Source organism: Natator depressus, chromosome 8 (assembly GCF_965152275.1).
Source record: "Natator depressus isolate rNatDep1 chromosome 8, rNatDep2.hap1, whole genome shotgun sequence".
NCBI classification, from domain to species: Eukaryota; Metazoa; Chordata; order Testudines; family Cheloniidae; genus Natator; species Natator depressus.
In genome coordinates, this window is record NC_134241.1 from 74,114,083 (window position 1) to 74,402,440 (window position 288,358).

The following is a 288,358-nucleotide window of genomic DNA, read 5'->3' on the forward strand; positions in this document are numbered from 1 at the left end:
GAAATGACATTTTATAACATTACTGTCCAAGATAGAAAACCATTAGAAACCACTGATGTTTTACTTAGTTTAGGAGTGCTGTTATACCTGAAGAGTGTTTACAAAGCCATCTGAAACCCAGGAATAGATAGGATACTGGAAAAACCTGGAATTACGGGTCTGGATAACTCAAACATCTAGTTAATTTTCTGCTTATACTCATTCATTGGCCCAACTTCTGTCAGTGAGGGAAACCAGCTTTTGAGCTTACACAGAGCTCTTCTTCAGGTCTGTGTAAGCTCAAAAGCTTGTCTCTCTTACCAACGGGCCAATAAAAGATAGTACCTTACCCACCTTGTTTCTAATATCCTGGGACCAACATGGCAACAACACTACACACACTCATTCAAAAAGAGTTGCAGAGAAGTTTTCCTAGATTTGAAGTTCAGGTTAGAAATCTCAGCTGTTGTATAACACAGATTTTTGCTGTAGACATGTCAAGATTTTCATGAAATTGGTTTATTTTTCATATTACACTTACAGGACAGTAATGTGCAGCTTTACAGATGTGTTGGTCTGACCTAGAATATAAGAATAGGTCTAATATTAACTGTCTCACACATCTCTGCCAAACTGCTTCAGTTATGACATGCAACCACCATATAAAATTGCATAGTCAAAGAAAACTTGACTTTGATTACCTGTTTTTCAAGTTTGGCCATATGCACAAGAATATAATTTGTATCTTTATACCATCCTTGTTATGTACAAACAAGGCTGCGACAGCTTTATGGAATGCTACCCTGATACCGTCTTAGTGCATTTGAAATCCGTTAAGGGGACTTTACTAAACATTGCTTGCAATCATTTGACTTTTGCCAGTAGATAGTGCTGTTGTGGTAAACTTAATCAGTCTTTAGCATGTTAGAAGGCAAATATGTATTCACTTAAGAGTAGGAATAAAAGGTTCTTTTAAAATAGTGTTTTGTAGTATAAGTTACTATAAGACTAATCATATTGTCATCCAGTTTAGAGCTGAGAGAATACCTGAAACAAGAATTTTAACCCTTTTCTACTGAAGGTGTTTATTTCTGAATTTTACCAGATAATTGTTAGAAAATGAAACCAGACCATAAATTTTATTACTGATTTTACCCAAGAGGAAGCTAGATTTTAAGTTACAATGCAAGTAAATTCAAGAACTATAGGTTGCCATTTTCTGCTGACCTTACTAAAGCAAATATTATTCAGTTAAAAATAATCCTGTCCAATTTCTGTTTGCAAACCAAAAGACAAATAAAACCCCTACACACCTTTGATCAAGATATACAGTGAGACATAACATTTTCAAGCAGAAACAATTGTTAGCTTTGAGTTGATTAAAATAAGTCTCTAACACCTTAAACTCATTCTTACTGTAAGGACAGCATCTTGTCAGACATGAACTATTGCATCTGGCATTTTGATCCGTTTTCTCTTTTATTTTTGCAATTAAAAAGAAGCCTCATTTCTAGTTGTGCTTGTAGATACAGAACTGTTCTGATTTCTCCCCCATCTCTGTTCACTTACAGAGAATAGAATTTTCCAATGGATAGTATTGTCATTAACGTAAAACAGTTTCTTACAGCTAATTTAATTTCTTACAACCAATAAGTTAACCTACCAGTGTTCACGTCAGCCGATTGTACCCAGTCAGAGATTGTATCAATAGACATAGCTTGATATTAACTTTCAAGTTTGTTCATTTAAGAGCTGGAATGTAAAATTATACTGTATCTCAAGGTACTTTTTGGTCAAGCATTTTAATAAATAAGCGGATAAAATCTTTAATATTGGTCATTAAGCAAAAATAGGCTAAGCTGTAGACTTTATAAAAACAGATCCAATAATGATAATTGAAAGATACATGTACAAATATTTGTTGTATTTATTTTTCCGAGCAATGCTTTGACTTTAGGACAAACCTACCCTACTGTACAATTTTAAAAAGGAAAATTTATATTTTATGCCTAGTGTAAGACAAACCCTGTTGATGGGATTATGCAGATATTTTAATAGTTGCATAATTCCCTTTAAATTGTAGAATAATTATATTCCATAGTCAAAGTCTTCTAGAGAAACTAAAGCCTGGCTCTTCTTTTTGTAAAACAAATCCTGAAAACTAGTGGGAAGTTGGGCAACTAATTTCCTTACGTGTTTTTGAATATCCTATCTTAAAAATGAACTGATTCAGGCTGTCTGCAGACATTGGGATAGTTCCATTAATACCTAGCTGTTACATGGCATTTCATCAGATCTTTAAAGAGCTCAAAAGGAAGGAAGTATCCTAACCCCCATTTGACAGATGGGTAAACAGACAGAGATAAAGTGAGTTAGCCAAGGTCAACCAGCAGGCCCGTCATAGAGCTGGGAATACAACACAGGGTTTTGAATCCCAGTCCAGTGTTCTGTCCACTAAGCTTCAGCCAAGTACCTTTTGCTGGGAGGCAATTTTAAGCTGTGTATTGTTTTTCAGCCACAGGTATAGAAGCCATCTTTAAAAAATGATATTGTAAATTCCTTTCCCTTTAATTTTTAAAATAAATTAAAGTATCAAAGATTTAAAATTAGTTACTAGGTTTAAGATTGGACATTGAAACCAGATAAAGGTAAAAGACAAAAGCTTGTAATTGAGCAATAATTAAAAGATTGCATAGGAAATTTAATAGAATTTAATTTGGAGCACTTTTAATAGTTAGGGTTATAAAATGCTGAAAAAATTAAGTAGCAGTGTCAGCGTAACCAAGTGATCAGGCAGAGCAGCTTTTAGGCACACAATAGTTTATATGGCACCTGGGACCTAGAATGTTTTAAATTAAGGGAATGGCAGCTATCGCCCATCGTTTTGGAGAGTGCTGGGGAATCCTTAACTGCCATATCTGCACAGCCAGTCAAAATAGTCAGAAGAGACAACTTTAACCTTGCACCTGAAGGACAAAGTTGTTTTTATTTTTTTAAACCAGCACTTTCCCTACTTTAAAATAAGATCCTTTGTAACTTTAGAGTCACACTATTGCCAGCCCCCAAGCAGTCAAAAGATCAGAAGGCTAACGCTCAGAAGTCATGAGATTTTAGGAAATATTAAGGTTTGTTTGTTTTAAAGAATGACTGAGCTGCTCACAATCACATCACTCCAAGAGTTAGTGCTCTAAGAAAGATACTATCAAGAGTCAGAATCAAGTCATAAGATTTGGAACAGTCTCATGAGATTTTAGTTCACATGTTATATCACAGGTAATATTAGTTATTATCTACTAGAAAGTGTATGGGAAAGCTGAAAGGTTTCCTTTGTAAAGTGAATAGGATTTTTAGGACATACTTAACTTCTGTACCCCCTTCCTGGGGATGTATGCTGCTACCCAAGAACAGCCACTCAGACATTCACACGCCATGTTTGAACACAGAGAGATATGCTATCTGCCAAGGTTTCTGCATACACTAGAAGCATTAGTCCCTCCAACTAACAAAAAGCTGTTATATACCTGATCATTGTTGTTTTTAATAAAATGTTTACCCAAGTACTCGTGGGGGGGTGCAGGAGAAGAGAACCAAACACATCTAGTCTAGGCCATACAGGACTCAAAGCCTCCCCCTCATCCCAATCTCCATCAGCAGTTCAGATTCCTTTTTCAAAAGGGCTATTATCTCCAAAGCCATGAGTTTATTGAACACCAGCCAGCAAGGCTACCCATATAAATATTAGCTCCAAAATGGCACCAATATACAGCTGCTGTCAGAGACAAGCCAGACCAAATAGCATCAGAACTCACCAGCTAAAAGCCTGAGTGCAACTCTTACTTAAACCAGACATCCATTTACCTTAACCCCAGGGAAGTAGCCTCAACTCAGCATCTCCCTGCCTACAGAGGAGGAACAGAACCTCAGAGCAGGGAGGGGGAAGGCTTATTTAATTCTTCCCACAGCTGCTTTATCTCTGTGATACAATCACACATACAAAGTATAGGGATAGGTCCCCAGCCTAAGCTCGAGTAAGTAGAGCCTTCAGCTCTGTTCTAACAGTGTTCTTGATCAGGGGATTTATCATTATAAAATGGAAACAGCTGGCAGGAGTCAATAGTGACCACCTGGTTATTTATACTCAGGCCCACCCATTCATTGGCTGGTCAGCAAACCAGCTGGAAAAAGTAAAATCTGGAGTCAGACAATTTTTGTTCCCCACTACTTCAAACTCTGCAGTCTAAGTAGAGAGCAAATGTAGATGCTCCTTTTCCATCAATTAAACTTGAATCATGATGCATCCTGGTACAACAGAGCAGCAAAAACCTGGATCCTGCTGTATCCAGTCCGTTTTTGGCCCCAATCCTTCAAAATCTACTGCCTGAATAAAAGACAAGTTTAACTGCCCCTGCTGTACCTTAAAAATCTGGATGTTAATGCACTCCAGGACAACAGTACTACAAAAACTCAGATCTAGTAGCTGGATCCTACCAAAATTTGGCCACAGATCCAGAAATTGTAACATCAAACTAAAGAACAACTGTTGCTTCTAATGCTGCACTTAAAAAAAATCTGGCCCCAACATACTGTGGTACAAGAAAGCTGCAAAAACTCATATGTCTCTTCTGTATCCATCTGCATTTAGCTGAGGTTTGGGGTTAAAAAGTGCCTAGATCCAGCAGAACGAAGTATGAGATCTGTGTTCTTGCAGTACTGCTGCACTGGGCTGTGTCAGTGTCTGGTGTTATTTAGGCTGTAGGGGCAGCTGGATTTTTTCTCCGTTTTGATGGTACAACTACGGGGCTTGAATTTAAAAAGCTATAGGATCCAGCAATATCCAGGTGGTTCCAGCTTTTACTCTGATCCTAACCACCTCACTCTTTTCAAAGCAGGTGGGTGGACAGGCAAGGAGAAAGGGCTAAGAGCTGCCACCCCTGCAATGATCTTACTGGAATGGGGCTGAAGGAAGAGGGGAGAATCTTTTAGAGGCAGCAGGAGGGGATGGTACAAGGAGACTCCTTCATTGGAGTGTCAGAGATTCCCACTTTTGAAGAAGAGGGGGAGGTAGAAGACTGTCTCAATGAGAAGGGTGGCAATCCTCCCAGTAGCTAGGGCACCAGACTAGGACTTGGGAGACCCAGATTCAATCTCCTGCTCCACCACAGACTTCCTGTGTGACCTTGGGCAAGCCCTTTAGCCTCCGTGCCTCAGCTCCCCATCTATAAAAATGGGGATAATTACACTTCCCTACCTCACAGAAGTGTTGTGAGGATAAATCCATCACAGATTTTGAAGTTCTTCGAAATCTACTGATGAAAAGTTCCATATAAGGGATAGGTATTATTATAAACCCTTGTAAGTGGCAAGGTGTAGTGGAACTGTGGGTCTGAGAGATTTTTGTCCTTGAAATAAGAGAGAAACACTTCCTGACAGTGGAGAGGAAGGTTCCCTCATTGACAGGGACATGGATGGGAATCTCTTGTCATTGGAGTAGGAAGGAGAAACTTTCTCAATGGTTACACCAGAGACAAGTGGCCCTCAATGGAGGGGATCCTTTCTTACTTTCTCAGTAAGCTTTCTCCCTCAAGTTTTCCATTTTGCAATTGCTTGTTTGTCTTTGTCTTTAGTCAGCTAAGTTTGCCAGGCCCCACTGTGACTATGGAAACACTGTGATTGAAAATCATATTGTTTTATTTACAATCACTTGGAAAACTGTACTTTGAAATTATAATTCCGTTGATGTACTGTTGATATTAAAAAAGATTAAATAGGATGATATTACAATAATATTTGGTTTCAGTTAAACATGTTGAGAACAGTGCTTAAAATGCTTCTTGCACGTCTCACATGCTGTGCGACAGAATGCTGCTGCTTGTTTTATAGCAATATAACATATCTTGGTTATACCTTTTGTTCATTGTGCTGGATTTGTATTTTATTATTAATATTCATCCCCTCCCCCTCACGCTTGTCTGCCATTTTGACTGTGGCTGTGTGATATGCCTCCAGCCAGCCACTGATAATTGTGGATTGGAAACTTCTGGGTGACAATGGCATCCCATGCAATCACTTGGTGAAGAGCAGGAGAGGGAAAAGAAGGAGCACTTCCATTCTCATACAAAGAAGAATACTTCTGCTATTTCAAAAACAGTGATAGCACCCTACACTAAAGCCTGTGTGATGTGGCATCTGTCCCGCACTGACTCTGATAGGGTTAAAACCCAGCCTGGAGGGCTGCAAGGAAAAAAAAGCCAATCAAGGCCCAGCCGCCCCATATAAAAGGAAGCTGCAGGAAGCTTAAGGGAAGGGATTGGCTTCCTAGAGGGTTGTAGAGACTAGCACTGTGAACAGGGCTTGCAGGCCCAAGGCCCTGGGAAGAGAGTGAAGGAGCCAGAGGTAGCCCAGGGAATTGAGACAGATTGGTAGAGAAAGAAAGGAGGGAAGTAGGAAGCTGTTGTTTACAGGATCCCATCCTTTCTTCCCCCCCACCCCCTTACTGCTGAAGAAGTTGCCAGGCTATGGACTGCTGAGCTGCTGTGAGGAGCAGCTAGAATGTTGCAGAAGGAGTCCCCTGGAAGGGGAGAAACTGGATTGTGACATGGCTGGAGGACTGTGCCATGAAGCAGAGGCAGTGAGACCAGAATTGCAGTGGGTCTGTCAGCAGAGATGAGGATGGGAGAGCTACTGCCACTGGAGGGCACACCTGCTGACCAGAGCTAATGCCTGAAATGGCCAGCAGGAGGCGCCAGTGTAGTGGGAGATCCCATGACACCTGAAACAATGTTCCCTCCAGACCCCAAGCAATGAATTTTTACAAGTAAAAGGGTCTGACCATCTCACCTGTAGATTTCTTGTCCACATTCTTCTCTTCATGGAGTGGGTTGGATTGCATCTCCTTGAAGATATTCTGTACCTCAAAGTTCTTTGGCCCTGTATGCTGCAACCTAGGACCTCTCATTATCTGAGGGAGTGGCCTGGGACTTCATAATGATACCAGGTGCCAAGGAGGGAGTCCATGGGGGATTTAGTATTGGACATTATTCCTAAGGTGCCCAATTTATTTAGTTTATTGAAGAGATTGCTAAGAGGTAACTTGACTATGATCTGTAAGTACCTACACAGGGAGAAGATATCTGATAAGAAGGTTCTTTCTGCTAACAGACAAAAGCATTTCAAGATCCCATGGCTGGAAAGCTCCAACAAGAATTAAGATGCAGATTTCTAATAGAAGGTAATTAACCATTAGAACTGATTATAAAGGATATGATAAACTCTCCATCTCTTGCAGTCCTTAAAACCAGAATAGGTATCTATCTTGCATAGTGTGACTGAACTACAACGTATCTTTTAGAATCACCCAGCATGGTAAATGTTTACATTCCAGAAGCCTCTTTACTTGATGATCAGTGGGAACGCTTTCTGCTCATGAAAACCCACCTAATCTACAAAATTAATTAGCAAGGGAATTGTTATGTAATGAGTATTTTAGAATTAATAGGGCTGGATGTGGTCCTCCTTGCTAGTAAACTTTGCAGAACACATGGGTTTTCATAGGGGAACTGATGGGTGAGCAGCATCTGGTGACTTGGAGGAAATTATAGTAAGAATACTAGTAAATGTAATGTAGTAGGTGTGTATATATATCACACCCAGAAAGTGCTCCCGTTGGTCCTAGAGCTAATGACTTTCTTTAATGTAAATGTTCACCATGTTTGGGATCAGTGTGCCATAAGGATATGCAGACAAGCCCCCTTTCCCTGGATATGTCCCCTGTTCTGGAGATCAGGAGCGGGTGGAGTAGCAGCTGTGCTGATTGTCTCACACGCTAAGGATTCCCCAATGCAGAAGGAATCATTAAAGGGCCAATTAGGGCTGTTTTGCACTGCTAGAGCATAGCTGTGGATCTGTCCTACAATATGGAATATTTTAGGGAACCCATTTAGAGCATACTCAATCAATATGGAGGGATGGTTCATGAGCAGTCCATTCACATATAGGAGCTGTGAGGGAATGGAGCATGCTCAGTTACTGTGTGGGGATAGCACATGAGCAGTCTAGTGACAGGTGGGAGCATGCTCAGTGGAGATGGAATCTTTGGAGACTTTAGCTAGTAAACTAAGGGCTTGTCTACACTTACCAGGGGTTTGATGTGTGGTGATGGATGCAGCGGCGGTTGATTGAGGAGGTCTAGTGAAGACCTGCTAAATTGACTGCCAGTCACTCTCCAGTTGACTCCTCTACTCTACCTGAATGAGAAGCACAAGAGGAGTTGATGGGAGAGCGTCTCCAGTCAACATTGTGTAGCGTGGACCCCATGGTAAGTAGATCTAAGTATGTGGACTTGTAGCTGAAGTTGCGTAAGTTAAATTGATCTCCTCCCATAGTGTAGACAAGGCCTAAGAAGCCTCTACTGTGCATGTGTGAACTAAGATTTTAGAGGCCAAATTTGGGCATTTTTTCATGGGGATTGGAAATTATACATATCTGACCCCAAAAGTATAAGTCTAGAGTAACTCCTTTCAGTTCCATGGAGACATGCTATGGTAACACAGTGGCGTAACTGAGGGCAGAATGAGCCCTCTAAAATTTATGCCATCTTAAAATTCGTCCTGTCCTTTCCAAAAGCATCAAACTAAGATAAACACTTGATGAAAATGGAGTTACATCAGGGCTGAAATGTGCTGTGTCTCTCACAGACTTTGTCCTGAAATTTTTCAAAAAATTTCTCTCTGCTGTATTATCACTATTGTAGCATTGATGGTTAAAATATCAGCAATCAATTGCAGAACCATCTAGATCTGTTCTGAACATGGATATATTAGACAGATGTAAGCGTTGGTTGCCAGTCTACACTAGCACTCCCACCATGTCTAGTCTAGACACAGCTGTACTATTCCTACATCTTGCCTCAAGTGAATTTCAGTAATGTCACCACCTTTGCTGTTCTGGAAATTTGCATTAAATAAAGGCAAACACTTTAGAGAATAATACATGCTGTGTTTTACAAACAAGACTTTAGAGTGAGATGGTGGAAAAAATAGCATTTATAAATCAGAACCATAATTATGAGTTTTATTTCTAACTCTTATTTTCAAATCTTAGCCATTTTTGGTATCCAGTAATTTACGGTGAGCAATGGAATTTATTCTTGTTAGTTGATATACACAAACACTCAATTTTTATTTGTCTGCTGACTTTGTGGTTTTTGACTATTTCTCTCTACCTGTGCTGAGTCAGCCACACAACTCATGAAGTGCAAACAAAATTGAAATCTTCATGTGACTGTGGATTTTTATTTGTTTTAACTTATTACCATTGAAGGATACTTCCTGAAAGCATTCACTTATAACTCATTTCAGTATCCCCATGAATATTTAAAGAACTGCTTTTACACTGTAAAAGCAATGTGGTAGAATGACTTTTAGGGATATGGAACAATGAAGTTAATAGGGATTGCAACTTCCCCAATAAGACACAGCTTTATTATACAATTCAAACCTCTCTGCTGGATATAGAAATTGGATCTGGCAATAGGTGGTGTAAATTATAGGCCAAATTTGACTCTCAGGTACACCAATGTAAATAACTCCAATGATTTCAGTATTTGTTGCTCTGGATTTACATGAGCATGCATGATAGAAAAACGTATTAAATCATTGTTCCAGTTATTTGTAAGAAAGTATTTATGTATGTTTGATTTTAGTCTAACCTGAGACTCCACACCAGAGTGCACATAAGAGCTCTGAGTGATTTAAAAACACAGCCAAGTGGGTGTGAAAAAATATAAAACCATAGAAAGCAGCAGCATATCTTACCACATATCATTTAATTACCAGTCTTGTGACCCACACAGGTTAAGCCCCTCCCACATATATTAGCTCACCCTCAGTTTCCTCAGCCCTCCATCAATGCCTGCTCAAACAACTCTTTCAAAATTGTCTGTTAGTTTGGAGTGTGCCAAGTTTTGAGTGCCTAGTGGCAGCTGAGGCCCATAATAAGTGGTGGGGCTAGGACTGGCAATTAGCTACCTCCCTGAAAATGCCTCATGTGCAATCACTGCTGACAACCAACTAAACAAGTTGTCCCTTTCCCAATAGCTCTGAGTCCTCTGCTGTAACCCACACACCAGTCTGTTATTATCTGGAAAATTATCAGATACCCTCCCTCCCTATGCTCTGCTTTCTGCCTCGCACCTGAATTAAAACCTGTGGCTCCAGTATATCTGCTTCAAAAAACTCTCCCCACTGCCAGACTACAGGTTCCCTCTTTAGCCCTACCAAGCTCCTTCCTTTGCCCTCTGCACCAGATCAGACCTTTTGCCTCCCCAAAATCTGTCCAGCCTCTCTCTCTCTCCGCCTGTGCTATTTGAGCACCTCATGGTACTCCTGAGGTAGTGCTAGATCTTTACCCTGACATTGAACCTGTGCTCAGATTTTGGGGGAACTCTGATTGTGCCCTAAAGAGGACTGAAAAGACAGTCCATGAGAATGCGCTGAAGGCCAAACATTCTAAAAAGGACAAGGGGTCACAATTAAAACATAGGGGCTGATTCCCTGACCTGTACCACTCCCTTTATGCTGGATAGGCAATGCAAAGTGAATAGAAACCAGCTACAAGTGTCCTGGTAGGGAGCCCCCTGGCATGGGAGAGTCTCCAGCAGGCACAGAGCCGACACAGTTGGCTTCTTGGCTTTCCTCCCTGGAGCCTCTAGAGCAGAGTGAGTGCCAAGGGTGGAGAGGGGAGTGGCTGATGTGCACTGTACTCTTGCATTCCCTAGCTAGTGTGTATTCAGTTCGGGATTGTCACCAGCTTGTGCAAATTGCAGCAGACCTAAGGCTGTGTTAACTTGTAACAGGGCGGGGCAGAGAATTGAAGAGCCCTAAGTGGCTGTTGGTTCTCAGCATCTCTTCTTTATCCCCCCTCCTAGGCTGCCCTGGCTGGCTCTATGGGAGATCCTTTGCTACGTGCTCCCCTAGGGTCTGCCTTGAGCTGCCAACACACGTTAAAATCCAACTTGCCCTGTCTACATAGGTTCTAACTAGTGTTAATTCAAATGTGTTAGCTAACATTTTAAAAATACAACTTTTATCCTACTGGGAAAAGGAGCTATGGTAATCTATAAAAGGCACTAGATGCTGCCAGACCCCAACTCCAGCCACTGCTCTCTGTTATGCTGCTGGAGAAAAGGGTATCTGCCACAAAGTTTCTGTCTGCACATTAACTTGACAGGCTTGATTAAAAGGGTGCACTTTGTCCACAGAGAAGTTTGCAGTGGTCTATCTTCTTTTGATCTAAGAATGATTTATTGTGGTTTAGCTTAAACTTTCTAAAAAAAGAATTAGGTAAGTTCATGGTGGATAGGTCTATCAATAAGAAAAGGAGTACTTGTGGCACCTTAGAGACTAACCAATTTATTTGAGCATAAGCTTTTGTGAGCTACAGCTCACTTCATCGGATGCATACTGTGGAAACTGCAGAAGACATTAAGACATTAAGTCCATCAATGGCTATTAGCCAAAATGGTCAGGGACAAAACCCTATGCTCTGGGTGTCCCTAAACCTCTTATTACTAGAAGCTGGCACTGGATGACCGATGGATGGATCAGTTGATAATTGCCCCATTCTGTTCATTTTCTCTGAAGTATCTGGCACTGGCCCCTGTTGGAAGACAGGATCCTGGGCTAGAGGGACCATTGATCTAACCCAATATGATCATTATTATATTCTTATTCCTAAATTATTTAAACTAAACCAAAATAAACCTGGCATATGTGCAAATAAGAGCATCCACACATAGCCTTTTGCACCAGTTTAACTACATCAGTTTAAAATAACACCTTTAGTTAAACCAGCGCAACTGTGTGTGTGGACGAGGCCAAAGCTTTTTGTTCACTTAAATGAATAAAGGACTGAAGATTTAATAGTTGAGGCTTAGCCCTGTTTGTTCCTCAGTATCAGATGCCACTGTGCTTATCTAATGATAGAACCTGATTTTCATGTGTGTTCAGCATCTCTGTAAATCATGTTTTAGGTGTCTCAAGTTGGATTTGAGGCATCAAATCCAACGACTTTTTTGAAAATGTAGGTCTTACTTTCTTTGACATTTTGGTTGCTTTAGACATCAGTCCATGAAATATACATTGTTCCATGCCCATCTAATTCAATTGGCCAAATTTCCACTCAGAGCCTCAGTAAAATAGAAAAGGAGTACTTGTGGCACCTTGGAGACTAACAGAATTATTTGAGCATAAGCTTTTGTGAGCTACAGCTCACTTCATCAGATGTATTCAGTGGAAAATACAGTGGGGAGATTTATATACACAGAGAACATGAAACAATGGGTGTTACCATATACACTGTAATGAGAGTGATCAGGTAAGGTGAGCTATTACCAGCAGGAGAGTGGGGGCCGGGGGACACCTTTTGTAGTGATAATCAAGGTGAGTCATTTCCAGCAGTTGACAAGAACGTCTGAGGAACAGTCAGAGAACACTTGAATCTCTTTGGTCCCTCAATTACAGACCTAAAAGTGGCAATTCTTCAACAAAAAAAACTTCAAAAACAGATTCCAACGAGAGACTGCTGAATTGGAATTAATTTGCAAACTGGATACAATTAATTTAGGCTTGAATAAAGACTGGGAGTGGATGGGTCATTACACAAAGTAAAACTATTTCCCCATGTTTATTCCCCCCTCCCCCCCCCATTGTTCCTCAGACGTTCTTGTCAACTGCTGGAAATGGCCCACCTTGATTATCACTACAAAATGTCTTCCCCCCCCCCCCACCCCGCTCTCCTGCTGGTAATAGCTCACCTTACCTGATCAGTCTCGTTACAGTGTGTATGGTAACACCCATTGTTTCATGTTCTCTGTGTACATAAATCTCCCCACTGTATTTTCTACTGAATACATCCGATGAAGTGAGCTGTAGCTCACAAAAGCTATGCTCAAATTTGTTAGTCTATAAGGTGCCACAAGTACTAATTTTCTTTTTGAGAATACAGACTAACATGGCTGCTACTCTGAAACCTGTCAGTAAAATAGGTTGACAAAAGTTCCTAATTATGTCCATAAACTTACAATGTTCTACCAGTAGATGTCAGCTCATAACTGTTTTAACTCCATTTCACTCATTTGGAAAGTAATTAAAATAAATGAATCAGGATTCACATTGTATCTTTTTGATCAGAGCATCAGTGAACATGGTGTTGGTATAAACATAACATAATTACTTTAGCAATTTCTTCCAAAAAGAGGGATACTTCAAATTGAAGTGAGGTTTGATTGAAAAATAACTAATTTCTTCTGTTTTATTTTTAATTATATAAGTGTAACTTTAAGGGCAATTTTTGAAAAATTGGTATCACCCAATCCTGCATACTCAGACTGTAGGGCTTGGGTGCTTAGATTAGTGTTTCAAGGCAATGGAACTATTCATGACAGTAAGCACTGTGCCCAGCGTGAGGTGCTAATTTAGGAGAGCCTCTCTAGAGCCACACGTATGTTGCTCTGCATCCCAGAATGGCTGTAGCACTGAGTACTACAGCTTCTCTTCCCACCCACAATACTCCCTGCCATCTACATCAAAGACTGTGATGGGGCAATGTAGGGCTGCATATGTTGGCTGTATGCCACTCGTGCACTGGAGGAATTCTCCCTATGGGGTTTCTATCCCCTTTACAGACTCTATTTACTGCCAGAGCACCATATAGGTATCTTTAGGGGATAGTCCTCTACTGGGAATGATGTGTAGCTGCTTTCAATATTACAAACCTTTGTGCGAAGCAGCATATTTCCATGTGCACCAGTTTTTTTTTTTCTGTTGGTCACTGTGGGTAAAAGGAATGGGGCCATGGTTCTTTGTCCTCTCTACCTGCCTTGTCTCTTCTTCTTGTCTCCAAAGCATAAACATTTTGCAATTTTAAATATTTCTGGATATGCAAAAGTGACCTTTTAAAATAAAGGTATGAATTTGAATGGACACTGTGTGGATGAGCTAAAAAAAAAGTAAATTACACAAATAAGAATTATAATGGTTACTAGTTTGACAAACGGAAGAAGCAGATTGGTTGATAGGCTTCTATCGCCATAGAGGGGCTTATTCTGTAGCAGCTCTGTATGCGGGACTCCTGTTGTCATAGAATCATAGAATATCAGGGTTGGAAGGGACCCCAGAAGGTCATCTAGTCCAACCCCCTGCTCGAAGCAGGACCAATTCCCAGTTAAATCATCCCAGCCAGGGCTTTGTCAAGCCTGACCTTAAAAACCTCTAAGGAAGGAGATTCTACCACCTCCCTAGGTAACGCATTCCAGTGTTTCACCACCCTCTTAGTGAAAAAGTTTTTCCTAATATCCAATCTAAACCTCCCCCATTGCAACTTGAGACCATTACTCCTCGTTCTGTCATCTGCTACCATTGAGAACAGTCTAGAGCCATCCTCTTTGGAACCCCCTTTCAGGTAGTTGAAAGCAGCTATCAAATCCCCTTGACACATGGACACATGTTGTTGTCCTTGACACATGGAACAGTTTCAGAATAAAGCCTAAAGCTGGGTTGTTTTTACAGAAATATTCCAGTGAGTGTTAACAGAAGAATGGTGAGCAGATGGCTGAGCATGCATACAACTTTCCCCCCTCAAGATCCACCACCTTATGATATACAAAGAAACATGAACACTACACTCCATCATCAGACAACTCCACTGACTCTCGTAGACTTGCCATGTCTACTTGTAGACCATGAGGCCGATTCTCTGCTGTGTCTGGGCACAGCTGAGTAGTTGGGGTGAGGCTGTCAGGGAGCCGGTTTACAGCTCCCGGAGTCTTCTCCAGCCCTCGCCCAAGTTAGAACAGCTAGAAGTAGCTTTGGTCCCATAGGGACTATATGCCAAGTGGAAATAGGTAGAACACACTGCATTGCGGTTACTCCTCTTTCTTGTTCCCTCCTTTATGCTGGAGGTTGAAGGAAGAGGGAGGTGTAGGAGCCAGCTTTGCTGGGTCCTACGCTTTCTGGGGACTCCCATGGGTATCCTGAACAGGGGACTCAAGAGGTATCAGCTTCCTTTGCATCACCTGAACAGCACAAAAGAGGTGGATCAGAAGAGAGAGAGAGAGAGAATCTTTCTCCCTTGCTTTACCCACCCCAACCAGCCAATGGGAGCTGGAGGGGGCTGTGGCTGCGGGCGAGAGTCCTGTGAAGCCATTTGCGCACCTTTGCCTAGGAGCCGGACCTGCTGTTGGCCGCTTCTGAGGCTCAGTGCGGTCCACGGTGCCAGGACAGGCGGGGAGCCTGCCTCTGCACCCTGGGTCCCCAGAAAAAATGTTTGAAAACCATTGATCTAGAATATTCTTCATGCATCTTTCCAATTCATCACCTCACCATGTTTTCAAATTGCAGATGGATATTTATTTTCTCCTTTGCCTGTACCTCTGAATTTCTCTGCTCCTTTTCAAATATTATTTTACCTTTGCATTGCTGAGGGTATTTGTTTAAACTGTAAATACAATAAAAGAATAATAATATTTAATAGTAATGGACTTTCAAATACAAACAGGAGCAGGTCTAAAGGGAGTTGAGGATTATCAGCACCTCATTGCATCAGACCTCTTTGCAATAGCTCTCGGTCTCCTACAATGACTTTGATGCCATCCAGGAGTCTCTCTCACTTGCTGCAGCTCAGTGGATTCAAAGATCAAGCTGTACAGCTGGTGCTTTCATTTGGATTTTGGACCTACAACAGAAGAGGACAGCACAGCCTCTTGTGCATTAAATTATGTTTAAAAGCAGCAGAAAGAGCAGCAAGGCATTGCAACGGCTTTTCTTTTATCTGATGCTGAATTGAATGTTTACTGTGAAACCTGTGCTAAAATAAGGTCTAATTAAATATTAAAGGATACACTCATGCTTGAAGTCTGTGCACAAATATAACAGAGGCAACATATGCATGTTCTCTGAATCTTTAAGCTGGCTTTCCAAAGCATTTGATATGCACCGAGGAACAGTTTATTTGTGGAAAAGATCCAAACATGCAAATAGTCCTGATTTAAAACAAAAATAAAATATTGGAGGGGAAAAAACCTTAATTTAATTAATGGCTATTTTTTGTGAGCTGGGGTACTAGTTAACTTGGAGTCTTTGCAGAAGCCAAACTTTCATTAGCACAAATAAGAGGTACACTATTTGTGAAAGGTTGAGCCAGTGGAGAATATTCATCTATTTGCTGTTTATTATTCTATATTTATCAGATTTTATAAACTTCCATTTCAATACATTGAGAACTCATCTTTCATGTTTACAGTTTCTTCTTTTAAGCATGAGGATATAAATGTATGTGCAGTGGTTACACGAAAGGCACTATGTGTGCACTACTGCTGTACGTTTTCATTTATCTACATGCCAGGATTAATCCAAGATCTGGTAATGTTTTGCCTCAAAGCTGTTGTACCAATGAACCTTAACCCTGATCTTAAGAGACTTTCTCTCCATTCCTGTGACAGTTTGTTCTTCACTTCAGGGCTTTTTTTGAGCTAAAACAGCCATTAAGAGCAAATTGCTGTTGACAACTTTTCTCCCTCTATGAGTAACAAAAACTGCAACTCATTTTCATTTTCTTCTTATACCTGTTGCAGGTGATTCATCCAAACATAAATCCATAGTGATATCCATCCAACATTAGAGTTATCTAAACGTGGATGGGAATAGGGAGAAATGATGTGACTTACTAGCATTCTGTGACCTTTAGCACAATGAATAAGTAAAGAATCACTGGATGTAAGAGGACAAATTTGGCTCCATTACATTAGTGCAGTCCCACTGGCCTCTGGTACCCGTGTAGCAGAGAAAAAACAGAATTTGGCCCAGTATTTCATACATTTTCAATTATTTTGGTAGCTATTGCTACTTAATTTCTCATCAAATGCCAGTGACAGAGACAAAATAATAGATATATTATAAATGAATGTTACGTGGATTAGGGTTTGATCCTAAGAAGTATTGAATATCTGCAACTTCTTGAACACAATGACAATGGTAGCAGTTCAGTGTTTCTCAGGATCAGTCTCTTATTTAAAAAAAACCCACAGGCACTAAACTTACAATACATTTGCTTCACAATTCATTCCAATATTAGGCACAGATAGGTTCTTTTTTGCTTTACTTAATTTAAAATTAATGTAGTGTTTGTGAAAGGTGCTAAAATAAAATAGAACTTGAAAAAGGTTCTTTGTCTCTAGAACAGAGAACCTTTGATTTATGAGGAGAGGCTGAGGGAACTGGGATTATTTAGTCTGCAGAAGAGAAGAATAAGGGGGATTTGATAGCTGCTTTCAACTACCTGAAAGGGGGTTCCAAAGAGAATGGCTCTAGACTGTTCTCAGTGGTATCAGATGACAGAACAAGGAGTAATGGTCTCAAGTTGCAGTGGGGGAGGTTTAGGTAGGATATTAGGAAAAACCTTTTCACTAGGAGGGTGGTGAAGCACTGGAATGGGTTACCTAGGGAGGTGGTGAAATCTTCTTCCTCAGAGGTTTTTAAGGTCAGGCTTGACAAAGCCCTGGCTGGGATGATTTAGTTGGGGATCGGTCCTGCTTTGAGCAGGGGGTTGGACTCGATGCCCTCCTGAGGCCCCTTCCAGCCCTGATGTTCTGTGATTCTAACAGCACAGACAGTGTCTGGGAGAAAGGAAGAAATGCATCTCTCGCTAAAGTTATTAGATGTAGGATCAGACCTATGATTTTTTTATCGTCCTTACTCAGGCAAAAGTACTATTGAGTGAGAAGTAAAATGGACAAATGTAGACTATAAAATTCTGCTTATTATTAGGAGAGAAAATAACTTCTGGGTAGATGCAACATGATAAAACTTGTTTTAGTAATCCCTTTTTAATTAGCCAAATACCAAACATTATTTGTAGATCTTGCTTTGCTGTTTCTCTCAGTAAGAAAACTGCTGAAACAGAAAATTAGAGGTCACTTCATTAACATTTCTTATTCTAAAATTTCAGCTAAAATGAAAACCAAATAATTGAAATATAAGGTATCAAATTAATTGATTATTATCCAGCTGAGATCTCAGGTTAGCAATATAAACAGACATGATTTAGTATACCACTGCCTATCTTTCTATTTTCTAACTATAACTGAACGTTCCAGTTGTAGCAGACTTTTAGGTGTTTATTGGGGAGGAGCTAGAATTAATGTGTGTATTTCCAGAAAAAAAAAACATTTTTGCACTCTTTTTGCTGCAATTCTTCTTTCAGAACAGGAAGTGTAGTTCTGTCTGTGGGCATGTCTACACTGCTCTGCAGTTCTGACTAAAGGGGCATGAACAGCAGTGTGCATCAAAGTGCTGTGCTGTAACTCCCCTGCATGGACACTGCAGGTGCAAACTTCAACGATCCTGAGTTCTCACTAATATAGTCCTCTCTGAATGCTGTCTCTTTGAAGAGTAATACACTCGTGCGAACTTGATACCTTTAAGTTCACACCCATAGTGTTCACACGGGGGAGTTACAGCTCAGCACTTTGATGCGCACTGCTATTCATGCCCGCTTAGTCTGAACTGCAGGGCAAGGCAGAGGTGCCCTAAAATACTGACAGCAAATATTCATCCTTGCTGTTTTGCACATCCCTGACATAATCAAGGTTGCATTGTTTAGAATGAGGAAATATATTGTAAATGTATAAATCCATAGATATAGCAATTATGTAATATTTATTTGTTTATATTCTCAGACAGAAAACTTTGTAAATTTTAATTCAAGGTTGCTAAATTATTCCCCATTTTGAAAATATTCTATAGAAGAATGTAAATGTTTTAAAAGTCTGGAAATGCTCCGTTAAGGATTTTGGATTTTAACTTACGTTTACTTTTCACGCTGAATAACATAAAACTTTCTCTTGAGATGTAACCTTAATTCTACCCTTCTGAGTCATAGTATTATAGCATATTGTTAACCTGAATATTAGTGTTCTTGGATTTGTTAACGTTTGAGGCAAATTTCCTTGTGACCATTTGACTAGGCAGTGGGTTGGTGGATTGAATGGGGGTTTTATAGGGATGCCTAACTAATATGTTTGGCCAGCACTTTGTATCTGATATTTTTATATTACATTTTGAGACACTCAAAGTGTTTAAACTGGATATGGTGAACTGAATTGGGCTGCGCTGTTGAGAACGCATACATGGGTCTCTCTCTTTGAGCCACAGAGCTGTACTCCATGGCACTCAGCTTCATGAGACTGGAGACGGGGGTTATGGTTCACCAAGGAGAGCAGCACAGCTGTAATGAGTGGATCGTCATACAGCAAGAACCTACTGGTCCAGAGTCCTGCGTGGAGACTGAAACAGCAGTAATAAAGTGGCAAGTGTCACATGCATTATTTTATGGTTGGAGAGAAAATCCTTTCTCTCTAAACCCTAGTTTGTTTCCTATGCAAAATTTGTTTGTGATTGTTACACAAGGAATGTAAATTTCATCTTTAGTGCTTAATTAACCACTGTTTGCCAGCAAGTTAATTTAGGAAATGGTTTATTTTCTGTAGGTAATTCCAAAACTGCATGAAACATAGATATAGAAAAAGTTCCACTCTGTATTTTCTGTACCTATGCTCTTGTGAAGCCTAAATTGAAAGTTGTGGTTTAGGCTCTTAAAGTTCAATGTACCCATTCCTGGGAGTGGCCCTCAGTACCTCTCAGAACTAGGTGCACTGAACTCAGTTGGAATGGAGAATACATAGTACCTAGCAGGACCTGGCATGTAGTTAGATGTTCCTTCTATCAAAATATTTACTTCACCTTGAATTAAAGAAGATTATAATAGAATTAGATGGACCACAAGAATGATAAGGAGTATGGAAAAACTCTCCTATGAAGAGAGATTGAAAATTCAGATTAAAATTAAAAGGGAGATTGGGACTGTTTACCTTGGAGATGACACAAATAAGGCATGACATGATACATTTGTTCGTTTGTTGTATTTATTACCTCTATTTTATATGAAAAAATAGGCCAGGAACTTCTGTTCACCTTGTCTCATAAAAAAATAACACGATGAAACGGAAAGGTGTCAGACTCAAAACTGATAAAAAGAAATACTGTTTCCCAACAATGCACAATTTGCTTGTAAAACTCATTGCCACAGGTGTCATTGAGGCCAATAGCTTAGCAAGATTCAAAAAGAGAGTAGATCTTAATATGTATAACAAGAATATCCAGAGTTGTAATAGTAAATATTAAGAAAATAAACAAGAGTTTTAGAAGAGAGATAAACCCTAATACTTGTGGGCATAAACTGACCTCTAACTAAGAAGACATTTTCCCTGGGACAGGTTACCCCATAACTGCTTATTGCAGAGTTTCTTGCCCCTTCCTATGAAAAATCTAGTATTGGCCACTCTGACAGAATTCTGCACCAGATGGATGACTGATCTTGTGTAGTATGGCAATCCTATGTACTCACTCCCAGTCCTATCACTGCCATAAGATCTCATCAAATGTCTTTGGAGCATGATCAAACAATGCACTGATTCTTTTCATTGGAGTTAGTTTCACTTGCTGCCCTCATTCACTGCATTTTAGAAAGGAGCAAATGTTGCATGAGTAGTGTTGTGAATATCATGAGCTTCAAAGATTTTGGGAGCCTCTAGTGTTTCTCAGGGATAAACCGAATATATTGTAACCCTTCCGGCAGGGAGAGCCAGTAGCAACTAAGGCTGGGTTTAATATCTAGGGGTTCCTTTCCATCGATACAACACAAAACCAGCTTGAGCCCCACCCAGTAACCTGGGAAAATTACACACCACCCTGGGCGCCTCTGAGAGGCAATACTTCCCCACTCGTAAGCACAGAGTCTGAGTGTAGAAAAGAAGCTTTTAGTGAAAGGAGAGGTCACGCAACATTAATTAGGGAAAATGCCACAAGCAAGATTCATAAACATAAACCTGTGAACAGGACACCTACCTCAGAGTGCATGGGGCAGTGCCTTCTGCCTCACGTTCTTGAGTTCTAAAACCAAAAGTTCCTTTACTGTGCTCCCCTCTGCTCCCTCACCACAACCCCCTCACAGTGGTTGTCCTTGGTCAGTGAGGACTGAGGGTTCAGAGGTGCATCTGTGTGAGTTCACCTCCCACCCAGGGAAGAAGGCACCTTGCTTGCTCTGCCCTCTGAGCACTTGCTCTGGCTGGCCATCCTGCCACCCACCTGCTCGCTGCGCACTCCTGCTGGCCACCCATCAGTCACCTTCTGCTGCTACCTGCCTCTCTGTTAGTCAGTCTGTTAGTGATTTTTAGCTCTTAGCAGACACACAATCCCACCACAACTGATTTCAACTCTGACTGAGCATTTAAAATAATAAAGAGGTTCCTAATGAAGCCTATTTAGCTCTTTCTTTGAACAGTGGGGGACCCCCTAGGAAGAGTCCACATCTCCTGGTGTCCTCCCCATATTTTCACAGGGCTCTGGTATTCAAGCCCCTGGATTAAGTGTGACCCCCTCATTTGGCACAGGTCAAGCACTGTTCTGCTCCCCTTCATTCATACAATAATGATGACACATTGCTACAGCATTTCACTACCGCTGCATTCAGTACTAAAGTGATTTGTAACCCAACACCAACCAGAATTGATTAGTTTAAACAACACCACTCTATCTGCTGGATATCTAAGGAGCGTAGGTGTGTTCATGTAAATAAAGTTTGCTCCTGAAGTCTCTCCCCCTCACAGCTAGCTGTCAGCAGAAAATTCATTCAGTTCATTCAGACCCTGTTTACATCTTTTTTATAACAATGAAACTTTTTTATTTGGGCAACATAGTGAAAACCCTCTAGAAACTCATAGGTGTAGTTCTCAGGCATTTGGTCAGGACAGGGCTGGCCCTAAAACCAAATGGCACCCCAGGCGAGGAGTGTCTTTGGCGCCCCCTCCATTTGTTAAATTTTTGAATACCTTATTTTTTATTGCATTTGTCGCCCATTTCACAATTTTGATGCATGATTTGCATGCATGATTTATCCCTGTCATATAAGACAATAAATGTGCACGTTAGGATCTGTAAATCTGTATTTATTCATGCAATATATAAGCAAATAAAAAATTGTTTCCTCTAAACTTATAGAAACTTTTAAATTTTAATTTGTTTATAACAAAAACAGCACCTCGAGCCCGGCACCCCCCAAGCTCGGCACCCCAGGTGGTTGCCTTGGTAGTCTGCCCCTAAAACCAGCCCTGGGTCAGGAACTCTCATGTCTGATACTCTGTTAGAAGCCTGTTCTTCCTGGGTTGTTGAATATCATGGATATATTTTCCCCTGCATGGATGGATGGATGGGGGAAGAGAGAGAGAGAGAGAGAGAGAGTGTGTGTGTATGTAAAAAATTCCACCTTTACTGAACAAAAAGGAGGAAGAGGGGGGAAGGGTAGCTCAGTGGTTTGAGCATTGGCCTACTAAACCCAGGGTTGTGAGCTCAATCCTTGAGGGGGCCATTTAGGAATCTGGGGCAAAAATTGGGGATTGGTCCTGCTTTGAGCAGGGGGTTGGACTAGCTGAGGTCCCTTCCAACCCTGATATTCTATGATAAGATAAGACTTTTAAAGACTGACTCAGCTGCCAGACCTGAAATAAGGAGCTAGCGGCAGTGCCTTGTTAGAATGTTGGGTGGTGGAACTGACAACACTGGGTGAAGGAGGTAAAAATTGGAGGTTTCTGATGGGGAAGAGCTGAGAGGAGTTCCTTAGGAAGAGAGTAGAGTAGATCTACAAGTCTGCTTTTGATTCTGTCCTGTTTAGGACAGAGGAGGGAATGGGGAAATTAATTGGTTACCTTGACTGAGAAGGACTGTTCTACTGCCAGAAGCTGTAACTACTGTCAGAACTACTTCTATTTTTTTTTGTTTTCCAAGTGGACCCTTGGATGAAGGAAGCAGCCCTGTGACTGTGAGCAACTGTTCCAGGTGAAAGGAAACTTCCATGTGTTTGTTCTGTTTTGTTTGGACTGTGACCACAGGAGCTATCCTGTGACGGCTTTATTTCTTTTTGGCTGAGAGTAGAGTTCTTTGTCCCCTTTTTTGCAGGGCCTGACTTTTGGGGCTGTGATCATAACTTCCACTCAGCTGTCACTAGTGGTCTTGTTACAGAGTGAAAAATTAAATCAAGGTGAGAATATCAGGAACAGACTGGTAAACAATTGCTGAAGGTCAAAACAATAGTTGAATTATTGCTGTCATAACTGAACTTCTTTTATAAACCCTTGTTTTAGAAGAATACTTTCTGAAACTCACCAAAATGCATCATGTGGTATGTGTGGGCCCCAGTGTTGAAATTTGGTTCCCTAAGGACACACATATCCACATTTAGACCCTAAAATCAGAAATTAGGTAGCCATATACCTATTCTAACTAGCTACATACTAACTTGAGTATCAAAATGTAGAATTGGGCATCTTAACTTAGATATTCAAGTTTGATAATTGGGCTTCTGTCATGAGGTAATGGGGTAATATAATTATATCCATTAATCTTAACTACAGAAAATGGGGGTACTGTGGCTTAATGTCAACAAAAAGGAAAAACTTTAAATTTTACTTGTAATCAGCTGGCCATAATTTTTCAAAGTGGTGAGTGAGACTTTACTGAGGTATCTCCCATTAAGGTAGTTGACTATGTAACTCCCATGCAATGCTTTAGCAATGCACCTCTTATGTGCTTAAAAACTTTGAGAAGATGCAGTGTTTATTCCTCCTTGCCAGAAGGTCCCCCATCTCTGCTGACCATGCCCTTTTTGAGGTGAGGTGCACAGGTTCACTGATTGGTCAAACAGCCTAGTACTCAAGGGTTTGCGGGGTCTATATTCTGGTTGCCTCCGATATGAGTGTGCTTGTGTGGGGAAGAGATTCCCTTGCTCAGCTATTCCCCACTCAGCAAACCTTCCCAGGGACAGGCAGTTTATTCCTCCAGGCCCATTCCTGATGTTCTCCAACAGGCAAAATGCCTAGTAATCAGATAGGGTTGCCAGGTGTCCGGTTTTCAACCAGAAAGTCCAGTCAAAAAGGGGACCTGGCAGTGTCCAGTCAGCACAACTGACAGAGAGAACAGGCTGGCTCCCAAACTGGCGGGGAGGTAGGTACCAGCACCCCCACCCCCACCCAGGGGGGGAATACCGTTGCCCCTGCCCCCCACTTGCCCCAATTTTCCCCCTCCCCCCCAGCCCCTTGCTCCAGGGACTGACCACTCTGCTGTGCCCCAATTGCCCCTGCCCCATCCCCTTGTTCCAGGGACCAACCCCCTCTCCACCCTGCTGTGCCCTGATTTCCCTGCTCTGGCCCTTTGCTCCACTTGCCATTGTATAGTACATAATAATGTCCTTGCTGTTCATGTTGCCATGAAGAATATGCTCCAGGTGTGAATTAGTGTGCCCCCTGCTGAATGAACCATGCATTTTGGTGCTCCTGTTGTGCCAGATGAATGCAGAGCAGGAGGCAGGTGTGTCCAGTTTTCAGCAATTAGAAAGTTGGCAACCCTAGGTCCATTGTGAATGTTCAACAAAAACATATTTCTTGTAGTTCCCAGAACAAACGTGGTAGTAAATCTCTTCTGATTTCATTTGTAAAAGGGAATCTTTCACCTCCATACAGTGTGACCAGGTTTTACACAACAGTTAAATCTTTAACAATTTTAATAGACATTTAGGTGCTGGGATGAAGATCTAACGCTAATATAGTTATATAAGTACACAAATAATTTCTATTAAACAACTTCTCTCAAATGAGGTCATCTGAAATATAAGCCTTGACTCTGTTTCACAGTAAATGAGTCACTCAACATCTTAATATTCATTATTGAAATTTAATTAACTGTATATTACATTGTTTAGAGTTTAAGTTAGATCTGGGCAATGTAAGCTCTTCTAGAAATATATCAGCTGTGTAACATAGGGTGTTTTTTCATTCCCTTTCATATGGATAGTCCAGTACAGCTTAAAGGAAAAGTACCCCTTTTGATCAGCCTCAACAGTACAAAGTTCACAAGCATTTCTCACTATGTCAAATATGGTGGTTGTGGGTTTTGGTTATTTTTAAATAAGTGGCATCTCTAACTCTTGTGATAGAGGCAACCATCTTGCTGGCAGTGTGGCAGCCTAGTGGAAGTTACTGTCAACTAACTTCCAAACTGCTTTAACAGTAGTAAAATCACAAGAAAACACTTTAATGTGCAATATTAAATAAAAAAAATTCCCCAATAGTAAAGATTGGTTTAACATTGTTAAACCAAATGATTAGGGAAGGCTAGAAGCTTGTTTACAATCTTGTGCATAGAGCTTCCAGGCTGCTAGTGTGGCAAATGATAATTTTGGGGTTAGAATGATAGAAAGGTCCAAGAATATTGCTCTGACATCTGTAAGTCATTATTGTATGTTACATTCTTAGTATATTCATCTCTCCAGCCCAATCTGTCTGACAGGACTGTAGGAAAAAATTCTAACCCCTATGTATTTACAGAAATTGATTCTGATCAGTGTTCCCTCTAATTTTTGACAGGCCGCGTGAGCAAAAAAATTTATTCTGTGCAAATTTTTGAAGCAGAGTTCAAATTTGTGTGCCATGAGGCAAATGCGCCCAAGCGAGTAAAATACTTATACATTTAAAAAGTTTTAATTTGCAATTTGTGATAGTTTTACACCATATTATTTTATAAATGTCATTTTTAAATACTTAGAAAAAAGGAAATTTAACCCTTCTTCATGAAGCAGAAGTTAGTTTTAAGCATTACGCTTTATGATCTTTTTTATAGAGAATCACGAGCATATATCAAGCACATATTCATCATGATCATTATCATTCCATACGCTTCTGCCCGTTGGTGTCTGCTTTCACCTTTCATTCTATACACATGTCTGAAAAGATTTTGATAAACATATAATAAAGACAATTTAATAAGTATGCCATTATGTCAATTTATATGGGTTTTCAGATAGAGACATCATAAGTAAAAAAAGAAAAACAAGAGTTTGTGTTTTAAATTTAAAATTTTCCTAAAAAAAATCAATAAATGATTATCAGCCAAGAATAAGATATGTAATTACAAATGCATTTTAATTTCCTTATTGGTCGAAATATCAGACTGCTAAACTAATCTTACTGTTTTTCCCTGCGATCTTTTTCATTTGCCCATTCAATATAAACTCTGTCCAGATCTATCAGTCCTCCATCCAGCTGGTAACTCTTAATACACATCAGCATGTCCAAATGATCTACTTGTAAACGATTCCGTAGTTTGTTTTTTAGGGTGTTCATTAAGCTAAAGCCATGCTCACAGTCTGCACTTGATGCTAGGAATGTTCCTTCAATATCCATCAACTCTGCAAGATCCTGAAACTGTTCGTTCTGGTGAGCAAATGTCACCATATCTGGGAAACTTAAAACCAATTGGCTTTTGATTCTTTCGGCTACTGCAAACTTGAAGTCATTGTACTGACTGATTATAACAATCTCTTCAGCAAGAATGCATCCGATGAAGTGAGCTGTAGCTCACGAAAGCTTATGCTCAGATAAATTGGTTAGTCTCTAAGGTGCCACAAGTACTCCTTTTCTTTTTGCGAATACAGACTAACACGGCTGCTACTCTGAAACCTGTCATTCAGCAAGAAAGTCTTTGTATTTTGAACATAGGGATTTGACAGATGACGCTTTAAGAAATCCAGTTTCCATACATTGTTCCACATTCTTCCTGTTGAAAATTCTCCCAAAGCTCTGGCATCTTGACAATATTCACAAACCACTCTGTTGTCCTCATCATATGTGAATATTTCACAAAGTTTAACAAGCATTACACTATATGATTTCGGTGTAACCGTATCTATAGTCTCATCCAGCCATCCAGATTTAAATGAAGTCGCTGTTCTTTTACGCTTTAGACCTCTAGACAGTGACATTTTGGGATTGATTTTTTATCAGATTGGTTTATTTAAAATTAATACTTTTATTATATGGCTACTATTTCAATGCGCTTAACAGTGTGACTTGACAAAAGGGCAAACGGGAGATCATTCAGATCAGGATACTGTAAGTTTGTGCATAGTTCCGATCACATTCATGCATCTGCGGCAAAAAAACGAGGAAAATGGAGATGTGTGGGTCCTGACCGTCCCGACACGATCAGCGTTCCACATTCAAAATGCTGGAGGGGAGGGGTACGATTCATTGCCCTCCTTTCCCTTTCCTCCCCCCTTGCTATCTGGTAGAATCTAGCTGTGTTGATAGATGGCGGGCGAGCAATGTCAAAAGTCACCTGTAAATGATATTTCGGCCTGGCCCCGACGTAGTATTTCATTTTTTGTGTGCGCGGTGTTTCGCCGTGTGCGCGGGATTTAGGATCTGTGTGCCTGCGCACATGCGCATAGCTTAGAGGGAACAGTGATTCTGATATCTCTTGATAGCTAAGAGGATAATTTTCAGACTGTGGAAAAAAGAGGTCTCTCCAATCAATCACCAATAGTTAAATAAATGACAACTAATTCATTAATAAAAATAAATAAACTGGTGAACACATGTATAAATTTTAAAATGTGGATTCTTTGCTCTCAAAAAGATGATCATGCCACTCTTACTCATCTTGAATAATATTTGAGTGGTTCCAGTGAACCACTGGCTGGCAGAACTGGGGCCCATGCTACCCTGGAAATTAATTATGTTAGCCTGATTCACATCTGTCTGATTTTAAGATTAATTTATTAGTACCATCTATGGGATTAAATCTTTTGGTCTTTTGTGGTGGGAATGAGTTTGGGAATATCCACCAAGGGAAGTCTTTTTTTTAAAAAAAGAACCTATATTGTGCAGTGTGGGCCATTCCAAATGCCAACAAGTTACTCTTCAGATATGTTTCATGAGACTTGGATATAAGATATTTTTGGCAGGAATGACATAGCAGTATCTAGAGAAGGAGTAAACTCCCATCGGAGATGGGAAAATCATCCCCACCTTCCTTTCAGTTTGGTGGTAGAATTATTATTATTATTTATTTTATTTGTATTATCAAAGCTAGGACTCCTCCAAGCCCCAAGTATTCCCTTCCAACACAGCAGATTCCTACGATCATAGACACATAGACTTTAAGGCCAGTAGGGACCATCATGATCATCTAGTCTGACCTCCTGCATATTGCAGGCCACAACCTATCCACCCACTCCTATGATACCCACAACCTCTGGTTGAGTTACTGAAGTCCTCACATCATGATTTAAAGACAGAAAGTACTTATATTTCACTTGAATGATGACCCGGTTTCAACTGGTATTAATTTTTATTTATTTTTAGAACACAAAGATTGGAGAAAATGTATTTCCAAGTCTACTTTTCCATTTCTGTGTTTTACTATGGTGGAGTTGGTCATGACACCATAGTTAAAGTTCCATTAGAGATTTTCTTTTGATAGAGGATGATTCTGAAGTTTGATAAAGGCTAGTTAAGTTGCTTGCTCATATTGTGATCTGATAAACCTGTAATTCTGAATAATTGGCTTATTTATAAACAAAATATTAGGTTTTATGGGGAAGTATCTAGTTTTATTTACCAAAAACCTGATATGTACCTGTATATTTTTTAAAATAAATGCTTCAGATCTTGTTTCACACACATTTGTGTGCATATTATACTCTACATTATGTGCAATATATAAAGATAATCTTACAATTTACACAGATGTTCACCATATGTGTAGCTGCATATGGAAAACAAATATGAGCTAAGCATGCTCCCCAGCTTATGCCCCCATGAGAAATGTATATGGTTACAGTAAAAATGTATACATAAGAATAGTTAATAAAATACTAATAGATACCATGGGCTTAGTTTTGGGCAGTACAACGCCCACATTTTAAAAAGTGGAAGTGGAACACAGAAATTCTATTAAAAGTGCAGAATATGTGTTTTTTAAACCACAGAAGTAAAATACACAAAGCCTATTTGGGCTTAAGTTTTTACTTGTAGTACAAAATCTACTCTTAAATGTTAAACGCATTTGTTGTAGTCACAAAAAAGAACAGCTCAATCACTAACATCTTAGTTGCCCTTTATACCCATGACCCTACCCTAACCTTTCTTCACCGCCTATATCTTTCATCCCTCTTATTACTTTCACAATTTTTTTTATAAAAGATGAAAGAAAAATGTATATGAGAAATAGCCACCTCTAGCCTGAGAAACATCTCCATATTAGTACAAAAAAGAATCTGATTTTCTTCTATCAATATGTGTGGGATTTATATACATTTATATACACCAATTAAAATTACATACAAATTCTCTCTGATGCACAGGGGATTATGTAACATTTTATGTGCATTACAGTGAACCTTTAAATCCAAAGAAAAAGTCAGCTGCTTTTTCTTAATCAATCTAAAGAGCACTGTATGACTATTCCATCACATACAGTTAAATGTGCCTTTTTAAGAAAGTGTATTTTTCCAAACTTTTTGAGGGGTTAAATCGTGGTGTCCCCTATGTAACTACAAGGCCCCAAATCCAGTGGAAGTACCATGTTTGCAGTGTGAGATGTTCAGAGACTGGAGATGCCTAACAAGGGGGTTCCCCAATCTCTTTGTGCACTACTGGTGAAAGGCCTATGCACCCTTTAAATCCTCGAATAGGGCAAAAATGAGACATAGCAGTGTATACGCCCTGTGCTGCCTCTCTGTACAGAGGTGAATTTTACCCCATAGAAGCAGAGCTTCATGGAAGTTCTCTGTACTTGAATTCAGAGCAGGATGTGGACCTGTTGGAACAGTATTCAATGTCTCCATGCACAACATGCATTCATTGAGCTACTCAGAGGAATAGGGGACCGCAGTGGGTTGCATCTGCTAGTCCTCCCACATATTCAGCTATAGCTCCTCTGCAGAGCTTCTCTGATCCCTACTTATCTCTTCAAATCCCACTTACTGTTTTCAGGCAAAGCTCTTTTACTTAGGTTTTACTTGTGGGATCAGGTTTTGGTCCTTACTGAATAATAGATTTTTAAAAATCACTGTAAATGTGGGGGGTGGCACAAATAATATCTAGCCTGAGAAGGGATAACCTTGATTTACATCAATAAGCAGAGTGAGTATCTTGTGCTTCATATATATTAAGGATTATTTTCTTCTATTTCCCCGTTCCTTCTAGAACTTTTATTTCTCTTTAACAAAATTAGGTTTGGTTTCCTATTGCATGTGATAAACAGGATGAGGTAGATTGAGGCCAGACAATATTCTCCAGTATGGGGCCTTTCTCACCCTCACACCAATGGTTTAATGACTCACTCATTATGAACTGCTTTCTGTCTAGTTAACTGTTCTATTTCTAAGACACCTAAACCCTTGGGTATCGAAATGTCATACAAAATTGTTCTCCATTACCCCAAAGGCAACACCAAATTTTATGTTTAAAGAGAGGTTTCCTGCCAATCACAATAATGTTCTGTTCTGCTTGGATCATTAGCATACCACTAGTTAAGAAAAATCACAAGTATAGATCTCCTATGATGTGTGTTAAATATTAGCGTCTGCTGTTTAAGAATGGCCCCTTGCATATCAACTACTATTGTATTTTGTTCCACTTACTTGGGTGATTATAAATCCTTGTTCTTTGCCTTTATTTTCAAACATTGCTCTCTTGTGTATTTTAGTCCATTATTATAATCACACCCAGGAACTGTACATCATGTTCATTTCCACTATCACAAAGCTAAACAAACTTTGAATAAGAAGTTTGAAACCCATTGCAGAGCTCCATGGCACACTCTCCCCATGCCAATATAAAGCTAATCTCTCTCTAATCTATAAAAATAACTAGAATACTTCTGTGCAGAGGGACCTTCCCAAAATCAGGATTGCAAGAAATTTCTATAAACTTAATCCCTAAGGCAACGAGGTCAAACGTAGGAACTGTACTGATACTGTTAGTTGATGGTCTCCTCCTAGAAATGGACAAAGATAAAATACCCAACCATGATGATTCTTTTAGATCTGTAAGCAGCTCTTAGTAATGTTGACCATGAGGTTTTGTTGACTTTCTTGTGAAACATAGGATGGGTGAACGAAGTTGCTTTTGAGTGGCTCTATTTTTAACTCTGAGAACCCAGTGGGTAAATAAGCAACAGTTTCTCTGTCCCAAAGGTTCTCATTTGTGAGGTACTGGGAATTATTGTAATCGCTCCTGACCAATGTGTACATGAGGCCCTTGGGAGGGTTAGTGAGAAGTCATGGGCTGTGATGTAGTCAGTTTGCTGACATCCACCAGCTCTCTATCACATCTGAATTGGTTGGAGCAGTGCGACAAATAACCCATGTCTAAATGAGTCTCAATAAGGGTTACGTGGGATGCCACTTAATCTGGATAAGACAGAGGATGCAAGTGGATTGTTGGAAGCAGGTGGAAGAATTAGGAGAACTTCCATTGGTGCCCAACTGTGGTCATATTGGAAACCCGCCCACTTCTAAAGGCCCCTCCCCCAGCCTAGCGAGAGGGACCACTGGACCCAGGGACCAAATGAATGCGGGGGACAACTAATGAAAAACAGGGATCGGAGTGAAGGTCATAGATTCAAAACGAGGGTACCAGATGAGGATACCGAGCAGAGAACCCCAGCCAGCACCCACTGCTCCTCAAAGCTATCAAGGGAGCCAGCAGACGCTGCCCAGTGGAACTCTGCCCGGATGCGTGAGACGAGGGAGGAACAGAAATAGGCCCGACAGTCGCAGAGCACCCCCTCGTCCAGCATCCTCCTCCTGGTGTTATAGATGGAGACTTTAGCCAGGGCCAGGAGGAGGTTGACGAGGAGGTCTCGCGACTTTGTGGGGCCATGGATGGGGTGTGCAAAAAGGAACAAGTGTGAGGAAAAGTGCAGCCAGAACCTCAACAAGGGGGGGGGGGCTTGTGGAACAGGGGCCAAAGAAAAATGTCCAGAGGGCAGAGGGTGAGGGGTGGGTGGGGAGCACCCTCTTGCAGGGCCCACTGCAGGAAGATGAGAGAAACAGGTGAGAAGGCGGCCTCCAGCTCCTGGAGTATGCACATGGGGGTCGGAAGGATGGAGAGCCCCATGCGTCGACCGAGCACATAGGGAGCCACCCAGTCCCCCCTGTTGTAGTCCAGGAGGTCTCCGACTCTGGTGGTTTCTGCCAGGACCAACCTCTGGCGCACCGAGGGAGACTCCGCCACCTGCACAGGAGATCGGGGTTGTGTAGCAGGGGCTCTGCGACGAGGTCCGCCCCCTTGGTGGCCACAAAGGACCTGGTTGCCGAAAAAAGCTTCCAGGTCTGGAGGAGATCCTGGTAGAAGACCGACAGCTCTGAGAGGTCTTGCAGAAGGCCCCTCAGGTGGAGAAAAAAGAGCTGCCGGTTGTATAGGAGCCCTTGGAGGCAGCGGAGGAAGGCACGCGCCAACATGCTCCAACGCCGGACTACCTGCACCATAAAGGAGTCTCTGCAGGGCCTGGAGGCGGAAGACATGGACCTAGCTGCGCAGGCAGACCAGGCCCTGTCCTCCCTCCTCCAGAGGAAGACTCAGGACCCCTACAAAGACCCAGTGCAGCCCCGGCCAGAAAAAATCCAGGGCCATCCTCTGGAGCCTGGTCAGGATCCCCGGGGCCGGGCTCAGGGTGTTGAGCCGGTCCCAGAGCATGGACAGAACTAGCAGGTTCAGCACCAGCGTCCTCCCTCGCAGGGAGAGACACCGCAGCACTCCTGTCCATCTCTGCACCCGCTCGCCCACACTGGCCTCCAAATCCTGCCAGTTTTCAGGCGGAGAAGGATGCGTGGCGGATAGATAAATGCCAAGATAGAGCAGCAGACCCACGCACCACCGGATGGCTTGAAGTGTGGGTGGGAGGGAGCTCACCTGCCACCCATCCCCGACCACCAGGCCAGAGCTCTTGACCCAGTGGACCCGGGCGGAGGAGGCTGCCGAGTAAACGGCCTGGCAGGCCTCCACCCGCACCAGGTCGTCCGGGTCCTGGACTGCGAGGAGCACGTCATCAGCGTATGCCGACAGGACCAGCCACAGCTCCGGCTCCCAGAGCACCAACCCCGTCAACCTCCAGTGGAGGAGACAGAGGAAGGGCTTGATCGTCAAAGTGTACAGCTGGCCTGAGATGGGGCACCCCTGCCGTACTCCCCTCCCAAACCTGACCGGCTTGGTCAGGGTCCAGTTGAGCCTGACCAGACACTCCACATCAGCGTACAGCACCTGGAGAAAGCCCACGAACTGGGGCCCAAAGCTGAACGCCCGCAGAGCGCCCAGGAGATACCCGTGGTCCATCCTGTCGAATGCCTTCTTCTGGTCCAGGGACAGGAGGGAAAACAACAGACCATCCCTACGCCCCAGCTCCAAGAGGTGCCAGACCAAATACAAGTTATCAAATATGGTCTGGCCCAGGATGGTTTAGGTCTCGTCGGGATGGACCACGTCCGCCAGCATGGACTCCAGCCGCAGCAAGACGGCCTTTGCAACAACCTTATAGTCCGTGCTGAGGAGTGAGACGGGATGCCAGTTCCATAGGCCGCGGAAGTCCCCCTTCTTCAGCAATAAGGTGAGCATGGCTTGCCTGCACGAGAGAGGGAGGACCCCATTTTGCAGGGACTCGGCCCAGACGATGACAAGGTCTGGGCCGAGGATGTCCCAGAACACGTGGTAGAACTCCACGGTCAGCCCGTCCATGCCTGGGGATTTGTTGGTGGGCATGAGGCAGAGGGCTTCTGAGAGCTCGGCCAGAGAGAGAGAAGCAACTCCAGCCAGTCTCGGTCACCTGCACTGACCGTCGGGAGTTCGGTCCATAGCACCCTGCACGCTTTGGCGTGGTCGGATCCGGGGAGAAGAGGCTGGCGTAGAAGGCCTTGGCCCTTCCACACATCTCCTCTGGATCCATGAGGAAGGTGCCATCCTCCACCAGGAGGCTGGTGACGTGCTTTTTGGCCCCTCTCCTTTTCTCCAGGGTGTAGAAGAAGTGGGAGCCCCGATCCATCTCCCGAAGGAGACAGATGCGGGATCGAAGAAGGCACCCAGGGCCTGATGGTCCTCCAGGGACCTGAGCTTCCCCCGCTTCTCCCGGTACGCTGTTCGGAGGGGTGGATCCTCAGGGCCGGAGGCCAGATGCCTCTCTAGCTCTAAGACCTCCCGCTCCGACTGCCCTATCACTGCATCCCTCTGCCGGCTGGCACCCCGGATGTAGCCAGGGCAGAAGAGCCGTGCACGCACCTTCTCCACATCCCACCACTGCCTTGCCGAGGGGAAGGCGCGCTGCTGCCAGGCTAGCCAGAACTCCCAGAAGGACGCCACGAAGCCCACGTCCTCCAGCAAGCTGTTATTAAAATGCCAATAGGCCAGCCCTGGCCTCTCTGAGCTGAGAGATGCCATCACGGTTACCAAGTTGTGATCTGAGAACGGGGCCGGCTGGATGGGCCTGCGCCAGATGGAAACGTGAGAAATAAATGCAGTCCAACCGGGAGTGGTGCGACTGGTCCTCCTCCACCCAGACATAGGTGAAGGTGGCATCATTGTCTGGGTGGTGGTCGTGCCAGACATCCACCAGGGAGTGATGGTCCATGATCTCCGTGAGGACGCCTGTGGCTGCCTGGGATTTCTTGACTCCTGAGCAGTCCCAGTCCTCGAGGGTGGTGTTGAAGTCCCCGCCCAGGACCAGGCACTCGTGAGGATCCAGGGTGCCAAGGAAGGCCAACACCTGCTGGTAGAAGCGCACTCGTTCCGGGCCTGTGTTCGGGGCATAAATGTTGACCAGATTTAATGTTAGCCTCTCCACACGGGCCCAGACATGCAGGAGGTGGCCCGGCACTACCTCGGCGACCCCCAGCATCTTGGGCCATAGCGCGGGGGAGAACAGGGTGGTCACCCGAGCCGAGCGGGCGCTGAGGTGGCTAAAATATACCCTGTCTCCCCACTCCAGCTGCCAGCTAGCCTTGACAGATGGAGCTGTGTGGGTATCCTGCAGGAAGATCACAGAGTACCTCCTCTCCCAAAGGAAGGAGAGCATCTGGCTCAGGCGGAGACCCACTCTACAGCCCCAGGTGTTCAATGTAGAAAAGACGGTGTCCTTCAGAGGAAGGGCTGGGATGAATCCTCATGGGCAGGGTGATCGACAGCCTCAAGCGGGCCCCACAACAACCCATGGTCAACCCCAAAGGTCAAGAGGGAGTCGCGGAATTTGCGGGCCCACTGGTAGGCCGCGATGTCGTGCTGTCCAGTCCCTCTCCTCTCCCCCAAAAGGGCCTTCACAGCCCGGAGGACATGATGGAAGTCCCCCCAGCGCTGGAGGGTGAGCTGCACCTTACCCTTCGAGCCACGAGTGTCTATCAGGAAGCGGTGCAGCTCATCCCTCAGCACAGAGGGGGACGCGGCAGCCAACCCGTTGCCCGTCCTTCAGTGGGGCCCCTGAGAGGTCCTCGCGGCCTGCGGAGACAGGCAAACAAGGGGCTGAGCCCTGGTGCAGCTGCGCTGGGCAGCCCGTCCCCATTCCCAGCATAGGAGGGGGCGGCGGAGGGAATAGTGCAGCCCCCATAGGGTCGGGAAGGGGGGACACAAACTGTCCCCTGAGTGTCATCTGTGGGCAGTGGAAATGAGACAACCTTGGGGAAGGCAATAGCACAGGAAGTGGAGGGGAGAAGGGCAGGCGGTGCTTTGGGGGCAGGGACAGGAGCAGGAGCAGGGACCGGGGCAGGAGAACGGGCGAGAGTAGGGACAGGGACTGAAGGTGGGGCCGGGACAGGAGAGGGGTTAGGAACAGGAGTAGGGGCAGGGATAGGGGCAGGAGCGGGGACAGAGTTGGGTTCCCGGTCTCTAGCAGCCAGGCCACTGGCGTGCGGCTCCTCTTGACTGGGATCTGGGGCTGAGGGGACAGGGGTTGGAGGGGGGCCTTCGCCAACTGCGGTAAGCGTGTCACCCACAGCCATGGCGTCGAGCACGGTAGAGCCCTCATTGGGGCCCCCCTCCGGAAGGGAAACTAGCGGCTCTGTCTGGGTGGTGGAGGGCACGCCCACAGGCTTGGGGCCCGGCTGCTCAGTATCGGCTGTCACCCCAAGGGGCTCGGCAGCCTCGGACAAGGTGCCATCCGTGGCTGGGCAACCAGGGAGAGCCAGAGGCGCCCCAGGGACTAGAGCTGGAGGTGAGGGGCAGGGAGAAGGAGGGGGCGGCAGGACTAAGCCGGCGTCCAGATTGAAGCCTGCTGGCGGGGGGTTGTCCTTCCCCTGCATGACCAGGGTCAGACCCAGAGCCTCAATATCCTCAAATATGGATGTAAATGCAGTCCCCACGGCCCCAGAGTCCTCCCCGCCAGTAACTGGGGCAATAATAGCCCCGGTATCGGCGGTGGCGGGGGGCACAGGTGGCAAAGGGGCCGGGAGAATTCCTATAGAGTACTCCCCGGAGGGGGTACTCGACGAGAGGGGCAGTATCGCCTCCATCCACTGCCATGGCTTCTATGGCCAGCACCTTCTGCTGGGCCATCTGGGGGCATGGTGGAGGATGTAGCAGCATCAGCCCCCTGCAGCATCTTTCGGGGGCCTCCCCTCCCTCCTCCTCGTTGGAGGGGAGGGATCGAGCCCACAATTTGAGGGTGCCGCACTTCCCCCGGATGAGCACCCAGTCCTCCGAGGTGGAGGGCTGGTCGGCAGGGGCAGGGCCAGGGAGCGAGGGTCCTGGGGCACAGGGCGGCAAGGGCGGGACAGCGGGGGGAAGGGAAGCCTCCCCCTGGGGTGGGCCCTCTCCTTCAGCTGGCAAGGGTCTTGCTGCCCTCTCCTCCATAGGAGGAGGGACAGCGGCAGTGGCGGCCGGGCCACCATGGTCGCCGGTGGTGACAGGGCCGGCGCCGTCCCGGGCGTCCCTCCAGGCCGGGCCAGGGGGCAGTCCCTCCAGACATGCCCCGTCGCCCGGCAGAGGAAGCACCGAGCCTCCCCCATCGAATAATAGACCCGGTAATGGGCCCTCTGTTAGGACACCAGGAAGGACCCCTCGAGCGCCACCGCACCATGCACCGCACGCAGTACTTGAATCTGCACCTGTTGGCGGAAGGACAGGATGCGGTGGAGGGTGGGATCCTTGCAGCCCAGCGGGAAAGGGCTGATGACAGAGATGGGTTTCCCCAGGGTGGAGAGGGCAAGCAACAGGGCAGCGTTAGGGAGGAAGGGCGGGACGGAGGTCAACACCACCTTGACGCCCAGGTCCTTTAGGGGTTCTAAGAGAACGAACATGCCCCCAGCCACCAGGCCCTTCTCCACCGCCTCCTGCGCGGCAGCCTCCAATGCCAGGAAGAACACGACCTTCCCGTACATCTTGGAGGCCGCCACGACAGCTGTGGACACCACCACCTTTGGACCCCACCACCCACGCCAATGCCCACACATATGTTTCGATGTGCGGTGAGGTGGGCACCAGGAGGCATCGGACACCATGCCTCCTGGTCAGTGAGGAGAAGGGACCCTGGCCACCAGGGATGGTACCGGAGGCGGTGGTTGGGACGGGCAGCGTGGTGGCACGTGGGGGGATGGCGGCCACCTGGGCGTACGCTCTGGGGACCTGGGATGGAGTGCCCCCAGAGCTGGTGGAGGGAACGGCAGGGGAAAGAGGGGCCGTGGCAGGTGGTGGGAAGGGCAGACCCACCCATGGGAGGTTTCGTTTTCCAGGCGGGGCCTTTGCCCTTCTTGTTCCCCTGGCCCTTTTTTGCTCATGGAAAGGGGGGCCATGGCAGCGGCGGAGTCTGGACCATTGGTGGCCTAGAGGTTGGATGCAGGGGCGGGCAGGGGTGGTGGTAAACCACAGGATCAGCAGGGGCAGGAGAAGGGGCAGGGGTAGGGACAGGAGCAGGGGTAGGAGTAAGGGTAGGGCCAGGAGCAGGAACAGGGGTCTCATCCATAGTGACAAGAGGCAGGAGGAGGCCCTAATATGGGGGAGGGATGATGGGCAGCCGCTCCTCCCTGCTAGGCAACACGCAGGGGAGGAGGGTCCAACAGGAGGGGCAGAGAGTTGGGGGGGGAGGGAGGAGTTGGGGTCAACCACTCCTCCCTGTTAGGCTGTAGGCGGGGTGGGGGAGTGAGGAAGGGGAAAAGCAACCACTCCTCCCTGCTACATGACACACAGGGGAGGAGGGTCCAGCAGGCAGGGCAGAGAACTGTACAGCATAAGCTAATTGAAATTTGCCCTCTCCCTCAATGTGGAGAGAGATATGCACAGCTTTTTGCCCCCCTTCTCCCCCTCCCCCCCCGTTATGAATTACACAAACTGGGTTTAAAACAAAAACAAGTTTATTAAGTACAAGAAGTAGATTTTAAGTGATTATAAGGGATAGCCAACAGATCAATCAGATTACCTTAGTAAATAAAAACCTCAAACTGATCTTAACACACTAGATAGGTAGGATATAAATTAGCAAATTCTTACCTGAGTGATAAACAGGCTGGCAGACTCTTAAGGCACAAGTTGCCTTGGCTTTCCCAGGTTTCAATACACAGGCTAAATATCCTTCTAGCCTGGGACCATCACTTCCCACAGTTCAGTCCTTGTCCCTCAGATCTTTCCAGGTGTGTGGTTGCAGGGAGAGAGAGGTCCCCCATGATGTCATTGTCCCCCTTTTATATCTTCTTCCCACTTGCTGGAAAGCTTTTTTGCTGTGACCTGGGTCATACAGTTCCCATTGTGTAGTGCTATCTCTGAGAGGTTTCTATTGCACACAGTTCCTGGGGTAATCCTTGTGCTTGTGTGCATTTCCTCAATAAGCCGTTAACATTGTTTAGCCTTTTTACTGTTGTACCCAAAAGGCTGTTTGTGAGTGCTTTGAACCTCACAACATGTTTCAGTGACACATACATACCCTAACTTCATATACAACTATGACACACACAATCCAACAAGATGTTAATGTCTAGCAGATCAAGACTTTTAGAATGATACCTCACAAGACATACTTTGTACAAAATATATCCTAGTTACGCGACAGTGGTGAATATTGAGGTGTCAGGGTGTCACAGTTCTCTCTCAGTCTTCTCTTCTCCACACTAAACAAACCCAATCTTTTCAATCTTCCCTCACAGGTCATGTTTTCAGGACCTTTTATCATTTCGTTGCTCTTCTCTGGACTTTGTCCAATTGGTCCACATCTTTACTGAAATGTGGCACCCAGAACCGGACACAATTCTCCATCTGAGGCCTACTCAGTGCCGAGTAGAGGGGAAGAATTACTTCTTGTGTCTTGCTTACAACACGCCTGCTAATACATCCCACAATGATGTTTGTTTTTTTTGCAACAGTGCTACACTGGTCACTCATATTTAGCTTGTGATCCACTATGACCCCCACATCCCTTTCTGGAGTACTCCTTCTTAGGCAGTAATTTCCTATTTTGTACATGTGCAACTGATTGTTCCTTCCTAAGTGGAGTACTTTGCATTTGTCCTGACAGAATTTCATCCTATTTATTTCAGACTATTTCTCCAGTTTGTCCAGATCATGTGCCACATACAGTATGAACCCTTGATACATTATACATACTTGCCTGCCATTCCTACTGACCCTTAGCCAAGGACAGTAAGGGTGGATATGATGCATTCTCTGGCATCCTCCTGTCAGTTTACCTCCACCCAGGGTGAGGAGGAAATTATAACTCCAAGGCTGGTAGTCTAAGACAGAGTCACAGGAAAAACAAACCAGTATCAACATAAGGCATTAATAAGCAGCAGAACTTTAAATATATATAACTTAAGAAACAAATTATATTATAAATCATTTGGGAAAAAACTGAGTACTAATAAGTTCAAAAGAAATTCCCATCCCATACATAATCTTAAATAGCAAAGAATGTAAAGTGTATATGTGAGGGAGAGCTCTTAAATGACACTCAGAATTCCAACAAAGTTAATTCCAACTGAGAGTCACTCATGGGATTCATGAGAATCTTTCATATTAGTCTCAGTAGTTAGGGTATTCAAAAATCTTAGTTTCCTCTGATCCAAAAAAAAAAGAAAGAAAAGAAAAAAGAGAAAGAAAGCTAGTTCTAAAATAGGCTGGCATTACACATTGTTGTTCCTTGGTCAGACTTTAAAAGCTCACAAAAGAAATTACAGACTCAAAGAGAGTCCCAAAACCACAGTTTGCCATTGATTAGTAATTAAATTAACACAGTTAATAAATTATATGGAGTGATAGTTCTCGGGAAGAAGCAGTTTCGGAAACAATGTATACTAAATAGATATATATTATATGAGTCTTACCTACTCCTAAAAACATAGGCCAAAACTTTCAAAACTAGCTGCTCCCAAATCCATATTTAGGAACTTTAAAAAGGTGGCTTTAATTTAAAAGATGTTGAGCACTTGCAGCTCCTACTGATTTAAATGAGATTTGTTGGTGTATTCTGAATATAAGGCTATACTTATTTTGGGGCCTAAATAGGGATGTAGGAGTCTAACTTTTGGTAGACATGAGATGACTGGGGAAAATAATCACTTAAAAAAATGTAACTACATGACTCAACTTTCACCTCTGTGCCTTCTTCCATGAGGCTCTCTACACCTGCATCCCTGACCCAGACTGCCATGCTCTTGTCCCTCCTTAATCTTATTCCTGATAAGATCCCTATAAACTCATGCCCTAACATACAAAACAGACCAGAATAAGGAGAAACGAGAAATTTCAGGGATGGGGGAAGGAGGGTAGGAAATCAAAAGATCAAAAGCAAAAAAGAAAAACCTCAAACCATTGAACTAACCGAACATGCTCAATTTTAGTCACTTTCACTTTTGTTGTATCCCCTTCCTCTTCTTTTGTCTATTATATTGTAAACTCTCTCTAGGGAACTTGTCTTCATACTTGTCAGCAAAGAAGCTGTCACACCTTTGGTGCAATATGAAAAAAAGTAAGAAATAATGCCATAATAATATTAAAAGACAATTATATATATGAAAATATTTTAGACTGAGATATTTACAACTCATGCAAAAAATTCAGTTCATAATATGGGCTTCAATTTGCAGGACACACACATCTTTCAGGTTTAAGACAATATTTAGTAACTTTTGCAAACATGAATATGCATAACTGTACTCATATGAGTAGTCCCATTGAACTCATGTATTCGTGTACGTTTTTGCAGGATTGAATTCTACATTATTTACTATATAGGCTTGAATTGGAAAGGTCATGTATATAATATATTATGGATATTTATTTATTTATATAGCACTTTATGGGCAAGTATGAAGACAAAGTCCCTGTTCTGAAGACATTACAATTTATTGACTTCAATAGGTTTTGGATTAGGCTTTAAACAGACAATTTATAGGATGGGAATGGAATCAACCAAATAAAAATGATTGAGCAGTGACACTTTTCTCCCTCTTGATCTTTTATTGTTGTTGGTTTTTTTGTGGGTGTTATTTTCCTCTCCTGCACATAACCTCTCTTCCTTTCCTATCTCTTCTGGCCTATTTTGTATGAACTTGTTAGAATGGCAGTTCATAAACATCTTATAAGAAGTATATTTTAAGGAGAGGAAGGGGCATGGCAGATTTAGGAAGACTTATGATGCAGAAGGTATAGGGATCAAATTGCGATGACACAAAAGGGGTGTTTAGTCACAGAGTTATTTGTTTTGTTTTTCTTCACCTTAAGTCTTCAACATCAGATAATTTAAATAGCATATACTACTGTGTTCAAACTTCATGGCGAGTTGAGGACTTTGCACAGGATTGGGCCCTATACCACTAAGGTTTCAAATCTTACATTCCATTGCTTCATTGGAAATTTGAGGTGTGCAAGGATTGCAGGATCATAACTTTAGGACAGAATGCAGATTTTTCTTACTATTTTGTATTAATGAGTTATTGGGCACACATCTTTTTTGGTATGGCTTCAGTTTTATTGGTTAAAAATCATATAAAGATCCCAGACCTGTCATCCCTATTCCAGTAGGAGTCTTAAGCAGAATGTGAAATAAATTAATTATTTTCCCTTTAGAATCCATTTTCCCTGCATCTTGTGCTCATTGTTTTGGAATTTCGTGACTGGGTTATTTCCCTCTTCGTTGGACTTTCTCTAGTTACTCTAAAACTTCTTTAGAGGGTCTGGGACTTTGTTGCTATATCCAGTTCCAGGGTCACTGACCACTTATATCTTCCACTGATTTAATGTAAAACAGTGCTTTTAAATTCACATATAGTGCATAGTCTTGGCCTCTCTGACTTTCATGACTTTCTCACCCCATACCTCTGGGTCAGTCTTTTTATTCTAGGTCTGAGAACTTGCTAGCCATTCTATGTATGGGGAATAGTCTTTTTCATACTATGCTGCTCATTTATGGAATTCTATGCCTTTCAGGATTAGGATGTCCAAGTCACCGTGAGAATGTAAATCCAGATTTAAGACATTTTTGTTGAGCTAATTTTTCTTTGATTTGTTCCAATGCGTGAATTACTTTTTGACATTTATATGAAGGGTGCAATATAAATGCAAGACATCATTAAACTGTCTGCCCATATATTTTTATAGTAATTCTTTCGTTTAAAGTATGCCTTTTTACTTTTACCTTTGACAGTAGATTAGCACGAGCATATGTTCATTTGCATATTTTCATCAGCATATGTTCATCAGCAAAAGTTGAATTTGATGGCAGCACAAGCTACAGTATATATGAGGTCCTTCTATTCCCTAGGGTCCCATTCTAGAGCCATTCTGTGAAGCTCTGGAATAGGCTTCCAAAGGAGGCTGTGGAATCACCATCACTGAAGATTTTTAAGAACTGGTTGTACCCGTCAGGAATGGTCTACATTTACTTGGTCCTGCCTCATCACAGGGGGCTGGACTTGATGATTTGTTGAGGTCCCTTCCAGCCTTTCCTTTTTTAAGATTCTGTGATTCTAATAGAACTCTGAAGTCAGTGAAAGGTCTGCGTTCACGGAAGCTGCAGAATCTAGCTAGCCAATAATTATTTTTATAGGGTACAGTTTCTGAGGACTACTTAATTCCTATATAAATTGCATGTCAAACTCAATATATTATATTGTTTTAAATCACCAATTTTAATTATGATTTAAATCTGAAAGCAGGAAACCGTGATTTAAATCAGTGATTTTAATTGTGATTTGCATTTGTACTTTATAGCTATTTTCCTAAAGAAAGGTTCATTCTTATTGGTTGGTAACCATTAAAACATGTTGATTTTCAACTAAATATAGCCTTTAGACTAAATGTGATGCTGATTTTTGCTAACTAGGAAGATATACTGCATTTATACACATTTATTTAAAGAGGTATCTAACTTAACTTACATTTATTCAGTTTCTTAATTTTTTTCATTTTTTATTATGTTGGAAAATGGTGAATGATGCATTTGCTAAATGATTAATTTTTTTTACTTGTGTCAAGTTCTATTAGGATGGAAATTCAAATTCAATTAAAAATGCACAAAGCCAAAATTTTTTAAATTAAATGATACTATCTTATGGGCTGGATACAGAAAAAAAAAGTTAATATCCAAACATGTTTTGGATTTAAAACTAACACTTATTAACTTTATTAAATAAAGGAAGTATTGTCTGCAGCTACTGAATTGAACTGATTTCTGGTTACTACGTCCTTCAAGATGTTAGAACTAGTCAATCTCATTCTCTCACACCTAGTTTTTATTCATAGAATGGATGAGAAAACAAACTTTCCTGTTTTTCCAACTCCCAATTGGTTTCTTTATTTTGAATGAACTTGTCAATAAAGTGAACTAGTTGAATAAACTGAAACGAAGAAAATATTTTTTATGCACCTGCCGAAGAGGCTACTACTGTCGAAAGCTGGTTTAGTGCTTCAGTAAATTCTGGTTACACGTGTGCTTAGCCAGTGACTCTACCAATTCAGTAGTCTGACTTTCTTTAAAATTTGACAGCAAATATGTACTGCTTAATACTATTTGTGTATTTAATTTAAATTATTTTTGTATATTATAATAAGGTTAGACCTTAACATAGCTTGTCAATTCCAATTTAATTTTAATAGGTTTTATTTTTAAAAAACCCCGTATTTAATTTAATTTAAAAAAAGCAGATATTTTTTATTTAAAAAACCCCAAAACATCAATTTTGATCCACCTGACCTAGGTTATATAGAGCTTGATCCTTCAAGGAGCTGAGCACCCTGGCCCTGATCTAGTAAATCACTAAAGCGTGTGCTCAATTTTAAATGTGACATTACTGACTTCCAATTGACCTTGGAGGCATTGCTCATGTGCTTAAGTGCTTTGCTGGACTGGTGCTAGCACACTCAGCACCTTGTGGGGCAGAGATCTTATACAGGGCCAACAGCATGTAGGGCATTTTACCAACAAGCCTGAAATAAAAGGACTTGATATCTGCTTCCACAATGGTGTAAATCTGCAGTAACTCAGTTTAAATTGATGGTTTTAAACTGGTGCAAAACTAGTGTGAGATTAGAATCAGGTGCAAGTTCTCTTCCCCAAAGCATTCACATTCTAAATCCTTTTAAAATAGCAGATGGTTCTACTATACAAAACCTATGGAAGATCACACTTGAAGTATTGTGCCTGTAGTACTTGGTATCAAATTTTAAAACTAATGTTCACTTCCTGCCACAGTTTGGGAATTCCTTGTCCCTCAGCACACCTTCCAGGTCCCTTGCTCTGGTGAGCTCTCCTGCTCAGGTCTCCTGGAAGCTCTAGAAATGACCTCATCTGAGCCCTGGTAACCCTTTAGCAGGCTTCGAGTCCTTAGCTAATTAGCTACTAACCAGCCACCTCAGTATTTGACTATTTCCAAGTGGGTCTGAGTTGGCTAGTTCTCCCTTTATAGGGGCCTGTTACAAGTAAGCCTGTCCATGACTCCCCTTGCAGGGCTAGCCTCCAGGGCCGGATTTAGGGGCAGGCGATCCGGATACCACCTGGGGTGCCAGGCTTGCGGGGGCACTGTGCTCAAGATGCTCTTTTTGTTGTTAGTGACAAAAGGGAAAATAGAATGTTTGAAGTAAAATGTTTCAGGTATTCCATATGTGGATTCATTTTTCACTAACCTCCTAGAATGTTCTGGACCTTTGTAGAATCTCATGGAACCTTTCAGACTTTCTGAGAACTACATTTTCTTTGAACCTCTTAGAATGTTGTCAGCCATGCCCTTGCGGGTATATAAGGGGCAGAGTGTCACCAGCCAGTCAGTGAGATATAAGAATGAAGTGAAGTGAGAGCCCAGCTGCGAACCTTGTTATTGTGAACCTTGTTTTATTGTGTAATTGTGAAAGTGTACTTGTGTTTTAAGACTTGAAGAGTATAACTAGCGACTAATAAAGGACCTATTTAATGAGACACCAGAGATATCTATATGCAACAATATACATTAAATACTCTTACTTCTTTTGCCACGTTTAATATGTAATGTTTGATGACTTTCTAAGATTGCGGAACATAGATTTTTGCTGTTTTATCACTTGAAAATGCCTTGGCCAGTCTTTGGGTCTCTCTGATGTTGCTATGCTTCAGTTCATGAGGGCAAAGGCGAGAAAAGCAACCTTTTGAATGAAAGGATTAGGGTTAACATTCTAAGGCGGTCACCTATGGTAACACTATTGAATACTGGTCCATCCAGTGTTGGTACACAGTTCAATTTCTTGATGTTAGTATATTTCAGTTATTTTTAAAATTAAAAAGTTTTTATAAGCTTAGAGGAAACAATTTTTTTATTTGCTTACATATGGCATGAATAAATACAGATTTACAGATCCTTGCATGCAAATTTATCGCCTTAGATGGCAAGGCTAAATTGTGCATCCAAGTCATGAAATGGGCTATAAATGCAATAAAAATAAAGTATTCAAAAGTTTAACCAATGAAGGGAGGGGGGGTGCGCAGAATATGCTCTTCGCCTGGGGTGCCATTTGATCTAGGGCTGGCCAGCCCCAATGACAAGCACCTTCTAAGAGCTGCTCTATACCTTATAGAATTGGGCTTGAAGGGTCTAATTCTGTCTCAGTTGAAATCAATGGGAATATTATCATTAACTTCAAAGGGAACAAGGGCATGTTCTGACCCTGATCCTGCAATGATTTATACAGGTTTCACATACCTCACTAGTCCATTGATTTCAATGGAACCCTCACATTGGTAGTTTTAAACACATGTATAAATCTTTCCAGAATTGGGGCCTCCATTAAGATTTAAAATAAAACAAAATACATTCCTTTTTCTCTAGCTTGATTTCATATCTAACCAATATTATTCAATTTGAATATGTGGGTATAAAGTAGACACAGAATAAATTTCTAAAATAGCAAAGTTTGCATTTCAGAGTTGCAGTATATTACTTTTCCTCTTTATTCAGGGACTTTCCCCACCCATACCTCTCTGTTACACACAAAGAGTCTGCAACCTGGATGTAGCCTGAAACTGATAAGATAGGGGCATGTCATGTTCTAACATGTAAAACTTTCCAAACACTTACAAAATTAATCACAAAAAGAGTCTAGGTGGGTTGAGACTGCCAAGGAACAGCCCCAACTTTTGCTTTGTCTGTTTCTGCAGGTTTTATAAGATTACTTACTGAATTGTTTAATCTAAAGTGAGTATTCATGACTGCAGCTGTAGATTCACTTGGTAAAGTACCACTGAAATACAGAGTAATTTCAGAGAAGAAAGATTTTGGGCCTACTTCCAGGAGGTGCTCAGCAGTGAAAGTGAGTGTCTGGTATCTCACAAGCAGGCCCCGGAATGGTTTGTGCTGCAGGAAGCAGTGAGTTAGTATTTTTAAGAGGCATAGTAAAATCGGGGGAGGGGGGCAAGGCACGGCTAAAAGACAAAATAGCAGAGCTAGTGGTAGTAGCAAAGTATTTAAATTGCTAATTGAAATGTATAGGCTGATAAATTGTATCCAACCAATCATTACAGTTCTCCGAAGGAGTCATAGGAACATAGGATTTGCAATACAGGGTCAGACTACTTATCTCCATTGAAATCAAGGTGCTTAGTGTGCTGCACAAACAGTTACAACAATTACAATAGTGAAATAGATTCAATGGATAAACCTTGCTAAAAGCATCCTAAAATGTCACTCACCTCTCAGTAGCTTAGTTTCGCCATAGGTACTTGAAGATGATGATATTTACTTACTGGGGTGTTGTCAGGAATCTGGCTCAGTTTTATTCTCCCTGATGTTAATGGGAGTTTTGTCAATGATTTCAGGGGGAGGAGGAGCAGGCCTTTAATTTGTTAAAATTTGTGGAGTGCTATATGTGCTAAGTATGGTGGTTATTTTTAAAGGGGAAGTTGGGGAATGGACATTAGAGCAACATAAAGCAGCCTTTACAGACCCAAAAATCTGCCTCAATAATTAATTCTCATAATAATTAATTGTCAGAGAGATTAGTATTAGCAAACCCATTTTACAGTTTGGTAAAATGAGGCAGAAAGGATTCATCTATTATGAACCCTTACCTAAAGGTGGCTGAAATTTTTTTGACAGAACAGTTTTTCATTAAAAAAATGCAGTTGTCAACAATCAAAATGTTTTGCAGGAACATATTAATTTTAAAAAATGACAGCAAAATGTCAAAACAAATAATTTAAACTTCTTTGTTTTGATAACATCCAAATATTTAGTTCCAATAAACTACTTTGTTTCAACTACTGTTTTCATAGTTTAGATTTTTATATATTAAAATATTAATTATAATATATGTACACACAGTTAATATATATAATAATATTTTAATATAGTAAAAGTTTGTGAATTTAATTGAAACCATAGTCAAGACAAAACATTTCAATTTTATTGAAATATGTTTTTACCTTAACAAAATGAAACATTTTGATTTTTAAAAATAAAACTATTTGATATTATCTAAACAAAACATCTAGATGGTCGCAAATCAAATTTCTTTTTTTTTGGTTTTGTTTTGCAGGAAGTTTCAAAATTTTGGCTTTTCATTCCAACTGGGAACAATTGTTCCCCAAAGTGTCAGAATTCTCCACAGAATGGAAATACTTGTTCCCAACCAACTCTACCCTTAACTTCTGCTGAGCTACAACAGGGATGAATTAGGCCCAGAGAGGTTACGTCACTTACTGAAGGTCACGCAGTGAGTTCTTGACAGAGCCAAGAGTCGTGCCTTCCAGTCCAATGCAGTTACAGTTAGCTCACTCCACTTCTCACTAGCATTCTCTTCTACTGTTCTGCATAATTAAAAGACCTGATTCATTCTATTAATATGAGTCAGTTTGAAGGTTATTATAAGCAGGAGGGAGACTTCCACCTATAAAACAAGGAACTTGGCACAGACTCACTCATCTAACTTCTCAAACACAATAACAACCAACCATCTCCTTTTCAAATTATTTTCCTTCTTCTAGGAATTACCACGGTTATGTTTTCCCTCCAGAGTTATAATGTACATGAAATTTAAAGGTCCTGTTAAATGTTTACGTACAGTATTAGCATAGAAAACAATTATTCAGCCTGTTTATTACAACAATAATTAATCTTCTAGCAGATCAGTCAATACAGTTCATAGAGAACTTAGTTACCTAACATGGATCTAAAAGTGCCCTTGGGACATCCCAGCCAATCACTTTGTGACTGTAGAATTCCTATATCATCCTAAATTGCTCCATGATACTTTGGGATCTGGGTTATTACAGTGGATTAGGATAAGGTGCATATGTCAGAGAAGGTTTTGTCAGTAAAATTCAGGGTTATACAGCACAAAATTAGCCAGCTGCAACAGGATACAACGGCAAAACTGAGTTTTTTCAGTACTAGGATGTGTTGGAGTCAATTTGTGTGTGCGTCTGTAAAGCAGAAGCAATACTTGCATGTGTATCTGTGTATAATAGTAGAAGCAACATTTGATGTGTCTTCTGATGGTACTATTTGGCAGAATCCATCAGATACAGATGCTGAATCTGAATTATTTTTGGTAACACTGTTGCACGGTAGGGTCCAGATATATAAGATGCAGGAAGAGTGGCAATATTCTCTATTTAGGCAGTAGAATCTGGGAGACTGCAACCAAAAACTGTCTAGATCCCGGAAGATCCACTGACAGGATCTGGATCCAGCTGAAGCAATATGACTAGATTTTTTTTTAATGTCAAAGGAGTGCCTACATCTACACTTGTCCGTTATTAACAGGCAGAATTAGGAAGATTGGGGGGGGGGAGGGCACGGGCTAGATCGGGCAATCTTTTGCCCAGACCTTGAAAAGACAAAGTTAAAATATCGCAAACTTGTCCTGGAAAAACTGAGCTGGAATGTTGCATAACGTGTCTAGGGTTTAAACCAAAGTAAAACGTACAAGACAAACTGCGGGCAGTGTGTCTCGCTGCTTGGAGGACCAGTCCCTCCCTTCAACACGCTGTGCATGTCCCCGCCTGAGGAAATCTCCCGGCCCCGCACGCCGCTGCTGCGAGGAAACAACCCGCCCCGGCGCAGGGGGGAAAAAGCGAAGGAGCGCGCGAGGCTCATCTTTCAACTGGCGGAGGGAGGGCGGCGCAGCGCGAGCGGGCCGGAGGGAGGAGGAGTCTCCGCGGGCCGAGGCTCCGCGCGCCCATCACAGCGTAGTCCCCGCCCCTCACCCAGTAGCAGGGCCGCTGGGCGCTGATTGACGCGGCCAGGAATCAGGCCCCGCCCCGGTGCGTGTTGCTCCAACTTGCTGGGAGTCGCAGCCCGATGGGGTGAATCGCAGGTTTCTGGCGGAGCGGGTGGGCGCTTCTCTCCTCCTCCTCCTCGGGGCGACCAGGGCGTTCGCAGGCAGCTCGGAGCGGCTCTCGCCGCGGCCTGTTCCGCCCGGGGCAGCTGGCTGCGGATGGCGTAGCCGGGCTGCACCCCTGGAGCGCAGGGAAAGTTATTGCCCGTTTCCTCTGAAGTGGCGCCCGGGGGGCGTCCCGGGCTGACAGACCCGCTGAGAGGTAGGTCTGGGAAAGCCGCTGCCCCGGGTGGCCGGGCTGCCCCAGCAGCAGCCGGGGGGGGGGGGGGAGAGGAAGAGCAGGGGGTCCCAGGGAGGGGAGGCGGGGGGAGTGAAGAGTTTGCAGGCTGCTGGGGATGCTTGTTCGGCAGCCTGCCCGCTGCGTCTGTTCGCAGCGTTGGGGCTGCCCGGCGCTTTCCCTGACTCTGCAGCTGCCTGGGAGCAGCTGACATCACGCCCACGAGCAGGGCTTCGGGGGCGCCCCTGCTTTGACCGGGGTGTGTTTACTTGCGGCAACCCACGTTCGGAGTGGGGGAGCGGGTTCCCTAGGGCGGCTTGTCGGTGGTGAGCCCGGCGCTTGGAGCGGCTCGCCCTCGGGATGCCCGGCTCGGCATCTTCCTAAGGGAAGAGGAAGTAACGCGGCGTGTAGTCCCAATGAGAGCTCACCGCAAGTGCGTTCACCCTCTCTCCCATGTGTCCGACTCCTCGGGGTTTGGGGGTCTCTGCGCTTCAGCTGCGGGGTGTCAGAACCTTAGCGAGAGCTGAGTCACGGGGCCACAGTCTCCCCCCGTTACACCCCTGTCACGCTCGCTTGCCCCAAAGCATAACTCGCCTTCGTTGGAGTGCATGGGGATCGTTAACGGCAGAATTCTGTGCTCTGACATTTAAATTGGCCCGCTGACATTTTCTGTGTGGGCTGTGAACTCAGGAAAATGACTGACTGTAGTTCCAGCATATTGTCTTCTGTTACATTCTTTGCTATTGTGCAAACGGTCCTACTATTATTATTGGAATGATTTGTTGACCATGACTGTTTTTGATTCTTGGCAGGTTTAGATTTTAATAAAAACATTCTTTTAAACAGTAGGGACTGAATTCTCACTTACACTTGTGCATCCTATTGATTTGTAGTTGGATGGCACCACTATAACAGAGCAAATTAGGGGCCTAGGCACTTATTTAGCACAAACTTGGGTCTTGTAGTTTGGTAGCAAAGATTTTTATTAGTTTTAGTATTATCTGGGATTTGTTTACACTTCTGTGAGTAACTGAGTGACTTTGGGAAAGGATTTAACATAGGTAAAAAGAGGATGATAATGTCCACCACCTGGATGGGATATTTGATGAATTAATTAATGTTTGTAAAGAATCAAAAACCCTGTAGATGCGGGAATGTTAGATGTGCAAAGCATTGTACTTGAATAAATACTGGAACTATGAGGCAGGCAGTTTTCCTAATAAAGGCTACAAGGGTTTTAATGCAGATTCTTTTCTTTTTCAGACCCATATGTTAAAGAAAGCTACAGAAGTTTGTATTCAACTAGTAACTATATATAAAGACATCAAGTCAAATTCCCTATTGATATAAACCGGCACTTAAATCATGCCAGCAGAGAATTTGGCTTATGAACTTTCTAGTATAGTATTGCAGTGTATGATTTCACAATGTTTAGTGTATTGGAAGATAGAACAAATCCCAGTAGTATGTCATTTTAGTAGAATTTCATTGATATACTACAGAAAAAGAAAGCTTTTGGTTGTTGGCACCTGGGATTTACTGCTGCATATTTTGCGGTGGAAGTACTGCAGTTCAGTAACTCCAGATTTGTAAGTATTTACTACTTCTGTAAATAACAAATAATCAAAGTACTGCAATGTATGCAATGAAAGGAGAGTTAAATGTAAGTAAAAAATTATTGGACCTTTCACAATTTCAGCTTCACATATAGTTGCAAAGTTATGTCACTTGAAATTGAGCAGCACTGAGGGAGGTTGTGGTTGTTCTCAAAATAGCAAAAATCCTGACTAAGTTATTAAATAGAAGGGGTGTTTCAAGCATATGTTGAGGCATATATGTTTGTGCAGTGCCTTTTCCTCGCTTTCTGTCCTTGTGTTTACTTTCTAGGGTAAACTCCATTATATTGATCAAAATGACGACATTTCTCAATGACATTAGTTCTATAAATCATTATTATTAATTCATTTTAACTTTTTTCTGTGCATCATTTTCTTCTCCAATAGGTGTCAGTCAATATAATTTAGCTTTACTAGGAAACCTTTTTAAAGGACTCCTGTTTCTTGCGTGCAGATAGTCATTGTAATCTGTTTGATAAAATGAAAATACTTTGATTTTTCCCCCCTTTCTACTCAGAAATAAATAGTCCTGTTTGAATATATTATTTACCTTTGTGGCTGAGGTGTGCATGTGCGGGCAAGCTGGCTGAAACTCAAACTAGATAAGATCTCGAAAATGCTAACTGACTGTGTAAATAGACAATTGGCTCCCTTGATTGAGGAAGTGTGCCCACTTTTGTTACTAATGTCCACAGCCTCAGACTAAGATGAGTTGGAAGTCTCGGATAGCGGCAATGCTCAGGATTGCTTTTATGAAACACACACCTCTTAGAAGTTGAACTACCCAGTAATTACAACTAGTGCAAAATATATATACTCATTTCTTTAGTAGCACTTCTGCAAAAAGCACCTTACCTACTGAATTCCCGGTACTGATTGGTTTTAACTAGAGCTGTATAGAAAATGTATAAAAATGTACTCAAAAATATATTCTCAGCAAGAACTTTCATGAAAGTTTTCATGGAAAAAAGTATTCTTTAGAACAACTTTTATTTAACCTATAAAGTGGTAGATGGTTTGGATCCTGGCTACTGGAGAGATTAACCCTGTTTCTGGAAGATACTGCAGCTTTTGAAATCAGCTGAGGTGTATGAACTAAAAACTCTTTGGTTTAATCAGGAGGGGGTTGGAGGCATATTGTTTGTTTCAGTGAAGGGTCCTCAGTGCAAGGGTCTGGACTTGATGACCTCTTGAGGTCCCTTCCAGCACTACACTTTTATAATTTCAGTTCTGGAACTTGCTTCCCTCGGTTGTTTGCTCAAACCCAAATTTGCTAACCTTGAGGTCACACTTCAGAGTTTCTTTTGTCTCAGGCTTTTTATGTAAAAGTGGGGTTTAATGGGTGATGGGAGAGTCCTAGTTGGGAGTGGGGTTCATGTTGGACACTTGTGGTAGTACATGTATTTGATTATTTAGCTTTTGGACATATATCCAGAACTTCAGATACATTTTTATTCACATAATCTATTTGAAATGATCATGCCTTTTTCTTTTAACAAACACAACTTCAGCATTATAAGAACATAAGGACTCCCATAGTGGGTTAGACCATGGTCCATCTTTCCTAGTATCTTGTCTCTGACAGTAGCCTGTACGAGAGCTTTAGGGGAGGGTACAGAACAGGGCAATTTGGAGTGATCCACTTCTGACTACCAGAAGTGGAGGGTCATCCTGAGCATGGGGTTGTGACCCTGATCATCTTGGCTAATAGCCATCGATGGACCTATCCTTCATTAACTTATCCTGTTCTTTTTTGAACCCAGTTATACTTTTGGCCATCATAACATCCCCATGGTTATAAGTTCCACAAGGTAGTTCTGCATTGTACTTTTTCCACACTTGCTCTTGTTTGTATTGAACCTGCTGCTTATTAATTTCATCAAGTGACCCCTAGCTTTGGTATTGTGTGAAAGGGTAAATAACACTTCTCTCGTTACTTTTTCCCACACCACTCATGGTTTTATAGACTTCTGTCATATTTCCCGCACCCCCAACCTCCCTTAGTCATCTATTTTCTAAGATAGGCCTAATCTTATTTTTCCCTTTTCCATTTCCTTGTCATGCCAAAACATCCTTTAAACATCAGTATTATCAAGTGATACCCAGCTCTGAGGAATAGTATTTGTAAGTTAAGTGCAAAGCCAGCAGGGGGAACACCAAACACTGTATTCATGTAGGCTCTTCTGACTAATTGCAATTAGTTAAATTTGGGGGTTGTACTTTTAATAGTGTTTCTTCAAAAGTGAACTGTAGTCCACAAGTAATAACATACTTTTACGTTAGTGCTAAAGTTGTCAGGATTTCCATTCTGTCACCAGGGAACTGTAGCTCCCTCAAAACCATTCCTACTGTTTAAGATTGCCATAAGATTTTTTGCTACAGAAGGGAATATTTTTAGGTATGGAAGTTCACCCTTTCATACTTAAGGGAATTGTTAATGTCCTTGACCCATTGTTTGCTTATTTTATCAAAGGTCAAACACAAATGATTTTCCATTTTCGTCTGTACTGATCTTCTTGTTGTCTCTTCTGTGCTATGAGGTACTTACTAAAAAAAAAAAAAAAAAAAGCATTGTTTTTGATGGTCATATGTATGCAACACTCAGCCCTTACTGTTTATCAGTAGGGTGAGTGAAACTTGGTGCAGCCAACTGGCAAAGACTTGGAGAAAACTGAAATCAACTAGAGCTTTTAAAAATATTTTTTCTAGCACTTTATAGTGTTTTATTTGATAATTTGGTTGCCAAATAAATATTTAGTTTAAATGAATTATCTAGGTGCATACAATTTATCCAGAGTGTTAAAAAATTCTGTGGGCTGCAGATTAGAAATAGCTTTTTAGTGCATTTTGATATTGACCTTTAATTCTAAAAGATGTATGTATACAATAAATACGGGATTATTTCTTCCATGGCACTAATATGTATGGGGATTAATAAATGTACATGAGCATTTAACAACTTTAGTAGTATATTTATAGCTAAGCATACCTTAATCCACTAAGAAGTAGTAAAGTGGAAATTGCTTTTATTCCATAACCGTGGAAAGCCATCACACAGTAGTGGTGATTGTCCAGTAGAGCAGCACTGTGATGGCAGCAGTTAGCTCTGTTCATAGCCAAACTGAAATAAATGAACACAACTCTGGAAGTCCTTTGCGGGATGGACATTGGAGTAGTTTCTTGGTCTATTTCCATCCCAGAATTTCTTGTTTGCTTATTTCATAGGAGTGAAAATTTCTTAAATCATCATTTGTTGTTGTAAGCAAGGTCCTTATGTTTTGCTGTATGCAAAGTCTCTGATTTGTAAAGCTCAGCAGAGCAGACTCTTATAGTCTTGAGATAGAAACTTTTTAAATTGGTAAGTTGTGTGCTAGTTTATGACAGCATTTATAATGAAATAAGTGTTTGTTTTTCTTGAGGAAACTGAGATATAGCAGTAGTGTTTCACATGTGCATGGTGTGACTGGTAATTAAAAACTATTCATGTAGAATTTTTTCACTGCAATAAAAGTAAGTGTCTAACTTAAGTAATACAAGTGACCCAAGTTAGTTTTTGTGTTTATTGTAACAGTATGTCACAAGATTGGGAGAAAATTCAACTGAGAGGGGACTCTCCTTTTAAAAGGGTGCCTCTGTGACCTTGAAAAAGACTGGTTTAGATTCCAGGAGAATGGCTTATCTAAAGGTCATGAGCTGAAGCTGGTTAAATTTAGGACTAACATACATAGATTGTTTTTCTGTGGGAAAAGGTAGTGGGGACTGCAGGCTGTTAAGTAATTTTTATGAGGAGGAGGAAAAGATGGAAATTCATTTAAAGCTTATGCTATATCTTCTTCTGCATGCTATGCAGTTCCCATTGAAATCAGTGGGGTGTTTGTGTGCATCAGGGGCAATAAAAACTTCTGTAATGTCCAACATTCTTACCACATACCATGTATTTGTAAAAAAGCAGGGTTTTCTTGTCAGGAGCCAGGTAGGTAGACTAGGGGACTAAGGTCTTATCTACACTTGAAAGATGTTGCAGGTTAACCTGAGTTACTTTGTGATAAGATGCCTTACATCCATGTGCCAGAGTTCTTGTTGCGAATCTTCTGGTGTCTTACCCTGTGGTAAGAAACCAACTTGGGAAGCAGATTTACTATTTGAGGTTTCCTAAACTGTGAGATGAGTTTACCAGCAACAGAGAGGTCTGGCTGCATCCCCATCCTGAAACAACTGTTCTGCATCTGGCAATCCTCTCCCTGGTATCCTACACTGCTTTGCTGGCTACCTGGATTGGCCTATCTGTTTTACCTGTGTGCTCTCTGTTGCTCATGGGTCATCTTGACAAGATATAATTTCTCTGTTAAAATGTTGGCCACAGCCAGAAGAGGCACTATGTGACTACAGCATATGGCAAATTCACATATATCAAGTAAAAAACTGATTATCCAGCAGCCATGCCCTGTGCTTCTCATGGTCCTGTCATAAGAATATTAGGGACATAATAAGGTCTCTGGAAGAGCTCTGCAGCTACTATGATTAGCTGGACCATATTTTTGACAGAGATGCCACCACTGAACCACAGCATATTATAGACTCCATTGAGGATACCCTGGCAGATGCAGATCCAGAGGGATTTATCCTAAAATCCAGGATCTCATCGACTCACTGAACCCCAACTCAGACAATGCTAGAGACCCAAAAGACCTCCTCTCAAAAAACACAAGCAGAGGACCAACCTGAATCTTAGGTGGACATCCAGCTTGGGGAGGAGACCTCTTCCAGTAAGTATTATGTGCTATATTACAATACAACTGTACTGGGAGATTTAAACAACTTAGATACCGTCAGGATGCCACCATGTTGGGCTATCCTCCCTCCACCTCTTCAGCTTTTAATCTCCAACATGCCCAGTGTTCAAAATGGAGGCTGTGCCATAGCTTTTAAAAACTCTTTACTGTTGTTTCTCTGAAATATGCAAACCCAACCACCACTCAGTGTTACCAGGTCCCACCTTCAAAGCACTTGCCATGGTGCTTATTGCTCCATCTTTCTCCTGTCAACAGCCCTCCCCTTCCTTCTGTTCAAGAGGGCACCATCATCTGGGTAAAAGTGAGAGATTGAAAGGAAGGCACACTTCTTGTAGCAGCAGATACAGGAAAGAAAAAGCACTACAAATGCTTTTCTGACTCAGTTTTATTAATGCCTTCCTTCAGCTTTGAGCAAACTTCAGTTCTTTTGAGGTAAATCATCCAACTCATGTTACACAGACATTTCAAAAAGGAAAGGGATTTTAAGGCATTCAAGTATACCCCTCTTTGGGTTACTGTGGAATTTGTTTTTATTTTGTGGTTCATTTTATGCTGATCCTTGGGTGTTAGAGAATGATAGTGCTCTGTTTTGGCATGCTAGCTCCACAGCGGTGCAGCTTTCTCAGTATTGCTCGTATACCTTGCATTTCCTTTCCACTTCTGCACAAGCTCTCGGAGCACCATCCTGGCAAGTAATAGTATAGCACGTTGTCCTGGTTTGCGCATTGCGTTTTTTTAACAAAATCCTTTTCTGCCTTTTGGGAACATGCCACAGGGTAACATCCTTCAAGATAGGCTACCAAGGTGCTCATGCAGTTACTAGCCTGCATCTGCTGCTCTCCCTCACCCTTCCCAAACTCAATCCCCAGCCTGCAGAGGTACATATGCAACTAATGGCCTCTCCCTGCTGGCCCGTCTTCCTCTCTGCCCTGCCACTGGCAGCCTGCATTGGTGCACATGCAAGTAGCAAACTTCCTTCTAGGTGACCCAACCCATCCTCCAACCACCCCTCATCCCCACAGGCCCAGCAGTCCTACACAAACAGGGAAGAATGTCTGTCTGAAAACATCTTACCATCTCTAAGCTCGCTGAAGACTGGGGAGAGTCTTTGGGAAAGGGATTCCAAAATCAGGAAAAAGCAACATTTTATCACTGTTGGCATAGAGAGTACAATTTGGACAATAACTCACTTTCCCCTCTTTCCCTACATAGCATCCAGCACGTTGGCATGACCATGGATAGGGGTACTATCAGTGAGTGAATACCTGACCAATCTACATATGAAGAGAGAGAGAGAACAAGGGTTGACATGTTTACCAACCTCAGTGTGTGGACAGAGGAGTGGAGGGAAGGTTTCCTTAAGCATGATAGAAGAGAAAAAGGACAGGGCACTGGCTAGTACTTCGCAGGCACAGTTGCTGAGGATCATGGAGAGGCAAACAACCTTAATGGAGAACATAGTGACATTATACTGAAAGACACCACCCCAACCTACCCGTGTTCTGCAGCCCTCTCCCTCAGAACTCTGTGTACCAGGATACACCCTTCACTTCAACTTCAAGGAACATTTTCCTCAAAATTCCATGCCACCAGATGACATGGAGAACCGTCCATACTGGGAGAACCCCCTTCGCTCTCTTATTCACAGGACTCAGGTCCTTCTACCACCGTTCCATGCCCCAAGATGCAAAGAACATTTCTGACCCAACCCCCAAACATACACAAATCTGTGACCACAAAAGCACTAATTTGAATGCATGCTGAACTTTTTATTTTTTTTAATCTTTTGCACTGGGTTTAACTTTGTATTCTTATGTATGTTCAATAACATCTTTTATTAAATAATGTTCAACTTGGTGTGGTTACTTAATTATTGAAAATGGCATGGCCTTGTTTGAAAATTTCATGAGAGCCTTGCACAATAAGTAAAATACCCACTTGTGCTATAATAGACACCCCTGAAGGATGATAACCTTCTCACATGAAGCTTGTTAAAATCCTTGTACCACTCCATTAAGCTTAAACACCTGTATATGGTAAAAATCACGATAAATGCCATATACAAAAGTACATACGTTCACAAGTTTGCCTAAGCCTCAGGAGCATAATGCATCCCTGACTCTGTCCCTGATCAGCTGCAGCATTTCATATAGGCCGCCTCTCTGGCTGTTCAAAATGTTCAGCAAGCCTTCCCACCTTGTCCTCCCATCTTCTGGAAAGACTCTCCCATTCCTCCGACATACATTGTGCAGACACAGCCAGCAGCTATCACATGAGGCAGATATTGATCATCAGCCACCAGCCTCAACATCAGGCGCCTTCATCTATCTTTCCATCTTCCAAATGAACGCTCCACTGCCATTCTGCAGCTGCCCAGGGTATAGTTAAATGAGTCCTTTCAGCTATTCAAGTGCCCAGTTTCATAAGCAAGGGAAGCAGAGGATAAGCAAGGGAAGCAGAGTTGACTGGAGGAATGTAAACATCATCCGTGTCCACAGATAATAGGAGCAGAAGCTCCATTTCTCATTACAGAAAACAGCCCAGAATTTCTGAAGATCATGGTATCATGGACCTTTTCAGCCCAGCCCACATATTATTGGTGAATCTGCCACAGTGATCAACCAGACCAGGAGCATCGTGGAGGAACAGCTGTTTCTGTTGATGAAGCCTGAGGCCTGCTCGGGAGATGGTTGGGTAAAGAATGGGCACATGAGTCCTTTTAATGGTTGTAGTACAATTTGGGAACCCCAGCTGTGCAAGTCCATCAATAGCTTTGTATGCATTGCCTAGCCATATTATCTGGGGGAACAGCACTTTCTTGGTAGCAGGCCACAACTCCATTACAACTGCCCTAATGGTTGATCTACCAGCACCAAACTGGTTAGATATTCACTGGTAGAAATTAGGGGGTTGTGAGCTTCCAGATAACAATGGCCACGTACATATCTACACTGAGGGGAACTCTCATGTAGTTGTTTCACAGTTGCAGCTCCAGGGTGAGCTCCGCATAGGGTTTCTAAGAAGGTGGCCTTTGTCATCCTGAAGTTCAGCCACCATTGCTGGTCATGCCAGTCTGTATCGCTATCATGTCCCACCAGTCAGTGCTTGTTGGCTGAGCCCATAAGCAGTGATCTGCACTGTGAATTGAGAAAAATCCAAGAATGCACAGAGCCTACTGACAGATCATCGCACTATGGGCGGTCTGCCTAGAATGCTGAGTGCTTATTTTGAAACAATTCAGGGCCATGGTAGAAGTACTGATCCCAAAAGGAGATAGTTTAACTGGGGATAACAATGCATTGTGGATGCACTGCTCACACAGCAACTTATCTGTGTTAAGTGATTCAGAACAAAACCCACAACAACTTTCAAATGCAGACACGCTCTGAATGTTTTAATCTTCCTTAAATTTACAGAAGCATTGGGGTTATACTAGGGATAAATTTGGTCCAATGTACTTGAGAATGATGGTAGTATGGTATTAACAATAGTCTTAAAATACTTTATATTTTAGTTATGACAGGTTAGTCAAATTTTGTTATGATTTACAAAATTGCTATTCTGAGTTCTTGGGAAGGCTTCTATTTGGTATGACTGCTACAGTTGTTCACATGAAAAGGCCAAATTATCCCCCCCATATGCAGCTTGTACTGTGTGCTAAGGAAGTCTCCAGCGGTCAGTAGGGATCAGTTCCTCTTAAGGGTTCTGAGCAGTAGTGGAGCCACAGTTGGTATAACTTGTTCTTTTCCCCTACCACCTTCTTGAATAGGGAGATATACCCAGCGTATCCCAGTAGTCATAGATCCAGTGGCCTTGGTTCACCCACCAAAAGTTCACTAGGGTGCAAAGGTCCCCTGCTGAGCCAGGCTCCATGGGTTTTAAGATTTGCATACCATTTGTGTAGGCTCACAGACTTCTTGCAGTCTTCCCACCCCACTCCCTCCAATCCTTGCACTCATAACTAATTACATGCTGTTTGGAGCTTTTTTCAGCCCTTATGGATAAATGAGTGTTTTGTTTTTTTTTTTATGTTCATTAGGCGATTGAAAGTCTTCCCTTTTCCTAAAAAACCCCAAGTGTTTTCACAAGTTGTAGTTGAATTGAAATATATGGATTGTAAATTCAGAGTGGCATGTGCAGGTGATGCACAGAAATTTGTGTGCCAAGTCCTTTTGCACACTGTTTTGGAACATGCCTTTATTTTCCTATATTAATTTTTTAAGAACAAATATCTCACTTCAACTTAAATGTGCTTTTCTGCATAATAAATAGATTACAATGATTATCTGGTAGACAATTTGTGGGAGGATAGATGACGCCTACTCAAAGGGAAGCACCTTTTGACTCATTGTTTTACCAATGTTGCACTATAAGGTCTTCCCCACATATGTGGGAGAAGTTTCCTAACTCATAAATGTGCTTCTGAAGATTTAGAGACTGATTACTGACTGATGAATATCTTAATGGGATTTTTGCTTAGCAGCTTTAGGAGATAAACTGTTATGCTTTCTTTCTAAAGTATGTATTTTAGTGAGTAAAATTCAGTAAATGTTGCTCCAGAGTGAAACTTTTATCTCTTATTGCTCTTATAAACGTTTTAATACATCTTTTTGCCATTTTTTACGTAACTGTTTCCAATTATTTTAACCCATTTATCACTTTTAACTTCCTATTGCAAATGACCATGGGGAAGTTTGTTTGTAAAAACTTTGCCCACTTTTTCCCCTTCAGGGGATTCTTTGTGTGCAAACTTGCAAACAATCATTATTTTACTTCCTTAAGGGAACATGGCTCCTACCCCAGATTTAAATCTGCCAAAGATTAATGCAGTTTGTTTTATGATAGGGAGTTCTCCCATTAGGACTTGTTTTAGATAATCTTTTGCTATGTATGAAAAAAAATAATTGCATCAGTGATTTGTAAGAGAGTGCCTTCGATGAGATCTCTTACCTAGACAAGACCTTACCTGGGTGGAGGTAAGGTTCCATCCTGCTGTGACTCTGTTGCTATGACTGGCCATAAGAAGATGATGCCTTATCCAGGGTTACAGCAAGGGTTCTTGAGAGATTATCATTTTGGCTTAGGTGTGCAGTTAGGGACTGAGCCAAATAAAGCCAAGATTAATGGTATTTCTGTGAGGTAGTTGGCAAGAGTATTTGTAGTGAGTAAGATACTCTAATGCCAGGAAACTTATTCTGTTTCCAATTAGAAACCATAAAAATAAGGTGATTAGGCCAAAGAAACATAACTTTTGAAGGGGAAGGGTTGTATAGACCTATTCCTTAGAGCCTGCTAATCTTTTCTGATGGTCTCTAGGTCTGTCCTGCAGATCTCTGTGCTGTAGTTACTGTGGGTTTTTTGTTAGGCACTTCTGAAAATTTTACCCTAAATTTGGAGCCTAAGTCCCATTTTCAAAAATGATTTAGGCTCCTATTGACTTACAATGGAATTTGGCCTCCTAGCCTCCCACTGACTTTCAATGAGACTTAAGTTATTTTTGAAAATGGGACTTTGATACTTTTGAAAATGTTACCTTCATAGAATCATAGAATCATAGAATATCAGGGTTGGAAGGGACCCCAGAAGGTCATCTAGTCCAACCCCCTGCTCGAAGCAGGACCAATTCCCAGTTAAATCATCCCAGCCAGGGCTTTGTCAAGCCTGACCTTAAAAACCTCTAAGGAAGGAGATTCTACCACCTCCCTAGGTAACGCATTCCAGTGTTTCACCACCCTCTTAGTGAAAAAGTTTTTCCTAATATCCAATCTAAACCTCCCCCATTGCAACTTGAGACCATTACTCCTCGTTCTGTCATCTGCTACCATTGAGAACAGTCTAGAGCCATCCTCTTTGGAACCCCCTTTCAGGTAGTTGAAAGCAGCTATCAAATCCCCCCTCATTCTTCTCTTCTGCAGACTAAACAATCCCAGCTCCCTCAGCCTCTCTTCATAAGTCATGTGCTCTAGACCCCTAATCATTTTTGTTGCCCTTCGCTGGACTCTCTCCAATTTATCCACATCCTTCTTGTAGTGTGGGGCCCAAAACTGGACACAGTACTCCAGATGAGGCCTCACCAGTGTCGAATAGAGGGGAACGATCACATCCCTCGATCTGCTCGCTATGCCCCTACTTATACATCCCAAAATGCCATTGGCCTTCTTGGCAACAAGGGCACACTGTTGACTCATATCCAGCTTCTCGTCCACTGTCACCCCTAGGTCCTTTTCCGCAGAACTGCTGCCTAGCCATTCGGTCCCTAGTCTGTAGCGGTGCATTGGATTCTTCCATCCTAAGTGCAGGACCCTGCACTTATCCTTTATTGAACCTCATCAGATTTCTTTTGGCCCAATCCTCCAATTTGTCTAGGTCCTTCTGTATCCTATCCCTCCCCTCCAGCGTATCTACCACTCCTCCCAGTTTAGTATCATCTGCAAATTTTCTGAGAGTGCAATCCACACCATCCTCCAGATCATTTATGAAGATATTGAACAAAACCGGCCCCAGGACCGACCCCTGGGGCACTCCACTTGACACCGGCTGCCAACTAGACATGGAGCCATTGATCACTACCCGTTGAGCCCGACAATCTAGCCAGCTTTCTACCCACCTTATAGTGCATTCATCTAGCCCATACTTCCTTAACTTGCTGACAAGAATACTGTGGGAGACCGTGTCAAAAGCTTTGCTAAAGTCAAGAAACAATACATCCACTGCTTTCCCTTCATCCACAGAACCAGTAATCTCATCATAAAAGGCGATTAGATTAGTCAGGCATGACCTTCCCTTGGTGAATCCATGCTGACTGTTCCTGATCACTTTCCTCTCATGTAAGTGCTTCAGGATTGATTCTTTGAGGACCTGCTCCATGATTTTTCCAGGGACTGAGGTGAGGCTGACCGGCCTGTAGTTCCCAGGATCCTCCTTCTTCCCTTTTTTAAAGATTGGCACTACATTAGCCTTTTTCCAGTCATCCGGGACTTCCCCCGTTCACCACGAGTTTTCAAAGATAATGGCCAAGGGCTCTGCAATCACAGCCGCCAATTCCTTCAGCACTCTCGGATGTAACTTGTCCGGCCCCATGGACTTGTGCACGTCCAGCTTTTCTAAATAGTCCCTAACCACCTCTATCTCCACAGAGGGCTGGCCATCTCTTCCCCATTCTGTGATGCCCAGCGCAGCAGTCTGGGAGCTGACCTTGTTAGTGAAAACAGAGGCAAAAAAAGCATTGAGTACATTAGCTTTTTCCACATCCTCTGTCACTAGGTTGCCTCCCTCATTCAGTAAGGGGCCCACACTTTCCTTGGCTTTCTTCTTGTTGCCAACATACCTGAAGAAACCCTTCTTGTTACTCTTGACATCTCTTGCTAGCTGCAGCTCCAGGTGCGATTTGGCCCTCCTGATATCTTTCCTACATGCCCGAGCAATATTTTTATACTCTTCCCTGGTCATATGTCCAACCTTCCACTTCTTGTAAGCTTCTTTTTTATGTTTAAGATCCGCTAGGATTTCACCATTAAGCCAAGCTGGTCGCTTGCCATGTTTACTATTCTTTCGACTCATCGGGATGGTTTGTCCCTGTAACCTCAACAGGGATTCCTTGAAATACAGCCAGCTCTCCTGGACTCCCTTCCCCTTCACGTTAGTCCCCCAGGGGATCCTGGCCATCTGTTCCCTGAGGGAGTCGAAGTCTGCTTTCCTGAAGTCCAGGATATAAGTTCAGTCTTATATATGCCATCAGATGTTTTTGCTGAGAGGACTTTCCCCTTCCACCTGGGAGAGCCCCCTATGCCTGAATCCTATAAAGAGCTACCTCCATGTCCTCCCTGATTCTCTTATAGAGACGTCTCAAGTGCTTGTTCCATATGCATTGTCCCTTAGTTCCTGTAACAAAGAAACCCTGCCCTTACCCTAGAAAGAGCTGCCCCCCTAGCTCGCTCTTTAGGAAAAATCTCTATAACCTACAAGAAGATGGTTTCTCTTCTGTCTTCTTCCAGTCTATTCTTTTGTATTCAGGACCTATCCTGCAGTGGTGGTTCAGACACCACAGTGTCTGGTTTAATGATTTTGCTTTTCTGATGTAAACTCACAACAATTAAAGTGAGTTGACAGCAAATCCTGTGTAGGCTGAAGGGAAACTTGAGTGTAGATTTAGACTGAGAATGGCTGTCTCTGATCCTAGCCAGACCTTTGTGCCAAATGTGTGCAATATTCATGCTGTGATGGAAATCTGATTTGCTGCTATCAGGGCCTTGCAAGCAAAAAGGGTGAAATTGTCTTTTCTTTCAGGGACCGATTGTGCATGTTTTGTAGCTTCCTGTAATTTGACAGAACACATTGTAAAACATTAGTGTACAAATAAACAAACAAAATGTTAAAACAAAAGCAATCTGGAATAGAGGGGGCACAGTTTCTAAGTGGCATAAAGCCTCTTCCCTTGGCCCTGTTCCAGTTCCCATAGCCTTTAACTGTGACTTGTTGAAATGTCCCATTACAAGCACAGCAGCATATGAACTGCTAGGCATCAGAATAACTTTTTCCCTGAGCTTTTGATATGTCAGGATATTTAGTTTTATTACTCTCCTTATTCCCTGGAAATGAAACTACTTTGGTGTTTATAAAGCAGAATCAGTCTCCTTAATAGTTTATGAATAAGTTACTGTTTAAGTTCTGCACAGTTTTAGATGTAGACATGAAAACGATTGATGTGCATTTTGAATCCCACAATAATATTTGCTAATACAGTTAGTCTGCCTTCTAGCCTGTACATATGCAAATCATACAGTATTAAGAGAATAAGTGTCATCAAGTTTTAAAAAAAGACATATCTTGAAAAATGGATGTTTAATAGGATTGGGGTTATAATATTTCTCTTTCAAAAACCATGTTTCACTTTGTGTATTGAATGCTTGTGTAACTGAATCTAGCATCTAAATTGGGCTTGGACATATTTGATTACAAATCATTGGCTTTTTATTTGTGCAGTGGAATGCACATTTTTATTGTACAGAGAATCAATGGGATTGTGGTTAAATAAGTAAAATGGTTGCCATGTTTAAAACAAAAAATGAAGAAGCTTTGGCTTTGAAGGGTTTTCTTGGATGCCCTAGAAACTTGGGTTCGCGTTGCTATGGCAAAACAACACAGGGACAAATCCTGCTTGCTTCTCCTGAGTAGTTCCCATTGAAGTCCATGATTAAGGTGAGTAGGATTTGGCTCACATTGGTAACCAAAGTGTTTATGAGCTGTTGCCGCATGATGGGGGAGTACTGTGGTGTGGTATTTTACCTTTTGAGGGTTACAACCTCTGGCTGTGAGCATGGAAGGGAGACAGCATGAAATAGAGCCTGCTGTGACAAGGAAAAGAGGAAGTGGAAGCTATTCTTCAGCCAGTGAAGGAAAAGTCTCCATGGGGAAGATGATAGAATGGAGATGGATTTAAAGCAAAGCCAGGACATACATACAAAGGGGAGGATATAATTAAACAGATGGTGACATTTGGAGAAAGGGTTTGGAGGAACAGAAATAAAAGGTAAAATTAGAGCATTAAGGACCTGGTTGAACAATGAGTCTGTCCAGCTCCCATGCAATGCAAGTCCAAAATAGGAAACGGAAGCCCCCCAGAATTTTTCTGTGGCCTTATGCAGACATACTTATTACTGTGCTGGGCCTTAGAGAAAAAGGAGTAGTAGGGAGAAATAGCTGAAAGAATTAGAAGAAGAAAAGGAGATAGGAGTAAAGATGCTAATGGGAATACGATGCAATAGTCATTTAGCTAAAAATACAGAAGTAGACCAAATAAAAGTGTGCTTGGGTATTCAATATGCAGAGCTTGGCAGTCTCTGTCAGTGAGAACAGGAAGCCGCCTATGAGAAAGACATCTTTAAGTAAAGACATTGTCTGAAGCAGGATGCTTTAACTTCTGAAAACCCTGAGCAAGTTTTAGTATTAAAACTGACTTGCTCACACAGCCTTTATGCTGATGCAGAAGAAGATAGTTTTAAAGACTCCTGTGAGAAGACTGGAAGTTCTGGGGAAATTTGATTTTTAGATACTTACAAAGAAACAAATATGAAGCAAATGTAAAGGTAGGGATATTGGTGAGATATTGTAGTGAACTGTCTTGTATGTGTGTTTACCACTTTGTGCTAGCAGGATGGCATCAGATTCTCTCAGCTGTCTGCCACAGACTGTGCTAGCAGATAACAGATTCTTTAAGAGGTAGCGAGAGTTGTGCTTTTGGAGGGAGGAGGATCTGAGATCTGTCCCTGCTATTACCATGTGGTTCAGAACAGCCATAGTGTTTAGCATAGTGACAACCATCTAGGAACTTCATGTTTATGTGTTTACAAGTTTACTGAATGTTTCTAAGATACAAATTAAAACTCAGCAATTAATTCAGTCTCTCTGCTCCGTAATAGTCTTCATCATTGTATAGGTTTCAGTCTCTCTTTCTAGCTCCATTAACATGTAGAATACATGTTTTTCTTGACTTGAATAGGTGGTGATTGCACCTTGATTATTGTTTTTTGTCCTCTTAAACCTGATCCTTGTCTGTGGTCATTAGACATTTCTTCTTCATTAGGACCACAGGCCTTACTGCAACAGACCTAAATTAAGAGGATCCTCTTGTCTGTGCCTTCTTGACTGAAAAATCCTCACTGGACTGGGCTCTAGATGCTCTTCCTTGGCACTCTCTCTTATAGTTGGAAGGTTGTCTCACATCTCTGGGATGGTGTGCATGAAATCCTCACAAGTAACACAAGATTTATTAAGAATAAGCAGAGACAATTGAATTCAAACAAGTAAATAGCATGCACAATGTATCTAGTTTTATACTCTGCTTAACTAATCTAGGTGTATTCCCTTTGTGTCATTTTAGGAAAATAGCAATATTTTGCTTTTCTGCACTATGTTTTTTTTGAGGTCTAGTTGGTCTCTGAGACCCTTTTTGGCAGCCAGTGTTGGAGATGCAAATTCTGCTCTTGGATGTTTCATGTCATCCTCTCTCACTCTTCCTCACTGGGATCCTTCAGTTATCACAATTTTTATTTGCTCTCCTGTGACCTTGCTCACAAAAGTAGTTATCCAGGTGTACCCTTGTGGGGATGAGTCTCTTGGAAATGTCTCTTGTCTCAACTCCATTTGCTACTGTAGTTGAACAGTTTAGGTTCCTGTTTTTCTGTACATTTTTCACATCTTAATTCAAAGCAGTCATCCCTCCCACTTAGTGGGCTGTCTGTTCTTTGTGCTAACCACCAGACTTTCACATGTTAATCTTGCTGACAGTAGCTTTCAACCTACAGCTGGATTGCTTTGTTTTGTGTTAGTTTAAACAGAAAGGACTCATCATTTTAAAAGTAATTTTCTCAGTATTCATTCTGTTCTATAGCAAATATGGATTTGCTATGAGTCGCATCATACACGCATTTAACTTACGTGAATTCAACTATATGTGCTTGTCAAAAAAAAAAAAGAAAGAGAAAAATAACAAGATACCTGTAAATAGTGTGGGCAGTTCCGCCCACCATCTCATTCAATGAGCATATGCCTCGGAGTGAGCATGAGATGGGAGACATGAATCTGCTGTTCCCTCAGTCGGTCTCAGTTCCCATGTGCCTCTCATAGTGTGAGCATCTTGCCGCGCTGAGTGTGATTCTAGTGTTTAAAGATACTGTACGTATTTGTTATACAACATGGCCCCTAAATGCAAGCCAACTACTTCATCTGATGCTCAACTGAAGAAACAGTGATCTGTTCCAACGCAGGAGGAATAACTGGCTGTGTTGGACTTATTGAGAGACGGTATGTCGGTCTCCAGCGTGGTGCGTAAATATGGCCGCAATGAATCTAGCATCCGTGCCATCAAGATTGGAGAGAGAGAAATTCGTCAAGCCGTGGCATCAAGTGCTCCAATAACTGCTAAGGTGACGAGCCAGGTGCGTGATGAGACTTTAGTGAAGACTGAAAAAGTATTAAACTTATGGCTGGAAGACATGAACTGTAAACACGTGCCTATCGATGGCAACCTGTTGCGAGAAAAGGCTCTTAGCCTCTCTGTGCTGTTCAAACCTCCCACCAAAGAGGGACAGCTTTCTGATGAGAAGGAATTCAAAGCCAGCCAAGGTTGGCTTAACAGTTTTTTAGGAACCACTTCAACCTCAAAAACGTGCAGACTACTGATGAAGCTGCATCTGTGAATGAAGAGGCGGCAAAAGCCTACCCCGAACAATTAAAGAAAATCAGAGAAGAAAAGGGCTATCTTCCGGAACAAGTTTTTAATGCTGACAAGACTGGGCTCTTCTGGGAAAAAAAAATGCCCAACCGCACTTACACTTCAAAATCAGAAAGACAAGCCCCTGGCTTCAAAGCAGCTAAAGACCGTGTGACTGTGTTTTGTGGCAATGTGTCTGGGCATTTAATAAAGCCGGGCTTGCTCTACAGGGCTGCAAATCCCCGTGCCGTAAAAGGCAGGAACAAAAATCTCCTGCCTGTGTTCTGGCAATCAAATAAAAAGGCTTGGGTGAGGGCTGCATCGCTTCTGGATTGGTTCCACAAGCATTTCATTCCGGAGGTCAAGTGGTACCTCAAAGAGAAGAGAAAGGACTTGAATTTAAAGTGTTGCTAATCGTAGACAATGTTCCTGGCCACCCTGCAGCACTCCAGTTTGCACATAACGACATTGAAGTAGTCTTTCTCACCCCCACCCCCCATACCACCTCCATCTTCCAACCTCTCGACCAAGGCATGATTCGCTGTTTCAAGGCCACGTACACGAGGCTTACGTTCTCATGGATATGTAGCAGTATGGATGCTGATCCCAATCTTAATGTGATGGAGTGTTGGAAGTCCTTCAACATTGCCAATTACATCCATTGAATGTTTAATATAAGTGATGCAATCAAGCCTGAAACAGTCAATGCATGTTGGTGAAACCTATGGAAAGAATGTGTGAATGATTTTAACAGTTTTCCAACCATTGACAAAGAAGTGAAACACATTGTTCAGGTGGCCAGGTAAGTGGGTGGTGATGGCTTCGTCAACATCCTTGAGGAAGAAATTGAAGAATGAATTGAGAGCCATAGAGAAACATTGACTAACAAAGAGTTAGTCTTCAGTTAGTCTTCAGTTTGGAATTCTCTGTCAGCTCAGCTCTGTTCTGTTCTATCACCCAGTTTGTGGGGGTTATTTTTAAGACCTTACATTGCTTTATAGTAATCTATTGGTGGTTGCTGAGGCATCTTCTGTCATTTTGTGTTTGAGAAGGCTGGTAATGAAATAAAATATATTTGCTTTATTTGATTGAATGTTATCAGCGTTCCAGTTCCCTTCTTGCTGACTTCAGATTCTTAGGTCTGGTCTTCACTACGAGGTTAGGTCGAATTTAGCTGCGTTAGGTCGATTTTATAAGCAATGCAGCTACACAACCAACCCCTTCCACCGACCTAAAGGCCTCTTAAAATCAACTGCTGTGCTCCTCCCCAGCGAGAGGAGTAGAGCTAAAATCAACCTTTCTGGGTCGAGTTTGGGGTAGTGCAGACACAGCGCTGTCTAATTTCGATGGTGTTGGCCTCCAGGAGCCATCCCAGATCATAGGCACTGACTTCCCCTCTGCCCTATGGGTGCTCGACTCCTGCCTTACCCCTGGCCTTGCCCCTGCCCGGCCTCTCTCTTCTCGCCCCCCATTCCACCCCTTCCCCACAGTCCCTGCCCCACCCCACCTTTTCCAACCCCAGCCCCGCCCCTTTTCTGCTCCCATTCCACCCCCTTCCCCCAAATCCCTGCCCCACCCTGTCTCTTCTCCGACTCCTCCCCTGAGCGCGCCACGTCCCCGCTCCTCCCCCTCCCTCATGGAAAGTCCTAAGCACCTCCAAACATCTGTTAGGTGGCAGGAAGCGCTGGGAGGGAGGGGAAGGAGCAGGGACGTGGTGCACTGGGGGTAAGGAGAAGGAGGTGAGGAGGGGGGAGCTTTCTGCCACCATTCTGCCCTTGGTCAGCCTATAGTTGAACTGCTCCTTACTGCTGTCCAGGCTGCCTGTGTACAGCTTCATGAGCCTTGAGAGCAGGGGGCAGGCTGGGTCTCCAAGGATAACTATTGGCATTTCAACATCCCCAATGGTAATTTTTTGGTCTGGGAAGAAAGTCCCTTCTTGCAGCTTTTCAAACAGCCTGGAGTTCCGAAAGATGCGAGCATCATGCACCTTTCCCGACCTTCCCACGTTGATGTTGGTGAAACGTCCCTTGTGATCCACCAGTGCTTGCAGCACCCTTGAGAAGTACCCCTTGCAGTTTATGTACTATTTGGCAAGGAGGTGCGGTGCCAAGATCAGGATATGGATTCTGTCTTTCACCCCACTTCAATTAGGGAACCCCATTGCAGCAAAGCCATCCACTATGACCTGCACATTTCCCAGAGTCACTGCCCTTGTTAGCAGAAGGATATTGATTGCCTTGGCTACTTGGATCACAGCAGCCCCCATGGTAGATTTGCCCACTCCGAATTGATTCCTAACTGACTGGTAGGAGTCAGGCGTTGCAAGCTTCCACAGGGCTATCGCCACTCGCTTCTCAGCTATCAGGGCAGGTCTCATCTTGGTATTCCTGCACTTCAGGGCGGCTGGAAAGCAACTCACAAAGTTTCATGAAAGTGGCCTTACGCCCGCAAAAGTTGCGCAGCCACTGGGAATCATCCCATACCCGCCACACTATGCGGTCCCACCAGTCTGTGCTTGTTTGCCGGGCCCAGAATCAGTGTTCCACTGTATCAACCTTAACCCAGAATTCCAGTCAGGAGCGGGGACTGTGGGATAGCTACCGAAAGTGCACCACTCAGTGAGTCGATGCTAGCCACAGTATTGAGGACGCGCTCCGCCGACCTACTGCGCTTAGTGGGGACATACACGATCGACTGTACAAAATTGCTTTCTAAAGATTGACTTCTATAAAATTGACCTAATTTCGTAGTGTAATTTCATGCCCTTATTCTGGGCAGCTAGTTGCTTGAAAGAGAGCCAGTGTAGGGTAGGGGCATTCTACCTTCTCTTGTAAAAGTATATTAAGTTAGTTGTAGGTTTAGGGGGTTTTGTGTTTACTCTAACAAATGTTTTAGTTTCAGGATCTTTCAAATGGTTTTCGAGTTTGTGGTGCCAATTTAGAAATGCAAGTCAGAGTTGCTGTGTTACTTATAAACTGTGTGTGGGCAACTCCTCTCATGATATTCTTAAGATTGGGTAATATATCTTCTGACTTCAGTGACCCAAAGAAATTTGCATACTTAAAATAAACTTACTTGAGACCATATGGGCGTTTTCTGGGCTTCAGCAGGACTCCAATTCTAGCTGTGTCCTTCTGTTTGGAACAGGACATAGCTGGTGTGATTATTTTGGGAGGATGGACAAGGTAGAAAAATGAAAGGGGAAAAGATTAGTTATGTGCTTAGTGTCCCTTTTGGTACTTAGGATATTCAGCAGTGTAAAATATACTTGTATAATTCTCCTTTAAGAAATATCTCTGTTTTGTTAGATATGATACAAAAAAGATATAATTTTAAATAGATGAGGACATTTCTGTAAGACACATTTCTATTAAAATGTATTTTTTTCTCTCAGTAGGCAATTAAAAGTCTGGAAGACTTGATTTCAAAGCATATACCACTGATTTTCAAAGGAAGTACATCTACATGAAGAGCTACAAAAGGAGTTGATTTGAGAAGACCCAGTGTTGCAAAAATGACTTCAAGTTGTGTGATTCCAGTGTTTGCTTTGATGATTTTGTGTTTAGCAGCTGCAGGTAGGTGGCATTATGTAAATCATGTGTGCATTGTAACTCATTGTGTGCATTTGGAATTATTGATCAAAAATAGATGTTCATGCTGGAAGAATTTAGGTCAGCTAAGACTCATGTAGAATCTAATTGCAGATATAAAGCAATAATGTGTTATTGTGATAGTACTTTCTGGTATGAGTATTTGATGAGAAATAACTGCTTCTGTAATGGAGCCCTCTTACTTATGGTTGCTGTTAGACTCTTTTAAATTATTTTCAAATAGTTAATATTCACTGGCATTCATTCTGTTTTAATTTTGTCTATATAGGATTTCTAAGAGGCCTTACTGATGCCTTATTATGTCAGTGGCAATATTTATGGTAATCCCTATGACTAAGACTTGAAAAAATTGTCTTGTCCAGGGCCAGTAGGAATCTGTGTGGGTGAGTGCCATCAACTTCTGCAGAATCTAAGCTTTCATTTAAAAAAGAATTAAGTTTCTGGTTTTCTGGGTTTTGAAGAAATCTTTCCAAACGTGGACTAATTGTAAACAGTGCATTGATGTCTTCCTAAGTCTGCAGAGAAACAGCTCCTGTGCTGTTGCCACTGTTAGTGTGTGTCTTCATTGGTGGTTAGCCTGGTTGATTGGCACCTGGGTCTCAGCAACCAGATTAGTCTAGTCCAGTTGCAAGCATCCCCTCAATGAAGTTCTACTTATGTTACTGTGTCCTCACTGTTTCTGCACTTGTCCATGTGTGTTTGGGGGCATATCCCATGGTCCTTTGTACTGCAGTGTTCTAGGATTCTTTCCCAGTCAGTTGTCTCAATTACAGGAGAACTGGTCTGTCATTGGCGGGGGAATTAGGAACTATCAACACTTGAGTAATTTTTTTTTTTTTGCCTGTGTTCCAACTGCAAAATTCGCTGGTTCCAGACTGAGTTGAAACAGGCTCTAACTAACCCCCCTCAGCTGTTTAAGATAGCCCAGGTTTAAAGCACCTCCTAATCTGGTTAGAGGTTTTTCTGTGTGGGTGGTGGGGCGAGGTTGGGCTAAAACCCAGTGAAGACATACCCTTATGAGACATGGGTGTATGGCAGCTGTGCTCTCAGGGTGGCCATCTTTGCAGGTATCCCAGGATGAGAGGGCAGATGGTCAGTCACCCAGTACATGTGTGGGAGGATCCTGCCAAAACGACCTTGTCACCCCAGCAGAGTGCACTGGAGGAAGGATGTTCTTGCTAATCAAAAAGAAGATTTGGTGTGCAAACTGAGAATAAATTCATCTGTTGGTGGGATGGAGTAGGTTGGGGCAAATTAAGCCAGTTAGGGTTGGGGTTGGCAGGCTCCCTAGGCTAGAGTTTTGGGTTGGAGCCAGTAAGTATCCCCAAGCTGGGGTTAGGGCTGGGGCCAATAAGGATCTTTGAGACTGTGTCTTTATATGTTTTTACAGCGCCTAGTAAATGGGGCCCCAATTCTGGTTGAGACCTCTAGGCTCTCATAATACACGTGAATTACAACGTGTGGGGTGTGTGCGTGTGCACACTGTATGTGTAGTATGAATTGGAGGTGAGGAGTTCAGTCACTTGGGAGTTCTTGGGCCTGAAGATCCTGTAGGAGTGAGTATCTGACCAGCTCAGGCACTAGTATATTTCTGTCTGGGGAGTAGGCTTAATTCTTGGACTATTAGGTCCTGGGTAAATTTTTCAAGTTCTTTCTATAGGGTTGCTGGGGTATGTATGGACTTAATGTTTGCAGGATTAGAGCCTATACTTGGTATGGAGAACACTGTTTTTGTTTTAAAGGATGGTTGTAAAGACTTTTAATGGTGACTATTGTATTAAAGTTAGCAGGAGTTATATAGACAAGGGAGATACATTCCCATTTGTAGGAATTGGATCTGCTCCATCTTTTGTCCCATGTAAATACTTCTTCTCAACTAGTGTGTTACAACATCATCTAAATGCAGCAATAAAAAGATCTGAAGGTTCACGTCTCTATATAAACACACACTCTCTCTCTCTCTCTCTCTCTTTCTTTTACATGCATTTTCTGCAAGTGATAATCTGAAAAGTCCACTAAATTTAGGTATGTTTGAAGTTGTCTCTCCTTAGTGAGGCACCCTTCGCTTTGTGTCGTCCTCGCATGCAAGAATATTGTCCAAAACTGATCACTGGGGAGTGGCAAACAGAGATGCAGCCAGTCAAAATGAGGTAGTGGGGAGACTGGACATATGACTTGTTTAAATTTGGGATGTCCTCATTGTGGAAAAGATTACCAACTTTAGAAGAGACATGTCTAAGCAATCAAGTACGTTGCCATCTGGCTTCCTTTCATCAATTACATGGAAAATAATGCTGTTTCAGGAATGCCCTCAGACCTTTAGGGACTTTGTCCAGGGCTGATCTACACTGTAAGCATCCAGTCAGTATTAGTAACTCTCTGATTATTTAATAGTACTTGACGCTAAGATTCTGCAGTGATCTTAATGAGCAATATGGGATGTGTCTGTGTCTGTCTGTGAGCATGTTTGCATGTGGAGATGAGGATATGAGTGCCGGTGTGGGATGGGGAAAAGGATAACGGCATATTAGAGAAAATCATAACTGTTCTAAAAAGAAAGAAACCTACTTTTTTAAAAAAGTGCCAGTATCTAAATCTGACTTGTTGATTTTATTTCTTATTAATCGTATTGGCAATTCATTTACATGTGTTCTGGCAAAGGGACAATTTACTAATCCAAGCATAACCAACACCCTAACGCTGATATTAACTAAGAGCACTACCAAATATAGTGATAGCAGACTCAGTATCAGTATTAAAAAGTCATTCACACCTCATGGGAATGTTGGAATATCTGTCCAACTTGAAACTTCTTTGTCGATTTATTTTTTTCTCTTTTTTCCTTGTTTCTCTTTGCTTTTTCACGAAAAAGCAAAATTGCTATTGCCCAGGAATTTAGCAGCTGCTTTTTCCTCACTCAGAGCTTGAATCTGGAGTGGGAGAGTAGGTAGGCTAGAAATGGTTTTGTGGGATCTGTTTCCCTCTGTCAAGTTGTCCTGCAATGGCTCAAGAGTATGAATACCAACCTCAGGGCAGACTGTTGAGAAGCAGGGCGCACACACCAAATTGGCTGTAAGGTCTATACTTAAATTTTACCAACCAGTTATCAAGTGTAAACTCCTCAAGCACTAACAGCCTAGCCGTGGAGTCACAGGTGCTCCGATCTACCTTTCACCAAGGCAAGCTTGCCTTTGTTGTAGATAGTCCCTTACACCAAAAATCACAGCCATATTCAGGTTACTCCCAGTCTCAAGGGATAGTCACTTCTCCCAGGTCTGTTGCCCCTTAGATCTCACACCAAAAACAGTCTAAAGATGTATTCACTAGGAAAAGGAAACGAGTTATTTACGAGGTTAAAGCAGGTAAACACACTCAAATGAGTTAGTCTTATGTTTCAAAAGGTCATAGAAACATCTGTAATAAGCAAGCTCCATATGTCCCTTAGGGCTAACCCAGGCTAAACACTGGGGAGGTCTTACTTTATGCCTAGAAAACCTTACCCTCCAGAGACCGAGCAGCATAGAGAGGGTTTCTCTTTGCCAGGGATTTTTATTCCCTTTTCCCCCTTCTCTGAACTATCAGCTCAGCTGGTGGGAGAAGTTCATTTGCACATCTCCTCACTATGGGACTGGATGAGAGTAATCAACAGTCTTTTTGTCCTCTTACATGAACTATTATAGAACATCAGGTGCTGGTGGGCCTTCTCTGCGGGGCTGGCCAGCATTTCACACTAATGAACGTCTCTCTCCTATCTGCTGATTTCCATAACTGCAGAGGCTTACAATACAAATGGTCCTATATTATGTTGAAGTATGGGATACAGAGGTCATAAGTGAGATTAATGCATGCAGCAACTCACAAGCATTCCATGAAGTCTAAATACATTCTTAGAACTGTAATACCTGTTTTAACAGTAACACCACACAGGTGAGCTAGACTGTTCCAGTTATGTACTAGTCAGTGTTCAGTGTTCAGTTGAGGCATGGCAACCTTGGCATATGCTGACACCCTCCTGTGGCTTTTTCTGCCTTCGCCATTCATCTGTCTATGCCAGGATAACTTCTAAACCAACTGATTTTCATGTCACTTACAGAGGAGTTTGCAGGTTAGAAATGAGACCCACGAGCAGGTGCTCTTATGAAACAAAAATAATGTTTTCAGTCAAATATAGAATTAAAATTAGAATAATTAAAATTAAGGGGAAAGACCTATAGAAATAGACTATATTTTTTAAAATAGAGCTTTCTAAGAGGTTTTCCGTGGGGCAGCACTTAGCCTTTAGAGCTGTTATATCAAATAGTGTCTTTAAATATAAAGATATAGTATTATGGTGCTGGTAGGAAAAACTGTAGGCAAGACAGAGGTTTTCCATAAGTATGTGCCCAAAGGAACAACATGGCAAAGAAGCATAATGTATCTCTGCTATGAGAGTGTCAGTGGCATAAGCTGGCTCGTGAAATCAGTAGGGACTCTATACTGAGAGAGATTTTTCAGGCTTGGGTCCTTTATGTTCAGTTCTTCCTGATAGCAGAAATATAAATAAGAAATATATTGGTAAAAATATTTCCCTTTGTCCCTGTGGTGAAGGATAAGTGAGGCAGGGGGCAGCATGCCACCTCCCTGAGGAGATATCTGGTACACACTGAATTTTTTCCCCAGCTAGAGTTTCTCTGCCCTTATAATGTTCTTAAATGGTGAAGTTGCATAGAAGAGGACACCTCTTTGTGAAGCCCAGGAGGCCTAAATTTACTTCTGTGCTGCTGACACACTTGCTGATACTGACCTGTTCTCTTATTTTCAGCAGTGTTGCATTTTGGATATGGATAAAATGAGGCACTTCTAGACTGACTGACTCTGCTTAAATGACTACTGATTTTTTTCCATTCTTCCCCTGAAGGGTACCAGTGTTAATTGTGCCTCGAATGCCATGCAGGTTAGTAACATAAAAAGAAAAATGAGAAGGATGTCATGGTGTGCAGGAGAATCAATTCAGATCTAAGCTATAACACTGCATATGTTCCATGTGTTGATTTTCTAGCTCATAAATAGTTATATAAATTTGCAAATACTGCATTGGAATTGATCCATGTAATATCCAAGAGGGTATATACCCATTTCTGGATCCCTTTTTACTACCCAGATGTGTCTGTGGATGCTTGCCAAAATCACACCTTACTTCTAGTTTGCAAACATTGTTTTTAATAGTTTGTTTATGGTCTTTGGCTTTTAGGTAAAAGCTCTGGGAGGAAAACCTGGATTTCTGTTTAAAAAAAAAAAAAAAAAAATTTTTTTCATGGAAAATCCTGGACTCCTTTGTTGAAGGCAGAGTAGTGAGTTGCTGCCAAACTACCTGGCTGTCTAAAAGAATTTTACCTTTGAAGTGAGGATAAACAAAGATCTAGCAGCCTGGAATGGATTGTAGGAACTCCACATAAATAATTACAAGTGCAAACAACACAATCTTGGATAACCTCATAAGCAAGTTTGGCTCTGTAGCCTTTAGGAGTACAGCTATTCACAATGAGTTATCAGTGTGATTGGTTTCAGTCTTTGATTTAAGCCACATTTCTTTTACCGTCTGGCAAATATTTGTTATTTGGGTACATGGTGATGAAATGACTTAACAGAGGTGAACAGAAAAGAATAGATGCTGCAAACTCTGAGGGCCAAATCGTCCACTAAGGTGGTTATTTATGCGAGGAGACAGAAAACTTTTTTTTAAAGTTTGGCCTCCTGGTGTTTCCACTTTCTCGTTCAATTGGGGGGTGATTTAATCTCTTGGAAAAACAAGGGGAGTTTTAGTCTCCTCATCTTATGGATCTGCAGAGGCCAGAGACATCCATTCGGAAGCCGTGAGGCAGATTTTTCAGCTTGTGTAAATTGTCATAACTCCATTAAAGTCCGTGGCGCTCTGACAATTAACACTGGCTGTACCTATACCTGTGCACTGCCTCTAGACTCTTCAGTGTTTGGTAATGCCCCTTTCCCTGTGCCAAATTGGCACAGTTGTGGTCAGGAAGACAGATGGGGTTTGGAGACAGAAATGGATAGTAACTAGACAGCCAAAGACTTATTATAGGTTCCCCATTAGAGACTTCTTCACATATGCTGGTTCAAGCTGCCCTTTAAGATTTTAGCTAAAAAACTGCCTTTCTTCCTAAATTGGTTCTCAACATCCCTTTTTTTTTTAATTGCTTCATTAGTTCTTCTAAATAACCTCATACTTGAGAAGCACTTTACTTGCTTGCTGTTTACTTTCTCAAGTCCCGTTGGATACGACACTCCATCTTTGGTAAGGTTGCCTGCATTTATGTGAACATGAATCTTGGATCTGAGCCCCCAAGTACTGGGGTGATGGGCCACCGCAGAAATGTGTGAAACAGTAGGAATAAACAGGCCATATCATGCCATCATTCTTTCAAGAGGAACTTCCCGCTGTCCCTATATGCTGTAGTTGCAGAAGCAATCCAGGCCTCAATAGAGTCTAACACAGTGGTTTCCAAACTGGAGTTCGCAGAATGTTACAGGGGGTTTACCAGAAAAATTTCACTAATGGCAGCCAGAGGACTCCAGGCATTGGAAGCAGCAGGTGGGACCCAGTTGCAGGGCAGACAACCTGAGCCCCAGGGAGAGCGGGGCAGGGCAGTTGGGGCTGGCAGCCCGATCCCTGTTTCAGTCAGTGGGGGAGCCGGCTGCCCAAACCCCAGCGCTCCGCATGGGGCTGGCACCCCAAGCCCCAGGGAGAGTGGGGCCGGGGAGCTGGGGCTGGCAACCCGAGCCCCAGCGGTCAGCGGGACCTGCAGCCCGAGCTCAGTGGAGCTCGGTTGACCGGGGCAGTCAACGGGGTCCAGCATCAGGAGCCCCACGGAGTGCGGAAGAAAGTTAAACTTAAATCCTTGGAAATATTCATTTTTAGGAGGGAGTTCACGAGATTTCACAATTTAGTGAAAGGGGTTCGCGGGCTGTTGAAGTTTGGGAACCACTGGTCTAACAGAAAGTCCTTCCATAATAAGGTGAAGGACACAAATTGGTGGAAAAAAATGAATAAGTTGTGAGGTAGGCAGGCATTCAGATCTTTCCTTCTTAAACTATGTGCATTACTTTGCATTTATTAACATTGAATTTCATCTGCCATTTTGTTGCCCAGGCACCCAGTTTTGTGAGATCCCTTTGTAGCTCTTCGCAGTCTGCTTTGGACTTAACTATCTTGAGTAGTTTTGTATCATCTGGAAATTTTACCACCTCACTGTTTACCCCTTTTTCCAGATCATTTTATGAATATGTTGAGTAGGTCCCAGTACAGAACCCTGAGAGACACCACTATTTAACTCTCTCCATTTTCGCCTTTTATTCCTACCCTTTGTTCCCTATCTTTTAACTGGAGTGCCTGGCAGTGCTTTCAGGATCATCTGATCAGGGCCGGCTCCAGCGTTTTTGCTGCCCCAAGCGGCAAAAAAAACCAAGTTGCTGGCGAACGGGGAGGCGGAGTGATGGTGTGGCTGCCGAATTGCCGCTGGTGACCAAAGAAGAGTCGCGTCCCCGTCGCCAAATTGCCACTGAGCACGAAACATGCTGTGACAGAGCGGCCACCAAATTCCCGCCGCCGTGGGCAGATTGCTGCCCCAGAGCCCGACGTCCTGCTGCCCCTTTACATTTGCTGCCCCAGGCACCTGCTTGGTTCGCTGGTGCCTGGAGCTGGCCCTGCATCTAACGATCCTTAATTTACTTCAATGACAAGCTTTTTGTTATCGTATCACTCTGCCTTTGTTTATAAACAAACTCCCTGCCACAAAGGCTGTGCTGCTCCCAGCTTCCAAACTCATCACATACCATATTCAAGCTGCCTTGCAGTTAAGAGCTCTGTCTGGGGCTAGGATAAGTAGACCTCCCCAACGAAACTTGGTGGGGGGAGCGCGAGGTTAGAGCCTTCCCCTGCCCCTGCCCCTGCCCCTCCCACCCCCCCCCCCAAATGGCACCCCTGCCCTTTTTCCAGATCGTTTATGAATATGTTGAATAGGACTGATCCCAGGACGGACCCCTGGGAGACACCACTATTTACCTCTCTCCATTCTGAAAACTGACCATTTATTCCTGCTCTTTATTCCTGCCCTTTGTTTCCCATCTTTTAACCAGTTACCAGTCCATGAGAGGACCTACCCTCTTACGCTATGACAACTTACTTTGCTTAAAAGCCTTTGGTGAGGAACCTTGTCAAGGCTTTCTGAAAATCTGTGTTCTATTCACTGGATTCCTCCTTGTCCACATGCTTGTTGACTCCCTCAAAGAATTCTCGTAGATTGGTGAGGCATGATTTCCCTTTACAAAAAACACATTGACTCTTCCTCAACAAATTATGTTCATCTATCTGTCTGACAATTCTGTTCTGAACTAATGGCTGCTCCAATTTCAGCTTTGAAGGTTTTGCTCACCTGTTTCTGTATATTTTAGTTTTCTACTCTGGTCTTCTAGACTCATTATTTTGGCATTGCCCAACTCTTTTCTTTGCACAACTTACTTGACAGAGTCAAGTCCTATGTCATTTAAGTCACTTGGAAGCAGTATTCGGCTTTCCACAAATGGTGCGAAGATTTCATCACTTGAACGATAGGGGAAGGGAACAGGGTTTCCAATTTTAGAGGAAAGAAAATTTGTGCAAAAGGAGCTAAAATTGTTCAGACAGCAGATCCATTTTCCCTTCATCAGCAAGGCTACGATATTGCAAACTTCTCCCTTCAGGCTATCTTCTGCAATGATGGAGCTTAAGTGCAGATTCAGTGAAACATTTACACAAGTGTGTTAAGTGCTTTGCTGAATTGGAGACTTTGAGCAAACGTGAAAGTCTGGCACTTTAATTAGAGCTGACTCTAGTGGAGTTCTTCTCATAAACACCAAGCAGACCATCCGAATACTTTCCATGCTGTCAAATATCGCTTAGGGTACAAACAAGGCTCTTCCATACCTAAGTGGAATGGCTGCCTTTTGTTTCTATAACTTTTTTTAAATATATGGCTAGGTTGTTGCCTTACTCCTCAGCCCCCAACAGTGAAGACCAGTGGATTGCTTTTCATCTGCTCCCTGTTCTTTCACCTGTCCAGGCTGGGTGTCCCTACCAGGGGTTAAAGCTCCTGCTAGCATAGCTCTCGGGGTCTACACTGCAGAAGCATGTATTTAACTCATGGTTACCTAATCCCATTAGCTAGTTCGGTTTAAAATAGTGGTGAAAACACAACAACTGAGCTTTTAGCTCAGGCTAGACATTTGAGTTTTAGCTGATAGGGGAGCCTGAATATGAACTTGAACTGCTAATCCAAGTTAAGAGCCATATCTTCACTGCTATTTTAACCCAAATTAGCTAACATGGTTTAGGTAACCCAAGCTAAAAACACTTTTTTTTGCAGTATAGGCATACCCGCAGGGTCACTGGAACAAACATGCCTTTCCACCACCTCAAGGTGCAATCCCCAGGGAAGGAAACAGAGCATGCAATGATTGAATTGTACTGTCCCACCCAACAGTATCACCCAGAACTTCTAGAGGGAAAAGCTCAGGATTACATTTCTAAAAATTGGTGTCTTTAATTGTATATTACAATTAAAGTGACATTTGTCCTTATCTTTGTCAGGAAATAGATGATCTTAAATTCTGTAATTCATTTTTTAACAAGCTCAAAATACCATGCAACCATTTCATAAATAGCATGCAAAAAATCATCTGTATATTTGAAAGAAGGCAGTGAGATGTTGTCCTTTCTTGTAGCTCCCCTTTTTTTCTTCTTCTCCCTGAGTAGGCTCTGATTTAGTGAAAGTTCTTTCCCTTTCCCTTCCTCATCTGTCCTTTTCTTCATCTCTCCTTCAAGTTTAAGAAATAAGAGAAATTAAGATGAAGAATGTCAAAGACCATAATTAATTAAATTAAAAATCAGCATTCTTCTCTTGCCTCAGCTCAAAGAAAGGGCCTAAGCAGTTGCCTTAATCCAGAAGTGTGCAAAGTGAGCCCATATGTGTTTAGGGACATAACTTTTTAAATTAATCTCTCTTCATACCTTCTGATGATTTCCTCAGCTGCCTTACTTGCTCCATCCTATGGACATCTTGAACCTGGTTACCTCATCATAATGAGGTGCCATATTAGAGAACCATAATTTTATTCCATGTTCATGGCAGTATGCAGGAAAAAATGAACACCGGGGAGAATGACATTCCCTGTTCTCTTAGGTTATTTTCTGTGTTTTGAAATATAGTATAAATTCCACCAGTAGAACTTCTTGAGCCTCTTCAGTAGGTCTGTCTCCATGGATCTTCTGGATAGTCCTGTTTGTTTTCTTAATGTGACCACTTAAAGATAGTCCCCATGACACGATGTGCCCAAACAACTGACAGCCTGTAGAGCTCTGAATACTGTGTATAGAACACGCATGCTTGTCAAACAGTATAGAATGTCTGGAGGAGAAATTAGGCTACACATACAGTAATACCAAAAAGAAATTGGAATATGGTTGTCAGCGTCTCAATGAGAAATGGAGCATCTGCTGTTGGAAAAACAATCACTATCATGATGTTCTCATTAAAATTGTTATTGAGATCCCACAGTTCTTGTCTTTTCCACTGGAATAATATTTGCATGTGCCAACATTGTGCCAGATGTATGTCTTGCACTGACTTTTTGCTGTCTAGAATCTTCTTTTGTTAATGACAGAATAAATGGAATTTTAAATTCCTCAGTCCATATATCCTAGCACAGATGAATTTTGAGGAAAAATATATTTTAGTACAAAAATGATATTCTTCAGTTTTCTGTTATTTGAAGACATTAGGCCAGATTCCTCCTTGGTGTAGGTTCATTTGAAGTCAGTAGAATTTAATTGGGGATTGGATTAATTTGATCCAAAATGACAATAGCCAGGGTTGCATATAATTGCATGAAAGATAGTTGTACTTGTTACAATTTATGGAACGTGGAGCTATTGTTTCATTATCTATCTGGCAGCTGCTGCATTGTGGGACTAGTTAAGAAGCAGTTGTTAAAAGGGGGATAAGTGGTAAACTGAGAATATATTTCCAGCCCTGTTAATTATGAGAAAATAGTACACCGAAGGAGTCACGAATGAAGAAATTCAAAGCTTATGCAGCAGAAAGTTTTGTGGAATTTGCCCTTTTTCCTCTTCAAGAAACCTTATTTTCCTTGTTTGAAAAAAAATGTGTTGTTGAGAACCAAAAGGGAGTGGAAATTTTATTTTATTATTTATTTTATTATTCTTTTCTCCACTTTTCACCTTCCTCCAGGCAGAATTTTCATTGTGATCCATTGGATTCTAAACATTTGCTTGGTGCTTATGCAGCTATAAAGGTTTTTTATTATTATTTATTGAGGAGCAAATCCAGCTTTAGTCTATATTTATTGATCCTTCCACCTCAGCCTGATTTATGAAAACCTGTTTCAACCTTGAAATCCTCTTCAAGCTACATAGACTTGTGCCTGTGTGTTGTGTTATAATTTTGCTCATTCACAGAGTGGTGTACCCATTTTACTAGGGCAGCGGCTCTCAACCATTCCAGACGACTGGACCCCTTTCAGGAGACTGATTTCTCTTGCATACCCCCAAGTTGACTCACTGAAAAACTACTTGCTTACGAAATCAGACAGAACAAGACAAAAGTGTCACAGCACATTAGTACTGAAAAATTGCTTACTTTTTACTATATAATTATAAAATAAATCAATTGGAATATAAATATTGTACTTACATTTCAGTGTATAGTGTATAGAGCAGTATAAACAAATCATTGTATGTATGAAATTTTAGTTTGTAATGACTTCGCTAGTGCTTTTTATGTAGCCTGTTATAAAACTAGGCAAATATCTTTCTGAGTTGATGTACCCCCCTGGCAGACCTCTGTGTACCCCCAGGGGTACATGTACCCCTGGTTGAGAACCACTGCACTAGGGCACGTGTAATCATCCAAGATGGGTATAAATAGCAGCTTGCATCATGCAGTGGTGCCTTTTTTTTTTTTTTTTTTTCAAAACTTCTGTCAAAGTGGAAATGCAGAGGTCAGTGAAGAAGAAAAGAGGCAAAAAAGGCTGAAGTGCTTACATTTTCTTTCTATATTTGGTTTACTCTGGAGAATTCTCTGAAAAGTGAGAACTTTCCACAATAGAGGGCACAGTATTTTTGTTGAGGTGGTTGAGCTGTAAAATGGGCATGTTAGCCTGCCTACCTACTTTACAGGGATATGGGAGGATTAATTTAATGTCTGTAAAGTGCTTGCGTAATGCCGACAGACCCTGGTTGTCAGCGGGCAGGATCGAACCTGGGATCTCTGGAGCTTAGTGTATGAGCCTCTACAGCATGAGCTAAAAGCCAATTGGCTGTTAGCAGTAGGATGACCAGACATCCCGATTTTATCGAGACAGTTCCGATTTTAGGGGTCTTGTCCTTTGTCCCGATATCGGGACCGTCTGGACAGCAGCCGGCAGGAGCACCATGTGCTGCAGGGGCAGTGCTTGCAGGCACCAGGAGCGGGCAGAGAGCCCTCCGTACCTGCCTGCCGGATGCCTCCCAGGATGGAAGCCGCCCCAGGTAAGCACTGCCGGGACTCCCCACCTCACCCCCTTGCAGGTCTCTCTGGCACATGGGGGGAGGGAGGAGGGTGCTCTGCGTGCTGCTGGCGCCGGAGCCGCAGAGCGGGGCTTGCAGGCAGCTCCCATTGGCGCTTTTCCTAGCCAGTGGGAGCCATGGAGCTCGCGCTTGTGGGGGGGGCTCTGGGCAGGGGAGCTGTGTGGTGTAACATGGGCCCACCCCGAAGAGGAAGGGGCACACTGGTAGCACAGGGCCAGGCGGACCAGTGTGTCTTTGGCTCCGGTTGGGGCTGTGCACCTGTGTCTCTCTCTTCTACCCTCCTCCTCGCCACCCCCCTCGCTCAGTGTGTCCTGATATTTCACTCTTGCGATCTGCTCACCCTAGTTAGCAGACTCATTTTATCTCTCTCTAAGTGGTCTCGGTGCCACTAGATGGGACAGAACACCATATCCAGAAGGTGTGTGGGTTTCACTTGGATCAAATTAAGTGCTGCTGCTATTTTATTTAATAATCTCCTAATTCTTCATATTTCTCCATTTTTTAAGGCATGAAAATGGCAAAGAGTATAATGAAAATATTACCAGACTTCTTGTTGCCATCCTCTAATTTTTTTTTAGTCAAAGTTAATTGTGTATGCATATGTATGCAGGAGTGTAGAAATTCTCTGTGCTTTCAGGTAGGGAAAGGTTTTGAAAATGGAGAGGTTTTGAAAAATGGGGAAATTGTGAATTATTTATGATGCCCTGAAAAGTGTTTGTTGATTTTATGGTCTAAAGTCCCATCCATAATTTAAACATCACTTTTTAGGAAGAGCCATACTAAAACTCATTCCTAACAGATCACTTAGGATGACCCTGCACCTGTGCATATGGCCTGCACAAGATCTCATGCACTGCTTGAGTTACACGATAAGGACTCTTAAGTGAGGTTTAAATTGTCTGGGCTGTCTGCACTGGCCTTTAGAGAGAATGGGGCAGTTCAAAGATTCATTAACTTCACACTTCCTAAAAAGCTTATTCTGGGTGCCAGTTTTCCTCAGTTTAAAAGTACATTTAATTAGGCTCTGAAATGTTGTACCAAAACTGTCTGGCAGAGTTTCGTTGTATAGTGCTAATGAATTCAAAGCAGTAATTTATTAATTGTTTTAGGGTATATTTTACCATTGAAGCTCAATCTGAAAAACTGATGCTTGTTTGAGAAAATTGGCAAGAAAACTGTTAGCAAGAAATTGGTAGGTTGAACATTACCCGTCTCAATTGCTTTTTGGATCTCGGCCAATAATAGTTGTTTTTCTTGCTGAAATAGTGCTCATGTCCATATTGTTCCCTGCATTCCCTTTCATTTCTACAGGCACTAATGTTTGATCTCTCTGATACCAGATATCTTCACAGATGGAAGTTGGAGGGCTAAAATATGCATTATCAGAGAGAATTTCTTTCATATGTTTTCTTTTTTAAAAGCAAAATCTCCTGAACTGCATTAATTAAATACTTCCTAAGTGTTTCTTGTTAGGAGGCAAGCTGGTTTACTTGAGCTGTAGCCTCTGCAATAGCAGTAGATTCACATTATTAATGCGAAAAGTTCAGTGTTACTGGAAATATTATTTTGCTATTAATGGCATGAAAATGACACCAAAAAATCCTGTTCTGTTGTTTGTGTAATCTGATAAACTTTCTCTTCTGCCCTTTATATAAAATAAGCAAAACCAGATCTCTTAAACCAGTTTCGGGCCTAAGATACCACTGTGTATAATTTTCTAGCCCTATGTTATATTTACAGGATCTCAGCTGTACATCTGCAGTGAGAAGCATGTGCGTAAGTCAACACTTACAAATACCAGACCAATCCTTGACTTTATTGACGTGATTCAGAAGAAAAGAATTCTAATTAAACTTTTCTCAGTGTTGAGCTATTTATTAGCTTTGTTAAATCTTTCTGTATGTAGAAAAGGCATAACAGAACCAGCTATTTCTTCTGTTTTTCTTCACTTGAAATGCCTTAAACAAATGTTATACATAAAAACTGTGTGTGGTATTTGTTTACAGAGGAAATATTTCCTCCTTGAGGAGTCCCATTGTGGGTGCTCACTCCCTTCACTGGGTATGTCTACACAGGGATGATAAACCTGTGGTTGGCCCTGGACAGCTGATTTGGGCTCATGGGGCTTGGACTCCGGGACTGAAAAATCACTGTATAGATGTTCAGGCTCAGTCGGGAACCTGAGCTCCGAGACCCTGCCAGAGTGGAGGGTCCCAGTCTTGGGCTCCATCCCAAGCCCAAATGTCTACACAGTGATTTTTAGCCAAGTGAGCCCAAGTTAGTTCATCTGGGCCAGTTGCAGGACCCTTATCCCTGCATAAACATACCTATTGTGTCCCATTAGCTGGGGCTAGCTGTGTTGACCCATAGAGCCTGTGTGATTGGCACAGCTTTTACAAATCGGCTGGCTACTCTGACGTTCTTGATTTGAAAACAGTTTTCCTTTGCCAACATGAACTGCCTGGCAGCCACACATGCCCACTAGAGCACAGAGAGATGAAGTGACTTGCCCAAGGTCACCCAACCGGTCCATGGTAGAGCCAGGAATAGAACCCAGGTCTCCCAAGTCCTAGTCCCGTATCCACTCCACTGCACCGCACTACTTCCCTGGCCTGTGCACTCCCTAAAGAAATAATATTGTACTTAGTAATGATTTTAAAGGTTGAGTGTTCAAGTACCTGTTGTGATCTTAAGAGAGTCTTAACTTTTTCTTGAGCAAAGAAATGAGAATTTCTTAGAGCTGGATTTGTTTTCTAACTGGACAAACTGTGAGACTAGATGATCATTTATTACTTTATATTCTGGGGGGTCTTCTGGGTATCACTTTCTTTCCATTTCCCCAACTCCTTTCAGTGTTTTTGATTACAGCTGTTCTCTCTCCAGCTGGAAAGGTCTGGCTGTGACTCCTTTGGGAACTTTTCAGTGCTGGCCCATGCATTGGCACACATGAACTACATGAGAGGCTTTTTTCCTGAAAAGCACGAGGCACTCTTCCCTGGGGATTCAGTCTGCTTCTTCTGTAATGCAGCCAGTACTTGCAAGTAGGGATGAGTTCAAGATTTGATCTCTGATTTCCCCCAGAGTCAGCATGTGTTGGCCTCAGATGTGATCACATGTTGCTATATCTTTAAAGATTTAGTGGTGGAAGAGCTTTTGGGGGGATTTCAGATTCGTATAGCTCATTCCTGGGATTCCCCAAAGGAATTAGCTTTCGGGATTTTGTGCTGAGCTGTTGACTACCTGATTGCTTGATTGTCTTGATTTGGTAATTTCTTTTCCATATGTGTTCCCTCCCCACACACACCCAGTCCCGCTTTTCATTAGTTGTTCCATCCTTAGTTTTTGTCACACAAGCCATAGCTGGTGCAGTTTTAGCCAGTGAAATAGTCCGTTAAGTGAGAGGTTGCTATCGAGGGTCAAATTCTTCAGAGTGACCCAATAAACATAATCCCTCTTTCCCAGAGATAAAGTGGATCACATCTGTGACACTCCTACTTTTTGCTATCTTATGTCAGGGCGTGTTGTTTCTCCTAGTTCTAATACGTTGTTGTCAATAATGTAAATGTTGATATCCCAGGATATTTCATCAAGAAAAGTCGGTTTATTAAAAGATATTACCTCATCGACCTTGTGTCTCTGATATCACAGGAATATGTTGATATATCGTCTGAGTGATGTATTCCTAGTGTGTGTGTGTTGCTTGTAATATTTCTAAAATATACATGTGCATTTAAATGACTTGGACTTTAAAACAACCAGCCTTCTACTCTCTCAGATAATCTCAGGAACATTTAATTCCAACAATGCAGTTAAATTGTAGTCTGTTAATATAAACAAAATAAATGCATGCAATGGAAATGGGATTACCCTGTGTTTATTTTTGGTGTCTGTTTCAATTTCCAGTGAGTGAAAATTGCAGCTGGCTTTATTAATCATGTGGCTGTGTTGTTAGTGACTGTCATGGCAGTTATAAAGACAGTGGTTAGGGATACACTTGAATACTAACTTCTAATACGTTTAGTTACTAACATAATTGGAACTTTGCTAGACTGAGAACAGGGAATTTGGTTTAGCTTGGAAAAAAATAAATCCTTGCTTTAAGCACAACCATACTTGTAGCTGTGTTGGTCCCAGGACACGGGAGAAACAAGGTAGGTGAGGAATTCTCACCAAGTTGGTCCAATAAAAGGTATTGTCTCACCTACCTTGTCTGTGTCATGTCCTGGGACCAACACAGCTACAAAAGAAAAAAACCCACTACAAACAAACATGGCAGATAATTCGGTGGCCTGCCCTTTCCTAACCCAACAAGTGTGGTTGTGCTTAAAGTAAGGATTGATTTTTTTTCCAGCTGAACCAAATTCCCTGTTCTCAGTTTGATCATTAAGGAATCCTCCCTCCCCATTTTTCTCCCTTGAAGTTGCATGTTGCTTCCACCATCTTTCCAGATGAAAATGTCCCTTTAGACTGTATCTGTGCCATTTCTTAATTACCAAGGAAAAGGTCGTTGTTAGGCAATGCTAAGCTTTCCCTCTCAAACTGGAAACAAGGATGTTTCTTTTGTAGAGCGCAAAGGAAATGAGAAACTGAGGCAATCAGAAGACAACTTCTGCATTATATAATCTTTAATTTATCATGCATCTTATGACATGCAAATAAAATACAGTGGGGTCCTGATTTCATTGAAGTAAGTGGAGGTTTTACCACTGACTCTATTGGGATCACAAACAGGCCTGTGTCTGGCACTACATTAATTCAAGGGTTTTTAGAGTTAGAATCTCCTTGTGATGGGGTACACAAACCCCATAGCAGGTGAGAATGGGCTAAAAAGCAGCTGAGGACTCAGGCAGGCCCCATCCGTGAGGCATACCAGTCTCTGAGAAGGAGCCTTGAATGGGAGAAGCCCAGTTCAGAAGGACCCAGCCTTGAGCGGAGGACGGATCTCTTCCCACTAGGTTCTAGGTGGGAGACACTAGTAAGTGGAGTCCAGCTTGCTGAGTCCCCTGAATCTGGTGTGCAACTTGTAAGGCAGTGATCAGTCTGATGTAATATCAGCAGGTATAAATTCCTGCAAAACTGATTTTATGGTGGGAACTGCCCCAGCTGAGTGCTGACTCAGTAATAATAGCTTGTACATGTATCTCTAATGTTTAGCAGGAGGTCATGTTACTCATATTGCTTAATGCTCTGTGTGTGCTTTCTATGCCTTTTGTGGGGGAAAGTGACAGCTTCAAAGTACATGGACAACCTTTTAGGCCTCTCAAATTGTTTACAGTACTGCAAGAGTATAAAAAGCCCATGCACTAATCTTGCTATATGGAAGAAAATTTTGTTTTGTTAATAAGCCACCCCACACAACTGCAATACCTTATCTAAACCCAGAGTTAAACCCACATTTGCACGTGTATGAGAGAGACTGCAGCTGTGTGTAGATTTCTTTATATGGGGGAAATGCAAAACATAATTTGGCACAGCCTTTGAACTCTCAGCATCTTTGCTAACACTTAAGGGCTTTGTACATGTTCAGAAAATGCATGTGAGAATAATTTCAGTCACTGGTAATGTGAAAAATTTTAAACTTACTGTTACTGTACAAACGAATAAAAGTAAACATACCGCTGTACCTGTGATTACTGGATACAATCTTTCAGAAGTTAGTTTAGTACAAAGTGTAAAATGGGGAGCACACTCTCCACTCATTACACATGTGCAAACTTCATTATTATTTTGCATGATGTGTATTACCATAGCACCTTGCAGCCCTAGTCTGGGACCAGGATGCCATTATGCTAGGGTTGCTTGGGTTTAATCAAGGGCAGGGTGTGACTTGATTTGCACTAATGCTTGGTGACAGATCATGGCTTGAGGACCACTATAATCTGTCTTCAAATTCGCTCTTCTATACGTGTGCACTGCCACGCCATAACTAAGGCTCTAACTGTAAATGTGTGTCCAGGTAAAAGGACCATCACCTTCTACTTCATACCAAACCAAATTCTTTTTTTTCCATCTGTGGCAGCGTCAAGAACCTCAAATCCTAATGATTTGATGGAATCAAACATAAAATCCAAGATATTAAAAATAGGCTTCCATGACCTTCTTGCCTGCTCTACCGTCAACCCAGTGTGTATATATTTCAATACAGATGCTCGGATGCAATACTCAATTGATTGTAAATGTGGGAATCTAGCCATAAGCATTGGAACAACTAAGTGATTGTTTGGATTTTTTTAATATAATTTTGTTTTGTTTTAAGGCACCACGGGACTTTGGGCACCAAGCACTAAAAAATAAGATGTCCAAAACATATATTTTGGAGACCTTTTTAGTTCTAAATAATTCTAATCAAAGTCCAGTGAGAATAAATACACTTTGCTCGCTAAGGGAGCATAACAAGAAAGTGTTATTCTCTAATCAGTGCAGGAATAGACCTCCCACTTTAACAAGGTCTTAGCAAGAGATGAACTTCTAATATACTGTTCGTGAACATTTGTGTTTTCAATTAAACTTTAATCAGTTTTATATTTCCATTAGGTGTTTATCCAAGTTGCAGTGATCATTGGGATACATTCTTTATAATACATGTATCTCTATTAGACACATATGATTTAGATCATGAATTAACTCCCTTCCCTACCTCCCCTTAATGAATAAAATGGCGTGAAAGATTTTTCAAGGAGAAGGACCATTGTGCTTTCATAGGAAGACCACATCAGTTCTCCTTTCATAGCTAATGCTGATTTGGGAGTACAGCACACTGATGTCCTGGACTTGAATTGTTTTTAACTTCTTAGTATTGTGGAAAAGGAGTTTAACAGTTAGCCACCAATGTGCATGCTCTCTTCTGTTACAGCTAACAAGAAACAGCTGGTCAGAGCATTAACAAAATAGAGTCGGTTAACTCTTGCAGAGCTACATTTCTCGCTTCCTTAAATATCACTATCTCAGAACAATACAAGACAAATCCAGTGATATATGGAAAACAGCATATATTTAAAAGGGAGGGGCGCTTGGAAAGAAGGGAAGAAAGAAATCAAGAACAAAAAAATAATCTGTCCACTTTTTTGGGGGCGGGAGGAATGGGAGTTGCTGGTAACAGGCTGCATTTTGTGTTTGTCAGAGAATGAAGAAAAATACATGCTTAATGTTTAACAGAGAAATTCCTAAACAAAACATAGATCAGGGCAGATGGAAAGAGAGCACATCAATCAGTTTCTTCTTCCCTAGATGGTTTGCTTTCAGGCTAGGTTCCTGTTTTTGTTCTTGTTTTTTTGGGTTTTTTTCTTCCCTCTTTGGTAACTTTAGGGCATAGCCCCAAACTGAAGTTTCATTTGCACATTTTGACTGTGTAAACTGTATGTTTTATATTTGTTGTGGTTACCTTCAAAATTGAAGTTATTCATATCTTAGAGAAGTGACGTTCTGCCATATTTTACAGATTTAATAATTTTATTAAGATGTTGAAATAAAAAGAAAACGGTACAGAGTTTAAGCATAGAAGTTTCTGGTTATCAAGGAATAAGGTACAGATTATCAAGGGGTATGAATACATAATCTGCAATCTCCCCGATTGGGGGTAAAAGGTTAACGGGTCAAAGTACAGACATCGAGATATGGGGGTATGTTCATATAATGGCTATGTTCAGGTGTGGAGTATAATGAGTAGATACGATGATGAGGATGAATTTACCCTCATTTGGTGAGATTTAATGTTCAGTGAGTTTGTTTCCAGTTCATATGGTCCAATGGAAAAAGTCTGTCCCCTTTTCATAGTTGATGCACGATGTTGTACCGACTCATACCTCCTGGTACTGTCGGTGGCTGGTGATGTGTCCGATGTAGATGTCCCTGGACCATCGGATGGTGTCCGAGACCATGAGGCGCCGCATGAGCCGTGCGTAGCGTCGACTGATCCCACAGGTCCGCAGTGCACGCTCATTGCAGGGGTCCCAAGCGCCCAGGGCTCCAACGATCAGGGCATCCCTCTGCACCTTGTAGCCCTTCGCTCTCAGGGTGTCGGCCAGGGGGGCGTATTTTTCCAGCTTATGAGCTCGGGCTTCACGGAAGGCTGGGGTCCTGTTCTCAAAGGAGACCGTGACGTCAACGAGGATGATCTTTTTCTGGGCCTTGTCAATGACTACCACGTCAGGTCGCAACTGGCTGTCAGTACCGGGGATGGTGCAGTTCACGGCGACCTCCCCCAGGCGTAGTGTGATGGCTTTTACCAGGTGGTTCTGGATGGCATTGTGGCGCAGCTGCCAGGCTCTGGAGTGGGGCTTACAGCTGCACAGGACGTGGGGCAGGGTCTCGTTGGAGTAAAGATGTAAGCAGAGTCAGGATGAGCTCCACCCTGACATCTGGTGGTGAGTTGTGGCAAATTGTGGCAAAGAACTTCAGGGGCTGAATCGGCTTTGCATAGGCACACCCACCCCACCTAGCATGAGCCCATAGCTGCCCAAACGGTCACTTTGGCTGCTGTGGGATCCCCAGTTTCTCTGTTGTTGGGGCAGGAAGAATAAATTATTGTTATCCTGATTATGTGACTCAAGGACAGTGGAACTGTACTTGGCCTTTTGTTATGATGGAGGGACTCACCATCAACTCAGTAGCACTCGCTAGGCAAGGGACATGGGTTCCAAAACTCAATGAATTGAGAGAGGCTGTGGACAGGTATTAATACCTGGTGGTATGGGCCCCTGGTGAGGGCCCTACATGCCTATTGCACCTCCTCCTCTCTCCACTATGGAATATCAGAGCTAATTTTGATTCCCTTAGGAGTCTAGTTACAGGCTGCTGAGTTGAATTCACTTTGGGCCAATGGTGCACCAGCACTGAGGCTCCTCTATGGCAAACTGAAATCACAAAAGAGCTAAAATTACTAAGAGCTGAAATCACTGAGTGTTGTGTTAAGTGTGGGGGGGCCCTGAAGATATATTGCAGAGCAATTTGCGGGATGGCTGGAGTGGCTCATGGGACGGCTGGCAGAGCAGAGCGGCTGGTGGAGTGGAGCAGCTTGCGGGACCGCTGGAGCAGCTCATGGGGTGGCTGGCAGAGCAGAGCGATTTGTGGGACGACTGGTGAGGCAATCAGCTTTGGACCACGGACGGTGCCCTTTAACGCCCTCCCCCTCCCCCCCCCCCCCAAATCTCCACCCAGGTGGGGAGGTAAAACTCTTCAGATAAACTTTTGAACTCTGGGGCTGCACTGACCAGGGACAGAGACGTTTGGGTTGTTGGACTTTTGGGACTTTGGTTGACTTTTGGGTTGCTGGACTCAGGAACCAAAGGGAAAGGACATGGCCCAGTTTGCTTGGGATGGATTTTTTGCTCATGGGTTGTGTTATGAATCCTGTTGGTGGTGTTTCCCCAACATAATGCCACATTGTTTGTTTCTCTCTGTTATTAAAAGGCTTTTGCTACACTCAGACTTTGTGCTTGCAAGAGGGGAAGTATTGCCTCTTAGGGGCGCCCAGCGGGGGTGGTATATAATTGTCCCAGGTCACTGGGTGGGGGCTTGAGCCGGCTTTGCATTGTGTTATTGGAATGGAACCCCTAGATACGGAACCCGGCCCTTGTTGCTGCAACTCTGATGGGCAGAAGGGTTACAAATAGGTCTTCAAAGTAATGTTAGCTGTAACCATTTCTCTACTGAGCACACACAAAAAAAAAAAAGAATCAAGCAGGCAAAGGATATTTATGGCCAAATCCTCTTGCATAAGGTTGCCATCTAAATGAGATATGAGTTATCCCCTATAAATTTGCATAAAACATCCATTCCCAAATTTATTAGGACCATCCTTTCTCACTTTTCATTTAGTCCTTTTCTCTGGAAAATCTCCTATGAACTTCAACAGGAGTCTTCCCTGATTAAGGAAAATCCAGGCTAGGCTAAACTAGATTCACAAAAGGATTTGAGCATCCAACTGCCACTTTACGTGCCTAAATCCCAGAACCAGGCCCTGCTGGGATTCACAAAACCCCAGCTCAGCTGCTGTCTACCCTGTAGGTGCCTAAACTTTTTGCAGTAAATGTTACTTTTTGCAGTAAATGTCTGTTTCTGCCTCTGGGCATGCACATTACAGCCCTCTGCTTTCTCATCCAGACACCGAAGTCCCTGAGCGATTCATGAACTGAGGAAAGATTGGCGTTCCTACACCTATCTACTCTGCTGGGCCCAATCTGGTATGCATGCTCTGACGTCACCTACTGGGTCAGGCCCCGATAGGTGAGCTTACACAACACAGTAGTGTGGGTAAGGAGGCCTTCCCTCCTAACTTTTAGCTTAGCAGTTAGTGTACTCAGCTTGGATGTGAAAGATCCTCAGTTCAAGTCCCTCCTCCACCTTTTGTGAAGGTCTTGATACCTGTGTTCAGAAAATGTAAATTAATTTTCAGTGAGCCACAGTTCCACAAACAGACCATGCAATTATATTTCCCACAGAGAATTCAAATCATGGTAATATACTTGCAATTTAACCAGTCTAGGGACCAGCAAGCATGTGAACTGTATCACAGCCAAATCCTGAAGTCAATACTTTATATCAGATGTATCTATGCTGAGCACCTTATTAATATAGACCCCATTTGTGCAGTAGGATCTTCATGGACACAAGAGTCTGGGCTAGTTGTTTCCATGTGGTATTTGGCCCATCGAATGTAAGATCTAAAAAATGCCATAACTTTTATTGACTTGGACCCAGACAAAGCCTTTGATGATGATTCGTCTTACATTTCCTTAAACATACAGGTATTTGCAAACATTTATCAAAAATAATCAATTCATAGCTTGTTATCAAGACACAGAAGCAAACATGTTAAGAGAAACAGGCTGTATATTAAAAATTAGCAAAGTTGGATAGTAACTTTAGCTGCATGTATGGATAACATAGTTTTGGCTTTGCTCTGCTTTTGGAATTTTAATAGAACAGACTTCCTAGAACGAAGAACTGTAAAAAGCCGTCAAAGCAGAGTATAATTTAAAGAGAAATATAGTATACATTTTAATATAATTCCAAAACAAGTTTCAAAGATGATAAAACTAAACCAAATAACTGTGCAGAGGTGCAAAGAATTTGAGATGAGATGCTTCATGTATATGTTGTTAAAATAATTATTTGTTTTATTTTGATATTGTGATAGTGCACAAAGATCTCAGGCTAGTACCATGGGGTCCAGACCTAGGTGCTGTAAAAACACATAAGATGTGATCCCTGCTGCAGAGTGCTTACCATAAAAAATGACGTAAAATGTGGTGGTGATAAGGGGTGCAGTGTATAAACAGAGGGATCAGGGTGGTGATGGGTTCCTGACTTGGTTCTGTTTCCTATTCATGAACTGGGGAAAGAATGGCATTCCTACACCTCTCTCCTCTGCGGGGCCCAATCTGGTATGCATGCTCTGACATCACCTACTGGATCAGGCCCCGATAGGTGAGCTTGGGGTCTCGGGGCGGGGAGATGAGGGGAGAGTGGAAGAAAAGGGAGAGGAGACAGGAAGGCGAGGGACTTCGAAGGAAAGGAAACGGGAAAGGAGGTCAAGGCAAATAGCCAGTCAGCGGACAGAAAATAGCATCCAGACTTCACAACGTTTAGAGCCATTCGCTGACATCATGAGTATATGGGGGAGGGTGGGCAGCGGATGAGAGTTGGGGCCCTGGGCCTCTTCCTCCCTTGCTGCTTTTAGGGATGGCTCCTCCCACCCCCTGGGAGGTCTGACTTTCATCTCCTAGCCCATATGGCTGGGGAAGGGGGACTACTAAGGCCTTGTGACTGGAGGTGGAGAGCTTGTCCTGCTAATTTCCATGGGGCTCTGGCTGGGCCTATCCCTGCCCTGGTGCTCCTGGCTATTGCTGCAGAAGAGTACTTCCTAAACCCACATTTCTAATATAATTGAGATTTTAATTTCAGTGGGGCCTTGTGGTGGTGGTGGTGGTGGTGGGCAGTTATGGGCAATAAGGGATGTTGCTAGCGGCCCCTTTAGTTTGAATTAACTGAAGAATTTCATACAATTTAGTTGTTCCCAATTTCTGGTTCTGTTTAACATACAGAAGCTGTTGGATGTGCACCAAACTATGTTCAAAACCTTTGAAAATAATAATAATAACTGTAACCGGGTCCTGCTATGACTAGTTTTGAAGGAGAAACTCATTAAGGATATAGAGGCAAACTGTTATTGGGATAAAATACAGCAAGGTTTTACAAATGGTGTATTGTGTTAGACCAACCTGATCTCTTTCTTTGAGAAGATAACTGGTCTTCTAGACCAGTGGTGGTTAACCTTTACTGCAGCCAGCACCCCTTTGGTTCTCAAAATATGTTCTCGCACCCCTTATCAAAAATCGTTGAAGTAGGTCAGTTCTTTAAACCTAGATATCTATATTTTTTGTATATTACAGTAATCAATAAAAGTGTATTGTTAATAAATACATAGGTTTGATGAAACAAAGTAGTTGTACTTACGTGCCTGTGCTTAATTTGTATTTTCGATGATTTACCTTCTAAAAAAATCTGGCATGTCTCGCACCCCCAGAAAGGGCGTCTCGCACCCTAGGTTAAGAACCACTGTTCTAGACAAAGGAAATGTAGCAGATCTGATCTACCTGGATCTCAGTAAGGCATTTCCCACATAGGAAATTATTAGTTAAATTGAAGATGATGGGGATTAATACGAGAATTGAAAGATGGGTAAGGACCTAGTTAAAGAGGAGGCTACTGTGGGTCATAGTGAAAGGTGAACTGTCTGGCTGGAGGGAGGTTACTGGTTGAGTTTCTCAGAGATCGGTCTTGGGACCAATCTTCATTAACGTTTTCATTAATGACCTTAGCACAAAAAGTGGGAGTGTGCTAATAAAGTTGCAGATGACACACAATTGAGGTGTTGCCAATTTGGAGGAGGACCAGAATATCATCAAAGATTTAGATCAGTGGTTCTCAACCTTTCCAGATGACTGTACCCCTTGCAGGAGCCTGATTTGACTTGCATACACCCAAGTTTCACTTCATTAAAAATTACTTGCTTACAAAATCAGACATAAATATACAATAGTGAGATAGCACATTGTTACTGAAAAATTGCTTATGTTCTTCTTTTTTTTACCATAGAACTATAAAATAAATCAACTGGAATATAAATATTGTACTTACATTTCAGTGTATCGTATATACAGCAGTATAAACAAGTCATTGTATGAAATTTTAGTTTGTACTGACTTCACTAGTGCTTTTTATGTAGCCTGTTGTAAAACTAGACAATACCTTCCTGAATTGAGGTACTTCCTGGCAGACCTCTGTGTATCCCCAAGGGTATGTGTACCCCTGGTTGAGAACCCGTGATTTAGATGACCTTGAAAAATGGAGTAATAAAAATGGGATAAAATTTAGTAATGTGAAGTGCAAGGTCCTGCATTTAGGGACTGATAACAAGAATTTTTGCTATACGCTGGGGGATATGTCAGTTGAAGGGACAGAGGAGAAGAAAGATCTGGATGTATTGGTCAACCACAGGGTGATTGTGAGCCAACGATATGATGCAGCTGTGAAAAAGGCTAATGTAGTCCTAGGATGCATCAGTCGAGGTATTTCCAGTAGAGAGATGGAAGTGTTCTTATCATTATACAAGGCATTGGTTAGACCTCATCTGGAACACTGTGTGCAATTCTGTTCTCACTTGTTTAAGAAAGATGAATTCAAACTGGAAGAGATGCAGAGAGAGGCTACTAGTATGATCAGAGGAATGGAAAACCTTCCTTATGAGAGGAGACATAAGGAGCTTGGCAAATTTAGCCTTACCAAATGAAGGCTGAGGGAAGATAAGATTTCTCTCTATACTACATCAAAGGTATAAATGCCAAGGAGGGAGAGGAGTTATTTAAGGCCAATGTTGGCACAAGAACAAATGGATATAAATTGGCCATCATCAACAAGTTTAGGCTTGAAATTAGACAAAGGTTTCTAACCATCAGAGGAGTGAAGTTCTCGAACAGCCTTCCAAGGGGATCAGTAGGGGCAAAAACTTAACTTGTTTCAAGACTGAGCTTGATAAGTTTATGGAATGGATGGTGTAATGAGACTGCCTACAATGGCATGTGGCCCATCCAAGACTGCTATTAACAAATAACTCCAATGGCTGTTATTTGGGGAGGGCTCTGAGTTACTACAGAGACTATTTCCTGAGTGTCTGGCTGGTGGGTCTCACCCACCTGCTCAGGGACTAACTGATTGATATTTGGGATCAGGAAGGAATTTTCCTCCAGGCCACAATGGCAGAGACCCTAGGGTGTTTTTTTTTTTTTTTTTTTTTTTTTTTTTTGCCTTCCTCTGCAGCATGGGGCACAGATCACTTGCTGGTTCGACCTAGGTAAATGGTAGAATTTCTGTAACTTGAAGTCTTTAAATCCAGATTGAAGACTTCAGTAACTCAACCAGAGGTTATGGGTCTATTACAGGAATGGGTGGGTGAGGTTCTGTGGCCTGCAATGTGCAGGAGGTCAAACCAGGTTATCATGATCTAGCACTCAAAAGAAACATGCTGCTTTAGGTAAATAGAAATTAATTGGAAGTCTTTAAATTTAAAACCATTGAATTATTTGCCTAAGGGGCAAACTCTTTAAATGCCTGTATTTCTTTTGCCTTGTAAATTAGTGGTTGTAACAGTAAGAAGTTGTAAAAAAGGAGAATATAGTCACAGTCATGTTTGTGCAAAGCATTTATCTCAAAATTCCCTTTTAACGAGTGACGGCTTTAGAAAATCTGCACCAATTTTGCTGAGGTCAAACAGTTTACAAGTTCAAGGTAAGAAGCCCTTGACCTTTTGGAAATATTATGAAACTCATTTGTTTAGGTTTATAATTAGAGCTGGCATTTCTGAACCTAGGGCCAGTGAGGTAGTTTCTTGAACTCTTTATTATTAGCTTAATAGAAAGAAAAGTTTAATGTGGACTGTTAATTTAAACAGCTTACAAAGCCCGTGCATTAACCTACTAATGTTCATGTTGCTTAGATTTTTCTGGTACCCATATTTTTCCTTGTCAGTCCCTTTTGTGGCAATGTTCGTAGTGGTAATATCACAAGCCACTTGGCCCCTGGCCTTGTATTGAGATTGCCACTCGTTACTGAGTCAGTTTTATCCAAGATCAAAGTTCAGTATCTTTCCAAGACACCTGCCAGAAATTGTTGCCACCGTATATCTACAATCGCATGACATTTGGCTTAAATAAAAGTAAATGTTATTGACGTTACAGAAGTAGAAAAGTTAAAAGATAAGCAAAACACACTTATCTAGACAGATATTATGGAAAACTGCTAAATTGGTCTCTAGTTTAAGTTACAGAATAGTGAGATACAAGATGGCAGACTCTGTCCAGGGAAACAGTGACTCAGAAAAGGATTGGGGTTCATGGAGGATAATCAGCTAAACATGAGCTTTCCATGCAATGCTGCAGCAAAAAGGCTAATGCAATCCTGAGATGTATAAACAGGAATCTTGAGTAGGAGAAGACACTTATATTACCTCTGTATTTGGCACTGGTGCAACCACTACTGGAATATTGTGTCCAGTTCTGGACTCCACAGTTCAAGAAGGAAGTGGATAAATTTGGGAGGGTTTAGAGAAGAGCCATGAGAATGACTGACTAAAGGATTGGAAAACTTGCCTTGTAGTGAAAGACTCGAGTGCAATCTCTTTAGTTTCCTTAAGAGAAGGTAAAGGGGTCACTTGATCAGTCTATAAATACCTACATGGGGGCGGGGAAATTGATAGATTGTCTGGTAGATTGAAGACTCTTCAAATGTATAACAAGATCCAGTGGATGGAAGTTGGAGATAGACAAATTCAGGCTGGAAATAAGGCGTACATTTTTGACAGTGCGAGTGATTAACCATTGGAACAATTTACCAAGGGTCTTTGGTGGATTGTTCATCAATGGCAATTTTTAAATCAAGATTGGATGCTTTTCTAAAAGCATCTAGTTCAAACAGGAGTGTGAAGTCCTATGGCCTATGTTTTACAGTTGGTTGGACAGTGGTTCTTAACCAGAGGTATGTGTACCCCTGGGTATATGCAGAGGTCTTCCAGGGGGTACATCAACTCCATCTAGATATTTTCCTAGTTTTACACCAGGCTACATAAAAAGTGCTAGCGAAGTCAGTACAAACTTAATTTCATACAGACAATGACTTGTTTATATACTATATATACTTGTTTATATACTATACTATGTATTATATTGTACACTGAAATGTAAGTACAATATTTAAATTCCAGTTGATTTATTTTAAAATATATGGTAAAAATGAGAAAGTAAACAATTTTTCAGTAATAGTGTGCTGAGACACTTTCGTATTTTTATGTCTGATTTTCTAAGCAAGTGGTTTTTAAGTGAGGTGAAACTTGGGGGTACGCAAGACAAATCAGACTCCTGAAAGGGGTACAATAGTCTTGAAAGGTTGTGAACCACTGGACTAGATGATCACAGTGGTCCCCTCTGGCCCCTTCTGGCTCTATGATTTATGAATCTATGAGATTACCTATGGTAGGGGAGGAAAAGTCTTTTGTTATGGATTAAAGCTATCTGCAGTTCAGTGTAACATACTTACAAAGTCTCTGTGTAATCAGAGATGCTTCTTTCCTTTATAGAGAACACATCTTCCCCCATCACCCCACCTCTGAAAAGCTCTCTTTTCACATTTGAGGCAACAGACTACACATCACCTGCTACAATCAGACCAGTATGGTAAATTGATTTGAATCAGATGACTCATGCTACTTGTTTTCACTATTCTGTATATGGTAAATGTGATGTTGTCTCACTCTCATTGTCGTATTTGATATGGGTATTTTGTTAGCAAATTACCATTGGGCGTTTTCCAGAACAACAGTAAATGATGAAACATGGATTTCACCCACTCTGTTAACAAACAGCCCAGCAAGCAAAATGTATGTAAATTTTAAGATAAAGTGATTCAGAAGTGTAGTATGATGTCATAAATCCATATACAGTTATTTGTGTAGGGTTGTTTAAACCACTATTACAGCAGTTTGGAAATTAGCTTGTATTCCTACTTTGGGCTCCCACATCACTAGTAACACATCTTGACTTCCCTTTTAATCAGGATGGCTCCTTCCTGCAGCAGGCTCAAAATGCCAATTGGAATGAAAACCTTTTTGTTATTTCAGGCAAATGTTGGACCAATCAGAGCATATTTTTTTCAGTTCTGTATTGCATTACAGCTGAAGTAAACAGTCACATGTCTTTACTACAGATGGAGACGAAATCCAGGGTGGTCCAAGGCAGCTGTTTGCTCTACTGAGTCTCCCAAAAGAACAAGGGTCCAAGTCTCCCACTGTAGAGTATTTGCACAGGAATAATCCTGTTAAGATTCACAGGAATTATTCATATCCTAAAATGGAAAAATCAGACACTTGATTATTAGGCTTACACATTTTGTGAAGGACATTCAGATCTCTACTTTGGAAGTACATTGCTTGAAGTGTCAGGAAAGTCCATTCTGCCTTCTTTTCCCCTGAAAATTGGAAGGTTTTCTTTAAATACAGCATTTGGTTCATTTGATTATTTCTTTGTCATCTCCTGACGATTCAGTTGTGCCAGATTCTTCTTCTCCCTCAGTACCTGAGAATTTCAAGGCATACCAGGATCTTTTGCAGCTTATGGCTGCTTTCTTGGGCATCCAGGCAGAATTTTTACAGGAGAATATGCACAAGTTCTCAACATTCTCCAACTGTCTGTGCTGGGGAGAATAGTGCTCCCTATTAATGACACTGTCCTGGAACCTGCAAAGGCAAGGGCTTCAGTGCTGCCCACTGCAAAGCATTTGGAGAAGTGCTCTTTCATCCCTGTGCAGGGTTTTGTGGGTTTCTGTTCTCACTCAGTCCCTAATTCTCTTGTTATGACTGCAGCGAACGATAGGGCTTGACAGGGTAGATATCAATCTACTCCCAAGGAAAAGGAGTCCAAGAAGATGGACTTGGGAGAAAGATTTTTACCTCCTCTTCCCTGCAAATGTATAACATAAACCAACAAGTGTTGTTATATAAATAGGACTTCCGTTAATTGGACTGCCGTATCTAAATTTGCAGACAAGTTGCTGGATGCCTCCAGAATGCTTTTGTGGTTGAAGGCTGTTTGATGATCAAGTTTTCTCAGTAGTCAGCATTGGACATGACTGATACATTGGCCAGAATTATAGCCTCAGCTGTGACCATTAGGAAGGTGTCATGGCTGCAGAATTCAGGCATTGGTTCTCAGGTGCAACAGGCTATTGAGGATCTTTCCTTCTATGGTTGGGTGCTATTCTCAGAGAAGACAGATGAGAACTTGCACTCTTTTAAAGATTCATGAGCCAAGCTGCATTCTTTAGAGGTGTATCCTGCAGTGGTTCAAAGATACCATTTTGGCAGTCAGCAACAGCAGTACTGCTCTCGGCACTTCATTGGGCAGTCCTTCTTTCACTCAAAGTAGTGGGAATACCCCAGAAAGTGTCTTAGATCTCAGAGGCAAAGACCTTCAGGTTCTAGTTTCAGCCAATTGACTCATGTCCTTCCCAGCATCTATTGAGTGACCTGTTTTTGACTCTGTGTGTGGGGCAGTGATTCAGTCATGATTTCTACATACCTATCCCCCCTTTCAGGGACAGACTGGCTCACTTTTACAATGTTTGGGACTCAGTTACCACAGACAACTGGGTCCTAAGCACTGTCAGATCAGGTAATGCCATCCAGTTTTTTTCCATCCTTCCTCCCTCTTCAGGGACTCTTCTTCCTAGACACTGCTCTTCAAGCAGGTTTAGTCTCTGCTAGCTTTGGAAGCTGTGGAGGAGGTTCCTCTGCAGCAGTGGGATTGGGGGGTTTATTCTCGGTACTTTCTGGTTCCCAAATCCAAGAGAGAGGTGAGACCTATTCTTGAGCTCCGCACTTTAACAACTATATTAGGTTTGGGAGGTTCCAAATGGTCACCATAACAACTGTCCTCCCCACATTAAATCACAATGTGGCTTGCTACCCTGGGCCTTCAGGATACTTATTTCCACATAGTGGTTCTCCCAAGCAACAGGAAAGTCTTCTGGTTTGTCATGGTGAACTGTCACTATCAGTACACCATACTCCTTTTTGCCTATTCTGCTATCCAGGTCTTTTAACAAATTGCAGTTGCAGTGATGGCTTACCACAGGCTGAAAGGAATTCATATCTTGCTATATCTGGATGATTGGTGACTGAGAGGCAAGTCCAGGGAAGAAGACCTCTCTCATGTACATGTCACGCTACACTGACTCAATTGCCTGGGCCTTATCCTAAACAGGAAGCCAATGTTTGTCCCCACGCAAAAAAGCAAGTTCGTTGGGGCCCTACTAGATTCTATGAGGTTGAGAGCATTGTTGCTGGCTGACCAGCTTTGTCTGGAGCTGCAGTCTCAACCCTCTCCCATAGCTTGTGTGCCTGCGGGTGCTGACTCACATGGCTGCATGCACACAGGTGGTCCGTTCTGTCAGATTGCATCTTCACCCTCTCCAAATGTGGCTTGTCAGTGTATCCATCTCTTGGACGAATCGATCCACTTCCTCTGCTGATCATGGACTCCTTACAGTGATGGACAGTTCATGACGACGTATGCCAGGGTGTTTCTTTCTTTCATCCCCTGCTAACCAGGACTATTGTCAATAACATCTCCTTGATGGTCTTGGGAGCTCATCTGGGGTCACTGAAAGTTCTGGGCCTGTGGTCAGAATAGGAAACTTCACTGCCGGACGTCAAAGTCCAGGAGCTTTGGGCCACCTACAATCCCTGTCTCACTTTCCAAGTCCACATCAAAGGCTCAGTCTTTCACATACTCACTGACAATACTGCTCTAATGTATTATGTGAACAGACAAAGGGGACTGCAGTCAAGTGTTCTGTGTCAGGAGGTGATAAGGCTCTGGCGGTTTTGTATCGGACAAAGCATTACTCCAGGGGCTGATCACTTACCTGGGGTTCAGAATCAACTTGCGGGTCACCTCATGAGGAATTTCTCCCTGTGTCTCTGAAGCTCTGTGTCCTGCCATCTGCCTTTGCAGCTTGGGGTATGCAGACGATCAACCTGTTTGCCATGAGAGACAACTAGTAATGTTGTCAGTTTTGCCCTTAAGGGGGGGTCTCATTCCAGGCTCCCTGGCCACGCTTTTCACCTGAGTTGGGAATCAGCATTCCTGTATGCTTTTCTTCTGATTCCAATCATTCTGGAGGCCATTCTCATATTGAAATTGGACCATGCCAGACACATCATCATTGCTCTGGCATGGCCGAGGCCATGTTGGTTCTTAGACCTTCTCACATTAATGATTCAGCCTTCCATATCCTTTCCTTTTCATCCCAACCCCCTGACTCAGCATCATGGACAGATTTTGCATCCTGTGCTCAGCTTTCTCCATGCCACTGTGTGCCTGGTTACAGGAGAAGGAAGAGTGATATTCAGAAGCTGTATGACAGCTTCTGCTCAATAGTAGGAAGCCCTCTACTAAATGGCTTATTTTGCCAAATGGAAGTATTTTTCGATATGGTTGTTGGCCCATGGAGTTCAGTCAAAGCTGGCTTATATCCAGGACATCTTGAAATACTTACTATATCTCCAGTCGTCAGGTCTTGTACTTAGCTTGTTGATGGTGCATCTGATGGTGATTCCAGTGTTTCATCTGCCCATCCTTAGGAGGTCGGTATTTTTGAATACTGTGGTAACAACGTTCTTGAAAGGAATCCTTTGTTTCCACCAGTTATTGAGAGAAGCAGTTCTTTGTGGAACCTTATTAAGGCCTTAGTGGCTTTGAAGGGACCTTTGTTTGAGTCTCCAGCATCATCTTCCTTTTCTCTTTTGTGTCAGAACAATGTTCCTGATGGCAGTAACATCTACGAAGAGAGTGTCTGAGTTGCAGGCTTTGATGGCAGAGTCTCCTTACATGCAGTTCTCCAAAGACAAAGTGACCTTGTGATAACACCCTCTGGTTTTATCTATTGTGGTTTCTCAGTTTCATTTAAACCAGGTGGTGTGTTTACCTGTGTTCTGTCCTAAGCCACATTCAACCCCAGCAGAGCAGCGTCTTCACATGTTGGATGTCAGGCAGTGTCTAACTTTTTACCTGGAAAGGACTTAGCCTTTTTGTGCTTCTCCTCATCTATTTGTAATAGGCAGACTGAATGAAAGGATAAGCAATCTCTTCGCAGACAGTCTCTAGGGAAAACTTCATATATAGAGAGACAGAATACAAGAGAGCTCTGATCATTCCCCATGTGTGAGATCATAGAATATCAGGGTTGGAAGGGACCTCAGGAGATCATCTAGTCCAACCCCCTGCTCAAAGCAGGACCAATCCCCAATTTTTGCCCCAGATCCCTAAATGGCCCCCTCAAGGATTGAACTCACAACCCTGGGTTTAGCAGGTTTTAGCAATGCTCAAACCACTGAGCTATCCCTCCCCCTCATTCTACCTGAGTGCAGGCTATGTCAATGTCCAATATTGAAATGTCACCTAAAAACACCAATCTGCAGGCCTGGCACTTGGTCAGTTGTACACACATGTGCAAACCATTATGCCATTACTGCAGCATCTAGAGCAGATGCAAACTTTGGGAAGGCAGTTCTGCAGTCCTTGTTTAACTAGACTCCCAGCTCCACCCACTGTGAGTGCTGCTTGTGAGTCACCTATGTGGAATACCAGCTGCATCTACTTGAAGAATAAAAAACAGTTATTTAACTGAACTGTAACTGTTGTTCTTGAGATGTGATGCAGATGTGTGTTCTACCCACCCTCAGTCCCCCTCTGCATTGGAGTCTATGCTCTTGAAGTTCAGTGAGAGAGAACTGATGCCATGCCACCCCATGTAGCCAGGGGAGGGCCTACAGCCACAAGGTGTGAGTGCCCCCCTACAGTACTGCTAGACAAAATTCTCCAGCTTTGTGCATACATACCTGTGAGGAATACACATATGCATGATATTTCCCAAGTACAACGGCTACAATTCAGGTAAGTAATGGTTTTTTGCTTCATGAGGATATACTTAATCCCAGACACTCTGTGTTATGGACCATTTCTACAACAGAGTAAATATGAAAATGTGATCTAGCTCTTCCTTGCCCTTCCGAACAGTGAGATGTACTATGCGTTTTACACTCTCTATGCTGCTATTCCTTATTTTTCATCAGGTGCCTACGCACACTGTCCCTCAACAGATCCCAGTAGAATTTAGAGTACATCAGTTTTCTTAAGGAAGGAGCTTTCCAGGCAAAACAGAGGTCTGAGTAACTATCACCTAGGACCTACTAATGGGGAGTTCTTAATCTGCAGCTACTGGAAACCAGAACTGGAGTCCATTGTGAACGGAGGTACTAACTCCTCAAAGGAGCAAATTTTTTTTAAAAAAAATACTAGAATTCAAATAACCATTAGTTTTCCTCAAATTTAACACTTTTGCATCAGTGAGATTTAAAAGTGTTTTTAAAAAGTCAGTTTGTTCATAAGTGCTTTCTAACCTGTGAACTTTCCGACTTCAGTGATGAGCGAAATGACTGATTCTCCTTTTACTGAAGAGTGAAGTTAAAATGTATGTGGTTTGATGGTGTTACACTCCTAATACTTCATGCTTTCTATTTGACATTTTTTCTTCCCTATCTGATTGCTGCAATACCATTACTTTTACGTGGAGTGATTTTAGACTGTTCCCCTAGATTTCTGCGTGTTTATTGAAGAGCAGTACAGTAAATTCTTATTCTAACATACTTGTGTTCCTTTTGGAAATAGTCCTGTTTTGCTAGCAAACTATTATTTGGTGAAAGCTGCAAGTGGGCATGGTGGTTAGGTTGGGCTTCCAGCTTGGCCAGTAATATTGGAGAGGATACATAAGATAATTATGGCTGGAGATAAGATGTGCAATTGTTTTCCACTCTAGAGTACATTTATAGCTGTAATCACACTTTTTAAAGCTCTAAAATAGTGGTTTTGGTCATTTAAATAGTAACATAATTAATTGTGTTTTCACAAATCTGTAATGCAGGCAGTTAATTCAGAACAGTATTCTTACACCTGACCCCCATTCTTAGATTTTTAAGCAGCCTTTTTTTCTTTGAAGTTGGGAGAAAGAGAGTTGATGTGAAGATTGTCTACACTGCAAAAATCAAAAACCAAAAAACCTCTGTGTTCTTAACTCAGTTAGCTAACCTGTGGTAGCTAACTAGGGTTTAAAAAGTGGTGAAGACAGACTAGCTCGACTTTCAACTCAACTTTCAATTTAGCAGCTCAAGTTCAGCCCCGTGCTCCCATATAGGCTTTAATTTTAGCTGCTAACCAGACTTAAAAGCGGAGTTGCTGTGTCTTCACTGCTATTTTAACCTGAGTTAGCAAAGTGAACCTTTTTTGCAGTTTAGACGTACAGTAAGAGCTAGTCAATTGAAACCACTACTAAGTCCTCTAAAGCCTCTTGAAAAATGGTTAGACCAGAAAGTAAAGAGAGTGATTCTTTCAAAAAGAATGAGTAACTCCGTGGTATCTGAAGGGCTGCTGTCATAATAGTCTTTTGTGTAAATTAATCCAGGCTACAGTTGTCCTGTTTTATTAAAAAAAAAAAAAAAAATCATTAAAACTGTTCCAGACCTCAGATCTCTGATGCATGTCAGAGAACTTTTTGTAGTGTTCCCCTAAATTCTTGCTCTTTTTGGTACTGAGGAGCTTCAAATGGAAAATAAAGAGAGAGGAGAAAAAATTGTTTTAAATTTTCAGCATTTGACATGTTGCTGTTTTAGCTGTCTTTTAAGAAATAGTTAGCCCCAGTCTCGCCATCCCTTTCGGAGGTATGAATAGTGTGCTTGCAGTGAGACTGGGGAGAGAAGCGCTACTGAGAGACCTTATGTCATGACAACAATGTCCTGCCATTGTAAAGGGTGAATTTAGTAATGCTGAGAAAAGTAAATGAATTCATGCCAGGAAAAGCTTTATATTTAGGAAAAACAATCTTCTGTGTGCACCCAAGAGTGGAACAGATCCCTTTATATGACTTAAGTGTAATTGATTGTGCTTGTTTCCAGTAAATATAGGTCAAATAGTAGTTTTAAGTAGATATAGTAACATGAAATTTAGATTGATCTATTGCATGAGGCATATTTTTATTAAGTAAAATTTATAGGACTGTCAAATAAAAAATTATGGCAGTTAATCATGAGATTAAAAAATAGTCGTGATTAATTGCAGTTTTAATCACACTGTTAAACAATTTAAATTTATTATAAATCTTTTGGATGTTTCCCTACATTTTCAAAAATATTGAATTCCGTTACAACATTGAATACAAAGTGTACAGTGCTCATTTTTATAATTTCAAATATTTGCACTGTAAAAGAAGATAAACAATAAATTGTATTTTTCAGTTCACCTCATACAAGTACGGTATTGCAATCTCTTTATCTTGAAAGAGCAACTTACAAATGTAGATTTTTTTTTTTTACATACCTACACTCAAAAAACCGCAATGTAAAACTTTAGAGCCCACAAGTCCACTCAGTCCTACTTCTTGTTCAGCCAGTCACTAAGACAAACAAGTTATTTACCTGCCAGATATACCTTATGTGACGGATATACCTTGCAATGCCATCTACAACAGTGCCATGCGAACGCCTGTTCTCACTTTCAGGTGATGTCATAAATAAGCAGGCAGCATTATCTCCCATAAATGTAAACAAACTTGTTTGTCTTAGTGAACAAGAAGTAGGACTGAGTGAACTTGTAGGCTCTAAAGTTTTACATTATTTTGTTTTTGAGTGCTATGTAAAAAAAAAAATTCTAGATTTGTAAATTGCACTTTCATGATAGAGATTGCAATACAGTACTTATATGGGGTGAATTGAAAAATAGTATATCTTTTGTTTATCTTTTTTACAGTGCAAATATTTGTAATAAATTATAAAAGTGAGCAGTGAGCACTGTACACTTTGTATTCTGTGTTGTAACTGAAACCAATATTTTTGAAAATGTAGAAAAATATCCAAAATATTTAATACATTTCAATTGGTATTCTATCATTGTTTAATAGTGCGATTTAAAACTGTGATTAATCATAACTATTTTTTAATCTGGTTAATTTGTTTTGCATTAATTGCTTGTGTTAACTGCAATTTATTGACAGCCCTAAAATATGAATAGCAATTTAATACATTTATTAAGCATGCCAAGGCAATGCTAGTATGATTATTGTACTTTCCATTGTGACATGACATTTGTCAAAAATGAACAAATAGCCTCTGCAAGGGAATAAAAGTATCATAAAATTATCTTGGTTAACACCTTATGGTGTTTTCAACAACTGTATGTGTATATCTTCTGTATAGTAATCTAGAGAGAGGAATGTAGCCAGGGTTAGGACTAAGGGTCCTTATTCCACATCCATTTGAAAAAACTAGATTGGCCCAGATGAGTATTTAAATGTAATTACAGCCTCAAACACTTCATCTTCTCTCCCAAACATATTCCTGACGACATCCCGAGAGATATGATATATGTGTAAAGGTAATGAATAAATAGCAGATCCACTAAACAGAAGACATCACGAGAATACATTTACTTGGGATTCTGTAAGCATGCTGTACGTTAGGTGAACTGCTGAAGCTGTTAAGAGTGAGAATGCAAATGGAGCTGTTGAGCTAGTATTTTGTGCTACAACCGTGCTAAACATGAACTAGGAGGGAAAAAGAATTGTACCTGTATAGGAAGGTCTCTTTACATTTGTTTCCTGTTTGTCCATAATTCTTATACAGAATTAATAGTACATATGGGGGTAATTTATTCAAATTGGTCTCTTCGGATTGTTCTTCTAATAAGTCATATCCAGTTCAGTGGGCCAAATTCTACCCTCATTTACGTAAGTGTAAATGTAGAGTAACTAAGTTGATAGAGACCGATGGAATGAAACTGAGTGTACAGTATATGCAAATCAAATCTCCTTTTTCTCACTGTTAAAATAGTATGCTTGGTGTCAGACCAGTTCAAAATGGAGGATTTTTTTAATGCTTGCTGGTTTGTATGCTTTTGAACACACTGAGCCAAGGCCAAACTTGATTTCTGGATATCTTCCAACAAAATGGGCTTTCTAATTGGAAATAATCCATGCTTCTCTCTGACCTTCAGAATATTCATGGCTCTGCTGGAGTACATGGGCCAACATTTGTTGTGCTCAGGCAGTTTTTTAAAAATGATGTCCACAGGGACTAACTCACAATGGTAAACTCCATGGGGAAGGAATATCACTATGGTAACTTGAAGACAGTTTGTTGCCCATTCTTTAATTCTTCTTCTAGTGTAAACAAAAAATATACTGAAGTTTTAAATAGGCCTTGCTTTTTTATTTTTGCAATTATTTATCTGAGTCTTGAGTGTTTTAAACCCAGGTCATAACGTCCCTTTTGTAGCTGACCTTGTCGTGAAGCAGGGAATTGAATCTCTTTTATGATAATAAGTATCTTAAATCATGTTTTAAAGATTCCAGCAACTGGACTTTAGAAAATGCCCTTCCTTCCTCTTTTTTTTACGAGATGTTCTTTGATACTCTGTTTGCAAAAACATAGGTTCATGTATTAACATATTGTTTAATGCTAGCTGCAGTTTGCCCAGGCCTGCAAATTATTTGCAGTACAATGTGTATCTTGTTGAGTAGATCGAAAGCTATGGGCAAAGAGGAATTAAAAAAACAAGCAAAAAACACACATACACTCAAAAACTTCATCATGAGAGATTTTTGAGGAATAACCGGAACATATGGAATAACTGAAGATAAATGTTTCCATAAGCCTAAATTAAGCCAGCTGCTCACCCTATTGTAGAATTTGGCCCATATATTTAATTCTACTCTAATTTTCTTTCTCTATGGTCCAGTGTAACTTTGCACCTATGGATGCACACAAGTGAAGTGGAGAAGCAGAATTTGGCCCAAGGTATTCAAAAGAAAAGCAGCTTTTTGTGGTGGTTTTGGGGTGGTGGGAGGGGGAGGAAAAATATAGCTTGTATTTTTCTGAAGTTATAAAAGGTGTGATGTGTCTACAGCACCAGTCTCACTGATACAGAACTGTGTTTGGGCTCTCCATTCTCCACTCGAAGTTTTAATAGCCATTTGTTTGATTCAAAACAAATTTCCATAGACCACAAAAGGGATTTTAGTTTTTTGTTCACTCATCATGGAGACCAATGAAATGCAATTCAGTATGACAAAGAAGGACATTTTTTGGAGTAATAGCTGAGTGAGTACTATATTAAATTTGTTGCTTCTACCATGGGCTCTGTTGGGTTTAAATTGCTATTCAGATCAGGGGATAATGTGGAGCCACGCCCACCCAGCAGTAGATTCAGGAAGCACTGAGTGTCAGGTGTAATGTCTCCTGGAACTCAGGGAACACAGTCTGTCACTGTTTGGTCATTAGCCACTCATGCACACCCAGAATACCAGACATTCTGGGAATGGCATTGCCCACCGCTGCCTGAGTGACTGCTCCCACTGGCATGACCATGCATCCGAGGTCAGGCTATATGAAGGATGCCATTTTGAAGAGTGCCCTGCCCCCTCCAGCATGACCTCGCAGGTACGGTCACACCAGCCAGGCAGAGCAGTGGGATCTTCAAAATGGTGTCCCCTGGGCCTCATCTGGGGTTTTGTCTCAGTAATGAGCAGGGGACAAACCATTTAAAAACAGGACTGCCTGGCTTCAAACCAGACAAATGACTTGCCCATGCTGGCCAGTGAATAGGAGGGCCCTCTCTCCGCATCCCTTCTGAGAGTGCTAGACTCTGAGTTCTCAAGGTCAGAATAGTGCAAGGACGCCACATAGAGTCCTTGATCTGGGGAGGACTTTGTGTCCTCTTCCGTCTTCCTCCACTGTATACCCTCACAATTCTGGGCACAGAGTTCAGCCCTACACATCCTTCCTTCTTAAATTTAAAAATAATTAGGAAACAAAAAATACCCCAAACAAGAAAAAACTTTAAGCTTGCATAGCCAATGTCATTGTTGCACTTATCCAGCTGGGTTAGCTTTGCAGTCCCTTCACATTGCAGAGCTACTAAGTAACGGTGACTACTGAGTGAAAGAGGGGACAAAGAAGAAAATAAATATTTGCCATCACTTTTGTTACCTTTGGCAGAACATTTTCTCAAAGACCAGGCTGAAGCTCAGAGTATTCTGAAGGAGTTTTGTTTTGCTTAAGCTGTGGAAACAAGATCAGTTTTCAAGGTTTGTGCAATGAGACATTTAATGATAGTGAACTTACCCTTAAAGGGTCAGTTATAGGAATTCAGCCTTCATTTGAACTTGTAATCTTGTTATTTTTAATTAGAAAAGACTGGCACGTTGTAAGTTATAGACTCCTCTTCCCCCTAAACCTGTTTCCTCCCTCTTGGCTTCTGGCTTTTTTCTGAAACCTATGTGTCTGCATTTGGTGGCACAGAGCAATGTAAATACGACCTTTACCAGCAGTAGGGCAAATTCTGTCCTTGGAGTAACGTTCTTGCAACTTACTGAGACATACTGAAGTTGCTAACCAGACCCTATAAACCTGAGTGAGAACCATATTTTTTCTTCATCGCATTGAGGATCCACAGCCATTAAAGTGGGTCTTGAGCCTGCTTAGACTTTGGGACGGGGTGAGGCAGAATCAGAGCTGTCCATGATTATTAATGCAGGAGTTGGAAGAATCACGCTCCTTTCAGAGCCTGTCAGTTTCATTCTGCCTCCACAGCTGGCGACAAGTTCATCAGACCTTCCTGACATACAGCTCAAAGTAAAATGTTCCAATTATTTTTAGCAGAATAAATTGTCACTTTCTAATTGTTAGCTGTGCTCCATGGCTCTGCTGGGCTCAGAGAGCAGAGTACATTTAAAGTCTCCTACTTAATGTCCTTGCTTGAAGGTCTGCAGTGGCTGGAACTTCTGTGAACCATGCAAAAATTGTGGCAGACAAGGCCAAGAAGAAGGAAAAGGAAGGCCCTATGTCTCCTGCTCCTCCCCTCTCCTTGAGTGCCTGGATATGTGAATCTTCTGGGGTCATGGCCCAGGTACTTCAGCGATAGCCCAATCTGGGCAGGGGTCACTGCTACCTGCCTCCCTAGAGAAGGAAATTAGTCCGGCATGAGCAGACAAAGTGTCTCCAACAGAGTATGTCTACTCTGCAGCTGGGAATTGTAATTCCCAGCGTGAGTAGTCAGACTCATGCTCACTCAGCTCTAGCTAGTGCACTAAAAATAGCAGCATGGACACGGCGACTCAGGTGGCAACTGGGGCTCCCAAGCACACCCAGCCTTCTGGGTCTCAGCTCAGGTGGCTAGCCTGAATTTCTGCCTGAGCCCACAACATCCACATTGCTGTTTTTAGCATGCTGGCTTGAGTCCCGCTAGTGTAGGTCTGCCTCCCCAGCCTAGGAGGCTTACTCCCAGCTGCAGTGTAGATATACCCCCTGTGGCTGCCACTAATCCAACATGCAGAAGTAGAAACAATCCAGTTCATACAAAGAAGAGCTGCTCTGTTTGTGTTTAGAGACAATGTGTGACACGGTGACATCCTAGCTGAAGCCGAACTGGGCTGTACAGCAGCCAATTGATGAAGGGGGAAGAGTTGGTGGGAAGATACAAATGAAGAGGAGGGTTGGGAGTGGTGTGGAAGGGAGAGAATAGAGGGAAAAGAGGGAATGGATAAACATAGGGCTGAATCCTGATTGCCTTAGTTATGCATATAATCCCATTGAGCTCAGTGCCTCTGCCTGTGTGAGAGAGACAAGCTAGTTTTGTCCCATATAAAAACAGACAAACATTGAACTATACAGTTATAATTCCACCTCTGAGTTTGGGTGAGGATCTGGTGATGCTGTAAACCACAGGGAAAAAGTTTGAGTGGTTTGTATATATCAGTGATACTCAGATTGAGGCTTGCAAGCTGTAAGTGGCTCTTTGCAGCACATGGTATTAAAATGCTGTGTGATTTAATTATTAACCAATCAGGATGCTTTTACTATGCTATTAACCAATTGTAGTTGATAAAATAAAAATACTTCATCAGTCATTTTGAAGTGAGAATTCTATATAGAGAGGTTTCAGAGTAACAGCCGTGTTAGTCTGTATTCGCAAAAAGAAAAGGAGTACTTGTGGCACCTGAGAGACTAACCAATTTATTTGAGCATAAGCTTTCGTGAGCTACAGCTCACTTCATCGGATGCATGCTGTGGAAACTGCAGAAGACATTATATACACACAGAGACCATGAAACAATACCTCCTCCCACCACACTCTCCTGCTGGTAATAGCTTATCTAAAGTGATCACTCTCCTTACAATGTGTATGATAATCAAGTTGGGCCATTTCATGAAACAATGAACTCACACTACTGTGGCTCTTTGGGTAATGTTGATTGCTACTTTGGCTCCTGAACCACAGAGATCAGAGTATCACTGGTATATACAATAATCCAGTGGTTCTCAAACTTATTTGTATCACGCCCCCCTTCTTTGTGTCTGTAGTCGTTTATGCCCCTCAAACCACAGAAGTACATATACTCCACCTTGCTCTGAAGGCAGAGCAGTGGCTGCTGGCTGGGTGCCCAGTTCTGAAAGCAGCACCACACCAGCAGCAGCTCAGAAATAAGGGTGGCAATGTGAAAAGTGATATTTTGTCAATATCAGTTTTCATAGTAGACTTAACACTCCATTGCCACCCTGACTTCTGTGCTGCTGCTACCACCCCGGGGCTGGCAGCCTGAACTGTTAGTAGAGCCTCCTACACCGGAGGCTGGCTGCCGCCTCCTCAAGGTTAGGGATTGGGGGAGAGGGAGGAAGGAGAGCCCGATCCCTGGCTGCTTCCTGGTGAAGGATGGAGGGGTGGGGAAGGAGAGCCCGAGCCTGGGCATCAGGGCTTCAGCTGTCAGTCCAGGGCAGCGGGGCTCTGGCTGTCCCTCCCCCCTGCCTCCCACATCTGCATGGCTCTTCTGCCCGAGCTCCAACAACCCGGGGCTGACACCCAGAGCTCTTATATATAAAAAAGCACACCGCTCGTGCCTCCCTTGACGCATTCCTACACTCTCTTGGGAGGCCCATAGTTTGAACACCGCAGCTATAATCTCACACAGTAATGGGTTCATTGCTATGTGTTGGATATCCTGTCTTTATAGTAGAATTGCCTGGCTTCAAGAGCAATAGCTGTAAGATATTGCCAAAGTGGAAGCGTAGCTAATGAGAGTGTGGTGTGCTGTGCTGCAAGAGGTTAACTTGAGGAGCCAACCACAATCTTGGGTGGTATCCTTGAGGTCATCCACATTAGGCATGTATAAAAACATCAGCTGTAGACTGTTGTACTGCACTGTGTCTGCCCTTTTAGTGGGTCCAATAAATGACCTTGTAATTGTGGACATGTTGGGGGAAATTTCAAATGCACAAATGACACTTAGGTGTTTGACTCTCATTGACTTTCAACTGGAAGTTAGGTGTCTTAAATGCTATTTGTGCCTTTGAAAAATCTCTCCTGTCATGGTTTTTCAATCATTCAGACTTCTAAAAAAACTCCAAGGAATTAATAAGTCTGGCATGTATAGTCTTCATATTATACAGGAACTCCTCAGTGAAAGTCGTCCCAGTTAAAGTTGTTTCATAAAGTTGCTGATCAATTAGGGAACATGCTCGTTTAAAGTTGTGCAGTGCTCCTTTATAACGTTGTTTGGCAGCCGCCTGCTTTGTCCACTGCTTGCAGGAAGAGCAGCCCATTGCAGCTAGCTGGTGGGGGCTTGGAACCAGGGTGGACCGGCAGCCCCCCTATCAGCTCCCCGCTCCCCAAAGTTCCCTGTGCAGCAGCTGTCCAGCAGGCTACCAGTTGTCAGCAGTTCAGATATCCCTCCCCCAACTGCCATGTGCTGCTCCTGCCCTCTGCCTTGGAGCTGCTCCCCGGAGCCTCCTGCTTGCTGTGCAGAGGAGGGGGGAAGAGGGAGACTAATGTTAGGGTGTCCCCCTCCCCCCTCTTCCTGCCCCCTGCTTATGCCTTCTCCATATAGAGTATGGGGGAGACACAACAGGGCTTGGGGGGGGGTGCTGGCCGCAGCTGCTGTCTCAACTTCCTGATCTTTTTAAAGGCAATGTACTTAGAATGTGGTGTCAGTGTACTTAAAGGGGCAATGCACATCTCCATCTCTCTCTCTCTCTCTCTCTCTCTCTCTCTCTGTGTCTACCATGTTGTCTCCCCTCCCTCCATTGGTGCTGCCTTGTAGAGTGTGAGGCTACATTAACAACAATGTGTTAACCCTTGAGGGCTCAGCCGAATGCTAGTTCATCATTTAGCAGTAAGACATTCCCTGGGAAATATCCCACCCTCTTCCACCCTCTAAACTTCACCACCTCAACCAAGCTTCACGTCATCATTGCTGTGTACAGTATTAAATTGTTTAAAACTGTGTGTGTGTGTGTGTGTGTGTGTGTGTGTGTGTGTGTATATATATATATATAAAATATATACACACACACAAAGTTTTTTTGGTCTGGTGAAAAAAATTTCCCAGGAACCTACCTTCCCACCCCCTTACGTTAATTCTTATGGGGAAATTGGATTCACTTAACATCATTTCGCTTAAAATCGCATTTTTCAGGAACATAACTGTAATGTTAAGGGAGGAATTACTGTACTAACTGCAGTGTCATTGGCACGAAGTTGGTGCATGTTTTGGTACGTTTATGTACACGTACTGACATGGCCAGAGACAGGATACCAAACTAGATCGAAGGCTATCCTGCTTCAGTAGGGCAGTTCCTCTCCATGAAATATCCCCTGAAAGGATGGTATAGTGTTTAGGGTGCTAACCTGGGATTTGGGAGACTTGAGTTTGATTCATTGCACTACTGCAGACTTCCTGTGTGATCTTGAAAATCAATAGGCCTTTTTTTAGAAATGGGATACATCTTAAGGCATGTGAGTGCTTTTGAAAATTTTACCATGAGTCTCTTTTTGCCTCAATCCCCATCTGTATAATGGGAATCCTAGGACTTCCCTATTTTATAGGGCTGTTATGAGGCTATATCCTTGAAGATTGTGAGGCACTTGGATACTACAGAGATAGGGGCTTTGTAAGTACTATAGATAGCATATGCTGCTCTTAAAAGGGTCTGTTAGATTTGAGATCAGAGCATCGAAAGAATTGAGGTCTTTTTATTCTCAGTTTAAAGAAGTAACCCTTTTCCTTTAAGGGAAAGGAAAAGTCAGCGGACATTGGTTTCTGTGAATTCCTACCGTAGATGTTGAAGTCTCGTTCGTGTGTTTGTGTGTGTGTTGTTTAGTGCCTTATGAATTCCTGTCTATTTGGATATAAAAACAAATATAGTTCTGTCTTCACCTCATGAAATTGGCCTTAAATTGGCCTGGAATTTCATTACTTATTGTCTTTAATTTACCAAAAGTTTATTATGACTCATTTTCAGCAATACAATAGCAGCAGTAATGTGGGTAGGTTGGTTTGTATGGTTTCAATAGTAATCTATGAAAAATACAATGGTTTTGAATCTAAATAGGCTTTTTAAAAAACAACCACATGGTTTATTTTTTTTCTCTGGCCCCAATATGGAATTCTAATGTCAAGTGAGCTGAATGCTTCCTGCCCTTGTGTGATAAAAAGTGCACTTCCATTCATTGTTTCCATGCAACTTCCTATCCTTTCTACAGTAAAGAAGGTTAAAATCCAAGACCATTATGAGCTATCTCTGGGGAAAGGAACTGTTTCACAACAAAAAGCATTTTTAAAGTTAACCACAGTTTGAAATAATGCAGATTTGTTCATTTCTTCTTCTTTCAGTAGCCATGGATTTAAACACCACTTGATAGATTACATTTTGTTTCCCCCCCATTAGTCTCTGTTCAAATAACAGCCATATCCTATTTTTACGTAGACTTCCATGTGACGGAATCCCATGGTGTTTTTCAGTCTCTGTACATGCTGGAAGTCAGCCATCACTGAAATGCATCCACATCTAGTGTGGACCATGGTTAATAGGACACAGCAACACTAAATAACAGATTTGGTTAGAAAGAGCATATTAGATGCACTTAGTACTGTAGGGGGAGCTTAGGTACGCACAGTAGAATAAGCTAAATTAAAATTTGGTCACTGGAAACTTCACTTTTGTGTTGTGGATCAGTGTAGTCTGAATATTTTCAGTGACGAAGTCTGTAACACAAACGATTCTGTCTTTATTCACTGGCATTCAAAACAAAAGCTCTGCGTGTTACGATTATTTAAATGGAAAACAATCCATTTGGACTATGCTGATTATTCAGAGAAAAGATGAATTCCTGAGTGTTTCCTGAAAGCTCACTTGGGAGGAAGAGAGGGAGAGTAGTATTTGGAGATGGAAAAGTACTAGGGGAAAAGTTCCCTGTTAACAGCATGTTACTGCAAAATTCAGAAAAGCAGAAATTTGAACCTTGACAGTTTTTGGTCATAAAATAAGTACAGGGAAAAATTGCATAAAATTTAGTACTTTGATAAAACATACAGTACATCTGTTTGGAAGGACTTTTTTTTTCCCAGGTACAGATGTTTGTTTTCTAGAGTAATGCTGTATTTGTAATACTGTCATGAAGTTGTGGTCAGCAGATGTTGAGCTGAACAGGTTTCTCATTCATTCCCTGTTTTTGTTTAATCAAATTACTATATACCTAAACAACTGTAGTCTCTCTTGCTAAACTTGGTTTACAGTATATTGTTTACATTGGCTAACTTTCCTCCGCTTCAACCGATATTGAACTGGACTTTAATGTATAATCAAGAACTAATTTGATTTGGTCATCTTATTCATTCATAAAGTTACTCCTTTATCTGTAATTTACTCCTTCATAAGTAACCATACCTTGCAACAAAATCTGAGTTTTATCTGATAGTTATCTTTCTCAAATTAATCCTGCAGTGTTCCAAGCACACCATTTATAATTTAACTAACCTCAGTTTTGCTTCTTGGCAGTGCACGCACACAGAAACACACACACAGAGGCAGAAACTTGCTTTTAAAAAGTGGAAGGAAAAATTTCTAGTTCCAAAGGCACTTTGCATTCCTGCGTAAGGGAAAATGCCAGAAGTATGCAAGCAGTACAGAAGGTTAGATTACTTCTGCTGTGACAGAGGCAGTGGGCCATATGGTTTTATCAGTAGCCAGGAATGGAGGGAATAAACATTTCAAAAGAGGCATCAAAAATCCCTCTGCACGGGGAGAAAATCAGATATGTGGGATTGTGCCATACATAGTTAAATCCAACAAGAGAACAGCACACAGCTTCTGGAGGAGTCTAAGATGGTTCTGAAATGGGCAGGTGGGAGAAGTCAGATACTTATGCTATACATGGTAAAAATCCTCTAAAAACACTACTGAAAATAAAGGAGGAAAATAGTATCTTGGTTAAACTTACTTTTGACTTGCAGTGCAATGTTAAAGCAACAGAGTGGATTGGGTGTTGCATGCCAATACTCTGGGATAGAATTGATCATAGTACAGAATAGGAATTAGTATGGGTGATAATACTGGGATGAGGAGTGCATTCATTCGTACTCTGGTTGTATGCAGGATTACTGAACAACCTGAAAACAAATCACAGAGATTGGCATGTATCTTAATATGCTATTGCAGAAGTACACCAATATGAAGGTAATGTAAAGGCCAAATTTACTTCCTTGCAGAGATTAGGTGGTGTTGCATAGTGGGTTTTGAGTTGACAAAAGTAGTCTGAGTCTGAACTTTTTCCCTTTAATTCTAAACTTCTCCCTTGCCTCAGGGGTGATTCAGTTCAAAAGAACCACTACTGAAAACACACCTTTCTAGCTGAAGGTAATCTTATGCTAAATGTTGGCAATAAAAGAACCTCCAGAAAGTTAAGGTCCCCTAAGAGCAGTATATGTAGACTTGTATATGATATCTATGCCATTTATTATTTCAATAGAAGGTTTTTTTTCTCTCCATTTTCACGCTCTTTCTGTATTTGGTTTTCTTTGCACATGGTTTTCTCATTGCATTTTCCACCCCCTGATTCTTTTCCTCCCAATCTATTCTATGCAAAGTATGAAACCAGTAACATTTGAGAAACAGTCAAACTTTTGAATCTACTGCCTTCAGATGGTTTTAGTGTTACACTAAACAAATACAGCTGTCCCTAATAGTTGCTTATCTTTACCCACCTGCCCTTTGTGGTTTTACACTACAGGTCATATACTGCCCAATGTTTGCTGCATCTCCTTTACGTCGCCTGTGGTACATGTGTCTCGGAGTTTGGCTCCTGGCTTTACATCAGCAGTTATTAGTGTCCTACTCATCTTTCCTCTCTGGAAAGACATGCTACATGTGCTTCCAGAAATGTTGCTCAACCTCAGTCCTGCTTCATGTGTGTTTTGCCATCGACTTCAATTAAAATAGGATCTGGCCCAAATTCACTGACACTAATTCAATGTGTGAGGTGAATTGAATGCATAATGCTCAAATCAGAGAATAAACAAAAGTGAAAAGCTTTAGTTTTGTAGAGCAGTGGCTCTCAACCTTTCCGGACTACTGTACCCCCTTCAGGAGTCCTGCGAAGCCCCAATAGTTTCACCTCACTTAAAAACTTCTTGCTTCCAAAATCAGATATAAAAATGCAAAGGTGTCACAACACGCTTTTACTGAAAAGTTGCTTTACTTTCTCAATTTTACCATATAATTATAAAATAAATCAATTAGAATATAAATATTGTACTTACGTTTCAGTGTATAGTGTGTATATAGAGTAGTATAATAAAGTTGTATGAAATTTTAGTTTGTACTGACTTTGCTAGCGCTTTTTATGTAGTGTCTTGTAAAACTAGGCAAATATCTAGATAAGTGACTTATCCTGTGATTGCCCCCTTCCCACAGGGTGCCAGTTGGAAGTGGGGTACCACTGAGCCTGCCTGACCCACTAGCCTGGCTTCCCTTTCCACCAGCCTTGGTTCCCTTTACATTGTACTGCTGTGCAGCCTGCCAAGCCCTCCGTCAGGCTTCAGACTGCATTTTACCAGCACACATACAGGTAGGGACAGACCCAACTGCAGAAAGGACTGCAGGACTGCATGGAAAGGCTCAGCTAAGGAACTGCCCAGTACTCAAGTGCACACCCCACTCTAGAGGGTAAACCCAAAATTATACTTCTTGCACTGCACAGATATCTGTACAGCGTAAGCTCATGAAATTAGCCCCTTCCCTCAATGTGGAGGAAGATATGCAACAGCTTTTGCCCACCAGTAATGTTTTCCGCACACTGGTCTTAAAACAAAACAAGTTTATTAACTACAAAAGATATATTTTAAGTGATTATGAGGGAAATGAAACAGATCAAAGCAGGTTACCTAGCAAATAAAACAAACATGCAATCTAAGCTTAATATACTAAAGAAATTGGTTAGAATTAGCAAATTCTCACCCTAAATGTTGTTTTAGGCAGATTGCTGAGATTCTTGAAGGCAAGCTGCACTTTATAGCTTAAAACTCCAGTTAATCCTTTCACAGGCTAGACAACCCCCTAGCTTGGGTTCAGCCCTTCTCCCCTAGTTCAGTCTTTTTGTTTCTCAGGTGTTTCAGGCAGTCCTCTTTCTTGGGTAGGGAGTCAGTGAAGAACGAACTACGATGATGTCACTCCCCTGCCTTAAATAGCTTTAGCATATGGGGGGAACCCTTTGTCTCCCCCCATTTGATTCCCATGCCCAGTTAGTGGAATCCCATGCCTATTAGTTATAGTATTGTAGAGTCTAGTACCAGGTGACTTGGTCACATGCCCCTATAGGGCCACCGCAGCCATGTCTCAGAGGCTGTTTGCAGCATCCCCAGGAAGGCTTCCCAGTGGGAGATTTGCATCTTCTAAGACCTATTGTTCTCCCTAATGGCCCTTCCCAACCAGCCATCTAGACTGATTGAATTCTGACTAGTGGGCGTTCCCCAGGTGTAAACGCACTTGTAATAGATGCATAGACAATATTCCTAACTTCAGATACCAAAATGATACATGCATGCAAACAAGATAATCATATTCAGTAAATCATTACCTTTCCAGTGATATCTCACATGCCTTATCTTGCACAAAATACATCATAATTATGCCATACTCATATCATAATAATATTACTATTAAGAATATGGGGCATAATGAGACAACCCCCAGAAGACCTCTGTGTCCCCTGACCCTATCTCCTCTTCCAGGGTACGTGTACCCTAGTTGAGAACCACTGTTGTAGAGCAACTAGGGTGACCAGAAGTCCCGATTTTATAGGGACAGTCCCAATTTTTGGGTCTTTTTCTTGTATGGGCTCCTATTACACCCCACCCCCATCCTGATTTTTCACATTTGCTGTCTGGTCACCCTAAGAGCAACTCCTGGGACAAAATCCTGCTTAAATTTACCTCCACAAGTAGTCTTGTAGAAATCAAGTTAGCTCCTTCACCTGTTGAAGCCTTCTCTGGGCCTACTCCTACTCCTTCACTGGGCCTACATGTGAGATTTGTGTTCAGGATTTAGTCCATGATGGTGGCGGTGGAAAAGTATTGTGATATTCGGGATAGCATCCTCACAATAATCCCCTAACACTTTCAGGACGGGTTTTTCAGAAGAATTCATTGTTGGTTTAACTGTGCACCACTGACATTTATGGCAGTATTGCTATTGATGTCAGTTGGAGTGGAGTTAGGCCAATGCTGAGCTCTTCTGAAATTCTGTTTGGGTTTTTTTGGGGGGGAGGGAAGAGGTTTGGTTTTTTTTTACTCAACATGCACATCAGAATGGCAAAAAAGAGAAAACACCACAATTTAGAACAAAAGAAACAGTTATTTGATACCGTAAGATCATTCCCTTTCCCCTCTCTTCCCTCCAGAAATGTTGGGTTGTGTGAAATATCTTACTTATCGCAAAAAGAAATGTAGTTTATTTTCGATACATATTCAGTTTAATTTAATGACATAGCTTTTATAGCTAAATGGATGTTTGTGCTATGTAAACAATTAAGATTATTTGTTTGAAAGTAATCCTTGTTCTACTTCTAAGGAATAAAATAAGTTTTAGAGTCTCCAGAACTTGCTTTTTACCAGAACCAAATGGTACTGGATCCTCAAAGATTCTGGTTTAAATCTAAGAACTCTGGTGTTCAGGTGGGTTCTAAGTTAAGGATGAAAGACTGACTGGCCATGTGTTACAGTGACTGTGTAGATTTTCTCTCTCATTTGCTTCCTCCTTTTCAAAAAGATGGCAGATGGTGCAATTCTTTGTCATGGAGGAATCTGTAACAGTAAATGGATATCTCCTACTCACTTGTAAATACAATTTTAACACACCTCCCTATCTCTTGAAATGAGATGGCTAATTGTGCATATTGCTAATTATCACTAACATAGGTAAAGATTTGTCTTTCCTAATATAATTAGCAATATGCAGAAACAGAGATATCTAGAATTACCATTTCATGTGGCCTGTAATCTAATATGCTTGAGTGCATACGCTAACTTGACACTGTTGTCTGACTTTCCCTTATCCAGAAACTACCTAGCTGCCTTCCTCCCGCTGTTACTCCTGTTCCTTCACTCAAACAGATACTCTAAAAACAATAACTTGTGGTGTAATTCCTACTCTGACAGTTTCTTGGGTTTTTACTATCCAGGCACTTCAGAGCACAGTCCATGCCAACAGATTACCATATGAGGCAATGGAAACTATGCCATTACCATCAGCAGAAACCATAAATCTTCAAAGAAATCTCATTTGTCCTGATAGAAAGTCATATTTGTATTATAGTACTGGGATCCTTTTAAGAGGTACCGTATGGGAATAGTTCTCTTAAATTCAGTATAATTTTTTGAGTGAAGGCTCTCCTTTTTCTTTTTCTTTTTTTTTCTTCCTTTCTCTCTCTTTCTTTAATTCTTTAACACTTTTCTTTCCTTGTTGAAGTTGAATGATCTTAGATGTTGGGTTCCCAAGAGAAATTCTGGGCTCTAGGGGATATTGGATGGTCTTTATCCCCTTATCTTACCTAGATATCCCCATTTTCCCTTTGCTCCCACACTTTACTACTTGCTTTTTCTCACTTGGCTATCAGTTTAGTGACGTTCCTTTAAAATTTGTTGTGTGTAATTTTGATGTGCATAAGCAAAACAACCCAAAAGCTATAGGTTTCTGTGTATAGATACCTGCCTACTGGTTTTTTTCCACTCCATGCATTTGATAAAGTGGGTTTTAGCCCACGAAAGCTTATGCCCAAATAAATTCGTTTGTCTCTAAGGTGCCACAAGTACTCCTCGTTTTTGCCAAAGGCTATAGTTTTTCAGGATGAGTCACATAGGGTGGTCTATTCACAGCATGGAATAGCTTACATACAAGAAAGGCAAGTGGAAGTTTAATATTTTCTCTTTTGAAAAGTTTGAAGTACTGAGGCCTCTACCAGTTTCTTTGTGTTGGATCTCTCCCTGGCATATTAGTACAGTGTAAATGCTCAGATAAATGTGCTTTTTCAGTAAAAAGTCCTTGATCAAAGGAGAGCATATAGGACAGGGGTGGCCAACCTGAGCCTGAGAAGGAGCCAGAATTTACCAATATACATTGCCAAAGAGCCACAGTAATATGTCAGCAGCCCCCACCAGCTCCCAGCACCTCCCCCTCCCTCCCCGCACCTCCCGATCAGCTGTTTTGTGGCGTGCAGGAGGCTCTGGGGGAAGGGAGAGGAGTGAGGGCATGGCAGGCTCAGGGGAGGGCGTGGGAAGGGGTGGAGTGGGGGCAGGGCCTGTGTCAGAGCCAGGGGTTGAGCAGTGAGCACCCCCCGGGCCATTGGAAAGTTGGCATCTGTAGCTCCAGCCCTGGAGTCAGTGCCTATACAAGGAGCTGCATATTAACTTCTGAAGAGCTGCATGTGACTCCGGAGCCACAGGTTGGCCACCCCTGATATAGGAGATTACAGTCCCTCCCTGAGCTGTCTGTGGAATGGTGAGTCTCTGTCTCCACCCCCTGCATTTTTCCACCCCCTGGCTATTTTTCATTAGTAATAAGTGGTGCGGCAGAAGTGTATGAAAGAGATCTTTACTGAGTACGCAGGGTGGTCGGTGTTTCATGTTGACGCTCTATAGCAGGGATTGGCAACCTTTGGCATGTGGCCCATCAGGGAAAGCTCTTGGCCGGCCAGGCCAGTTTGTTTACCCGTAGTGTCTGCAGGTTGGGCCGATCACAGCTCCCACTGGCCGCTGTCCCCTGTCCCAGGCCCATGGGGGCTGCGGGGGGTGGCGCGGGCCGAGGGATGTGCTTGCCACCCTTCCCGCAGCCCCCATGGGCCTGGGACGGCGAACCGCGGCCATTGGGAGCTGCAATCGGCCAAACCTGCAGACGCTGCATGTAAACAAACCAGTTTCGCCCGCCAGGGGCTTTCCCTGGCAGGCCGTGTGCCAGAGGTTGCCGATCCCTGCTTTCTAGAATAGTAGCTTGGCCTCTGCTTGTATTCCTGAACCCACTGGTGATGCATCAAACTAGGTCTCTCCTGAAATCTGACCCTCTTTGTCTAGTTCCATTCATCATGCTACAGACCAATAAAAAGTGCCACTAAATTACCACACACACCCCAGCCACTTTTTTGTACAAGTTTGTCACCTGGGCATATTTGATTCTTGTTTGGACATTTAGGCCCATTTGGGATAGTCTTACCAGCAAAAGCATAGGGAGTCTTTTTACATATTAAAAGTGGTGAAATCTAGGTAGATTCCCAATGGCCTAAAGAGCTGGTCGATAGTAATTTACATTACTTCAGATTTAACAGCTCAGAGATCCCTGGTGTTTCTGGACTCCGCTGTTTCCAGATGTTTTTAAACTTTTGCCTTTATGCAAAATGCCCAGATATGGAACATTTCCTCATATGAAAATCCATTAGACTAAATCTGTGCTTTCCTCTAAGAAGTGTTGGATTCTGTTGTTGCAGTTTGCAGGCTCCCGCAGGGCCTTCTGGGATTCCTATGGAACAATGTTAACATGCTTTGGAGCCTGCCATGCAGATTAACACAGTTTGTGGAAGTTGGTCACTCTTTTAAGCTGACAGAGCTGCAGAAGTCCCTATGGAAATATAACAGAAACTATATTAATCTATATTATTATTTTGAATCAAATCCACCATAATTATGAGTTGGTTTTGGGTTATAATATTTCCCCCACCCCATCTCTACCTATTTTATTACAACAGAACACACGTTACTCATTAGGAGCTTGGGTGATATGGGAAATCAGAGTGCTTAAATTATGTTGAATAATTTCCAGATGTTAGTATCAAACAGAATTGGATCTATATTAAGGGCCTTTTAAAAAAAATTGCTATTTATTGAAATTGGAAAAAACATTTAATTCAGTTCTCTAACAGTTGTTACCCTGATATATGTTGTGCTACGTGGGAGTATATATTAGTCCGTTATAATGAGCGTACTTAACCTGGTTCTCATCTTCAGAGGGCTTTACAAGCCTTAATCTTTAGTTGCAATACAAGCCATGATTTTTTTAAATAAGAAAACTGTTAAAGAAATGGAACATGCAATACAATAGTAAGACTGGTGAGTACAAGCTCAACTTAAAATACATAGTCTCAAGAGGGGTAAGTCTGTATTCTGAAGGCTTGAAGCCAATCCCAATTTAAACTGAGGGTTAAAAAGTCATTAAAATACAATTTTTGGCTTCTTGAGTGCCAGTGTGATGAAAGGGGAGGGGCAGAATATCAATTATTTTGTATGTGGTGTTTGTGAGAGAGTAGTGATGACTTACAATTGGAGGGACCAGCTGTTTAACAGTGATAATGTCAAGTATGGGTGGCATGTTATCATAGTTGATGACAGTGAAGTAGAAAAGGTAAGGCCAGGATGTGGGCATGTTGTGAGAAGGCTGGCAGAAGTGGATGTAGAGCTGGTGCGTGGCTAAACAACAGGAAAGTAAAGCTGAGGCAGGATGAGGCAGTGGTTTTATATAAGGCTTCAGCTATGAACAGGCTGTGCAGGGGAAGATAAATAAGATGATTAGTGGTATCAAAGAGAGTGCTTTTTATTTTTGCATTTAATCTGTTTGGTTTTCCAGCATTATAAATTCTACATGTTCGATACAGTGATGAGTGCAGTATAAGAACCTATATAGACAGGGTTGCAGGATAACAGGACTTCTTTTATGAGAAGAGGATTGGCACCCTGTATGCAGTGCTAGAAAGAATTGCTTGAGGTCATATTCAGACCTGGGGAACATATATGGAACTATATGGAAATCATTCAGGTTTTCGTGTGACATTGGCTGTAGACGTGCAAAATCACACCAGTCATTGCACAGTTCTATGTTCATGTAATTTCCAGTGTTGCAAGATCAGAAGGAATTGCTGTTCCTGAGAATCTGAGAGCCCTAGAAAGCTTGATGTAGCACCCAGCACAAATGCACATTGTTGTTGCAGAAGACCAGGATGGAAGATGGAGGGGAAGGATGGGGGGTGTTTTTAGAAATGAATTAAGGGGCTTTGAAATATCCTGTTGGAAAGCAGATAGTTGCTCTTCCTCCAGAACCTCACTAAGGAAAGTGCACGTTTTTGTCAACATTGCTTCGTCAACTCCACTTCTTCCCACCCCACCCCACCCCACCTCCATGGACCTTTTGGTGTGCACCCTTCACTTCGCCTGCTTTGCCCTTGATGCAAATGCTGGCTCAGATGAGCACCTGATGGTGCTTTAGGTAGAGGTTGCTGGCTTGCCCGGTATTTTTCTTGAGCCGCTTCTTATGAATGAATTGTTCTACTGTTGCATTGCTTCGACAGTTGGAAGAGAGGCTGGGTGACAGACCCCAAATCCATTCAATAAATTGGCCAGCAAAAAGGAGCTCAAGTGAATGACCATTCATTCCTTAATCCTTGTTTCATTCCCTTACCCAAGTATCTGGCATGGCATTTGGGAATATAGCTCATATAATAACTCACTTAGCTGCGAGACTGGTACACTGATGGTTGGGCTGATTGGGGTGGGGACTGTCTCATTGCACTGTGTTTGTACAATGTTGCACAATCTGGTCCTGGTCCAATCTATGAATGGGGCTCCAAGGCACTATCGTCATACCGGTACAGTGATAATAATAATATACTAATTTGTTAGTTGTATTATTGTTACTGATAACTACTTTTTTAAAGCAATAAAAGAAACAACATTCTTATTACTCTTTCATAAAGTATAGTACATATCACTGCTTGAGGACTGTATTTTTATTTTATGTAGCTGTATCATTTAATCTTGCTTAAAAAAAAATTCAGAGTTTCCCATGTGTCAGTGTTCATTCAGTGCTGTTGCCAAGCTTCTCATGTTGAGAGTATGCTGTTTGCTCATCCTTTGCACTCCATGTCTGGGCAGGTGCAAATCATGCATCAAGTGGTGCCTTTAAAAAGCATGCCTGTCTTCTGGGAGCTGGCAGGACTTTGTAGTATGCACCAGTGGGTTTTAGAATAGAAACAGCCCCTTTCACAGGACAGGACCTGCATGATCTAAGGCATTGCAAAAATCTCATTGTTCTCGACACCTTTGCTTTTTTAGAAAAAATCTGTTTTAAAAGAAACTATCCAACTCTCAAATGATCAGTTGTTGATCATACTTTTTATTTAATGAGCAAACTATGGGTCAATGCTAAAACAAGAATTAAAATATATACACTTGCTGATTATACAGTTTGGGTCTGATGATCTTTAGCAATATGTAACTGCTTATGAACCATATACAAAAATCTGCAAAATATTTCTGTTGAAATTTTGTTTTTTTTATTTCAAAGTTTCTTTAGTGGAAACCGGTTTTTTTTCTAGCAAATGTATAGCAGGCTGAGATATCACAATTCTTCAAGCCTGTGCCCAGTCTTTTCTATGTGTAATCTTTGAGTTGACCTGGCATGCATCTGGGCCTAATGCAGTGACCTTCGCAATCAAAAACTTATTGTATCCGTTGTTATAACGGTGTGTTTGAACCATTTTGGAAAAGTATGTGGGCTGCTTTTCATAAATAATTTGCCTTGCTTTAGTTTCCTGCAGATATAGTTCATATGTAAACTACTCCATACACACTCACTGTGGGGCTGTCCTGCTATATCACATCACGCTGTCTCAAATACAACATAAGAGCGTGGTAATAATTATTTGAAAGGACATTGGCTATGTTATTTTTTCATGCTTTGTGTGTATAAAAAGATCTTCTACACTTTCCACAGTATGCATCCGATGAAGTGAGCTGTAGCTCACGAAAGCTTATGCTCAAATAAATTGGTTAGTCTCTAAAGTGCCACAAGTACTCCTTTTCTTTTTGCGAATACAGACTAACACGGCTGTTACTCTGAAATTGGCTATGTTGTGGACTAGATAGCTGTTATCAGTTTAGATCATCACTCAAAATAGACTTGACAAACAAAATTTCAGTTTGCCATGTGATAAATGTATGCAGTAATGTGGCAGGACACCTGAACTATGTTTGCATTATATATCTGCTCTACTTCAAAAGGACTATGTATGATTGTGTAGTTATGTTTTCTGTTTTTTTCATAAAGATGTTTCACATAAACAAATAATCTGCATCTCAGGCAAACCAATCCCCGTTTTTTATTTGTTTCATTCTTTTCTTTCTCAGTCCTCATTTCCTTCCTTATTTTCTTGGTGTAGGGTGGACTTCCTACAATTTTGGGAAGGAGAGGAATACAGATTCAAATGAGAATTGTCAGAGAAATTAAAGATCAAGCACCAAAAAGGAATGACAAAATAAGTAAATAAGCAAAGTAATTGAAACAAAGTTATTTCTGTTATATATTGCAAATATCTAATTGAAGCCTCTGTTGTTTGTGTTCCAACAGGTTTTGTAATCAGAAAGACAATTCTAGTTTAAAAGTGTCATTTACTCTGGCTCTTGTCTCTGAATGGTGTGTATCTGTGATTTCCTCTACAGGTCCTGTGCCTAGGAGGGAATGTGTGTTATCACCTGTCAATAGTTCCCACCCAGTTCATGCCTTGCTGGAGAGCTTTACCGTCTTATCTGGTTGTGCAAGCAGAGGCACAATGGGCATGCCACAGGAGGTGCACATCCTCAACCTCAGAAATCCAGAGGAAGGTCTTGGCCACCATGAAAAAGAGGTAAAGGGAGGATTGTGCACTTTCCAAACAAGAAAGTACAAAAATAGCTGTAAAAAGCTTTCTTTTTCCATTTACTTGTTTAAGAAATCTTTCTTCAGCATAAACAGAAGCACTACAGGGAAATGTGGGGAGTTTGCACTATTGCTGCCTATCCATGCTTTGCTTAGTATAGGAACAGATTCCTTTGGTGTTCCAAGCTGTCAGTCCAGCTACAGCTTTCACAAGCAAGAAGTTCACTAACGAAAAATAGAATGAAGAATAAGAAACAGATTTTCATCTGGAGGGAGGCCTGTATTGAATTGCTCATCGTTTACCAAAATGTGTTTGTAAACTATCACAAATACCTTCAGATCCTTGCCATGGCCTCTGTAAACAAATACTTAAATTCAGATTCTTTTACGCCTGTAATACATCTTTAATTCTTAACTGCTGAGGAATGTAGTTCAGATAGGAAGTGTTGCTGACTATAGTAGTTCTTAAGCACAGTGCAATTACTTATTTATGTAGGCTTCACTCAGATGGATTGGAGAGAACTTTTGTTCTAGTTGCTATGAAAGCAGCAGAAAACTCTTGATGTTAACTTGTGCAGTACTGTTGTTTACTCTGAAAATACATCAAAACAGACTGCTGAAGTGGAAAGAAAACATTTCATGTCAGGACAGCTCAGCTCCCTAGCTCTTGTACTTACAACATTACGCCCAAAAAAACCCCAACCCCAACAACAACAACAAAAAACAAAGCAAAAGAAACCCCAAACCACTACTGCTGCCTGTGAAAGCACCATGTATGTATATAAGTAGCTGAATTGGTAACATTAGAGAAAGAAACAGATCCAGTGGGAGAAAGCTGATTGCTTAGAGGCCTAAGATCTTAAGTCTGTGCTTAAAAGAATGTTAAATAAAGTTCACTGACTTCTAATATACAGGGTCACCTCTGAAGTGAGTAGAAATCTTGCCATTGACTTCAATGGGAGCACGGCAGCTGAGCCCAGGCTGTGGTGTCAGTGGAATGTATATTGTATGTTCCAACTGAAATTTCAGCTGTTGTGTACATCTGAAATATTTACACAGTCTGAAAATTACAGATTATGATGGAAAGGTGATTCATTATCTTTTCAGTAGACATCCTCACTGGTTGCCCTCAGCCAGACATGAGATCTGCTTCAGACTAACCATCTTGCAACAAGTACAATATAATACCAGTCCTGCTAGGGATAGGCAAGAAAAGTAGATCTGCTTTGGTGTAGCACTTTTAGAATTCATAAAGTATTTACATACTACTGTGATGAGGGCAGTATAAATGTCTAGAAAGATACAGGTGCTGTACATTCTACCATATGGGCATGTAACCCATACTGTAATTTGAAAGCTTGTTTTTGGATTATCCTGATTCTGCAGTTGTTGCATAGGCACACCACTTCAGTAGAAGTCATATAAGTATAAAGGCTGCAGGACTCTGCACTTAACATCTCATAGACACAATTATAGCAGATAAATATTTAACTTTTAGATCAAAATGTTTTCTGTCTAGCAGAAAGAGGTTGCTTATGTCACGTCTAACTCACTTATTTTATCAAAACAGTTTGTCCATATCTATCTTTCCAGTGTTCTTTGGTGTATTAGGCGACACACTGATGCTGTAGTGGCATACATATATTTTGTATCTGCAGCCCTAAACCTCCTTCCCCTGTCTCCCAGCCCTACCACAATCATAGCCTTTGGAGATAACTCCTCTGAAAATGAACAGGAAGCCGAGAAAGCCTTTCTGGCAACAGCGGAGAGCAGAAGAGAGTAAACAACTCAGAAAGATCAGATTTTACTTCTAGGATAAGAGTGTGAAAACAAAGCAGAGCAAATGTTATCTTTTTCATCATTGTAAAAATCAACTGTAAGTGCCCTTTTGACTTAAAAAGTAAAATGCATCCATCACCTCATGTTAGGTTAGGTCAGGTCACTTCACCATTTAGGATGTTTCCTGATGCCTGCAAATGCTGATAGCAAAGGCAGAGATTTATTTGTTTACAGTACAATATGTCTATAGGAAAAAAAATAGTCTTTTTGTTTGCAAATACCTTCTTTTCAGATGCAACATTTAAACTGTATTTAAAACAGATTGCACATGCACTCTGATCTCAAGGTTCTGATAGCATGGAATATAGTACTTAAAATGCTTTAAATTATTTAAGTCTTGGATTTAAGTGTGGTGTGGGTTTTCTTTTCTTTTTGCTTTGTTTTGTTTTTTTTAACTTGCCCTATTACGGGTGCTGCTAAGTTAGACATTCCTTATTTACTGAGAGGAGCGTAAACCCTTCCTGCAGCAAATCCTCTGTAGGACTCGTGCATTAAATATGTTTGTTTAGTTATGATACTCAAAATGTACAAGGTGTGTGCGTGCACACACACAAATAATTTACTTTGACACTTCTTTAGAACATGCAGAAAACAAGATCTCTTGAACTTAAATACTTGGGGGCATCTTTTCTTCCCAGGCCACCTGCACAACGTTCCCAGTAAGGTTAATGGGAATTATTTATGCACGTTAAACTGAAAACAATCGCTGGTTTAGAAACTTGCAGTATTTGTAGCAGCCAGCAAAATACTAAATCAATGATCACTCAGATTAAGGTTAAAACCTGCTAAATGAAAAGGTCATATGATGACATGCTGCATCATGGCTGCTGTTTTCAAGGGGTTTATTTGCTTTTCTGTATTTCCATTTCACTTCATTAATTTTGTAACTATTTGGGTGGCATCTCATTTTCTGAAAATATTGAGGCATTTTCTTCAAATGAACATTCTGATACTGAACTTCAGTATTTTTCAGCCATTAGTGTTTCGTGGTCTGTGCCCTAACATTTCAGTTTTGCCATACTTTACCATGGGAAGTTGAATATAGGAGGCGAAATAGATGTGAGCGTGAATGTTAGCTTTGGCATGGAAAATGTGAGCCATTTTTTCGGTTTATTTGACCAGAGAGTGCGTGGACTGGTCTGAGAACTAATACGGGAGACAGGTTCTAATTTTACCTCTAACACTAACTTTCTCTTTGGCGTTGGGCAGCCTCTCAGCCTCAGCTTCTCCATCTGTAAAAGGAGGATAATCTTTGCCTATTGTGAGCTGTTGGGAGAATTAATTGATGTTTGTAAAGACACTGTGCAGAGATTAGCAGCAGAGAACTATACACAGAGATAAAATTATAAATAAAATTCTTCAAAGATGAAGAACGCTGTTTATATAGCGGTGTAACACAATCTTAGTGGCAGATTCTGTTACTACTAAATGTTGATTTAAACTGCCCTGAGTTTCTTCAATTACACAGGTAATGATCAAAATACTAAAGGGAAAGAAATACAAAATTAATCTCATGTGACTACTTAGAATTTAAATCAGAATTCCTGGCAATACATTCACCATTGTTTTCACTTACATCTTCTTCCTCAATAATTTGAAGATGCAGTACCTGCAGTAAAGTGGCAAGTTTGTCCAGACCTCGCTAAATTAGTTTCTTGTTCCCAGTTTTACTACTTTTAAAAATTCAAAGCTGGATCTTTTTGAAGTATCGCTAGTAAATTTGGGCTATGATAATTTCTCCCATTGTGTAATAGCTGCTTCATGTGAATGGGAAATTATCATAGCCCAAATTTATAAGAGATACTCCAAAAAGATCCAGCTTTGACTCTTTAGAAGTAGTAAAATTGGGAACAGAAGAGACACACTAATTCATCTAGTTCTGGACAAACTGAAACATAGACCATCTGATAAACTCTTCCTACCGTAAGACCTTGGCAACGTATCCTGAACCAACATTTTTCACAGTTATTCTTGTAGAACTTCATGATGACAGATTATTCTTCATTCTCCATCAAAGTAATTTGTTTTTAGTACTGTAGAGTTTTGGATGATGGGGATTGGAATGGAATCGTGGGTCATCTAATCCATTCTTCTGCATGAGTACTGGATTTTCCACTCTACTAATCTCAGCTGTTTTCAAAAGAAAACTTAGATACACCTTTAGGGATACATTTTCAGACTTCAAATTGAATATGTTTATGTTCCAAGTTTTCACATGCTGAAGAAGTGAAAATACCAGTGTGTACACTTAAACAGTAGTCTAACATCTGTATGCACCCAAGTTTTGGACTGTTTCAAGTACCTGCAGGTATGCTAAAGGTGGTGGGCAGGTGTATGGTTGCGTGTTGTTTTATGCTGATACAAGTGGAGGACTGGTAAAGGTCCTTTTGAAAATGAACCCCTTCACGTTAGGGATCTAACACCATCCCTTCATAAATTATTCTGTAGTCTAATCTATCTTTCTATTACGTCCTGTTGCGAAAATGTACACATGTGCATACGGCTTATACACTGTATGTGTAGCACTGAATTACTTCAGTGCTACTACTCAGAGAGTGTAAGTCTCTGCAGAATCAAGGACTTAAACTTTAGTTAGAAATGCTTTCTATTTTAAATTTTCTGGTTTTATTTTCATGACACTTCTTTAAGCTTTACAACTTCTCCCTTTAAATCTCAGAACTCTCAAGTGTTTGGATAGTTATACCAGCTTTTCATCATTCCTCTAAGCTGTACATGTTAAATTTCTTTATTCTCTCTGCATAAATCATATTTTGTAATTCCCTTATGATTCCTGAACCCCTTTGGCTTTCCCCTCCAATTTATCAGTGTTTTTATTTTTGTGTATCATTTATTTTAAAAACATGATGCTTCATACTGTACAAAGGACACTAGTGTGGCCTTACTAATACTATATTTAGTGTAATAATTCATTCCCTGTTCGGGCCTCCAGTTGACCCTGAGTATCCAAAGGTCTTTGGGACCAACCACAACCTTCAGATAAATGGAGCTTTGGATGAAGAGTTCACACATGCAGTACACTGAAAAGAGACTGACCTGTTGTATAGGGGCTGTGATTTAGGTCTGAGAATGTTCTCATCCAGGGTTACTATGTCTGTATAGTTCTTGATGAGGTGTTGGAAGGGGGAGAAAGAATTCAGATTTGTTAATCAAGAGGTTTAGTTAAGAGGGGTTGAGTTATCTGGGTATTTGCTGTATTGTATCAGCCTTTTTTTTGGTAACATCATCACACTGAGGTGTGTCCAGTTCAGTATTACAATTCACCCCATATATCCTTCTCTACATTACTACATTCTGACCATTGGTGTCTTTTCTGGTACTTCTCATTATTATTTTTCCCCTAAGCATATTGCTTTGCATTTATCAGAATTAAATCTCAACTTGTTAATAATTATCCATGTCTCCATGCTCTCAAGATCCTTTTGCAATTTATCTCTGTCCTTTTTTCTGTTCATGATCCCTCCTAATCTGGTATTATGTATAGAGTTGATTTATACATTTACTTCAACCTCTAAACATTTGTTAAAATACACCACAGCCCTGATTTACCAAACTCCTTTTAATAGACGCTCAGTAATGTTCCTTTGGGTTGTTCTAAACTTCTCACTCTGCTCTGGGACTTCCAAGCCCAGACTCAGTAAAGATAAGGCCAGCCATTTTTGCAGCCCTCCTAGATCTGACGAGCCTTTGTCAAACTGACTGGCTTCCTCTGAAATTGGGGATAGCCAGGTCAGCAGTCTTAAAAGTTTTGAAAGAACCCAGAGCACAGACCTTGAAGTCTACTGCTGGCTGGTAGGAGTCTCACCAGAAATATTCAAAATACTCGGGTTGTCCTGTTTAGTGCACTGGTTCTGTAGTCCATATTCGCTGGAGTAGTTTATTTGACTTACATGAGACTGCTCTGGTGAGTCAGGGCTGCAGAAGAGGGCACTTTCACAGTTCTGGGCCCATTATTAAACCTTGTGGTAAGTCAGTCAGTATCGCTTTCAAATGTGATGCTGTACATATTAGAATTAAGGTTCTCATTCTGACAGCAGGGACTCCTGCACAACTAATAGTGTGACAGGTGCCATTAGTTTAATTGCTTTGGTTGAGGCATAGTGTCTTCCCATATCCAAAAAAACCTGGATAGACACCCCACCCCCCACTGCCTCCTGTGAGCACTTTAAGGTATTCATGCTAGTATAGAAATCCAGCCATGTTTAATGTGGCTTTTCATCTTGTTTGCTCTGGACTGAAGTCTTTGTAGATTGTTATCTAAGTCAGCTCAGAAGTTGCTGGTCACTGAATTTGGCAATTTTTTCAACTTTTACCCACCAGAACTTCAGGAGGAAGTTGTGTGACAGCCAGAAGAGTCTGTTTATTTAGAGCAGGATGTTCGTCAGAAGCATCAGTTGATGACTGTATATGCTTAAAGAAACAGGAATGAATTTTCGTGAGGTGGAAGTTCCATGTAAAACCTCAAGTATTTTCTGTTCTTAGAAATGAGATGATTTGCTGTACACCAGTTGAAAGTGACAGTGAAAATACAATTTCACAAAGATGCCTGGAATTGGCTGTCAAATAATGGCAAGGCAAACAAGAAAAAGGGCTAAAAGGAAAATGTCAGAGTGACTTTCATAATTATTCAAATCTCTTCTCTTCCCCTCCCGCCCCGCCCCCCCCCCCCATTATTTAAAATGACCTGTTGGGACCTTGAAATGAGAATCTGTTTCACTGACATTTGTTCTCTTGCACTCAGGGTGACCAGATGTCCCGATTTTATAGGGACAGTACTAATATTTGGGGCTCTTTCTTATCTAGGTGCCTATTACCCCATACTCCTTGTCCTGATTTTTTCACACTTGCTATCTGGTCACCCTACTTGCACTGTGTGCACACAGATACTGATTTGTTATTGTAGGGTTCTTACAAGAACTGGGCTTCTGGCACTGAGGCACAGACCCTAAAAGGTATTTATTTTTAGAATTTTTATTTAATTTTGTAAAGGCATGTATGGTAGAAAGATGTCTTTTCCTTCTTTTCCACTCATGCATGCAGACACACACAATTTCAGACAGATACATTTGGTTTGGGTTCTCTGAAAATCAACTGTGGTTCCAGTTCTTGGCGTCACTGACCCATCCTCACAAGGTCTCTTCATGACATACTCTGGAGTATGTCGACTGCCACCCTGTCTTCAATTCCCTTGTCTTTGGAAAAGTAATTAAGAAAATGATGGCAGCTTTAGGTGCACCTTTATATCATGGACAAGTTGGGTAGGTTTTATTATTTCTTCAGGCTCTTGTTTTTGTGCTTGAGCCACCATTTCTCAGGGTCATGAGAGATCATCTGTTTAGAGTTACTGCCTATAGAGACTCTTTGAGCCAGCAAGATTGGTATTAATCAGGGACTCAGGATCAGGTGTAGTACCTGAAAATACTTTTAACTTGTTTTTGGAAGCTGCCTAGATTTTAAATTGACACTGTCCCTTTAACAGCTACCCAGAAGACTGCCAGAATACAGTAATCATGTTTCCTGTTTACATGCCATTATAGTTTAAAATGCAGAAATGTTTTCTGATGGCCATGGTCCATCCATCATATATGTGATGAGCATGAGTGTCAGTTAACATTGCTAGAATGAGAGCTGAATTTGGTGGTGGTCCAGAACCCTAGTGATGGGAAAGAACTCTAATAATCAAACATGTTATCTTGCTGGAAATAACCTTGATTCTGTGGCTTTACAGATTGGACTTCTATTCTTCCTGACGTTTTTCATTGTAGGTATGTCCTCCACATACTTTTCTTTCAATGGTCTTTATAATTATGTTCCTACTAAAGGCTGGAGTGCATAACCATTAGAGATCTTTAACATGTGGCCTTTGTTATCCTCATGAAAATTTTGCTTTTTTTATAGTAACAGAAACATATTGTGTCAAATGATCAAAGGGGCCTATACAATTCCATTGACAGATTTCATTTAAGCACCTGTTTACATGTGCAAAATTCAGATATGCATGTTCAAGTCAAGCAATTGAACATGATCTGTTTTGAAAGCACAGATGTATGTTGTGCACATACAAAATATGTAAATGTAATTTAGAAGCCCACTTGAAAACTTGACCCATTGTGGACATATTGCATTGCAGGGTCAGAGCTGATGACCCTGATTCAGAAAAGCACTTAAGCATGTGCTTAATACTTTTGACTTCAGTGGGACTTCGCTTTTTGAAAAGGGGTGCATTAGCAAATGGGGCCTCTATTTGTACTGCTTTTAGTTTTCTGGGTGCCTTGGCATTTATTTTTTTCTTGGATATATGTAGCAGTCCCTTGTTACCTATTATTATATGAAGAAACTCAAGGGAACAGGAGACTTGCTTTTTTTTTAAAGTACTCTTCTCTGAATAGATATCTACGACTTCCCCTCCTACAACAATTTATTTGTATTTCAGAGTGATAGTTACAGGAAGGAAGTTACAGGAGGAAAAGTTGGCCACACAGAATATACCTGAGGTTATGCACACAAATAATGTAAACAGGAAGTAACACAGGGATATTAAATAGTAGTTCAAAGTTAAGCTGGTATTTGGTGCTATAAGTCAATTTGTAAACAAGTAGAAGCCGGACAATGCAGGTCAAAAAACTATGGCATCACTGGTGTGAAAATACTTAAGACACTTATGAGTTTCTCATAGTTCCTGGAAATATTCTTTTTTCTGTTTTGTAGATCCTGATCCTGGAAGCATTTATGCTTGTGAGTAGCTTTACCCACAGAAGTAATCTCACTGAGCTGAGTAACTCTGGTTCCTTGGTTTTATTCAAATGCAATTCATGTCCTGATAGTACTAAAATAATTCCCATATTTATTGTTTTTCTTTTAAACAATTCCATTTTTTATTTGTACATGGAAGAAAACTTTGATCATGAAAATAAAAAAACACTGAATATTTGAAACAAAAATAATCTGGATAGCCGAGGATCTTCCCAGTGCTGATAGTAGAATTATGTTGAATAATGTTATGTGGAATCCCATTAATGAAGATGTTTCCTCTACATCCAATTGTAACTCCACATAAAAGTAAGTTACAGAGACATACATGCCGCTCTTTCCTCATGCTGATACAGTATATGTCCACAATGATGTAAATACAGTCTCACACGTCCCCTTCCTAAAGCTTGTCTCTTCATCTTATTTACTGAAATTGCTCACTTAGGCCCCAGTCCTGCAATAGGAGATCTGTGTGACTGGACTCTTATGCTAATACAGAGCCCCACTGTAGTCAGTGAAACTCCACATGAGAGAGGCTCGAGCCACATGGATATGATTGTAGCATTGGGAAAAGATGATCCCATTTGTAAGTTGGGGAAGACATGTATTTGAATGAAGTTAAGACTTGGTAACTAAGATTGGATTTTTCAGTAAATGTCATTTTTTTATTTTTTAAAAATGGAAAGGCATTAATAATTCTACTGTGTTTTTACATATCTAAAATGTAAAAATTCTAGTCTCTTATTTAAAAATAAGAGTTCCTTCCCTTTAAAGAGCAGACTATGAAACACCATGTGTGAGACCATGATTGTTCCTCTAATGCTTGTAATATCTCATTCACTACTAAATAGGCACCATTGTGTGCTGCTTTCTCTGAAGTGTTCTGAAAAATATCTGTGTTTCTTTGATAGATGTAGATCTTTCCGATCTGAAGATCTAGGAATTCAGTCACGTGCAGGAAACCCTAGTTGTGTCAACATGCTTTGTCACAAACATAGGAATCAAATAAGCAACACTCTGATGTCTGCTAATTCAGAAATTCCAGGAGATATAATAACCGACACATAACCTTTATTTCACAAACCATGGCATGCACTGATCTTACTTTTGCAAGTTGAAGTCACTAAATTGCACACGCATTAATGGCACTGTTTCCACAGCAGTCGCTGCTTGTAGTCTAGTAGAAGCAAGAGGCCCTCATTCAACATCTGACCCTAGTCTAGTGCCTTAGTCACATGACCATCCTTCACTATTATTATTGTAATGGCATCACTGCCTTTAATTCTATGGATTTTCCCAAGTTGTTATTCCCACAACTTTGGTAATTAAATGAGTAGTGTGGTGGAGACATCCAAAAAAAATCTATTAATCTGCCGCATTATGTTGATTTATGACATCTTTTAAAGAAAAGATGCAGCCGTAGCAATGATATTGTCACACTTTGGGAAATTAAATCCTAATTGTGGCTGTAGAGAATGGAATTCTAGAGTCATTTTGCAATCCTGGGATTTTGGGATCAAGTTGATGTTTGTTTTATAGATTTCCCCAAATCCCATGTGTTCCCAATAGATATAATTGTATTGGATTGAGTTAGAATCAGATAGGTGGTACTCTTTTGGGGTGGGAGGTTATGGCACCTAACCTTTGTGCGAGGTGGGAATTATAGGTAAAACTGGTAGTAATATCTATGTTTAAGCTTGCTGGAAACTTTCAGTTTCTTATAACTATCAAATTTTAACTATTCAGTCTGAAATTATGCATGCAAAGTGTCTGCCTCAGGCTGAATTGTTTTGAAAACTTTCAGCACAAATGGTTCAGCAGTTTCTGAGAATGAGACTGGGGGAAAATATGTTGTTTTGTCCATGTTAAAACCAATTAGTATAACTGTTTAAGACACTCTAGTGCTTCTATGCTTTGGAGCAGGGATGAGAAATTAGGTAGGGGGGTTGCCTTTGGGACAGAGCTGTGCCTTTTATTGTTCCTGTGAAACAAATTTGGCCAAGTTATAGACCTCAAAAAATCTCACTTCTTGCATGCTCAGTTGAGATGGATTAGAGTTTCGTAGCTAAATTCTTGCAGATTCTGTCTGCACTGAGCATGCTCCAGCCCAGGAATGCAGGGGCTGAATAGGACTTTTCCTGTAATTGCTGCTTCCAGCTGCTGCAGGTTGGTATTGTGCAAGGCACAGGAACTGAGAGCAGAGAGACTCTCTGTCCTGTGCTCTCAGTGCTCCCCCAGCTGGTACTCAGTCATTGTGGAGGAACTGGCAACTTCAATGCAAAGGGGACAAGAACCAGACTGGGGGAGAAGGGAGGGGAATAGGGTTGCTGAGTGTCCGGTTTTTGACCAGAATGCCCTGTCGAAAAGGTACCCTGGTGGTGCAGGTCAGCACTGCTGACCACGCCATTAAAAGTCCAGTTGGCGTGGGGCTAACAGGCTCCCTAATGAGCTCCATGCAGCTCCTGGATGCCCCTCCTGTTCCTAGGCGTAGAGGCGGCCATGGGGGCTCTGTGCGCTGCCCGAGTGCCAGCTCCACAGCTCCCATTGGCCGGGAACCATGGCCAATGGGAGCTGTGGGGGCGGCACCTCTGGGCCAAGGCAGCGTGCAGAAGCCCCCCATGGCTGCCCCTGCGCCTAGGAGCCAGAGGGCCATGCCAGCCGCTTCCCGGGAGTTACCTGAGATAGGTGCTGCCCAGAGTCCACACCCCTCACCCCCTCTTAAATTCTGACGTTTCCTATCTTTTGAGTGCTTGACTTTGCAACCTTAATAATGTAATAATTCCTTTTATGAGTAGACCCTTTGACTAATTGACACATTCATCAATTTGGATGGGTGGAACTCCACTGTAGCCAGTGCATTGGCATTATGTTTCATCAAATGAATTCCTGTAGAATTGTGGTCCCATTGACATCACTATGACTACTGCCTTGAATAAGGGCTGCAGGATTGTGCTCTGTGCCCTTAAATAGATTTAAAATAAACAAGAAACTTCCCCATGCAATGTGTAAAAGAATGACTTTCCCCTTAGGATGCGTTGTACGTATGTGAACAGTATTGACCTCTATTCCACTATGCAGAGTTAAGACAATACAGTGTTTTAGGTCCTTTTGATTGAAAGCCTAATTGTGTTATGAAGGGGCAAATGGCACAGATAGTTTCATTTCATCTTCGGGAGCCTACATTTATATGTGGTTTAGGTCAGAGATGAAATAAGTTTGGTGGTCTCAGCCTCATGGGCATTTGTCCATATTACAAAACCACAATATAATTTGTCAGGACTCAACACTGTTGGCAGCTTCTGCTTAGCAGGTGCCCAGAATTAGGATAGCAGATGAGGATTAAACTGTGTTGGCAGAACTACATGGGGAAGTTTGCACGTAGTCTGCCTACATTATGTGCTGTAGCCAGTTCTTTTAAACTCTTTTTCTAAAAGTATTTACATTAAATAAAATAGAGCAAAAAAGAAAACAGAAAGCAAAGCTCTGCTGTATTTTATTCACTGTTAACTTAGAGGCCAAGAAAAGTATATCTGTTTGGAGCACAGATGCATTGTGATAGGCTATTCATTTTGTTAAAATATGCAGCCTGCTCTCGATATAAAGGATAAATAAAAGGAGGAGAGAATGTTGGCTGAAGTTTAGATTTGCTGGAGCTGGGCAAAAAAATGTTGAATTCTACATAAAACTTTATCAGCTTTTCCTGGATTTTGTGAAAATTATTCTTTTTAAATTAAAAACCCCAAACACGCAAAAACATAAAGGAAGGTCACTGCACATAGATGGTAGTCTCCTGGGGGGGGGGCTTCTTCATCAATGTCTCTCTGAAGTCTTTTTGCTGGTTCAATATTTGTCTATTGAACTTGCCCATAACTGAGCTCTGATGATCCTAGTTGCCTCTGCTTCCCTGAGGCATCTTGAGCCTTACTAATGTTTTTGATTATTAAAAACAAATTGAAACTACAATTTCATCTGTCCAGGATAAGCTGGACTTGGTAGCAAATAGATAGGGGAAGTTAACATGGGCAGCTGAGCAGCACAGACACGAATGCCTGGTCTACACTTACAAGATTTACCAGCATACTTGTTTTGATTAGGGGTTTGATCTTTTTACCAAAATAATTAAAATGGTTGATGTCCTAGTGTGAACGAAGGTAGACTGGTATAAAGGTGACTTAAGCCTGGTCTACCCTAAACAGTTAGGTCGACTCAGCAACATTGCTCAGGGATGTGAAAAATGCTCAGCACCCTGAGTGACATAGTGAAGTCGACCTAACTCCTGGTGTAGATAGTGCTAGGCCAATGAAAGAATTTTTCCATCGACCTGGCTACCATCTCTCGGGGAGGTGGATTACCTACATCGATGGTAGAACTCCTCATGTCAGCATATGTAGTGCTTCAGTGTAGACACTGCAGTGTCACAGCTGCTTATGCCCCTGTAGCCTTTCAAGTGTAGACAAGCCCTTATAATCGCTATAGTTGTTCCTTTCTGTAAAGGAATATCTATATTGTATAGAGCACCTTAATACTAGTATAATTGTGTGTCCACACTTGGGTGTGGAAGGGTGGTATCACTAGCTATACTGGCACAGTTAAAGTGGTACAACTTTCTAGTGTAGAGAACCCCTTAGTAATTGTCCTACCAATGGGACAATAGGTAACGTGTATAAGAAGCACTTTTGAAAGGCCTTTCTTTTAATGTGTATATTATATCTCTCTATATATATTTGTGTAAATTATTTACATTTAATGTAATCTGAACAAGTTGGCAGCTGTAGTTTAAAAAAATGCTTTGGAGTAGGAGAAATGATTTAGCAGTCTTTGTCTAAAGTAAATGATATATGAACAAGTCCTGTCCAGAAATGATAATACTTGTAATAAAGTAAAATGGAGAACGCTTCCTAATTCCAGTTTGTATGGGGAACTTTCTGACACACTTCTGCTAACTGTGGTGCCCTTTGAAGTTGCATTTGAACTACTTTACCTCCAGTAAGAGCCTATCAATATTGTTGTGTTACTTTAAAACTATTTAGGAGAAAGTCTTTCTGCTACACTAAAACATCTGTTAAAAATTAGTTGTACGTAGTGCTGTTGCCAGGTGCTGAAGAACAGTTTTAATATAGTACATGTTGTACTTACTACATCTATAATAGTGTGTTTCTTACTATATCCAAACCTATTTTTCCATGATCCAGTACTGAACTGCTCCTAGCAGTTCACTTTTTTTGCTCTGCTGGCAGGTGTGTCTGAATGGAGACCGAGTGTAAGAGGATGCAGGTTTACTGGAATTGCATCCTCTTACACCAGATCTGAATTTGACCTTTAGTGTTTTAGTTCTAGAGCAGTGGTTCTCAAACTTATTTGATTGCACCCCCCTTCTTTGTGTCTGTGGTAATTTACCTCCTCTCTCTCCCTCCGCCACACAAATACATATATGGATATGCGGCGGTGGTGCTTCACTTGAATCAGTTTCAGGTTCTTTATTTTTCATTTGAGTTGGGGGTTTTTCCGTTGCATGAATGAGCCAACTATCCATTGTAATAAGAGCAAAAGTGAAACTGTGATTGTGGTCCATGCTTACTATTAAATGTGTACACCATGTCGTAACAAACAGATGAACATATAAAGGGCAACGACTTTGTATAATGCTATGCAAGCTTAACAGAAATCCATCAAAATGCACAGCGCCATCTGAGGACCTGACATGTCCAGAGGAATCAGTTTTGCTAGTTGTTCATTGCTGTGGGCAAAATGTACACAATAAGTTTTTTCTTCCCTAAAGCTGCTTGCTTTCCTTGGTGCTGGTGGGTGCTCGCGCCCTCCGGACCCCGCCCTTGGTCCTGCCCAGACTCCACCCCCTCCCTGCCCCTCTTGGACCCCTCCCCAAATCCCCTCCCCAGCCCCGCCTCTTCCCCAAGCACGCCGCGTCCTGCTTCTCCCCCTCCCTCCCAGCGCTTGCTGCGCGAAACAGCTGTTTCAAGGCGCAAGCACTAGGAGGGAGGGGGGAAAAGCAGGACGCTGTGGCGTGCTCCGGGGAGGAGGCGGAGCTGGAGTGGGGGGGCGGGGAGTTGCTGGTGGGTGCAGAGCACCCACCAATTTTTTCCCGTGGGTGCTCCAGCCCCAGAGCACCCACGGAGTTGGCGCCTATGCCCCCTAGAATACATTTTGTGCCCTCCTCGAGGGACCTGCCCCCCATTTTGAGGACCTCTGTTCTAGAGACATAACAGACTCTAAAGGTGGCTTGCGGGGGGGGGTGGCGAAAGAGAGAGGGGCTGCAGATTATATTTTGATATTCTGTAAACTCTCAAGCTTTCATTTTATGCACAATACTTTAGCGGGCCTTGAGATTCACAAGTAAAACTGCTGTGTTAAGAGGTTGGATCAGGTCAGCTTTTATGTCTGGTTTTCAGAATGGACCCTAGATCCCCTTTAAAGATTGTATTTGTATTTCAGTACATTGCTTTGCTTCACAGAGCCTATAGCACTGAAACCGGGGTAAAATCCTGGACCCGTTGAAGTAAATGGGAGTTTTGTGATTCACTTCAGTGTGGACACGGTTCCCACTCTGAATTGTTCATGATACACACTATATTATAGGGATACCCTCAAGATATTTTAAATAGTTTGTAACAAATATTAAAAGAATAGGATTTGGACTCCTTGATTTCTAAGCTCTTTGGGGAAGGGACTGTTTCTTTAAATTTGTACAGTGTCTAATACAGTGAGGTCTTGCCTCTAGGCACTATTACAGGACAAATTAATAATAATAATAATAAATAAAAACAGACTTCTATAGGCTGCTGGTTCCTGGCTGTGTCTCCTAATGGGAAGTGTGCAAGGGCAAAGGAAACAAATGCATGGGGCCCTGCATCCTAGCCATGTAGTCCTTGCTGACTCTGAAGCTGCTGTGATCTCACCTCCTTTTTGAAGAAACCTGGTTCTCCTGTCTGGGTGGTAGGTTGTAATGGTCAGCAAGTTATGCAATAGTATTTGTTTTTCTTAGGTAAAACATGTTGGGACCAAAGTAATCCCTGGCTTAGCTCCCATGGTTTCAGTGGGATTATGCTAGGGGTGAAACGAGCTGAAAGCTGCTGTTTGGTCAATCTGAGCCTCTTTCTGTAGGGTCTGGAAGGGAACATTAGGGCTTTGCTAATGACATTTATTCTATTCAAGTGACTACTGCTAGTTTTGTTAACTTAAGATTTCACTGTAACAGCATGGCTGTCAGCTGTGTGATGCTTTGGGGTGTCTAGTATCACCTCCGATTCCAAGTAAAGGACACAGCTGAGTTTCAGAAGAATGAGTATAACATTATGTGCATATTGATTTCCTACTTAAAGTTTTTCTTTACCACTGTATCAGAAACCAGTGGTAAAATGAAAATAAAAACCACTTGATGCTTCTCCACACTAGCTGAAGAATGTATTTTAGATGACGGTTTCAAGTGAGAAAGCAGGAAGATCTTGACAAATATTCCTTCTGCTTCATTATGGAAGTTTTAATGAAAGCTTTTGTTAATCGGTATTTTCTTAAAGTTGATCACAAAACTCTTCAAAATATGTGACATTTCTAGGCAGAATTTCTCTTAGCGTGCAGGTATATATGTTTTATTGAGTCATCTCTGTTGCAGACTTGCATGTACACAGACACGCTCCTGTCTCCCTTTCTGGGCCAAATTTTGAAAAATTAGTGCTTAAGTTGCATTTGTAAGAAGAAGTAAGTACCCTTGAAAACCAGAAACTGTGGAATGGGATTTCATATGCAGATGGATACTTGCACATGCAATTGCTTGTTTTATGTGTGCAGATACATGCTATGAGTGTAATTACCATGTGCAGAACTTTTCCTCTTTGAAAGTTTGGCACACTCTGTTTCTCAAAAGCTGTTGGTTCCCTAAAACTGTAAATTGCAACCTATTAATTTCGTATCTGTAACACCCAAAATGTTTTAAAGAGAGTAAAGTAAACCTTACAAAAATAAGACGAAAATCTGAGTAAACTATGTGGCTGCCATTTTGGACTTACAGTCCTTGCCTGAAGAATATTTTCTCTTTATTTCTGCAGGAAAATTAAGATAACTTGTCTCCTGTGGACAAAAAACACAAACAACTGAAAAAGCAAATACTTCTCTAGAAATGACATAATCCTACATCCCTTGTTTTTAAAATCATGATTTTACTCGTAGATGAAATTCATCCTGGGTGGAACTCCACTGTAGCCAGTGCATTGGCATTATGTTTCATCAAATGAATTCCTGTAGAATTTCTGAATCTCTTATATTGGATAGTAGGACTTAGTGGAATGTTAAGATAGGCTGATCTTCTCATCACACTAATTCTGTTCATTAGTATGTATTATCAAAATAACTTGTAACCTATGGATAATGATTAATTATGAATATTGACTAAACAGGATTTAAAGTATTTATAGACAGAACTGAAGAAAAGTGGTATGCTTCCATATATCTATTCTAAATGCAATTTAGATCCAATTTGTATTCGGTCCGAGGAAAAAGGATCAATTTTATACTTGCAGCTGAGTAATTACGTTCACCTAAGTTCTCCTTCAGTGCATCTTGTTCAGTTTTTGTGACTTGAAGAAATGGTGTGATGTAGTGTGGTGTATGCTCTTGGGGTTAAATCTCCTTTTTTCTCTTCTGCTTTACTGAACAGCTGTCTTAGTATGGGCAGTGTAACTTGATATAATAGCATATTTTTGCCCTGGTCTATTAGCACAAATTTGTAATGGTTGTTTTGGAAAATGTGCTATGAATTTATTGCAAGACCTTCACATTAGAGTAGTTAATTCAACTTTACAAATTCCTGGCACTTGACTTTCATCTTTCTTAAAAAAACTGAATCTGTGACTTGATGCCTTGAAGTCAGCAAAACAAATGGTACTTTAACAGCGGTGTTTACTTTGATCATTTTTCAACATTTGTGCTCTAGCCTTTCACGTAGTACAAATTGCTTTACCAGAGTAATGGGGCAGGAACCCATGGACTGTTTTTGTAGTTTGGTTGCTGTGGTGATATTCAGCCTTCCATGAAACTATCATCTCCAGGGAAACAGAAACCTTTGCAGCTGTCTTAACCTTGTAGATACTATGTATGTTAGATATAAGCCTTAAAAGAGCTTTTTACAAACTGTATAGACAGTGGTTACATGCATAATCACCCACACAAATATTGTTTGCTAGGTAATACTTGCTTTAGTTTGATAGCTGTGTCCCCTATAAAACATGTTATGTTTTTGAACTCGTTTAATAGTTTTAAAGCCTTTTACAGCTTATATTAAATGATTTTTCTAACTGACCTGACAACTAGACCTTTTGTATGTATCATTTCCCACCTGCAACTATATATTTTGTTGTTGAAACAATTGCCAAAGCAAGAATGATTTTTTTTAATGAATTTGCCATCATTTTGACTATATGCATTTTGGCATAGCCCTAAAGTTAAATTTTGTCTATGAATGAATTACTTGGGGGAGTGAGTGAATGTGACCCAAAGGAGGTGAAGAGATAGGCAGACAGATTCTGGAAGAACAGAACTATTTTGACATACAAAGCTTCTGGGACTTAAGCTTAACTGAAAGGACTGTTGTTTAAAAGCATGCCCAGAAATGTTAGATGAATGTTTATGAAAATGTTAACTGTGATACATCAATAATCTAAGTGAAACCTTCATCAAGGGAGGATACTGGGACATGTGCATATTACTAATGCATAAAATGCTAATAGTAATTCCAAGGGAAATGGTGAAAGCTCCATCATTTAGGGCATTTTAAAAGGAGGCTGGATAAAGCAATAGAAACTATGTTGTAGCTGGCTGGTAGATGAACTAGATGACCTAATAGCTCTTTGCCACATTTAATTATTCACTTTTTATTTTATGTTGATATTGTCTGACTTAAGTGCTCAGGTAGAATTACAAGAGCCATCTAAAATGGAGGATGACTGCTTAATAGCTGTTGGCTAAGATATTATGATGCTGAACGGAATAAAAATGTAACATATATAAATAGTTTAACTATAAATTAGAAGGATGGATGGGGGAGTATCGCTTCATAAAGCATCATATAAAATACAGTAACTTCCCTACTGCTTTCAGGTAAATCATGGGTGAAATTCTGGCCCCCTGGGTCTTTCACTGTGAACTTCAGTGGAGCCAGTTTTTGACACTGTCTTCGTAGCTGTTTGTACAGAGCCTAACATGGTGGGGCTGCGATTCTTATTGGGGCCTCTTGGCACTACATAATATAAATATTTAATAATAATAAGCATTCAGTCTGAGGAAAATACAAAAAGAGAACAAGAAGGAAAAACTTTCTATTTAACTTGTCTCTTCTGCTAACATTTTCTTGAAATACACTCTGGCTTACTGGTTTGAAATGGTCAAATACTCTTTTATTAATTTGTTTATGTAGTACTTACAGTATGCTAGTCACTGTCCAGACATTGAAGAGGGGGAAGTCCCTGCTTTGAGGAGCTCACAGTCGAAGAACAGATAGACAGGCACGCAGAGGTTAGGAGAAGGGGAAGAACAAATAGGGTTCTTTTTATTCATGTATGCTAGATTCACTGTGAGCAGCATGGCAGACGTGGTTTGTGAAGAGGGACTTAGATGTACGCAGATGCGCTCAGAGAGGTGGTACCATAAATAAGGAACATTGTCAAGGAGGCAGTTGTGCAAGAAGCTGATGGACAAGCAGAAGAGGCTGGGAACAGTTGGCAGAACCAAAGTGGCAAGTAGTTTGACAAGGTCGGATAAGCAGAGAGGGGCAGAGTTTTACACAGAGATTTGAATGTGCTGACATAGCTTACACTTGATGCAGTAGCACTTTAGGAGCCAGTGGAAGGATTTGAAAAGGGGAGTGACATGATCAAAAATGGCTGCCATACTGCAGGCCAGAGGGATGGGCAAGATGGTGATGTCAACAGTGTTACAGAAGAGAGGCAAGTGGAGAAGTTCTTTGCTCAGTGTGCCTCAAAAGAAAAATAGGAGGAAACTACACCTGACTGTGGATCAAGACCAAAATTAAATATATTGTAGAAATCGTATTGTACTTGTATTTAGATTATTAATTCAGCTTTTAAAATCTGACAGACCCATTAGCAAAAGAATAGCAAATGACAGGAATGGAGGTGGGGGATAAGGGGCTAATGGAGACTCACTGACTTAGGTGGGACCTGAGGAGTAATGAGACGGAGAGTGTGGGGTCCCGATGGCTCTGCTTCTGAGAGAGAGCTGGGACTGAGGATTCCATCCACTGTGGTGGAACATCATGAGAGTCTTCTAGAAAAGTGTGCATTTTTTTGCACGTTATTTCCATTGAGTCTGGGTCTAAGAGGCTTCCAGGCCTATGTTTCAGATAAGTTTTGTTTTGTTTGTTTTTGCTTGGAGAGGATAACAATGCAAAATTGTGCTGGTTTTGTGTTTCGTTAGAGAATTTTCACAAAAAGACAGATTTTACTTGCGAAAAATTCCTTTTCAATTCTAACTTTCAGTGACTTTTCCCAAGGACCAGCGTACACTTTTCTTTTGGGAATGTGGGAAGACTGACACATAGTTTAACTCATCCCCATCCCCTCAGCCCAGCTAGGAGCCACAAGACGGTTGCAAAGAGGGCAGTGTTGTGTCTATATGGCAGGTGGGCCCATGTGCTGAAGCCTGTGGGGAAAAGCCAGATTCAGCAATGATGATTTAAAAAAAACTAAAGAGTGAAATAGCCAAAACCTACTGGAATAACAACCAAGAATTTTTATGGCACATCCAGTCAGGGTAATCCCTCTGACTTTCCAGCTTCAGCAATATGGTTGTCTTTTTTTTTTTTTTCTTTGTCTCTCACAACTTTGCTGACAAGCAAAAATCTTCAGAAAGTCTAAGATGGAGTCAAACTTTGTACTTCATTATGTGGACTCTAGTTATTAGTTTTGAACACAGTTGTTTGAGATCAGTTTAAATATAGATAATGATGTAGCTTCATTTTCTTATTACCCAATGGACCTGTACCAGGTGCTGCAGAGATGGAATTTGCTGGGTCTATTAGTAAAACTTGACAAATGCTTCTTTTGTCATAGACTTGGCTTCTGTGGTTTAAAAAACAAAACAGCAAATCCCAGGGGTTCTAAATAGTAAGAATTCTTACTAATTCTCTGCAGTAGAAAGACATTCAGCAGTCAAGTATTTTGCATTCAACAGTGTATATTGTGTTATGAGTTCCAAATAGAAATTCCCTATTAAAATCAGCTGGGAATACTTCTTGTAAAAAAAACCAGGACAATGTGGGCTAATAAATTAATATTATTTTCTAATCACGGGCATTCAAGTACCTGTTTCTTAATTTTTCTATATAGAGGGTTTTTTGAGGTATTCTCTTAAATTTTTAAAAAGTCATGGAGGACTTATAATTATGATTTATTACCTTACTTGGTAGGAAAGGGGTATATTAGGGTCAACAGAATCCAGAAAGAATCAGCTGTCATTGATGGGTGGAAACGGCATCAAGAATAAGGTTCCCAGGCATCCGGGTTTTGACCAGAATGCCCAGTCAAAAAGGGACCTTGGCGGCTCTGGTCAACACCGTTGACTGGGCCACTAAGGGCTTGTCTACACTGGCAATTTACAGTGCTGCAACTTTCTCGCTCAGGGGTGTGAAAAAACACAAGTTTATGGCAAGTTTCAGCGCCATAAAGTGCCAGTGTAGACAGTGCACCAGCGCTGGGAGCCGCACCCCTCAGGGAGGTGGGTTTTTTTTAGAGTGCTGGGAGAGCGCTTTAACGTTGCCAGTGAAGACGTGCCCTAAAAGTCTGGTCAGTGGTGCAGCGGGGTTAAGGCAGACTCCCTGCCTGCCCTGGCTCTGCGTGGCTCCCAGAAGCAGCCAGCGTGTTTGGCTCCTAGGCTCAGGGGTGGCCACAGGGTCACCGCATGCTGCCCCCTCTCTGAGCGCTCCCATTGGCTGGGAACTGCATTAGCGCCTGTGGGTGCAGGCAGCACACAGAGCCCCCGGCCCCTCCGCCTCAGAGCCAGAGGGATCTGCTAGCCACTTCCAGGAGCCGCCTAAGGTAAGCGTGGCCTGGAGCCCACACCCCATACCCCCGCCCATTCCCCAATCCGCAGCCCCAGGTAGAACCTCTTCCCACACGCTAACTCCCTCCCAAAGCATGCACCCCAACTCCCTGCCCCAGCCCTGAGCCCCCTCCTGTACTCAGATTCCCTCCTGGAGCCTGCATCCCACACACCAACCCGCTGTCCCAGCCCCTTCCTATACCCCTCAGCCCCAGGCCAGAGCCCCGTCCTGTACCCCAAACCCCTCATCCCCTGCCCTACCGCAGAGCTCACACCCCCGCCAGAGCCCACGCCCCCTCCTGCACTCCAAACCCCTCGGCCCCAATCCGGAGCCCCTCCTGCACCCCCAGAGCCTGCACCCTCAGCCGGAGCCCTTACCCCATCCCGCACACCAACCCCCTGCCCCAGCCAGGGCCATCCTTAGGATTTATGGGGCCCTATGCAGTATTATTAAACTGGTGCCCCTATGTCTGACGCCAGCATGTGTATTTTAGATAAGGGTGGTCTTTTGAAGGATTTATTTAAAAAACTATATTTCTGAAGATCCAAGCATTTAAGGCTAAAGATGAATATTCAGATTGTGCATCTAAAAATCTGTGCAAGGATTTTTTAGAGATATGATTTTATAATCTTCAGCAACACACTCATGGAATATTTTTAAAGCATGTTTAATGCTAAATCAAATTTAAATTTAAATGCTAAATTTTAATGTTTAACTAACATGTTCTGAGTAAATATTACCATAATGCACAACTGTTTGTTTTTTTTCAGTAAATTCTGAAACTGACAAATGCCTATTAAATGGCTTCATTACCACTTGAATGGCTCTTTAACAGTTTCAATGTTGTGCTAATAGGTCTGGCAGACTGGAAGGCTTTTTCACTTTTAAGTATCTGATCCCCTCCTGAGGAAGACTCACCAGGCTGCAGCAGCCGGCTGAGGTGGGAGCCTACAGGAAGGGTCAGAACAGGTATAGGAAGAGGTGGGAGGGAAGACATTAGGACCCAGGGGTGCCCCAAATTTTCGGGTGCCCTACGCAGCCACGTATGCTGCTGACATGGGTGTGAGATGGCAGGTGCATACACTTTCCAGTAGTAAATATAACTTTCCTTTCTCTCATTCTTCGTGTAAATGATACTCTTCTCCTCTTTCTCCCCCCGCGCCCAAAGGTCCAGATAAATCACTAATGATTGATAAATGCAAAGTAATGCACATTGGAAAACATAATTCCAACTATACATATAAAATAATGGAGTCTAAATGAGCGGTTATCACTCAAAAAAGAAATCTTGGAGTCATTGTGGATAGTTCTCTGAAAACATCCACTCAGTGTACAGCGGCAGTCAAAAAAGCGAACAGAATCTTGGGGTTCATTAAGAACGGGATAGATAATAAGACAGAAAATATCATATTGCCTCTATATAAATCCATGGTATGCCCACATCTTGAATGCTGCGTGCAGATGTGGTAACCCCATATCAAAAAAGATATATTGGACTTGGAATAGGTTCAGAAAAGAGCAACAAAAATGATTAGGGGTACGGAACGGCTTCCGTATGAGGAGAGATTAATAAGACTGGGACTTGTCAGCTTAGAAAAGAGACGACTGAGGGGGGAATATGATTGAGGTCTATAAAATCATGACTGGTGTGGAGAAAGTAAATAAGGAAGTGTTATTTGCTCCTTCTCAGAACAGAAGAACTAGGGGTCACCAAATGAAATTAATAGGCAGCAAGTTTAAAACAAACAAAAGGAAGTATGTCTTCACACAATGTACAGTCAACCTGTGGAACTCTTTGCCAGAGGATGTTGTGAAGGCCAAGACTATAACAGGGTTCAAAAAAGGACTAGATAAGTTCATGGATAGGTCCATCAATTGCTATTAGCTAGGATGGTGTCCCTAACCTTTGTTTGCCAGAAGCTGGGAATGGGCGACAGGGAATGGATCACTTGATGATTACCTGTTCATTCCCTCTGGGGCACCTGGCATTGGCCATTGTTGGAAGACAGGATACTGGGCTAGATGGACTTTGGTCTGACCCAGTATGGCTGTTTTTATGTTATGTGTGGTTTGGTTTGGTTTAACGCAAAATAACAAATTCTCCAAAGTTCTCTTCCGTGGGTGTCCCCTTTTGGCTGCTCTCATCCTCTCCACTCAATGCCAACAACGAGGTTTATCCTTTTCTTTGTCTCCTGCAGACTGAGTTGCTGGCCACGCTTGCAACTCTCATCTTGCCCTTTGAATGTGAGCGTGATCAAAGGTCTGGGGAGGATTTCATCTCCTCCTCAGTCATTGGGTGGATATCTTCACTTTCCAAGCAAGATGAATATGTTGTGCTCCCCCAGCCAGCGACCTTAGTGGCAGAAGGTCTTTCGCTGTCTCTGCAGCACATCCTGTTGCTCTAAAGAAAGCAGAAGGCACTACAGATTGATCAGTGACCTGTGGGCATTGCTGGCTTGGGGAGAAGAGGAGGAAGCTGGTGATCTGTGTGGCAAAGGCTTGTGGGATATAGTGGTAGAGCATGGTCTATTGGCTGGAGAACCCTACCTATATAGAACCTTAGTTAGATAGACTGTACTAAGAGCCATTATAAACAATGAACCTTTATTGCAGCAGTGTAGCTGATTTGATTACTCTTTGTGATATTCCGAATACTAGCTAGTCTCAAACTTCTTCATAGTGTGAATCACACAAATAGTCTCTTAGGCACTCCACTCCCATTAATCTTTATGTGGAACACCTCCCCTCCCATTGGTGGCCATGTGGGTCATCTAACTTTCCTTTCATTGTCTTGTGGGACCACCTTTAGGGAGGCAGCAATCCACTACTGCTGTTGATATTCTCCTAGAAAGAATAGAGCACTGGCTTTGTTCCTAGCCTGTTGATCACAGATGATTCTTTCTGTTCCTTTGTTCCCTGCAGGTCTAAGGAAATACAGGGGCTTGGTTATAAAGCCCATTATTTTGTACTGTAAAGTCCTGTTTACCATACCTTTTTCCACATGGCCCTTTCAGAAATTCTACTAATTTTCTTCTTATGTATTCCTTTGTAGGCCTAGGTTTCTGCTAGAATCCCTTCTCTAGGAAGGTCAGGGCTGGTGTAATGCTATCTTCTTGTGTTACTGGACTTGTTGTTCCTCTTGTGTGTGTTTTTGTTTTTGTTTGGTGGTGGTTGTTTTTTGTATTTTCCAGGTGTGATTTCAGTCCCATCAGTATCAGCAGGTTCAGGCCTCTTGCTAGACAACCTCTGCAGCCTTTCATTTAGAGATCGGAAATCTGAGCTACCCGTGCAGGTTGCAGTTCTTTTGGTTTATCTCTGTGTTCTCTAACCCTCAGCTTAGTGGTTTGACCTTCTGCCCACACTGTTTTTGATCAGGTTTTGCCAAGGTTTTCTTAAATACTTTTGCAGCATCTTCAGAACACAAATGTCAACACAGACTGACGGTTTGGGAAGGGCTAATGCATCAGTCCTGGGTCAGAAGGTCTGAATTCTAGAAACCTTAATGTATGTAAAGATGACCTGTTATTCAATCGGAGTTTTATATTTCATTTTGTTTTGAACAGTTAGAAGGAAATAGTCACATCTTTTTCTGTTGCTCTGCAGGTCACGTTACATTTGAATCCCATTTCCTCAGTGCACATTCACCATAAGCCTGTGGTGTTCCTACTGAACTCTCCTCAGCCCCTGACCTGGAAGCTAAAAACAGAAAGATTGGCATCTGGAGTCCGAAGATTTTTCTTCGTAAGTATACCAAGTCCCCTGCTGCTCTGTAACACAACACGTGGAGTGAATGGTATTCATTTTGAAGGATTTTAAGCGTATCTTTAAAAAACTTAACAGAAGATCAAGTTTCAGTGTGAGACTCTGGGGAGCAATTAGGTGGCATGGGAAAGCAGTTTGGGAAAGTGCCCAGTTACTTGTTATGTGAATTTTAAAAAAATAACTGGTTTTGTGGAATCTACCTATTATGTGATTATTAACTCTAGCAGTACTTCTAGTTTGAGAAGTTGTGTAGCCTAGGACATATCACCTGTCCTGATTAGAAGTCTTGAATGTACTATAATGCTAAAAACATCAGAGCAATAGGAAATCTTACAAGTAGCTGCTAACTGTGTGGTCTGTCACCAAAATACAAATACGTATAAGCTGAGCTTCTCGTGTGTACAATGCAAAGTTTATTTCTTACATGAGGTTTTGTTGCACTGCTAGGAAGGACTAAACGAAATCTAAAACGAAGCCATTAGTGTTTCTCAAAAGGCTGGAGCACTGCTTATATGGCAAGCTCCAAATGCTACCTTCTGTTTCTTAGAGACTAACCAATTTATTTGAGCATGAGCTTTCGTGAGCTACAGCTCACTTCATCGGATGCATACTGTGGAAACTGCAGAAGACATTATATACACAGAGACCATGAGACAATACCTCCTCCCACCCCACTCTCCAGGAGAGTGGGGTGGGAGGAGATATTGTCTCATGGTCTCTGTGTATATAATGTCTTCTGCAGTTTCCACAGTATGCATCCGATGAAGTGAGCTGTAGCTCACGAAAGCTCATGCTCAAATAAATTGGTTAGTCTCTAAGGTGCCACAAGGACTCCTTTTCTTTTTGCGAATACAGACTAACACGGCTGTTACTCTGAAAACCTACCTTCTGTTTGTAAATCATGTTCTTTCAGTTTGCCAGGACATTCAAGTTTCCTATTTGTAGTGAAACAGACTGGTGGTTTGGATTAGATTTTTAGCATATGACATAATGTCTAAGGATGAGTCTTCTCTATTAGAATTGCAGCTTTACTATTTTCAATCATAATCTCAGAAGTAAACATTATTATTTATAGCTGCAGGATATCCATCTGGGGCTTAATTTTGCTTTTAAGGCACAGCTGGCAATGGTGGACAGTACAGTGGTGCACTGCCCAGTGTGAGCTTCTGGAGTCATTGTGCCTCAGGTAAAATGCCACCAGGAGTGCAAAGTGAAGAGGATGCACTGTGTACTGCCCCTGCAGCTGGCCAGCTGCGGTGGTAGACTCCAGTAACCCTAGTATTCAGTGGAATGCAAGGGCTGCTATTTTCCTCAAGCCCTGTTGAAGAGAAGAGGGGGGGGTTGAGCCCTTAATGTTTTAAACTTTTGAAGGACCTGATCCTGCTTCTAGTTAAGTTTGTCAAAATTCAGATTGGCTTCAGTAGGAGCAGCATTGAGCTCTATCCTGTGCATCTTTATGGCTAATTTCAGATACACTCAAAATAGCATGTAAAGTCGCAACCCATTGTCTCCATTTCGACCCAGCCCATCCTGGACAATGTCCTCAAAGACTGTCCAGTTCATGGCACCAAAAAAGACTTTACTCACAGTAGGCTGTGCAGAGCATGACCCTCCCTTTCCATATTCACATGTGGGACAGCAGCAAATTAGTTACCAGTGTTGACATTTAAAGGATCATCGCTAAGCATCTGCACTAATTTAGTCACTGGGATGAATAGCAGGTGCTCTGTAGATGCAGTTAGGAATCACTGCATCCGTTTATGCCTGCTTCCCATGTGCAAGGTGTTCTCCATAACCACGAGGAATAGAGGTTTGGGGTTGTTTTTGTTTTGTTTTTTGTTTTTGTTTTTGTTTTTGTTAATAGAATGCTGCATCCAAAGGGTGCCATAGCACTGACTCAGCACGACCTGCTGCAGTTCGAGACCTGCAGTGCCTCCCAACCCAGCATTTCATTCTCTTCCTCTCCCTTCACTGTTCAGGCATGTCTTCACTGCAGTTAGCCTGGGTTCTTACCCAGATATTATACCTAACTCCCTGGCTGTCCACATACAAAAACATCTCACCTCAGTTTAGTGATGCTTTAAACCTGGTCTAGCTGCCCTGACTCAGGGTGTGAGGTAGAGGTTGGGTTCTGCTTTCACTTGGGCTGGGAACCCAACCACTTTGCAGTGAGGATGTAGACTAAATCACTGGAGTTCTGTCAGTCCTCCAGTACCTTTCCACAATTCTCTCTCTGTGCCAAGAAGGACAGTCAAGTTCGCCCACAATTCGCTGGGAAAGAATCAGAGCAGCTCAGCTTATAGCAGCACACAGAAGCACAGACTGTGCTCCTCAGAAGTCCAAGTGCCGCATATGGGGGAGTGCAGCACCAGTGAAGACACAGTAACTTGGGTATGGCTTCATAGGGTGTCTAGGCTAACCCCAGTGCTCATCATCCAGGCTAAATCTGCAGTGAAGACATACATACCCTAGAGGCTTCCACTCTTCCCTCTCTGGCCTGCAGGGTTTGGAAGCACTTTGGGTGATCCTTATTTCAAAGTGAACCATGGAACAGACACACACAATATTTCTAACTTAGGGAGTGAAAGGCACCCTTCCTTCTTGCCACAACATCTAGCAAAGTCTGACACAGTTCTAGCTCAAGGTTCCGTTAGGTGTAGAATGAAGGATATGTTACCTGGCCCTCTTTGTGTTAAAATATTTTGGCTTATCCATGCACCACTTCAGCTTTATCTCTGTTGTTCACTTCTCTTGAACTTTAGGTCAAGGTGGAAAACAGATTATTCTGAATCTTAATTACTAATGTGTTCTTTCCTAGCAGGTTTCAAATTTAAATAAATTCCTTATTTTATTTCCACAAATTATATGTTCAAAGCAGAAATGTAAGTCACACATTCTGCTGCAGTATCATAACTATTGTGTCTGTCTCTATTGAAGCATTTCCCTGGGGTAATTGCTGACTTTCTAGCTTTTCTTTCAAGCATTTCACAAAACAGATATACCTTTTTTACCCCAATTGTGTTTTAATGCAGTCTGCAGTTTCTTTAGAGATTAATCCCCAACCAGTAAGGAAAATGAAGACATGAAAAGATGTTCAGCTGGCTAGTTTATGGAATTGAAGTGACTAAAAGAACAGCAAACCTCATACCCAAGCCAAACACTTTAGTTAAAAGGCCCCAGTACTGCAGAGGATGATAATAGTAATAGCACATAACGTAGTCCTTTGCACGCACTATACAAAGGTTATCAGCTTTATTAGCCCCAATTTACAGATGGGGAAAGTAAGGCACAGTGAAGGTAAATGACTCATCCAAGGTTATGTTGTGAGTCAGTGCAACAGCCAGGATCAGACCTCTTTCTCTTTGTTACCACTGTGGTGCTCTGACCATTGTAGAGTGCTGCCTCCTGTCTGTGGAATATTGTATTCAGTTTTTCATTGGAACTAATTTGTTCAAGGAATGCAACAGAAGACAGCACAGAGTTGCCGTTTTAAGATAGAACCACTTTGGAATGGAGATGGGCTCAGGCTACAAAGATCAGATCAGGACTTTCCCAGAATTCAGGAGAATTCGATCCATTGTAGCCCATTACACAGACAAGGGCTAGTATTTGAATCTGAACTTTCTAACAATATGCTTAGAGTTGGGATTTTGTATCATGCCTGACTCTGTTTTGGGAGGAAATTTGAACTATGAAAAGAATCCATTGTTTCTTAGTATAATTTTAAATGTAATTAAGAAGCATAAGTATCTAGAAATCTTCCTGCAAGATACTTTAAGGTAGAAAAATGTAAAAAGCATTTCTGAATGGTTTGGTGCACATGGAAAAAAATTAAAATATTTTTTTTTACCTTGTTATACGCATAGTTTAATTCAGGGAAAAGTGACGTGTGTAAAGTGTCTATTCATAAATGTAATGTGAGTGGCTCACAGTTTAGCCATTTCTTTACAAGAAGTTCCTGTTTATCGGTTAAGCCAAACAGTGGACCAAAATATTACTAAAATCCTGTAGAAAACTACTAAACAACAAAAGATCTACTATGATTTACATTTAAAGTAGGGTATACTGCATCCTCTTTAGAGTGCTATGCACTTGAGCCTTGCCTCTTACATTGTTAACTTCAGTTTGCTTTAACGTAATCTTTTATACAATGTGAGTTGAAGTGAGATAATGCTTCTAAGCCCTGGTCTACACTAGGACTTTAGGTCGAATTTAGCAGCTTTAAATCGATGTAAACCTACACCTGTCCACACAATGAAGCCCTTTATTTCGACTTAAAGGGCTCTTAAAATCGATTTCCTTACTCTACCCCTGACAAGTGGATTAGCTCTTAAATCGGCCTTGCCGGGTCAAATTTGGGGTACTGTGGACACAATTCGACGGTATTGGCCTCCGGGAGCTATCCCAGAGTGCTCCATTGTGACTGCTCTGGGCAGCACTCTCAACTCAGATGCACGATTGTTTGCTGTTGCTCTGACGCAGGGAGGGGCGACTGACGACACGGCTTACAGGGAGCTAAAATCAACAAAGGGGGTGGCTTTACATCAAGGAGTATTTCAGGCAGGACTTCACAGAGGGTTCCAATAAGAAATGATGCACCTAAGTTATTGTTCTTATTGGAACAAGGAGGTTAGTCTGGCCTCTGATTGATACATGGCTAGATTTACCTCGCTGCACCTTCTCTGTGAGTGACTGCAGTGTGACCTAGAGGACTGAGTTCCCTGGGCGGGGGGGGTTTGCAAATGAGTAAAAAACAAATCTGGGTCTATTTCTTGTTTTGATACACTCCATCTATCTTTTACATCTTTGGCTGCCAGCAGACGGTGCAGAAGGACTGCATGCCATCCACATCTCATGGCTGCTCGGCAGAAGATGATGCAATAGGACTGCTAGCAATCCATATCACCTGCCTGCTCACCATAAGATGGTTCAATAGGACTGACTGCAGGACTAAAGAGAGTGACTTGATCAGGTCACTCCAAATTTAGTCCCTGCGCCCATGTCTGCCCAGGCGCTCCTGATCGACCTCACAGAGGCAACCAGGAGCACCTCGGACATGACGATGACGGCTACCAGTCCTATTGCACCGTCTGCTGCCACAAGGCAATGGGTTGCTGCTGCTGTGTAGCAATGCAGTACCGCGTCTGCCAGCACCCAGGCGACATACGGTGACAGTGAGCTGAGCGGGCTCCATGCTTGCCATGATATGGCGTCTGCACAGGTAACTCAGGAAAAAAGGCGCGAAACGATTGTCTGCCCTTGCTTTCATGGAGGGAGGGAAGGAACGGGGGCCTGACAATATGTACCCAGAACCACCCACGACAATGTTTTAGCCCCATCAGGCACTTGGATCTCAACCCAGAATTCCAATGGGCAGCAGAGACTGCGGAAACTGTGGGATAGCTACCCACAGTGCAACACTCCAGAAGTCGACTCTAGCCTCGGTACTGTGGAAGCACTCCGCCGAGTTAATGCACTTAGAGCATTTTCTGTGGGGGGACACACACTCGAATATATAAAACCGATGTCTAAAAAACCGACTTCTATAAATTCGACCTAATTTCGTAGTGTAGACATACCCATAGAGTTGTAGTGTTATAAATAGAAAAATAGTGTTGTACTATGAACAGGGCACTGGACTGAGAGTAAGAAGTTTCCCACTCATCCAGTGATTTATTGTGTAATCTTCCTCAAGTCACCTCATCTCTTTCTGCCTCATTCCCCCATCTGTAAATTTAGGATTATATTACTTACCGACCTTGACAAAATGTGTTGGGATCTTGGATAGAAAGTTGCATTTAAGAGCTAAATATTATTATTCTATCAGTATATTATTATATTATATTGTATCCATAACAAATTATGGTCATTTAGATGCAAATTTTGGACCCACTCTGCATTGTCTTGGACATCACTGAGATTCAATTGCTGGCATCTAGCAAACAATAGCAACTCACAACCTGGGCAACACTGTTGAAATGAATGGAGTTACATGGTAAACAAGTCACAGGAAAATTTAGCCCAGTGGTGTCCTCATTGTAACGAGAAAGATGGGATCAGTAACTCATAAGAGGGGAAGTCAACATAAATACTATAATCCCCGTCCTCACAAGTGACCCAATAAGGATTGCAGTATTGTAGTCTCTGTACATAGTGCTGTACAAAAGGTTAAGTGGGCTAATTTCATCTTACTCCCACTGTTTTAGTTTGGTTTTACTACACTATTTCTTAATAATAATTTCTTTTGTATTTTTTTTCAAAAAGTATTTTGAAGGGTGAGATTGCTGCTGGGGCTTGGTTTCTGCTGACAGTGTGCTCTGTCTGAAGCTGTGCTGGCTACCTAGGAAACAGCAGTATGATCAAGAGTGTTGAAGTTGTGGGCAGTGAGTCAAATGATGAATTTCTGTATATGAGTCACAAAAAAGTGAATGCATGATGACTAAATGGTTTTATTTATTTTTTTATTTGCATGGTGAACAAAATTGCACTGAACATTAGGTAGACTTTATTTTCAAACGCTTGCTTAGAACATGAGTTCTGCACTGCACTAACTGGTTAATTTAGTAGCAGTGGGGAAATAGTTGAGATTTGTATGAGAAGAAAAATCGTAACTGATTTGCTTTATTTATTCCAGAAGTAGATTTATGGGTATTGGGTATTTTGAAGTCCTGTGATGCATTGCAACAAGGGTTGCATTGTAGAATGGGTGCACTCACTTTACTCTGGAGATGCAAGTTAAAATCTCAATTAGGTCACAGGATGAAATGTATTTGGTCCTGACTGGATATTTTTACACATCATAAAAACACCATACAGTTTGGCAGCTCTCTGCTCAAGAGACCCTGGATCAGACTATCAGGATTCTATAGGTCAGAATTGAGTATTGCAATTGATATAACTAGATTCTGATGCCTGAAAATGTGTAAAAACAGCTCCCAAAACCTGTAGAAAACATCTTGCCTGTGCTACAGCTCGGGGGTGGAGGGGAGGCTTGCAAAAAAACCAGCCAAACAAAAACACCATGCAGAAGACAGGTTTCAGAGTGGTAGCCGTGTTAGTCTGTATCAGCAAAAACAACGAGGCGTCCTTGTGGCACCTTAGAGACTAACACGTTTATTTGAGCATAAGCTTTTGTGGGCTAGAACCCACTTCATCAGATGCATGGAGTGGAAAATACAGTAGCAGGTATATATACAGAGTACATGAAAAGATGGGAGTTGCCTTACCAAGTGGGGAGTCAGTCTAACGAGACAATTCAGTTGGAGTCCGTGTTTTGAAGTTTTTTGGTTCACGAATTGCCACTTTTAAGTCTGTTATTGAGTGACCAGGGAGATTGAAGTGTTCTCCTACTGGTTTTTGAATGTTATAATTCTGGATGTCAGATTTGTGTCCATTTATTCTTTTGCGTAGAGACTGTCGGGTTTGGCCAATGTACATGGCAGAGGGGCATTGCTGGCACATGATGGCATATATCACATTGGTAGATGTGCAGGTGAACGAGCCCCTGATGGTGTGGCTGATGTGGTTAGGTCCTATGATGGTGTCCTTTGAATAGATATGCAGACAGAGTTGGCACTGGGGTTTGTTGCAGGGTTTGGTTTCTGGGTTAATGTTTTTGTTTGTGGTATGTAGTTGCTGGTGAGTATTTGCTTCAGGTTGTGGGGCTGTCTGTAAGCGAGGACTGGCCTGTCTCCCAAGGTCTGTGAGAGTAAGGGATCATCCTTCTGGATAGGTTGTAGATCCTTGATGATGCGCTGGAGAGGTTTTAGTTGGGGGCTGTAGGTGATGGCTAGTGGCGTTCTGTTACTTTCTTTGTTGGGTCTGTCCTGTAGTAGGTGACTTCTGGGTACCCTTCTGGCTCTCAGTCTGTTTCTTCACTTCACCAGGTGGATATTGTAGCTTTAAGAACACTTGATAGAGATCCTGTAGGTGTTTGTCTGAGGGATTGGAGCAAAGGTGGTTGTATCTTAGAGCGTGGCTGTAGACAATGGATCATGTGATGTGGTCTGGATGAAAGCTGGAGCCATGTAGGTAAGCATGTAGGTCAGTAGATTTCCAATATAGGGTGGGGTTTATGTGACCATCGCTTATTAGCACTGTAGTGTCTAGGAAGTGGATCCCTTGTGTGGACTGGTCCAGGCTGAGGTTGATGGTGGGATGGAAATTGTTGAAATCCTGGTGGAATTCCTCCTTCCCTTGGGTGCAGACAATGAAGATGTCATCAATGTAGCGTAAGTAGAGTAGGGGCGTTAGGGGACGAGAGCTGAGGAAGTGTTGTTCTAAGTCAGCCATAAAAGTATTGGCATACTGTGGGGCCATGCGGGTACCCCTAGCAGTCCCGCTGACTTGAAGGTATAAACACCTTTGCTAGGAAAGTGAAACATCTTAGTGCAGAAATGAGAATTAAATTGCCATAGAAAATTTATACTCAGTCCTTTGTGACTTTCTGGCAGAAATCATCATATGTAATTATTTATAACTGTTTATGAAGAACCTGATCCTACAACCCTTACTTTGAAGGGTACGTACTTAAGTAATCCTAGTGAGTAATGGATATGAGCCCTGAAAGCACTTATACAAATGAGTAACTTTACTCATGTGAACAACCCTAATGACTTTAAAGGGATTACTCATGTCAGTAAAGTTAGTAAAATGGAGTCTGGGGGAAGGTGGAACAAGTTAAAAAAATAACAACAAATAACTGTATTATATCTGTTGGCTTGACATTTAAAAAAAAAAAAAACTTACAGTAGTGAAAAAAATTAATTCCAGGATAAAGCTTAGTAATTAAAAAACATTTATGAATTTCTGAAGGGGAAGGAGGGAAGCTGTGTACTCATTATTTCTGCCAAAAGTTGGTTTACTCTCTTTACTTGACAAAAAAATATGGCTCAAATATTTTGGGTCTCTGCCACCAAACCACAGGCAGTTGTATGGTTTGCACTACATTTTGGATGATTGACAAAACTCACTGAAAAACAAGTGCTATTTGTTTTCCTGTGCCTAGTGTTTAACGGGAAATCAGGAGGCTAAATTTCCAATCACTTGTTAAACAGCTGCAGATGTAAGCAAAGTGCTCTGCTAGAAGAAGAGTGAGATAGGATAGGAAATACATAACTAGTGATAAAATGTGTATAAATAGTGACCTTTCATGATTGCAAGAGAATGCAGCTGATTTTCAGTGTCGGGAAATTGTGCTTAGAATAATTTAAAAGGACATTTACAATTTATATTGGATTGAGAGGTTTTTTTAAATCTCCATTGTTTTTCCACTCAGAAGCCTGAAAATAATTCCCCATCCTTCCAGTTTTTGCCCTTTTCTACTTGGCAAATGTCTCCCACAGAAATATTTTGAAATAACTTCAGCATAATACACTGGTTTAATTAAAAACAGTGTTCAGTGTACAGTAACTTCTGTAGGGCTTTATCATGCCAGAAAATTGCTCTGTGAACTTTTGTCACATAGACAAATTGAGAATACTACAAAGTATTGTTTTTATAGGGGCTACAAAACTGGAATCTTACTCTACTTTCATGCACATCAGGTGGAAGCTCAGGCCACTCATGCTGTTGCTTTTTTAAAGTTATGAGCAATAGATGAAGGATTTATGGGGGTAGAGGTGATGGAAAATGATAGGTTAAATATATATTTAGAATCTGATGGACTATCCAAATCAGATCAAATTTTACAGTACAATAAATCAGATGTAAGCCTAAAACTCCACTAGTGTTTCTTTAAATAACTGGATTTTTCATTTTAAAATTGTTTCACAAAGGAATCCGAGAAAGGAGAGGCAGCAATTCGACTAAGCTACACAAACAAGCTACACAATTATGAGGCACATGACAAACATATCTATATATTACAGTGACATCCCAAAACATTGTTCTGGACTTTATAATATGTAAACACCTTTCAGCTATATTATGTATCACTTTCTCTGGATTTGAGCCAGGCAGGAATCTTTGGAAACAGGGCCGGCTCTAGGCACCAGCAAACCAAGCATGTACTTGGGGCGGCACATTTCAAGGGGTGGCATTCCGGCCACCCTTTTTTTCTGCTTGGGCAGTTGTGCTCTCAGAACTTGGGGCAGCAAATTTTTTGCTTGGGGTGGCAAAAAACCTAGAGCCCTCCCTGTTTGGAAAAGCTGCTCTATGCTTCAGCATGAGTGTAACAAGGTTTTACCCTATCTAGCATCCTTCCTCAGTTTTCCTTCCAGGACTCTGCATCCAGCTGCTTTTGAGTCCGGTTACACTCGGGATCAATTTATTAAAACAATATCGTCAAATGTCAACTTAAATCAAAACATGGCTTTCTCCCACTCCAGTTACTTCAGCCTCTTGCTGGGCTCAACAGTTCTTTCCAAAACCTAGGTCCTGCTGCCTAGTATTTCTTCAAGCCTCTTAGGCTATAGCTCCTGCCTTACACTATAGCCAGGCCTTTTCATATGGCTGGTGTGAAGAGCCCCTGCCCGTATCCCCTCACCTCCTCTGTATCCCCTCAAGTCTCTGCCCTTCCTATGACTGGTCAAGCAGGGCTCCCTCTTATAGGAAGTCCCACCCCGCAGCTAATGTCAGGTGACAGGAAGCCTGACTCTTAGGACCACCACTCCATATATGCATCCTTGGCCTGACACTAAGCCAAGACATGAAGGTAAAGATGAGCAGCCATATTGGTACCGGAGAGTGAAATGTGTTCCCAGATGGCAGTTTCGCCCACCTCCTTCTTCCAGTGAGAAACTAGAAGGGGTGGAGCTGGCATTCAGGGTTATCCTCCTCCCTTGTATCATCATGGCTCCTCCTCCTCTTCTCTTGCTTCAGTGGCTAGGTTTACTGTGCCACTGGAAATTAGTGCTGTAGCCTGTGGAAGTTTGCAGAAGTGGGGAGAAGGCTTCTGCATCCCACTAATGGAGCCTAGTGATTAATGTGGAAATAACAAATCACTACAGTGTGTGTTAGTCCTCGATTTCAGTGGAAACCAGGCAGCTGTAATGACTTGCGTGTCTATATCTTAGTTCTCGCCTTCTTTTCTTCCTACTAAATTGAAACAGATTCCTAGAAATATTCTAGTAGACTCTATCAGAAGCCTTTAACAGGCTTATTTAGTTTGTTGATCTTTATGTGCATTCAGTTGTGTAAGTTAAACATGTCAGTTTTGAATATTGTTACGCATTCAGATAAATTAATGTGACATGTATGGCTAGCTACATATGATTAATATAGATAATCTCCCACTAAGATAACTAACCTGTGGAGGCAGAAGGAACTATCTTGAATGTGTAAACTGTTTTCATTCACCAATGGAATATTTATGAAGTTGTTTAAAATGGGGCATTCAAGTTAATATTGCCCCTGAGGCGCTATTACTTGCATAATAAGCAGTCACTCATAAAATAAGTCAAGCACAAAAGGACCTTGGCAGCATTACAAGGACACATTTTCTATAAGGCTGAATAGCTCTCTTAAGAGACATATACAGGATCTTCTTTAGAATCAGGGACATATGTTTTTTTTGTCTCTGGACAATCAAAGGAAATCCCTGTTGCAGTGCGAGTTCCCCTCTGTGACCAATATGCTGCTGCTGGATAGGAGTGTGTGCAGTAAGACAATATCTCTTCCTAAATAGTTTTTGTTTTCTGTAGAAATTCTCTCCAAGCCCCAAGAATGGATATTTGGGGGGGGGGGGGGGAGAATGAGAATATTGCATGGAGAAAGGGATGTAGCTGCCCAGTTCTCATTTACTTGAAAGGCAGAATAGCCCTTAGAAATACTTTGTTCTGTGGTTAGTAACTTCCCTCATCGGTATCTTTTGGGCCTGCACGCTGTTTTTCCAGACTTAGTGTGTCAAGTTTGAGAAATTCCCCTTCACTCCATCACCTGAGAATGTTCAGTGCATTCAAAAGGAGAAGAAATGGTGACAGCAGTACTGAGGGCATTAGAAATCACCACATCAAATGCAACAGCAAGAAAGAGTGTACAGGAATACTTTTTCTACCCCATGACTATGAAGCCAGCAAATAAAGAAGGAGATGGAGTGAGAGGACAATAGCATGCCTGACACAGTGTGTTGCTAGCCAACCAATTGAGCTGTGTAGCACTCAGATAAACGTTATAAATATCTTTGATTGAATGATGGTACTTTTAATTTCAGTGCACCTGTATGTCCTGGGTGCTTTAAGGAGTAAGGCTGCTTTCAGAGAGATTGGTTCTATAGGGTAAGTAGTTAATGTACAAAGGCAGGTGTTGAAACAAAGTGATGGTTGATTTTTTTTCTTTCTTTCTTTTGGAAGAGTTTGTTGAACCCAGTCCAAAAAAAATAATGTGGTTGGCTCACTTAACCTAGCCGTAAGTCCTTGTAGTAAAAATCCCAGCACTGGCAGACAAAGCAGAGTTCTGCTCTTCTTTTTCAAATCTGGTAGTGGGACCAAAATTTCATATGCAAACTTGTGCATGATTTTTTAAAAAGTGAATGAAAAGCTTAATGTGTATTTAAAGATGTTTTATTAACTATCTAACATCTACATTCTATAATATACCCTTACATTTGCTAGTTGTTTTGCCTTCTGTCCTTCAGTTTGTTCCTACTTAGATCTTGTTGTCAGCTTCATTCCCACAGGAAGACATTTGTCATGCCAAAGAATGTTGTAGAGTGTTTCAAAGTTTTAATTAGCAAACAAATAGAAAATCAAACGAATTCTGAGGAGGAAACCTATGCTGTTAACAGACATGGGATCAGTGGAAAATAGAATGAAAAGTGCATTGCAGTAAGCTACCACATATTAATATATTTTTCAGCTCAGTGTTCAAAAGTATCCTTTCTTCCTCTGCATAGAAAGTTCTCAGTCAATGTGTCTTTAAAATGAATCAGATAAGTAAATGTCAGAACAACATGCCTGCACTAAAATTTTATTTGAAATGATGTAATAACTTACGGTCATTAATAGTAGATGTAATGACTGGCATTTAGATAACCATTTCCATCCAAAGATCCCAAAGTTTTTCTATTGTCAGATGAATTGTGTTTCATGACACTCTGGTCTTTAAAGCTCATAGGCCTGATATTCATTTATAGTAAGGCACCTTCACTCGGCATTTTCAGGTGTTTAAATGACAATCAGGACCCACATTTCTTCAGTACTGTGTAGCATAACTGTGGTAATTCAGGGTTTATCTTATTGCTGATAGTGGTAAGTGCAGTGGTATACTGGTGTCCATTGACTTCTAGTGTAAAGTCATAGCTGATCAAGGCCCTGATCCTGCAAACATATATGTGCTTAACTATATGCACAAGAATTGTTCCATGGGACTAACTCACATATGTAAAGGTGGGAACATGCATAAATATTGTAGGGCCTAATTAATGACATTTTAGGGTATGTCTATGCTGCAGTGAACACACAGTGGCCCAGCAGGCTCGTACTTGGATTGTTAGTCCATACTAAACCTCTGCCACCATGTCATCACTACTATTGTTACCGGTGCTAGCTAGATTAAAACTTGTAAGGCACCTTGTATTACACCTTAATATGCAATGTGAACATACCCTTAGAGATGTGTTGGGTCAAATTAATCCATAGTGTAGCTGCATCTCGGACACTGGAATTTCTCCAGAAATTGGTTTGGCCCCAATTTAAGGCAGTCTTCAAAATCTGCGTTATAAAATGATTAATTCTTTTAACAAATTGTACTTTTCTGTTTAGGATATGTCTCCTTGTTGCTGCCTTTTCCCAAAACCATAGAACTGGGGTTATTCTACTGTAGACAGACTTTAATGGGGACATACAGGTGCTCAACATCTTTGAAAATCAAGCCATAATTGTCAAATACATTTTAGACAGAGTGTTTTGGTCCCTCACTTTTTTTTCCTATGGTATGCAGAGTTTACTTTCTTGCTTCAGAAATGTGCTAAACTCGTGTATCTTATGTTGTGCTGAATATAACCTTTTTATGAAAAATGTTTTATGATAATCATATGAACAGCAACAAATAAAGATCATCCAGAGTTGAAACAGATGTTAGACTAAATTTTAAAACTATTCTGGCAAAGGGATAAAGGATTCCTAAGCTATTTTCTGTGACGGGTCTGGTCAAAATGAACTCTGAAGTACAAGGGTCTTCTCTCTTCACAAAAGAGAAGTTTATGTGATCTGTGCAGTGTGTCCTCGCAAAAAATGATTGATAATACTAACAAATATCAATGGATGTAGGAAAGAACTTTAGAAGAGTTTAACATGCAAGAACATACAAGCTGTTTCTCCACTTTGATGAGCATTTGTATTTGCTAAGCAGGTTGGTTTACAATGTCCCAAACTGGTACTTTTAATAATGGTTCTAGCAAAGTTAATAAAACAAGTTGCTGTTGGTTTGCAATGATGGATGTTTAATATAAAAATAACCGATTTTAGTTTATTCCTTTGAATGAGCTCATTGTTGTATTTTGCTGTTTATAAAGCTAGACAGATGTAAATGGCTATTATTCTGGAGAAGCATGTGCATAAATAATGTGCAGGATAGGGTAGAGATTATGATGTTTATTCATTGCTCTGATTATAATGCTTAAAGTCGCATTAGACTTGCAGTTCAAAACCAGACTGCATGTTCATTCCATCAAAAGAAGAGTGCAGGATGAATTGCAGTAAAAAGATGTTCACGTTGCAGCAATATGAACAGATATCTGTTCTCTTGGGGAAGGAGTGTGGCCTGTTTTGCTTGCTTGTGTAAGTGAGAAAAGTGCATGATACATCCCCTTTCTCCCTTGCACTGCTACATCATACTGCCATTTCCAGCTTTGCACAGCAGCTATGTTACCCCTCCCCCAATCATGCATGGAGGATGGGTAGGGGCTGGAGTCAAGACTCTACACCTCCTATTCCCACCAACACTCTCTCTTCAGCACCAGTGTGTGTGATAGACTGTGGTAGACCTGTTGCAATGTACTCTTTCTTCAAAGCAGTGAGGAGACTTCTGGAGTCACCATCTCCCTCCCAGGCTGGGGCCTGATCATACTGCCACCACCTAAATCTTTGTTGAAATGTAATTGCAGCTCAGCTTTATGCACATCCAGTGTGGTTATAAGATATGTCTAGGTCTTCTGGGATGAAGTCAGGAAAATGTTTTCTAATTCGTTCAGAACAGGTTATTTGGACCAATGGCCCATTGATTTAATTATCTGGGCTATATGCAGGACTTGAGTAGTATATCCTTTCAAACATTTTTCATACTGCTGTGGAAAATATACAGTCTGAAGAAATCTTAAATATCTCTGTCTCCCCTTATCATTGCTTTGCTCTGCTCCAGCATCAGAGAGTTTCCTGCTTTCTCACAGAAGGAAATTTTCTAGGTTGTAATCCTTTTTGCACTGAGATATCACAACAAAAAGTTATCTATCTTCCTGTATCTCTCCCCCCCGCCCCCGCATCCATGTTCTCATTAGACTTGACTGGATAGACTCTGCTGAAACCAGGACTTGAAGGACCAACATTGGTAGACCATGTGGAGCAGATATCAGGCCACAACCATCAGTCACATTGAACAAGCACAAAATACAGTCTAGGATTGATGATTTTTAGCTGCCTTTGAGCTCCTCGAATCCTGAGCCCACTATGCACTGATCCAGTTCGAAGATGTACATTAGAACCATCTACAGATGCTCTAAATTACCCTAGCTGTCAGTGGCCAGCCCCAAAGGATCAATATGACAGCCAGGAATTGCCAGGGTGCAGGGAATTGTCCCATACACCAGCTGCAAGGAAGAGGATGTCATAGGAGTTGTAATGCCAGTTCGATGCCACCAGACGATCCCCCGAGACTGGGATGATCTTCCTTGGGCTAGTAATGCTTGCTTTAGGGCTGCTTTTCACCACCAGTATGGCAGAAATCAGCCCAATGCAGGGGCCAGTCTGGCCCTCTGATCTCACCTGCTGCAGATTGACTCCATTGTTGCTCCACCAAAGTCCATGGGGTTGCTTGGACTTACCATGAGACAACTAAGAATTATTTGGCTCTCATTCTTCATTTCACTCTGTTCTGCTTCTGCAGCCGACATATTTGAATATCCCAAGGCTTTTGCTCATATCATCATTATAGTGACATGCACTATTCCTCAGTTTTCATTATTTTTAGAGTGATTATGAGTGAGGTGTTAGGTTGCCTATCAGGGCCTCATAGTGTAGTGTATTTTTCAGCTCCTTTCTAAAGGTGTGTGATTGCTCTTACATTTTGGACCAGATATTTCAAGCCTCCAGACACATGCTCCTGTTAAGAAAGCAACAATATGAGTTTTTATTTAATAAGGTATTCTCATCTGGTGAGGCTTTCAGTCATTATCTTCGGCTAACCTGGACAAGCATGACCTTGTGTTCTTTCTGATCATGTGATATTTAAAATGATTACATGTGGTCTAAACAGTGTTAAAAAATTGTCTGTTAAGCAGATTTTAAAACATGCAGATGTCACTTCATCACTTGCAATGAACGGATTTCTGTGTGACAGATTAAATGGCTTTTTAAAAAAAAATATACTTCTGTCCTAGGTAAATGTGTCCAATTAAAAATAGGGTTTTGTTCCCATCAGGTATCTCCAGGTTCCGTTGTTCAGTTTGAGAAGGGAAATTTCTCCTTGGCAACAGAAACTGAGGAAAAGCCTTTCCCTCAGGGAAATGAACATCTGTTACAGTGGGCCCAAAAGGAATATGGAGCAGTCACGTCTTTCACTGAACTCAAAATATCGAGAAACATTTACATCAAAGTGGGAGAAGGTATGTTTTTTTAACAGAACAGGGAGTGGTGAGAATGAGGCACATTTTAGTTTGTATTTTACATTCTGTGTCTTAATTATTAAATATAATGCTCAATATTTTAGAATGGAGACCTCGTTAAGGGGCATGTGGGAGAGGGGAATAAAAAGTTTGAAAATCAGGCCATGGAATTAAGTTCCTATGTAGGGATTTTGGTGCCTTATTTTAGGCAGCCGAGTTTAGAAATTTTGTCCAGAATCCATTAGAGGAGTCAAATATTTAAGAAGTCACATTTTCTAAAGGGGTAAATGAATCATGCTGACTAATCAGGTAGCCTGTACTCTTCATTTAAAGGATTGATCCTCAAAAAATGAAGATGAGTGGGATTTATTTTTGCTAGCCAGAAAGTCACTGAGGTTTTTCTCTGTTTATTGCTTTATCCAAGAAATGGACAGGGACTAAACTGCTTTGCACAAAGAATTGTTCCCTTCTACCATTTTGAAAGATAAGTAGCCCCCAACTTGGACACGTGTACTTTGTAGCCTCAAGGATTCAGCCTGAATTAAAAGAATGTGAACTTTTTTTTTTCCTCCCTCCGGCTGCCTTTTTTCTGAACACGCTCTGTGAGTTAGTCAGTTCAGGAGAGTTGCTATATGATGCTGACCTGCAGCATACTTACTGCATGTACCCATTCAGTTAGCCCATTAGGAAATTCTTACCACTTACAAAGGCAGTTGAAAGCCTTTTCATGCTGTCTGGCCATATAATGCCCCACATCTTCACAAAGAGGGTGGGGAGTACTGAGTGCAGCTTTCTACGCGGGGACAATTTTCATGCAGGCCTGGATGATCGGTGGAGGGTGCCAGCATATTCTGCATGCATATTTTGCATCAGAAAAAGTCAAGAGTCATTCACTAACTTGCTGCAACTCTCAATTTAGTGCTCTGAAGCTATAATCAGAGTTGTAGATCAAAGCAATGTTGATACCAAAACACAGTGTAAATAATATTGAGATACACACTGAGCACAGTCCAGCGGTTGAAAGTGAGGGCTTCATCTTCAGCACAACTGGTAGTGCCCAGGTATCGTAAAACTGGCACAGAATATTATCCAGCCACATGAGGCTCCTTCAAGTACTATGACTGGGAATAGTAGAAATCAGTGGGAAATTTTAGCAAACTCCAGCAAGTATTAGAAATATAGCATTTACCAGAACCAGTGGGCTGCCTAATTCAGCAGTGCTCCTACAGTAATGCTGGAGAAGACAAAACTGCTGCGTAATTCACCTAGCCAGTTACACAAGACTATGTGGAGAAAACCCGCTTTCTGAAGCGCCTGCATATGATCACTTTATTTCCTGAAGCATGAGTCTTGCCCCCGCAAATCAGAACATGCCTGTTGGTTTTATCCAAAAAACCTGCCAAATTTCTGCAGGGATTTCCCCGTTTGATTTCTTTTCTACTTGGCACCAGTTTAAGACTTTAATGCCAGAGGGTCATTCTTAAATATATTTATTAGTTTATTAAGCTGAACTTCCTTCACTGCTGTTCTTGGAACATATGTACACTGGTGGTAGTCCTCTGTATGCTGTGGAGATGAACAATTAATTAGATGCTTCAAAAATCTGACTGAATTTTGTAGTCTGATCTGCAAGTCTCCAATCAGATAAGCATTTAAATATAAGAAGCTTGCTACAGCTAAAAAAATGTTGAACACCACAATTCAACTAGGAATATCCACACGAGATGGGGCTTGGCAAGCAACCAAGATCGACACTTTTTCAAGGAGTTCCTACGAACAAGTTGAAGTGTAACCCCTATTTGGGTTTTAGATTCAAACTGTCTTTTAACTCCTGGCAAGTTATGAGATTTGAGTCCTCAAATAGGCAGAAGAGTGAAAAATCAGATTTCTTCAGCGTATGCACCACAGCAGTCAAATGACAAGAAGATCCATTGCATACAGTATCTCTTTGCAATATCCCTCCTTGCAAGTTTAATAAGGGAATTGCTGAGAAACAAAATACTGAACTGGACAAAATGCAACCTACACTGAATGAGCGCTTTCAGGCTTTTGAAACAAAGGTTAAGCTACCCAGAGCCCAGCCTGCAAGCTGATGATTGGCTCCTGTAAAGTGCTAAGCACCCTCCACTTCCACTGGCTACAGTGAGAGTCGATTGTGGTTGGCATAAATTAGGGCACCTGAGTGTGTCGCCTATAACTGTGTTGTGTAGTACCTGATTTCAAAAGGACTGTTCACATAGCATGGTACTACTCAACATGAGTAAAGGAGGCAGAATCTGGTCCAGGAACAGCTCAGCACTTTAGAGGTTCAGGCCCTAACTGTGAATAAACTTGAACAGAAAATTCAGTTCACGGGAAAAAAAGACTGGCACCTGAAGAAGAAAGCTCGTTCCCAGGACAAAATCACTTCTGACTTTGCTGTTCTAAGAAAACACTGGTGAAGCAAGGAATGGCTGCTGAAGGGAGGGTGGAAATCTAGAAAATCAGGTCAGGGCTAGGAGCATACAAATCATGGGGATACCATACCTCAAGGATATAATGGAACTGGCTGATTAGAGATCAGCTGGATGGGCATAATCAGAACGTTAGACAGACTGCACTGAAATCCTGGGCCAAGGAAACATATGTGAAATGGTGTTACTATGTAAAATGAAGAGGGACTCAGAAAAGAACTGAAGTGGAGAGCAGTCTGATCACTGTTATCCGAGTTCAGAGAGTGAGACTGGATTCTGTTTGCAGGGACCTGTCAGTGGAACTATTCACAATACAAGACCTCAGCCAGGCACACACAAGGAGAAATGCCTTTAATGATATTTAAAAGGATGTTATTGATACAGATGTGATAACAGCAATTCCTTGTCCGGCAAGGATAAAGTTAGGATAACCTTTTATGACAAAACATGTATGTTTTGAGAGACAGACTGTACAACACGCGGGATCAATTTTAATCAGACTTTGCTGGTGCAGATGCTGAAACATCTATGTAGGACAGAACCCAGGTTTGGTTAGCATCAGTTAACAAATAGCCTGTTACATGCTATTAGTGTAGCTACTGTACTAATTGTTCCTCCAACCATTTACTACAGTTGATGGCTTTGTTCAGTTCAGAAATCCTGTGAGTATAAGCTCCATAAATATTTGGGTACCTGCCCTGTAGTTTAATTTCTTTGTCAGTGATGGGTGTGGTGAATAGAAAGTGGTGATATACCACATGGTTTGCAGGATTACTGCTTTGTATATTTCACTGAATTAATATTCAAGCTTTTGCTAATTAATCTACAGAATTTTGTACTGAATCGTTTTAATGGTTTTGGGGTTGCTGCTTGAAATCACATTCACCTCTCATCTCCCTGGCCTGCCCCTTCCTCACCCCACCTTCCAAACTCCTCCCCATCCCCTGCACTGAAGAATTGCACCAACTCCCCTGCTGGGCACAAAATCTCCACAGTAGTTTTAAATTCTCCTTGGTACCATTTTAAGGCTGAGAATTCTGTGCTCTCTTCAACATTCTGGAATAGCAGTGTGCAAAGAAATGAGTTAAACCACCAACTCTCTGCGTGACAGAGATTTCTCTGCTTGCTCCTGAGCTGAAATCCCAAACCTCTCTCTCATACCAGACTTAGACTTTGAAAGGCGAGTTCCAGTTGGATGGAATTTTTACAGCTGAATTCTAAACCACTGGCAGCAGTGGTTTATCATGGAAAGGTGATACAAGTAATGGCTCCTAATGCTCTTAAGCCAGGAGCACTAATTTAGGGTCACATTGGCCAAGAACCCAAGGATAACACCCAATTCATACAGAATGTAGCAGAATGCAGCCTCCCTCATCTTTAAAATGGAAGTGCTGCCCACAGAAACTACAGTGTTCCAATGTACAGTATTCCATATTAAGCCAAGCAATCTGGCAGGCTTTGAAGATGAAGCAGCTGCCGGCTACATTGCAGAACTCCGGTGGGTACACTTTGGCAAACTGTGTTTCAAGGCATCTGTATATTCTGACCAGATACCCTATCATGTATTCTTCCATGCATATTTTACAACAAATTCCATAGTAGTATTGTCTGGAGATTACAGGAAGGTGGAGAGGCCGTAAACCAACCACTCCATAAATCATTTTTTAAACACCAGTTAAATAGATTATTAAAACCGTAAACTCCCCCTCTCAAACAACTAGAAAATTCATAAACTAGAAAGTATCAGGGGGGTAGCCATGTTAGTCTGTATCCACAAAAAACAACAAGGAATCCGGTGGCACCTTAAAGACTAACAGATTTATTTGGGCATAAGCTTTCATGGGCTAGAACCCACTTCCTCGGATGCATGGAATGAAAATTACAGATGCAGTCATTATTATACTGACACATGAAGAGAAGGGAGTTACCTCACAAGTGGAGAACCAGTGTTGACAGGGCCAATTTGATCAGGGTGGATGTAGTCCACTCCCAATAATAGATGAGGAGATGACAATTCCAGGAGAGGGAAAGCTGCTTTTGTAATGAGCCAGCCACTCCCAGTCCCTATTCAAGCCCAAATTAATGGTGTTAAATATGCAAATGAATTTTAGTTCTGCTGTTTCTCTTTGAAGTCTGTTTCTGAAGTTTTTTTTGTTCAAGTATAGCTACTTTATATCTGTTATAGACTGTCCAGGAAGATTGAAGTGTACTCCTACTGGCTTTTGCATGTTACCAGTCCTGGTGTCCGATTTGTGTCCATTTATTCTTTTACGTAGGAACCATCCGGTTTGGCCAATGTACATGGTGGCAGAGGGGCATTGCTGGCACATGATGGCATATATAACCTCTGATGGCATATATGAGCCTCTGATGGTGTGGCTGATGTGGTTGGGTCCTCTGATGGTGTCGCTAGAGTAGATATGGGGACAGAATAGGCAATGAGGTTTTAGCTGGAAGTGGTATTTCACCTACTACAGGACAGGCCCAACAAGGAAAATAACAGAACACCACTGGTCATCACGTACAGCCCCCAGCTAAAACCTCTCCAGCACATTATCAGTGATCTACAACCTATCCTGGAAAACAATCCCTCACTCTCACGGACCTTGGGAGACAGGCCAGTCCTCGCTTACAGATAGCCCCCCAACCTGAAGCAAATACTCACCAGCAACTACACACCACACCACAGAAACACTAACCCAGGAACCAATCCCTGTAGCAAACCTCATTGCCTACTCTGTCCCCATATCTACTCAAGCGACACCATCAAAGGACCCAACCACATCAGCCACACCATCAGAGGCTCATTCACCTGCACATCTGCTAATGTTACATATGCCATCATGTGCCAGCAATGCCCCTCTGCCATGTACATTGGCCAAACCGGATGGTCCCTAAGTAAAAGAATAAATGGACACAAATCGGACAGCAGGAATGGCAACACACAAAAGCCAGTGGGAGAACACTTCAATCTTCCTGGACATTCTATAACAGATTTGAAAGTAGCCATACTTGAACAAAATAACTTCAGAAACAGACTTCAAAGAGAAACAGCAGAACTAAAATTCATTTGCATATTTAACACCATTAATTTGGGCTTGAATAGGGACTGGGGGTGGCTGGCTCATTACAAAAGCAGCTTTGCCTCTCCTGAAATTGACACCTCCTCATCTATTGTTGGGAGTGGACTACATCCACCCTGATCGAATTGGCCCTGTCAACACTGGTTCTCCACTTGTGAGGTAACTCCCTTCTCTTCATGTGTCAGTATATTTATGTCTGCATCTGTAACTTTCACTCCATGCATCTGAAGAAGTGAGGTTTTTACCCACGAAAGCTTATGCTCAAATAAACCTGTTAGTCTTTAAGGTGCCACCGGACTCGTTGTTGTTTTCATAAACTAGAAAATAATGACCAAGGGCACACAGCATGGGGTTCCTTTTATCTTGTGTTACAATCAGTGTCTTGAAACTAGCAGTGGCAAGAGTAAACAGTTTTTTTGAGGAGGAAAAAGAAAAACGACATGTATATGTCAAATAGCCAGAGAGACAGAGTTAAAATGAAGAGCAGAGGGAGAGTGTACTATCAAGAAGAGGCCCAGTGTGAGGAGTCTCAGTACCAATGGCAGCCAGAGAAACAGATTGATTGATTGAAAATTCTAGAAACACTTAATGAAGATGCCAGGAACAGGAATCAAGCTCTTTGCAGTGGCTAATGATATAAAGCATGTGGTGATCATCCATGACCTACTGAGAGGCAATTATTTTATGGCAAGAAATGTATTACAGTGCTGCTGCTGAGGGTTAAATATCTATTTGAGTTCAGTATGGATCATTTTCCATCCTCTGCTATGTGGGAGGAGTTGGCAGAATTGCAGCTGCATTCAGGGCTCATCATCTGGCCCGGCACATAACAGATGTTAGGGGAGCCTGTTGGGCAGCCTGCATAATGTAGTCTCATATAGTTTTGATAGAAAGATTATCTAGAGGAGGAAGCAAAGTGAGTATCAAAGACCGTTTTTTGCAGGGTTGGGGAAAGGAACCATCTTAGCTGGTTGCACTATACCTAGGGATTGCAGGAGTGTCTATATGAAGTTATGTACCAAACTAGAAGTCACTTGAAGGATGATGTGTCAGCCATGACATAGAGAACCAAATGTTACAAGTGGTCTTAAAAACTGAGCTAAGTCTGTTGTGCAATTTTGTCTGCACCATATCCTGAGTTTGCTCATGAAAACTAAGTAACTGTTCATCCTGCTACTAATTTTGGAAGGATAATCTTGTGGTTAGAGCAAAGGCTGGGAGTTGGGGTTTTATTTCTGTCCTTGCCACTGATTTCTTGTATGACCTTGGACATGTCACTTAAAACCTCTGTGCCACAGTGTCTCCATCTGTAAAATGAGGATAACTGCCTCACAGCATATCATGAAGATTAATTCTTATGTTAAAGCACTTTCACTTCCTTGGATGAAAGGTCCTACAGAAAGTAGTAGTATGGAAATACTGGTATTTTGAACGCAATTTTACAGACCCCGTTTAAAAATCTGGCCCCCAAAACTCTTGTTTTTGTTGTTTTGCATCACAGATTCAAAAGGCCACCGTCAACTTGAAATCCCAGCAGTATTAAAAAAAAAATAAAGTATAGTAGTTTCAGGTACCACATTTGCCCTTGAACCTATCTGTTGTGACTTTATAATCCGTTTTCCCTCTTGCTGTATGAAGGGTATATGTATGGTCAAACACACAAAGTAAGAAAACTGAAAATAGAGAGAGAAAATATCTGATCTCTTTCATTTATTAATCTGGATGTTATGACTAATGACTAAAAACACTTCTGAAGGAAGGAAGTCTAGCTTTTATGTTGACAGTATCCCTTTTAAATATTTTCTGTGAATTACATTCAGAAGAAATATTTTTTTAACACAGTGCACCAGATTAACTGTACTTTTATTAATTCTGAAGAAAGTTTACTACACCTGTCATTTTTTCAGATATCACCTTTACTACACCTGTTTCAGATGTCTGTGTGTTGTAAATGGAAACTGTCAATTATAAATTATTTATAGCTTTTGCTTCAGAGATATCCTGTATTGTTAGAATAGTAACACCATTTTTTTCAAGATTGTTGGTGTATCATCCATACTTATGAAAGTAAATATACTTATATCAGGAAGTGTTGCATTTAAGTGGAGTGAGTGAGTGTTGGGTGGGAGTACATATATATCAGTGCAGATGTGTATGCTTTTTTTCCCCCAGATCAAGTTTTTCCTCCCACATGCAACATAGAAAAGAATTTCCTCTCTCTGAATTACCTTGCGGGATATCTACAACCAAAGACAGCGGAGGGGTGTCTCATGTCTGCCACAGACCAAGAAAGAGAGGTTCATATAATTGAATTAATCACTCCAAACTCCAATCCCTACAGGTAAAGTGTCCACAAATTAGTTATCTAATCCTCACAAGTTTACTTTATAACTTAAAGTAAAAATCCTAGTGTCCGTCAAAAATGAAGTTAATGGGACTTCTTGGTCATTATAAGAAAGAGTTGAAGAATTTGACCGGTTTTACTTTAAATTAGGTAGAGATCTGAGATGTTTAATACAAGAAGGATATTGGAGCCCGACCCTGGATTGATGCCTCAAAATGATACATTCATTTTCCTGTTTGGACTGTAAAAGTAAAGTGTAGTTCCTGTGGGCCATATCCTGCCATTGTTCTGCAGGCAGAACTCCTATTCAGGTTGTGGGACTACTCACAGAGTAAGGGTGGCAGAGTCTGGCCTGAAGTGTTCAAGAGGACTCAGCTGGCACAAAGAAGTGAGCATCATCTGGTAGCGAGCACTCCCAAATTGTAATCATGGCACTATCAGTGACTTGCCAAATCATTTAACCTTTGTGACTCAGTTTTCCTCGCAGTATTGCTGTCTAGGGTATTCAGCTTAGCTAAAATGCCATGAAGATGTAAGGCAAATTTTGTGGTATGTTTTTTTTGTTGTTGTTGTGTTTTTTTTTTTTTGTTTTTTTTTTTTTGGAAAGAGTATTAACTTGTAGCCTAACTGGTCACAGTGGAGTCAATGGTAAATTTCTGCTTGATTTCAATGGAAGCAGAGTTAGGCCAATGTGGAGCATTTTTTAAAATCCCACCTGTAAAGTCCTATATAGGTGCTAAGTACTGTTATTGTACATAAAATCTGTATTTTGCTGTCAGCATAGCAGTGCAACTTTTCCACAGGCACCAGTAGAAGTGTGTATTCCTCAAAGACCATGGAAAGAGACTAATGTCTGCTTGCCAAAGAGACCAGGCAGATCTCTAAAAGTTACCCAATTTTGTCCAAATTTAGTTATTTCATTAAGAGCAAATCCAGCTCCTTGGCAGTGGAATTGATACACCTCAATTATACAAAGGAGTTGGCTTGGGAGGGGGCTACACAGGGGTTGCACACACCCAGCATGATGCTGAACCCAGCTCTGCAGGTGTTCCTTAAATAGCAGTGCCTGGGAGTTTGAGGGGAGGCTGGGTCATGACAGAAGAAGGGCAGGGTAGGGCCCATGGAATTGCTGCTGCATGGCATGAGTAAAGGGCTCCTTCAGACATTGTGCTGAAGCAAAGCTTCTGTGGAGCAGTTCCTTTTCATCTCTGCCACCACTGGTCTCGTGCAGAGATACCCAGTTACAGCCTTCTGCTTGGGTGGAGATCTGGGTCTTGGTTTTGGCTGAAAGTGCGTAATGGGAGTTTACTTTTCAGATGTTTAAACTGCACATTTTTCTTAGTTTAAATGTACTAGTAAAACAATTAAAAAAGAAGTGTACTAATTCAGTACCTGCCTCAATCCTGTTATATGCCCAGATGCTGCCCATGTTGAAAGGGCAGCTGTCTGTGCAAAGTGTATACCCACTGAGCTACACAAAAACCAACAGGAACTAAGAGGGACATGTGCATAACTACAGGAGATAAGACAAAGGCCCCCTTAGACACTAAATCAAAATGCAAAGTTTAGTTGAGGCCCATTAATTGGCAACAGGCACACTTTTATGGTCTAGGACTTGGTAAAATCATGATGGAAATGAAGATTTTCTGTTGAATTTATGTTCTGCATGAGGAAATGTTATTGCTGGGTACAAATCCACTTGCTCTACTTATTTTACTGTGCTGTTAAAAACCTGGATTGTATTCCTCAATTTTCCAGCAATCAGTAGGTTGGATGTCGTCTTTTCTTTTCTTTTTAAAATAACTATATATCTAGAAGTATTGGAAACTAAACACGATAGTATAATAACTCTACAACACATGCAAAATTTTAAGTGAAAATAATTTCTACAGTTTAACTGCACAGGCAGATGTATTACTAAAATACATTATTGGTACTTTTTTGTGTTGCTGAACCTGCCTAGTTTATTTTGGTTTTTGGTACGATGGAGTGATTTTGATCTTTAATATATCTATGCCCATGGAAAACTGAAATAACTATATTTTAGACTTGTTTGGCTGAAATGAGGTAAAAATATTGTATAAAGCAAACTGCTAGTGGTTCAGTTTAATCTGCCTTAAATAACAGCTGGAACAAGTAACAAAAACTTTCTGTAAATAGGAGATAAAATATTGAACAATAATTATTAGTCTGAAAAAGCACTTGATTCTGTTATGTAAAATCGTTTTAGTGTGTGTGAAGTAACAATCTGTTTTGCACATGTTGTGATGCCTGGGATAATCTCCAGGACTTTAATCAGCTGGCCAGACACTGGAATCATGATGGACTGGAAGAAGTTTGATAGCTGAAAATTTCTGGCATTCTGGACTTACTTTGTCTTTATTTTCCACATACAGTGCTTTCCAGGTGGATATAATCATTGACATTAGACCATCTCAACCAGACGTCATGCTTGTCAAGGACCTCATACTTATCCTCAAGTGTAAAAAGTCTGTCAATTGGGTTATCAAGTCACATGATGTTCAGGGAAAACTGGAAGTGGTTGTAAGTTAAGGCATTTTTTAATTTTTCAAGAGGCAAAATGCTGTTAATAGCTAATATGTTATGTGAATGAGTTAGAGTACAATAACATACTGCTCGCCGAATGTTTTCTTCCTCCTAGCTAACATCCCTGAGTTATTAGCACTTTTCACAAAGCAGCATTCAGAAGTCTCTACATATATACAGAGGAACACATACACAGAAAAACTCTTCTGGCAGCTGGTGACATTTGGGCCAGCTGTGGACAGTGCTGCTGATTAGAACGTAAATCCCTCCCACTTATCTGACACCCATGAGATGTATGCAGATTCCTTACACGTTCACTTCTTATGTGCCAGTACCTCAGTGAATGAATTCATAAGTTCATCTCAGAAGTTGGCAAGATGCCTGCAAGGGCATAATCGTAACTACAAGTAACACACCCATATCTCCTACAGAAGTGGGAACTGGTTAGTTCTGCTTATGCTGGGAATAATACTGGACTTCATGGCTAGGCTGTCCCTTGCCAACATTTCTACCCACATATAGTGTTTGGCCAGACCGCCCTCACCTTTGCTCAGGCTGCAAATACAAGGTTTCAAACCTGAAGTTAGACTCCTAAATCCATATTTAGGCATAGCTGGAAGTTCCATTTCAGAAAGACACCTGATGCATATTCCTTGGCTCAGCACCATATTGGTTGAGAACACAATAATGAGCTTTCCCTAGTGAAAAATAGATTGATCTTGACCATATAAACAGCATGGCCCATATCTGTCATGTTTGATTAGTTATGTTGCATGCTCTCTGTTTAGCTTAATAAGCTAAATAAAAGATATCTTTGTTGGGAGCCAGACCTATGTCCTAATGGTTAAGTGCTGCACGCTAACTGCAGGACACTCTGTGAGCTGTAGTGCATTTATAAGAACATCACTTTGCTTGGCAGCTCTCCTCTCTTGCTGATTCAGGAGCAGTACTACAGGCCCTGGAGAGAGCTGAATCTAGATCTCCTGGGAGAATTGTAGGCAGGGTGCAGGGTCTTGGGGGTAAGGGAAGTAAAGGGAAAACAGGAGGAATGTTCAAGCTATGGAACGAAAAGTTTTATTCTTTGTGACATCCTGTGTGACATCTCAAAATTCCCCTCCCATGCCAGTGTGTGGAAGGGTAAAGTGTGCCCTGGGTAGACATGTGCAGTAAGGGAAAGCCCAAGCTTAGTTTACTGAGCTTAGCACATTCGTAAGCACAGGGACACCCCTTCCCCCCCAAAACAAGAGTTTAAGTTCTCATTCGGGATTGCTGCATAGAATTTGCTATTAAATGTTTTAGACATAAACTGGAACTATGCCTTTTTGAAGGAGTATTTTTGCATGCTGTAGAATTGAGAGCAAATCCACTGCATGCTCAGAGGCAACTAGAACCTAAATTGCATGTGCATGTAGCTACCTGAAAAAATTGCCATTTGTGGCTTATGTATTTGCCGTGATATGAAATCCTAAAGGACAGTAAAATATCTCAAATGTTTCGGTGTTAAGAGCACAAAGCAAGATTACTGATTTTGTTAACATGGTCCCTTTTTATAGTTCAATTAAATATTCAATAAAAAGATAGAATGTATTCTTTCATAAGACCATAAGAACAGCCATACTGGGTCAGACCAAAGGTCCGTTGAGCCCAGTATCCTGTCTTCCGACAGTGGCCAATGCCAGGTGCCTCACAGGGAATGAACAGAACAGGTAATCATCAAGTGATCAATCCCCTGTTGCTCATTCCCAGCTTCTGGCAAACAGAGGATAGGGACAACATCCCTGTCCATCCTGGCTAAGTGGATGAACAATAATGTAATGTTTCTCATTTAGCATAACAAAAACAGGAAACAATATTACATTTTGAAATGTTAGGACATCAGATCATTTTTATTTCCATGCTAAAGTTCTTGGGCAAATATTTCCTCCATTGTGTCATTCAAAATGTGTCCCTTTCTGAATATACATCCTTGGCCTACAGTAATTATGGGGGGAAAGAACTGAATGTCTCCATATCATTCAAGAAGACTATACATTACAGTTCTCATCCAAGAACTGGGCTGTGTTTGTTCCTCTATTCAGATGAAGTCCTTTCCAAGCCCAGTTTTGGATATTGCGTAAAAACATTACAAAACAATTAGGTAATGTTTCATTATGTTCTTTTTTTTTATTAGCTGAATCAGTTCCACACTTTTGAATTTTCCTAACTTGCCCTCAGCACAAATCACAATTGTCCTGGGAGAAAGTACTGGCAAACAGTGAAAGGTGAATACTAAGCTGCCTCTAAACCAGGGAAGGGAGTTTAAGGTCCAGATTCATAGACTCATAGAAATTAGAGATGGAAAGACCAATTAGGTCATCTAGTCCATCCCACAGTTTGCTATGCTCATGAGATTTTTGATTAAATACTACAACCCAGTAATCTATTTCGTATGGAAAAAGGAATTACAAAATTATAGTGCACACTGATCCAAATTCAGCCTGAGGTAAGTGGGCACAGTTCCACTCACAACGTGGCTGAATTTGGCCCATTTTGTACAGCATTACATATTTGAATTGGTATTGTACCTGGGTAGATTAATGCAAATTATTTTCTGTCTCACATGTAGAACACCACTTGGAATGCCTGGCGTTCTAACCACTCCATTCAAGCATACCAAGTTTTGCAAACCTATAGGTTGTGCTGTGGGTGAGGAAGAGAATATACAATGTATTGCCAAGTTCTATTATCTCCCATTCATTTTAGCGTATAAAAGTGCAAGTGGGAATGGGTAAAAACCAAAAGATTTAAACACTTGAAGAAATGTTAGGATTGTGCTTTGGATAAGAAAAAATAACCAAGTACCATAAATGATGCCAAGTTCTGAAATGGTCTCCATTCATTTCAGACTGCATTTGGGGTAGCTGTGTGTGTTTGTGTATTTGTTTTGGGGTGCCTGCCAAGTATAAAGGAGAAAAGATTCTGGAACCTACCGGCGGAAACTGCTGTTACATCTTCACAACAACATCTGGAAAATATGTAAATAGCTTTCTATCTCTAACACATAATGATTTATGAATATGGGTCCTCAAGGTGTGAACCAGGATGTTGACAGGGCATACAAATGAATTGCCCAATTCTGCCAACCCTTGTTACTACACTTAGTCTTGCTGGGTTTATGCACAGGAGTGAAGGTGTGCAGGTTCAGTGGGCAATGGAGAGGTGCAAACAAATACTAAAATAGGCCAGTGCTAGTTATGACAATAATATTTGTTCAGTTGTGTTGTCCTAACAACAAAATTTAAAAAGTGAGGGCAGAAAGGGAAATATGGCAAATTTGGGGCAGTATAGTAATTCCAGCCAGTCAGAACTATGTTTATTTGAAATGTATATGAAGCTGTATCTGCTAAAAAATAAAACATTTGAACCAAGGCATTAAGATGAGACACTAAAATGGGGATGTCCCTTGTTTCTTTTTTGTTTTTTTCCTCCTCCTTGAGGGATTTTCCTATATTGATAATGCTGCAGAAAACTTTGTGGCTACAGATCACCCAGCTCGCTTCTCATTATACTTTGTTCTGATAGTATGATCTTTAAACTATAGATATCAAATTTTTATGTCTAAAGAGCCTGATAACGAATTCCCATTAACTTTTCTGGAAGTTGAGAGTATAAAGAATGTCGGATTGGACCTTTAGTTTTATCAGCAGACCTACCTACTCATATATCTCCTTGTCCAAAAACTTGGTTGATGACACCTTAAGAGGAAATTTATTTCTTTGAACCTTAATCTGAAGCAGCAGGCAGATATGACAAATGTCCTGCAGCAAGCTGGCAAAGACAGATCAGCACTGTAAATCTTTTAAAGTCCTACAGTGGGAAAGGATTAAGATTTGGTCATGTTGATGGCAAACAAAATGGGAAACAAATGGGGATTTTAGCAAAAGTGCAGTGTATATGATGTAGAAAATAATCAGGCTTGGAAATGAAAGTGTTTTTTGTGCAGCATGAAAATAGTATGATCTGCATACAGAAAATACAATGCAGGCACATATCAGCAGTTGTTAAAAGGTGGTGCATTTTCCTCTTTACTGGACATTATTATCACATTCAGCTTGGTCTGTAGTTAATGTGATTGTTACTGAATTTAATTTTGTGTAAATATATGTTTAAACTCAAGATGCCAAATATTTAAAATAAATTTAAGTGGAATAACAGCAAATATTTTATGTCTGACCCTGTAACAGCTAGAGATGCTTGTTTTATCCCTTTGACTTGCAGATATAAACGAGAGGTTTTGAAATTTAGCATAATTATTTATAATAAAATGAAAGATGACTGACATCTGTAAATTGACAGCTGGAAATTGTTGTGTTATGTCACTATGAAAAGTGTGTACACAAATTCATATTGTAGCTTATCAAGTTATGCACAAGTTGTATTTATGAGAATATACATGGTATTTATATATATTTTTAAACATGTCTTATAGCTAGCTATAGTTTTGAAAGGTGCTGAGTATTGTAGGTTTCCAGTGACTGAAAAATTTACAGTGATGTTTGAGGATGCTCAGCATTTTTCGGGAGGCATTCAGTACTTCAGAGGATCAATTTCTAAGAGCCTCTTTTAGTGAGACACTGAGGCCCATCTGATTTCAATGGGAGTTAGTGCATAAATACTCTAAGGATCTGGGTCTCAGTGTCCTCAAGTCCCATTGGCTTCAAAGGTGGAATAGGTGATATGCAGCTGTACCATAAAGGATTGGGTCGTAGGCTGTGCCTTTTTCATTGCTACCATACTGTGCAGGAGACCGGACTAGTGGTACAGTGAAGATTTTTGCATAGATAATTAAAATGACACCCACCCCCCCAGTGACTAGTGAGGCAAGGTGGACATTTGAAAAAATCAGGTCTCTTATTGTGGTTCACCTCAACTCATGTTCTGAAAATTATATGGTTATATTAAGGGTCATATGTTTGTCCCAGTGAACTTTTAGTAGGAAAGGGTAAAATATGTTGACAAACCAAATGCAATAGATGATGATCTTTCATATTTTTAAATTCATTTTTCTATGACTGGAAAAAGCTTCAAGTGCCAATTCACGGAACCAGTCTATTTCTGTTTTATATGCAGGCACCAAACAGTATTGGCTTTGGAAAAGAAACGGAACGATCTATGACTATGAATAAATTAGTAATACCTGATATTCCCTCGTCTCATGAGGATTTGATTAAGTGGGCTTATGACCATGGCTATAGCCCAGTTACTTCCTACACAATAGCCCCTGTAGCTAATAGGTTCCATCTACGAATTGAAGACAGTGGTAAGTATGAATGTGGATTTTTATCATATACAAAAACATACCATACTCTTTGGTAAGTGACATTTTGACAGAGCCTCATGTGTTTGAGGTTTCATTCACTGGGATCTCAATACTTCCAGGCTTAAAGCACCAAGGGAGCTCACATCTTCCAATCAGCAAAATCTTACCCCCCAAAAAGTTATGAGAGTTCTAGTAGGAAACCCCAGTAGACTGTGCTATTACCTGAAATATTGGGGTGGAACTGAGTAGCTGCATTTACCACAACCTAAGCTAATACAGTTAACTGTACTCAGTGATCCCTGGAATTAGGGACTGCCAGTGGCTGGATAGGTTGTTAGTTAGTCTGGCTTTGTCTTTCAAAAATATGAACATAATATTTCCCTGAGTTATTTTAAATGGTTTACACACACAATTGTCTCAACAGCAGAGCCTGGGCAAAGATAGTAAATCAAAAGGCTTTTAAAAGATAGAGTTATTGGGCCAAAGTCACTGATGACAAAAGTGGGTCAAACTCCATTGAAGCCAGTTAAGTAATAATGACAGGTTTCAGAGTAACAGCCATGTTAGTCTGTATTCGCAAAAGGAAAGGGAGAACTTGTGGCACCTTAGAGACTAACCAATTTATTTGAGCATGAGCTTTCGTGAGCTACGGCTCACTTCATCTGATGAAGTGAGCCGTAGCTCACGAAAGCTCATGCTCAAATAAATTGGTTAGTCTCTAAGGTGCCACAAGTACTCCTTTTCTTTTAGTTAAGTAATAGCCACTCTTACACTAGATCTGAATTTGGCCCATTGAGAATGTTTTACATAATAAAAAAGCTTATATCTGTGTATCGAGAGTAGTTGTATGGCTTCCAGATAATTAACTGCTTAAGACCAGATGTTGTGATTTCAAACCTGAATAACAATGCAGAGAGCCTAGGGTCAAATACTACTCTTATTTGCCCATTAGTGTAAATCAAGAAAACTTGATTGAATATTGAAGTTACCCTGGTGTATGTCTGGAACTCCAGTTGAGTTAATTCTGGATTTACACTGGCAGGTAACAGTAAAATTTTACTCCAGGAATTGATGTGTGACAGCAGCATTGTTGAAATGAATATACCGTATTCATTGGTTGTGATGTTTCCTTCTCATTTGTTTACCCTTTGCAGATAATAGGCCCATTCCTTGAAGTCCTTTTTCAGTCCTTACTGAAACAAAATTCCAGCAGTAGATATGCCTAATTAAAGACTTACAGGATTGGGCCCATCGTCCACTACTGCATTTTATAAAGGAAAAATTGTTGTAGTCATCTAATAAGTATGAAGATGCTGTTGCTTTTGCGGTCCTGCAAGACAGTTATTCTGGATAATGTTTGACACGGTGTCTAGGATGTGGCTCAAAACTAAGAGTGCCAAAGTCAGGTCGGCCTGTCAGAAAACAGGACAGATACCCCAAACTGGTGGTATATTCTATAATTAAATTTTACCAAACCAGTACCAAGTGTGCACTCCTGGATTATTATATTAGCCTTACCATGGAGCCACAGAAAATCCCCTTAGGCTCTCCATCATATCTTGCCACTCAGACAAATTGGACTTAGTGATGAAAGGTGATTAAAACCAAAATTCACCTCACAGTAGGTTCTTCCAACCCAAAGGATCAGTCACTCACCCCAGGTTAAGTTGCTCTGGATCTCATACCAAAAACAATGCTGACAGCCAATGTCTTTATCAAACTAAAGAAAAAGGAATTAGAGTTATTGAGAGGTTAAAGGAGATAAAATATAGAACAGGTGTGTCACAGTTTGTAAGTCCAATTGATAGCAGAGATGTAATGTCTGCTAGTTCCCATAAGTCTCTCATGGTTTCCCAAAATATTTTTGGGGACCTCTGTATTATATCTGGAACGCCTCCTGACAGCATCCAAATAGATCAGAGATGCAGAATTCCTCCCAGAGTTCCTTCTTATAGTTGAAAACAGTCTGGAAAGTGCTTTTAACACAGCATGGGCTCTGCCACTGTTGACTAAACAGACAGAGTTTGTGTATCTTCCATTTTTGCTTAATGGCCCTTGCTTTGAAGTTAAAAAATCTTTCATTTACATTTCCAAGGCTCCAGTCTCCAATGGGTAAATATAATGTAAAGACAATGTGATAGCCATAAACAATCCTTCATTAGTTTTCATGTACTTTTACACATCAAGTAAATTTACATCTAAAAATTAACCCACATTATTGTTTTAGGGTTAATTAAGTACAAGGATAGCAAGCACAGGAAATAGACAAGAGGATACAATAACATTAGTATTTCCTTTTGATCTATACTAGCAAGTGAATTGGTTTGAACACACTATGACCTTTTAGCATTTCTTCGGTATTCATATACAAGTGAATTGCCCTGTTGCTCTAATCTGAGATGGTCTGCCAGCGTCAGAGAACTAGTGACCTGTTAGATATCATCACAGTGGTTTCATTAATTAGCATTCACATTTAGGTAGGAAATGTTCAAATTATAAAGAACTTGATGAAAGGGATACAATACAATACAATACAATACAATTTGCGGATGACGCTAAGCTGAGGGGAGAGGTAGATACGCCAGAGGGTAGTGATATGGTCCGGAGTGACCTAGACAAATTGGACGATTGGGCTAAAAGAAATTTGAGGTTCAACAAGGACAAGTGCAGAGTCTTGCACTTAGGATGGAAGAATCCCATTCATTGCTACTGGCTGGGGACCAACTGGCTAAGCGGCAGTTCTGCAGAAAAGGACTTGGGGATTTTTTTGCCTTTGTTGCCAAGAAAATTGGACTGCATTAGTAGGAGCATTGCCAGCAGATCGAGGGAAGTGATTATTCCCCTCTATTCGGCACTGGTGAGGCTATATCTGGAGTATTGAGTCCAGTTTTGGATTCCCCACTACAGAAAGGATGTGGACAAATTAGAGAGAGTCCTAGCAGAGGGCAATGAAAATTATTAGAGAGCTGGGGCACATGACTTACAAGGAGAGGCTGAGGGAATTCGGCTTATTTAGTCTCCAGAAGAGAAGAGTGAGGGGGGATTTGATAGCAGCCTTCAACTACCTGAAGGGGAGTTCCAAATAGGATGGAGTTAGGCTGTTCTCAGTGGTCGCAGATGACAGAACAAGGAGCAATGGTCTAAAGTTGCAGTGAGAGAGGTCTAGGTTGGATATTAGGAAAAACTATTTCACTAGGAGGGTGGTGAAGCACTGGAATGGGATACCTGGGGAAGTGGTGAAATCTCCATCCTCAGAGGTTTTTAAGGCCCGGCTTGACATAGCCCTGGCTGGGATGATTTAGTTGAGGTTGGCCCTGCTTTGAGCAGGGGGTTGGACTAGATGGCCTCCTGAGGTCTGTTCCAACCCTAATCTTCTATGATAATAATTTGATTTACTCTTTTCTGTTTCTAGAAGAGATGAAAGACGAAGACCACCCTTTTCTTCCCCCAGAGCTGACCGAACTGCTAGGTACTAACCCTCTGCCTGCTCTGAAGGAGCCCACATTAAGCGACGGCCTGGGTTTTCCTTTTCACATTAACAGAGGAAGGCATGATAACATGGGAGAAGGAATCTCCTTATCAAGGGATACAGTAGACACAATAATGAGTCGTTTCTATGAGCAACTGCTTCAAAAATCTGAAGAACCTGAAGAGGTTCAGGGAAGCATTGATGTAGCCCTCTCAGTAAAATGTGATGACAAAATGATGACTGTTGCCGTAGAAAAAGACTCCCTGCAGGTTAGTCTGCTCTCTTAATCCCAGACTGTGAAACGCTTTACAGAAGGTCAGATCCTGGCCAGCCATTACCTATAGCCACATGCCAGATAACCCACAGATTGAAGGGGAAACATATGGCAAAAATTCTTTACCCCAATTTTGGGTTCTGGCCTATCCCAGAATTTGTAGACAGGTGGTTCTACAGGCTCTTCACAACTGGAAATGTGAAGAGGCAATTGGTGGATGCCAGGGACTATAGATTGGGACTGTGATGGACATCCACTATGATCCCTAAAAAAAAAAAATGCCATCTACAGCTCTCCTACCCCTCACCTTCTACACAGAGGTTGTTTGTGCCTTAGGGAGGAATAATTTGCATTGTGGATGGAAGTCTTGTACAGAATAAGGCTTTTTTTTTTTTTTTTTTAAGTTCAGTTTTGGACAAACAATGAAAATGTAGGGGTTTTTTTTTCTTTTTTTACTCCATGTGATGCTTGTCCCCTGTGTTGTTCCAACAACTAATGTCATTGTGTGGCAGTATTTTGTAGTAAATGTCACAGGACATGCAGTTCAATGGCAATCTTATTAACAGTCATGCAAAAATATACTAAGCTCTGCTTAAAATAAGAGTATAACTTGTATGTATCTCATGCAATTGTATTTTCACCAAGGTTTCAGCCACTTATGCAATGTCATTGTTTAGGCTAATGGTTACACAGGGACAGAACTCTCACTACTAGATCCTGCCTGTAAAGCGAAGATGAATGGTACCCATTTCATTTTGGAATCTTCATTGCACAGCTGTGGGACTCAACAGATAGGCTATGCCTTGGATAACATAGTTTATTTTAACTCTGTGAGTATTTTATAAGGAGAGATGTTTTTCTTTGCTGTGTGTTATGGCACAATAAGGCTATAAAGACCAAATTGTGACTGGCCCTAGTATGAGTATTCAGGAGGTGTGCCTCCTTCTCAATCTTTTCATGCCCAGACTAGGGCCAGTCACAGTTACAGTCCATGTACTTAGGAAAGTGCAAGGCTGCTCCCTCAGCGTGCTGCTGGGTGCACATGACATCCCAAAGAGAGTGGGAGGAGATGGGTGTGTGTTCCCCTCTTCCGCACTAGGCATTGGAGCAAGCCAGGTGCACTGTGGGGAACTAGCTACACTATTCCAAAAGATGATGCAGCCTTCCTTCATGCACCATGCTGCTTGGAGAGGGAAGCACAAGTCTTCCCTGAGCTCCCCCAGGGCAACTCTGCAGTACCCCACACTACTGGCACAACTTAACCCTGAGCTGGTATAGCAACAAAAATGTATGATCACAAAAGAAAATATAAATTTACATAAATTAAAATTCCTGTAGGTAACATTTTTCTTTTATAATTTTGAATGAATAATGCTGCTGAAATTGAGGGGAGTGGTCCAATCTGTGCAGGCTTCTATCTTGCTCTTTTGCCATTCAGTGAAGGCCTGGGCTTTTCCTAAGCACAGACTGCTGGTCATGGCAAATTGTCGAGTGCTATTTTACAATGGAACAAGTGCCCACTAAAACACACACTTTCACCTGTGTCCACTAACGTAATACCTGAACCCAGCTCTTCCACAATGAAAGGCTGGTGGAGTCTACCAATAAGCTCCTCAAATGTGCTTTCAAGTGTGTTTATTCTCTGGATACAGGAAGGCAGTATTGTATGCTGTTGTCACTTATTACTTTTCACATGAGCATTAGCCTCATTACAAGTATGTGTTTTAAAATAAATATTCAGTTCTCATCTATTTGCGTGCAAGACAGGCCTTGACTTCAAGTTTGAATCCAAGTGCAGAATTCACTTTCCCAACTTTGGTACCCAAACAACTACTTGAATGGGCACTGTGGGTACCCAGATAGCTAAGTGCTGATCTGAACACCCAAGATAGGCCCCCCAGTTTGAAAATTGGTTTCAGAATTCTCATACAGCTGCATGCTTGGAATGTAATCTGGATACGGATATATAAGTGACCACAGAAAGAATCCCACTTTGCTTCTAGGCTTTCTACTACCAGAATTTGCACAGCAGTTGCGCTGTGAACTTGAATAGATATTGGCCAGGCCAGGCCAACAAGCACTGATGTGTTTTACTCTTTTGGGGCTTTTGAGCACATTGCAGTATCCCTGGCAAATAAAGGAAACCCAAGGATAGCTACAGCCACTTGATCAGACCTAGCCTGGCTAAAACTATTCTGTACTGGCAAGACAAAATAGCTCTTGACTTAGAGATGGGCCCAAACCAAAAACTTGAATCTAAACACCCCAAAACTGTGGAAAATACACATCTCAATCTAAACTTTATGTCTGGACCCAGTCCGTAGAGTGGGTCAAACTAAAACTGATCTGAGCACCTCTCAGTAAAAAGAACTGATTTGGAGCTCCACGTTACTGTACAATATCCTGAGCTTCCAAGGGTTTGGGAGAATTCCCACTGAAAGGTGATTCAGCAGTCTGCAGAAAGGGTGAGGTGTCCAAACAATTCAGAAGAAAATGGCACTTGTTACAAGCTGTGCTATATCTGAGAAAACAAAGCTGAAGTTGTGAGAGAAGCAAAAGAGCAATGGAGGAGCAGATGGGGAAACACAGAAGCTGAATGGTGAAGGTTAGAGAGAGAAAAGCAGACAGAGGATGGGTGGAGCACCAAAGAGAAGGTGTCTCAGAGGAAAGAGAAAAAACAGAGTGGAAGAAGGGAAAAGAGGGGTCAGGTAGGGGTCCAGAGAAGAGAGAAGTGTGAAATGGGATAGCAAGTTTTCTGGCTTATGCCTTTAAAAATAAATAAATAAAGAGGAGGGTGGGGGGATACAGAGATTTTACAGGAGAAAATCCTGTTACCCGCTAGAACTTTTTGTGATTCTTCCAGGAGTCAGTCATTGAATGTTGGAAGGTATGTTAATCCATTTCAGAGAACCACTTCTTTTAGCAGTGTTGGATACAGAAATTCCAGAAGCAGAGTTGGACTGCTGGTATGCTCATTTACATACCAATACCCAGGCTGCTTTTCCAACATAGGGAGAAGTTTTATGGCTCTACTGGTTTTGACATCTGGGAACAAACTGAAGGTTATTCCGCATATATAGTATACATACTTTAAAAGCTTAGTGCTGGGCTGCAGGGATGGCTGTCACAACTTCTTGGTCTTCATGTTCTGAAGAAAGGAAAAAACAATTAACATGAAAAGGGAGTCACAATCACCTTTGTAGGAAAGCTTTCAGTTTCCACTTCCCACTTCCTTTATGTAGATTGTTATTCAGCTGTCCTCACCAGTGGAAAGTAGTGGTTGGGGAATTGATGATGAAGATGTGGAATCGGGTGATAATGGATTTCCAGGAGACACTGATGAAGCAGATGTTACCTTTCCAAGCAGGCCTGAAATAGTTGTGGTATGTAATACCTTATATTTATATTGAAATTAAAGTTTTTAGCTATGGGCCTAATTCCGTTCTCATTTCCATCCCATATGACCCTACTGGAGGGTTGCATAGGGCAAAAGTTCTGGGATTTATTTGTGTTTCGTTTGTTTTAGTTTAACTGCACACTCCACCAGGCAGAGGGTGGCAAACGCTCACTTAATCCTGCGCCTCCTGAACCCCCTATCAGCAATGTGACCTTCAACATGGAGCTTTATAAAACGGACCTCTTCCTTGCTCCCTCACAAGGACTCTTCTCCATTGCTGAGAATGGACAGATTTACGTTGAGGTAACAAACTTTTGAAAGGCTTTCAGATTAGCCAAAATGTTCCGCAAGGCCATGTAAATTTAGCCAAGTTTGTGCTTGCCTGCAGTAAACTGGCATTGTGTGATTGCCTCTCTCAGACAGATGTGTACTTCTGTGGTTTCACAAAAGGGACATCGCAGGGTAATAAGATAATACTTAGTGATGAAGACCAAAAAAATCCTCTCAAAATGGGTAAATCTAACTAAAAGAAGTCTGTCATTCTGGTCAGATATGCAATATGGGACAGTATTTGAATCTGGTCTCTTAGCTCTTACAGACCTTTATTGGATAATTACAAACACTGGTACAAAGAGTTGTCAGTGAGGAATGAGTTCATTTTGTACAAAAATATGGCTTAGCTACATTTCCAGGTGAAGCTATGTACAAAACCGTTATAGCTTCCCCTTCCCCCCACAGGTTACATGGTGGAGGAAAGGGTCTAACATTGTCATCATAACTCCATCTCACCTTTAAGCCACTTCCAGTCACATTTTGGTATACCAAACAGGTGTCAAACTTCCTCTTTTACAAATTATTGTTTTTATTCAGTGGTTGTTAACATATGCTGTGAAAATCTTTATATTGGATATGCATCTTTGTTAGTAAGATACCAACTAAGTAGAATGACAAGAGAATGTCACAGGAGCTTGCCCATGTACTTAGAAGACCCTGGAAAATAAGGTCCACTATATAAGCAAACCTTCTTTAAACAGAAGTACATCTTTCTAGCAGCAATTACCAGTGATATTTAACAAACACATTTGGGAACAATATTCAGATATGATTTTTAGTACTTACACTAACTGAAACAGTTCATTTTATGTGCTTCTGTAAATGTTTAGTTGCCTGTTAGTCCTCTACCTATAAAAATTACTTTCTTTCAAATACTTTACAATTCTATCGTGAAAAATACACCAAAAGAAATTGAAGCAAGGTTAAAATAGATCAACATTAGTTACGTTTTTTTTAAAGTAAAAGGTATTAGTTTTTTACTTGGACAAAGATTGTCAACTTCCTTTGGCATTCTGGGATGAATCCCTCTGGCTCTGGATTTGTCTGGTCTTGGAGTTATTTCTTCAAACACATGCTCTAATTTCTTTATCACCTGTCCTGGGATGAGCTTGATGTGTTTTTCTCTGTTTCTCCTTTCTGCACAGTGGAAAATTAGTATGTGTTTCAGGCATTTGTTCCTCCATCCTCCGCTGATAGAAAAAACATTGTATATTGTTTGTTGGGAAAAAGTCCGTCTCTTTCATCAATAAATTACTCATGCATAATCTCTAAGGACCTGGTACTTGTCTCTCCTGTGTAGATTCTGTTTCTAGAAGAATTGTTTTCTTTATTGTAATCACTTGTGCATTTTTCCTTTATCTCTGCTTTGGTTTTTCTTATCAATATGTTAATTCTGTAATCATGTCACATGCTGTCTCTGTCGATCTTGTTTATCTCTTTTCTTATGTGGTGACTTTTTGCTCATCCTTGCTCACCTACTTTTCTTCTAAAATCACTTGGTTACTGGATGAAATTCAGAATGTTATAATTCATAGTGCTTAAGGCAAGAAGGGGCCATTAGATCATCTAGTCTGGTCTCCTGTATATTACAGGCCATTAAACTTCACCCAGTTTCCCCTGTATTGGGCCTAACAACTTGAGTTTGGCTAAAGCATATCTTCCAAAAAAGGATCCAGTTTTGATCTGAAGACATCAAGAGATGGAGAATCCACTACCTCCTTTGAAAGTTTGTTCCACTGGTTAATCACCCTCACTGTAAAAACCAAAAAACCCGTGCCTCACTTTTAATTTGACATTGGCTGCCTTCAGCTTCCAGCCATTGGTTCTTTTTATGCCTTTCTCCACTAGATGAAAGACCTCTCTACTATCTGGTATTTTCTCCCTGTTGAGGTATTTTATAATCAATCACTTCTCGTTCTTTTTGATACACTAAACAGATTGAGCTCTGTCTCTCATGTTAAGGGATTTTCTCCAACCTTCCAATCATTTTTGTGGCTCTTCTCTGCACTCTCTCCAGTTTCTCAGTATCCTTTTAAAAATGTGAACACCAGAATTGGACGCAGCCCCTCAGCATCAGTCTCACCAGTGCCATCCAGATAGGTAAAATTACCTCCCTACTCCTATGCGTTACTCCCCCATTTATACATCCAAGGATTGCACCAGCCCTTCTTGCCACAGCATCATACTGGAGCTGTTGAGTTGTTTGTCTACTAGGATTCCCAAATCCCTTCCGAATCACTGCTTTCCAGGATACAGTCGTCTCCCTCCTCCCACCCCCTTTTTCCTAGATGTATAACTTTGCATTTGGATGTATTAAAATGCATTTTGTTTGAATGGGCCCAGCTTACCAAGGGATCCAGATCATTCCACATGAGTGTTCTGTCATCACCATAATTTACCACTCCGCCAAGCTTTTTGTCACCCACAGATTTGATATTTACTTTCACATCATTGATAAAGATGTTGAATAGTATCAAACCCAGAACCAATTCCTATGGATCCCCACTAGAAACATATGATGAGGATTCGCTCACTGACATCTACTTTTGAGATCTGTCATCCAGTTCTTAATGCATTTAATGTGTGCTTTATCGATATTGTATAGTGCTAATTTTAATCAGAATGTCATGTGGGACCAAGTTAAACACCTTACTAAAGTCTAAGTCTATTGCATCTATGCAGTTACCTTTATCAACCAAACATAATAACTTATCAAAAAATGAAATCACATTTTTTGACAAGATTGGTTTTCCATAAAAACCATGTTGACTGGCATTAATTATATTCCTGTCCTTTAATTCTTTATTGATGCAGTCCCGTATCAGCTTTTCCATTATTTTGCCCAGGATTGACCTCAGGCTTACTGACCTATAGTTACCCAGGTCATCCCACTTGCCCTTTTTGAATATTGGCATAGCACTAGCACTCCTCCAGTCGTCTAGTATTTTCCCCAGTGTTCCAAGATTTATTAAAAATTAACATCAGAGAGCCAGAAATCTCCTCGGCCAAATCTTTTTGGACTCTTGGGTGCAAGTTATCTCGGACTACAGATTTTAAAAGGTTTGGTCCTATAAGATGTTGTTTAACATCCTCTTTAGTTCTAATGGACTAGAAAATTGTTCATCATCCTCATCTGATACAAGTGCATCATCCTGCTTCTTTCCAAATACAGAAATATTTGTTACACACTTTTGTCTGTCTTCATCATTAAGTGTTACCATCTACATCTGGTAATGGGGCTATACCACTGCTGGCATTTCTTTAGTTCATAACATATATTTTAGAAACTCATTATTATGCTAAGCCCTGCCAGCCATGTACTTTCCCCTCATATCTTTTGCGTCCGTTATCAATTTTCTGCACTTCATAACTTCTAATTCATGTTGCTTGTATTGTTCTCCCCATCTGTTATATATGTATTGCTTTTTATTTCTAATTACTGCGCTCACTTCATTGCTGAATCTGTACCAAGCTCTGGGAACAGGCATGCTCAGTCCTTTCAGCAGGTATATACCACTGGGACCTGGGGGGAGGGATTAAGAATGGGCATGCTCCGTAAATTATACAGACATCTAGGAACTCAGGAGCAAGTGAGAACATCCATTGTTATGAGCAGAACAGTTATCACATCTAAGAGGTATTGTTACTGGCTTCATTTATCACCTTGAAGTGTACTTTTTAATTTAAGTATATCCATCAGATGAATGGGCCACTTCACACTCTGAGCCTCTTATCTGCTGCAGAAGGGTGTATTTTTCATTTCTCAACACCAAATTTCATTTGCTGCAGTGTTACGCATTCACCTAGCTTGTTTGGATCTCCCTGAGGAAGCATCTACCCAGGTTCTCCTAGGAAAGTTACTAAGGGAAATCAACCAAGAGTGTGAACACCCTCCACCCCACTCTCATGGATGTTCTCATTTATATTTAAGTGAAGATTTATGCAGATACAACAGGGGGGAACTTGTAATCAGCTCCCATAGCCTTCTACTATGGTTTGTAAACTTATTGGGAGAGTGGTGTTAGTGCCCTCCCCTTTCCCAAAAACTCAGTTCAGATCTAGCATTCGCTCTATTGAGTGGGCCTGTTTTTCACTGGATATTTCAGGTGAGTTGGCTGAAATACAGGGAGGGTTGACCTTCCAAAAAAAAAAAAATCACATGCCAAGACAATGGCTAAGTTGGATTTGAACCCACAAAACTTGTCGTCCATCCTTTAAGTATATACTAGACCGTACATCCTCAGAATTAAGGCTTGAAATATTTGGTTGGAACTGGCATCTGAAAACCACATAATCATCCAAAATGTGAATGCTGCTAACAAAAATGCCACTGCTAAGTTTTTAATAAATTGTTTTTCATATGCAGGTTTCTGTGACGAAAGCTGACAGAGCCCTGGGCTTTGCGATCCAAACATGTTTTGTTTCACCATATTCAAACCCTGATATGATATCTGATTACACCATCATAGAAAACATTTGTCCTAAAGATGAATCTGTTAAATTCTACAATGTCCAGAAGGTGAACTTTCCTATACCACATGCACAGATGGACAAAAAGAGGTTTAGCTTTGTGTTTAAACCTGTATTCAACATCTCATTGCTCTTTCTTCATTGTGAGCTGACTTTGTGTACAAATAAAGAAAAAGACACTCAAGGACTGCCGAAGGTCAGTAGTTTAACTTCCTTAAGCTTTCAGATTTAGATTAAAAAATGAGACTGTTTACAAGATAAACAAGTTCAGATCATAGTAGTTCCTGGGATTGATTTTTCTATTTGAAGATTCTATAGACATAGATTAGTGTAATTAACATTTTGTCAGTGGACCTGATAATTTTTATAAGTTCTTTTTATTCAGAGCTATGCTGAATCTTGATCACATGGTCTACATTTTCCACTTTAAAATGTCAGTAAGTGGTTACATGTGGTAAACAGAGATTGCTTTTCATTAAGGGAGTGGTCCAGATTTATCTGTTCTATTCAGATCACACAGCAATAGGATAAACAAAATTAACATTAATTTTCCAGAGCCTGCTGAGATAATATTGTAATTGTTTTTGAACATCCATATGTGACCTGTAAGGTTGGCCCATCTCAGGAGGACTTCGATGGGAAATAAGTAAACGTTAGCATTTGTTTTCCAGATTTCAGTGTGGTTACTTTTTTGTATTTATAGTAAATGCTCTGTATTGAATGAATCACTCCAATATATTTAAGTAGAATTAACATTTCCTGTTTGATTATTGTAGAGACTGCTGCCTAACTATTACTTTAAAAATAGTATATAACAAAAAATACATCTTTTTGTAAAAAAAATGAACTGTTAGGTAAACTTCTAAAATTTGAGTTATTTTTAGTAGTTCTTAAACATAAGAAAAGACTCATATGTTGTTGTGCTATATATGCACTAGTGAGCTACAGAACTGGCCCTTGGATTTTCAAAAGTGGACTCTTATTTTTGTGGTTGTAAATCTGTGTGTCCAAATCTTTGTATAGAAGCCTGGATTTGCATATACACACAGCATTTGTATATGAAAAATCAATTACTCAATAAGTACAAAAGTTAGCTGTGACAAGTGAAGGTAGTTTTGGAAACTGGGGTGAGAGCTCTTTGAAGATATTGACCCTCTGTGTAATTAACATCAGCCTTTGATATCCTAATATGCAACTATTACAGCAACAATTCAATAGTAAAACTTCCATAGAGTTTTAAGTAATTTAGCACTAAAGCAAGTTTACATCTTAAGATGCAGCTGAGAATAGGGTGACCAGACAGCCAGTGTGAAAAATCGGGCTGGGGGGGGGCAGGAATAGGGAGAGTAATAGGGTCCTATATAAGGCAAAGCCCCAAATATCGGGACATCTGGACATTCTAGCTGAGAATAAGTTTTCTTTGCCAGTATATTACATAGATTGTTTTTGGGGGAGGTTGATAACGTTCAGATCTCCTGTTTTTCTTTAGTAAACAATACTGAGCAAACACTGATAATGAGGCAGCTGTGCAGCTGCTCTGGCTGATATTGTGTTTTATTTTGAGTGAATCCCTGACCTCACATGTTTCCATCCACAGTGCATTCCTCCTGATGAAGCCTGCACCTCGCTCAATGTTGATATGATCTTGGCCATGATGCACAATAAGAAAACTTTCACCAAGCCCCTTGCTGTAATAACCCATGAAGAGAAGCCAAAAGGTACCAACATACATTTTGAACTTCTTAACATAACTATGTTGCATTAAAAAACATATAACCATTTGTATTCCAAAAAAAGATAGCTTTAGGCATATACAATTTTATATTTTAAAAGGTGTTCTTGTTATAAAATGTGTTCATTTAGAGACATTTGTGTGACACAGTCCACCATCTTATCTGAACGCCCGCAGCTACTTGCTTTTTTATGGAAATGTAATTTGGCTGGTGTTGAGAAAGGAATACTCTTCCTATGTTTTACAACAATATAGGTTTCATAAGTATTAATGTAGAAGAATTGCTTCTAGCAATTAATTCTGGTTTGGAAATTGAAAGCAATGCTTTACTGTCTGCTGTATAATTTCTTCTTTGTGGCTGAAAATATTTAAGCATGGTAATTACATTGAAATGCCAATGTATTGGAAATATTAAAGTTTGAGGGGTTTGTAAAGTAAAGAGGTAGCTAGAGGGAAACCAGTTCCACTAGAAGATTAGATCAGTAAGATGAAGAGATGAAACTGTAGTGTTTCATTCGTTTTCTTGTGTTGGGGTTTGTTTAACTTTTAGCATCTTTACAAAAAACTCCAAGAACAGAGTCATGAAAATGTGTCGATTCCTGGGTGATGTGCTGCTTCGAATGCACATGACTCTTTGTCAAATAGTCCATTTCTGCCGTCGTCCCAGCAGAGGCAGTTAGAGCAGACAGCATTATGGCTCCACCTGCCAAGAAGTCTGGAGGCAAAGGGGCTGACAAGGTCTGTATAGAAATGACAGCCCATCCACATTTCTTCGGTTTTCTTTTGTCTCCTTCTTCTTGTAAACATGAAGCATTTGACTTAGTTCTCTTGCTCTAAGAAAGGAAAAGAAAAGTCTAAACACTAAAGAGAGGAGGTTCAGGAAGAAAAGGAGAAGAACCTGGGTAGCAGATAGAAAACTCTGTTTCTGTACTAGATGCTCTGAGCGAGGGTGACTGAAAAGGTCTAATCCAAAAACAGTCCAGAGTCAGCAAAACCCTCACTTAAATCCATCCTTCAGATTTCTGAACTAATTCACTTGTAATCAACAGTCTTTTGTCCCTGAAGCTCCTTCAGCCTCCAACAGCCTGTCTGATACTCTCTCCCCACTGCAGCTTGCTCCTGGGAGATGAGGACTCTGCTCCCTCCTCACATCCCTGCCAGCACCCACAACTCTGTAGCTATAGGCCAACTTTTCTGCTGCTTTGGAGCTATGAGCAGCTCAGGCATTGCATCTTTGATACTCCCATCCATCTCCCCCCTGTTGTTGGGTTACAACTCATGCCTTTGCCACTCACGCTTCTCTGGTGTTTCCACTTTGATTCCATGGTGCAGCTTTTCCTCCATGGCTCATTCAAGCAGCTGGGCCTAGCGTACTTCCTAGCAACCAAGATCATTTCCTTCGTATGAGGATCCACCTGCCCAAACTGGCTTCTTTCAGGCTCACTTAAAGCTAACAATCAGAGCCATCCTCCACTCTGTGCCCTACCCATAATCCTGCCTTTACGGACATCTCAGATTCCTCAATCTCTGGTGCAGGAAATGCTCCCGCACTGCAGGGCAATAGCCAGGAAGATGACCCAGGTCCAGCACTCACCTATTCCAGAACCCTGACACCATTCTAGACCCCCTTTCCTGACATCCTGCTCAACTGCTTGTGATTCTGAACCTTTGTACTCTGGCAATCTTTGGTGTGGACAGCCCCAAAGCTCTGTCCAGGAATAAGAGTTTTAAATGGAACCCTTTTCAGAGGTTCAAGTTGCCTTTTCTCTCAACCCTTCTAGCCTCAACATCATCCCTGCCCTACAGAGGCTCCCTGTCCTCTGACAAGCCTCAACGGGTATTTCCCATGTTCTTAGTGGCCACTAACACCCTCTTCCCCACCTCAACATTCACTCTGCCCCACCCCCATACTCTGAAATGTGATGAATAAGGCTAAACTTCATCTTGCATAGAACTTATGAGGCTGCCCCTTTGGTACTCAGGATTGTCACCTATTTGGCTTTTTTGTTTTCCATGCTCTTCAGATAGACTTGGAGAAAATCTGTTTTCTGGTAGCTTCCCTCCAGGTACTTGGATACTTCAATAGATTATGCCCACAACTTTCTTTTGTTACATTGCCTTTGACAGTGGCCCAAAATACATTTGGCTTGAAGGCTGGAACAGTTACATGCCAAATTTAAGGGTTTACACATGAAAGTTAATCCAGAATAAGGTAAAGTGTGAATTTAAAGTGGATTAACTATGAATTTAAAGTAGATTAACTCCATATGTTGACACTTATGTTCCAGAATAGGAATGTTTGAATTATCTTATTCTGGAATAAGAGCATCCACGCACAGAGCTAATCGTGAATAACTCCCCATGTAGACAAGCCCTAAAATACCTGGACTTTTTTACATGCAAAAAAAATCTCACTTTTAAGGAAGAATCCCCAGAAGCTCACTAACACAAACTTTCCAAATTATGTAGGAACCATTTTTTACCGAGCACGCTTGACACTTCTCACCCTTTTAAGCTGGTTTCCTAGAAGCAGCTTCCCTTTCTCAGTGCATAGCTCCTCCTCTGCTTTCTCTTTCAAAGAGAAATAGGATATTGTGTGTGTGGCTGGTCATGACGACAAACAGGAAACTTGTTTCCATTTTTCTCACCTTCCTTCTCCTATGAGTAGCCATGTCCCCACCATCCTCTTTCACACTCTCCAGCAGGAGAACATCTTAAATTTGTGGGGCTGTATTCTACAGTGACAGCTGGGGAAAAGACACTGATTGCAACTGCAAGAGAATTCTCCTTCTGCCCCAATCATTCAAGATTTTTCTGGCATGATGTGTGCGCCTTTTATTTACTTCTCCCCCTTCCTCCTTGCTAGCCATGCTGATGGCAGGCTTTCGGAGTGTGCACGTCCCTCTCAGCTTGGGGTGCACCTCCCTCTTCTGCTTGTGAAGCAGAAGCTTAGTATTACCCTCCTGGAGCTCTAGGCAATCCCCTAGTTCTCCAAGCCTATGAGTGTGTGATTCAGGACCAGCAAATGGTAACTATGTACAACCAAGTAATGATAGCCTATGTAAACATCAGGGCAGTATCAGTAGCTTCTGTTGCAGCGACTTCTGAAGGACACAATCCTGTCTCCACTCATTTCAAGCACTGTATCTTGTAGGGAAAGATCTACTGCAGACTGACTCGGCAATCGCCAGCTAATTCCCAGAAAGCCAAGTATTCCTGAGTTTCTACCAGCACCTCATGTGTCCCTGTTAGACCCCATAGACCATTTCAGTTTGAGTCAGTGACTTGTTCCCTGTTACGGCTCGCGGGTTTACATCCCCAGAGCTTTATACTCAGATGCCTTCACCTGGCAATGGGTGAGGAAATTGGGGAGCCTGCCCTTTTCCTCCAGCTCTCCCTGATTAAAGAGTTATGAAGAAAGCCAGGAGAGACAGGGCATGAGTAATTTTTCCTTCTGCTGACTTCCAGGTGGTCTCATTAACTCTCAGCACCACAGTCAATGAAACTGGTGATGGACCAACTCCTGATGGAGATAAGTCTCTTCTCTTTCTCAGGCATCCATTGCCTTAGCCTAACCAGAGTATATCCACACTGCCCAACTGCAGAGAGCCTGAACTTTTAGATATAAAGAACTTTTCTGGAGGTCATAAGCTTTCTTCTGGTGGATGGATGAAGGAGCTAAGCTTCTTGATAACCTACCTTCATAACTTGAGCTTTTTCAGGACAAAGGCAGCTTTTCATCTTTTGGTATTTTTCCCAAAAGTGAAAATTAAACTTCATATTGATTAACCCATTGTTTTATCTACACTGTGTCATAATTCGGTTTTCCCCTGAAAAAAACCTAAGCTTTATGCCATGGGTAGGAAACAGACTGTGTAGTATTATCAGACTTGTATTGATGGTTTTAGAAAAATGAAATAGTTAATTGTCTGGACTCTAAGAGGAAGGTGGCCATCAAGATTGCTAAAATCAGATGCATTCTTTTGGCATGTGACTAGGCCACTGACCCACTCCAGACCCTAAGTGGGATTCAGTACAGAACTATTCTCTGTGTAGAAATTCAGCTGTAAATGTTGCCTCCAGATCCTACACGTTTGTGATGGATCCCGTGAAGCCCCATGGTGTGTGCATTTGACATTTTAATATCTTATTTCAGTGTTTGTACATTTATGAGAACATTTGTTTACATTTATAGCGTAGCAAATACAAGTTAGTACAGAGGGCTCAGTTCTGCCCTCTAGCATAAGCTACAACTCCAGAACAAGTCAATGGGAGCTGTACCCACATATCTAAAGGCAAACTGGATCCAGCAGGGCAGATCCTCAGCTGGTGTAAACTGTCATTGTTCCACTGAAGTCAATGGAATTCTGATAACTCACACCAGCTGAGGCTCTGCCCCTGTGTATGTATAGAAAGATGGGAAAACCAGAACTGTTATGACAGCTTCCTCTTTTGTGAATGTATTTCTTGCTGGGGCCCTTCTGACAACAGCAGGGATGCACATTAGAACATTAATAAGACATTTGCATTGTCCATTCTCTTTTAGCTCTAGCATGATAGTTTAGAGGGTTTCATAAAAAGAAAAGGAGTACTTGTGGCACCTTAGAGACTAACAAATTTATTAGAGCATAAGCTTTCGTGAGCTACAGCTCACTTCACTTGCGGATCAAAATCTTCCATTTGCATGCAACGTCTGTTTGAAATTTTGGAATGCTTTCCAGAGAGAGTCAAAGGATGGGGGATCAGAAATCCTTTAACCTCAGTTCTGCCGTGCGTGCTTTTTAGTGTTTAAACAGCATATGGTACCATGGAGCATTGCTGGGGGACATAAGCAACAACTGTTTTTGTTTAACTCTGCAAGGCAGCCCATGTTTTTACACGATTCTTCTTCATGCAAATTAAATTCACTAAGAATTAAAGGCAAGTATTTGATTGGCAAATGCAGTACAACTAAAACTCTGCTTTTGGGCCTGATTCTGTACCCTTTCCTCATGCAAAATGCCCACTCATCTCAGTGATTATCCATTCCTGACAGAACACATCAAACTGTGTAACTGATGTTTATCCTTCAGCAAACAGGTTTACACCCAGAGCTCTATTCTCCCTTTGGGTGTGTGGGGCTGTGTGTGCAACTCCCAAGGATAACTTCAGCTGGAGTTTTGTCTGTATAAAGAGTATGAGGTCTTAGTGTGTAAAAGTAAAACCAGATTTACTAAGAGACAGTTGCTTGATAAGATCACCCACAATGTAACAATAGTTTGGCTAAAGGCTTGGTGGAACTCAGCCCAGCACACTGCAGATTTTGAGCATAATGCACAACTATTAGCACCTTAACATCGCTGTTATGCAGTTGTTCCACAACGAATCTCATGGCCCTTTTCTATAACTGCTGTGGTTGACTGGCACAGTGAATCTGTAAGATTGAGAACAAATTATATTGCACTACTAAAATATGAGTATTTTCATCTTAAAGATGTCAGTTACCATTTGCTTTGATGTGGAACAGGCCAGCTTTCATGGGTATTGTTACAAACCATGTTATTGGAACTATTCTGTTACATCTGCTCTATAAGCCAAATGAAGAGCTTGTATGTTTGACATTCGGGGAGCCAGCACAAATTGTTCAATGCAAAGGTGTCTGTTTTCTTCTCCATACGTCATGCACATGACTGCCATTGACTGTAATAGAAACCCTGCCTCTATAGCTAGAGAAAAACACCCCCCTCCAGTTTGCATTTTGCTTTATAGGTTTTTACGAGCTTGGTTCTTCACCTTATTGTATCAGATTCCCATGAAACCTCCTAAAAAAGGCCAAACAAGTTTAAAAAAAAAACAAAACCAACAAATAAATTATTCATATCCTGGCATCTCTAAGTCACATCTGTTCTTTGGCACAATTTAAGTGAAAGGTGTAGAGAGAAACTTATTTAAAGTCTATGAAATTGATATTCTTCTATTGAAAAGTTATGTCCCTTTCACTGTTTGTTCAATTTATGCAAGATGTGGAAAATACTGATTTTTTTTTTTTTTCAGTGAAGGGAGCAAGATCAAGTGAGCAACTGACCAACACTTTTCCTAAACCAAGATATAGAAAACCATGTGCATTAGTTCAAGCCTGCTTCTGTTGTTTTAAAACTATACACTTTCCCTGGGCCTCATGCACTCTCACCCTTCTTGTGTTGCACAAAGCTGCAGCAAGCAACACACATTAATGCCAAGGAACTGGATAACTAATTCAGTGAATTGGCAAAGTTGTTGTTTGGCAACCTTCCTATTCTGTGGCGAGGCCAATGACAGAGTTAGCATGGAAAATTAATTCCTGTCACCATTGGAGACGTTCGGATTAGTTGAAGTTTGGGATATGCTAGCTGGATATATGGACAAATATAGTGCTGCTACTCATGTTGTACTATTTCACACTCTAGTGTTTCAATCCAGTGCCTTTCATAAACCTTCATTTATACTTCTGCTTTGACTTCCATTTGATAACTTGTTAGTATATTCACAAACAAAAAACCGTACATTTTGAGAAAGCTAAGGTTGAGATATTAAAAACAATAACATATTCCAAAATGCATGAATTAAAAGAGCACTTAAATCAGGAATGTAAGCATGTAAGCTGGTCAGAACAGGGTCCATCATATCTAGAAGCAACATTTCCCAGGAGTGGAAAAGGGGGGCTGGGTCTTGAAATGATTTCATGTGCTAGTCTCTCATGACTGGAGACAGGAAACAACTTTAGCAATCTGTGCTGAAGGAGAGCCCGGCATAGGAATAAGAGGGAGTTATTGCAGGTGAGAATTGATGACTACTGGGTGGGGAGGTTTGCACAACGTCTGCCAGCACTCCGTAACATGCTGCTTGCATGGTGCTATGGATATATTCCTCTGAAGACTAAACAAGATACAAATGGATTTTTTACATACTGATCCAGGTTAATAAATTCGGACAGGATTTCCTGAAATGTTACCAATACATTATGCAGCATTTAAAGACTTTCCTCCCAGTGAGATGCTGAAGATTGCTTATATAGTGTGTAGTATTTCTATGGCACATCATGCAATTAATGTGTTTGTGTTTTTTAAACAGGTCCACCTATTCACAAGCCAAAAGGCAATGGGTTGCAGCCACGTAAGTTATACATATCTGTCTACTTTGTTGATCTAACACGCGTTCTCAAACTTCATTGTACTGTACCCCCTTCTGACAACAAAAATTACTATACGACCCCAGGAAGGGGGACTTAAGGCCTAAGCCCACCCAAGCCCCGCCACCCTGGGCGGAGGACAAAGCCAAAGGCTGAATCCCAAGAGCTTCAGCTCCAGGCAGGGGGTCTATAACCTGAAGCCCTCAGGCTTTGGTCCTGGGCAGTGGAGCTTGGGCTCCAGCTTCGGCCTCAGCCCCAGGCTCTAGCAAGGCTAATGCCAGCCCCGGCAACCCCATTAAAACAGGGTCGCGACCCACTTTGGAGTCCTGATCCACAGTTTGAGAACCGCTGATCTAACAACTTCCAGACAAAAGGTTAAGTCAAAGATAGTTTATTGTAAAGCTTTTTAAACTTAAAACAGAATTAAGTCTTTGGTTTTAGTGCCCCTGGGGACAGCATCCCAGATCCTCAAACATAGTTAGGCACATGAGTCCCAGGATCTAGGCCATTCCCACGAACTTTGAGAGAGGAATTCATGAGGGGAGAGCAGTAATTTGTAAGTGATTGCAGTACTCCAACATCAAGACCACCACAGATGTGATAAAATGTGGCTCTGTGACTTTCACTCTGAGTTCAACATCAGCATCAACGGAGTTGGGGAAGCCAAAAATCTCAACCATGTTAAAGGGCCCAATCAGCTTTGAGGAGAGTGGGTAGCACTAGAAAAGCATCGTGATGGGAGGGAAGGAAAAATGGTAGCTGAAGGGTGAGAATTTAGGAAGTGGGGAGGGAAAGAAGTGAGGGAAAAGAGCTGGTCTCTTTGGGTCTTGGAGCTAGATTCACACAAGGTGGCACAGAGAATAACATTTACCTCCCTCCACCAGCTGAGCTACCTGTGTCCTGCAATGAGTGGGACTTAATTGTCTGTGAACTGCATCTTAAGGCAAGAAGATGATGCAGTTGTAAAAGAGGTATCTCTGGTTAACAAACACAATTATAGTTTGGATTTAAAATAATCAAACATGACCAAGTGACTCAGAAATGGCTCCAAGTCAAAAACAGGAGAAAACTCCAGTTAGCCACTACCTGGGCTGTTCTTTCTGTCCCAAATCTGGCTGCACATACTCAGAAAGGGGTTCTGAAGAACTCCCTTAGCAGATGCAGAAGTCTGAAAGGTACAGTACCCATGCAAGTGCGCCTGTCAATAACAGAGGGAAAGCAGGTAGCAGTGCTGCTGCCTGCCTTTCCAAGGAATTTCTGCTGGATGCAGGAAATGAGGTAGAAAGCAGGTGAATTGGAGGAGATCTGCTAAGCATGCCCTGGCCAGCCTCCTTCGTGTCCCCTGCACCCACCAACGCAGACCCTGGGATGAATTGGAGTCTGTGTGTTCAGTTCTTTTCCATTATTTACTCAATTACTAAAAAGTTATTCACTAGCTTACAACATTTCATATGTTTATGGGAGACACTAGAAAAACTACATCTGAAATTAGTCATGTAAGAAAAATTACAAAAAATAATTGATTCAGTATGAGAAACACATTAAGGTGTTTTTGATCAAAGAGAAGAAATATGCAAGACAATGGCTGGAAGTTGCTGTAATTGTGTCAGTAACATTTGGAGCCATACATTCAGGAACCAGATGCAGTACTGTACAAACTATACTGCATAAAGATCCCATCCCCTAGAAACTGAGTTTTTTGTTCTATTTTTGTGATCTGGAATTAATTTTTTGTTAAGAACATTGCCAAATATGAAAAACAATTGCTCCTATTTATGTTTTTGCTGACTTTTGAGCTGGCACCACTTCTCACTTAACAGCATTTCCGATCTCCACCTAGATATAGGGCTGAAGTTACAGAGGATATAGAGTAAAGTTGGCTTGAATGGTAGGATGTGAATAAAAAGTAATCTTTTAGTAAGACTGCACAGCTTTTTAAATATATATTTAAGGGAAACTTGGTATTTAACTGAAAACAAAGAATAATTAACGAGAAACTGACAACACTTTGAATTCATTCTGGTTTTGCTAGATTTGGGATGTATTGAGCTGGGTTTTTGCTTTATGACAGAACAGTTTGTTAAACTAAAGACATGCTTCATGCTCACCTCTGCCAGCATACGCATTGCTTGTCCTGCTTAGACACAAATCACAGTAATCTGCTAAGTATCATGGGGCTTTCTTTTCTTGCGTTTAAAATGCTGGTTAATTAAATATGAAAATGTCAAAGCTCTTTGTGAAAACGGGAGGAGGAATTTTTAAAAATACTATTCAGCATTCAAAATGAAAAAAATGGTTTTTATTTGTAGCAGTTTTCTATGGTCTGGACACTCTGACCGTTGTGGGCATCGCCTTTGCAGCATTTGTGATTGGAGCACTGCTGACAGGAGCACTGTGGTTTATCTATTCTCACACAGGTTAGTACAGTTGTTTTCACCGGCTTCCATTTGGCATAACACATTACAATGGAGGCAGTGAGATCGAATGCTTATGAATCAGGAGACTAGGTGGTCTTTGCTGCTTTCCACGTTCTCCCTAAGGTGCTTTCCAGCAACTCCCCACAGCAGACTGAAGGTGTTAACCAGGTAGCTGTATCTGCCTCTCTCGGTAATGGGGGATATTATGTCTTTTGATATTTGGTTTAGAAATTTAGAGATTTTTGACTAACTGTGAAAACTTACCCTGGGGTCTGAAAGTCCAACTGAGATTTTATAGCTCATGTGCCATCACCAATAAAGATTCTGTAACTGGAATTTAGTTAATTCTATTGATGTGTGAGCCAGAAGAGAATCCATTAAATCTTTTTAGCTAGTAAAGTAAGCAGATATGACTTTGACTACACACCAGGAGCAGATCAAATGACTAAAAAGACACCATATTTACATAGGCCTTTTCTGACTCCAGCTGCAATTTAAAATGTTTTGTAGGCTTTGTTTATTCAAAACCTTACATTGGTTTAATTAAAATTCTCAGTTTTTAAAAAGTTAAGCTAAATTTATAGCCACTGATAGCTGATTTGAGTGTGAGCCAAGCAAGAGTTTCCATGGGTTTAAGTAAATTGATATGAAAACCAATTTTAGTTGAACCAGTGCAAATTGTATGAAAACCAATCTTTGAGGAACTCCTATCCAGTAGTTTCTTCTGTGGCAAACTAGATAAATCTGTACTTAATCATGGGCTAGGTGAGAGGTAGGCAAACTACGGCCCGCAGGCCACGTCCGACCCGCAGGACCGTCCTGCCCAGCCCTTGAGCTCCCGGCCAGGGAGGCTAGCCCCCAGCCTCTCCCCTGCTGTCCCACTTCCCCCGCAGCCTCAGCTCACTGCACCGCCAGCGCTCTGGCCCACCGCTTCTGCCGGGCAGCATGGCAATGTGGCTGGCCCCGGCCAGGTGGTGGGACTGTGAGCCTCTGCTGCTCTGAGCAGCATGGTAAGGGAGCAGAGGGCGGTTGGATGGAGTGGAGAGCGATTAGGAGACAGAGCAGGGGGGGTTGGATAGGTGTGGGAGTCCCGGGGGGCCTTTCAGGGGGCAGGGGTGTGGATAGGGGTCGGGGCAGTTAGAAGACAGGGAGCGGGGTGGGGGGTTGGGTGGGGCGGGGGGGCCTCAGGAGAGGGTGGTCGGGCGACAAGGAACGGGGGGGTTGGATGGGGCAGGGATTCTGAGTGGGGCAGTCAGAGGGTGGGAAGTGGGAGGGGGCGGATGGGGGCGGGGGCTAGGCTGTTTGGGGAGGCACAGCCTTCCCCACCTGGCCCTTGATACAGTTTTGCAACCCTGATGTGGCCCTCAGGCCAAAAAGTTTTCCCACCCCTGGGCTAGGTTGTGTGTCTCCTAAGACATGCCACACAGGAGGAGGAGAAGGGGAGGCACAGGTGGCTTTACATCATCTTTTGCTCCACTTGGATTCTGAGCTGCCAAAGTAACTAGAACCACTCTGCTATGATTAGACCAGCACCATGGACTACTCTAACATGCAGCAGTCTTTCCTGGACTCCCTATGGGCTGCTCTCCATCCCAGAATCCCCAAAGTAGTCTCTGCTCTGGGCCACTTCCACTCCTGGCCACCAGGGCCGCCCAGAGGATTCAGGGGCCTGGGGTTTTCAGCGGCGGGGGTCCTTCCACTCCGGGCCAAAGACGAAGTGCTGCCGAAAACTCTCGTGGGGGCCCGGGGCCTGGGGAAAATTGCCCCACTGTTAAGCCTTCATCCTTTATCAATAGATATTGAATCTCTGTTCAGTTACAGAGATATCTAGAGGGACATGTGTTGTATGTCAGAAGTTGTGTGTTAAACTTTACAGTATTAATTAATAGCAGCATTATACAAGAGACAAGAGAGAGTAATTAAAATTGACAAAATCCCGTTGTCAAAAACAATGGGAAGTTGACATAATAAATCCTTCAAGAAAATGGAACTTGGACCAACCCTATTAAAATAATTAGTGACTAACTACATCAGTCATAGTTACCATGTAAAACAGCAAGGGGAGCAGCTGTTCTGACGTTCCTTATTGCCTGAGAGACAAAAATAAGGGGAAAGAATAAAAGGGAAGAAAGGAAGCAGGCTCTCTAATTCCTTGGATTAGAGAATTTTAGAAATTAGATATAGGGGGCAGATTTTTAAAGCGCCTCAAAATGGACTGCTGTTCCTGTGCACATATTTTGTCCCCCCCACACTTGCATCTACAAATTGGGATTTGTAGTAGAGATTTGCTACCAGGGACTTCCGCTGGTCACCATAACCCCTCAGTGGAGAATTGCGGTGTACAAGATAATTCACCCCGGCTGAAAGGCTTTGGGGTCTGTTGAAGACATTTTTCGATAAAGCATAAATAAATATGTAGCTAACCTGCATATCTTAGATAGGGTCTTGTGTATACTACAGCCATATAATTCACCCCTTGTAATTGGGATTCCAGAACATAATCCAATTTTCATTTTATATAACATTATCTTTCAAAAGTGATGCCATGGTTTCATCCTAGGTTTGCAGGCAGCGTGAAACAATCTCTTAGGCCTGGTCTACACTAGAAACTTTTACTGGCATAGTAGCGATGCGTGGTGGGGATGAAGGGTGTTTAAATTACTGTTGATACTGGCAAAAGCCAGACTGTAGATGCGGTTATACCAACAAAAGAAGTATCTTTGCCAGTTTACCTTATTTTGTTTGGGGAATTGGTATAAATTACATTAGCAAAAGAATTACTTTGCTGGTATTAGCTGTGTCGACATTAGGAAGGTTTGCTAGTATATACCAGCAAACCCTTTCTAATATGGACCAGGCCCTAAATGAATGAACTCCCCCATTCATCTTAATGGGTTGTTAATGCTGAAACCAAAAGGTAACTGAAAATGTAGAGGAGACAGCATAAAATAAATGCAATTGAATATCAAAACGAACAACTCAGCAGCTAAGTTATTGATTGTATTACTCACTTCGATTATTTCATTCAAATACATTTTAAAAAAATCAGAAACTGCTGCAAAGTTTCCACCAGAATGTTAACAAAAAATCTAGGAGCTTTACTGCAAAATTTGGGTCTAGTTTGCCATTGAGCACACAGGGCTTTGAGCTCAGAGAGTACTTAAGGAGGGAGAGGCATCGAAGTGAGTAGAGGAATTGAGAGGTGCTCTATCCTCCTCCTCAGCCAAAAGTTCCCTATTTTAGACTATTTTTTCCAAATGGTTAAAGAACTTGAAAGGTAGCTACCAACTTTTTCACAATAATAGAATATCTGTCTGGAGAGGATCCTAGAACAAAGGAAGGCAGAGGAGCTTGGCTAGTATTGAAGACTCTTTACCTGAGCCTCTTTAGAAGAAGTAAAAGTCTTGCTCCAGCCCTGTTTGTGTGCAGTAACCCTTCAGGAGTGATTGTGAAATTATCTATGACTGGAGACCTCTGCTTTAAGTGAATAAACTATCATGCTTAAGGATAAATACAAGGGACATGGAACAGCTTTATAAGTTATTAGACTTTGCTAAACATAAACCCAACAATTTAAAACCCTGCATTATGTATGGCACGCACATCAGTCACATAATCCTCTTAGAAAGTATGATTTTTCTCTTATTCGGACAATGCTTCAAATTAACAGGATAAAATTTTCCAGAGCTCTGGAAGTTAAAGGCCTCCCCTTCTCTTGTTTTTAAAATGGGATCTGATTTAAAATAAACCGACATAGCAACCAATTATATTTGGCAAATGGAGATAGAAAAGCAAACATTCAGACTTCCTGGACAGGGAGTACTACTGGCAGTTTTCCTAAGTGTGAATAATAAAGTACATGTTGTCACATTCAGATGGGTAAAAGCTTGTTTACTGTCAATAGATAGGACATGGCCATTTTGAGGCGTGATCAAGCACTAACATTAGACACATATGAAGCTGTTTACATAAATAAGGCAGTAAGTGGTGGTGTATTAAATACATTTTTTCTCTTCACTTAAATTATTTTGAGTTTTTTATCGAGAGGATTTAACAGTTTATCAAGGTGGTGAACAATAACTGTAAGACCAAGCAAAAGTCAGTCTAAATATATTGGTAGGTTCTGTTCATAGTCTCACTAAGATTTTGATACTTCAGTTGAAGTGCAGTGCAAATTCTGCTGGTATCTCTGTTACACAAACAGATTTTTATGTCAGAACTGCCAATAATTTTCTAGACATGGAGCAGTGAAGAGGAAATTAAATGACAGCAGAGTCTTTGCCACTGAGGCAAAGTGCTCAACCCCCAGACTTTTAAAGGAAGATGCCTCCTAGGAAGTTTTCCAGAAGAGCAAAGGAACGGGGTGTGTGGTGCTGTTTGGCTTCTAAAGAGATTGTGACAGCTGTGCTTGTCATTTTGCCTAAAAAAGAAGAGGTATTCAGCATATAAACTAAGTTATGGTTAAGTTTATACAGATCGTATTGATATGCTGTGGCTGATGCAAAACTATGTGTAATCATGCGGTTTGTAAAATGGGTGACAGCAAAGCTGTAATAAGACCTAACAGCAGGGAATATGGGCCAGTTCTACATTTTGCAGAACTGCTTTCTTGGCAGAGATGTTGAGGGGCCCTGTTAAGGGAATGGAAGTAACTGCAGTTCCTGTGTTCTAATGGTAACAGCTTTTTCTATTTTTATTTTCATTTTTTTATGAAAGGGAGTTTGCTTATCACTGACTTATAGATATGTCCTTTAACATGACAGGAAGGGAGGCTTATACACAAAACAATTAGTGGATAGAGGAACATTTTATAATGAAGGAGAAAATGCCCCAACAAGGTTTATGAAAAGCTTATAGTAAGATAACACAACAAGAAACTGCTGCTATAGTTTACTTTGTTTATATACAAAGCTGTTTCTAATAAAAAGATAGGAATGAAACATTTTATTTAAGAAATGCTGTGCTAGATTCATTTACACATAGAAGAAGTCTATAATTTGTGGAATCACTTTGGATTTGTACAGATCAGAAACTGCCTCGCAAAATTAAATGTCTTATTGAGTGAATCCATGGGCAAAATTCTGACCTCTGTTAAAGCAATGCAGCGCCATTGACTTAATTGAGGAAGAGTGTTTGGGGGAGTTTTCTTCCTATTTGTGAAAATAGTGGGGTGCAAGGCAAAAGCTGTGCACTCTTTCGAGAGTAGGAATACGGCAGTGATTGTAGGATGAGCTGGTAGCAACCCCTGCATTTAGGTTGCCTGGCACTTTTTATTGTGAAGGATTCTTGTGACCCCTTCACTTGACAAGCTCTCGTACCTCCATTGTTTGCATCAGGGCTTTGATATTTAGTAGGTGGGAATCCCCTTGTGCTGCAGAAGTGCATCTTCATTCACCCATGATATTCCATTCAGATATGGGTGAGCTCTGATGCCCTGCCTGACCGCTACTGGGTCAGAGTTTTTTGTTTTGTTTTTGTTTTTTCCAGGTTTTACAAATAGTGACATTTAAGGCGGTTGTTTGTATGCGTTTTGTTAAGTGTTTATATTTTATGTAAAAACAATACAAATAAAGTTTAAATAAAAAAGAATTGGGTGAGCTACAGTGTTCAAAATCACCACTTCCTTTCTGTCACTCGTGTTCCTCTGGAAACTTTTTGCAACCTGCCAAAATCTCTGAACCATTCCAAGGCTGGGCTCGTGTTGCTGCTGCAGCAGCCCACATTGCAGTGGGAACAGGGAGCTGCCAGAGCAGCTTTTAGGGGGCAAGGAGGACAGTGAGCCAGCCTGCTCCAACCCTGTAAATCCTAGGATCCAGCACTCAGCCCCCTGTAGTCCATTTACCACTGGGGGTAGGAGCTCTCCCAACTCCTGGGCAGGGAAGGAGTGGGAGAGGGAGGGAGAGACAGCCAGGTCAGCGTTCCCTTAACTGCCCCTATGGATCCAGCACATGGTACCAAGGGTCAGTCACCCATCTGGGGGCAACTCATGGGACAGTAGCTATCCCAGCTATGGCTGACCTGGGCTTCTCCAAGCACTCTCCAGAACCAGCAATCTTGTCTCCCCTCTTACTGCTAGGCCTAAGGTGACCAAACGTCCCATTTTGGCCAGGACAGTCTGTCCCTTTTTTAAGCCCTGTCCTGGCCATCCTGACTTGTTTGGCAAAAGTTGGATCAGTTAGCAAGAGCAAACGGGACAAATGCCCATTTGTCAAAAAAGCAGTGCAGTGTGGAGGAACGATGTGGATGTGGGGGGGGCATGGTTCAAGCAACCAGCGACAGCCTCGAGTGGGGGCCTGGGGCCAGCCCTGTTGGGGGGGAGGGGCAGCTGGAGGAAGGGTCTCAGGCCAGCCCCTCATGGTGTCCTGTTTTCCTTTTGGGAAATATGGGCACCCTACTGCTAGCCAACATTGTTAATCTTGTAGCTCAAGTAGCAGAAGTCTATGCTGTAATGCTGAAGACTCAGGGTTCTGACACTGCTGATGATTGGGAGGAGGGCTACAGATCCACATAATAGAACTTGTAACCTTTTTCTTTAAAAACCATTAGGAAACCACACAACTACATTAAAAGAACATTAAGGTTACAAAGTTAAGCACTTCAGAGTTAGGCAATGCCAGATTTATGGTTGCCTGTGCGACCTTAATCCCCTGTTCTCCCCCCCCCCCGTATGCATTGTGATATGATCTTTAATTATTCGATCATACTATTTTTCCCCCCACAGGACCTCTGCCTCATTCAGTGCACAAAATGGACAAGAAAAGGGAAGTATTAATATTGCACAGGCATCCATAAAATTAGGCATTTTCTAACTTTTTAGTGCTTGACTTTGTAATCCAAATAACATTCTTTTAACAATAGTGCGTGTGTGTACTTACACCCTGAGCATGAAATTGCAAGAATATTGTACCTTATACTGTGCTATAACTACTGCTCATACTGTAGTAGCTATGTGGAAGCTTGCTGTAACCCTGCTACATTACATTTAGAGTGGGATATGTAAATCAACTCAGCATTACAGGATAGGCCATTTTCCTACTCTGGGGGGGGGAGGGGGGGGAAGGTCCTCTCTCTCCCAGTATGTGCCATCCTCCTGACTGAGGAGGGGGAGGAGAGTGCTTTCAGATCCAACTCATTGGTTTTAGTACACGCTGCTCCATGTGTTGGCATTAAGACAAAACATTCTACACTTTTCTAGCTGTTTTCCATCAAACAGAAAAGACCACAAAAAATGTAGGGTCTGATCCTGATCTGAGTTACATGATACTCCTGGAGGCATTCTGTGCCAGAAAAATTAAAAATTCTGTGCACAATATATTAAAATTCTGCAAATTTTATTTGTGAAAACAGCACCACATAATCATGCCACCTTCAATTATTTTGGTAATTTATCTGAAAATACCTGTCAACAAGTATGTCTGTAACAATACAGACACACACAAATTCCCCCAGGAGTAGAGAGTTAAAGAAACCCCTATGACAAACCAGTTCCTGTTTCTCTGCCTCCTTCTTCCCCCTTCCCCCCAGCCCAGCTGGGAGGCAAGATACCCACAACCCCTCCCTCACCGTGGCCTACCCATGGGAGCCCCCCAGCCAATACACTGAAATCTCCTCCCCCAGAGCCCAGCCACAGGGCCTCCCTGGCCCAGATACCTGCACCTTTCCCCACCCCCCCCAAGCCCAGATGTGGGGACCCCCTGGCCCAGATACCTCCCCCTTTCTCCCCCCTCCCATTGCACAGAATTCCCCCAGGAGTATGGTGACTGAACCTCAGTTGATGGGCAGCTGACGGCAGGATACACACAGCATCCATAGCTGAGCTCACTGTCAGCTGCTTTTATACAATTAAGAAAGCAGCTAGAAAAGATTTTTATGTAAATACTACCCAGAGGTGTCAAAATCAAGTAACATTTTTAACAAATGTTTCCATTTGAAATATATATCCAGTGCAGAGTTTTTATGGAAATAAAAATGACAAGAACATTGGGAGTTGGTAGAAATATTTTTGCTGTAGCATGTAACATTTTCAGTTTCCTTCTTTTTTTCCCCAGGGGAAACAGCAGGAAGACAGCAGGTCCCCACATACCCACCAGCCTCTGAAAACAGCAGTGCTGCGCACAGTATCGGCAGCACACAAAGCACCCCCTGTTCTAGCAGCAGTACAGCCTAACCCAGGGGGAAATAAGTCCAGGGAGCATCATAGGAGGGCAGAGGTTCAAAGAGACAGTATGTTGACGTTGGCTGTCTAAAGTTGGAAGGATTCATTTGGTTTCTTTTGAGAAAGGAGGGATTTCGCTGTAGGAAAAAAAAAAATCACCTGATCTTCTGGATAAATACAGTCTTTGGACCTTTCTACAGCATGTTATGCTACAGTACTGCAACCTGTTAAAAGGGAGTGTGGGCTGTCAGTGTGAAATACATGCCAGTTTGAAAAATGCTGCTTTGTCTCTACAAAATAATTTTTGGTTCCTAAACCTTTTCACTGACAAGGTGTTTGCAGAGGGATTTCAACAAGATAAGTAGAACAACAGAGATCTTCGGTCAAAGGATTCCTACACATCGGAAGAAGAAAGTCTCAAGCTCAGATTTACTTGGTTAAAAACCATTTTATTAACTTCAGCTATATTTAACCACTTCAAAATAGCACCTTGTTTTCTTGAGCTTGACTGCTATAGCATCTTACCTGCTTTGTTTTGTGTACAGTTTCAGGTGTTTAAAATGTGTTTGCCTTTGGTAATCATAATGCTCACTAAAGCAACATTCCCTTTCTTGTTCACTGGGCCAAAACTATCTTCAGTTAGGGTTTTTTACCCACTATACCCTTATACACTCACAAAGATTAAAGAAAAGATAAATATGCACTAATGTTAGTGTGTATACTTAATGAAATATCTTTATGCAAATGTATATACCACAGTATACACAATTTTACTTAATCTAGCATGTCTATTTTTTTAGACTGGGAAAAAGATCTTAATATCCCACTCTACCCATGAGAATGTTGTTAGATATTTATAATTGACTTTAGTTTATATGAATATTTTGAGACTAATATAAAAAAAAGTATATTGAAAGATACTTGGCTCAGTCCTACGTTCTTTGTGCGCCCCGAATTCCAGTTGACATCACTGTGGTTTTGAGTGCACAAGGGATATGCAACTGAGCCTATCTGTATAAAACACTGCATATAAAAATGAAACTCTTCTTTTAAGATAACAGTCCACAGTGGTTTGTGTCAAACTACTAGTTAGTCATATGAACTTTGCAATTGGATATTCCCAAAGTAATGTTAGAATGTGAGATGGGCAATAAGGCACTAATTTTCATAGTATTTTAGTGCTTTTGCCATACCCTGACCTTACAATAAATCCCAAAAGGAGGGAAAAATTAGATGTGAATTACTTTGAATATTATGGTGTCACTTTGCAACTGTAATATGCTCTGATTCCTCTGTTTCTGGTTTGTTTGTTTTGTTTTTTAAGTGAATGTTATTCTCTTGTCACAGGATATAAATGACTCCCATTAGTTTCAGTAGAAGCTGCTTGTATTCTGCAGCAGGAGAATAGGATTCTTTATATTAGGGTGATATTCTCCTAAGTCTGAACTCAAGATTTCTATTGCTAACTCTACACTCATGCCACGTATACAACTCATATTGTCAATGGATATTCAGCCTGTATAATGAGATCAAAATGTGCAATAGAGATACGTACTCAGGATCAGATAGCAGAATTTTGCCCTTAATTTTTTAAACACATTTGGCTCTGATCCTGCAAATGCTTATGCACATGGGTAAACTTACTGACTGACCCTGATGTTGCAAGGGCTTATAAATGTACTTAACTTTATGCCCTGTGATCAGTCTCAATGGGGACTGCTCACAGTGAGTAAAGTTAAGCACATGTGAAAGTCTTTGCAAGATCAGCCCAATGAATAATTACTTTGAGTTCAACAGGATGACTCACATAAGTGTTTGCAGGATTGCGTCCTTCGTGTGGGGAGAACAAATATGCTACCTGTGTCTTTGAAAATAATGCGCTTTGCCTAACCTTCAGCAGAATGTATTGTATAAGCATATTCTATGTATAAAATCTTTAAAGATGTCTTCAAAGAAGACTAAAGCCTTTAAGTCAGTCATAGCTATATTTTACTACATTATATTTGTGTATAAAGATATATTTAAGTGGTTTTAGATAAATTTAAATTACTCTATATGTTTAATTTCAGTTACTGTGAATTTTACATTTTTTGTAATGTCTTATTACCATTTTAACCCTTTCCTTCTCAGATTAAAAAAAAGTAGAGTCTCACAAGGAGTCTTAAATTCTGTTGTGATGGACAAGTTTAAAACCTTGTGTGTAAGATAGTTAATTGTATATTTTTGAGAGAAACATGCTGCATTATCAATGATTTTAATCAATAATTTACTCTAATTTTAAAATAATTTACAGATTTATATTTCCAAACTGACAAACCAAAATATACAATGCATAAAAAATATTTGAATTTTTAGCCTTCTATCCAGGACACAATTTAAATTAAGACTCATCTTGATGTACTCAGCTGTTTAGAGTTAAGAATATATCAAACTGAGTTCATGGAAAGTTTCCAATATGTTAATTGGACAATGAATGTCATCAAATGCAAGTGTCATTTCTTATAGGATTGAACAGTCACTTCTGTAGGCAAGAGAAGTAAAACAAGGGCATTTCCCAGTTAATAGCTTTATTAGAAGAATGTACCGTACCTTGCAGCAGTCATTGACTACTGCAATTCAGAATACTGCTACAAACGTAAACTCTTTTTATAAAACAGCCATTTATATTTACTGCAAGTTTCTTTAAAGTTATATTGTGTTGTATATCATTTGAATGTTTAACTGCAAAGCCACAGTTTCTGGAGTCTATCAAGAGGCCTGATCCTGACATCATTACTCGAATGAGATATTTACCTTGTTCAGAGGAGCAGCACAAGGCCTATGTGCCATTTACATCCCATTTAGTTCCTCAAAATGGGGCTCACAAGAGACTTAATTGGTGCTGGCCTTCTCTCCCAAGGTGAATTTCACAGGTAATCTCATTGAGTCCAGTGGGATATCTGGTGGAAGGATGGCAGAATTGGGCTTTAAAAAAAAGACAGCTTCTGACTATAAAATCCATTAGTGAAATACTTAAACTCCAAGGCAGACTGCTTGTTGTGTTCATATATTTTCTAATCACTAGCTTTAACCTTTACAAATATTTGGTGTTGGGCAGCTGTTACATTATCATTTTAAGAAGTCAAAACATTCTGAACTGGGCTTTTCCATTGCATTTACCAGATGGAAGAGGGTTTTGCATAATGTCTCTCAAGATGATTGTAAATTCTTTTTGTTCCTCTTTCTAATTGTTTTCTGTAATGTATACACCAGTCTTTTCTGTAATGTGTATCTACCTCATGCTTCACAAGAAGACTTGTACTGCTGGTTATGCTGACAGCACTTTCTGTGAGGTAACTGTTGTGCTCTGTTTTTGTCAGATGGGGGGTGTTCATGAAATTAATTGGTATTAGCAATCATGTTTTCAACTGGTTCCAAACACAGTACTTTGATTTTTTTAAATCAGTTCTTAATTAAGAAAATCTCATTAGATTTATTTTTTTAAAAAAATCAATGGGAGAAATTAATCCATTAATCCCTCTGGCCAGTCTGAACACCTCATTGGTATTTAGTTGTGTGTTCAGAAGACTTGGGGAGATGCTTAGTTGTACAGTTTTGATAACCACAGCGTCATGTCATCTTAGTCTGTGCATAATAAAGTTATATATCAATTAATGTGTTGCTTCATTTTCTGAAGTAGTACAGGCATTATTGAACACTGACAAAAATGTATAGGCCATAGTGTGCCTTAAGAGCTCATATTCACCTCCCATGAGCTTCAGTCAGAGCTGCATGTCCAAGAGCATTCTGTCTTCCAGTCTGATTCTTATTTATTTTGTCCTTACTCACCTTTCATCCCTTGCCTTTTGCAGACTTCTCATTACCATGGTTCAGAGCCAAAGTCAGTAAACAGACACAGAAATATTGAATTCCTCCACTACTGTTCATCCCAATCCTGATCCTACAAGTCCTTACATAGTGCAAAGCAGGAAATACAAGGGTGTTTTACTGCAGCACAAATGCCAGGCACGAGTAAGATTAAGGAGCCACTAGTAGTCCTCCACACTGATCAGTAGAAGTCTTTAGTCTTGTTACACCCACTCTCTTAATTGCAAGTGTCCACGGTAGAAGAGGAGAATGTCTGGGGAGACATGGTCTAAGCCTGATTTTCATCAGGTTAATGAGCTATGATATAAATTTTTCCTCATAGGTCCTATTCCAACTACTAGGCACCAGTAGCTTGGCAGCCAGGCATCAGCTCTTATGCAGGCCAGAGTTTCTGGTGATCACTGACTGTCCTGCTCCTTTCTTTGTACCTTGTGCTTATGTGCACAACTCTCCACGTCGGCACTGTGCAAGATCATGTCGAATGTAGCTTCAAAGTTGCTCAAATGTCCTGCAAGTTAATTTGCAAACTTAAGTTTCTATTAAAGGGATAAAAAAAGTCATTGAACATTTTGTAACTGCCAAGACTCCCATAAACTGCAAAATTCCTCACTAATAAGATGCAGTCATAAGTTTGCAGATTGCATGCAGGAGTTATAATTCACAGAGGTGCAATAGAGAGAGAGCTTCATAGTGACCATATTTCAGTTTCTGCAATTTTTCCTTTGGCACAGACCTGTCCCAGTCTAATTTTCAGTGTTTAAAAAAAAAAAGTTGGATCTGCGCTTCACCCCTGTCTTAAAAAGGTTTATATTTTGAGTGATATATGGAACAAAGATCTGTGTCTTTCTTAAAGTTTTCATTAAAAAAATCAGAGCCATCAAGTTATAATGTGTTGATTACATGACTTTTTAAAAATATCTTAAATAAAACCCTTCAATATTACGAAGTGACAATCCACATTTATAAAAAGTGTTGGTTTCTGCCAGGCACTTGTGAATTATATAAGCATTTTGGAGAGGGAAGAAATATTAGTATGGGCCTATTTCAAGAAAAACATAGTCCAGACCTTTTCTACTCTAAACAGAATTAAATGTGTAGCAGCATTCCCTCCAAGAAAATATACAAGAAAAAGGGTCTGTGATGGGTCCGGCACCACAGCTCCCCTTTGTGGCAGGGGTGGATGGGGTGTTGGCCTTGCCACTCTTACGTTCCCATGCCCATGCTTTAAGGGCTTTCCAATGCAGCCCAGTGGCAGTTTCCCTGTGCTTACCCCAGCAGGGCCTAACTGCCAGAGTCCATGCATCGCGCCCCAAGTATCAGGGCAGGGTGGCCCGATAGCCAGAGTCCATAGCTCCCCCTCTCAGGTGAGGAAGTGTATCCCAATGGTCTGAGTGGTAGGGGGACCCAGGCCCGCCCTCTCCACCAGGTCCCGACCCAGGGCTCTCCTATTGGCAGGGTTTCTCCTCGCGCTTAGCTCAGCGGGGATCCGCCCGCAACACGCCGAGCGTCAGTGCAGCTTTAACGCTGCTTGTCTCTAAAGTTCCCCTGGGTCACTTCCTACATTCACTGTCGTGTTCTCCACTCTGGGGTAGGGGGTCCTCCGGTCCATCCCCTCCTGTCGGGACCTCCCTCTGGGATGCCAGGTGCATCCCTTCTTGGCTGGCCCCTGGACCATTGGCTGTCCCTCCTCAGGAGCTGGCAGTGTGCCTCCTTCTCTTCCAGTGGTCAGCCCAGATTGAGCACCTTTGTGGGCTTTTATACCTATTCTCCAGTTGGAGCATGCCCAGCAGGGCTTCCAGGGTGGGGCTTCCTCTGCCAGGAAGGAAGGTTTAACCCTTGCGGTACCAGTGCTGGGCCACTCTGCCCCATCACAGGGTCCAATATTTTGATACATTTTCATAGTTGTCATTTTGTAGTTGTGAAACATATTTATGAGGATTGAAGTCAGTTTGCTGCCTTCATTTTTGTACTTTATTCCCAGTTCTTCAGACATTCTGAACTTGTGTTCGTTTACATGGACTGGATTCCACACACACAAAAGATCAAATGACATCACTTCACCTACCCAAAAAAGGTCACAGCTTAAATTAAATTTTTATGGATTTCTTCATTTAGTAGAAACCATGAGGGACTCTCTACAACCTGTAGGGAGAGCTTTGGACACTGAAGTGGCTTTTGGTCTGCCGCACCGCAATGGATGTGGTTATATGTCTACCTCAGCTAGTATTCAGTTTTGTCCAGGAGTTTTGCTATATGCTTAGAAAAAGTATAACATAAAACAGTTTATCAGACCGTCATGCGAACAAAGAGAGCAAAAGCTGTTATGCTTAAACCATTTCTTTAAAAAGAAACTTTTTTCAATTATTTTGGCATCTATATCTGAAAGACTGTTTAAAAAAAAAAATCCCTTTGGGTGGAGTCTCTTTCACTCTGCTCTTACTTATTCCAGCCTGTAAACTGCCCATGACACAGTTCCAGCAAAGGACATAGGGTACTTTAAAATAAAAGAAAAATCTAAATTATTGCAATACAAGTCCCCAATTTGAGGGTGAAGCAAAGAAGAGTGCCTAACTTAAAAGATGCCTTCTGTGGCTCAGTCTAGTTTGCTTAGTTTGCAAGCTATGCTAATTTTTGAAGGAGTCCCAGTTAAAGTCAATGTGCAGCTGCTCTGGTGAGCAGTTTGCTGCTGGTATGCTGAGCATATAACTTCCAGATTTTCCTTGTAAGCCCTGGTAAGAGAACAAAAAGCTCTTAGACTACCCATTAGTCTTAGTAAAAGTATTCTCTAGAGTCATAAGGAACTTGGGATCAGGGAAAAGACTCTAGTTAACAGGCCTTTCTCTGCAGTGCATGATTTCACGGTAAGTGGTTAGTAACACAGTAATTACTGAACTAGTAAATGAAAAGAAGAAATCAAACAGGATTAAAATTGCCATATACACAGAGCATTTTCACCAATAATATTTGCCCTCTTAAAAAACTTCATGAGTGCCAGAACATGGTAAAAAATATAAATCATTCCAAGGAAACTATAAAATAATGTTAAGGAAGCAGTTATAAAGGACCTGGAAATGAAACTTAAGGTCCATGGCACATTTCACTTAAGTGTCTTGGCTAGCTTTCACAACATAAAAAAGTGTCTGTTATAGTAAGGGCCTGCACCACACCAATGCCAACAGCATCTAAGGTTAGGGCCCCATACCACAAGGCAAGATTGCATACCACTAGAAATTCACTTTCACAAATCATGAGTAATATTAGAGGAGTATAAACTAAGCAACATTGTTCCTTTTTCCAGTGGCAGGGCCTGTGAAACTGACTTTCCAGAATGTGTGCCTGACTATAGTAACAGAATTATGTTCTTAGGAAAATAAACTTTCTATGTAACAGCAACTCTGAGGCTTTTACAGTAGTTGAAAAAGCATTATGAAATTTAAAAGGTACCCATAACAAACCTGCTAATTAAAGGGCAAGTTAAGGTGCGATTACTTATGATATTCAATGGGATGCGATCATGTTATTTACTAAAGCACTTCTAAACCACTGATCCAGAGTTCAGTGGGTACTTCACAAATATTATAAACACATTCAGAAACTCAAGAGAAGAGACCTCCCAATGTATGAAACTAAGCTTCTTCCCTGTCCTCTCCAGAAGATAGGAGCCAGATTGCTGTTCAGGACCTTTCTGCAGCTGTGACTATGCAAATGGGTGAGAAAGCAGACAGATCTCTCCAGCTGGAGATTCTCCAGGGTAGAGAAACTCCTCTCGAGCTAGCTCCTAGGGCCAGGGGTGCTGGAACAATTTGTATAGTGGGGGTGCTGAGAGCCATTGAACCAAACTGTAAACCTTGTATATAATGAATGGAAACCACTTCAAGCCAAGGGGTGCTGCAGCACCCCCTGCACCCCTAGTTCCAGCAGCACCTTTGCCTAGGGAAGTCTCCTCTGCAACTGCAGGGAAGGTTTTCTGGAGTGGGGAGGAAGGGGGCTTGATGTGTTGACCTTGTATCAATGTCTAAACTTTTGGGTCATTTTCACTTGATTAACATCCATTTGTTCTGCTCTGTGTTGTGATGTAACAGAGTGTGCTGGCCTTTAAGAGGGGGTACAGGCCCAGCATGATGCTGGGCCATTCAATCCAGAACAAGGTAATTTTGTAGTTCTAGTTCTCATGGCTTATGGGCATGAGAGGCTCGCTCAGTAAGGGATGCTGGGCAGGAGCTCTTGAAGATACAGGCAACCTTTTCCCTCCAAACCAAGAGGGACCAAGAAAAGGAAAAGCCTTAGGTTTCTTTGCTAAGGGCCCTGAAAGAAGTTTTGTGTGGGGCAGAACAGACGAGGTATCGTATATGACCAGGATGTGCGCAGTGATGCCTTGTTGTTCAAGCCAGACACCCACAATCAGAGCCAGGTTACCTGGAGAGAGGCAAGACGGGGTCCAAGGCTGGAGAAGAGCCAGGAAGGAGCAGGCACCCAGGGGCTATCACAACCATGGGCAAACACTTTGAGCAGCCAGTGAACTGCTGTTGCTAGGCTTAAGAGCCAGTCTGCTGACTTTTCCAACCACTAGGCAAAGTGGCTAATCAGGCAGCCTGCTACAAGCCAGCTGCGCTCCTTACATGGCCTGGATACTGGCTCTGCTGCAGGCCTTGCTGCTAGCCTGGCTCTGCTGTGGGTCCTGCTTCCTGACAGGAAGGAACTCTGAGGGAAAGCGAAGCCAGGTTTAGAGCTGCCATCTGCCTCACTGTTTAGGTCCCCTCTGCTAGAGTTCCCTTTAACAGAGGAAAAACAGTAAGGAGTCCTTGTGGCACCTTAGGGTATTTCTACACTGGAAACTTCAAAGCGCTGCCATGGGAACGCTCCTGCGGCAGCTCTTTGAAGTGCGATTGTGGTCGCGCATGAGTGCTGGGAGAGAGCTCTCCCAGCACTCCAAGTAACCCACCTCCACGAGGGGATTAGCTCCAAGCGCTGGGAGCCCGGGTCCCAGCATTCGGAGCCTGTCCACACTAGCGCTTTAAAGCACTCAGACTTGCGGCACTAAGGGGGGTGATTTTTCACACCTCTGAGCCAGCAAGTTAGAGCGCTATAAAATGTAAGTGTAGACAAGCCCTTAGAGACTAACAAATTTATTTGAGCATAAGCTTTCTTGGGCTAAAACCCACTTCATCAGATGCATGGAGTGAAAAATACAGTAGAGAGGTATAAATACACGGCATATGAAAAGATGGGAGTTGCCTTACCAAGTAGGGGGTCAGTGCTAATGAGCCAATTCAATTAGGGTGGAAGTGAGCTAGTCTCAACAGTTGACAAGAAAGGAGGAAAAATCACTCTTGTAGTTTGAAATGGGCCACCTTGATTACATTGAACTCATTAGCACTACAAAAGTGATTTTTCCTCCCTTGTCAACTGTTGAGACTAGCTCACTTCCACCTTAATTGAACTGGCTCGTTAGCACTGACCCCCCAACTTGGTAAAGCAACTCCCATCTTTTCAAATGCTGTGTATTTATACCTCTCTACTGTATTTTCCACTCCATGCATCTGATGAAGTTGGTTTTAACCCATGAAAGCCTATGCCCAAATAAATTTGTTAGTCTCTAAGGTGCCACAAGGATTCCTCGTTGTTTTTGCTGATACAGACTAATATGGCTACCATTCTGAAACCTTTAACAGAGGAGCATTGCTGTTGTACTGCAGAAAGGGGGCAGACAGACAAGTCATTTTGGGAGAGCTGTGACACAAGGACAGAGACTATGATGGTTTGGCCTTACATTTGGCTTTTATTTTTGGACTTTCTTCACACTGGAAGGGTAGAGATTTTTTGGTTTAGTCAGAGAGCTAGATCAAAGAGGAAAGCTGAGGTAACTCTTGCTTGTGAGGAAAAGTAAGGTGAGACAAGCCACTGCTACACTGGAGGGGAATATTTGACGTTATGAGATCTGAAACAGGGAACAGTGTGTTTTATAAATCAGAATCTATAATATTCTGAATGGTGATATCACCTGCTCTCAGATGCCTTTCAAAGTTTTCCTTTGATATGCTGAATGCATGGATTCTGAACTCTTTATGGAATTGAACACCATATTAATGAGCATGATTTCACACTTGTTTTTCCCGTTAATTAAGAAACAATTTGGCTGTTCTCAATTTCAGGTTCAGCAAAATATGTTCAAATACAGCTGGCTAGTCCAATACAAATCAGTATAATGTATTAATTAATGCAGTATCCAGTAGTGAGCTAAGTGCTTCACAGAAGACCGAGAAAATATAACTATTAATGAAGTGAGAATTATTTTTCATCTCCAGTTGTGTAGCTTAAAATGAAGTTTGAAAGTAGCCCTAGGGTTATGCTGAGCTAATTCAAAACAATCAGACCGCTGCTTCTCTTTGCAAACCCTTCTAGTAATGGGACCAGTGATTTTCTTCAAGACAAAATAAACCTTAAATAAAATTACACTGTTGACTGGGATACTGTGTGCTGAAAATCAGGCTCTATGAGAATGTTTACACTGCAGTTAAATACTTCTGGCTGGACCATGTCCGCTGACTCGAGTTCCCGCGGCTCAGGCTAAGGAGCTGTTTAATTGCAGTGTAGACGGTCTGGCTTCAGCCTGAGCCCTAATGCCTACGCTGCAATAAAAAAGTCCGTTAGCCCAAGCTCCACAAGATGGAGTCAGCTGACATGGTTCAGCCCTGGGTTTTTAATTGCAGTGTAGATATACGCTATGTTGGTGTATTGTCTTGGACTAGGGTAGCACAGTAACTCTTAACGCTTAACATTGTAGTTATGTTCCTGAAAAATGCGACTTTAAGTGAAACGATGTTAAGCGAATCCAATTTCCCCATAAGAATTAATGTAAATAGGGGGAGTTAGGTTCCAGGGAAATTTTTTTCGCCAGACAAAAGACTATATTTTATGTATGTATGTATCTCTAGCTGTGAGCCCTCTAGTGGTGCTTGTTCTCCAGTTTAGAAGTGTCCAGAAAACAGCCTGAACAGTAGAATGTTTGTTTCTGTATGAGAAATAAACATGGTTATTCAGGACTGACCTGTGCCTTTGTGGGTTTTTTTCTTGTTCCTGTTATGTTAAAACAAGACACAATATGTCTTAATATGATGATGCTCAGGTAGGCATGTATTTGTGCACGTACATTTACATACCACGCAGCTGGACTTTTGCCCACAGAGGTGATTTTGCATATAAACATATGGAGACGCAGTCATATTTAGTCATGGATGAGCTCAAAACAGGGACGTGTATTCACGTTGGATGCATATTGTGTATGTGCAAATGCTGACAATTCGATCCATACTATGCAGAGGAATATTTATTCTAATTACCTTTTACTATTAGTTCTAGAAATATTTATCTTGGGATTTTCTGTAGTGCTTATTGACACAGTATCTAAGTCTTTTCTGACCTGAACTATTGGAATATTTCTGGGGGGCGGGGGCAGCAACATTAATCCAAAAAGTTCATAAATATCTTGTGGTGTAACTGGAATTAATTATTATTTTCTCAGCATTTGTGTGTGCTGAATGCTATACAATAGAAATGGGCAGGTATGGTCTCTGCCACAAAGAGCTTGCAACCTAAGTATAGTTCTGACTTAATCAATGGGGATAACAAACAGCTGTGTGGGAATGGGATAAAGGAAAATGAAAGTTACTGGAATAAGGGTATGGAGTTACCTGCTTCCTCAGATAAGTTAATTCAAGATTTAATGATTATTGTTGCCTCACTACTTGTGAGGTTTTATAAACAAGTTTTATTCATAACTTTTACATTTTGTGTGTGTGTGTGTGTGTGTGTGTGTGTGTGTGTAGCCTCAATGCTATGTGCCAGGAAGAATGATTGATTAGCATTCAGGAATTATTCAGGATGATTATTTCAAGTTTGGAGGCAACACTAAAGGCCAAATCCTCAGTTGGTGTAAATTAACTCTATTGACGTCAATCGAGTTATGTCAGTTTACACCAGTTAAGGGTCTGACCTAAGTGTACAAGCTGTTCTTTTGCACTGAATACCAGAAATATAAATCTGACAAACAGCCAGTTTGAATACGGGCCAATATATTTACTCAGATCCAAATATTATTCCCCAGACTCTAGTTCTTTCCCTCCCCTTTTACTTACATTTCTTCAAAACTGGAATTATTCCCCTCTCTCTCAACTCATACATCTTATAATTTTACTCCAGCACTCTCCCCGTACACACGATTTTAAATTTGTAGCACCAAAGTTCTTTCCTAAGATCATAATGCTTCCCAGACCAACTCAGATTCTCACATTTCCAAAAAAGGGTACTTACACATTGTTGACATCAGTGTTTGTATTTATATCAGGGAGTTTCATTTTGGGATGAGCAAATGTCAAATTTAATGGTTTGATTCAAACAAGCAAACAAACAAAATCCAAAGTGGGGTATGCTAAGTGCCTGCATAAAGGGCTCTTCTGATCTCAGTGAATAATGCAGATATTAGTACAAATCTCCCTAAGAAGATATAAGCGGGTGTTCTAGGTAATGTACAACCAAACAGCTGAATAATGTTAATTAGTCATTTAGATATCAATTTCACAACAAAGCTTACAGGTTCTTTCTGTTCTTGGAAAGATCTTGGTAGTTAGTTTATCAGATTTTCAACAACTTTATCCAAGGACATCCACTTGAAGTCTTTTCCCTTCATTTTTTGGCTTAAAATTATGGCCTCTCTTAAACTGAAGTGAGACAGATATACCCATTCAGTTTGAGAGAAAGCTATTTGGCAAACTTCCATTGTGCCCCTGTCAGATAGAGGAATCGTTTCTAAAGATGCCTCAGATGGAATCTGCTTGCCTTAGCTGTTATCACTTCCCAAGGTGTGGAACAAATTGTGTTCCAAGCCACTCACCCACCTCAGAATCACTTCCGATAATCATGACATCATCCACTGACCCATCACCAAATTTGTATCCATGTGGTAAGGCCTCTAGGGAAAGTGCTAGGATTAGTCACACATGAGTCAGTTGTAACCATCCCACCCATTTATGAATTCTCTCCAGATAGCATGATTCCAGATGTGTGTAACTGGTAACTATTTTAAAGTCCTATCCATGCTATAGCTGAGACCATGCTAGTTAGCACTACCTGTGATTAAGCACAATTGTTGCGAGTGGGATTCTAACAATGGTTCCTTGACCAGTACAGACAGGATCTTTTCTTGCTCTTGTTCCCTTCAGTTGTTTGCCCCTCCACTGTTAAGAATTATAGCTAAAGTCTATCCTATAGTACTATTTTGACAGGGGAAAACTTCTCTCCACTTTTGACCCATGTATAGGTTATTCACCTTCTGGCGGCAGTAGTTTATAAGTTAGATCATCCGGTCAGAGAACAGAAACAATAGCATGTGACTCAGGTAACCAGTCACATATCTTAAGTATTCTTAGGGTAACCAGATAGCAACTGTGGAAAAAATGGGACAGGGGATTGGGGGTAATAGGCTCCGATATAAGGAAAAGTCCCCAAAAATGGGACATCTGGTCACCCTAAGTATTCTGTGTGAAGAGTCTGCAACCAATCATAGAATCATAGAATCATAGAATATCAGGGTTGGAAGGGACCCCAGAAGGTCATCTAGTCCAACCCCCTGCTCGAAGCAGGACCAATTCCCAGTTAAATCATCCCAGCCAGGGCTTTGTCAAGCCTGACCTTAAAAACCTCTAAGGAAGGAGATTCTACCACCTCCCTAGGTAACGCATTCCAGTGTTTCACCACCCTCTTAGTGAAAAAGTTTTTCCTAATATCCAATCTAAACCTCCCCCATTGCAACTTGAGACCATTACTCCTCGTTCTGTCATCTGCTACCATTGAGAACAGTCTAGAGCCATCCTCTTTGGAACCCCCTTTCAGGTAGTTGAAAGCAGCTATCAAATCCCCCCTCATTCTTCTCTTCTGCAGACTAAACAATCCCAGCTCCCTCAGCCTCTCTTCATAAGTCATGTGCTCTAGACCCCTAATCATTTTTGTTGCCCTTCGCTGGACTCTCTCCAATTTATCCACATCCTTCTTGTAGTGTGGGGCCCAAAACTGGACACAGTACTCCAGATGAGGCCTCACCAGTGTCGAATAGAGGGGAACGATCACGTCCCTCGATCTGCTCGCTATGCCCCTACTTATACATCCCAAAATGCCATTGGCCTTCTTGGCAACAAGGGCACACTGTTGACTCATATCCAGCTTCTCGTCCACTGTCACCCCTAGGTCCTTTTCTGCAGAACTGCTGCCTAGCCATTCGGTCCCTAGTCTGTAGCGGTGCATTGGATTCTTCCATCCTAAGTGCAGGACCCTGCACTTATCCTTATTGAACCTCATCAGATTTCTTTTGGCCCAATCCTCCAATTTGTCTAGGTCCTTCTGTATCCTATCCCTCCCCTCCAGCGTATCTACCACTCCTCCCAGTTTAGTATCATCCGCAAATTTGCTGAGAGTGCAATCCACACCATCCTCCAGATCATTTATGAAGATATTGAACAAAACCAGCCCCAGGACCGACCCCTGGGGCACACCACTTGACACCGGCTGCCAACTAGACATGGAGCCATTGATCACTACCCGTTGAGCCCGACAATCTAGCCAGCTTTCTACCCACCTTATAGTGCATTCATCCAGCCCATACTTCCTTAACTTGCTGACAAGAATACTGTGGGAGACCGTGTCAAAAGCTTTGCTAAAGTCAAGAAACAATACATCCACTGCTTTCCCTTCATCCACAGAACCAGTAATCTCATCATAAAAGGCGATTAGATTAGTCAGGCATGACCTTCCCTTGGTGAACCCATGCTGACTGTTCCTGATCACTTTCCTCTCATGTAAGTGCTTCAGGATTGATTCTTTGAGGACCTGCTCCATGATTTTTCCAGGGACTGAGGTGAGGCTGGCTGGCCGGTAGTTCCCAGGATCCTCCTTCTTCCCTTTTTTAAAGATTGGCACTACATTAGCCTTTTTCCAGTCATCCGGGACTTCCCCCATTCGCCACGAGTTTTCAAAGATAATGGCCAAGGGCTCTGCAATCACAGCCGCCAATTCCTTCAGCACTCTCGGATGCAACTCGTCCGGCCCCATGGACTTGTGCACGTCCAGCTTTTCTAAATAGTCCCTAACCACCTCTATCTCCACAGAGGGCTGGCCATCTCTTCCCCATTCTGTGATGCCCAGCGCAGCAGTCTGGGAGCTGACCTTGTTAGTGAAAACAGAGGCAAAAAAAGCATTGAGTACATTAGCTTTTTCCACATCCTCTGTCACTAGGTTGCCTCCCTCATTCAGTAAGTATTTCAATCTATAATCTGTATTCAGTATTTCAATCTATAATCTGAAATGTGTTCACACACAAGATGCATCAAATACATTCAAATGGCAACCAAAATAGTAAGTTATTTTCTGTTCTCAATCTATGAGCAAACAGGAAAAAGGACTACATTCACCAAATACGCTGCATATTGTGAATTCTTTGCCCAGTTCTATAAATAAAATATCATAATTTCAATTCTCAAATTATAAATCTTCCACAGATACATGTAACTGTCATACAATGATATAAAGAGAGCCTGTGGCAGTTTTGTAACATAATTGAATGAAAATAAATCTCTGTTCATACAACATGAGATGTGGTTTCAACCTACCCAATGTGATTCATCTTCTTACAGAGCTAAGTTATAGGAGTGATGCTTGCTGCATTTCTCGTCTTTCCACGGTTTCTTTAGATTTATCTGTCTTAGATACTCCTGTTCAGTGATATTTGACTGATATCTCTTATCTAATATGTGATTCAAACACAGTTGTCAAACTCTTCCACAGGAAAAGGTTATTTTCTTTAGGACTGTTCATTTTATCTGATGCTTTCTAGTGTTAAAACCTAAGCCTATTTCAAGTTGCTTAATGAAGTTACATCATCCAGTTACATTTCTTTGTCTCTAAGTTCAGACACTTGATATTACAGATGCAGCCGGCTGAGGAAATTGACTCGTTGCACATTTGCTTTGTTATTTTAGAGACTTGAAGATATTGCGTTGTTCATTTTCTTTATGTGGGCTGTCACTGTAACAGTAAAATACAATACTGGAGAGACTTCTTGAATACTACTGTGAAGAGTTCACACATTGTCACAAAATGATGTCTGCTATGGGGGGGAGGGAGCAGAGCAGAGAAATGATTGGTGAAAGCTAAAATATAAACCTAGTGTACGCAGCAAATTATTACACATATTCGAGAAAGCTTGACAAGCTTTTAGCAGTGAATATAAAGAACAACAGTTCCTCTAGTAGTGCCTTTTCTAGCAGTAGATTGTTCTTTGATATTCCATGAGGTCAATATGAACAGCCAAATCCCAAGGAATTGAAAATGCATTGCCTTCTAGTATATAAATGCAATCTCATATTAAGGATCTGTTTTCCCATCAATGTACAGGGGCTTTGTGTGCAAATCTTTTGAGCTCCTGTGGGAATTTCCCATGTAAATCTCAGTCTCCTGCAGATCAGTTGGACAATAGGCCACTTTACTGTTGATCTCTATTTATGTACCCTCTCCTCTGATAGTTTATTTTCAATAAAAGCTACTCTTGCATACTTCCCTCCTTCAATTCCTGACAGTGACAGATAATTCTTAGCAACCTACCTTTTGTTGGCTCCTGTTGCCTTTATGTGCCCCAAGCTCCGCAATACTTGTGCACTGACCTTCAGAATAAAAGGTTCAGATATGGTAAATTAGACATGGAAGATACCAAGTCGGATTATCTGGCCTATTAGGTTGAAAGCACCAAGCGAGTCTGATTCAAAGTTCATACTGAGGTAACGCCAATGACTTGAATGGCATTACTCCTGACTCTCAGCAGAGTGAGATCAGAATCAGGCACCCAGACTCAGGAAACACAGATTAAAAATCCCAGAAAATCAGTCCTTCATACTTTATGGAAAATAAATTGAGATGCATGCAGTTTACTCTTTGCAGCACTTTTGGAGCATTTCTTGTCTGCCCCTGTATGCTCATTAAAGAGCCCGGGCCCCTACAAGCAGGGGTTTGCCCTAGTGAATGTGGTCAAAATACATTCTGATAGAGTACCATTTTTACCCACTTTGCGCAGGTATAAACAACTACACAAGGTGCAAGCCAGTGGAGAATCAAACCTGTTGAGTCACATGAACCAGATTGCATTCTTCACTCTGCCAGTAACAATGCCAAGTTGTTTAATTTTTTGGTGCCTCACTTTTCCTGCCTGTAAAGTGGAAAGCACCTTACAAAGAAGGGTGTGAAACCCTAGATGCAAGACACTATCTAAATTAAAAGTATTGGGTCTCTTTTCGTCTTTATATTATATTTTGATTGCTCAAGGAATTCTACATAAAGTATTTAAAGTGAGTTAGCACCAAAAACAAAGATTATTAAAAAAACCTGTTTTCACTAAGTGGTTCCCTTACTAAACAGCTTCATGTTTTATGCCAGCTGGAAGTGCCAAAATTTTAATTTTCCATCTTTTTTTCAGAATTCTCTGAACTTTTTTCAGGTGTTAAGTGATGAAAGCTTTAATTAAATTTTTAACTAAATTCTGGGGCCTTTTCTCATTTCAATCATTTATCTATTTTTGTCCAAACTATCTGCAACAGTAAAGCTCAGTGAAATATTTAATTGTATTTTCCTCTGTAAATAACACCATGAATTAGAATTAAATGAGGCAGTTTTATTGTTATCTAAGTGTAGTTGCATGAAGAACTAGAACCAAGGAGCTGCTATTTTATGGGAAAGTGATCTCCTTATTGACATAACTGCCTTTCAGATGAAAATCTGTGTACTCGGAAATTCTTTAGCTACATAAAAGGACAATACCTTGAGTATGCGAGAGAAGCCTCAGTGTTATCTAGTCTTTTTTTTTTTGGTTAGCATCTGGTGTGGATACAGAACCATGTGTATATCACAACAGATGTAATTTGTGGAAGAGTCAGTCTGCACAAGTATTAAATGTCATGCTGTAAACTAAACACTCCAAGGAACAAGAGGCCCCAGAAAGGGTTTCTCATGGTGAGGAAATATCTTTATCCAAGGTAAATTTAAAACAACTGTGTTTTGTTGACTGTATATTTCAAAACTAATTGCATGTTCTGAGACTACTTCAGCTCTGAGAGATGAATGTAGGGCTTTCATTTTTTTACTTAATGCAACTTTTCACTTTAAGGAGAATGTTCTGTTGATGATGGACAGAAAATATCTTAGCTTAATACACTTGATTTGTAGGTCAGTATAAGGAGAATTTGGTTTAAAATGCATCATCATGATGATGAATACTTAAAGGTTTTTGAAATAAATTGGATCTATCACTTCCATCAAAGCTAGTTTACCTTAAAATTGTTCATGCTGTACTCTTAGATGTAACAATAGGGCTTTGCACATCATGAACACTGAGGCATTCAGTATATGGTATCTTCATTTGTAGACCTGAGTGGGAGGAGAGTGAGCCAATCTCTACATCACACTCCCAAGGGCAAACATTTAGGCTCCTAAGTAGTTATCTAGCAGATAAGGCCACTGCATTGGGAATTGAGGACTGAGTTCTAATCCTCTCTCTGTCCTAACCTCATCTGTGACCTTGGACAAGTACTTTGGCCCAAGAGGAGTTTGGTGCCTAAATACCTTCTGGGGATCTGGGCCTTTCCCTCTCTGTTTTTGTTCTCACCCTTTGTTTACTTACAATAAATATTTTTGTGTCAGGAACTGCCTCTCCCTACGTGTTTGTACAGTGATTCACACAACAAGACCCCTACCTCAATTGGGAGCTCTAGGTGCTACTGTAATACAAATAAGTAATAGGTGTTCTTCGGCCTCTCTGCTTCGGCACTGTGCAGTACTCCTGCAGCTTGAATCCTACACAAGACTTTTCACAGTATTCCATATTTTAAACTATAGAATTTCAAGGAAATTAGGGACAAAATCCTGACCTGTACCACATGAGTGGTGTGTGGTGGGTTGTGTGTGGTGCGTGGTGCAGAGAAGGTATAGACACCACCCCTACCTTATACACAAGTAGCAGGGCAGGAGCCTTCCAGGGCACTTCAGATAATATTGGGAATTGGGAACAGCTACTTAAGCCATGTTGGATATCTCAAATGCATCTGTAACTACTATAGTCAGTGAATATTGACTCTTGCCATGTGATGGGGGTATTAGACTTTGTACCTAGGATCCACTTCAGGTTATTGGGGCCAAGAAATAAAGTTAAAGAGTCTCTTAACACTTTAACATCATCAGAGGAGGAGACATCCAACACCCTAGCTAGCTTGTATATGTGCCGTGGTCAGCACATGGTAGCCAGGAGCACATGCTGCTGGTCTGAAAAGAAAATAGCAAAGCATACCAACCAGCACATCCCCTGGCCTGGCCTGGTCTGAGCCATCCTAAAATAAAATAGGGAAAGATCAAGTTAAAAATTATTTAGACAAGTTAGATGTCTTCCAGTCACTAGGGCCTCATGAAATACGTTCTAGACTGCTCAAGGAGCTGACTGAGGAGATATCTGAGCCGTTAGTGATTATCTTCAAAAAGTCATGGAAGATGAGGGAGATTCCAGAGGACTGGAAAAGGGAAAATATAGTGCCCATCTATAAAAAGGGAAATAAAGACAACTTGGGGAATTACAGACCAGTCAGCTTAACTACAGTACCTATAAAGTTAATGGAGCAAATAAATAAACAATCAATTTGCAAACACTTGGAAGATAATAAGGTGATAAGTAACAGTCAGCATGGATTTGTCAAGAACAAGTTCTGTCAAACCAACTTAATAGCTTTCTTTGACAGGGTAACAAGTCTTGTTGATAGGGAGAAAGCGGTAGATTTGGTATATCTTGACTGTAGTAAGGCTTTTGATACTGTCTGGCATGATCTTCTCATAAACAAATTATGGAAATACAACCTACATGGAGCTACTATAAGGTGGGTGTATTAGTGGTTGGAAAACTGTTTCCAGAGAGTAGTTCACAGTCAAGCTGCAAGGGTGTATTAAGTGGCGTCCTGTGGAGATCAGATCTGGGTCTGGTTCTGTTGAATAGCTTTACATAATGGAATAGAGAGTACATTTATAAAGTTTGCAGACAATACCAAGCTGGCATGGTTGCAAGTGCTTTTGAGGATAGGATTAAAATTCAAAATGATCTGAACTAGGGATGTAAAAGGTTAAATGGTTAACCGGTTAATCAGTAAGCATTAGGCTTACAGTTAATTGACCTTAACCGTTAACCCCAGCGGCCCTGTGCTGGCCAGAAGGACCCCAGTCCTGGCTGCATTGGGATGGCCAGCCAGAGGGAACCCAGCCCCGGCTGTGCCCTGCCAGCCGGGCCGGCAGGATCCCAGCCCCGGCCAGGTGGTGGGAATCCAGCCGTGCTGTGCTGGCCGACTGGAGTGACCCCAGTCCCGGTCTCCCCATGCTAACCGGGCCAGCGTGGCCCCAGCCGCCCCCTGCCAACCGGCCAGAGCGACCTCAGTTAACGGTTAATCAGTTAAACAATGGGTTTCAGAGTAACAGCCGTGTTAGTCTGTATTCGCAAAAAGAAAAGGAGTACTTGTGGCACCTTAGAGACTAACCAATTTATTTGAGCATAAGCTTTCGTGAGCTACAGCTCACTTCATCGGATGCATACTGTGGAAACTGCGGAAGACATTATATACACAGAGACCATGAAACAATACCTCCTCCCACCCCAGCAGGAGAGTGGGGTGGGAGGAGGTATTGTTTCATGGTCTCTGTGTATATAATGTCTTCCGCAGTTTCCACAGTATGCATCCAATGAAGTGAGCTGTAGCTCACGAAAGCTTATGCTCAAATAAATTGGTTAGTCTCTAAGGTGCCACAAGTACTCCTTTTCTTTCAGTTAAACAATATAATTTTAATCATTTAACTGGTTAACTTTTTTTAACCAATCTTTATATCCCTAATCTGGAAAACTGGAGAAATGGTTCAAAGTAAATAGAATGAAATTCAGTAGGGACAAATGCAAAGTACTCCATTTAGGAAGGAACAAACAGCTGCATACAAAATGGAAAATGACTGCACAGGAAGGGGTACTGTGGAAAGGGATCTGGGGATCATAGTGGATCACAAGTTAAATATGAGTCAACAGTGTAACGCTGTTGCAAAAAAAGCAAACATCATTCTGGGATGTATTAGCAGGAGTGTTGTAAGCAAGACACGAGGAGTAATTCTGCTCTACTCAGCACTGATTAGACCTCAACTGGAGTATTGTGTCCATTTCTGGGCACCACATTTCAGGAAAGATGTGGACAAATTGGAGAAAGTCCAGAGAAGAGCAACAAAAATTATTAAAGGTCTAGAAAACATGACCTATGAGGGAGGATTGGAAAAAATTGTGTTTGTTTAATTTGGAGAAGAGAAGACGGAGAGGGGATATGATAACAGTTTTCAGGTACATAAAAGGTTGTTACAAGGAGGAAGGAGGAAAATTGTTCTCCTTAACATCTGAGGATAGGACAAGAAGCAATGGGCTTAAACTGCAGCAAGGGAGGCTTACGTTGGACGGTAGAAAAAGCTTCCTGTCAGGGTGGTTAAGCACTGGAATAAATTGCCTAGGGAGGTTGTGGAAACTCCGTCACTGGATATTGTTAAGAGCAGGTTAGACAAACACCTGTTAGGGATGGCCTAGATAATACTTAGTCCTGCCATGAGTGAAGGGGACTGGACTAGATGACCACTCGAGGTCCCTTCCAATCTTAGGATTCTGTGATCCTATCCTGCAACTGCTGCAAGAACACTCTAATGCCAGATGCCCAGCCCGCGCCAATCTGCTTTTGGCTACCCACTTCTTCCTCTAAATTAGAAATGAGCCAAAACTAGAACTATCCTGAACTTTAAGGCTGACTGGATTTGGGTCCAAATAGATAGAGCCTTCAGGCATGAACATTTGGGTTCTCCTCTGACCACGTATGAGCAAAAGGGAGTTGGTTATGGAAGATTCCCCTTGCCTTCACTGTTATAACATTAGACCAGTGGTTCTCAACCAGGGGTCTGAGAGCCCCTGGGGGGCCTCAACAGGTTTCAGGGAGTCCACCAAGCAAGGCCAGTATTAGACTTATTGGGGCCCAGAAAGCTGAAGCCCCACTGCATGGGGATGAAGCCTGGTGCCCTGAGCCCCGCCACCAGGGGGCTGAAGCCAAAGCCTGCGCAACTTAGCTTCATGGGGGCCGTTGTGGCATGGGGCCCCAGGCAACCACACTGCTTACTACCCCTTAATGCCGGCCCTTGCTTTTATAAGCAGAAAACCAGTTGTTGTGGCACAGGCAGGCCATGAAGTTTTTATAGCATGTTTGGTGGAGCTTCAGAAGAAAAAGATTGAGAACACCTGCCTTAGACTTCTGTTGTGTGTCTTTCCGCCTCAGTAACTAATGCTCAGCTACATGCACCTTCAGAATTTAGTTAGTGTTGGCAGGGATATCTAGACTGGTGTGAGGAAACCTAAATAATGTGGCCATTTCTCTGTGGTGCTCCCTGTCTCTAGTTAGAAGGGACAAAACTGGATTTGGGGACCCCATGTAGCAGCGTGTGATTCTGAACACTACGGAGCACTACTTCATAGATTTTCTGTGTGCCCCAGCCTGTAGAGAGGGAAGACTCTCTTTTCTGGTCTCCATTACTCCCCATTCCTGTATACAGACTGGAATACACACAGCATGGCTTGTGGCTAGTGGAGGTGGTGAGCTCTTGAAGCCTCACCCTTGATTCAGGGCCTCATCTGTAGGACTGTCCTGTTCGTTAACACCACATATATCATGTGATGCTGAATGATCCATAATAACAGGTTTCTAAACTTTTAGGCTTAGCACAAAGTGCTTGTGGGTCATTTATTATAAAGACAGTACAAATTAGAAAGAAAAAATAATAAATATATACATAATGTATTGCTTTAACTCAACCAGAAGTTACAGGCTTGATGAAGAAATCACTTGGTGAAATTCTATAGCATGTGTTAAGCAGCAGATCAGACTAGATGAACATAATGGTGGTTCCTTCTGGTGTGAACAGCTATGAATCTATGCTTGAATCTATGCTTTTTCTATGCTAGAAAAAGACTGAAGGGTGTCCAGGGGCTGAGGGTTCACCAGCTCCTCCCTTCTCTAGCACTACTTTAATAATCTGCTGTAAACAGTACTGTACAGAACTCTCTCTCTATAGAGAGAGCCATAACTCCACCTCCCAATTAGCATAGTTCAGCCCACAGAAATACTTCCTTCTATCAATTGCCTGTCCTCCTCCATGTTGGACTCTTCCTCTCACAGATCCTAGGGTTGAGAACAGTCAGAAACAGGTAAGTTCTAAACAAACAAACCAAGAACAGATAAAAATGGGAGGGGTATGGCAAATGCTTCTATGGTGTGAGTGCACTTTGTCCAACCTGGCCACTGTGAAATTAGGGAATGGAAGATGGTGGCCCAACATAAAGCACTTTCTCCTGGGACTTCTCTGGGAAATAAGTCACGCACACACCCTTCTCACAACGTTAATCTACATTAGCACAGATTCCCTTTCCACATTATTTTTTTGGGATGGATCTGTGTGAACTAATTAGTGGATGTATCATAGAGGTGACTCATTCATTGTTGTCGGGGTGCATAGGGATCAGAGAGAAACAGAAGAGGCTGGCTATATCACTGCAGAGGTTTCTCAGTCAACTCCCTGTGGAACTCATGCTTTCCCATTTCAGTTGAACTACTCCCCTCTTATTCTGAGACTAAGCATGACATTGCTTTCAAAGGAGGACACTTTCTCAACTATCTATGCAGCCTGCAGCGAAGGTCATGAGGGAGATGAGCAAAGTAAATACTGAGGCAGGGAGAAGTGGAGAGCAAAATAAGGATTTAATCAAAAGCCAAGGATATAATTCAGTGAAATTTATGGGTGGTTGGGGGGTGTATGAAATATTTCTCTTACTATGTAATCATCCAGCTATGATTGTAACTGAAATCTTTTAATAGTCAATAAGCGCAACAACATCTGGTTCTTTACTTTTCTGAGTTACATTTTCTTACTGCGTGTACGATGAGGTTAATATTTTGACTAGTAATGTTCTATGTAAAGAGATGTGCATCTAAAAGAATTTTTTTTATTTTTTGGCAAAGTAATAGGGAATTTTGTCACTATTGTTAATGAGGACCAATCACCTATGTCAACCATGCCATTTTCTGCAGTGAGGAAGGGAATTATCTCCAAGGAAGAGACTAAAATAATTATCTGTTTATTAAAAAAAGAAAAGGAGTACTTGTGGCACCTTAGAGACTAACCAATTTATTTGAGCATAAGCTTTCGTGAGCTACAGCTCACTTCATCGGATGCATACTGTGGAAAGTGTAGAAGATCTTTTTTTTCTTTTTGCGAATACAGACTAACACGGCTTTTACTCTGAAACCTATCTGTTTATTGTGTGTTGTTTTAAGCTGTGATTATACTCTGAAAAGAGACTCTCTAAAGTGGCACAGGGTGGGGCCATACCCATTACACTGCACAGAGTCCTGACCCCTGGGGGCTCCCTGTGTGCCAGTGCATGGGGGTGGGGGCAGTGGGGACAGACTAAGTAGGAATGGGCCAAAGATACAACACTGAGCAAATCCTCTGGTTTCCCCCCTTCCCTATCCTCCCCACCATGGCAGGGGAATGAAGAAACAGAACTACTTCAGCCAATTCGATTCTCCCCTCTTCAGCCGAGCATGCATCTGCCCAGAGCTGAGCCCAGCTGCTCAGGCTGGAGGCTGGCATGAGGAATTGGGCTTTCATGTATTTTAACTTTCAGTGAAAATTATATAAAAATTTCAAGAAAATACCCTTTTTTAAAAAAAATTCTAACATTTCCTAGAAATGTTGCAGCCTCCAACATAACAGGATTGTGCTTAGTGCCGGAGACCCAGAAGGGAGAACTGGCTAGTCTGGAGTCATTTTTCAGGCTGAATTAAATTCAAAGTTAATCTAACAGAATGAATGGGGAACAATACATCTAATGTTCACAGTTCTTTTTCAGTAATGAAAGTAATAAAGTTAGTGATCTAATCCTTCACCAAGTCAATGGGAGTTTTGCCATGGATTTCAGGGGTGTAGAAGTGGGTCCTACATAAGTAGTCTCTCATTGACTTCAAGTGATGGAGAATCAGACCCGTGAGGCTTTTTTATTTTAAAAGCGCCCCTTTTTGAAATATAAATAATAACTGAATCTTTTTACAGAGGCAGCTGCTCTTTATGTATAGACAACAAAATCTAGTATACTCTTTCCCAAGTGAGTTTGCAGCTTTAAACAAATTCTGTAAGTGATGCTAATGCTAAGATCTAAGAAATCATAGACTGTTTGAAATATTGGTGATTTGAAACAGTCACATTTTTAAATGTTATTGACTAAGGATTTTCTCTGAATCTTACTGTTGTTTCTTTTGGATATGGCTAGTTGTTTATCTACGGAGCTCTGGTTACTGAGTCTGGTTTGTAAGAGAAAAGGAAAATACAGGAAAGATTATTTGTAAAGGCAACTATAAAGGGATTTTGCCATAACAACTACATTTTACATTTTGCATGTTATTTTATTAAAATGCACTAGTTTTGTAAACTGCATTAATAACACCTAAAATAAAATACATTTTAAAATTTAAATTAATATTAGTAATACTGATCTGTACTGAAATGCTCAAGAAATATCTAGGATTTGTTGATTTGGCACGTATAAACTTAGTAAAGAGGATATGTTTCAGAGTGGCAACCGTGTTAGTCTGTATCAGCAAAAACAACGAGGAGTCCTTGTGGCACCTTAGAGACTAACAAATGTATTTGGGCATAAGCTTTCTTGGGCTAGAACCCACTTCATCAGATGCATGGAGTGGAAAATACAGGAGCAGGTGTAAATACATGAAAAGATGGGAGTTGCCTTACCAAGTGTGATGTCAGTCTAACGAGACAATTCAATTACCAGTAGGATACCAAGGGAGGAAAAATAACTTTTGTAGTGTTAATGAGAATGACCCATTTCAAACAGTTGACAAGAAGGTGTGAGTAACAGTAGGGGGAAATTAGTATGGGGGAAATTAGGTTTAGGTTTTGTAATGACCCAACCACTTCCAATCTTTGATCAGGCCTAATTTGATGGTGTCCAGTTTGCAAATTAATTCCAGTTCTGCAGCTTCACGTTGGAGTCTGTTTTTGAAGTTTTTTTTGTTGAAGAATTGCCACTTTTAGGTCTGTTATTCAGTGACCATGGAGATTGAAGTGTTCTCCTACTGGTTTTTGAACGTTATAATTCCGGATGTCAGATTTGTGTCCATTTATTCTTTTGTGTCGAGACTGTCCAGTTTGGCCAATGTACATGGCAGAGGGGCATTGCTGGCACATGATGGCATATATCATATTGGTAGATGTGCTGGTGAACGAGCCCCTGATGGTGTGGCTGTTGTGACCCCACTGAGGATTACCAAAAGAAGCTACACCATCTGCTCAAGAAACTCCCTAAAGAAGCACAGGAACAAATCTACACGGACACACCCCTAGAGCCCCAACCAGGGGTATTCTATCTGCTACCCAAAATCCATAAACCTGGGAATCCTGGACTCCCCATCATCTCAGGCATTGGCACCCTGACAGCAGGATTATCTGGCTATGTAGACTCTCTCCTCAGGCCCTAGTCTACCAGCACTCCCAGCTATCTTCGAGACACCACTGACTTCCTGAGGAAACTACAATCCTTTGGTGATCTTCCAGAAAACACCATCCTAGCCACTATGGATGTAGAAGCTCTCTACATGAACATTCCACACAAAGATGGACTACAAGCTGTCAGGAATAGCATCCCCGATACTATCATGGCAAACCTGGTGGCTGAACTCTCTCCTTTAACTGAGTTCTACTGACAAATGAGCATCAGATCACCACCTGCTCAATGTTCAGTCACCTCAAGATTAGGGCCAGAAAAAAACAGCTGTGAATGTGTCTGCAATGTCTCTGGTACAGTTCCAAGTCTGGAAGAACTAACCTTTCTTTGTACAGACACTATTGTGTAATGTATTGATTTCAGTAAAACCTTTGTTTGTAAGATGGAAAGTAACCTGGATACAATGTTTGCTTAATGACCATTAAATGCCATATGCAGGTGGTAGTTTATTTGCTTTTTCTCTGATCTTTGAAACAAAGGGGGTAGGAAGAGTATAGCCATTTCACCTTGTGCTGTGATCCCATAATATTTCACCAGCTAAACAAGGTGGGGTAGTTGTTGGATGGGAGACTGAAGAAACAGTTAAGTGCTACATAAATTGTATTATTATTGTATAATGAATACATATTATTACACAGGTTTTATATCAGTTTATGAAGTGCTTTGGGGAAACCTTTTGAAAGATTCTCCATAAATGTAAATTAATAATATGAAACCAGTACCATGGACCAAGAAAGAAAATTATTCAACCATATGGAAATGAAATAAGGGAAGAAAAACAATGGAGGATTTTGTTATGTAGTGTTGTAATGTTTCCCAAAAATGGTGCAATTGATTGGCAGGATTTTTATTCTCATTCCCTTTGTTCTATCCTCCTACCCCCTCAGTGTGTGTAGCAGAGGCAGGTATTGTTTGTTACAAAATGCAGCTATCCTCCAAGGACTCCTGACTATTTCTTCCTGATTTTAAATCTGATGTTAGTGCCAATCAGCCTCCATCTCTGGTTTTGGTGTTAAAGGGTTTGCCTTTGTTTAGTTAAAAATGATTGACACAGCTGATGAAAACTTTTCCAGGTTTAGGTGTGTTTGTAATGCTAGTGCAGACTTCTTGTTGTTAGTGCCCACAATGAAACTTACTATTAGTACTCTGATGTCATACAGAAACATCATTCTTTTCTGTTGGGCTAACTTTTTCTGTTTTAGAATCTTCATGAGCAATATATAGCCTTAATGGGATAATTATTCACTATGGGGCCCCAGAAACATAGGACAAACATCTAAAATGTGAGATAAACAACAGTGCAATTAATTTCAACTATACAGCAATGATATTTTAGCCTCAGTAAAAATGTCTATAATCTCAGTTATATGATTGAGACTTTCTGGTGTATGTAACTTAACCTTAATTTAATTTACCTGGATCTAGAGTGAGGCGCTGTTCTGAGGTACAAATAGTACAAATATCAAATAGTCCCATCACCACAGGATCTGAGTGCCTCTCATAAATACTAATCAATAGTCGAGCCTCTAAAGGAGGCATGTCACAGGTCTTCTATAAAATATGTTGTGTTTGTGTTCTTGAGGGGTTATTTGATTCCAAACTTCGCAGAGGTAGATGCCTAATTTGTAAGATGACACAGCGCAGCTTCCAGGCTGCAGGGCCTCTTGCAGGCTGCTCCAGCCCATAGACAAACAATCACTGTTTCCCTTACAGGTGACATGAACCACCCCGTGGGGGTTTCCCTGTAAAGAAGGGCCTGCCCACCAAGCATGCATGTCCCAGGGTGTGTGGTCTACGTCCTCCCAAGCCCCAGCCCCACAAATGTGCCTTGGCTGTAACGGCTGAGGCATCTTTAATTTTCTTTGTTGGTCACCTTTTAATGGATAAGCAGAGCAAGCAAATCCATGTTCTTTGTTTCAGCTGATCAGACACGTTGGATACTACCAAATGGACCTTACTCAAGAAGTGTGAGAAAACTTTGCTGTGGTTGTAAAATACTAATACAAGAGATGATAAAGATGCAACAAGTTCTTTTTGCAACAATAGTTCTATGCAATGTAAGTGATACTGACAAATTCCAGTGGGTTTAGCTTTGTATTCAAATGACATGAATGTTCTAATTTCTTGTCTATTGGTCTATTAGTAAACTTGGGGGAAGTACAAGCAAATTCATGTTTGGGGTATCTCCAGTGACTTCAGTGGATCTGCCCCATGATGAACTTGCACTGGTCACTGGTTTGACAAAGACTAGTAATTAAGTGAAAAACCAATGAAAGATCTAATGTTAATACTATAAAGGATTCCCTAATTCCTAAGCAATAATCAACGTGTATGGCAACAGTGACTGATCTCAGAAAAAAGTAATAATCTTTTATTACAACTGAGATAATGAATCAACCAATGAAAACAATACAATAAGCTAAAAATCCCCCATATTTAAAATACATTATAGTGATGATCACTAGGGAACATGGCACTTCTTTGACAAGGGGCTCTCTCAGTTATGTGGACACCAAACCAGTTGCACAAAGCTAGGGGAGACCTCTCCATCTTACCTCTGCTAAGGGGAGACTTGGGTCTGGTCTACTCTACAGACCGATGAGTAAAACTATGTCCCTCAGGGGTGTGTGAAAAATTCACGCCCCGGAGAGATGTAGTTATATCGACCTAACCCCCTGCATAGACCGTGCTGTGTCAGTGGGACAGTTTTTCCCATCGACTTAGCTACCACATCCCAGGGAGATGGATTAACTACGCCCACCAGAGAACTCTGTTGGCACAGAGCATCTTCATTAACGCGCTACAACAGCACACCTACATCGGTGCAGATGCAGCATTTTACGTGTAGACTTGCCCTCAGACAGTCACTCCTTGATCATTCACAGCTAGAAATGTAAAGGTCTGAAACACAGAGGGGATGCTGGGGTTTAAAGATTTTGTTTTAACAATCAGTGTGCCACTGAATATTGAATCTAAAGCCACTGGGCATGTTCTCAGGAGCATGTTTTATGTTATATTTTTAAAGACTTGTATTTTATGGTTTAATGGGAGTTTGCAATGCTGATTTATGATTTTTTACTTAGAAAGAACAAAGTATAAGACATTGAACTTTCAAATCCTTACTGTACTATTGTGAGTAAGAGTGTATTTAATACAGTCAAGTCACACTAATAAATCAAGGACTAGTATACTTCATTATCTGGCCTTGGACAAGGCAGCTCAGATCAAATAAGATACAGAAGGTCATTAACAACAATCTCTCACTTCAATATCCTTGAGCTGATAACTACTAGAATCAAATGTTAAAAGAAGTACATTTTGTTCAGCACTGCACTCTTAGACCTGTGCTTTTTACAAAGTAATATTATAGTTTGACCTTTAAACAATTCCCCGTCTGAGGGGAGAGGTGGTTTGATCACTGGTGCTTCATGGAACAGTTATATCTGTAGTGGAGGTGCGTTTATCCTTATACAGTACTCAGGGTTCAAACTGAAGAGGCTTTGGGAGGGCCCTTTCTCTACGGCATTCACTCTCATTTGGCCTGAAATAGCCCAAATGGCATACTTCAAAGCTCATGTTTTTTTGACAGGCATTTAGTAAGAGCTGAGCTGGGGCGGGGGGTGGGGGGGAGAGGGGTGTGTGTGTGTGTGTGTGTGTGTGTGTGTGTGTATGTATGCGCGCACTCTCTCTTCTGGTGGCGGGGTAGCATTTGAATCTGGGGGGAAGAAAATTCTAATATCTTGGAGAATAGATTTTTATTTCTGAGTCTCAGCTACCACTCCAATAATCTGTCACTATTAATTGAACTTGGTGTAGTAACCAAAAAACAAAACACAAACAGCTTCACATGTTATCTGGCTGAGTCCCCAGTGAAATGAATCAGTTCAGGTAATTTTCTTCTCTTGCATTCCCCTTTATATTTTGTGCATTTCTCTCTCCCATCCCACTCTCTCCCGTACCCCCATTGCCTCCTCCAATGCCCTGCATCATGGCACCCATTCCTTGGTCTGAGAAGGACAAAGGACATAGCCAGCACCAGTGTTTGGACTCCATTTGCTGCTGAACTGGGGGAAAGGATCTGTATTAAAATCACAGCCTCTGAACTTCACACTTTTAGGATTTCATGCTTTCAAGATTTTCTCTGCAATCACAAGGACTAGACACTTTTTTTTTTCTTAAATGAAAACTAAGATTTTCATGAACTATGCCTCCAGGACAAAATTCAAGACTCATGATACAGTCGTTGCCAACACTGACTTAGATCGGACTCTACCTCAATCACAGTCAATTTCCCCTCTTTTAGATTGACAAAAAGCAAAGCAGGGTGTGATTCTTGCTCAGCTGAGGGCTGAGGGCACATTGCTCTGTAAATTATCAAGATTTCTGAAGAGGAACTCTTTCTCTGCCCCCTTTTAAAAGTAATTTTGGGATGAAGAAGCAGTCTCCGTGATAATGTATATTTCCAATAATGCACAATTTAATATGTAAACCCAATTATGACAGACACTAATTTCCTCTTATTTATTTGTGCCCTGGTTGGGTGAATAATGTTTTACAGACTAATTGAGTGTCCGGCTGCTGTTACCTATAGCCTTTAATATTACCAGAGATTTTCAACCATACGCAGCTCTGGGGAGCAGTATAAGTGCAAGAGGTGTTGGTACTCCATGAGGTTGATACTCTGGTGTGAACTTGCTTTCACAGCCTCTGTTGATTGATCCAGATAGCTAGCCTTGAAGGAAGCCCTGTCTCTTTTAGGACTAGCTTACTGAAAGGAAAGTTCGCTGTCATTACTTCAGAGAGCATGCACTATAAGAGAAACAGATGTAGAAAACTGGACAGCTGAGCTAGCTAGGGTAGAAGGGGTAGTTGAATGTTTAAAAAACTTACAAAAACAATGAGTCCGGCTCCGCGTTGTTTTTGTGGATACAGACCAGCACAGCTACCCCTCTGATAAATAATTTACAGCAAACTAAAGTGGTCAAGAACAATTTGGAGAAAAAGTAAATAGCTGACCAAAGCACAATAAATTCTCTGTGAAATTTGGCTTCAGTCAGGAACAGAGAAATGTTATTAGTTGCCCCAGGATAATTAGCTTGTGGCCTAAGGCATGTCTGCAGTGCCTTGCAATTTGGACTAAGCAGATCTGAGTAGCAGTGCACACTGAAGTACTGGGCAGTAACTCTCCTGTATGCAAGCTGCAAGCATGAACTTAAAGGTCCTGAGTTTGCACTGTGAAGAGGAATACATAAGTGCAAACTCAGAACTGTTAAGTTTGCGCCTGCAGCATTCACCCAGCTAGGGCACAAATGAATAAAAGGAGGAAATTAGTGTCTGTCATAATTAATGTATCTTTCTGGACTTGGGAGGGGGTTGAGGGCAACAAAGAGCAAGATCTCACCATATTAAGAGAAACCCCAAACAAAAATTCTCCTACAAGAGGATCTTTGTTACTCGATCTCAACAGAGTAATTCAGGAAAAAGAAAAAGAAAAGTTAAGCAGCCCTTCAGGAAGGAGTAGAGGTGCCTGCTATTGTGAGCTATACACTGGGTATATTCCAATAAGTAAATATTCTCTTTCTGAAATCAAAAGACCTTGAGCAGATTGATGGGTAGAAGCGAGGTGTTAACATATGGGTCAAAATGAGGTTAATAAGTTAAATAATGAGGTTAAAGTGTTAAATGCTGTTTTATTTTGTTTTTACAGGGGTCAATTTGATGGCAGGGTCAGAGAAGCAGTGGTACTCTTTCAAACACTGCTCTCTGATCAAACTCCTTCAAGTCAGGATAGTCATACACATTTTGTGTAGCAAAAAGGAAAGGAGGACTTGACACCTTAGAGACTAACAAATTTATTTGAGCGTAAGCTTTCATGAGCTACAGCTCACTTCATCGGATGCATTCAGTGGAAAATACAGTGGGAAGATTTATATACATAGAGAACATGAAACAATAGGTGTTACCATACACACTGTAACGAGAGTGATCAGGTAAGGTGAGCTATTACCAGCAGGAGAGCGGGGGTGGGGGTGGGGGAGGGAGAAACGTTTTGTAGTGATAATCAAGGTGGCCCATTTCCAGCAGTTGACAAGAATGTGTGAGGAACAGTGGGGGGGGGGGGGGAATAAACATGGGGAAATAGTTTTACTTTGTGTAATGACCCATCGACTCCCAGTCTTTATTCAAGCCTAAGTTAATTGTATCCAGTTTGCAAATTAATTCCAATTTTGTGTATCCTTACTGCAAATTGTTAATTGTTGTGTTCCACCCCAGCATTAGTGGCATTTCAGTGACAGGTGAAGAGGTCCCTTACTCTTCACAGTGAGGGATAATCAATATTTGTAAAGCACTTGAGATCCTCAGATGAAAGGTGCTATGGAATGATGTTGGGCCACAGTAAGCAGCCAAAGGGTTGACAGAATTTATATCAGTGCCCCCCACATACGGAGTGTGATTGCCATTTGTAAAACAGGTGAGCAAGGTGTTAAATCCTAGGCTGTTCTTGGATGCTCAGATAGAAGATATGGCCAAGAGTGTTTTTCTATATATTACTCCTGGGGGAATTCTGCACCACCGCACAATGCAGAATTTTGCAGAAATTAACATTGTATGTGCAGAATTTCCTTTCCCCCTACAGAAATGGGCTGCAGTGCTGCTAGCCGTCACTAGGGGCCGCTGGACTCACCAGAGCCCAGCTCACATATAAAAGACACTGTTGGGAGGAAGGGGGAGGGAGCTAGTGGGTTCCACACAGCTGCAGTTCCCAGCGTGCCCTGAGGGAAGGAGATGGTGGCGCGCGGGAAACTCTGTGCAAGCCTGGAACCAAGCATCAGGCTGTTTCTCCCTCTGAATCCCTGGGCTCCGGGGGTTCTGGACAAGGAGGGGCTCCATGGCTGAGCTCTGGGGGGGCGCAGGAAGGGGGTGTGGGTATCTGGGCCAGGAGGCCCCCGCAGCTGGGCTTGGCGGGGCGGGGTTGTGGATGTCAGGCCCCCTGGCTGGGCTCTGGCGGGGAGGGGGAAAGGGGCAGAGAAACAGGAACTGGGTTGTCATAGGGGTTTCTTTAACTCTCTATACCTGGGTGAATTTTTCTGTGTGTCTGTATTGTTACAGACATACTTGCTGACAGGTATTTTGAAATAAATTACCAAAATAATTGAAACTGGCGTGAGTATGTAGTGTTATGTTGACAAATAACATATGCAGAATTTTGCAGACTTTTTAATTTTTTGGTACAGAATTTTTATTTTTATTTGTTTGGTGCAGAATGCCCCCAGGAGTAATATATGCTTGGCAAAAAGAGTGCAACCTTTTCTTGCCACAATTAAGCATGATTTTGTCACTTAAGATTCCATTACTGTAATGCCTTCTGGATGGGACTACACCTTTGGACCATTTGGAAGCTGAAGCTAGTGCAGAGTGCTTACTCCCTCATGCTGGGAGAACACATTACACTAGTGGTCCATGATTTGCACTGGCTTCAATTCATGTTGTTGGTTTTATCCTATAAAGCCCTAAATGGTTTGGGACCTGGCTATCTTAGAGATTTTCTCTCTCTGTGCAGTATACTGCCACAGCTGAGATCAGTAGAGGGGCTTGAACTGGAGCTCCTTCAGTATAAATGAGGGGGAGAAGTGGGCAAGGTGCTCTCTGTGAGAGGTCATATATTTGGGAACTTTCTACCCCCAATGGTCTGCCAGAGATTGAGGTTGTTGAGATTCCAGGCATGATGCAAAGTCAATCTTTCCCCTTCTCTTGAGGTGGATATATGCATACTGTGATTTAGAATTGTTCGGGATGCACTGGATGGACACCTATGCCTGAATTATAAAAATGTAAAGAAATAATTTAAAAATTAAAACAGTGGTATTTAATAGGAAAACTAAGTGCATATACTTGACAGTAGAAACCTTAAGACAGTGAAGGATTCTCTTAAGAAAAAATGTTCTAATTCACAGTGGGAGCTGGAAATAGATGAGCTATCTAGTCACCTTCCACCCCTGAAATTCCTTTTCTCTAGCTTTCACAACAGTGGATTTTCTTCCTATGTAGAGGCATTTCGTTAGCAGTTGCTAGGAGTGCCTCTTTATGAGCCAACTTGATGCTCCTTAAGTCTCCAGAGTGTAATTGACAGTGAGGAGCTGTGCATAATGGATGCAGAGATGCAGAATTTACACTGCAGTATTTATTAAGTGTAAATAGTTGTGTGGATTTGAAGCACATGTTTTATATTATATTTCATGATTTAATACACTGCAGTGTAAATTAACCCCATTTGGCCAGGAATAGAGAGAATTATCAGTACAATATTAAGGCTTGATCTGGTGGGCCCTCCAGTCTGAATGGAAGTTGCTTGGTGTCTGAAAGGCATTTAGGCATGTTGTTACTGCATTCTTATTTTGGTATGACCATACTAAGCATATTTTACTGTATCTTTGTTCTATGCTTCTTTTTGAACCTATGCTTAGAAAAAGAGGACCCGAATTTTAATTAAAACCTCATTTCTGATCTAGAATTCTTGTGTTTTAACCTCACAGACAAAAGCAGAGGCACTGTACTGTCAAGAGTGATTATAGAACAAGTTTTTTAATCAAGTATTTTTGTTTGGATTGTAAACTGTTTGGAGCAGGGATTATCTTTTTGTTCTGTGATTGTACAGTGCCAGGTCCAATGGGTTCTGGTTCCTGACTGGGTCCCGTTGATACTACCCCAAACAAATAATATCAGTAATAATTTTCACTTTCCTCTGTTTGGTTTAAGGCTGTTTCTAAAAATCTCTTCCCGAGGGGAGGCTTCTGCCATATCTACTTTTTGTAAACTACAGCAGTATGCAACAAGGGTGCTGCACTTGGTGAATTAAGAATAGAAAATTATGTTATGGGAAAAAGTGTTCCCTAAAGGGAAACAAATTTGATCCAAGAAGATCAGCATCAGGCTCTGTATACAGAGATCTTTTGAGGTGCTGAGTTTCCTCAGCTCCCCTGGAAACCATTGAGATCTTCTGAATGTCAACAGGTTCATAATTTAAACTCCCTGGAGCCAATGGGAATGGACAATCACAGCACCTTTTTTTACAGGAGTGCTCTTAAAATCCTGATTCAAAGCCCTTTGAAGTCAGCGGAAAGGCTCTCATTGACTTCAAGGGATGTTGGATCAGACACTGAATGTGATACATGTGTCAAAAGTTAAGGTGCCAATGCTGAACAATATGCAGTAGAGTTCCTGGGTTGTGTTGGACTTATAAACCTGTTGCCATTTGCAGGGCACTTGTGTAGCTTGCTGTACAAGGATCTTAACACCTCTCAGGATTGGGCCTTTAGGGTCAAATTTTGCAATTCTCTACTCAAGCAACATTACCACTGCCTTGAGTAAAGACTACAGGATTTTGTCCTTAGACTGATTCCAAATGAAATATCTGACAATCAGAAAAGAAAGCAGAGAATTTTCTGTTTTTCAGGAAATGTACTTCGTGCCTATGGACTGTTATACTTCAAAAGAACAGGAACATTAAGAAATGGATTACAACTGCCTAATAAGCTTCCCTTCTGCAGAGTTCTGGGGTTAAAGTAACCTCCCTGGGCAATATAATCTCCTCTCAATGCAGAGGCATAACTCCTGTTAATGTTAAAAAGCGTTGCAGGTTCATGGAGAGAATGTTCTCTGATATTTGCATAGATTTAGCATTTGCTGTTGCTGATTAACCCTGATACATGGATATTTCATCTCCAAACAGGCTGAGACCATGTGGTAGTCCAGTAAACCTAATAAAACTTTAAACTATTTATTATTTATTTATTATTTATTTACTAATGTATTGGTAGCCAAATGAAGCACTGCTGTAACAACATGACCTACTCATTCCATGTTCTTGGAAGTAACCTCCGAGGAGAAAATACTCCCACAATGGTCCAAAACATTAGCAGTTTACAACAGCACATATTGCTGTAGTAGGTCTTTTTAAAAGGGGAAGCTACCTTTGCACTTCAGGCTTCTCTCAGCATGCTTTCTTCAGACTGATCTTTGGTTAAGAGGAATTTGAAGAATCCATTTTCTGATCTTGATCTTGCTCTCAGCACAAATTTCTACAATGAGAAGTACAGTGTATTTTTATTTTGTGCCCACAGAAGAAACAAAGACTGATTTGGCTCTGCTGATTTCCTTTAAAAACTTAGTGCTTCAGGAGTTGTACTATTTTAGTCTAACATTGTTTGTTTCAGTGCATTTGTGAAATTATTTCAGAGGCATACTGCTTGTATTCCATTACATAGAACTCCTACCTCCAGCACTCATAAAAATCCTTATAGGAGTGGTGTCATTAGTCCTATTTACAGATATCTGTCTCCTAAATCTCTTTGACTGTTTTTTCAGGGAAGGTTCTGGGGGCTGTAGATTAGGACGTATGAGGAGGCTGGGGGTGTGTGTGGATACTTTGGAGCTGAGCCACAGACACATCCCTCGATAGCTCTGAAATCCACTCTCCCTCAGGAAACCTGCCTTCTTCTCAGATGCTGATCTTTCCAGACTCTCTGCCCCTATACTGAAGATGCCTTCCCACAAGTCAGTCTCTTTAAAACCATGTTTGCTGCCATTTTCTATTACAGTGAAAAGGTTTGGTAAATCTTGACAACTCAATAAAAACACAAATGTTGCCTTTTCAGTCTCTTCTGGAGCTTTTTATTTACATTTGGTGCACCTATTTGTTTTGAATGTCGATTCTTTTACTCCTTTCTTCTATTTTATTAGAGTTACTTGATATACTTCATGCCCTGGATGGGTAAATTGTTAAAGATTATTTACATACAGCAACAACAGTTTAGATCCATGTGTTGACAAAAAGCACTCTCAGATACTGCTCCTAACTGGGCATGCAGAAGCAGCTGGAGATACAACAGGATATCCCAGGTTGCAAAACTGAGTAACAAAAGGCAAGCAACCTCCTGCAATGGAGGGAGCTAATGGCACCTCTAACACTTCTTTAAGTTTGTTTCCTTCATCCACCAGCATAACTTCAGTTTATCTGGAAGAAGCCTCAGCCAACTTGTCTTAAGAACATAAGAATGGTCATACTGGTTTAGACCAAAGGTCCATCTAGCCCAGTATCCTATCTTCTGACAGTGGCCAATGCCAGGTGCCCCAGAGGGAATGAACAGAACAGGTAATCATCAAGTGATCCATCCCCTGTTGCCCATTCCAAGCTTCTGGCGAACCGAGGTTAGGGACATCATCCCTGCCCATCCTGGCTAATAGCCATTGATGGACCTATGCTCCATGAACTTATCTAGTTCTTTTTTGAACCCTGTTATAGTCTTGGACTTCAGAACATCCTCTGGAAAGGATTTCCACAGGTTGACTGTGCGTTGTGTGAAAAAATATTTCCTTTTGTTTGTTTTAAACCTGCTGTCTGTTAATTTCATTTGGTGACCCCTTGTTCTTGTGTTATGAGAAGGAGTAAATAACACTTCCTTATTTACTTTCTCCGCACCAGTTATGATTTTATAGACCTCTATCATTTCCCCGCTTAGTCATCTCTTTTCCAAGCTGACAAGTCCCAGTCAGTCTTATTAATTGCTCATCCTATGGAAGCTGTTCTGTACGCCTAATAATTTTTGTTGCCCTTTTCTGAACCTTTTCCAATTCCAATCTATCTTTTTTGAGATGGGGTGACCACATCTGTACGCAGTATTCAAGATGTGGGTTGACCATGGATTTATATAGAGGCAGTATGATATTTTCTGTCTTATTATCTATCCCTTTCTTAATAATTCCTAACATTCCGTTTGCTTTCTTGACTGCTGTTGCACACTGAGTGGATATTTTCAGAGAACTATTCACAATGACTCCAAGATCTCTTTCTTGAGTGGTAACCGCTAAGTTAGACCCCATCATTTTATATGTATAGTTGGGATTATATTTTCCAACTGCTTTACTTTGCATTTATCAACATTGATTTTCATCTGCCTTTTACCTGCCCTGGGGGGAGCCTGCCGAAAGCAGCCCCCGGCCCATGTCCCCAACCCCAGACCCATGCCAAGGGTGGGTAGAACGTCCACGGCACAGCTCCCCACAGCTGCCCACGCGGCTCTTACCATGACTGGGCTGTGGCTCTGAGGTCCTCCTACCTGGCCGGAGCTGGGTCAGGGAGAGGCCCGCGGGCAGCTGTGGGAGTCGGTGTGGAGTCGTGGACCCTCCACCTGCCCTGGGTCAGGTGGGGAGCTTGGGGGCTGCACCCACGCCAGGGGCAGATGGAGGGTCCGTGCATGCGGCTCCCACAACTGCCCAGGCTCCCCTCCCCAGCTGGGCTCCATGCTGGCCTGGCTGGGGCTTCTGGGTGGAAGAGGAGAAGAAGGGGGTGGGGTCCGCCCAGTGAAAAGTGGACAGGCCTAGCCCGTCCACTTTCAAAAATGGTAGGGCCATGGCCTCATGGTCTCCCGGGTTCTGGCACCACTGCTAAAGAACTGTTATAAATTTCACAAAGAGCCTGGTTTACTGTAACTAAAACAGTCTTCATAAAAAGTGTTTCCCGTAGATTGTTGCAACTGAGAGAAACATGTGGAATTGAATTACAAAGCTGATTAAACTTCATAAGACATACAAAAGTTCATAGGACTCAAATGCAAGTCCTTAAGGCCCTATCTGCACTACAGGTAGAACCTATCAAGGGCCCAGTTACAACACAGTTGTCCCCTAACCCTATTACAACATGTTTCAAATTTGTAGTGTAGACAGGCGTCATGGTTCCAGGGCTAGCTGCACTTCTGTCCCCTTTGTGGTCTCTCTGAGTACAGTCTTGCAGTTCTTTCACTCTTACACCAGGCTCTGGGCTACAGTACTGTGTATATCAACTGTGCTTGCCCAGGAGGTCTGACTGGGTTTGACACCTATGATTCTTCCATTTGAGAGTCTGTGACTAGTGGTGTACAGTGATCAGACAGCCTTCTGGCTAGCCCGGCTTAAACTTTAAAGTAGTCAGGGCCAAATCTGAAACAGTTCTTTCAGAAGGTTCAGCTGGAACAATTCATCCATCCCAGAACTCTATTAGAGGCCTGATCCTGCATTCCCTCAAACACTCAAAACTCTCATTGAAGTTGATGGGGGATTAGGCTGTAAGAAATGAGAAATTGGGCTCTGGGTCTTAATGAGGCTTGGTGACAGAAGATTGTTGATTCGTTTTTAAATCATCTCTGCAAATCTTTAGGGCAAGATGGTGCACTATGATTCTATGATTGTAGGTACAGTTTGTGACTTGTGTCTGGGAACAATACGGACCTTAGGAAGCATTGAGCATCGTGGCAAGCATAGGTGGTGCTGCAGATGCTACAGCCCTTAAGAGATGCAACATGTCCTATCTCCATTAACTATCAAACTCCGCTAAACCATTGAAGAGGGGAGTGCAGATTCAGGGCCCGGTCTGCTCACCAACACTTCAGTAGTGCTAACACCAGGCACTCTTTATATTCATGTGAGCTCAAGGACTGCAATTGTGATGGTTCACAGGTGGGGGAGGGAAGGATCATTGTGTTCTCCCCCTTTTCCCTCAGGACACCTGTGCAAGGAACAGCATTTCCATAGCCCTTAAAAAGCTTCCACTGATCAAGTAACTTTTTGTTAAAAAAAAAAAAAATCTTTAGCAGTAAAGCTCTGTAAAGAGAATAAAAGAGGAATCCTGCAACCAAACAAAAGTTCACCTTGTCCCCATGACCCACACCATAGTAGGTTGTTTTTTAGTTTTACTGTGTTGTGATCACAAATGTTTGTGTGTGTATATGTTAAGTTCTTAAAAGACACCTGGCCAATTGTGCCTAAATTAAGTAGACTTTTAACCAGCTATGAACAAGTGCTACTTTAATGCCTTCTTCATTAGGTTAAAACAAAAATTTGTCTAGTTTAATTGAATTCATGGAAGAGTTAGTTATGGAAAATAACTATGTTGAATGAAGGTCAGGTTGCTCTCTTAATCAAGTAACTTTGCCAACTATTTACTAAAATAGGAAGGACTTGTAAAAGTATAAATAATGTGTTACCTACTTAAATAAAAAGATCCTTACAAACCTTATTTGGTTATGATTTTTGACAATGTTTATGCTTTTTTTTTATAGTAGGATTTCCATTGTGATTTCCACTAGTAAAAAAGAACTGTACTTTGCCAGATAAATTATATTTCATATACAATTTGATAAAAAGAACACTACTTAGTAAATTATGAGATGTAATACATACATCAACTATGAACATCTGCTAATTAAATAGTTAGTGGGAAGTATATTGCAGTTTGTGGTATAAAACCAGATACTTCATCTCCAGAGTTGTACAAATTATAACTAACAAGTTCTGTATCCTTGAAAAATAAGTAAAATACAAATAGGAGAGAAAAACTACAAGCTTTATCTCGTGAAAGTCTCTTGTCAAACTCAGTTTTCTGTGCATGCTAGGAACGTTGTGTTGTGAAGAGAAACATGGAATGCATGAAAATATATACATGACAGAATAATAACTGACTGCACAGAGTGAAAAAACAAAACAAATAAATACATTTTCAGTTTATTCTCTAGCCTGGCAGAGGCCAGAGGTCTTGTATGTATGGCACATCTTGTCTTGGTAGGTGCAGTGAGTCTTGTGGCTGAAGCAGTGTTTATGAAGTTTGAAAGGTGCTTCCTTAGCCATCCAGTCTGAAGAATGGTGTCATGCTGTATGCCAGTATACAGAAAGAATAGTAATTGTTTGAAGCACTTGAATAGGAAAGCTAATATATTAACAATACACAGACCTACTTCAAAAACATAACTTCCTTTTTTAATGCAGTATACTGTACGCTTCAAAAAAGTGTGGGTAAATGGCAAATTTGCGGAAGTTATTTGAACCACATAGGTACTGGAAATCCAGCCCAACAGAAAGGATAATAAAGTATGGCTGGTATAGTGTATGATGGAATTTAGGAGGGCTAAACGAGAATTGAAGAACAACTAGCCAAAGACATACAAATGATAAGTCTTTAAGTATATCAGAGTCAGAAATCTTTGAGAGAATCAGTGGATCCGCTGGAATAAAAGGGAGTAATTAAGGAGGAGAAGGACACTTCAGAAAAGCTCAATGTTTTCTTTCCGTCGGCCTTCGCTGTTTAGGATTTTGGGAATAGACCCACCCCAAACACTGTTTTCAAGTAATAAAGAAGAATTACTGTCAGAATGGCGTGTCAAAAGAATAGATGCAGGAATAAATATGATATTCTATATTACTAGGAACCAGGAGGGTGGTGAAGCACTGGAATGAGTTATCTAAGGAGGTGGTGGAATATCCTTCCTTAGAAGATTTTAAGGTCAGGCTTGAAAAAGCCCTGGCTGGGATGATTTAGTGGGGGATTAGTCCTGCTTTGAGCAGGGGGTTGGACTAGATGACCTCCTGAGGTCCCTTCCAACCCTGATATTCTATGATTCTATGAATATTCAATCTTGAGTTCTGAAAGAACTCACAAATGAAATGGCTAACCTGCTAACAAAAATATGCAATCTCATTAAAATATGTTGTCCTAGATGACTGGAGAGTGGTAAATGTGTACCTGTTTTTAAAATGGCATTAAGGTGATCCTAGAAATTATAGGCCAGAGATTTTTTACTTCAGTCCCAGGAAATGGTAATTAAATAGAATTCTTATATACATATATGAACATGATTTGATAGTAACAAGCAAGCATGCTTCTGTAAAAGACAGTTGTGCCTCTTAAATTTACTAGTTTTCTTTGTGCATGTTAACAAAATAGAGGAAAAAGAGAACTGGATGATATAGTTCATTTAGACTCTCAAAAAACCTTGTTAAAGTCATTTACAAGACATTAAGGAAACTAAGTAGTCATAGGGTTAGAGACAAAGCATTGTCAAGGGTTAGAAACTACTTAAAACACAGTAAGAGGAGAATTAACTGGTCAGTTCTCAATGTGGCAAAATGTTACACTCTAGAATTGGTGGTGTTTATATTTATAAGTGGTATGGGAAAACGTGAGGTGGCAAAATTTGGAGACCACTAACTGATGGTGTTAGGAAGAAAATTCTTGTTTAGTCACATTATTCTATATTGTTCGCTATGGGGCTAAATTGCATTTTCTTCTGAGACCAGATACTGGATTCAGTAGAACAACTGGTCTAATCTGATACATCAATTTCTATATTTAAAAAAATGTTTACACTCTCTAGCCCAGACAAAAACTTTAAAAACTTTGGAGACCATAAGGTCAAGGTGCCTTTGAGGGAAAAATACCCCTGGCTGAAGAGAGGGTAACTCTGACTGAAAGTTTTTCCACTCAGAGAGGATTGTAACATGTTGGAGAGGGATTCAGCCAGACACAGTGTGTTTTCAGAGAGTCTGTGTGTGAAAAGCAGTTTGGCGAGAGAATTTGAACTCTGGGCTCTCTGCCTGGAGTCTTGAAAATAGTAATATGTCCGTGTAAGTGTTGTTGCTATTTTTAGTGCCACAGTTGTGTGACATTTACTTGTGTTGGTAAGTGCTGACATGAGTATTCCCATTGGCTGTAGTGGGACTGTTAATGTGAGCAAGCTCTCACCGGTGTAAGAATATCTAAGTCAATGAGACATTTACGTAGCAGAAGGGGTTCCTTCATGAAATTGAATTGAAATCCAGGTAGCATATAAAGGCAAAGTGAATTGACTCACTATTGTAATATCAGAGGGGACAGACCACCAATAATCTGACTTAAAATGTGTAAAAAGTTTGGAGAAAAAAAACCTACAGAAAGATAATGAAACGTAAAGATGATGCTTTGAGCAGGGGGTTGGACTAGATGACCTCTTGAGGTCTCTTCCAACCCTAATCGTCTATGATTCTATGAAACACAAAGGGAGTAAAATATAAGTTTGTTGATGTGTTTCGAGGGATTAGGTATTTACAAGTTACTAAAGCAGGAGCATAACCTTAAGCTCATGAGTAGTCTCAATGATTTCAATGTGCTTTAATAGTTTACTGAATCAGGAGTGGCAGGTTTGTAGAAATTTTGGTGGTGCTCAGAACCCGCCCACCCGAAGTCCACCAAAGAAGCCTAGACACTGGGACTCGGGGCAGAGGGAGAACTCTTGTTTCCATGGGGGCTGATGAGAAAACAGGTACACCACGGTATGTTTGGAGCCTGTTTATAGTAGTAGATCATAACGTATCTGATTCAAACCAAGGTAGTAGATGGCTAACCTGGGGAGCTTCTTCTCTAGTTAACTGATCCCTGTAAGTGCTTCGTTGATAAAAACTAGGTTTAGTTATAAAAAGAGCATGAGAAATAAACTACACTCTTTAAATAATTCTTGAATTTTAAATGATCTGTTAGTAGTAACACAAGTAAGAAGGAAGGTCCCGGTCCTGTGGAGTAGATCTATCCATCAGATTTGAACTGTAGATTTGGATTCCCCGTGACCCTGAGGAGCTTCAAATGGAAATCAAAAGACCATCTACCCTTCCCCTAACCAACCTGACACATGCAGCCTGAAAGCAAAGGATTATAATTAGGGCTGTCGATTAATAGCAGTTAACTCACCTGATTAACTCAAAAAAATTAACTGCAATTAAAATAATTAATTGTGATTAATCGCACTGTTAAACAATAGGATACCAATTGAAATTTATTAAATATTTTGGATGTTTTTCTACATTTTCAAATATGTTGATTTCTATTACAACGCAGAATACAAAGTGTACAGTGCTCACTTTATATTATTTTTATTACAAATATTTGCGTTGTAAAAATGATAAACAAAAGAAATAGTATTTTTCAATTCATCTCATACAAGTACTGTAGTGCAGTCTCTATCATGAAAGTGTAACTTACAAATGTAGGGTTTTTTTGTTTGTTACATAACTGCACTCAAAACCAAAACAATGTAAAACTTTAGAGCCTACAAGTCCACTCAGTCCTACTTCTTGTTCAGCCAATCGCTAAGACAAACAAGTTTGTTTACATTTACGGGAGATACTGCTGCCTGCTTCTTATTTACCATGTCACCTGCAAGTGAGAACAGATGTTCACATGGTACTTTCGTAGCTGGCATTGCAGGGTATTTACATGCCAGATATGATAAACATTCTTATGGCCCTTCATGCTTCAGGCACCATTCTGGAGGACATGCTTCCGTGCTGATGATGCTCATTACAAAAATAATGCATTAATTAAATTTGTGACTGAACTCCTTGGGGGAGAATTGTATGTCTCCTTTCTGTTTTACCTGCATTCTGCCATATATTTCATGTAATAGCAGTCTCGGATTATGACCCAGCACATGTTCATTTTAAGACCACTTTCACTGCAGATTTGACAAAATGCAAAGAAGGTACCAGTGTGAGATTTCTAAAAATAGCTACAGCACTTGACCCAAGGTTTTAAGAATCTGAAGTGCTGGCCAAAATCTGAGAGGTATGAGATGTGGAACATGCTCTCAGAAGTCTTAAAAGAACAACACTCAGATGCAGAAACTATAGAACCCAAACCACCAAAAAAGAAAATCAACCTTCTGCTGGTGGCATCTGACTCAGATGATGAAAATGAACATGTGTCAGTCCACTCTGCTTTGGATCATTATCGAACAGAACCCGTCATCAGCATGGACACACATCCTCTGGAAAGGTGGTTGAAGCGGACTTGCAGGCTCTAAAATTTTACATTGTTTTATTTTTGAATGTTTTTATTTTTGAATGCACTTATTTTTTTGTGCATAAGTCTACATTTGTAAATTGAACTTTGATGATAAAGAGATTGCACTATAGTACTTGTATTTGGTGAATTGACATATACTATTTCTTTTGTTTTTTACAGTGCAAATATTTGTAATAAAAAATATAAAGTGAACACTGTACTCTTTGTGTTCTGTGTTGTAATTGAAATCAATATATTTGAAAATGTAGAAAACATCCAAAAATATTTAAATGATATTCTATTAGTATTTAACAGTGTGATTAATTTTTTTACTCGTGTGATTAATCACGATTAATTTTTTTAATTGTTCGACAGCCCTAATTATAATGTAAAATGAAAACTAAGCCAAGTAAGCTAAAGTGGACAAACAAAAATAAATTAGTTGACTGAATAAAAAATGGCAAAATAATCTGTGTTTAGGAGAACAAACCTTGAGATTTTGCAATCGGTAATTCACTGAAAACCTTAACCAAGGGAAGGCCGTAAAGAGACCTGGACTTAAAGTCAGACAGATAATTGCTGTGATGCTGTAAAACTTGTGATATCTAATTACAAACTCAATTTTAAACAGAAATACGAAAAAAAACTGCTTGATCCTTGAAGCCTTCCTCGAACAAGTAGTACCATAATCTTCCAGTGAGTTAGAATTGCTTGCATGAGTAAGTGTTGCAGGATCAGGTCCTTAGCTGCTGGTACAGATTAGATTTTCCTCTAGATAGGAATGCAGGCAAACTGAAAAATTCCAGAATCAGGAGAATATTAACTGATATCACTTTGTAAAGCCATTAAAAATTATTTTAAAATCCAAAGAAAAGCAGATCTAAAAAAGATATGTAGAATTAACCCTCTCTTCTCAAGTGAATGATTAGCTAAATTACTGACACAAAAAGTCATCATGGATAGACTTGCAAAAATTCAACAGAATACTTACTGTGTGTTCTTATAAAATGCTATCTCGTATTTCTGAGATCATTGTAGAGAAGATTCAGCAAAATTACTGAGGTAAAAAACTGATTCTCTCTGGTAAAGCTGAGAGTTGGATTGAAACATTAAAAATAATAGCTGACTGGTATCACAGCTATGTGACTTGAACTGTTTAGTGAAAAGAACTAACTTCTTCATATATATATTTATCAATGAAGTACCTGAGGGATCAAAAGTTATTTTATTGCACCTCTGTGCTCCAGTAGTTCCCAGGGCTCCTAGGACCAGTTCAGCCCCCAGCATAAATTTAAAGCAGCCTTAGGGCTGCTCTAACATACCGCTGCCTGGTCTGTGGTATGAAAGGAATATGAAGAAAAGGTGGTAGGTAGTTTAACTAAATTTCAGTTATAGCAAATAGATCCACCCTTTGAGATATACCCTCATTCTAAAGAAATGTGGGATAGTTCTATCCCAAGTGGAGATTCCACATTAAGCACCTGAGGTTTTCTAAATGAAAGCTGAAACTGGTGAATTGCTGAAACTGGTTTAATTAGATTGAAATGCCATGTCCCTTGATCCCTAAGAGTATCTGGAAGCTTCACTTAAAGGAGATGCAATTCAAACAAGGCATGAATTAGAGCCCTATCAGATTTTTTATTAATTGAAAAAAAAAGTGCTCAAATCAAAGAAAAACACATCTCTATTTTTATATATATATTTTAGCCAAGGGAGAATATCCAAATCTTCTGGCAATGCTTGATCAACAATTCAAACATGGAGAAGCAAGTAAAAAAAAAAAAGTGTATCCCCCCTCTACTATGGGGACAATTGCTCTCCTTCTGAAGGGCTTAATTCATCAATGTTTGTAAAGCACTTTGAGTGCACTGCTGGAGGAGGATGCATAATAACAGCATAGTTATTATACAGTTCATTATAGGTGTGGTGCTGGTAGCAGCTCAGTCATTTCCAAGAACAAGATGATGGAAAAATACTTTGTTTCTTTTGCCCACGGTAAAACATTCTTAGACCTTTAATTGAGAAGCATCTCTATGATTTGGAGCAGGGATTTGAAATTTAGCAGGAGGTTGCTCTCAGAAAAATCAGCACATGCCCAGAAGATTGTTAGATTTGGGCAGCTAAACTTTCCAAAGAGTCTGTCTGCACTGAGCATGCTCGACCTCCAGATCGCGCATGTGCCATCCTCACAGGGTTACTGAGCCTGCTCTATCCTAGGGCTACAGAACTGAGCAGAATTGTCTCTGCAATGACTTCTGCTAGCAGCTGGGGGCTGCTGTGTGGTAGGCACCAGAACTGAGAGCAAGGAGACTGCCTTTAGTGTGCTCTCAATGACTGACATTACTGCTTAGGCAATGTGGAGGAGAAGAGTAGCCTGACTGGAATGTAGAGGGGTGTTAAGACCTTAGGGGTGTGTGGAGATTGGAATAGGAACCAGGGAAAAGGGAGAAAACTGGGACAGACTGGAGGGGAGTAGGTTAGGAAGGAGGTTGAAGGGTCTGTAACCACTTCAGCACAGTCCCCTCCAGAACCTGGAATTTAATCCAGGGTAATTGAGTCTCAACAGTCTTCTGCTGTTGGTAAATATCTGTGAAACCCACAGCAAGTGTGATTCTCATCCTTCTCTAGTGGCTGATTGACGTAGAGAACAGCATCCTACTACTGCTCCCTATTATTCTGTTAACTCAAGTGTCAGAGGTTTGTGCTGCAGCCCTAGAGGATCCAATCCTTATGATTACCCATGTGGGCTCATTATGGTTCCACATGATGGGTTTGTTTAAAAATTTATTCTTTAAAAATAAGTTATTTCCTGTGTAAAAAGAACACTGAAGTTGCAAAATTGAGCACTCAGAAGTTGGGAAACACCAGAATTAATGTTTCTATAGCACTTTTATAGCATCTTCTGATAGAAGATGTCAAATCACTGTGTAAACCTTAATGAACTAATCCCCAACAAACCCACTTGAGGTAGAGATTAATATTTTAGACCCAGAAACTGAGGGCCAGAGAAGTTAAGTGATGCAGCAAAGTTCACACAGAAATATATTAGAGAGAAAAGGTGGGTAAGGTAATATCTTTTATTGGACCAGCTTCTGTTGGTGAAACAGACAAGCTTTTGAGCTTACACAGGTCTGGGAAAGGTACTTAGAGTGTCACGTGCTAAACAATCTGTTGTACCATGTATTTAGTTAAGATACACACATTGTAAGAGACCAGTAAGGTGAAGTGGCAGGTTAACAAATCCTCAGTCAGAGGGCAAAAAAAGAGGGGTTAGGAGGTTACAGATAGTTGCAATAAGCCATAAATCCAGAGTCTATATTAAATCCATGATTTTTAGTGTCTAGCAAAGACATTAATTTCAGCTCCCAGGCTCATCTTTGAAGTTGTTGTTCAGGTTTCCTTTGAGGGCAAGGACTAAGAGGTCAGATAGGGAGTGATCACTTTGTGAAAAATGTTCACCCAGGGTGATGTGGTGGTTTTGTCTTTTATCATTGTTCTCTATGAGTTCATTCAAGGGCACAGCAATTGTCTCATTTCACCCTCATAGTTGTTATTGGAGCATTTAGTTTACCACATGTTCTGATAGGCATGTGTAGGACCCATGGATCTTGACAGGTGTGTTGCAGGTGGTATTGATCATTGTAGCTGTGTCTACAGGTTTTACATCTGTTGTTCTGACAGGGTCTGGTGCTGCTTTGACTTCATGAGACCTGGACTCTGGGTAGCTTGCTTCTGATGAGCTTGGCGAAGTTAGAGGGTTGTTTTGAAAGCCAGAGAGGGGATCTGGGAAAGATTTCCTTCTGGATGTGGTCCTGATAGAGTAAGGGCTTTAACAGTTTAATGATACCTCAGGCTGCGAGTCTGTCATGGAGGTCACAAAAGTCACGGATTTCATGACTTTCCAGGACCTCGGTGACTTCTGCAGCCAGCAGGTGCGACTGACCCCAGGGCTGCCTGAGCAGCTCGGGCAGCCCCGGGGCCAGCCGCACAGCCTCCCCGTGCAAACAGTGGCAGTCCTGGGCTGCCCCCCCACCCCACCAGCAGCAGTGCAGCAATCCCGGACTGGTAGGGCTGCCCCCTGCCAGCCAGCCCTGTCCCAGGCCGCTCCCCACTGCCCGCCAGCAGCGGCTGTGGCAGTCCCAGGCCGGCAGGTCTGTCCCCCACCAGCAACAGTGGCGATGGTCCTGGGACACCCCCTGCCAGCAGTGTTGGTGGCGGTCTCAGGCCAGCAGTCCCGTGCCACCCCCGAGCACCAGCGGGCGCCCTGGAGCCTCCCCAGCACCGGTGAGTGCACAGCAACCACCACCCCGAGCACCAGCGGGCACGTCGGAGTGCCCCATAACCCCTCCTCCGAAGCAGCAGCTGCGTGCCCGGAGCCCCCCAAAACACTAAAGATTTGGTCAGGAGTATATAGTACAAGTCATGGACAGGTCATGGGGCCGTGAATTTTTGTTTATTGCCCGTGACCTGTCCATGACTTTTACTAAAAATGCCCATGACTAAATCTTAACCTTAATGATATCCCGTATGTGTTCCAGTATGGGGTGGTAGGTGACAACTAGGGATGTGTGGTCAACAAGGTGTGTTTTTCCCCCAGTATTGAAGCAAGTTCTCTTGGAATATTTGGATGGCCCATTCCATCCTTGTTTGATGAAGGTGCTTTTAAGTGTGGTACAGTGAATATCCCAAACTTTCTTCTTGAGTATATTCTGTGGTATCTGAGTGCCTGGCTGTAGATAACAGATTTCTTGGTGTGTTTGGGGTGGTTAGTGGATCCATGAAGTAAATGTGATGATCCATCGGTTTCTTTTATATAGTTATCTGTAGGGTGTCATTGTTGAAGCTGATCGTGGTGTCCAGGAAGTTGATGCTGGTGTGGGAGTGTTCTAGAAAAAGTTTGAAAGGTAAGATGTGGTGGTTGAAGTTGTGATGGAAATCTATGAGGAAAAAGCCTGGGAGCTTAAATTCATAACTTTGGCAAATGCTAAAAATTACAAATGTACATCATTGGATTTATGGCTTATTACAACAATCTGTAACTCATAGACTTTAAGGTCAGAAGGGACCATTGTGATCATCTAGTCTAACCTCCTGCACAACGCAGGCCACAGAATCTCACCCATCCACTCTTGCAATAAACCTCTCACCTATGTCTGAGCTATTGAAGTTCTCAAATCATGGTTTAAAGACTTCAAGGTGCAGAGAATCCTCTAGCAAGTGATCCGTGCCCCATGCTGCAGGGGAAGGCGAAAAACCTCCAGGGCCTCTGCCAATCTGCCCTGGAGGAAAATTCCTTCCCGACCCCAGATATGGCGATCAGCTCAACCCTGAGCATGTGGGCAAGACTCACCAGCCAGATACCCAGGAAAGAATTCTCTGTAGCAACTCAGATCCCACCCCATCTAATATCCCATCACAGGTCATTGGGCCTATTTACCACTAATAGTCCAAGATCAATTAATTGCCAAAATCATGTTATCCCATTATACCATCTCCTCCATAAACTTATCAAGCTTAATCTTGAAGCCAGATAGGTCTTTTGCCCCCACTGCTTCCTTTGGAAGGCTGTTCCAGAACTTCACTCCTCTGATGGTTAGAAACCTTTGTCTAATTTCAAGTCTAAACTTCCTGATGGCCAGTTTATATCTATTTGTTCTTGTGTCCACATTGGTACTGATCTTAAATAATTCCTCTCCCTCCCTGGTATTTATCCCTCTGATATATTTATAGAAAGCAGTCATATCTCCCCTCAGCCTTCTTTTGGTTAGGCTAAACAAGCCAAGCTCCTTGCATCTCCTTTCATAAGACAGGTTTTCCATTCCTCGGATCATCCTAGTAGCCCTTCTCTGTACCTGCTCCAGTTTGAATTCATCCTTCTTAAACATGGGAGACCAGAACTGCACACAGTATTCCAGATGAGGTCTCACCAGTGCCTTGTATAACGGTACTAACACCTCCTTATCTTTACTTGAAATACCTCGCCTGATGCATCCCAAGACCACATTAGCTTTTTTCACGGCCACATCACATTGGTGGCTCACAGTCATCCTGTGATCAACCAATACTCCAAGGTCCTTCTCCTCCTCTGTTACTGCCAATTGATGTGTCCCCAGCTTATAACTAAAATTCTTGTTATTAATCCCTAAATGCATGACCTTACACTTCTCACTATTAAATTTCATCCTATTACTATTACTCCAGTTTACAAAGTCATCCAGATCTTCCTAGTAACTCACTAACCCTCCTTTTTTGTCCTATGACTGTAGGAGTGTTAACTGGCCACTTGACCTTGAATGATCTCATACACCATGCTGGTAGTTCATCTGGTGAAGACATGCTATGTCGACAGGAGAGCACTCTACCATTGATGTAGTTACTCCACCGCAACAAGAGGCAGAAGCTATGTCAGCGGGAGAGCGCCTCCCACCGACATAGTGCGGTGTAGACACCACTTTAAGTCAATGTAACTTAGGTCGCTTAGGGCGGTGGCTTTTTTCCCTAGACCTGAAGAAAAGTTTGTGTAACCTCAAAAACTTGTCTCTTTCACCAACGGAATTTGGTCCAATAAAAAATATTACTTTACCCACATTGTTTCTATAATATCCTGGGACCAACAGGGATACAACATTGCAAACAGGAAGATAGTGACAGGGCTGGGAATCTAGGTCTCCTGTTCCTAATCCTGGGCTTCATAAAGATATTGATAAATCATTCCAGGCACATGACAGATTTTAACAAGTCAAATTTAAGGGCTAATGTAAAGAATAGAGGAGAATGAGGGAATAAATGGATTTTGTCATTATTAGTCTACCACCATGATGGCCGTTCAAGCAAGTTCAGTGTTGCTGCTCCCTTTTGCAATTTTCCATTGATCAAAAACATTTGTTCAAAAAGGGAATATTTATTTGAATGAGCAGCCTGTATGGAAAAAGTGATGTGATTGGGCATGTACTTAATCTGTACTTCAGTGTCTTTGTAAAATGATATTTGATTCTTCTGGGCTACAATTGGTTGGAATCCTTCTATTGTGCAGTCTGCATTAATATATAAACATTAGCCAATTGACCCACAAGTACCAGTAATTTGACCAAAATGACTTGTCATTCACATTTACAAAATGATGTACTCAAGCCTGACCTACATTGCCATACTCGATTCCAGCTGAGTCCTGATCCACTAAACAGGCAGCATGTTTGCTTTGATGCCCTCCTTATTTTCCTTTCCCAGACCAACTGTTTCACGGAATAATTACCATACACAGCACACCCAGAGCCAAAGTGCAGTTAGATACTCCAGCTTCCAGTTTTACAGGAAGTAAAATATGGACTTGCCAAATCTGCAAGCAAAACATCAGTCAGTTATTCAGCATACAGAATTATTGTGCTATATTGTAAGCAGCAGAAAGTTGTATAGCAGAAATGCACTGGGCTTTGAGATTCATTATATAGAGAAAACAAAAATGAAATGCTGTGATATAGTAGTAACTTCCTTATGTAAAATGTCCAAACAGAATGAAAGAAGTCAATAATATATTTAAAATAAGTCAAAGCAGTGACATTTTAGTTTAAACAGTAACTCAGAAGTCCCTAAGGCTAGTTTTCAAAAGTTTAAATGAAGCAAACCTCAGAAACTGCATGGTCAATTTATTTGACAGCATGGGTTTAAATTACCTTAACAGCTGGGCTAATAACAGCTCTTTTCTGAGGGAGAAAGAAAAGTATCAAGACAGCTGCATTTCTTCTTGAAGAGTGACCAAGAAGGAGATGATGGCTAGTTTAGTTTTATAAATACAAGCTGAAGGGAGATGGTGACAATTAGGGGCAGGATCCTGCACTGCTTATTTGATTTCAGTAAGTGTATTCCCTGTTACAGACTGCAGGATAACATCTTAAATTAGTTTTATGGCATAAATTAAGGATGGCTTACTAGCATGTAATCATATTTAATTTCTAAGTGTAGCACTTTTGACTGTCAAACTATTTTTGGCCTAATCTAGCTCATATGGAAGCCATTGGAAATTGATTTAAATTGGAGCAGGAGCATGCCCTTTATGAATCTTAAGGTCTATTTCATCCTTGGCCCCTTCTTCAGGGCACACAATGAAAGAGTAAGTTCAAGGAGGATGCTTCTCTTGCCCTTCCTGCCCCTCGTATAAGTGTTGGGGACACTCACAATGTCAGCACTCTGGGGAGCACAAGGACTGCTCCCTCTTAATATCCCCAGGGGACAAGACACCCTAAAGGGCAGACAAAGACTATGCTCTCACCCCCTCCGTACCCAGACAGTAGAGCTGGCTGGGTGCATGGTGGGAAGCAGGCTGTACCATACTATAAGATGGTATAGCAAGCACATTTCGCTGCAAGCTGGATAGCTTTAAAATGGATTATGTCGCATAAAGCACAATCTCTCTGGGAGCCCCATCTGAGTCTCTGATTCTACAGCCTGCTCCCAATGCAAGGCACTTTACAGAGTAAGCAGTCTGACCCTAACTAAGGCCGAGATTAGAGTTTAGCAGTAATACAATGGACATATTTTATCTGATAATTTAAAAAGTAATACTATTAACATTAAAACATTAAAAAATAAATCTGTGATCTAACACAAATATATTGCTCAAAATGTTGTTGCAATTCAAAAAGGAAATAATTGATGGTACAGTGAATTCAAAACACTAATCCTGGTAGCACAATATATAGAAACTGCAGTTTTTGCCACCCTAAACAGCTGAATTGTTGATGGAGAAGATATGCTTCTCAATATGAAATAAAAAATAGAGTATTCAGAAAAATATCACTATGGATTTTTGTATCTCATGTGCCTTGCAAAATTGGGATCAAGTATAAAACAATATAACTCCCCCTAATTAATCTACCAGGATGCTGTAGCTCTCATTTCACTTTGCCACAGCACTAGCTAAATGAAAATCCAGATTGCCTCTGAGTACATGAAGAAATAAACAGTTCCTATATACTTCACAGAAAAGGAATGCATTTAATGCTGCTGTGGGAGCTGGTTATTTCACAAGTTACTCAGAGGTTGTCTTTGTCATCAGAAAAATACATTCTTCAAAGATGAACAAAACTTTGTTTTGTTGTTTTTAAAATGACATACCTTGAACATCAGCATCCTAAGCAAGAATCTTACTAAAGGGTTTTTTGGTGTTTTTTTTTTTTATTACAATTCTATAATAGTGGCAACAGTTGACCAAAAAACCCTTTTAAACAGGGAGATTGTATCATGAAGGCTGTGTATGCTAGTAATGAAGCAGTATTTCAGTCTTGTAGAATTTGTTGTACAGGAAAAGACAATTACCTTTTCCGTAACTGGTGTTCTTTGAGGTGTGTTGCTTATGTCCATTCCATATGAGGTGTGTGTGCTCTCCACATGCACCGGTGCCGGAAGTTTTTCCCTCAGCAGTATCCGTAGGGGACCGGCTCTGGTGTCCTGTGGAGTGGTGCCCGCATAGTGCGGTATATGGGGTGCCTCCGACTCCCCCCACCCTCAGTTCCTTCTTGCCAGGAGTCACCTAATATGGAATGGACATGAGCAACACACATAGGCACTGACTTCCCCTCTGCCCGGTGGGTGCTCGCCCTGCCCCCCACCCCTGCCCCGCCTCTTCCCACCCCTGCACTACCCTCGCCACACCCCCATTCCACCCCTTCCCCAAAGTCCCCGCCCCACCCTGCCTTTTCCCACCCGAGCCCCCCCAGCTCATTTATGGGGCTGGTCCTGCCGAGGCTGACTCCCCTGGTCCTGTAGTTGCTGCAGTTTGAACTGCTTACGAGCCGGGGCTGGAACACAGAGACCCAGGTCGTCAGGGTGGTGTGGGAGTCCTTGAGGCCATGCAATTTGTTGTCTGTTTGCTCTGAAAATAGGGCCTGGACATCAAAGGGCAGGTCCTGCATTGACTGCTGGTCCTTGGTGGACAACCCAGAGAGGAGCAGCCAAAAGGCTCACTGCATGGAGATAGCGGAAGCCCTGGTGTGGGCATCAGCATCAGCAGCATCTTACGCCACCTGGAGGGCCTCCCTGGCCACGGTCGTGCCCTCATCAAGGATCACTCAGAACTCCTTCTTGGAAGCCTTGGGGAATGATCCTTCGAACTTGGCCATGGCTTGCCACATGTTGAAGTCATATCCGCTAAGGAGGGCTTAGTGGTTGGCTACTCTCAGCTGAAGGCTGGAAGATGAATAAATCTTATGTCTGAAAAGATCCAGCCTCCTTGAGTCTTTATTTTTGTGGGTGGGAGTAAAACCCACAAAAGTAACCACCTTGACCACAAGGGAATTGGGGGTTGGGTGGGAGTAAAAATTCTTATTCCCCTTGGTTGACACGAAATACTTGCATTCAGCCCTTTTAGAGATGGGGCCAGGGAAGAGGGGGTCTGCCACAGGGCACTAGTGATCTTGGAAACCTCTTGATGAAGGGGTAGAGCCACCCTGGCAGGAGCCGAGGAACAGAGGACGTCCGAGGGCTCCTCCAGTTCCTCTGCCTGAAGCCTGAGGTTAGAAGTGACCTTCTTCAAAAGTTCCTGGTGCACCTTGGCGTCATCCTGAGGAACTGGGTGAGGGGGCCCCATGATAGCCTCATCTGGCGAGGATGATGCCGATGCCACAGGAGCCTCTACGTCCATTGGTGGTCCAGCAGCTTCCTCCCCTGGGTCCTCCTGGACCGGCGCGGTCCTACCCCCTGAAGTCTCAAGCACCTGAGGGGGATGAGCTACCGAGGCTGCTGGCCTCTCCAAGGCTCCCAACACTGATCAGGCAACCTGGGAAGGTTGGGTGAACCCCCAAGGGTTCCATCGGTACCATGGCACCAGCCACTGCGCTGGTTTTGGTGCTGATAATGTAGTTGGCACCGCCAGTTCTGGAGCTTGTCCCACAGTCAGAGAACCTCACTCCAAGTCGGAGCTACCAGCGGAGTGCTCAGTACTGGGTGACCAGGATCGGGCTGGGTGGTGGCTCTTGTCCGACCAGTGCCAGTCACTGCATCCCGAAGCCGACCTGTCCGAGCGAGACTGTCTTGGTCAGGCTCTTGGGGACCGACAGCATTCGGTGGATCTGCATTGGATACCTGGCGATTCATGCCTCACGCTACTCGACCGGTACTGGGACGTCGAACAGGACCAGGAGCTACTATGGGCCGGTTGCTGGGAGGATCGTCCTGAATAGGGCGACCTTCCTTTTGGAGACTGGTGTTGGTGGCCCGGCGCTCAGCAGTCTCTGTTGTCCAATCGGTCCTCGGATCGGTACCTGGCCCTTGAAGACGGTCGGAGCTGGTCCTTGAGTTCTTGCCACGTGGTGCATGCCTCAGAGGGTCTGCACCAATCTACCGGTGAAGTATACCTCAAGTCCCTTGATTGGTGCTCCTGGTGTGGGGACTGAAGAGGGCTCCGCTGAGTCTGCCTCTGCCATCCTGAGGTGTAGCAGGTGCGGGTGGGCGAACACTGGCGGGACATCCTTCTCAATGGGGAATGGTACCGCTGAGGCGGGGACACATGTATAGGTCCCAACGTGGGTTTTCCCTGAGACCGAGGTACTCAGCAGGAACCAGCGAGGGCGGCACCGGAAGCGTCAGGATCTCCTGAGCTGCTTGAAGGGCTTCGGGCGTCGACAGCACCTGAAGCTAGCTGGGGCCTGCATTGCTATCTGGAGTTGCAGGCAAAGCATGGGATGGGCTAAACTGCTTGACTTGAGCTGGGGCCCAACTTCCCGAGGGGGATGTTGAGCTGCCCGATAAGGATCTTGGCTCTCCCCCTGCCCTTTCCTTTCCCTCGCAGGAGGTAGGAGAACTTCCCCTCACAGTCATTTTTGGCTTCTTGATTGGAGCCATGGAGGGAGACCGGTATCAGCTCATGGACAGTGCCAGTGGAGCACAGTGCAAGGAGGCCATGGTGCTTGGTGCGGAGTCAGACTGCTGTTCCGGTGCCGGAGTGAGTGTTGACTCCATCAGGAGTGCTTTCAAATGGATATCGCGCTCCTCCTTTGGCCTAGGTTTAAAGGACATGCATATGTGACACTTGTCACTTATGTGCCCTTTGCCTAAGCACCTTAGACTGCTGGTATGTGGATCGCTGACAGGCACAGGCCGATTGCAGCGATCGCAGGGCTTAAAGCCTGGGGACTGGGGCATGCCCCGACCGGGTCCCATCAGGGGCTAACAAAGAGTTTGAGAACTACTACTAAGGATAACTAAGAAAACTAGTAACTATATATAACTATTTTACAGGATTTCAAAGTTCACACAAACTAGGGTGATCAGACAGCAAATGTGAAAAATCGGGATGGGGGTGGGAGCCTATATAAGAAAAAGACCCCAAAATCGGGACTGTCCCTATAAAATCGGGACATCTGGTTACCCTAGCACAAACAGAGAAGGAATCAATGCTGGCCGAAGACGCAGACATTCCAGCACTATCAACGGCAGCAAAAACGAACTGAAGGTGGGGGGAGTCGGCGGTGCCTCTTATATGTGCCGTACGGGTGCCACTCCAAAGGGCGCCAGAGCTGGTCCCCTATGGATTGTGCTGAGGGAAAAACTTCCGGAACCAGTGCTTGCGGCGAGCACACACACCTAATATGGAATAGACATGAGCAAGCACTCGAAGAAGAAGGAGTGGATTGGAGTTAATAGTTTACTGGCCTCCCTAAGTGCTTGTTGGAATCACTGTGAACTAAGTTTCATCAACAAATTTGTTAGAACTTCTAAATTATGTAAAAGACATGTACAGTGTCAGTGGCAACTGATTGTATCCTACCAGAGGTGAATTCACTGGTACTGTGAAGGGGCAGTTAACCAGGCACTGAAGAATTCCATTGTCCTAAATGTACCCCTTCTGAGCTATCGCTTCATATTTGTAAGTTTCCAGAGATAAGAATGAGTGTCTTTCACAGTTTAGCAATGTGTTTATTATTATCAAAGCAAATGGCAAAATCAGATCTGAAAAAGGCACCATAGATTCTATGATACTGGAGGTGCACTCTGCAATTTTGTACAAAATCTTAGTCTTGTAAAAAATGAATTTTCTAATATGGTCTGTTGAAAATATACTGGAATCTTCCCTACAAAATTCAATATGGATTTCTGATACCAAACTAGGCTTGCAGGAAGCTATCACCGGCCAAGTAACAACACACAAGGCTTGAGAGTTATCTACAACTTTTCAAAAAATTGTAGAGGTTTTATGAAATGCCAAACATGGCTTGGTTCTTTCACACTTAGATTTAACAGACATACCAGCGCTGGCAGAGTAATCAGAGCAATAAGTTACTTTGCCTTGTAAAAACTTATAATCTGATGTTTTTAAAAATGCATAGGATATGGTTAATAGATGTAATTCTGACTACTTCCTCTCTTAAAGCTTTCTTGTGGTTGAAAACACAAACATCCAGATTTTTAAAGTCTACTTTAAGACTATAACTATAATAGCTGAAAACAAAATATTTTTCAGTATGATTAAAAATGCACCATATTGCATATCTACATCTAAATGATAATGTGGCATAGCCCTAACTCTCCTACATCACACTCAGTCTTTTCCTTCTCTCAGTTTGAGCACTAAAACTACAAGTATAAAAGATGCAATATGCTATAAAGGCTACTGACTGGCTGGAAATTTATTAATCTCTGAATATAATTTTAGGAAAATCTTTTAAACAAAAATACTCCAATATAATAAGCTTTTATGTAGTTGTTACATAATACATCCTTTCTCTAGGAGGTTTCTTAAAGGAAAAAAAAACTAGCGTGTATATTAAATTTCATGCTTCCATGGACAGGAAGAGGAGACAAGGGAAGAGACCAGAGTGAATATATAGGGTTGTTTTGTTTTTAAACAGACGTAGAGGCCTATACTAATCTCTTGTATTGATGCATGATGATTATGCCCTGTGCAGAAGCAGGGTTGGGTAATTATGCTCAGTGTTTATCTATTTCTGCAAATTCAGTGCACATTGTGCTACCAGTTCCTTATATGCACATGTAGGCAGTAGATTCATTTCACCTTAAGGGAAAAGCACAGAAAAATGGGTACTACTGAAATGCATCATTATCCTGGTTGCTGTAAGTGCTCATCAGACACAAAGGGAAATCAAGAACAGGTGCAGTTAGACCCAAGCAGGTTTTTTTGTATGGTACAGTCACAGAGGTTGGTTCCTTATGTCCATAAAAACAAATTGAAAATATACTGTATTCCCAGTCCCTACATACCTTTTATTAGCAAATACATTATTACACTGTACCTGAATAACTTGGTGCAGAGGGCTGGTGAAAGACCCTTTGTGCCTGCTAACTGCAGGGTTACCCTAGGCAGAGTTTTGTGTGTTAGTGCAGTGGCTATACCAATCCATTTCACCACATCCTGTGTGTATATTTTGCCAACTGTAATTGATGTACTGTTTTCTACAGAGAATATAGGAGCACAACCTATTTATGTGCAAACTTTCACAAAACACGCACTACACCCTCCCTCCCCCACTCTCAAATATAAATGCACAGAATCCTATGATATATATTAGGTATGCTGTTGAGATGGTTTTCTATAACGAACACCAGTCTGTTGGAAACTTATTATCTCTGCAATTGCTTTGCAAGCCACCGTATCCTGGAACTTGGCCTACAGTTGTCAGGGTGGGACTGGGTGCAGTTAATTTAGTTATTTTGTGGCTTTGTTTTTTGTTTAGTTCAGTTTCCATGGGGTAGGGGACATGCCCAACTGCAGGCCTCTTTTTGCCAAGGACTGGGCAAAGAGAAAATAACTTTTTTTAAAATGCAATTAGCTTCTAAAGTGAATTCAGCCCCTTTGGAAGAATAAATAAATTGCAGTCCAGAAAAGGACACAATGTTTCAAACAATAGGCAGGAGATCAACTCAAGTATGTGTAAAGCATATATTTACTTGTAGGTACTGTAGATACAGTACATGCCTGACACCTCATTGCTTAGGGCTTTTGCTGTACTTTTAGAAATATAGCTGCTTTTATGACCTTGTGTACACTACAGAAATTTGGTATTCTATTCACTGTTTCCACTAATGAATGCTTAGCTCTCTAGCTACCAAAAAGGTGAGAATTTCTCCTAAACTCCTCTCCTTACATGGCTCATTGACTCCTGACTCCATAGGTTTATGTCACTAGACCCTCTCTTGGGGTTGTGGGGAAAGATGGTTGCAGTTTTCTTTTTGGAGATATCTCCTTATGGAAGAATGTTTCTTTCTCATCATGTCAGTAGCTGGTCCACTCCATTGTCCCTGTAGGTTTTACCCCTAATTACATGGGTATTACATAAAATGCATGGCACTTTCTCTTTCTATCTTGGAAGGTTGAAAGGCTGTGTTCAATTTGGCAGGACTTTAATCTCTGGCTTGAGGGAGTCTAAATAATATGCTTATTATACACTTAATTGGGGAAAAGATATTTTCAACATGGATTTCTAACGGCATTCAAATGTGTTCAATCCCAAAGCACTTTTTTAAAGATAACCAGGTGATGTTCAAAGGTTCCTGGAGGGAAAAAAATAGTAATATTTGGAACTACTAATTACTCAGAGCTTGACCAAATATTGTTAAATGGTGCCTCGAGTAAGAATATTCTGATTCTAATAATTACTGTGTCTTGAAGATGGCTGACGTAGGGCAAAGATTTCTAAATACCATAAACTTGTGTATGTCTGCATGGTTATAAGCCTTGTTAATAGTCATTTGGCAATTTGCAAGATTCTTATATAGTAATCCAAAAACAAAGAAAGCACATGGAAACAAGAAGCATAGGGTTCTAGAAGTGAATTTTGACATGAATTGGTTTGTCCAAATCATGGTGGAAAAAGCACACATAAATGAGACTAATAATTTTGTGGCTAAAGATCAGGAGTAGGAGTCAGAAAACCTGGTTTACGTGCCCAGACTCTGGTTGGGGCCTTGAGCAAGTCACTTAAAACTAAATTTTCTGAAGTGTCTAATTTTGGGTGCCTCATTTTTTCTGTGTCTAACTTGAAATGCATAAAGACCCATTTTTACATGTGCTGAGCACCTGCACTTCACTGGGAGTTGTGGGTGCTCAGAAGCTCTGAAAGTCAGGCTCTTTGCAGGCATCCAAAGTTAGAGGGACCCTTGAAAACTTAGGCTTTGATCTCTCTTTGCCTCAGTTCCCAGCTCAGTAGGATAGGATAGTATTTACCTATCTCCAATTGAGTTTAGTTTCCTTAATGTCTTAAAATGGTTTGAAATCTTCAGAAGAAAGATAAGTGCAAAGACTTATTATATAAGTAAGAATTAAAAATGTTAGGAATAGTGAGCATTAAGATAAGCCCCACCAATTTACTGGTTGAATGAGAAGAGTTAAGTGGTCATGTTTTGCTGTAAAATAGCATAAAAGTAGCATTTGTCTAATTCCTGCAGTATTTCTTGAGGTTGAATCTTGAGTTTCTCTTTCAGGTTATTTTTTGCCAGCAAGAATGGGATTAGTTATATGTATACCACATAAACTCTTTGGTGTAGGGGCTGGAGTTTGTTAGAGCAGTGAGTGCACCAAAATATTTTCCAAAAAAGAGCTGGGAAAATACATATTTTCTGTTGACTTTGGTACAACTCCAAAAGGAAGAGGAGTGCCTGAAGTGAGATGGATCTTGAAAGTCTGAGTGAAGTATCACCACGTGAAGCCATTGAGACACTCCAGAAAACACTGCGCTAGGTTATTAAAGTCCTTGAGGTAAAATTAGAACCTAAAGTCCATCCTGTCGATCCCTCATTCAGATAAACTGGATGGAAAAATTGTTGCAATTAAAGGTGAAATGAAAACATTATCTGATATTAATATGATTCAGTCTGAGACTGGGTGGTTTCTGCTGCTTTATGAGAAGTGTCTTATTTCATAAAAAAATCAGAGTCCTTGAAACATAGCTAACTACTGCACCCTGAGAGAACTTAGCCTAGTAGAAGGGGCTGAAGGGAAACAGCCTTTTGGGAACTTTGATTCTTCAAAAAACTTGGCTATGTTGTAGCATTGATCTTCCTTTTGGGAATTACTATAGCTCTTTGGGTTCTAGCAAAAATTGGGAATACTTGCTCAAGGCACGGCTCTCTCAAGGTCTGATTTATCTAACATATTATTGCATTAGGCTCACTTTCGGAAGGGGATGGTTAGATAAATGCTGTATCTAAGAAAAGTTTATCACAACAAAAACAAAATTTATTTGTAAATGTAGAGAACTCATGTTTATAGACAAAAGTTAAGTTCTTAAAATCTCCTAATATTTCACTTGATATAATGGCACTCAGCTTTATTCTGTTAGATTACATGTCATCAAACTAAAACTTTTTATGAATCTAATCCTTTCTTGGACATGAGCACAACCTAGAGGACAGTATTTTTCTGATCAGCTTATTGTTCCATTTTATTTAATGGGAATCTGAGCTCTTTGTGATCTCTGAAGTATCCATCCCTCAGTTAATTGTTTTCTATTGACAGCAAAAATCTTATTCTCCTGTAGTACACTTCATTAGAAAAAAAATAAACAAATTGGATCTTTTATATTTTCCTTTAATGATTACATATTGTATATTAGTTTGTCTATTTTTGTCAGCCTTACAAAATGGGAACCGAGATTAGTGGGAACAGAAAGGGAGAGCTTTTCCTGTGGCAAGTCCATGCCATTGAGCAACATGCACTCTAGTTGCCTCAAATGTTTAGGGGAAACTCACAGGAAGGATCATTGTCAGATCTGCAGGGAGTTCAAGCCCTGCATCCAGAAAACCCGGATAGCGAGACTGAAGGTCCTCTTGTTGGAGGCAGTCCTGAGACCAACTTCAGAGCTGTGATCGGACTCAGTACCAAGCACCTCGGCTTCAGCATGGAGCATGCCTCCTGCCAGTAGAGACCTGGTCCTCCTCACCAGTGTCTAAGAAGAGGCACCGTAACTACCAAGACAAAAGTTGCTTCCCAGTGACGAAAGGGAGCAGACAGGAGGATTGGGACAGTGTAAGACTTGCGTTGGGCTGCTCTCCCTCCCCAGCACCGCAGCAGCTCCCCCCACCCCCTGTCTGCCAATCAGCACTGGCACCCACACCGCCTCCACACACTCCAGCAAGGAAGGCACCATCCTCCAGCAGGCAGCATATTGGACAATTCTCAGTATCATCCACCCTAGAGGCATATGCCATAGGGAATTGCTCATGCTGCCAGTACCAGAGTACCCTGAGATATAGGACTCTGTACCCCTGGCACCAACGAATGGCGAAAAGCCCTCCCCTGGCTTCTGAATGGCACCATGACCACTCTCCAGGGGTAAACTCCCTCTGATCGTCTCGCCCCAGGCGTTCCTGCAGCACCGCTCACCGGCATAGAGAGGATTGGCACCACCATCGTCTCCTCGTCACAGCTGGTCTTCCTCATCGGGGTCTGAAGTGCAGTCCTATTCTTCCCACCACCAGGATCGCCCGAGCTACTCCCTGCGCCCTCCATACTCTGCCAGGACATCAAGTGCTATGATGCCCTGAATGCTTGGCCCATGGGGGTGGGCACCTATGCAGTGGCCTTCTTGGAACCCGTGGGGGTTTTGCCTGGGCCAGGACACCATCTTGAGGTATTCATACGCTGTAGCCTCAGAGAGTAAGGAGCCTCCGGTACCATGCTGTGAGACACCAGATCCGGACTCAGGTGCTGAGTACCTCAGGTGCTGAGTAATGAATCTCAGGAGTGTGTTCCGCAGGTCTCAGCTGAGACAGAGGAAAGGACAGAGGATCTACCAGCCTTACCCACCTTCTCCTCCTCTTCACCAGATGATACGCTGGTGGCTACTGGCATATCCCCACTCCAGGACGAGCACAAGGGTCCCTGTGACTTATTGAAGTGGGTGGCCTCCAACTTGGGCATCCAGGCTGAGGTGGTCAAACAGACAACTTCTAGTCTACTGGACTTCTTATCAGCGGCAGGTCCCTCAAGAGTGCTCTACCCCTTAATGAAGTGATTATGGAGCCGGGTAAGACACTCTGGCAGATCTTCTCCTCCCTCTGACCAACAGCCAAATGGACTGAGTGGAAGTATTTCATGCCTGCTAAGGGATGCAAATTTGTATTCTCTCACCCTCCCCCAGGGTCTCTAGTGGTGGCAGCTGCCAATGATAAGGACTGTCAGGGTCAAGCGGGGCTTGCATCCAAGATGAAGGATCCCAAAAAGCAGGACTTGTTTGGCAGGAAAGCCTACTCGACAGGTGGATTGGAGCGCTGCATAGCAAACCAGCAAGCTTTGCTAGGTCACCATAATTTTAACATGTGGAAGACGATGCAAACATTTAAGGACATGCTTCCTCAAGATGTTAGACAAGAGATCTCCTTCGCTTGTTGAAGAAGGAAAGACAGTGGCCCAGGCTTCTCTACAGGCAGCCTTGTATGCAGCCAATTCTGCGGCCAGATCAATGCACAAGAGCTTGTGGTTACAATCCTTGGTGTTGCTACAACCAGTGCAGCAGACTGTCCAGGACCTCCCATTTGAGAGGTACTCAATCTTTTTGGAGCAAACAGATGCCAAGTTAAGAACAGCCATACTGGGTCAGACCATTTGGTCCATTTGGCCAGTATCATCCAACAGTGGCCAATGCCAGGTGCCCCAGAGGGAATGACTAGAACAGGTAATCATCAAGTGATCCATCCCCCGTTGCCCATTCCCAAAGTTGCACGGCCTTAAGGATTCTAAGGCAACCCTGAAATCCCGGGGCCTTTATACACCTGCAGCATCCAGAAGGCATTACAGGCCCCAGCATATGGGGCGTGACTACACTCAGCCACCCAGACACAACCAGTGGAGGAGAAAGAATAAAGGAATCGGGCATAGATGCCCTCCACAGTAGTCCTTCTTGGGGCTATCTCAGTCTGCTCCTTGTCACTCAGGCACCTCGAAACACTCGTTTTGATGAGACACTTGAGGACAACTTTTCAAGCCCTTCATTTCAGGATTCAGTTACCCCTGCATCATGTGAAGGAATGATGATGACCAAGGAGGCCATGCAAAACTTTATCTTCTTGAGATAGGTTTCAGAGTAGTAGCCGTGTTAGTCTGTATCCGCAAAAAGAAAAGGAGTACTTGTGCACCTTAGAGACTAACAAATTTATTTGACCATAAGCTTTCATGAGCTACATCTCACTTCATCGGATGCATTCAGTGGAAAATACAGTGGGGAGATTTATATACACAGAGAACATGAAACAATGTAACAAGAGTGATCAGGTAAGGTGAGCTATTACCAGCAGGGGAGTGGGCAGGGGGGAACCTTTTGTAATGATAATCAAGGTGGGCCATTTCCAGCAGTTGACAAGAACGTCTGAGGAACAGCAGGGGGGAGGGAGGGGTAATAAATGTGGGGAAATAGTTTTACTTTGTGTAATGACCCATCCACTCCCAGTCTTTATTCCAGCCTAAGTTAATTGTATCCAGTTTGCAAATTAATTCCAATTCAGTAGTCTCTCATTGGAATCTGTTTATGAAGTTTTTTTGTTGAAGAATTGCCACATTGGTAGATGTGCAGGTGAACGAGCCTCTAATAGTGTGGCTGATGTGATTAGGCCATCACTCTCACAGATCTTGGGAGACAGGCCAGTCCTTGCTTACAGACAGCCCTCCAACCTGAAGCAAATACTCACCAGCAACCATACACCACACAGCAGAACCACTAACCCAGGAACCTATCCTTGCAACAAAGCCCGTTGCCAACTGTGTCCACATATCTATTCAGGGGACACCATCATAGGGCCTAATCACATCAACCACACTATCAGAGGCTTGTTCACCTGCACATCTACCAATGTGGCAATTCTTCAACAAAAAAACTTCAAAAACAGATTCCAACGAGAGACTGCTGAATTGGAATTAATTTGCAAACTGGATACAATTAACTTAGGCTGGAATAAAGACTGGGAGTGGATGGGTCATTACACAAAGTAAAACTATTTCCCCACATTTATTACCCCTCCCACCCCCCACCCCCCCCCCCCGCTGTTCCTCAGACGTTCTTGTCAACTGCTGGAAATGGCCCACCTAGATTATCACTACAAAATGTCCCGTCTCCCTCCCCGCCCACTCTCCTGCTGGTAATAGCTCACCTTACCTGATCACTCTCGTTACAGTGTGTATGGTAACACCCATTGTTTCATGTTCTCTGTGTATATAAATCTCCCCACTGTATTTTCCACTGAATGCATCCGATGAAGTGAGCTGTAGCTCATGAAAGCTTATGCTCAAATAAATTTGTTAGTCTCTCAGGTGCCACAAGTACTCCTTTTCTTTTTGCGGATACAGACTAACACGGCTGCTACTCTGAAACCTATCTCAAGAAGATAAAGTTTTGCATGGTCTCCTTGGTCATCATCATTCCTTCATTGGATCCAGGGGATGGGTATGCTGCCCTCAACTTGAAAAATGCATACTTCTACATATCAATTTTTGAGGTGCCTGAGTGCCACAGAAGGTTCCTGGGGTGAACCAGCCAGTTGTGGTGAACCAGCCCATTACCAATTTGCAATTCTGCCATTTGGTCTATCGGTCACCCTGTGGGTCTTCGCCAAGTGTATGGCAGTAGTAGTGGCCTTCCTCAGAAGAAAGAGAGTTCTCGTTTTCCCGTATCTCGACAACTGGCTGATCAAGGGTCGGTTCAGATCCCAAGTGGTGTCATCAATCTCATCTAATTGACATTCCAGCCTTTGGGTCTATTAATAAATGGCCAGAAGTCTACTCTTATCCCCATACAAAGAATAGAGTTCAGGGCAGTTCTCTACTCCATGCAGGCAAAGACCCTGCTTCCGGAGGACTGCTTAAATGCAATCTCGACTTTGATAAGCTCCCTTCAGGTATATCCGATCACAACACTCTGGGTTTGCATGAGCCTCCTGGGTTTGTTTGTACCTCAAAACTCAGAGTCTGGGGTCTCGAGGAGTTTTTGCTCCATATCAATATCAGAGAACTTAGAGCAATCCACCTGACTTGTCAGGCATTCTTGGCCCACATCACAAACAAGACCTGATAGATACCACTGGGGGAAAAAATTCTGGCAACTGTGCTTGGGGTGCACACACACCTACATTGGAATGGACATGTGCAAAACAACAGTTACAAAAAGGTTGGTACCATTTTTTCGCAAGGTCCCTCTGCAACTTCTACCCCGCATCTGGAAGGGAACAAATTGAGATCAAACTAGTCACTAACTTTCCCATACTCATTCCCCTCCTGTGGGCTATTCCCTGGCTAGCTACCACATGGCTGTAAGAAAATAGCCATACAAGCTTGTGGTGGGGCAACTGCCCCACACAGATAGATAGAGGGTTAAAGCAGCCCTTAGGGAGGCTGCACCAAACCCAACGAATGGGAGGAGGGCTTGTAGAGAGCCAATCAGGAGAAGGTTTGTTGGAGCAGCCAATCAGGGCAAGGGAGGGCCATATAAGAAGGGCTGCTCAACAGCATGCAGTCAGTCTCTCCCTGGAGTGTAAGGGAGAAGGATTGGCTGCCCGAGAGGAGTACCTTAGACAGAGCACTGCTGGGCAGGGGAGCAATAGGGAGCTCCAGCCTGAAGACTGCTAGACTGAGGCCCCTGATACAAAGGGCCAGGAAGGTGCTAGGGCTATGGGGAAGTGGCCCAGGGAAATAGGTGGTGGGAGTTGGAGGAGCAGCAGCATGTGGCTAATGGCTATAGGGTCCCTGGGTCGGGTCCTGGAGTACTGGGTGGGCCTGGACCACTTGCCCCAAAAGGGGTGGCCAGTATTTGGACTACAGTTTACCCCTTGAGGTGAGAGGCTAGACTGAAGGCCACAGTGGCAAGTGGATGGACTTGAGAGAGCCGGTTCCCCCGGAAGTGTGGAGAAAGTGGAGTGGGGCACAGCTGGAGGGCCATGCCCAGAAGAGAACACGACAGTCTAGGGAGTGATGTGGGTCTTAGAGGTGGAGCAAAAGTGATGGTGGT

At 41.6% G+C, this 288,358-nt stretch overlaps 1 protein-coding gene across 5 annotated transcripts; it reads left to right on the top strand.

The window, feature by feature from the left end:
- The first annotated feature begins 49,624 nt into the window (after positions 1-49,624).
- TGFBR3 (transforming growth factor beta receptor 3) lies at positions 49,625-224,340 on the top strand. Of its 5 annotated transcripts, none has more exons than XM_074961347.1 (18): positions 49,625-49,892; positions 71,922-72,102; positions 130,718-130,902; positions 156,190-156,327; positions 172,921-173,104; positions 180,813-180,981; positions 183,381-183,528; positions 188,641-188,830; positions 192,243-192,568; positions 193,251-193,403; positions 195,816-195,956; positions 196,100-196,273; positions 200,670-200,969; positions 202,371-202,491; positions 209,595-209,636; positions 211,965-212,069; positions 218,791-218,828; positions 220,116-224,340. In XM_074961347.1, exons 2-18 carry the CDS (start codon positions 72,042-72,044, stop codon positions 220,164-220,166), a joined length of 2,526 nt encoding a protein of 841 aa, XP_074817448.1. In that variant the 5' UTR covers positions 49,625-49,892; positions 71,922-72,041; the 3' UTR covers positions 220,167-224,340. The 5 variants fall into 5 exon arrangements, with proteins under 5 accessions (XP_074817448.1, XP_074817445.1, XP_074817444.1 ...); XM_074961344.1 differs by lacking the exon at positions 218,791-218,828 and adding an exon at positions 58,849-59,010 and having other exon boundaries at positions 211,962-212,069; positions 220,118-224,338; XM_074961343.1 differs by lacking the exon at positions 218,791-218,828 and having other exon boundaries at positions 211,962-212,069; positions 220,118-224,338.
- Positions 224,341-288,358: the final 64,018 nt, after the last annotated feature.

What these genes read in the sequence shown, in the direction of transcription:
- TGFBR3 (XM_074961344.1), top strand. Translation starts at nt 72,042, where the DNA reads ATGACTTCAAGTTGTGTGATTCCAGTGTTTGCTTTGATGATTTTGTGT. An exon ending in TTTGTGTTTAGCAGCTGCAG is followed by an intron (nt 72,103 to 130,717) that starts GTAGGTGGCATT and finishes TTTCCTCTACAG; the next exon opens with GTCCTGTGCCTAGGAGGGAA. An exon ending in AGGGAAAACTGGAAGTGGTT is followed by an intron (nt 183,529 to 188,640) that starts GTAAGTTAAGGC and finishes TTTTATATGCAG; the next exon opens with GCACCAAACAGTATTGGCTT.